The following is a 248,977-nucleotide window of genomic DNA, read 5'->3' as shown; positions in this document are numbered from 1 at the left end:
TTTTATGTCATCAGAACCACAAACCGAATGCTCCTTTCTAGTCCCATTACATGATAGTATATGAAGATACCATTTAATATTACTTGAATGTTCCATTATGTATATATGCATAAATACACTATCAGTTTTTAAAAGGCAAAAAAAATAAATAAATAATGTAATTTGTTGCTGTGATGGCACATGGCAGAGCTGAATTTTTTCAGCAATCACTCCAATCTTCTCCAATGTCACGTGATCCTCCAGAAATCATTTTGATTATGATGGTTTGCTTCTCAAGAAACATTTTTTATTATTATCAATGTTTGAAAACAGTTGAATTTTTTTTTGGAAACCATGATACATTTTTTCAAGATTAAAAAGAACAGCAATATTGTATGTATTCTACATGTATTACATATAGCAAAACTAATTGGGTTTCACAAGTCTTGGACCCCACTGGAATGGGATTCAAAATCTACCTGGAAAGTTTTATTTTTGTAAAAAAAAAATCCAGATTCTGGAGATTTCAAGGTTGCTACAGTTATGGGACTCTCTGTGCAGATGGTCAGATTTTCTTCCATTGATGCTCAAGATGTTTTATGGATCCTGTCAAATCATTCTGGTGAACATGATCTTCAGGTTTTAAACAAACTTATGGAGTTCATGCAGTTTGAGTGCTGCTGTCCAATCAAATAAGAGATACATGTTCTGGTAGTTTTTAAATTAAACTTTCAATTCAAATTGAATTAAATAATGAAGAACAGAAGCATTTTCACTACTGGTCTCAGACTTTGGACCTCACTGAACAACACCCATGGCCTTTTAATGAGTCTAATTAGTGATTTGAAGAATGCTATAGCTGGTGCCAGAAAAAGGTTTAATTAGATCAGAAATATTCCATTCAACTCTTGATCTCCTAAATTTCCATTCATTCATCAAGATTCAAATTATTTGAAACATCCAAGTGTTAATGAAGAAACATACCAGAGCTCCCAGGTCCAGCAGTAGATTTCCTGCTCTGTGCATTTCAATGTTGAGCGATATTGCATGTTGTGTGAACAAACAGGGACTCTGTGACCATACGACTCTGACATGATTTTATGATGCATTACCTGCCCCGCTGAACATGTTGCTAATAACAGCTTGCTGATGAGGGGCTCACTGAGAAACTCAATTACCTTTTAATTATGCAAATGAGATCCTCAGAGGAACTGTGGATCCTGGGGTCTAAGGAGCGGAAAAGCATGCCGATTAACCCCTGACCCAGAGACAATACAAGGCATTATTATTCACAAAGGCATCTTTATGCTGGGAAAGTGCTGTCGTTCTCTTAGGAGATACATCAGGAGATTTGACTTTTAAATACAGTGACCTTTCCAGTAAACGCTATATATTAAATTCTCCACATTGCATCTTCTTAAAGGGATAGTTCACCCAAAAATGAAACTTTCCCTCAGGCAATTCGAGATGTGGATGAGTTTGTTTTCCTCCAAATCTGAACAGATTTGGAAAAATCAATTATTTACTAATGGATCCTCTGCAGTGAATGGGTGCCGTCAGAATGAGAGTCATAAACAGCTGATAAAAAAAACATTCCAATAATTCATAAATAATCCACACAACTCCAGTCCATCATTTAACCTTTTATGAAGTGAAAAGCTGTGTGGTTGTAAGAAACAAACCCATTCAGGAATTTTTAACTTCAAAGCAAACTGAATCAGGAGAGAAATATGCATAGATTAAGCACTATTTAAAAGCAAAAATAGTTCTAAACAAATGTCAGAGGATTTTGATGTGAGAGGACAACAGAGGATGACGTTTTTCACCAGAAGAAGTGCTAAAGGACTGGTATTTTGACCTGAAAGCAGGGTTTATAGTTAAAATAACTTAATAATGGATTTATTTTTTACGAATATTTTTACGATTTTCTCTTCACGGGACATTAATTGATGGACTGGCGTTTTGTGAATTACTTGTGGATTAATGTGATGCTTTTATCAGCCGTTTGAACTCTCATTCAGACGGCACCCATTCACTGTAGAGGATCCGTGCAAATCAACTGATGTAATGCTAAATTTCTCCAAATTTGTTCAGAAAAAGAAACAAATTTGTTAACATTTTATTTGGATAGTCCACTTTTGACATTCTGCTGACTATAAGCAAGTATATCTCAACTTATTCTACTACCTACTCTAATGAGAGTTGTGATGTTTAGTTGCAAAGTTATAGTTAGTACAATGTCTAAAATTGACTATCGAAATAAAATGTAAAAAAAATAAAGTCTTCTACATCTTTGATGGCCTGAGGGTGAGTAATTTTCATCTTTGGGGGAACGGTTCCTTTACTGGTGCAGAATTGGATGCAAAATGGTGCTTTGTCTCCATCAAGTGTTTATTGTGTATACCTACTTGACATAGAGAATCCAATGTAGATGTCTAATTGTCATTAGATGCATGACAGCTACCTATGTGAACATGATTTAATCTGTCTATTTACTCAAATGGACATCCATAACTGACCGTTTGATTCTTGGCATGCACCATAAATCCTCTAGACATTAGAGAGATTTATGTGCTCTTCCTATTTCCCGAGTCTCACTCACATTCCAGTCAAATGAGGATTGTGTTGTTACAGGCATTTTTGGCAGAGAAATGATCATTTCCCGCTCATGGCCTGTTTTCTCGAGAAAAGACAGGGAGTGTTTCCTGTAACTGCCTGCATACAGTAGACAACGGCTTTTGAGAGAAACGTGCATGCTACTTTAGATTATTACAATGAAGGTAAGCACGCTTGATTTTTTTAAAATCTAAACATTCTTGCATGATTTTAATGGACCACTACAAATATACTTTTAAAACCTGATGCTTTAAGTTTACACTGATGAACTCCAGTATAACTGTCAAGATTAATGCAATATTAATAAAATGCATTTTCCCCAACAACTGATAGCACAGGGTTATGAGGAAAACTGTTTCATTTAACTTTGTTCTCAGTGTGTGTTCCTGCATGAAGTCTTTCTTATCTCTCTGCTGTTTTCAGCAGCAGTTACACAGTAAGTAAATAAAAACATCTTTGCCACTATAACATATATGCATTATTTCCCATCACTTTATGAGCAATCATATTATGAGCAACAACTGTAAATGTTTGATGCAATTCAGTTTAGCTGTATCCATTTATCCAACCGTCCGTTTGTCTGTCATCTCTATAGCTTGAATACAAAATGTTGAATGCAATATAAAATGCTGTGGATGAAAGCATCAAATATTTATTTATTTATGAAGTTAAATGTATGGTAGTTTTGGATTAAGTTTTGGATAAGTTTTGGGTAAAAGCATCTAATAAATTATATTTATTCATTTATTTATTTTCTTCTGAAATGAAATGCATGGCAGTTTTAATGTGATAGAACATACAATATTCATAGACAGTGGCTCCAAAAAGTGTTTGACACTTAAGTTGCTCTTTAAAATGTCATTGCATTATATAACAACATAAAATGTGATAAAACCAAACATTTAACTTAGTTATTTACATGATAAATGTATGGATTTTTTTTTACTTTAATTTGAATAATTTGTGAAATATTTATATTGCAGTAAATCAGTTTATAGGACACTTGGGTGAAGTTAGTTCTGAGAAAAGCTCCAGTGTCATTTGTTTGCAGACGCCACTTGGTTTGATATTCTGTTATGTAATGTAAAAATGTCCAAGTACTTTTTGTGGCCACAGTAGCATATTTTATATATCTGATGACATACTTTCATTGAGTTTGCTTGTGAATCAGTGCAGTCGCAGTGAGGTCCATTAGGTCTGTGTCTGAACCCGTGCACTGCCAGTGGGGACCCTGGTCCCCTGACAGCTGGTCCGCCTGTGATGGATGCTCCAAAACACAGGTGGGACTAGTGCTTTGTTTCTGACCTTTTCTTAGACATGCATCATTGTAAAAGTGTACATTTATCTCACACTAAATAATTGCATGCAGTCTAGTACACTGAATACATTTGCACAAATGCGGTATCTGTATACTGACATATAGGGACATTACAGACACAGAGCCGCTCCATTACAGTCTACGCTCAGTTTGGTGGTCAGCCTTGCACTGGGAGCTCAACCCGCACTCAGTCATGTATACCGGCTCAGGTCTGTCCTCTAGAGGAGGGTTGTGGAGATCGTTTTCGCTGCCAGTCCGGTACTTAATTTGATATATTTCAACTTTTTCCTATTTGAAAGTCTTTCAAAGGTTTCAATTTCTCTCTTTCTTTCTCTTAAGGGAAATGTATCAGCCAGTCTCTGTTATGCAATGGAGATCATGACTGTGAAGATGGCTCAGATGAGTGGAGATGTGACAGTAAAGAGCTCTGTAACCTGCAAAAACCTCCACCGAATGTAGAGCTCACTGGTCAAGGGTAATTCAATTATATCTGCTTGTTTCCAGTTCAACAATGCATTCACTCACTAAAGCCACTGTGATGGTGAATGTTTGCACTGTAGGTTTGATGCAGTGAGGGGAGATGCAAGAGGAACAGTTATCAACACCAAAAGCTTTGGAGGTCTGTGTAAAAAGACCTTCAGTGGAGACCACAAGGACCTATATAGACTTCCCCAAAGTGTCCTCAGATACACTTTCCAGGCAATTGAAATTTCACAGTTTACTAGAAAAATAAGTCTTATGAGATAATAAAAAGAAGAACATGTTACCAATGCAAGAGCACAACCTGGGGACTTTCTTTTAAGTTTTGTTGGTCTCTTTTGTTTCTGCATTTGTTTTTGCCAGGTCACAGCAAAAAATGATTTCACAGATGAATCCTATGATAGCTCTTGGCACTACATTAATCACATTGAGCATCATTCAAGAACAACAGGCACAACTTATGGGTACGAAGACTTTGTCTTCCATGATGAGCTGTTTCAGTCACAGGTACTGTACGTTTCGACATATTCACTATATAATATTGACATTAACTCTTGAAATTTGAACATATATTGGGGATTGTTTCATATTTCACTGTGTTTTATGCTGGGTTAGTAATTTATCCTGGCCTTTCAGGTTCTGTACATTTAACATTCTTATTTGCATATGTATGTGGTTAATACCGTTGGTTGAAGGGATGAGCATGTGATTTGTGTACATGCTGACACAAATCTGCTCTTTTTGTTAACTAAAAAGACTAAACAGAACCTAAAACTAAAAACAGCCTTTTTAACAGTTCATGAATAAAACATAAACTGAGCACTGAGGCAGTTTACGATTGGTTGTCTGTTGCCAACAAATCCGTGTGACATTCGAGCACTGTGTGGCTTTACATGTCTTTGCCAGAAGTTATAATCCAAGATTAAAATCGGCATGAAAGGGAAATTCACCTTATTTATTCTTTGAATTTACGTTATAGATCTTAGTATGTATAATTATTTTATTAATTATTAATTCATTATTTTATTTTGACTTCCATTTCTCATTGCGACACGGTGCTAACGCCTTTCAAAAAAATGTGTGAAACCTTTTCTTACCATTAATTGTGGCTTGGTAATGCTTTACAATATGGTTAGATTAATTAACATTCGTAGTCAGGTATCTTAAACTAAACAAGGTTAATGTTGCTTTAAAACATGTCAATGACTTAAACAACACATGCCCAAATATTAAAATATGGAACTTTGGTCTCCTTTCAGTCCAAAAATCTGCTGATCATGAAGAGTGATATGGATGTGGCCCAGTTCCAAAACCAGGCCCCAGAATATCTGCCACTTTCCGAAGAGTTCTGGAAAGCACTGCGGTCCTTGCCTGTCACATATGATTATGCTGCCTATCGCAATGTACTGGAGAGATTTGGGACCCACTATATTTCAGAGGGCACTCTTGGGGGCCAGTTTAGATTATTTATGGCGGCCAACCAAGATGTTGTTAAAAAAATGCGTAAGTGGTCTGTATGTCACATATTTGTTTCACTATTATGAGAAGTCGTGATGTTATGTCATTCAACAGTTGTCTGTTATCTCTTTTTACATAGAAACTGTGCAAAGAGACTATCAACATTGTGTTGAAAAGTCCCATTCTATCCTGTTTATCATCAGGTGGACCACAGTAGATTGTGATGAACAAACTTTTCGGAAAGCTCAATCCTTTTGTAAGTCATTTAGAAAAAGAAAGCAAAATCAAACCATAAATGCTCAAGAGTGCTGAAGATAAATGCTGGAAGACAATGGCACTAAATTATGCATGCATATGCAATACTTTCATAAGAGTTTTTGTATACAGGAAATGTACTGTATAATAATATTCTGTTTTGCGTTCTCAAACAGATGACAGCATATCAAAAAATGATATTACCACAAATATAATTGGTGGAGCTCCTGGATATATAGCAAAATTGTCAATGTTAAACAAAAACACACCAGAGGAGAATGGCAGGACTTTCTCGCAGTGGTCGGGTTCAGTGAAGGACTTTCCAAAAGTCATCAAACCAAAGGTTGGTTTGGAAAACCAATGTTAATATATGGTTATTGTAAGCAAGTAAGTGTGTGCTATGCTAATCATAGAACATAATTGACCTTTGAGCTGTTGTTACCGTAAATTGACCCCCAAGTGTGCAGTGAAACACATGCAATGATTTCATTCTTATATGAGAAACCATGTGTGAATTTCTAATTTGTGCAGCTCAGACCTCTCCATGAGCTGGTGAAAGAGGTCTCGTGTGCGGGGGTGAAAAGGCATTACTTAAAACGTGCAATTGAGACTTACCTCAGCGAGAAACACCCATGTCACTGCAGAGAATGCCAGAACAACGGGCTGCGTGTGCTGGACAATGACGTCTGTAAGTGCGTGTGTAAACCAGGCACCAAAGGCCAGGCATGCGAGCAAGGGACACCACAAGATGAACAACCAGGTACAGATTAATCCCTTAAATTAATATCAAGAGATACAATGAGATAATCAGAATAAAATGGCAAAATCAATTATGGAAACCACTTATTATATTAAATAGTTATATTAAAATTATTTGATTTGAATGAAAATGTAAAATTTTAGAAAACGATTTGCCTCAAAATGTATAAATTGCCATGCCCAAAATAAGGCAGTTGAATATTTTCATGTATAAAGACCAATTTACATTGTTACATACTGTATATTCTGACTATTATTATTATACTGTATGTATAATCATCTAATGAATTCAATATTTTGAAATCATAACGAAACTGTAATAGTGTAATTAAAAATATACATTTATATTTAACTGCATTCATTTATAAATGTTAACATTTCTTCTTATAATAACTAAAACCTTTTTTTTCTAATTTTTTGAGTATGATTTTACTTTATGATATGAGATTGGGAATGTGCTGTAAAAATAAACATGATCAATTTATATTTAATTTATTCATTTTAAGTATGGCTTAAGTATCCAAATATTTTGGGGATCTCTATACTTGTTTCTGAGTGTCCAGTTCATGTCGTTGTGTCTTAGGAGTGATCCATGGAGACTGGGCCTGTTGGTCTTCATGGAGCTCCTGCAAGGAAGGTCAGAAACGCCGGAGCCGCTCCTGTAGTCGTCCCGCTCCTTCAGGCGGCAGGGACTGTATTGGGAACGCTGTGGAGACGACAGCCTGTGAGGATGAATTAGATTACCTACGGTGAGGAAAGGTCACCAGCCTGTTCAACAGCACAAAGCTCTGTTCTGAAAAGCTGTTCTTTACAAGGTGCTATAGACCCAGAGAAAGTTACTGTGCAACAACAATGCCACTATGTGGAAACCTGACTTATTGGTTTTGACTTATTTTCAGTACAATGGAGCCTCACTGCTTTGAAAATTCATTCACACCCAGGAAAGGTTGTAAAACGCCCCCCTTCCTCGCTAATGGGTTTGTTTTGGTAATAATGATTATAATTATATTATAATAATTATATTATTAGAATATGTTTTGGAGATGTTATAATGTTGTCGTCTTCCCCTAATTGCAGTACCCCAAAGATGCATATCCAGTGGGCAGTAAGATTGAGTATGCATGTATTGAGGGCTTTCACCTGATTGGAGATCCCATAGCAGAATGCCAAGAAAATCTGGACTGGTTGAGAAATCAAATAGACTGCAAGAGTAAGTGTAAATGACTTTTTAGAGCTGTCATTTGCTGATGGTATACCTAGTTTCAGTGTATCTTTACACACATACACATTATTAAATATTAAATGATATAAACATATAACTTTTGTAAAATATTTTATGTAACACATATAATAATTATTGCTGTTTTCATTATTCTAATTACACATTTTAGAGAATGAGAAACCATGTTTCATAAATACTAAATGATAAATAGTATTTTTATGTTTTATATTGTTTAAAATAATTGTATTAATGAATTTTATTATTTTTATATTATCATTTATACATTTTAGAGAAATTAAAAACTATGTTTTATTACTATATGATATAAATACGTAATATAATTTTTTGTTATGCATTTAAGATATTTTGAATAATTGTTTTTTCAGTCTTTAAATATGAACTTTATTTTTTATATTTTACATTTCAGAGAAATGAGAAACTAAAAATGTTTTATAATAAATGTTGCTTGCTGTCTGCAGAAACATTATGTGATCTACCTCAGCTTCCTCCAGATGTCACTGGAAGCCCGTGGAAGGTTACCTATAACATCGGTGAAGCTGTCTCACTTTCCTGCCCTGAAGGGAAAGTCAGAGAAGGTCCGGCTGAGATTCAGTGCAATGCTGGTCTTTCCTGGTCACCACAACCAAAAGAAACCAGGTGTCTCACAGGTACAAAACGAGTTTGGAAGCTGTGCTGTTTTGTACACAATGTCAAAATGAAGGAAATTATGCACATTACTCAAACATTGTGAACGGACAACTATTACAAGGTCATTTGGCACATTTTGAAATGTACTGATGCATAAAAAATTATATAAATTTATATAAAATTGTTACAGTGTGAATAAAATTGATTTGTTTTCCATTAGTTTTTAAGCCAACCACTCTGCCAATGCAATGCCAGCCATGGGAGAACCTGGCAAATGACAAATGTGTCTGTAAAGTACCCCACGAGTGCAAGTATGTTCCTAGACAGGAAGGCTTTAGCATGTACATTACACAAATGCAAAAATTCAAATAATCATGTAAATGTCATAAGAGCATTTTTGTACAGCCATCCACCAAAACCCACACATTTTATTTTCAGTTTAATAAAGGTTTTTTTTATCTCTATGCTGCAGGTCTTCCTTGGAGATATGTGCCACTGATGAGAAGCGCGGTCGGACACGGACACTGAGTCTGTGTAAAGTACAGGCTATGCGGTGTCTGGGACATCAGTACACGCTTGCTGAAGACAGTGCCTGCCAGTGGCCACATCGCTTATCCACTGCTTGCCCGCACTGCACGCTCTGGGAGACGTGTGATGGTGAGGGATTGTAAAATACAAAAAATCCCTTTGTGAAAAAGAAGTGCACTTTAGCATACTTTTAAAAAGAGTACTTAAGGAACTAATGTACTTTGGAAATATACCTAAAGGGATATTTTACTCAAAAATGAAAATTCTGTTATTAATTATTCTCATGTCGTTCCAAACTTTTGTTCATCTTCTGAACACAAATTATGATATTTTTGATGAAATCCAAGAGCTTTCTGAGTTCAAGGCCCAGAAATGTAGTTTTCTTAGTAGTAATTTTATGAAGCTACGAGAATAATTTCGACAATCAAAATTTTCTTTTCGCTATCAAAAATCACTTCTTTTTCACAAGGGCCATTTTGTAACATGCAAAACAGTGTCAAGACACTATGACTTATTTTGGCATTTTGAAGGTCTGTGGTTAACACAACTTGACTAATTGTTTTACAACATGAAGTACATGCTTTCATTTATTTCATAAATAAGGCTAACAACAGAAATCAAAAACTGCCTTTTGAAAAACCCATTTAAAATTCCTGAGGGAACCTATGGCATGAAAATGTAAATTCTTGCTAATGTATGTTTAAACCTGGTTAGAAAAGTGCTATTTTAAAGACTTCAAATGTTGCAACTAGATGTAATGTTGCATTCAGGAATGCTTGGTTGTAACAATTGTGTCATTGTAGAGCAAACGAACAGCTGCCGTTGCAAGACAAGTGAGGAATGCTCATCCCTGGACGCTTGGATCCATGTGTGCGTGCAGCAGGAAGGAGCGTCTGCACCAGTGACAATGACAGAATGTGAGGCGGCTGTGAGGAAATGCAGAGGAGAAGCTGTCCGCATTGTTAGCATTCAACCCTGTCAGTCATAATCTCAGAGCTTCACTAACATATTAAATAGTGTAAATGAATGTTGTACCCTAAATAATCAGCAAAAGTACAAAGCTAAATGTAGGCAATAAAAAACTACACCACAGTCACATGACTCCAGCGTCACGAAGCTTCCAACTCTTTATTTAAAAAACACTCTTCATGAAAGCTTGCGTTAGAACAGTTTGCCGTAGTGAGTAGATAAGTTTTCCTGTTAGCTGTGATAATATTTAATGTCCAAGACAACCTCTGTAGTCCCATTTAACTTCATTTCTCAAGAAAAGTAAAAGCTTTTAAAAAAAAATCGCAAGGGAGTATTTTATGTCATAGAATAAAATGAGAATCAGTCGCAGACAAAATTCAAGCAAACCTATGTGTCTTCACTTTCCTTAACTTTTTGGTAAGCCTAATAACGAGCAAAAAAGTAAGAAAGCACAAGTTAAACCAAAATTGCCGTGCATTCCTGTCAACCTGTTCTGGACAGCATCATATTGAGCCAGCTCCATACGTCCTGCCAAACTCGTGACAACCAGCCCGGATTCCGCCAACTGCTTGTCCAGTGTCAGCACTGCAGCCAAATAATTAACCTGAAAACCATGTTTTCTTTTTTTTTTTTTTGCACCCTCCATTATTGCTTCAGCATTGTTGCAAGAAAGTAAAAGGGTAGGCACTGCTGCCAGGTGCGAATTTCACAGCCTCCCTATTAATGTGCTAACAAATCCAATTACCTATAACTGACTGAGATCCAAACGTGATAAATTTAATGGGAGACGCTGAAATTGGAGCCTGTGACCGGTCAGAGGGTTGTTCTGAGAATCATGGATAATAGGGTGGATATCAGATTGTTTATATTGTTTCTTAGTGAAAAATCTGATTAATCCGAGTTGCTCTGAAAAGAGGGTAATATCTGTTGATACTGACTTTTATTATTCCACAGATTAATATCTGTACCTTTTCTTATGATGTTTTGTATGTTAAATAAAACAATTTCTAATACAAGACACAAAGTTCCAGTTTGTTAAATCATTAAAAAAAGGTTTATTACCAATGTAAAACGACACTGCGCCTTTTCATAAACACTACAGTATCTTCACCATGCATGACACATTTAGAACTGTTATTAATAAGCAAGACCCATGCTGAGCCCCTCCAATCTGGACTTATATCACACCAGATGGATAGACATGCCACCCTTTACTGACAATCTCTTTAAAAGAATCACCATTTTGAAAAATAATTCAGAGCGCTAGGTTTACATTATATATGTACATCTCTAAAATTTCCATTTATAGATATATTCTTTATTTACAAAGGCTTCTTCAGGTATTATATACTCCTAAAGGCTGAAGCAAAATGAAAAAAAGTTACAGGATTTCGGTTTATGGAAGACTAAATAATACTGTAGTAAAAACATGGTAACAGCAAAAAATCTGATCAAAAGAACCAACAGATAGCACAGTATATTTTTCTTAAAAAAAAAAAAGTTTAGCATAACCTATGCTCTAATTAGCTCTCTTGAACGCCTCATTTTACAACACCTGTCTTCACAAAAACACAGCATATGAATCGTGTGGACAAACATAGCAGTATTCATATTACAAACCATTTTCTTTACTAAGCATAATGTAGACGAACATTTAGTTAAAAATGAAAATCTGTCGTACTGAACAAATATTATATAGTGTTTGTATGACTACTGATGTTACACAGATATTACTATTTATTCTCATAGCAGTAGGAAATTGGACAGAACTCACCAAAAGAAAGCACTGGTTTGGGAAATGGCAGTAGTACTGTTGATTGGTGAGTGTCACACATTGTGAGGAAACGCAGTCATTTGTGACTGGATTCTGGGAGAGAGAGCTCTTAGCTGGACACCAGACAACAGAGGCCAAAGAAACGCCGCTTTCTCTGCCGGACCAACAGGTATGGCGTCAGATTCAACAAACTGCTGTCATCTGTATTGATACCAAAACAGATAAATGTAAAGATTAATACAGTAAGCATTAATGAATCATCTGTCCTTTCATTGGTCATCATCATATATGTTATACATTTAACGAAACATTATTTCTGTCAGGACCACTATCGTCAAATATGATTGGTAATTAGTGTACAGGTAGGATTGGTGGTATGGTTCTGTTCTGGGCAAGAACTCCCTGTGCATCCATGCAGCCTAGCATGGGTGAGAACAGGGAGAGCAGCGATAATCCCCTAGGGTAAACAGAACAGAACCAACATAAATGTATTGCAGATATCATTAATGTTCAATACTTTTATGCAAACATTTTAGAAATGAGTCTGTTTCAGGAATCAGAAGGCTGAATCCTGACTGGACGAGAGGAGGAGCTGGGGATGGAGGAGGGTAAACGCGAAAGCTGCTGGTAATACTGAAGGACCTTACATATGAACACTGAGTTCGTATTCCTATATGTAGACGTGGATCAGCTGAGAGTCAGCTGATGCGAACTTGACTAACATGACCTGCCAAAACTAACAATACGCTTGTTTTTCAATTCAACAGTTTCTTACCGTCTAGCCAATATTAACTAGTAGCAAATCTAATTTTGAAATAAAATCTAAACGTTGCGATATTCTGAAATTTGCAAAATGGAAATAAAATGCGGCCACTTGGGGAAGCAACTACATTATTATTACTATTAATATTATTTTCTGCCAAATAATCCTATTAAGTATAAGGACATCTTTAATGCTAAGTGAATCTTAACATATTACCGTTCAAAAGTTTGGGGTCAGTACTTTTTTTTTTTTTTTTAAGAAATTTATACTACTAAAGGATGCATTAATAAAAAATAAAAAAAATCACAGTAAAGACATGTACTTACATGTTACAAAATATTCAAAAACGTTCAGATAAATGCTGTAAACTTTTCTATTCATTAAAGTGAAAAAGTATCACGCTCCATAAAAATATTAAACAGCTGTTTTTAACATTGACAATAAGAAACATTTCTTGATCAGCAACTCATCATATTAGAATTATTTCTAAAGGATCATGTGACACTGAAGACTTGAGTTATATCTGCTGAAAATTAACTTTGCTATCAAAGGAATAAATTAAATTTTAAAAATAATATGAAATAAAATAATTTAAAAATATATTAAAACTGTTTTACTGTATTTTTGATCAAATTAATGTAATCTTGGTGAGCATAAGACTATTCTTTCAAAAACAGAAAATCTTACAGCCTCAAACATTTGAACGGTAGTACAGATTAATAATTTGAGACCTTGATACTGTTGAAAGATTGTTGTTTGATGGCCATTTTGTGTAAGTTTTCAAAAAAAAAAATTGCCAAAATATTCAGAAAGCCAAGAGATATTACCTTGGTTCTTCAGTGGTAAAGGCATGGTCTCCCTGAGTTTGCTTAGCAGATTTTTCATTTCTGTCATGTCCCTAGAACATCGAGGAGCCATTTCAGATTCAAACTGTCAGTTTCATAGACAAGAAAAAAAAGAAGATCCTGTTCAGCAGCTCAGACTATTCACCTCTCGATGTTCTCAATGTCTGTGGCCACCAGGAAGTATGTCTGCGGACAGTCCGGCGGAGTGGATGACGTGTCTTCCAGGATTGGGATGTCAGAGCTGTCCTCTTTCTTACTTTCTACCTTTGTAGCTCTTGAAAAATGTTTTTCTAGAACACATACAGTGAGACATCACTAACAGACACTAAACAGAAATGGTCAAAATATGTAATCTCAAGGTTTGACCCCAGGGCAACAAGTCAACCTGCTCCCAGAGTATCCATATTTACTGCTTCTGATGAGCTCAAATCAGATACAATTCACAGAATCTAGCAGTGTTGACTCCTGCAAATATCAAGCCACTGGAAAGCTCTACAGTTGGACAAGCCAGGCTTCATCAACACCAATTTCCTGTCGCTGGTGTGGCTGTTTCCTGCTGAGAGCCCAGGGGCGCCCTCACAGCATTACCTTTCCTGTGGAGCTGCAGGGATCCCAGCAGACACACAGACTTCAGCATCTCCGTCAGGTACATTTCCAGACAGCACTGCAGCTGGATAAAGAGGCGGCAGATCTCCGGATGTATTTCTCCATCTTCTGGGCTGTGAAAAAAAAGCATCAATAATGCATCTTAGATCTGGATTGTGCAGAGTTCTGGCCCCGAGCCCTGCGCTTCAACCTGTCTAATTTCTCACAAGATACGTATCCCTGCGCTCCTATGCCCCACAGTCCACAACGAGTGACCAGTGACGGAAATCATCTCAGACACATTGTATGTCATGGTGGGCAATATAGCTATAGTATTTATTGTATATCTTGGTGTTTTTCAGACTTTTGATGATATTTAATACATTTGTATTTATAATGTGCACTGAAATTGCTTAATGTCTTTTTTCCAATCTGTAAGACCCTCATTTCTATAAAACAGCCACTGTAGATTCAAAAATTCAAACATTAAAAAATGAATTAAAAGCAATAATGGCTAAATTCATTTTATTTATTCATTTAAATGCACATAATATAACAATACAAAATAAACAAAACTATTTTTAAAATGTGAAGCAGACCGAATGCAAATTTAGTTGTTGAAATATGGAAACAGAAATGATTCACAAAAATATATTAAACCTTAAATATATTAAACCATTCATGAAACTAATAAAATGACACTGTCTTTATGAAAGGTAATGATCAAATAAAAAAGCCTATTGAAATCATGCCAGTATTCAACATGGCAGCAAAATCATTGTGAATATATTAAGAATATTCAGTATATCTCCCTAAGTAGATGTTTGACTATTTCTGAGCAGCATGTTTACAAGGTTGTACAGGCAATCTAGAGCTATAAACATATTAGCTCAGTGGCGAGTGAGAATTCTCAGAAAATCATATTTCTCAGAATCCTACGCCTATAATTACTGCTCTGTAATTCCCAGGTGTAATGCTGTGGCATGGTGGATACTTGATTTTCCTGTTCTTTTTTCCCCTGTTCTTGAATTACTGAGAACAGAGAGATGCACCAGATGCATGCATAAAGAATAAATCAAGTAAAGCAAGGCCGTAAGTATGCCTTGACCATTTTTTTTTAAGTATAAAGAAATAAAATGCTAGGTCTATTTCTAGTTGTAAAGTAATCATTTAGAATTATTTGCAAATAATATGTTAAAATATGCACAGATTCACTCTTATTTGTATGTTGAAAATGCAAAATGTTGTTTCATCACATTCACTTTTAATAATAATTCAGTTTTAGGCTGGTTTGAATCACTTTATATCTCTGTCGGTTGTTTCAATACTTTCAACTTCTCTTTCAATGTTAAACCTGAAGCTTGGTGCTGAAATTCACGCTGAGTTTCTATGTACAGTAAACCTCAACTTGTTTAATTCAACTGACCAGCTCAATCATTTTGACATTAACAAACACTGTCAAACTGCTGAGACAGACCAGCTTAAAAATGTAACTTTAAAACCTTTTCATCATCCTAACAGCAAACAGAGCGGTGCGTAATCAAGTACAGCAGAGCAGTGCAAGAATAATTATTATAAGAAAATATTGGGGGGACAATTTGGCCATTTCGAATCAAAAGCTGTGGTATTGATTTTTTGTTTTCTTAGAATATGAAATCATGTAACAGCCCTGTAATTTATGGTAAATGCACTGTAGAAAGCATCATTTACAACTTAATTCGCATTTACCCTGCTTGTCATATAAAGTGCATGATATGCCAGTCAGCACAAGCTGATATTTATAACCTTATGTTGCTGTGAAGGTGAAATTTTGTCACAGTTTCATAATATATGACATTATTTCAATAGGGGGCCCATGACCACTAGGGGGGCCGAAGGGGTACTACAAGCTAATTGATTTTTGTGAAAGAAATTAAAAAAATTAAAAAATAAATAATACATTAATTTTAAACAAAGCTAATGGCACATTAAAATGTACTGTTAACATGTAATGTAATATATGACTCTTTGCATCCACAATCAAATACCTGTATGCATGTATGTATGTGTGTTTTTACCCTGATATTGCAGAAAGGTTTTGATGTGCAGTCCGTGCCATCTCGCAGCCTTTTGTGCGTGTCTTGTGCATTTCCGCACGAAGAGAGGGACAATCAGCGGAAATCTCTCCAATAGAGATAACCAACTCCCTATAGAGGGCCACAAGTGTATTGAACTCCTGGACAACCTGATGGAGGAAAGAAAAACAGATGCAAACTGAGAAAAGGCTCACAAAACCCTTTTAACCTTGAAAATGTATAAAGCATATAAATGAAACATGATGATACATTGATGAAAGGACATGTATCCAACTTGTCAAGAATTCTTTTTCTTTCTGAACACTGAAACAGCCTGACAATTCCACAAAGGTAAAACAGGCTATTTGTTGGAGAGCAGCGCCACAGGCGACAGATGCTCATGCCATTTTATCAATATTTGGAAGAAAGGAAGTGTTCAATGGCAAGCTGTTTTAACATAAATATTTTTAACTAGTCTATTGTTCTTACTCGTTTTCATGTTTTAATTACTCATAAGTAATCTCAGAGTGATTGCTATGTTTTTTATTCTCTAGTAACTATTCATTACAAATTCGTATTTATTTCAGCAGTGACTATAGTATCTATTCTGTTCAGTCACTAACACTTATTCACTCACTACTATAGTGGCAAGTAGCTGTTAAATTACACATACTGCATATTTTTGTCACTGAATTATGCCAACAAGTTTCTTACAAACACTCCAGCACACTGGAATAGTGACCAGCAACAACTGGAATACATTTGTGACCTTGGACCACAAAAGCAGTCATAAGGATCATTTTTTTAAAATTGAGATTTATACATCATCTGAAAACTGAATAAATTTCCATTGATGTATGATTTGTTAGGATAGGACAATATTTTGGCTGAGATCATAACTAGCTATTTAAAAATCTGGAATCCGGTGCCAAATAAATTAAAATATTGAGAAAATCACCTTTAAACTTGTCCAATACATAGTACATACAACGTATTGTTGGCTATTGCTACAAATATACCCGTGCTACTTATGACTGGCTTTGTGGTCCAGGGTCACATATTAGTCATAAATGAACAGCTAGCCTAATATCAGCACCTCAGAATTCGGTGGCAAATAATCAAAGCAACTGGTCAATGTTAACCCGGCTTGCCACAAGCCTTCTGCCTGTTAATGGGGCAAAGACTCCTCAAACACAACACACAAGCCAGTTTGCTTTCCAAATGCGCTCGCAATTTTAACCCAAAATGGAGTACTAAATCATATCGCTCTCTCCATGCCATAATCTGCCAAATGAAACGTTGTTCTTGGAAAATCAGCCCGAGAAAATGAAGCTGGAACTACCGCCGCACCACAGGACAAGTCCCAGACCTCCAAGCCAAATCATTCAATATTTAACGTCCCTAGTGTCGCATTATACATTCAGGATGTTGGCACTTGCAGAACCCTACGTGAATTTCAAACAGTGCTTGAAGAATCAGCAGGATTCCGAGCGGAATAATGCTGTGGGTCATGACGCAGGCTTATACGCACCATTCTGCAGTCCGCTACGGCACGAGCCTCGCTGCTCTCCCGGCGCTCCGACTCTCTGGACGGGGGCTTACTGCCGATCTGGAAAATGGTCCCGGCAGTTCTGGGGCGGTTTTTGCGCCCATTCGGTGCAGAACACATGCATACACATCAAGTGTAGAAACTGCCCTGATGTAAAATGCCGATTGACCAATTTGCTGCCACTCGTTTAGTAAATTTCTTACTCAGTTGATCGATCTGCCCGTGTCTTGCTCCTGGATTCTCTCCGCATTGCCACGATGCAGAAGCCGAGTCACCTTCATTCACTCCAGCAGAGAGCTGAAGTGTCCTTGCAGGGCTTCGTCTTCTTCAGCAGAGAGAAATGCGATAACAAAGAACCAGATGCAAACATGTCTTGATGCCCCGTATAGTCCTTCAACGAAGAAAATAACAGCTTTTAAACGAAACACCTCCCCGCGACAGTAACCGCAACTCGAAATAGACTAATATGCGCCGCAAGTTGAATTGATAAACTCTATATGGCGTTTATTGAGAATAGGTAGCAGAAGCTGATCTAAGAGCGCTATTCTAACCTTGATAGGTGCAGTTGCTTGAGGCATGACGTGGTTGAACACACTGCACTCTCATAGGAGGAGAATACTAATGCAACAGATTCACCAACTCCAGTGTGTTCACGGCTACTTGGCTTCATCAAGAGTGCCGCTGAAAGGAAGTAGTAAAAATACACGAGTGAAACCATAGGCAGCGAAAATCTATCTACCCTGCTGGAAGAAGAAGAAAAAAAGCACTATAAGTCAAGTTAAAGTGTCTTTCTGGTCTTCTAGTCTGGTCAAGCTGGTGTTTGATGTGTGAAAAGTGTCCAAAACACTTTTAAACCAAACAGACAGACATATTGGATCAGGCTGGAAGACAAATCATCTTAGACTGGCTTCACAGTTTTTCAGCAGGTGTTAAATAACGTATATAACAAATAGTTAATGAGTATGTGTTTGTGTGTGTGTTCGATAAAACGTTTCCCATGTAAGCCATTTCAAATGAATCTTATTAAATATTCATAAAAGTAAAGTATCTTAAGGCTGGTTATTAGGAAATGTTGCATTTGTGGTTGACTCATACTGTTTGTTGTCCTAATTGTACAAAAAGGAAACTGCAAAATTAGACTTAATATTGGAAGAGTTGCTAATGGCAGCCTGTTTTGTTGTACTCTGCCAAATAACTAGAAACCACTGCATTTGAGAGACTGTGTGTGTGCGTGCACAAGATGAATAGAATTGATGTGAAGTGTCTTGACAACACATGTTGTAGGTCAAGACAGCTTGTGTTAACAACACGGACTGGACAAGTTTCCAAAGGATAATACGTCATGCTTTCAACATTAAATATTTATTCAAGTGCAGGAAAAGATTTCCACTGCTAAAATATTTGTATTGCTGCTTCATGTTTTTTTTTTTTAAGATAAATTAATACTTGAATATAAAATATATATACTGAATATAAAATAATAATAACATCAATCATTTTCATCAGAAACAATCTGTGACCAAGAGACAGTAGCAGTTAACAGCAAATCGAGGTCCTTATTATCTTCAGTCAAATTTTATGGAACTTTATGGAACAAATAAAAAATTGTTCCCTCATCATGTGAAGAAAGAGAGAGAGAGAGAATAAAAAAGTCTAAGACAACAAACTGAGTATTAAGTATTGAGACCAGACAAAGAACCTTTAAGGCAAATTTACAAATACTGTAAAAGCAAGCAAGAAAGGTTATAAACAAATGAGATGTTCTTATTCTCAGCCTATTTTATGAATAGTTTAGAAGCTGACAAACCTCTAGAGAAGACCTTTTACAAGTTTATTCACATGAAAATACAGCATGTGAATACAACTTGAAGTGAAATGAATAATCCACTTGTGTGATTATCCATGCAAAGCTTCTCCACGCAGTCGGCCAAAATTCTGTTTAAAAGCAAACAGATATTAGCCAAACCACAAACTCAAAAGTCATGATTCATCTTTACAGTAAACGGATCATCACACTCTGGAACTTTAGCTGCATGTATTCATTTCTCTCTGTGATTTGTTGGTGTTTCCTACACATAGTCCAGAAACAGCTGCAGTGCATGATTCCCTTCTTGGCGACTTTTGTATTGTCCTAAAAGATCTGAAACTCTGCAGACAGCTTCCATGTGCCTTCTCTTTAAAAAGAGAGGAAGAAGAAATAGCAGAAGCAGCAGAAGATAATGAAGCCAATGACCCAGTTGACGGAGTATATATAGATGATCACCATGTCCATGTCAAATCGCCAGCCATGCGAATCATCCTCAAAGTTGAAGGCATTAAGCCGGTAGCCCCCGTGAGTAAACTGGCGTCTGCCGATTGGACTTGCCTGCCTTTGAAAGCCTAAGAAAGAGAAAGTGGGAGGGAAAAAAGAGAAAGACAGAGAACAGTGAGCATTACTACCATATGAAGAATGAAAACTGAATCTTAAGGCAAAATAATTGGAATAGATGTAAAAATACTTTACCTCCAAAAATTCGAAACAGTTTACGGCAGCTCGGAAGAGGCCATTTTGCACATGCCGCTTTCTGGAAATTCTGCTTCCGAGACAGGTATTCCTTTGGGAAGAATGTACGGGCTGTATGGTTCAGTTCTGTGAAGAGTGGGATGTGTGAATTTATTTATCTGTGAATCATGGGTGTGCTCATGTGCATTACTTCCAGAAAGCCCAGACTCATTTTAAATGGATTTATAATATCTCATACAGCTTGTTTCTCAGATCAGATTCTGTCTCATATTTCATGTCATTTTTAGAGTGTGAAATCAACATAAGATCCAAATTTCAGCTCAACCACTGTGAAAAACCATAAAGTGCAACTGGAATTAATTCATTTTCATTCATTTTCCCATTAAGAAAAAATATTTTTAACACTTCCCTATGAACGTTTTAAGACTATAGTACAGTGAAAATAATTTGGAGTCGAAACAATTTTCACTGAGAAATTGGTAGCAAATTTCACAAAGAATTAAGAAGACGCATTGTATTAAACATGAAATGTTGAAGCTGAAAGACATAATTTTTCTTGTAAAACTTCATATCTACACAATATAACTACATATATTCACAATAATTTTTTTACAGTGTATATGATTTTCTAGATGCCATCAAATATTCAGAATATTCAATTATATGCTCTACACCAGGGGTGCCCAATCCTGCTCCTGGCGATTGACTGTCCTGCAAAGTTCAGCTCCAACTCTAATCAAGCACACCTGAAGCAACTAATTAAGGTCTTCAGGATCGCTTGAAAATTAAAGGCAGGTGTGTTTGATTAGAGTTGGAGCTAAACTTTGCAGGACAGTCGATCGCCAGGAGCAGGATTGGGCACCCCTGCTCTACACTCTTATTGAAAAGAAAAGAAAAAAGAAAGAAAGAATCTCAACATCTCACATGGAATCGACTGTATCTCAGCGCTGGTAAAAATGTTTTGAAATCCCTATGGTCAACATAAATGGTAAAAGTACTTCCAGAACCAAAGTGTCTGAAAAATGTAGGCGCTCACTCTTGTGCTCAATCCCACTAAAAAGGTCCGTAATGTGAGGGAAGGATGTTACATTTGATCCTTCCCTTACATTTGAAGCCCACATTAGTTCCATTATTAGAACTGCCATTTAAAGGGGTAATATGATGCGATTTCAAGTTTTCCTTTCTCTTTGGAGTGCTACAAGCTGTTTGTGGATAGATAAGATCCCTGAAGTTGCAAAGACTAAAGTCTCAAAGCCAAAGAGATATTCTTTGTGAACGTTAAGACTCGACCACACCCACCTAAAACGTCTCATTCAAACATGCCCCCACGTCTACTTCACTGTATGGGAAGATTTGCAAAACACTTCCCAAATGTATGCGTCATGGTGTGGTAAGATTTGCAAAACACCGCCCAAATGTATGCGTCATGGTGTGACAAGATTTGCAAAACACCGCCCAAATGTATATGCAACGAAAGAAGGTGGAACTATTATTCTCGCTGGAGTATTGTTGTTGCCGCCGGGGCCATGTCGTGGAGATGCTGTGTGGGCTTCCAAAAGAGGACACGACTAGAAATCAGTGGTTAAGTTGTATTTACAACACTGTTCCAGAACAGTTCAACCCAAATACTAGAGTGTGTGCAGCGCATTTTATGGAGGACTATTTCCTGAATTTGGGAGTAGACTGCCAGCTATGCACAAAGGCTGTTTCTATAAAGTGGGGGCAATTCCAACTTTGCAAGGACAGTCTGGCTCTTCTGACTCGCAGCCTGTAAGTATGTTTTCTTATTTAAAGAATTTGCCACTGACTATTCAAATGTGAGATTTGAGCAGTGTAGAGTAGTGCTTGTTGTTTTTCATTTCTCCGATCACAAATGCAGACATGATAAAAAAAAAGACAGTATATTATAAACAGTAATTATGTCCCCACTAGATGCAACAAATGCCTAGTTTTTAATGGGTTTTATTGTTTTTGTGTCGTCGCACCAGGACAGGGCTTCACAATACGGTAAAGGGCATAACATTTCCGTCACACGCTTGAGGTATTCGGCCAATCACAACACACTGGATAGCTGGCCAATCGGAGCACGCCTCGCTTCTCAGAACGATGAGCTTTGTAAAAATCGGCACGTTTCAGAAAGGCAGAGCATAGAGGAGCAACAATAATGTACAGTATGTGGAAAATAATGTTTTTTAACTTTAAACCGCATATACACATTGCATTACACCAAATACACAAAATAATGTTCTTTTTAGCAACGTCATATGACCCCTTTAATATCTTCATAACATATCTCTCTGCCACATCCTTAGCCATAGAGATGCTTTTCCATGCATTATCACTGCATGTCTTGATTATTGCAATGTTCTTTTCTTTGCATTACTCTGCAAAACTATTAGCAGACTACAGTATATTCAAATATTCAGCAGTCAATAAATATAGTTTAAGGTATAAAATTCTTCTTTTGACCTTCTGTGACCCATCTTTCTGAGCTCCTCCATCCTTACATGCCATCACTTTCAGGTTCTTTAATTCAAGTCTACTTCAGTTAGTAGATTATTCACGGTCATGAACTTTTTTTTCCCTCAGATCTGAGTTTAAGATCTATTCTCACAGTACTTCTCCTCTCCTCACTGTTAATCTTTGTTTTACAGAACTGTTTGAAGGCCAACCCAGAAGGCTAATGATACATGTGTTCCTTTGGGAATTTCTAATGGGTTTTCAGTCTATTTAGCCTCTCCTATTTGTTATGTAGCAACCTGTTAACTTATGTTTATAAAGCACATAAAGGTTTAAAAATTAAGGTTGGGGTATGATTGTGTATATTTTATGTTGTTGAAAATAATGTGAAAATCTCTTGAAGTAATGTGAACCACAGACCTTGTTTTACTCACAAATCTAAACTGCTATCTAAACCCATAGGAAATTTCAGAGGAAATCGATTGCTTGTAAATCCTAATTGTCTTCAGGGTTTCAGGACTACAAATTAAAGGGATCTGTTGTGCTCTTGTTTTGTTTTTTTTTGTTTTGTTTCATTTCTCTCTTTTGATGTTATTTCATTTTATGCATTGCTTCTTTCCTTGCAAACCTTTTTTGTTTACACTGTTCAGCATTTTTTGTTTGCATATTTATGGAGTGTCCTTGAGCTTTTGAGAAAAAATATTTATTAATTACAATTTTTAATATTATTATAATATTTAATAGTAACAGTAACATTAATAATAATAGTAATATTATTAATAATAATAATAATGTTATTATTAGCTCTTTTTGACAAATTCCCAAATAAGATTACAAAAAAATCACAACGATAACAAATGATTAAAAAAAAGATGTTGAAAAAAAAGATGCTGTTTTTGCGACCAATTTGACAAATCACAATAGTAATAATAATAACTATAAACTACAAAAATAATATTAGTAGTTTTTCTGTTGGCTATTAGCTAGCTTTTTTTTATCAGCTAAAGTTGTATTTTTTTTAACTCTTGGATAACGTCTTTGACAAATTCCCCATTAAGATTATAAAATAACAAATGATAAAATATCATGACAAAACATAAGCTGTTTTGCAAACTTTTTGACAAATCAAAACAGAAACAACAGCAATAATAATAATAATAATAAAATATACAAAATATTATTAGCTTTTTATTAATTTAATTGTATAACTCTTGGGTAACTTCTTTGACAAACCCCCCCCCCCCCAAAAAAAACAGCATAAACATCTACAACAAAAATAACAACAAATTAAAATAAATTATAAGTTATGCTGTTTTCCTGAAAATTACAACATTATTATTACTACTACTACACTCTAAAAAATGCTGGGTTAAATACAACCCAGCATTTTTAGAGTACTATTACTACAACTAGTACAACTACTCACATTTGCAAAAAGATAACAGAAAATTTAAGATGCCTTTCTTCTGAAACAAACCTTTCTGGAAGAAGACATGTGTTATGGTGGTTCTGCACAATGGACAGGGTGTGTTGGTGGGGCAGTTCTTGGCCACCGTCCGCAGACAAGGCTCACAGAAGATGTGGCTGCAGGGATGGCACATGTAGGGACTGAAGTAGACATCCAGACACACAGCACAGATATAGCCTTCACGATCCCGGCTGGGCAGCTCCTCATCCTCACTGCTGCTAGATGGGTTCCCTGTAGAGCTCTTCAGCAGAGCGAGAGAGCAGAAGAGATGACTCAGTGCTGCTATCAAACTCAACAATCTGCTGAGCTTCACCTTTACTAGGGAGCATCGCTTGCAGTGTTATGCTGATGGCTCGTATAAACAGTGTTTTGACTTGACTTGTTGGACTGTCAGACACACAGTAAGATTCCCTGAACTGTCCTGTTTTGGATTATGTCACAGGCAGCCCACAGGGGTGTTGTGTCCCACACATGGTGCACAGGGCCTGTTTGCATAATCACAGCTCTCCCACCCATGGGGACCTCCAAAGCCCATGCACCTTGTTCTCTAGGTGTGTCATTATCACCAAATACACATCTCATAAAAGCATTCACATCCCACTTGACAACCCCTGTGGACACCAGAATCCTAACATCAACATCTCACATGGAATCTGTTAGTGAAAACCCATCCTCTTTTATATAAATGAATATGAGAGCATTTATAGCATTTTAATTGATCTGGTGTGACATACACTTGAAGTGTGTGCACTCCAAAGGGAAAATATACAGCCTACCACCAGAATTATTACCAGTGAAATGAAAATGTAGATTTCTCTGGGAAATTTCTGTGGATAATGACAAATGAAGGTGCAAAAGATGTTACTGCATTTGAGTACTAGTAATCAGAACAAAACCAGGAATTATAGGACCAGCTCTTTCTAAGACACTTAGGGGTGTTGTGCATTAAAAGATAATCAAAATAACTGTGAAGAGAAATACATTTTAATTTTAACAATCACTTTAAATATTTAATTTGGTTTTACTTTAAACTTTACATCAGTGATAGAGTGAGCACTTATGCTGATGTGTTTATTGCAGTGAATTCAGAATCACTAATGCAGAACCTGCTGATTGTTGAAAGATGCCCTCTGCTGGAAAATGATACATTCTGAATTAATGATCTGTGAGTGATCATTCAGCTTTATAATGTGCTAGCAGCTAGAGAAAAAAGAAGTAATGAATAATATAGGAATATATGTGAGAGATAATGTACAGCCATTTGACCATTATCACAAAATAAACCTCAATATTAAATATTTGAAGAAAAATTACAATTACAAGTCATCAGTCTAGAAACAGAACAAACACTGAAAAAAGTAATATATAATATATAGTAATATATAGGCCTACATTATTATTATTATTATTATATCTGCAAAAAAAATTGAAAGTACGTTTTCCTAGGTTTACTCTCATCCAGCTCTTGGTCTCTTACTAGTTTGATGTTTTTCAGGGTGATGTTTGCATTGTCTTTGTTTAGGTTTTATATTCAGCACAAAAGTAATACTGTAGTCCTCTGATGCCATTTTATCCAAGCCAGTAAACATTTATAACTTAAAAATACCAGCATTTACAGACTATACTAAAAAAACTATTTGGGGAATCTCTGTAATTAATTAATTTGATGAAACTTTATATATACAGTATATATTGATTTAATATGTAAGATCTTGTAAAAAAATGTAACAAATATACACAACAAACATGTAGGTAAACAAATGAAATTAAATATTTCATTTAAAAAAAGTTTTTAATTTTGAGTGTAATTATAAAGGTTTCATTATAAAATAATTTATTTTAATTTTACATTAGTATTTATGTATTATTTTACATTATGTATATTAATGATTCGTTTTTCATCAATACTTGAAAAGCTGATGATAAATTAAATTAATTGTATTTATTAACTAGACAAGTTATTTATTTTATGATAATTTAAGCTTTAGCTCCAAATTTACAGAAAAAATATTACAACTTCATAGAATATTGTCTGTAATTTGTTGCATTGTTTGACTTTTTCATTTGTATCACATTTGACAGAGACTTAACAACTGCAACTGAACACTCATTTGCTGTCAGTGTTCGCTTCTCTAGAAATGCAGCTGAAAAGAGCTAATATTCTGACAGAAAAGCTTCGGTCCTATTATAGCTCAGACAGCATGTGTGAGTGTGTAAATACATGCTTGATTGCGTTTCTGTTTCACCTGCACGTTCTCCTGCTGCTGGCTCTGTCTGCAGCGCTCTCTCCTCCTCTGTCTCCTCCTCAGGCTCTTCAGTCGCTTCCTCTCTCTCTTACCCGGCCTGCGTTCCCCAGTGGGAGTGGGTGTAAGCAGGGATGAAGCCACGCTGAGCCCTGCTGGAGCTCTGCCAGCCTGTTCTCCAGCCTCCTGTTCCTCCTCAGAGCTGCTGAGAGACATCAGAGGAGCTCTGCGGTTGAAGAAGCCGCCCGCTTCCTGATCCTCGCGAGAGATGCGTGAGCCTCTAATAATATCTGACCTAACAGGTTCTAGATCAGACCTCCTCGAAAGCATCACAGCCCTGCTATAGGGAGGAGGGCTTGTCCTATGGCATAGGGAAGTGGAGGCCTGCTGGCTGGCCGTGGACCTCAGCATACGCCCTGCCTGGAGATCACAGTCTGGAAAGTGCAGTTCAGAGTATCCTGGGGAGTTTTGCTCCCTGTAATGAGCCTCCTGGTGGGCGTTTGTATAGTACAGACTTAATGTCTTCCTGTGGGCTAGTCTGGCTCCAAGTTTGGTCTTCTGTAGAGGCCTGACCTCCAAACACAGGGCCTCCACTGTGCGCCCAAGGTCTTCTTCTCCATGTGTGTCCATCTCAGATCGGACAACTCACTGCTGAACCGAAACCCCCCCACCCCCCTGTGCCCAATTCTGCAGCAGGCCAGGAAACATTTGAGTTCATTGTTGAAGAGGTGAGCAGGAACATACTGGCCCCCTGAGGTATTTTGCAACGTTGACAAAGGTAAAGCCCCCTAAATAGTGGCAGTTCAGCGACCCAATTGTCTCTGGGGGCCTATAGAATTCAAACAACTCACAATGCATGCATTGTGTTATAAGGGTGGCAAAATTAGGTGAAATAACTAGACCAATCTTTTTCAACAGACACCGTCAGCTCTTTTTCTATCTGAACAATCGACAGCATATGGGAAAATGACAGTCCCAATGACTGAAACGAAATCTGTGGTCCTTTTACAGTTTGCATGAGTGGCTTCTACTTGACGCTTCATTTTTCTTTTTCTTTTTTTCATACAGTTATTAAGTTAGAAGGGCAAGTTTTAAACAACTATTTTATTTAAACAATTATAATTTGAATAAAATATTATATGATAGTCATAATTATTAATATATTCTTAATAGTTAATTAACATTAAAATATTTTAAAATGCATGATATATTTTAAATGATATCTTTTTCAAATTTAATAACAAAACAGTTGTTCATATGGATTTTTTTGTAGGTAATTTCAAGAAAATCAGTTATAAGTTAAATCATTTTTAACAAAACATTGCAAAATTCAAACATTAATAGATTATTCAATTATGATATTATCATCTTAATTATTCGGTTATTGAATATTGAATTTTTTCAACTTCATTGATGGAAACAGATAAAAGATACATGTAAAAGATATCTAAACTCAAAGTCAAGCAAAGAAATTAATAATATGTTTATAATAATATGCTAATAATAATAATATTTTTTATAATATCGAATAATACTATTTTTTTTAATGTGACAAACATCTGTCTTAGCTTATGTCCTCCAGAGTAAAGGGCATAAAATAGTAAAATTATGTATTTTTAATTGTCCTCTGCACAGTTGTGAATATGCAAACTTTCGTTGTGCTCAGTTTTTGTTTTTCAGACCTTTCACAAATTTGGCATGTTTTCAAAGACACATATAAGTTGAATGCCATTACATAAGGTTACGTAAGCATGTTATTGCACATTTTTCATTATTAATCAAGCATATTGATAGGCTTTGCGATAGCCTTAGTAAAAATAAAATAAAAAAAATGCATTGATATTATTTATATTCCAGCACTTTTCCAGTATTAAATGAGGTGGGAGAAGGAAAGTCTATGCTGCATGAAGTTAAGAGTGATCTGAATCGTTCCACAATACGCCCTCATTATTTTCTTTCATCTTTTTGCCATGTTCTCACCAGATGGCAGCAGATTTCCGTTCTGAGGAACTCGTGGAACTGTCCGCGGTGCTGAAAGTGCATCTCTGCAACGAAAGTCATAGGCCTATAGAGTACATCTAATAATGTAATAATCATCAAAAGGTTTATGATATTCAAAACATTATTACTGTCATTATATATTACTGAAAAAATGGTAACCTAAAATTGGTTCTAAATGAACTGGTAGCCTATAATTCCAATCAAAAATCAACAGAACATCTAAGTACATTAATACAAGCAAAACTCATTTTTTATTCATCAAAACAGGTAAAAAAATAGCTCTTCAATGCAACAATTGCGACTTTTTTGTTTAGAGCGTAATGATCATATAAGAGCATATTAACGGTTACGTTTTAAAATATGACATTATTTGTATACACATTTTTAATTTATTGTAATTTATTCATCAGATCTAGCTATTTGCACTGTATTTTCTCATCATTTCGTCATAATTATCTTTATTTCCAACAATTAAACTTATACACATAACTTTGTCTCAAATTTCAAGCTGATTTTCTTTATCTGCAACGAAAATCAAACTGGTTGAAAGAGTGCAAGGACGTTTTCACTGGAAAACTCTAATAAACCAATAAAAACGTTTCAGGCGGCTGTGTGAAGAAATAAAACCGATTTTCATATAACATGTTTGCAGAAAATGTGCCTTTGTCAGCAAAACAAGTTCCTGAGACACAATTTACCACGTTATTGAATTTGCCTGCACTACTTTCATAACAGCAACTGTTGAATATCTCAAAACATATTGTACTCGAACACTACACATCCGAAAGGACAACTTTGTCCTGATGTAAAGCTTGCACGGCCTCTCTGCAAAGTGCGCGCGCCATCTCTGACGCACATAGCACGACTCTTATAAATGAATTCACTTCGTCACTGGGCGCCAATGATCGCAGATCGAGCGTGCGGCACTTCCTGAGCCCGGAGCCCGCCATGCGTCTTCAGAGCAGCGAGGTGACCGGCGCGAGGGACTGTCTGTGAGTGACCTGCTCTCACAATGGAGAGTTACAACAACACCACAGAAAGCCAAGACTGGAGCGGGAACGCAACGACAGTTAGCAAAGTTGCTTTGAGTTACCAAATAATCGGCTCGCTTTTCCTGGCCGCGTTAATTCTGTTTGCCATATTGGGAAATGCTTGTGTCATCGCTGCCATCGCCTTGGAGAGATCGCTTCAGAATGTGGCCAACTATCTCATCGGCTCCCTGGCCGTCACAGACCTCATGGTGTCGGTTCTAGTGCTACCCATGGCAGCCCTGTATCAGGTTCTGAACAAATGGACTTTGGGACAGGAGATGTGCGATATTTTCATCTCTCTAGACGTGTTGTGCTGCACCTCTTCCATCCTGCACCTGTGCGCAATCGCTTTGGATAGATACTGGGCCATCACTGATCCCATAGACTATGTGAATAAAAGGACCCCGAGACGAGCGGCTATCTTGATCAGCCTCACTTGGCTAATAGGATTTTCCATTTCCATTCCTCCCATGTTGGGCTGGAGGAAACCAGAGGACCGGGCAGATCCCGACGCGTGCACAATTAGCCAAGACCACGGGTACACCATCTACTCAACTTTTGGTGCTTTCTACATCCCCCTCATCCTCATGCTGGTCCTCTACGGGCGGATATTCCGAGCGGCGAGGTTTCGCATAAGGAAAACCGTGAAGAAACCCGAGAAAGCTAAAATCGCGGACAAATGCCTGGCGGTGTCTCCGGCGCTGTTCCCCAGGAAAGCGAACGGCGAGGTGAGCAAAACTTGGAAGCGAAGCGTGGAGCCGCAGCCGGGACCGTGCGTAAACGGAGCGCTCAAACACTCGGACGACGGGGAGTCGTTCGAGATTACAGAAGTTCAGACCGTCTCCAGAAACCACCTGAGCCTGCCCAACAACCCTCAGCCGTGCTTCGAGAGCAGAAACGAGAAAAACACGGAAGCGAAGCGCAAAGTGGCTCTGGCCAGAGAGCGCAAAACGGTCAAGACTCTGGGAATCATTATGGGCACGTTCATTTTCTGCTGGCTGCCCTTCTTCATCGTGGCGCTTGTTTTGCCTTTCTGTCAAGACTGTTTCATGCCTGAGTGGTTGACGGCGGTCATTAACTGGCTCGGATACTCCAACTCACTTTTGAACCCCATCATATACGCGTACTTTAACAAAGACTTCCAGAACGCATTTAAGAAGATCTTGAAATGCAAATGTATTAGACAGTGAACGGTGCTGTTTAACGGATGCTAATATGCAGATATTGATTGTTAAAGAACTGCTCTAAAGGCATTAATACGAACGGACCCAGTGCGGGACAGTACAGCACAAGAAGAGATAGAGCTCTGTCCTTGTGTATTTGTTTATCTGTCAAGTTTATCTGCTTCCACCTCAAAGAAATTTGCATATACAACTGGATGGATTCAGATTAGACCAGGACTCTCAGACCAGCTGTGTGCATTCAATAATAAAGCCCTTAAACAAACAACAACAAAAAAGCTTTTATTTTACTGTATGTGATGAAAGCCACCTTTCTCCGAGCAGGAAGCTGTGGTGGGATTGTAAGCACACAGAGATGTCAAGATCCAGCAGATCATTATGTAGAAAAATGTAATGTGAAATTTCTCATTTCTATTTATTTTCAGCAGTTTTCTTATATGACATGGACGGACTGAAAATATCTTGAAATAAATCATAAATCTAGATCACAAAAATGGACTGCATTTGAATCATTGCATTTAGGGTGGGATGGGGCTCTTTAATGAGGTTGGAAAGAAAAAAAAAATCATGCGGTTAACCACACACTGTTCAGGTGTATAATTGAACAAAGTCATGAACAAAAATATAAATTATATTTAAATACCAGTTAGTGTGACAGTATAATGCAACCTCCCTAAAAGGATTATGTTCTTTTTCCTTTGGCATAAAAAGAAGCTCTAGGTAAGCCAAAAATATTTAATTTGCATTCAAATATGTGCACTTAGATAATAAAGCACTATAAAGCGTGTGTTAAATGTCAGTGACGGTTAGTATCAGAGATGCAGAGGGTACGCAACGATCAGTTTGCCTCAGGCACAGCTAGGCAATTACCCATGGGGCCTTTATTCCTCTAATTTTGCAGTCATGCCACGCTGTATTCAAAAGTAACTTAGAACCCATAAACCAATTCAAGTGATTAAAAATGAGAACCTTTCTGTTTGTTCTCGAAGGTTTTAAAGAGCCTAATAGGAATAGTTCACCCAGAAATTAAAAATTGATGAAAATTTACACCGGTCATCCACAATGTAGATGAGTTTTTTTCTTTGGAGATTTGAAGAAATTTATTACATCACTTGCTCTACAATGGATCAGTGAATGGGTGCCGTCAGAATGAGAGTCCAAACAGCTGATAAAAACATCAACACACATCCATCCATAACATCCATATCATCCTGTGGATCAAATCGAATGTGAAGGTGTGTTTGTAAGAAACAAATCCAATCGTTAAGATGTTTTCAACGTTAAACCATTGCTTTTCAACCAAAATACGAGTCCTCTGTTCATATTTCTTGCTTCAGTGAAAAAGTCATTTTTATCTGAATCATAAGAGTAATATAAGCACATCATTTATCATTTACAAGCCAAAAGAGTCTAAAACAGTTCTAAATTAATACGTTGGTAGATTTTAAAGGTATCGACTTTTACACTGAAGGAAGCAGTATTATGGATTATGAACTGCTATTTTGGTAATTGTTAATTGATGTACTACAGTCGTTGTGATGTTTTATCATCTGTTTGGACTCTCATTCTGACAGAACCCATTCACTGCAGAGGATTCATTGGTGAGTAAGAGATGTAATGCTACTAAATTTCTCCAAATCTGTTCCGATGAAGAAACAAACTCTTCTATATCTTGGATGACTTCAGGGTGAGTACATTTTCAGATTTTCATTTTCGGGTGAACTGTTCCTTTAAAGTCTAAGGCAAATAAAATGACTTCAGCTATCTTTACAGACCTCCTATGGTAAATTGAATTGGCTTACTGTATGTCACCCCGAACATCTTTTACACATGTCTCCAGATGTTTAATTCTTTAAAGCTAGTCCTATAGCTTATAAACCTCCTCTACTTCCAGTGACATTTTCAATGTATCAAGTCAGGCAATGGTGCAGAAATGTTATTCAAATAACATCCTAAGGCTCTGCCCACACAGAACCCTGGCAAAATATAAATGTCAGAAAAGACAAATGGAAAATACGCAACGTAATATTTATGATTTGCCTTTCCCCCTACATTTGTAAACGTGCTATTTTACTGACACTGCCATGTGACGAGGACGTTCGGAGGAGCTGACAGCATTGATAACATGACAATGGATATTGTGAATGAACACAAAGCCCTCGCTGTAATATCCTCTGTAGGGGTGAAATTTTGCTGACTCACTCCTTTAGCACATAGAGGACTAATTTTACCCATTTCCACTTGTGACATTTTTTAAAATGTTCCAGCACTTCTCATGACAGTGGTCATGCCCTCGTGTCAAAGTTATAAATGGCCAGCCACTAACTTTGGCTTGATTGGAAACTATAGGGGAAAGGCACAATATGTATTCCTCCCCCTTGTGCCCTGGAGTAAATTGAAATGGCCGTGAGGGACATTATCAAGGTCATTCCAACCTTGATACAACTATTTGTGAGGCTAAATGACAGTGAAAGAACATTTTGAAGTCACTCTCATCTTCTGAGGAAAGTCTCAGTCTAGAGACAGCTTGTTTTTTTATGTGGCTGTTAGTTACTCAGCTGACTTTTGCTTTGGAGTATTAAGAAGAGATTAAGCTGCAAGTTTGTAATTTCTTTCTTTAAAAAAAAAAGTGAGATATTGTCTATAAGATATGAATCGTACTTGAACTTAAACAAGCTCTGATGGATCTTTCCCCTGCTGAATAGCTGAAAGCATATGAAATTATTATAAAAAGCTGTATCTGTATGATAAGTTGTGATAAAAACAAAGGCAGTGTTGAATCTCTGGATTGTAGCACATGACCTTGTTGAGCACTCCTATTAAAAGGACATCTAAAATCAACACCTTATTCTAGATTAAAAAAAAAATAAAAATCAGCTGCTCGAATGGATGTTTAATTCCTTTACAATTCAGGCTAGTGTAGGGTAAAAGTTTGGTGTTGATAAGAATGTTTAATGTTTTTTGAAAGATCATTCTTACGGTGACCAAGGCTGTTATTTGATGAAAAATATAGTAAAAACTGTAATACTGTTAAATATTATATTTTATAATAACTGTCTTCTATTGTAATATTTATCCCTATGATGGCAAAGTCTTCAGTGTCACATGATACTTTAGAAATAACTCTAATATGCTGATTTGGTAATTAAGAAACAGTTGTACTACTTTTATATTTTTTGGGAACCATGATAATTTTTTAAGGATTTTTGATGAATAAAAAAGTTTAAAAGAACAGCATTTATATACAACAGAATTCATTTGTAACATTATAAATGTCACTTTTGATCAATTTAATGCATCCTTACTGAATTAGCATTAACTTTTTATACTTTATACTGACCTTGGTGTATTGATAAATAATATAAAAATACAAAACAACAAATCACAATATAAATATGTATAATACTATACAGTATAAACTATAAGCTAAGCTATAAACTAGGCTCTTTTGAACATAATGAATAATTATGCAATGCCTTGATTTCTCCAATGGCACTTATCAATGTTTTATCAAATGTTGTATTATGGTATTTCAGTGAGCTAATTTTAGAGGTAAATTTACAAAAGGGATGACAACAAATTCCTTTTAAGGCTGTTAAAGTGAAAGGCCCTAATGTAAAGATGAGTTCACGCTAATGCACGTTTAGTGAGTCATTATCTCACTTCAGCTTCTGTTTCTGTGTTGGTTTTGGAGAGGGTCAAACCAAAGAGCTTTATGGGATCAAAAGTCCTCCGCTGGGATCATGACAACATTTATTTAAAAAGAAACAGAATGCAAGCTAGTTCATTAAATAGACAGATATTGTTTGATTTAAGCCCTATAGATACAGCAGAAAAGGAGAAGATGGGAAAAAAGCACACAAGCAAGTGAGTAATTTCATTTGACGGAATCTAAAAGACGTTTTACATTTGAATGCAAGCTTTTTAGTAAAATGTAGATTTTCCTTATTGCTCTCTCTTTCTCTTATTCATGGCGCTTCAGCTGAAATGAACTGAACATGAACAAAATGAAAAGTGAAAAAATTAGCAACAGCAAAAATAGCAATTTTACGTCGTCTTTGCATCTCTATAGAGACTAGCCAAGGGGCACAATAATGCCATTGTGTGATTGTCATGAGTCACCTCTTCAGCTACAGTCATCACTGAAGTCACGTTTTTTGATTCCCTCTGTCTGGCTCCAGGGCCGCACAGCTCTTGTTTACTTCAGAGCGTGATGTTGTGATCTCCTTATTTTTATCAAAAAATTTGCACCGACACAGTTTTAACCACGTTTGAATACAGAGAGTTCTTAATAAAATGAGACAGATTTTCTTCACTGCTCTCTTTGTCATCATGGTGTAGGGCTTCAGCTGCACTGCTTGACTGCTCTACTTCCGGCTCAATTAAATGAGTGATTCCATTAGCTTTCTTTCACACATTTGACCCAGCCATTTCAGATTCAGCTAAAGGTTTCTCTACTATTGCCCTGTAGCATATTCCAGCCAACTTTCCCTAAGTGCCAGTGGTTTGCTCAGAGAGAGTGCGTCTCAACATTAAAAGACGGAGAATGTGGGACACGGAGAAGGCATAGCTGATGAATAATCACAGCATGGCCTCTGTCTACATCTATTTTATGACACATTTAATCATAATACTTTGTAATTGCATTCAATTTGGCCAAGATCAAAAACAGCAATTAGTGATATACAGTCAGGTACATGTTTTGAATGTGTAATACTTAATGCAATAATTTATAAAACATATTTAATAATTGATCAAATATATTTGAAAAAATTATTTTAAAAAAATCATTATGAAAAGAACTGTAATAATAAACATACAAAATTAATGATAACAATTTATTATAAATGTGTAAAGAAATATAAATATATAGATGTTTATTAAATATTAAAAAATGATCAACATTTTATAAATTATATTATATAATAATTTATAACTATATAATTAGAATGTATAATTATATCAAAATGTATCAGTTACATAAAAAATAATTTACAAACCAATTAGTAAAATACACTTGTGCAGAGCAATTCTCAGAGTCTACTGAAACAGAATATCACAACTTCCTGTATCATGTTGACTTTGTTAGGCAGCAGATTATCTTTAATGACATGCTAATCTATTTAAATTGTCCACATGCAGGGTACAATACTAAAATTTCATTCAGACGAGTAACACAAAGAGCTGTTCTCCAGCCACTGCCATCAGACCAATACTGAACATGCAAGAAGTATCACACTTTATTAGACCGGACCCCTCGTGGTGCTCAGAAATGTCTGTGGCATAAGCGGTGTCCTTTCCCCCATTCATAAGAAATAATACCCAGCTATTTGGATACTTGTAGGCAGTGTTGAGAGCTGTGCTGGTCACCATGGAGATGCTCTAAAGCCGAACCTCTGCAGTTCTAAGAGAGCAATTACCTGATGACATCAAAGCCCTTCAGCAGCACAATAGAAGCATGCAGGACAGACAGGCTTCAAACAAATTAGTCTGAAGATTCTCCTCATTTGCATTAAATTTCCACTCCGTGTCCACGGAGCAGAGAGCAACAGCAGGATGCAAATCAAATGTTAAGAGTAAACAATGTTTAATGTACTGGGAAGTACATTTATGCTTGTGGAGAGTGAAGGAAATTAGCAGCATTATTGAAGCATTCCGGGAAGGCAGGCGATGTAGTTCTCTTGTTAACACTTAAAAGTTCTTTGCAAGGGTACAACGAGTACCAACAGTTCCTTACACTGACACAGTGAGAGCAAGATCTCTCCGGCTCAACTTTATTCAGTTGGAGTGGGAAAAAAACATAAAATTAAACAGTTGCAAACACTAGCATGCTAACCTATTTTTGGCATGCAACTCAAAATTAAGTAACCGACATGTTGCATAGGGTTCTGGCAGGAAGGGAACAGCGCCGCTCATTTCTTCAGTGATCTGAAATTTGTCACTTTACCTAACACAATCTGTTCTCGTGCACAAACCTAAATTTTCTTCTCTGCAATAACCCCTAAAACATCAATATAAGAGAAAAAGAGAGCAAGCAATATGATGCTGTCTGTTACTTACTATATATATGCAAGGAAACAAATCAGCTGAATATTTCACCTGTGAAAAAAGGACAAAAATATAATTTTAAAAACAAAATAATTGCTTGCTGCTGCAAGTATTTTAGAGGTTTTGTTATTTTTATATATTTGGACTTCTTATTCATCAAAATCCTGGAAAAAATATCACAGTTTCCAAAATATTACATGCTATATTAAAGTACTACAGAGAAACTGTTTTCAACAAATGATAAAAATACTAAATGGTTCTTGAGATGATAATAATAGGATCATGTGACACTGAAGACTGATTTTAAATTGTAAAAATATTTTGTAATATTACAGTTTTTTTCATCAAATAAATGCAGCCTTGGTGAGCGTAAGGCTCAGAATCATATGTGTGGTAGTATCGCAGTGGTTAAGTCTGAGTTACTGGAACACAGGATGTGAGTTCAGTTGTGAACAGGGATCGGCCGGTAATTGAGTCAAAGATCACAGTCTTCCACACGATTGTGTCCTTGGGCTACTTAACACCACATTGCTCCAGTGGGACCTGTCCTTGCAATTAGTGTACAAAAAGTCACTCTGAATCCAAATGATCTGTCTAATAAACTATGAGCAAATTTCAAAGTACACCATTGTTTATTACGCAGTACTAATGTGTTGTTTCTCACCTTGTATAAGGTGAAAAATGTGTTCAGAGTAATCTTGTGTATAGCTCACATCTCCTGTGGGCAATGTTCTGTACAGCGGCTCTATACTTTGTGTTGTCCTCATTAAGGGAGACCCGAAACATGTACAGAAGTCATTTATAAAACATGAAAGGGTGAAAGATTCTATTGATCTCTCGGTCAAACGTATTGCTGTTAATATGACACTTAACAAGTCTTACTTTAAAGGGATCGTTCACCTAAAAATGAAAATCATTTACTTACCCTCATTTCATTCCACACCAGTCTGACTTTCTTTCTTCTATTCAAGACAGGGTCTGCAGCCATTTCATCTGCCAAATAGTGATAGACAAAAAAAAAAATCTACAAATTTTCATTCAATTAGCCACTACTTTTGGCCAAATTCAATTACTGACACATCTGCTAATGGGTTTCTCAAACTCAGTAAGAGGTCGGTGGTCTTAGCTTTTTAGTACACCTAAAAATGAAAAATTGTTGAAAATTAACTCGCCCTCATGCCATCCAAGATGTAGAATAGTTTTTCATCAAAACAGGTCAAAACAAGAGAAATTTAGCACTACATCACTTGCTCACCAGTGGATCTGAATGGGTGCCGTCAGGATGAGAGTCCAAACAGCTGATAAAAAACATCACAATAATCCACATGACTTAGACAATCTATTAACATCTTGTGAAATGAAAAGCTACACATTCCATTTTATTCACTGGATGGACTGGAGTCATGTGGATTGCTTGTGCATGTGATGTTTTTTATCAGCTATTTAAACTCTCATTCTGACGGCACCCATTTACTGCAGAGGATCCATTTTAGAGCAAGTGATGTTAAATTTCTCCAAATCTGTTCTGATGAAAAAACAAACTCATCTACATCTTTGGCCTGAGTGTGAGTAAATCTTCAGCATTTTTGGAGGGTGAAATATCCCTTTAAAATTTTTAACACTCTAGCTGTAATAGCCTCGGCACAAACCCACTGTGCACATACTTGTTACTACAAAGAGCAAGATCACACAGCTCTCTGTGATGCCCCACATTCATCCCCTACTGTGACCTGCACGAGTCAGTCAGTAAAGCAGCAACACACCTTAATCCTCCTGTATCCATCCCTGCTTTTATACAAAGAGTGATAATTAACTCTGCTTCACAATGCAAATTCCTCTCCTATAATCCTGTTGTTGTTAGTGGATGTTTTGTTTTGCATGAAATAGATAACATATCTTTTAGTCAAGCATTAAGTCAATGCTGTTAGCTAATGTGCATAAAGTTTCTTGCCGGGAAAAAAAAAGTTTCACGCAAATTTTAGAAGGCAAATATCGGGCAAATATCCTGTGATGTTTTCATAATGTAGCATAAAATGTCACAGATTAATGTGTCACATTTCTTTACTACATGTCTTTGATCTGTAAAACCCTCTGCAATAGTAACCTGGAAGCTGTAATTGCTATATATACTGAGGATTACCATGATTATGGGCAACACCGAGAAATCAAACTAACAGAATGCATAAACAGAAACAAGACTGAAGTTCAGATAAAAACAAATTAATAAGAATCCAGTGTCATAGTTGATTATGTCTGTTGTATTTATGACAAGCTACAGATTGTAATGTTTACTGATCAAGGTCATGACCTCTAGTTTTAACACTTCTGATGAAATACAACTTTTTAAAGTTGTTCTAAGTGACATGTTTGAAAAATTATTAATTCTATTTTACAAATCAATGTCTTTACCCAAATACAATTTAATAAACCTGCAATAATATATATTATTATATAATATTTGATTATACCTAACAAACTGTACAGCAGCTTTAAATGAAATAAAATATATATTTAAAAAAATCTTCAACATTTTATTTCAGCTACAGTTGCCAAGGAAATAGTTCTTATTTTTATTTAGCTAATCTTAATGTACTAAAACTAACACTGAAATACAAATTAAAACAATATAGTTTATGCATATTAAAAAAACTGATGGAATTTACAAAAAACAAGATTAGTAAAACTTTAACTAAAATTAAAATCATAGACAAAATAAAAACTTAAAATATACATTTTTATGAAAATATTCATAAGATTATTTTATTATAATTTCATTACAATTTTTAATTTGGTTTATAATTATGATCTCTGGTATACTAAAATAACCTTGGTCAAGATGGATTATGTAGGAAACTACAAACATACGTAATTTACTCATGCTTGTCACATCAGATCACAATGTCATTCATATAATTATTATCATATTTTATCACATATTTTGATTTGGCCAGGGAGAAATAAATTTGTGCTTTTTTTAATCTACATTTTATTTTATTTTATTTCATTACATGTCATTATTCCATATGGTTGAATTCAATGTTCAAATAAACATGATCTTTGTAAAGCTGCATTGGAACAATATGTATTGTGAAGCACGAAACAAATAAATAGCATTGAACTGAATTGAAAATCTCTGAGGTCCAGCAACTTCCCAGACTGATTCAATTTTAAGGACTTTAAATGGTTTTATCGCACAGCTGGAAGACTAACCTTAAACTGATTTCAAATATATGATGTTTGACTCCTATTACAGTGAAGCTATTTATATTATTTTAGATTGATTTACTATGTGGAAAGCACTAGAGGAGGCCATTAAAGAACAGACCTTATCCCTTCAGCTCTTATCGGGAAACTCCATTTTGAGTGTATCGCAGAAAACACAAGCACTTCTTCACAGGTCTTGACTGATTTTAAGAGACAGCGCACTTACCCCAGGAGAGCTCTCGCACATACCAACCCACAGCATGTGTGTTCAGCCAGGACTTCAATTTTGTACTACTAGAATAGAGAAAAAGAAAGGACTTAATTCTGCGGAGTGAGAATGTTTGGGAAACAATCTTCATTTTTAAAATATAGTTCAAGATCATAAATATTTGAAAAGGATATAGGTCATATTGATGCTATGAAGCTTCATATATTTATAGTTTAAACGGAAACTCTCAATTTGGTGGCTCGTCTTTTTTTTAGCCTCATTACACTTCACTAATAACACTTTCTGTTTGAAGCCGTCAAATTTCACCCACAGTCAATCCCATGATCATTATTATATGGGATTCCATTGGCATTCATTTATTCCCTTCGCTGCTCTGTTCTGAGTCACCGGGCCTTGTTCCCTTGTTCTTTGTAGTCTATCCTTTTAAGAGGTACGATTCCCTCTTGCGAGTTTCTTTGCCTGGAGCTCAAAAAGTAGAAGCCTTGAAGGTAGCAGACAGTAAGGAACTCTGGGTAAAGAAAAACGCCGCTGTATCTCAAGGAGGGCAGGGGACAGAAAGAGACTGAAAGCGAGAGGAAATGAAGAGCCCAACCCATACAAGAACTGAGAAAAGAGCCCCTTTATGTCAATGCAAATCTTCCATTGATTTTTCTCTCTGCATAAAGAATAAACCTGATTTTAAACTGGTAAAAACATCCAAGCACTGAAACTTTACTTAGTAGAAAGTGCAAACGCGTGCAGTTATTTTTCATTCAAGCCATTCTGACACAGCAATACTAATGTAAGAGAGAAAATGTGATTTCTCAGTTCTTTTTTATTCTCATAAAGGAAACGGATGTTCACACTGTGCTTCAGGCTTTATGTTCAGTCTTTTTCTTAATTCTTTGACCATTGCATCATAAAACCAATTCATTTAAGGTGTCACATATTAGTATTATTATAAACATTTTTGATAATACTTTATTTTAGAATAGGGAACACTTATTCACTATTAACTATGACTTTTCCCTCAAACTCCTAATTTGCTGCTTATCAATAGTTAGTAAGGCAGTTGTTAAGTTTAGGTTACCTAAAGATTTACTCCACTAATATAATTAATTAAATACAAAAAGCAACAATCAGGTGTAATTATGGTAAAGCATGGCCACATTTAATTTTAAAGAAGTAAGGAGCAGTGGGAGGACATTGTGGGGGCAAGAAAGAAAAAGAATGAAAGTACTTCACTCAGAGCTGAAAAAGTCCAACGTAGATCACTTTTGAAACCTGTCAAAATTGAAAGAGAAAAGAGTGAACTGGGCTTCAGTAATAGCAAAATCCGAGTACTCAGTGGCTTTGAAAAAAAGCACAATAAAAGGCTTCCCAGTCGGTAGTTTAATAAAATAACATCCTTCAGCGCCAAGAACACTTTGCTACCTTTGAGGTATTTTTGAGCTGTAATTGCTGCTTTAATTGTTCAGACAATCATTTGAATAAGTCTGTCCTTATAGGCACAAAATAAATACTGGCATTTTAATATGTACTATTTAATATGTATAAGACGGTTGGCTGTTTGCTCAAAAATGGTATTTTGCTTTAAAAAGCAAGTGTTTCTGACAGCATATTATGTTTGGTCACATACAAGGAAACAGACTTGTCCAAATCCATTTTAATCTTTGTGAATTAAGTCTTCATTTCCTGTTCGTCTGATCTTGCTTTCTGAAACGAGGTGAATCCGGTGTTGTCCCTGGCAAAACACTGTCTCAGGCTCTGGGGCTTGTGTAAAATACCTTTGCAATCATATCCGCTTGTTTTGGTTTCCCTCTCTGCTTTGTAATGTGTGCGCTTGAGGCGTCCAGAATTTCCTGTTGAGAGTGTAAGGGCAAAACAAAAAATAGTGTAATAAAAATCTGCAACAGTACATTTTTATCTTGCACGAAATGCATACAAATTAATATAGTACACTCTAGAATAATACAGAAAACTAGTAGTATATTAAGTATACACTCATTATGATCTTGGATTTAGCGTCATTTTATCTAATTAGAGAATCAGAAAGCAATGAAGCTCTAGCTCCTCCTGGTTATTTTGAACAACAATTGTGTTGCAGCATTCAGGAAGACAATCTCTCATTCTTTAAAGTATCAGCAGAAACACTCTTACTTACACACACACACACACACGAACACGCACACACGCACACACGCACACACACACACACACACACACACACACACGAACACGCACACACACAAAAATAGAAACAAGGAAACAAAAAGACAGGCAAGGTCAAAACATAACATTTTGTCTGAATTTGAAAATGAGCCAAAAAAAAGAGGGAAGAAAGGCAGCACTATTTATGTTTGCTGGTCAATAGGTGCTGCTGGCCTCAAGATTATAGTTATAAATGTTCACTAAATAAACTAAATACTCACTAAATAAATTAAAAACTAAAGCTGTGAGGATGTGCTAAACATGTAAAAAAAGGAGTGTGCTTGATTGTATTGAATATAATTTTCATTCAAAAAAGAATTAAGGGCATTAAGGCATTATTAAATATATTCATTATTAAATAAATTAAGGGCATTATTAAATATATTACACAGTTTTAATAGAAAAGACAAAAGTATATTTTAGTTTAACATAAATGCTTTTTAGAACATTTAACCATATTTCAAAGACAACAGAAGTAATAATGAAATTATATACAAGGATGTACTTAAGTCCTACATCAGTGGGTCAAAAAAGCACTCTAAAGTTCAACTAATTAAAGTTCAGCTGCACATTTTCTTATAAATTTAAATTATAATACATTTTCAATGAATTGCAATCAACACGCAATTGTGTCAGAAAACATTACATCCTCTTTTTATGCTAATTATACTAAAGTGTACTTATTTTGAAAGATCAAGACAATTAAAAAAAAAAAACTACTTCATTTCAGAAGTAGATCAGTGTATTCAGTGTTTCACTTTTGAACACTTTACATCCCGTTCCTGCAGTGACCTTCAAGATTGCAAAAGTTTGTAAATTTGCCCAAAATATTCCAACGACCCAATGAGATCACGTCCATCTCACATTGCCTGATGCTTGCATCATACCCAGCTACTGTCACTATATAACCATGAATAAAGTGATTCTTTGATCCTGAAAAGCAACTAAGTATGCTCACTTTGCCGGAAGGTCAGAATTGATCAATTCATTCAGACCATATCCTCTCTTGAAAATTGGACCATGGTTCAAGTCTCTTCTTGTTTAAATTAACAAATCCCCTGTAATCCTAGATGCAGCGATTCATTCTCAGTGCTGAGGGATTAAATCAACGATCATCGATTCATTGACTTGTCTGTGATGAGAACTTGCTTGACAGCCAACAAGTGAGTGCATAGCGACAGCACTACTAGAAATCATCTCCTGGCGTAAACCTGACAAACAGACTTTTGTTAAAGCACAGTAGATTATGTCAAGGTCCTCCGAACAACATCTTCCATAATGTAGTAGTACGATCGATCAAGACCATGTGACCTGGATTAAGAGCAGGCGAGGCAGCGAGCGTTTGCAATGACTGACAAAACACCCAGGCTGCCAGATGATCAGACACTCCGAACATGCAGAGGGAGATGAACGAGACTGGATGAAGCAGTAATCAATATGTTATCTACGCTGAAAAAATTAATTCAGAGCTTTTAATATCCCAACCGACTGAGCATTACAGAGTCCTAAATCTTCTAAAAGATGGGCTGCAACTCTCTAACCTTGGCTATTGCTGCTCCATCTTCTGAAATATAAGATGGAAGTCCACACAAAATATATCTGGCAGGCCACTCTTATTAATAGATTTGTGTAACCAAGGGCCAAATATTGCTCATGTGGAGGAATAAAGACTTGCTACATTGCTGTCATGCTGAGACGTCCCAACAGAAAATTAGCTGTGGTAAGAAGGCAATGACAAAATGCACCAGGATGAGAGCAGACCTTGAATGTGAAATAGCTGTCGCCAATCAATTAAGATATAGTGACTGCATGCAGCACAACAACTAGACCGTGAGTCCAAGAAGAGTTTAATATTGCATGCCCGCTTATTTGTGGACTCTGTGTTTGTGTGGGTTTTAAACTATGTGAATATGTCAGTTATGTTCATGCATGCTTCATTCAATTTTAATGTTGCCTTGAGTCATATCAAAAGCATTTCCATAATCACAATTCCACTGAGATTTCTCACCAGTGTAATTTCCAGATTTCCTCATGCAGTATTACCGAAGGTGAATTCTCAATGGACTGAGTGCCTTTGTTCATGACCTTTACACTTCAGGTTCATTCACCCTATTGCTTCGTAGTTTGTCAGAAGGCATCAGCAAGGAGTCATGAAACATAAACATCTTTGAAATATGTCAGCACGGCTCCTCAGGAGCTCGATGGAGGCATTTGTTTTTCACTCAGAGTGCTATTTGTCTCATAGCCGGCCTTGATGTCCTTTTTTGCTTACGTTGTGTCATGTAAGAGCTATGGTAGTCCTGGCAGACAATTTTCCGGCTTGCTACCACATCAAAAGAATGGAAACTGAACTCAGTACTTTAAAACCAACCTTTAAAATACGATTTGTTGCACACAAGCAGATTTAAATGGGGCATTTTGCATATTCAGCCTTGAGTGAATGCGGCAGCTCAGGGCATTTTATATTTGATATCATTTACACATTGCTGGAAATAGCCAATATTCACTGGGGGACCCTAGTTTGGGAAGCCTATTCAAACATAAGTACCTCTATAATATATTAAGACCATCAGGAAAATAAAAAAGCCAATATTGGAGCAATATTTATTGTGAAAGGTGCTATAAATAATTTATCAAATATTTTTTTTTAGCAACATAAAATACCAATTATTTCATTCATAATATCACACTTTTTTTTATTTTTATGTGGGGTACCTGACATCAAATCATTTGAAAACCTACTTCGACTAAATTATATGCTTTCTTGGGACTTCAGACCGACATCTTGAGGAAGCAGACCAATATGGCTCAATTTATTTGTGTATTATGTTTCATATACTTTTGTGTATTTGTGGTCTGTGAGCAAAGAATGGGGTATTTGCACATTCCTTCATTGCAAGAATTGGATAAAGGAAAGAAATCCTTTTGATTTCCCTAATTTCCCACCTGGCAAATTAACAAACCAATAAAAGTACCAAATTAATTTTTTACTGACAGTTTACATTCACAGATGTGGGTAGCTAGACATAAAACACTGCTTGTTATCCGGTTCTACCACTCAGATCTCAAAATGGCTCGTAAAACTAATAATAGGATGACAAATAATAGTAAAATAAGGCTTAATAATGCCAAGATTTAAAGCACTTGTCCTGATTTTGTATTTGCGTGGATTTACGGCCCATGCAAACAATGAGTAGGAAGAGGAACAAACCAGCGGTCCAGAAATAGAATTTATTTGTCCAGACCAAACAACTGCTTCAGTAGCCAACAACACCAGGATACCAAGATAAACCAGTAAAATTAAAACCGCAAGGAAATGAAGCCCCATTCATCTGACATTATATAAATCTGAATATTATTCAAGAATAATAAGCCCAACAAAAATGTGCTGTAGTTTTCCTTTATGGATGGAAAGACGGCATCAAAAAAAGGCATTGTGGAATCAAGGCACACATAGGCACGTCTGGTATTCTACAAAAACCAGACACATGAGTTTTGTGATTATGATCCAGGTATCTGAGCTAATCCACCTAAATTTGTCATCTATCCTACATGGACCTGAAAATATTGCTTCCAAATCTGTACCTAAACTTAGCAAAGCTTGTTAAACCCAAAGCAAATTACTTGGAGTTGAAAGCTTGAGCTCTCAGAATGATTTTCAGTAAACGAAAAATAAAGATAAATTTAATTAAAGTTTTCACTTTCGCTTAGCTGGAAGGGAAAAGTGTCCTGCCCAAACTCTGGCAGTAAAGATGGAAGCACTCATTCCTCTTTAATGCAATTGTATGCCACAACTTTAAAATCAGCAGAATTAAGAGATTGTTAATCAAACCCTTTAATTAGGTAGGGGTGTCCATATAGTTCTGGCCAACTATTAAATGTCGGGATTACTGGCAGTGTAAATAATTGAAGAACTGCTTACATGACTGCTCAAGCCAATTTAAATTAAATAGACCAGGGGTTTTCAGACTGGAAAATAAAATATTTGGGGGCATGAAAAAAAAAAACTATTTTAGATTGTTCACTGTAAATTCAAACCAAGGTCATTGTCATCCATTTAGTTTTTAGCTGCTGAACCGAAAATGCCTGCCATTCCTTCCAATTCAGACACTATATCAATGGCTTTCATTTTTGAGAAGCATCTTAAATGAAATCCAAAGCAATATGAGTGGGCGAGCACACAGAAAGACAAAAACTAAAGGATTATGTAGCTTAATTAAAGATGGAAGGTGAAAAGCAGAATAGGAGAGAGCTTCTGAACTCTGCAGATTTCACAAGCTGTTGATAACCAGTAATGGTATGTCTAATGTCAGCTTGTTAAGGAAACTGAGTTTTTTGGCAGCAGGAATGCCACCTGCAGTATATCCCACAAAGCCTGCATCTAGTCTTGCCCGTTGAGCAGTGTTCTCAGGGGACTTCCTTTCAACAGCGAGCCCCAGGAGCGTTTCTGGAAATCACCCAATCAGCAACACATTGGAGGTTATTTAAGACGTCAAGATATAAGAATTAAAACCTTGTCACTAGTTTGAAGTCTGTGTGCTCTTTGAAGCCGACACGAAGCTGAGGGTCAGAAAGCTGCAGGAGAGACGCAAAGGGCAACTGTCAGGATCAGTCCAAGATCACAGCAAACTAAGACACAAGAAACACCAGCCTTATCATCCACCATAAGAAACTAAGCCCATGCTGTGATGGGAGATCTTAAAGGGTAAGTTTTCCCCAAAAATTGGACTTCTGTCATCATTTACTTACCTCACCTTACATCATGTTGTTCCGAACCTGCATGACTTTCTGTCTGAACACAAAAGGAGAAGCTTTAATGAATTGCACTGGCCACACTTTTCCATGCAATCAGTCCCTATTATTACAGCAGCTTTCAAGCTTCAAAAGGGTGCAGAAGCACCATAAAAATTGGCTCATGTGACTCGTGCGCTAGATACCAATATAGGAACAGACTGAAACTTGAGCCATTATTCACTGATAGGGGTGCCCCCGAATAGTCGATGATTCGATAGGAGGAGCCTGATTCAACTCCCAATCTCACAGTCGAATATTCGCGGGGTGTTATGATCATGCCTTTTTGGATAAATGGGGGTGCTCAAATGTTTGATTTCACATAAAACATTATTTACCCCATTTGTATCTGCGAGGCGTCCGATACACACCTTCCCTGTGCATTAAAATCAGTAATTATGACTGACTGACTTGACTCTTGGTAATGTATTTTGCCCTGCCCCCAAAACATATGATTCGACTCTCAATCGAATACCGGCAAGATTCGAAAATTCCGATTCGACTATGAAAATCCTTAGTCAAGGACACCCCCAGTATTATCACAGACACGACCAAATGTAATATAACTATTTAATAATGTAATATTCATACCATGTGTATTAAAGTGTTTGCTTCCCTTCATAAATTAGATTAACATACAATGCGTAGTATACTAGTCCTACTGTGCATATGGATCACATTTATGATACTTCTATGATCGTTTTGTGCAGTGTTTAATGCCTCAGTACCCATTCATTGTAATGCTTTGAAAAGAGTGGCCAGTGCATTCAGCATTTCTCCCCTTTTGTGTTCATATGGGTTTTGAACAAATGCCACCATTAGCTAAGACAAGAGACCTTGACAAAGTCCAAGGAGGTTCTGTTTGTAGAGTATATTTCTTAAAGGGTAATGTAACAGGGTTGGTTTAAGATTACTTAAGGTGGAATACTGGTCTGAGTGATGGAGAGAGACTTATACATTTAATTAATTCAGATAAAATGTATTTTACCAACTGCTGTTAGATAATTGCACAGACTGCAAACATATTTGTAATGGCAAAATATAATGAAATTGATATTTTAGCAACATAACTCATTCATTTGGTAGATGTTCTTATATAAAATGACTAAGAGTGCATGTAAGGTACTTTACTTTAATCATGTGCCTTACAAGCCCATGACCTTGGTGTTGAGCTATACTAACTTAAAACATATATAAAATACAGATGGCAGATGCATTGATTTCATAGTACTACTGTACGCAGTATTTTATTTATTGCATTTATTTTATTTTAAGACATTACCTTTTTTATTCAGCAAAGATGCATTACCAGATTTAAATCTGACAGTAAAGGCATTTCTAATAATATTGCAAGATATTCTCTTGGATTTTCTATTCAGCATAAACATATGATTTCTGAAGGATCCTGTGACACTGAAGACTGGAGTAATGGCTGCTAAAAATGTAGCTTTTCCATCACAGGAATAAATGACATTTTAAAATATCTTGTAATGATATTTCACAATATTACTGTTTTTATTGTATTATTGATCAAATAAATGAATAGAAAATGATTTGTCCTGATTTATTTTTGTATCATTCAAGACTAAATCCTGCTACACTGTTTTGTGAAATTCCCTTTCGTTGACCTATTCGGCTTCAACAATCCCCCAATTGCATTTCTGAGCCCTGATTTCAGCGATATGATGCCGAGTCTCTGATGACTGCAAGAGAACACACGCTTCTCCAGCAGCGCAGACGCCCCCTCAGGGAGATAACAGATCGCTGACGCTCATGTCAAAGGAGCTGTAATGAATTCTTTTGGAGTCAAAATGTCTCATCAAGACCAGCATCTCCAGGTCCTAATTGAGGAGAGAAGAGTAATATAGGTGACTGTCTGGAGTCATTTCCTCATCTTTTAACCACAGGGGAGATGTGTAATTCCCCAAAGGAATCTTTGGAACGTGATTGAAAAGTGTGCAAATCAAAGGGTGGGAGGACGCCTGGTGCTGATAAACATGACTGCAATCAGAAATCATCAAACCTGAGCTGAACAGTTCAACATCTTAAGAGTTCAAGTCTATATGGAAAGCTCTTGACAGACTAAAAAGTTTCAGAATGACATGAAAGGGCCTTTTCAAAGAGAAGAATCAAGTCACCGTCTGATGTTTGTGCTGGTTTATCACTTTCAAAAGAACCATAATCATTTGAAACAAACTGCGAAATGAACTTTGCAAGATTGTGGTCTTAATTAACTGCCTACGGGCTTCACAACAATACTATAATGACCTCTTATAGCAACTATTTTCCTTTCACATGTGATACCAGCTGTTCCGATAGAGCTATTTATTTATAATTCATATGAAAATAATCAAATCACGATTCAGTGCAAAATACATCAGAGAGATGAAACCATACAAATGATTCATTTGAAATCTCTGATAGCTCTTGAATGCCGTCGGAGTCTCAGGGTGCATGCGGCTAATAAGCTTTGCTGGAGGCGTGAATGGACACATTGAGAGCCTAAAGGCACAAAGACATTGTTAATGAAAAAGTATTGACCTATTCCAGACATGTCACATAACTAAACTCTTCTGGCTGCTCATAACAAAAGAACGAGACCGCACTGATTAAGCACATTGTTGTGATCATGTGCGCTGAGTTCAACAACACCTGGAGCGATCATTTGCTTCACTTCAGTTGCACAATTACACAGACTCTTAATTGCAACTTTTAACTCTAACAGCAGTAGTACACAGCAAGTGGAGTCCCACAGAGCCACAAGGATTGCTAGCATTAATATAACATCCTTCCACTCTCAAAACGCTTAAGGGGTAATCTTGTTCTTGCAGACTCTTAAAAATAAAGTTTCCAAAAGGGGTTTTTCACAGTAATGCCATAGAGTAACTGTTTTTTAGTTCCCCAAAAGAACCTTTCAGTGAGCAGTTCTTATTTTTAAGAGAATAACTGAAAACATTATAATGTGCATTGACACTTTTGTATTTTTTTTTTAAATTTGCCATTTTCACTTTTTGCTGCTCATTAAAAAAAATCTTTAAAAAATCAATACAATACAAAAATAATAACGGGTTGCATGACTATTCATCAGTTTTCTTCAGTCTACAGTCACTGTAGATTGACACTTTGGGATGTTAATTTTTCATATATAACCCATATTTGCTTTTTTCCTACATCAAGTACAATGACATTCAGCTTATACGATTATTTAAATAAAACTGTAGATCTGTATTTTGTTTGTAGCAGTGTCTATATTGTAAATTGCACATGCAGCCTAAAGGAGAAAACATCTGTCTTTTGTCTTACTCCAGCTCCTTTTTCAAGTGCATGTGCACAAACACACTGAATTACATTTCAGGTCGCCCGTCTTTAGTGCACAAAAGATTCTAGCCACCCACGTCTGCAAGCCAAGTACACCAGCTTCCCATTTCTCCGTTTTGACACCTCGACACATCATTTTGTTCCTCCTCCAGTTTAGAAACTTTAAATTGATTTGACACTCGAATGGATAAAAGATAGTGGCTTTCCTGTCACAATGAAAGCTTTGTTTGTGCTTGTGTGTAATCATACTTTGCCAGACAAAACATGTTTTACGGATTTAATGTGCTCATCTTTAACACCTGGCTTTGCATAATGATTGTCTTTTCAAAACCATAAACATTTAATTGTGAATGAGTCCTTTATCAAGTAGTCACTAAACTGATACAAAGTTTTGTTTTACATAAGCGATTTATATAAGTTCTAGAGCCATTCTTAAAGCCTTGTCTGAATGTGTCTAGTAAGTCACCTGTTTTGTTACTAAGAATCCATTCCACCAATGAGCAGCAGCAGTGAAGACTTTTGGACCCAAACGATAAGTGAATTATACTAGTGTTGTTAGTACAGTAAGTAGCCTAAATGTTGGCAGCAAACGAACTGTTTCAAAATTGCAAAGGTTTTTCCAGTAACGCTGTTCCTTTTCCAACAAGCAGGTGAGCTAAATGGCTTTATAACTGGTTTTGTGTCACAAAAACGTTACTTGTGCAGTTATAATTATTACAATTGCACAATACGAATTTGGAATAATTCATGCTGACTACTTGGTGCTTTCGTCATGCGTCGCCTCTTCTGCACGTTTTTCTGGTCATGCGCACAATGGCAAGGAAGCCTGTAGATGAACAGATAAGGTAGAATCCCTGGATTAATATAATATCATTAGTGCTGTATATATATATATATATATATATATATATATATATATATATAAAATAATAAATATGCACAGTACACATACATATATTATGTAAACAAATTGTATTATTTTGGATGTGATTAATGACGATTAATCACTTGACAGCACTAAATATAATATATTATAATATATGTGACCCTGGACCACAAAACCATTAAATTTTTCGAAATTGAGATTTATACATAATCTGAAAGCTGACTAAATGAGATTTCCATTGATGTATGGTTTGTTAGGACAGGACAATATTTGGCCGAGATACAACTATTTGAAATCTGGAATCTGAGGGTGCAAAAAAAATCTAAATATTGAGAAAATCGCCTTTAAAGTTGTCCAAATTTAGTTCTTAGCCATGCATATTACTAATCAAAAATTAAGTTTTGATATTTACGGTAGGAAATTTACAAAATATCTTCATGGAACATGATCTTTACTTAATGATTTTTGGAAAATGAAAAATGAAATGAATTTTTTTTTTTTTTTTTATATAATTTTGACTTATTTCTACAAATATACCCCAGCGACTTAAGACTGGTTTTGTGGTCCAGGGTCACATATATACATTTAAATCCTAAGTGACTTTTTAAATTTAAGCTCAACTTTTCACGCAAATTAATAATAGATAGCAAATTAATAATGGAGATTATTTGCAATGCATAACTTAGAATTATATTTATGATTTGTATTTAGATGTAAAATATTTAACAAAGTACAAAATAGGATTTAAAAACAGCATTGTTTTTCAGAAAATTCTCGAAGTTTGACCATTTTTTTCATGCTAAAAACTATAAGGCACAATAGAAAAGTATATCAAGCACACTGACACTGCAATTAACTAGTCTAGAATGAACAATCAAACAACGATTCGAGTCATCACTCAAAAGTGTTTCCAGAAGTCCTTGTAGTACTAATAGATTGTAGCTTGGCAGATTGCATTTTCAAAGGTCATCTAGTATGACATCAAGCATTTTTGCACACCTGGAGGCAGCAGCTATGTGACCTTCAACTAGGACATTGAGAGATTTGGTGAAGGAGGAAAAGGAACTCGGTCTTGTCAAGATTAGGCTTGAGGTGATGAGAAGGCAGCCAGTTTGATATGTCAGAGCGGCATGCTGAGATCCTCTTTGAGATTGCATTTGTGGAGACAGAATGGAGGATAGAGATACAATTGAGTATCATCTGCATAGCAATGACAGCAGCGACACTAAAGAAAACATTTCACTCTCTCAGACATAGAACATTCAGTTCCACGTAGGTCTGTCTTCTTTACACAGTTGCTGGATCGCAAGAAATCTAGTCCTGGAAGTCAGTAGGAAGGGGTTGAAAATGATATTGATTGATTGATGATCTGCTTTTCCTACAAAATTGTGTTTATGAATTTATACAGAAGCTTTCATAGTAAAGTATAAAAAAGGTTGTAAATTTTAGCGAGTACTCAAATGAAAAATATTCTTTTTTTAGAGACAAATATACATGTAGGTGTCTAAAAAATAAAATGTGAAAGCATCGGCATGGCAAGCAAAAGCTGAACTACTGACCCGACTGTCCCAGAAGAAAACTAAAAATCCTTTTTGTTGATCCCTGCCTGTTCTTAGGGCAAAAAGTTTTGCTTTTTATATAGATAACACATTACTTTCTGCCCTTAAAACACTTTCAAGTAAAGCCCAAGTAAAGCCCATTTGTGCTGAAAGTGATTTTCAGTGTGAACGATGTTGTTCGGTCAATACCACAACAATTGGATTGCTGCGTGTCTAACAAGAGTCTTCCAGGATGTTCTGCTTCACATAAATCTCCCTTGGCACGAAGCTATGTTCCTGCCAATGCCTGGCACAGTCACTCTTGACTTTTAACTCAAATTCTGGACAATTATTACTCCTTACTGTCTGAATCTGGATGGATCTGATAAACCATTTGTTGTTTCCAGGAAAATGCTGCTTTTGTTTTTTTTGTTACTCTATAGTTTACTAAAATGTGAGAGTTTTAATAACTGTTTACATTTAAATACAAGCAAAAGTGCTTACAAGAGAGTAGATAATAACCTTATATAAGTGACACAAACTCCATCTTCACATCTCGCATGATAAATAAGCACTTTCCGCATTAGTCTCAGCCTCCGGCAGTTTAGTATACACTTGAACTGCTCCGTTAAACGATCAGGGCGACAGGCCGAACACTTCACTTAATTGATAACAGTATTTACCATTGAGTAAACTCTTATCATTTAGACGAACTGGAATCCTAAGGTCCACTGTCAAGCATTGATTTCCTAGTCATTATTCTCAAGTGATTGCCTCACACTGAAGTCACTCTTAAAATAGCAACACAGCGCTGCATTGTGGGAACTGAAATGACTGCTCATATAAGATGCTTGTTGTTCAGTGCTTGTGTGCCCAGAGGGGGATTTAATTATATCATAATCATCTCCTATACATTCTGAAGTCAATCTGTCCTCATTTCGTGTCGTTTATCTTTTTCGTAGTATTGACGCAGAATGTCTCCTTATCAGTGTGATTAGGTAGCTTGCCGTGAATTGTTTTTTGTTACATCAATCGCATAAAATGTGTGAAACTGAACGAGTTATGTAAAATAACATGCAAATAGTGTATAACAGTAGTTTTTTTTTCTTTAATATTTTGGATTCAAAGTTCCCTAATTGTCCAAGACAATATTCCATGCACCACTATTTATACTAAAATATTTCTGGTTCTTCTGCTGCAATGAAAAAGCTGCTTGTTTTCAAACATTTTTTTACAGAGTGGTAATGAAACTCTCTCTCTCTCTCTCTCTATATATATATGTAAAAAAATGTTTCAAGAGCTGATTTTTGTTTTGTTTTCAAGTAATCCCCCTCCCCCTCATTTATAGTAATTTGTCTGTAAAGTTGACCTGATATTACATTATAAATTTAGAGCTTGGCATAACTGGAACAATGTATATAATAGAAATTTAAATTATGCATATACTGTATAATTATAACAAAATAAGAGGGATCAAGAAAATTGCATGTTATTTCAGATGCTTACATACAGTGCCCCCCAAAAGTATTGGAACAGTAAAGACAAAATTGCTCTGTTGGCTGTGGAGTCAAGACATTTACAAATATGATTAAAAGATGAATATGAGACAAAACTACAGAATGTCACATTTTATTATTGAGTGATTCAACACACAGATGTTTTACCAGCTAAGAAGTTCAGCACTTTTAGAGTTTCATCCCTCTATCTGATGTGAGCATAAGTATTGGAACAGTTGCCTCACAGGTCTTTCTAAGTGATCAGCTGTGTCCTGTTGCATTAATTCTTCAGATATTAAAAGCAGGGAATGTGTTGTATCAGTTATATCCATTACTTCTGCATTCTGAATCTTGCATTCGATGATGACACACAAACCAGGATGAAGACGAGGGAGCTGAGTTTGAGAGAAAAGCAAGCAATTTGGATGCTAAAAGAAAAGAGGAAGTCTATTAGAGCTCTAGCAAAAACAAAGGGCATGAAGAAATCAAGAGTTTGGAAACCACCAGCAACCAACAACGACCTGATCGGCTGAGAAAACAGTAGTTGATGACAGACAAATCATAAAAGCTGTGAAAATGAATCCTAAAAGACATGTCTGTAAAATCACCAACAACTTAAAGACAGACAATCTACTGTCCTCAGGAGACTTTGACACAGAATTACAGATGCTACACAGCAAGATGCAAACCTCTGACCAGCACCAAAAATAGAAAGGCAAGATTAGAGTTTGCAAAAAAGCACAAAGGTGAGCCAGAAGAGTTTTGGAACTGTGTATATGGACTGATGAGACAAAGATGAACCTTTATCTAAGTGATGGGAAAGCAAAAATGTGGAGAAAAAAAGGGAACTGCAAATGATCCCAAGCATACAGCCTCATCTGTAAAGCATGGTGGAGGTGGTGTCATGGCATGGGCATGTATGGCTGTCTCTGGGACAGGCCCTCTCAACTTTACTGATGACTTAATGTACGATGACAGTAGCAGAATGAATTTAGAAGGGTACAAAACCATCTTGCCTACCAATATTCAAGAAAATGCCACCAGATTCATTGGGAAGTGCTTCATATTGCATCAGGACAATGACCCAATACACCCTGCCAGTTCAGTCAAGGAATTTATAAAGGCAAAGAAATGGAAAGTCTTAGATTGCCCAAGTCTATCTCCAGATTTAAATCTGATTGAACATGAATTTCACCAGCTGAAGAGGAGAGTAAAGGCAGAAACTCCCCAAAACAAGCAACAATTGGAATTGGCTGCATTAAAGGCTGGGAAAAGTATTTCAAAGGATGAGACCAAGAGTCTGGTGATGTCTATGGGTCACAGACTCACTGCTGTGATTGTGCGCAAGGGATCTGCAACTAAATAATAGCTTTTAATCTTTAATATCTGCCTTATGTTCAACTGTCCCAATACTTATGCTCACATCAATGAATGGGATGAACTCTAAAAGTGCTGTTCTTTTTATTTGGTAAAACATGTGTGTGTTGAAATGACTAATAATAAAATGTGACATTCTGTAGTTTTGTCTCATATTCATCTTTTAATCATATTTGTAAATGTCTTGACTCCACAGCCAACAGAGCTATTTTGTCTTTACTGTTCCAATACTTTTGGAGGGCACTGTATATTCTACCAGCCAAATAACATAATTTATATAAATGACATTAAAAAAATTGACATATCAGTTGTTCAGTGTAGTTGTTTGTCTTGAGCATTTCAACTGCACACTTTTCAGAAAAATAAAAACAAGTAAAATCTGCCAGGTCCTGCACATTCTTTGGCTTTCTTTCTGTAATTTCTGCATATTTAACCCTGTCCAACAGTCATTGTATATTCATTATAGAAATTTACATTACTGCTCAATCTTTTCTAGGTCTAAATAACACAAAATCCCTCATCTTTTTCAAGACTGTAGGAATCCAGGTTCCCAAATAAAAATTATATTTGGAGCATTAACAAAATTAACATTTAAAAACAAAAAGAAACAATGTAATTACTCTTGATTTTATAGCATATTTATTTTAAAGCATATTTTGACTAGTTTTAAATCCATCTTTTGATCCCCTTAAAATTGTACTATTGGGTTCCATCCCCCTGGTTGAAAAATCACTGTATTACAATCAATATAATCACATTACAATTATAATCAATATATTAGTAATCCATAATGGAAATGCAAAATCATGTTTGAAATGTCTATATTTTTAGTTTCAGCTGCTGTAAGAGCCAAAACAATCTTACAGGTCTCTATGTGAATGTACGCTATCAGTTTAGGATTCTGCTTTATTATATAAAAAGGTTCAGCAGCCATATTGGTTTTATGAGACAACAATATAGATTTTTGCCAACAATTAAGGATACACATCCAGACAGGCAATCTTATTAATCTGAATCAAGAATTAGGGTTCAAATGTAACCATAAATATTTCATTGCATCAATGAAATTTTAGATGCAATATTTTTCATAAAAATATGTTTGTCTCTATGAGAATGGAAGTGTTTAGCTGTTTTTTCCTTGCATATTTCTGATTCAAGTAATGGTGTATCAGTGCCAGTCCGTTAATGACTGCAGACAACACTAAAATATAGGAAATGAGCTGCTTTCCTTGCAAAAGATTACCACAGTTTCTGCTGTTTCTCAGTACAATCAGGTGGTCAGTCAACAGACAGCGGCGGCCCGTGGGTGTGTGAAGTTGAGACTAATACCTCAAGACTTTGATGTCAGACCTATTATACAATAGAAATGAACCAGCAATGGGTTTGCTTGAATCAATCTCAGAAAGCATTTTGCTGGGAAAGCCAGTTTATAAACAGATCACCTTAAGGTTAGTGAGCCTTTTTAAATTACTAGCACCACTTAAGACTTCCACTTTAAAGTCAAGTAGTAGCCAAGAACTTTATCAATATGGAGGCTGAAAGTGAGAGACGTAAATAATAACAGTAATTGCAGAAATGCCACATTTAATTGGACGTGATTCACACATCTTGCCACCAGGGACTGTTTCGGTTTATTACATCAGCATGAAAGTGTGGGCTTTTATATAGTGGGGAAAGCGAGATCATTGGAAGCTGCTAGGCCAAAACTATTCATACTATTCACCCAAGTGGATTAAATGCTTTGTTTTTTTTATTATTTCAGCTATTTTTACTACTACGCTCAAAAGCTCAGCTCTGAGCGCCTCTGATTTCTGTTCCTCAGGTCATGGTAAACATTCAGAAAATGTCAACCATTATGTTTATACAAGCAAGGCATCAAAGTGAGCAGTGATTTTCAGACTTACTGAACTTTATTGAAGCTGCATCAATGAAAAACATAGGGTTCATACGTGAAAACTACAGAGCGAAATGTGCTGTAATGTAACATATGCATGTTACTACAGATGTGAGATACAATATCAGGCGTGTTAGTGGTGGATAAATAAGGCTTAAAGCATAAGGCTTTTATTCAGACTCAAAATTAATTTCACAGTGACAGTCGTTGTACTGTATGACTGTGCTTTTTAACATCCCATTTTTAACCAAAAACATTTCTATAAATGTATACGCTTATTATTGCATGAACTTAAAAAAAAAGAAAAAGCTTACTACGGCAGTAAGAATATTCACTCATACATATGCACTGTACTTGTGATTAAAATAGACATTTGTTTCTTATGTATTTGGTTCTTATGATCTCCTGTGAACCTCATGTGAGAGGTGCAGTGTTGGAGCATTAGCAGCAATAGTTACGGGAAGGTAAACATTTACATCCATTAATTTTTCATTAGGTGTATCTGATATGAAAATACTTTCAATCAAAACTGACTTTTCAGTAGTTCCTGATATACTGATCTAGGAGCAAATTTAATTGGGAAAAGCCACCTGAGGGGGGAAAAAAACGTAATGTTGTCATGCAGTGTATTTTACATAAATACAAAAATTACAACTTTTTATATGAAGACTCAGTGTAAACACTGCTTGGGCCCTTTAATTGGTGCTTTCAAAACGCTTTTCCCATTACAAAAACTTGGCAGCACAACATATTACCTTCTTACAGTGTCTCTTTTTTCAGTCTAAGTATAGATTTCCTCTCTGCCCCGTCTCAAACTTTGAAAAAGGTGTGTTTGAGGAAGCAAATGAAAGAGTGTGTTTAAAAAATATGGAAGATCTTTTATCTGGGTTATCATTAAAACGTTGACATCTCGGGCCTCAGAGGACTGGTTTTAAAGATCTGCTGTCATCTTTTCCTCACATGCCTTGGATGAACTCTTGCAGCTGTCGCACGATCTCCGTGTCCACCGTCTCCATGAGAGCCTGAAAGCCCTGGTCCCCCATCAACATCTGCTGAGCCTTCAGCTTCTCGTAGACAAACTGCTGAAGAGAGACGCTGTGCACAGGGTCCTCAAGAGCCAGCTATAGAGGGGAAAACATATATTATGGATTTTATAATGTTTTGCTAGAAATTTCAATAAATAAATAAAATGCACTTAAAAATTGGTGTTAATGTATTTAGACAATTTTAGTAACGGTTGTAACAAAAACAACAACAAAAAAATTATTTATATATTCGTTTGTCGTCCTGATGTTGATATACATTTTCCTCCTTTTCACCAACTATTTTGGTGGGGAATAATAATGAAGAAAAAAAATTGTAGTGTCTATTTTAAACTTGGTATGTGCCAAATGTCAGATCTTCGACACTTCACAAAAACAAACAGAATGTGAGTTATGGGATGCCAGTGTAAGACTCTAGAGATTCAGACTTTCAGAATAAGCCCAGAGTGAGTTTATAATGTTTGAATGGATGATTTTAATATCAGGATGCGGAACTGCAATGAAAAAATAAAGCACTTAACACAAAAAAGAGATCATACAAAGATAAAAAATATATGAAATACGAGACCCGGCATTAGAATTACCCAATAAAATATCCACCTGCTTGAAGAAAAAGTACAACAACAACAACAACAAACAAACATCGTGCTAAAACAGCAAATGAAAAACTGAAACAAAAGCCCTTTTTTTGAGTTTTGTTAAAGAACTGCTTTGTTATAAGACAAATGACACTGAAGAGGAAAAGAAACAAATGTGTTTTTGTTAGGTTCAATACTGGAACATGATCTTAATATACTTTTCTGTTCTCCTTTTTAATACATAAAATCTATTCAATATATATTCAACATGCATTATCTGTTTGGTGTATCTGTTGGAGAACAGAGAGTGACACGTCAGAAGACAATTGTGAAGGAATTTTCTTGGTTTTGGAGCAAAGGCATTGATCCGAGCTCATATCACATGTAACATAACACATGAAGACTGAAATGAAAACATGAGACTCATTCCCTCTCAGTATTTATATGCTAATCACTGCTGTGGCCACCTGTGCTAAGGGCTGATGTCTACACCCTCATTAAGATCAATTCATTAATTGAGTTTGCTTTTCATTACGCAGACAAAGCAGTATCACACCTTCTTTCTGTCATACACTGGGAAACATAATACATGATTAGGGTTTATTGATAAAATGACTCAAATTGTGCTGTGGGATAGAAACCGTATTCTGTTACTTCCTTTTCTGCCTGAATAGCTTTTACTACCATACGCATGAGCTGAACAGGCCACAATCATGATTCCAGATACACTCTTAATCATTTATATTTATTTGATTTTTTTATATTTATATTTGGCTTCAATTTTGAGTGTCTAAGGTTGTTTTGGGAGAGAAAAAACCATCAAACTGTAAAGCAAGCCATAAATAATGCTCTGCTAATGAAGGGGGAGGGACATGAATAGAGCGAGAATTAGCATACTGTAGTTGCATACTTCAGTCTCTATTATGCAACAAATGACTAGAAAAATCAACGTAAACGCAACTCTGCGGGAAATCTATTTAGGATGGTGTAATTTCCACCCTCTTTTTAACACTTGCTGATTGATATATTGAGACTCGATGCTTTCAGTCAAACTGAACAGCAATGTTATGGTTGTAAATATTACATAAACAGCTCATTAATACATTATACGTTTATTTAAAAAATATCAAGTGTGTCATGGAGCGTACATCTGTCAGTGTGATGAGCATTAATAATGCCAGCTGTGATTTTTTTGTGATTATACAGTACTTGTTCACACTACATTAACTCTAGCAGCTAACACTGCAGCATATGAAGGAATCAAAGAGGAAAAAGTCATTTCCTGCTTTTGGATTTAATGATTCCAAATGCCACCATCTGCAAACTGTAATATCCTCCAAAAGGTTAAATATGACAAATGTCTAACACGCAGTCTCTCTCCTCACATAATACTGGTGTAAAACACGAGACTCAACATTTACCTTCCCCGAGACGTTTGCACAGAAAACTTCCTCCCAGCAGCTGTGTTCAGATCTTCCCCTGAGGCGTTTGATCACACTGATTCATCTCTCGACTCTGTGATGGCTCTCAGGTAAAAGTGTCTCAATGTGAATACAAGCACCATATCAGAAGCATCATGCTCTCTGAGCCACATGCAAAAATAACCTAACCAGATCAATTGCTTTAAATTGGGGATTCTGCCATGTATGTGTATTTGATAATCAAAAATATTGAGTCGAGTATATGAGTACGAGATGGTATTTACAACAGTGATTTCCTTGTGTTGTGCGAGTTCTTAACATATTCAGTCCAGAGGGATTTAACCTTAATAGCTGCTTATTTTTCATAAGCATAATGGATTGATTACACAGAGCCCTGCATTGACACTGCTGGCTATACACACAGTAATATACACTGAACAAAATAGAAATCAATTACACCAGAGGAAATTTTCACATTCCAGAGTCAGACTCACTCTGCAACGTGCTCAATGAATCCCAGTGTTTCACAGCTAAGGGTCTTCTGAGGAGTTTAAAGGTATAATTTCTTCCATATGCTGGCAATATGTTAGACTTGTCATTAACACCTAGCAGTGTCAATGTAGCATCTTATTATTATATTACTAATATTATACTAGTACTTGTATAAATACTTTCAGTAAGCAATAACTGACTCTGGTCTGTTGACTTACTAGAAAATAATGCACACCCGTGGGATGTGGGTGTGCTTTATTTTCTAATAATTCAACTTACCGGAGTCAACTATTCCACACATACTACAGTTAACACACCTCAAATATTGTTCAGATGTTGTATTTAAAAGGCATTAATTAGGTTTTTGTCCTTAAAATGCTCTTGTGAGTAGGACTAATATCTTGCGCATCTCAGCCAACACCATCGTTGCTAGGTCCAAAACGACATTTTAAATTAAACATAAAAAAAAAAAAATCTTTTGTAACCTTATAAATATATTTACTGTCACTTTTGACTGATTTAATGCACCTTTGCTAAATAAAACTATTAATTTTACTGACCCCAAACTTTTGAACAGCATGCATATTTATTAGAAAACAAATAAACGAAAACATCCACAAAATAAGTAAACCATAAAAACTGTATTACTAGTAGTTATAAAAAACATTTTCACATGCAGCAGCAAGTTTCTCAAAATTATCTTCCAAAAAAATGTAGCTTACTGTGGTGGCACAGTAATAATTAGAAGTCATCAGATAGCACTGAATAACTGCCACATTTATGTACCATGGTATCTTGTAAAATGTAATGTAGTGTCTATTAACACTAGCCTGCAACGTAACAAAACAACATTGCTACTGAAAAGCTACGTGATTTAAAAAAATGCCACTTCACTGCTGAAAAAAGTGGTTTTCACACAGCATTGCATTGACACTGCTGACTACACATACAGCTGACATACACTATAACAACTATAACCCAATTAAACCAGATTACATCAACATTTCAAACAGCCTTTAAGAGCTTCAGCATTTGACCCTTCATGCTAATTACTCGATCTTTGGGATGCTGTAAAATGGCACGGCTAGAAAAAGTTATTTTTAATAAGTGAAGTTATTCATAACAAAATTAAATTGCAGTTGAGTTGCAAACAAAAATAAAATGTTAATACAAAAACCTCCAGCACAGCCCGTCTCACTGTAATGCAGCTGCTGATAAGGTGCTCCCACGCTCGAAACAAAACTGGAAAACTGTGTGCTTTTAAAAGGGCCTCATAGTTACAGTATTAAAGTTGAAAGGAATCAATTGATTCTAGATAAATGGTGGGGGGCTTGTGACCTTGGTAGTCACACAGAATTGTACATACAGACTAAATCAGATCTCTCTAGTGATCCAAAGTAACCTTGATGTTTTCCTGGGAACATGATCAATACATCTATCAACTGCAACTGGACAGCTTTAAAAGAAAAAAAAATGCGGTTTTAAACTCCACTGTTCGCTCAAAGAAGCATCCTTGAGCTTCGAGGGGTTATAGACATGTTCACCGTCATTAGTAGTAGTAAAGACGCACAAGGATTCTTTTATGAGTGGACGAAATGAAGTGATCACCAAAATGCAATTGTGAGTCACACAAAACAGCATCTATTGCTATAAGTGTAAATCGAATGACAATAGAAAGCACCATAGTCGGCACTCGCACAGGAAAGAGCCTGAATTTGAGTGGGTATTATTATCTCCAAGAAAAATCAATTAGTTCTGGAAAGAAGAGTGGAATCTGAAGTCCTCAAAATGGGTTCTTATTGTAAGACATGGATCCTTCTGCATAATCAAAACGTCCAAGACCATAAAGACTATTCATTGTTGAGACCTAGAAATGGCACTAGGACCTTGACAAATTGAATGGTTTTGCTGCAAAACAAAGATGGTTTTAAGAAAGAAGGCACTCCGAAAAGGAACTTTGAAGTATTATTTGGAGCAAAGCCAGCGCTATAAAGCAGAGAGCCCTCTGGAAGAAATCCTGCCCGAGCCACTGTGAACTTTTAATGGATTTCATCAAATGAATAAAGTAAAAAAAACTTTGAAGACCGGATGAGTAAATGCCAATAAAGTCAATCCCAACTGGACTCAAAAGTAAAGGCAGTCATCTATATTTAAGCTCAACTGGACCATTGATCCATTTTTTTTCCCAGCGTATTTTAGTCTCAGCGATCCCACATACAGACTTTTAAGTCAAAAAGCAATATTTACTCAGTATCACTGTATTATAAGTTTCAATAAGAACATCACATTATATTATTTTAAACATACAATTCGTCAGGACATTAGAAAATTGATAACAGCTAGAATCTGACAACCTGTAAGTTGCTCCCAACCCTGAGGTACATGTAGTATTTAGAAAGTTGAATTTATAAAATGGACAAAAGGGAAAGAAAAAAAATGTATATGATATTTTTTCAGTTCCTCTGAGGAAAAAAAGAACAATAATGTGCCACAATAATCAAACATTTTACTAATTTGTGTTTAAATCATAAATCTATTCTTTTGTAAACTGTCCCACTGATTTGAATGCAATCATTTATGCAAAAATGCTTTTACATATCATATCCACATGAATTCATTCTGCTTGCTTCATAAATGTAGACCAAAGCGAGACTTGTGCAGAATCAATTTTCACACATTATGAATACTTAGTTTTTTTAAAAAGTAATGGTTTGCAGAAGTTTTGCAGATGTTACAAAAGTCCTCTTCTCATTAATGTTTGCACCATGCATGTATTGAAATACAAATAGTAGTTGTAAGAATAGTAGTTAGAGTTTTGGTTATTAGGAAGATATTTTTGATTTGGTGTTCATGAAGGGGCACTGATGTGACTGCAGGGCTCCAGAAAAAAGAAAAAAAATACTTATAAAAATACTTCTAACATGAAAGAGGTTTGTCAGTCTCAAGTAAACAACAAAAACAACATCCATTTATGTACATTTGGAAAAGATAAGCCATTAGAGAAAATCGGATTATGGGCTCTCTCTCATATTGCTGTGTCTACTCCACAAAAGAAAATATGTCTGAGACGATCGCTGCAGTTCCATTTAACACAATCTCAAACATCACATCTAATGCTTTACATATAAATCAACGTTCATTCAAATGGACCTAAGACTTCAAGCATAAAAATCTTTGCGGCAGATTTTGCATAGCCGAGATTCCAGAATTATTTCCTGCCCTTGACTGTTTTACAAACACTTGTTCAATTTATGAAAACCAAGTTAGCAGAAGAAGTTGTGCATACATTTAAAAATGTTAATCTTCATTCCGTCTCCTGCCCAAATGAACTAAAATGGAGATTACAATGGAGATTTTATTATGCATAACTTCATCTGCATGCCATTTCCATGTGCATTTTCTGCAATTTAGAAGACAATTCCAAGAGTTTGACCACCAGGAGTCAAAATTATCATTACAATTAAAATGATCAGAATTATTTTCATACATTATATTAAAATTAATTGATTAAATGAATATTAATTTAAGAATGGACTAAATATAAACTAAGTATCTTAAAAATAAAAAATAAATAATTCAATATACATAATATAATGAAAGTAGATTTTATTTTCTTAAATACGGATGTGTATTGAAATGGTAAATACATTTTCTGATGCCCAACTGTGCATTCAAAACCCTGTGAATTGTATGCCCACTGACTACAGCTGCACATCTCCAGCACTGTAAGGTATTAAAAGCCAATCCATAACTCCATTTACCAAAAGGAAAGGTCAACCTGACTGTTTATGTAGATCAAAATTTTCAGGGATGATGGGGCAGCTGTAATTTACTTCCCGAGAAGCCAATAAATCCTACCTTACCTTACAAAGTTGTCTGAAAGGTTAAGCCCACGTTTGCTTACGTTGCACTTCCTCAGGCTCTTAAAATAGACTCCAAATGATATTAATGGTGTGCTTTGCATCCACTTTGCTGGGCTGGTAATGAGGGTGTGAGGGAGGGAGTGGATCAAAGAGATGGAGCCATGCTTCATGAATTTCTAATTAGTTTTAAGCCTCATCAAGTCACTCAAAGAGGCCGTGGACTAAATGAGAATGGTGCTTTCCCATACAAATCGCGCATCAGTCATTCAGAATCAACCATCATCCTCTTCTGTGAGGGACATGGTCTTTTACCGTGTTCTCGGCAAGCAATAGCTTTTCTTTAATCTGTCGGGTCACACAGAAGTGGAAGGAGTCATGGGTGGCCCTACTCGGGCCAGTGACTTTAATATCTGTGGCTGACAGATGTGTCACAGCAGCAGATTATTTAATAATGAGTGGATTCTCAAAGTCAGAGGCTGCTGTAGTAGTAATGTAAAGCATTTGGAGAGGAAACGGCTCATCAAACGGTTGTAATCTTATGACATTAATTGTGATTTGCAGCTATGCTGAACTTTTTTTCAATGGTAAATCTTAAGACTGTTATAAATTTCATCCATTAAGTTAAACTGATAACAATACTGGGGCTGGATTCACAAAATAGAACAGAACAGAACAAATTTCTTCTTAACTTTATTCTCAAGTTGGAAAATAAAAGAAAATAGCAGTTAAGAATATTTTGTATTCCCAAAAATATTAATACAGAATGAATTTTTGCAGTTAAAAATGTTAGACTTGTGGCAGTGGTCAAAAAAAGCAAGGTCTAGAAACTTGAGCGCAACAGTCCAAAAACAATGGAAAGCAGCACAGTGGGATGCAAAATTCATTCTGTGTGAACGGCCCCAAAGAATGTTGTTTTTATCTTTACTCTTAAGACAATCATTGTAATAACTTCCTAAAGTTAGGATATCTTCCAACTTGTCTTAAATACCCAAAGGTGAGATGTTTATTCAATTTGTTGAATGTTTCAAATATTAAGCATGGTAACACTAAATTAGTTACATATAACACATATTAGTCTGTGAAAACATATGAAGTGAGACTAATTATGAGTAATGTAAAGAATGATTGCTCATGATTAAACTCTATATTAAATTTGTCAAGAATTTAACATTCTTACAAACTACTTTGTAACTAACTTCTTAGAAGATCTTTGTGAATCAAGCCCCTGGTTATCAGAGACTGGTAGAATTACTACTAGAACACTACCGTTCTGGTTCACTAAAATAAGATGGCAAACGGTCTTGGTGGTTTAACCCTGACAGATGAATGAGAGAAAGACTTTGCAATTTTACCCTTTGTGCAATAAAACAGTATCCCTGTATTGATTAGCTTTAATCCCTCTAGTAATCAAACTGTCTGTGTAAGCAGAAGTCTGGTAATATTGTACACTGTAAAGCAAGAATATGTCAAACATAATCCCTATTCGCTTTAATTGTCTGAATTGAAGAAAGTAACGTTAACAAGTCTGACATCTTATATGCAACACAAATTTCGAAATTCTTATATTGAATTGTTCAATATAAGAATAGTATTCAATAGTATCAAAGAAAATGCATCTCCCTTCACAGATTAAAAATGGATATCACTTCTGGGAAGAGATCCACTGAAACGGTGTCAAAGTGAATTCAGTACATCATAAAATATAATCTGGATTATATTGTCCTTGCCACACAGTTGTGCTTTATGGAGGTGGATAAAAGTTGAAGTTGTAGATGAAGTTAACATTCAAGACTTAACACCCTTATTTAAAATTTCTCAAGACTAAATATACCCCTGAAGCAGGAGATTACGAAAGGTCAAAATTAGCATTTCTGGCACAGCAGCAGCACAACAAAAAACACTGCTACTACAGAAACGAGAGATTACAAACTGAAAACAATTACTTAACCTGAAAGAAAAACACAAAAACAATAATTGCTTATTTAGGTAGCCTAAGTGATCATGTTCTCCATGATCACTTCCCTAAACGATAAACAATTATCAATGAGTTTTTGCACAACACAATGAAAATCACCACAACACAAACAAGACGCAACAATTTAAAATAAAATTTAATTGTGTTATCACTTGATTCTGTCGTATTGTGACTTGTTTTCGTTGTGTTGTGCTAACTGCATTGTGTTAAGGCTTGTTTCTGTTGTTTTGCTTAAATTTCATTGTGCTGTGACTTGTTTCCATTGTGTTGTGCTAATCTTGTGTTGTGTCTTGTTTCTGTCGTATTGTGACTTGTTTCCGTTATGTTGTGCTAATCTTGTTGTGTTGTGTCTTGTTTCTGTTGTGTTGTGCTAATTGCATTGTGTTAAGACTCGTTTCTGTTGTTTTGCTTAAATTTCATTGTGTTGCGGCTTGTTTCTGTTGTGTTGTGCTAATTTTGTTGTGTTGTGGCTTGTTTCTGTTGTGTTGTGCTAATTTTGTTGTGGCTTGTTTCTGTTGTGTTGTGACTTGTTTACTTTGTGTTGTGCGAACTGCGTTGTGTTTTGGCTTGCTTCTGCAGTGCTGTGCTAATTTTGTTGTTTTGCGACCAGTGTTGGGTACATAGTAACGCGCTACTGTAATTTGACAACAGTGTTTTGTGAATGTTGATGTTTTAATAACAAATATTTTAGGGAGTGTTTATCCTGGGATTTCATAAATTTCATGAATGTAGCAAAAAGTAACGTAACTAGTAATGTAACTAATTAGTTTTGAAATAAAGTAATCAGAACAGTAATGTGATTAATTTTAAAAGGAGTAATCGGTAATTTAATTACATTTAACTTGCCAAACACTGGTTGCGACTTGTTTTGTTGTGGCTTGTTTACGTTGTGTTGTTCTAATTTCGTAGTACTGTGGCTTTTTTATTTTCTGTTGTGTTGTGGCTTGTTTCCATTGTGTTGTACATTACTGGGCCACTGCAGGAAAGCAGTGCCAGTTTTAACTTAAATTGTAAAGTTAAGTCGAATTACATTTCAGCAAAAATACAAATATATAAATTACAGAATTATAAATAAAAAATTTAAAAAACAAAAAAGATTGTCATATGAATAAAAAAAATTATTAATAAAATGAATGAATTTATAATAAAAAAAGGTCACATGACAAAATGTCCACTGTTTGCTAGATGGCTAAGAGGGTGACGCAATTCTACCCATTCTCCCCATAAGCCATTTAGCAGATGCATTTTAAGCTAATGTTTATTTGCTAATTGCAGGAAAACTTCCCTCGGAGCAATCTGAGATTAAGCATCAGTCGTGACTCTGGCGGAAACACTCTGCTGAGAGATGCTCACTGGATACCAGAGATTCGGTCTGTCACCAAATAATAACTCGAAAAATGCGAGAAGACACGAGAAAGAGACCTGTCTTGCATGATACTTCCAACAGATGAAGCAAAAATGTGTCAAATTGACCACTTATCAATTTGACTCAAAGCACCACTGACACGATCCTCTCCAGTCACTTGAGGAAAGAAAGGCGCTGCTCGATCCTAAGAGGCAGCTCTAGAGGACAGAGTGCTGTTATGCTAGCGGCGCTAATGCGTGGCTACGTTAAACAGAAGAGAGGAGAGAACGCTTGAGAGGGTTCTCGGTGTGGTCCCATCAACAGACTAAAGGTTAAGCTGTCCGAGACATGCTGAGAGCTCTTCATTTAGGTGTGGAAAAGGTCAGAGACCTTTTTCAATTCTTGCATGTAACCACAGAATATTCTGAAAGGGAAAACAAACACTGTAAATGGTGACAAACAAAGCCATCTAAATAAAATTAAATCCACAATAAATGAATGATTGGAAACAAACTCATTTCCCTGATGTATTTAAATGACTAGGAATACAATCCAAAGTTTATTTGAATATTCCACAGAAAAAAAAAAAACGGTTTAGAATGATATGAGGATGCGTAAATAAATGACAAAAGTTCTATACAAGAGAACTCTGATACCCTACACAAAAGTCACTAGTTCCATTAAAAGAAAAAATATCCCAAGGACAAAATCCAACTAAATGTTACTCTCCATTGAACCAATGTCTGAGCTTCCAAAGCAGTTAATGTCCGTTTCTCAGACGTGCCATTTTCCTCCCTCTTGCTGCCCAGTCAAACTTGGCATATTACTATGATGATGTGATAACAATTGCATAATAATCTAATTAGGCTAAAATCATGAGGGCCAGCTTGAAAGATTTTATAGGCAGACAGGAGAAAGTGGTTATTATTTCAGAATCAAAGTATTTTATGTGAAATTTTGGTTTCTAATTTGGTTTTGATTCTCTCACTGACAACATGCTAATACATCCAGCTAATTAATGTTTTGGAATAAGGTAAAAGCTAAATGTTCAAACCAGAACATAACACATTTGAATGCAGATATCATAAAGTGATAGCAATTTCACCAATCCAAAAATAAAAGAAAGCCCTGTCACAGGTTAATTCCTCTCAATAATATGTCAATGCCACTGGCTAATAAGTTACACTAGAAAAGCTGCACTATCATTTAGTTTGGAGTCAGTAAGATTATTATTTTTTCATTTTGCTACAAAAGAAAGAAAGAAGAGAATAATTATATTTTTTGCAAAAATGTTTCTTAAGCAGCAAATTAGAATGATTTCAGAAGGATTATGTGACTGCAGTAATGGCTGCTGAAAATTCAGCTTTGCACCACAGGAATAAATTATATTTTAAAATATATAACAGTAGAAAACTGTTAAATTGTAATAATATTTAAAAATGTTAAGGTATTTTTGATCAAATAAATATATACAGTCTTGGTGAGCATATTAAAAAAATGCATATATATATATATATATATATATATATAAATAGAAATATCTTACTGATCCCAAGCTTTTTAGTGTAGGCTAGATCTAAACAAGGCCATAAAATATTTGAATGCACATGACATCAAGTGCCAATAATTTCAAAACAATCACTTTTTTCACGAACCAAACAAAAAACAAAGAACACCCGCCACCACAGGGTAATGAAAAGTGAAAAATTAAAAGCGTGTGAAATGAGGAGCGTTTTGCTCAGAGCAGCATAAAAAGACTTTTAACAAACCAACTGAATCAGGCACACCCTGGGATTCACGGGCAATAAATCAGAGAGAAATGTGCTTATTAAATAGATGGATCCGTTATGCAATATCGCATCCCAGAAAGCAAACGGTTTTAATTCAGTATTGTTGTTTGGATTGACCTTCAAACCCTGAAGCGCACAAACAAATAATGAGAGAAGGCAGGCACTGACAAGAAAAAAAGGAGGCCGGGATGAGCCTCAGTATTGAGTATGACTATGACGGAGACACTAATGCAAGAGGCAGCATCAACAATAACAGATTATGCATGTTTAACCTATCCTGTTCACGTCATCCAAAACTGACTAATCCACTTCAAATAAATAGCCATGGGATGCTATATGCCGTCTTGGAAGATACTTGTCAGTATGAATGAAAGCAAAACCATCTCCTTAATTACACTGTTTACATTTACTTTGAGTCGGGATAAACTACAAAAAAACCTATAGCACCTTATTGTAAATTACAAAATATGTCAGAGAAAAATGAGAGCAGACTGCCTATAAAACACCATTGTGAAATATTTCGGTTCAATTTCTTTTTATAATGGCAATGAGAAACACTGCACATCAGTCGCAACACAATGACAGGTTAACCAGTTTGGGAAACAAGGTTAAACAAGGTTAACGTCCCCCCATTCCAGAACTGTCCTGCTGTCTAAAGCCGCTGGCACCAATTTCGTACAGGAATGACTGCACAAATATCACCCTGTCTGTAACATCATGACAGTTCGGTGGTTAATGGCCGATGATTCGAAATAAACCTTTTAAATCTAAACCTGCATTCATGCTGGGAGAAGTGATAAAAAGGACATTTTTCCTTTTAATCCATTTTGCGCATCATTAACCAGGAGGAACTTACACCTTCCCTGTGTCAGGGCAGATTTGTAGCGTAATGCATCTCTTTGACTTTATCTACTGACTGTTCGGCACCCCACCGCCTGTTATGTGCGGACTGATTGCTCGCTGCGTCCATTTCCTCTGTCGCCTTCCTCTTTCAATGCAATCTGCACTCCGGTGCTTCTTCAAAACTGCTCTGAACGCTGAACTACTGCCTGCAGGAAATATAACGTAATTCAATATACAGCTGCTTTTGAGAACCACCGTGTCAAAGTGTTCCAGGTACATGTTCCATAAGTAAATACGTCATTACCAGACAAAACACAAGCTTATTTGAGTCCAATGGTCTCTATGTGGTTACATCATGTTAACTATGACATAACCTGTCAATCTCATCCCTCCTACTTGAAGCATTTCAGTCTTTCAGGGGACGTAGGTGAGAGTTTAGTTATTAGGGATGAATAATTTGGTCATTTTGTCTACTTGAGCACTTGACAGAAAAATCAACAGACTATTCAGAGGTGATAGTATTCAACTGCAATTGTTTAATTGTTGATCAATAGATGTCTTTGATTTTCTATGTAAACATAAGCCAGACAGACGTGTCTGACCAATTGCAATTGAATCAGTGTGTTTTTGACCTACACTGTACATGACGTGAGAACAGTCCGCTATTTAGGTATGTACGTTAGCATGGACTCACAAACTTCAACGTTAGCTAGTTAAGATGACATTAATGTTCTGCTTGAGCAGATGAAAACTGTAACTTAATGAGAGTATGACAACCAGAAAATGAATGTTTCTTCATTGTCTTCATTGGGATTAGAGTTGAATGCTTACGAACATTTTGCTCTGTTTTGTTTGGGTTTAGGAAATGTGCTAAAATAAATTCTATTGCCTATCCGCTCATGATACCTGGAATCTGTGTTACAAGTACCCCAGGCAGATCGTTTTTCCATTTTTGTAGCATAAACACCATCAAACCGATGTGAGCTTCGGATCTTCCAATGTTTCTCCATGGCACTGAAACCTAAAGATGTCCGAGTTCAGCTCCCCGTGCAACTGATACTCAATTGCCATTGGCTCATCTGTGTTCAAGGGGAGGGGCTTACCGATAGGTCAATTTACCTGTTGCAAAAAGCCACCACCCCTTTAGTTACTGTTGCTATGTCTGACAAGCCATGACGATCTCACAGCATATATCATGTTCTCACAGTGAAAAATACACTGCAGAGCAAAGAGGAAATGGACAATATGTCAACATACAAGACAGAGCTGGTTAATTTTCATATGAAACAGTCGCAGCTTTCAAATTTTGATACTTTTTATGAATTTCAAAGAATAAATACCGTTTAGTGGCTCTTTAATGTGTCATGATAGATTGCGGTAGCGACTTAGTTCAAGCGGCACGTGAACCAATCATCTCTTCCTCTTTACTAGTTATAGCATGAAATAAACATGAATGAACATCAGAAATTCTCTTGTTTCAGAAATCAATACACACCATTTTTTTTTTTTTCAAGTCCACCAACATTAATCTACTCTCCTGTCTGGTTTGTTTGTCTGACAAAAATAGAATATTCGGCATTATGATTGGTCAGTTTGCCTGTCAATGAAATTCCGGCGAAGAGTCAATTGCGTCTTGCACCTTTTGCAGTGTCTAAAGACGCAGCACTTAAGTTACAAATAAAATCTAGAAGTTTAAGAATTTAATTTGAAATAAAGTGTAAAAAAAAAAAAAGCTCAAAATAAAAATGGTAAAAAACAAGTGTAAAAATATATATTTTTAAACAAGGTCAATATACACTGCCCGTTAAAAAAAAAGTCATTACTTGGATTTAACGAAGCAAATAGGTAAGATCCTCCCATTGGATAATTACTGCATGGATGATTATGTTATGTGTTCAGCTGACTACCTGAATATACTGAATGACCAGGTTATTCCCTCAATGAATTTTTTTCTTCCCTGATGACATGGGGATATTCCAAGATGACAATGCCAGGATTGATTGGGCTCAAATTGTGAAAGAGTGGTTCAGGGAGCATGAGACATCATTTTCACACATGGATTGGCCACCACAGAGTCCAGAGTCAGACCTTAACCCCACTGAGAATCTTTGGGATGTGCTGGAGAAGACTTTGCGCAGCGGTCCGACTCTCCCATCATCAATACAAGATCTTGGTGAAAAATTAATGCAACTCTGGACGGGAATATATTTTGTGACATTGCAGAAACTTATCGAAATGATGTCACAGCGAATTGGTGCCGTAATCAAAGCTAATTTAATTAAAGCTAGTTTGTGATTTTTTTTTGGACGGGCAGTGTATATGGGGTGTCCTCGACTAAGGATTTTCATAGTCAAATTGGAATTTTCGAATATTGCCGATAGTCGACTGATAGTCGAATCATATGTTTGGGGGCGGGGCAAAATACATTACCAAGAGACAGTCATAATTACTAACGTTAACACACAGGGAATGGACACCTCGCAGATACAGAAATAAAGTTTTATGTTTTGATTAAAAGATAGTTAACACCAGCGAAAACCTAATAATGCAAAACATTTTTACAACAGTGCTCTCATTATAACGTTATGTAGGCTATATGACAGTAGTTATTAATGTTATGCATTTCTGTTTTGAGCTGCGCGCTGAAGATGGCCAGTAGAATGAAGCATTTGATAGCAGGTTTTAAATCAGTGGGATTTAACTCATTTATATAATATAGAATACACTTTGTTATTTATAAAACATAACATTAATATTACGACTTAAGGCTATCTGCACAGAATTCCCCGATTGCAGAAGTGAACGTGTCCGCGCGGCTCTGAATGAACTCCTTTTGTGGACATGTTCTTTATGCAACAACGTGTAGAAACACGGCAACCAAACTCTAAAAATTCACAGCGTTTTATTATAATAGTGTTCTCATTATAATGTTATGTATATGACAGTCCGAGTCATAGTTATTAATATTATGCATTGTTGTTTGTACTGCTCGCACTGCGCGTTGATAATCACTGTACAATGAAGCACTTTACTTCAGCGCGATGCATCTTATGCTAGATAAATAATACACAATATATAATCCGGCTGCCATGTTTTGAAATCACTTATACTCCACCTGATCGAAAAAAATCCAGTCTTTAACTCTGCCCGTGTCAGTTTGAGTCTTAAGTTTTAAATCCTTGCCGCCAAGATGCTTCTCTGTTGGGTCACAGATTATGGGAAGTGAAACTTAAATCTATAGGGCTGGTTGGATTTATTCACGCACGTTAAAATATTTATTTAAAGCTTCTTTCTTTTCAGATTATTATTTTTACATAATAGGCAGTATATTAACTTATTGGGAGAAAACCAGTAGTTCTATGTGAAATCAGACATTTGAAGACAATCACCCCCATATAGCCAAAATGGCATGATCCTAACACCCAGAGTCGAATCAGGCTCCTCCTATCGAAGCATTGAATCGTCGACTATTCGGGGTCACCCCTAATATATATATATATATATATATATATATATATATATATATATATATATATCAGTGCTGTCAATCGATTAAAAAATTAATTGCGTTACTCACAGTCCTGGACTGTGGACAAACTAAAGGAATGAAGGAATGCATGACAAACTAGTTTAAGGAAACTAAACCTTTCACTCCTCCGCCAGGTATGAGACTTATTCCTTATTATTCTTTTGTGTTAATTCAGCCTTTATACCGACAATAAAACGTTTACCAAGCAACATCGCTTCAATCCCAGTACACATTTACCCAACTATTATCAAAAGTATTTCTAAATAAATACAACAAAACATTTTCTTGCGACCTTACACAAATTATTATGATAAAATGCATTATGAAGAAGAATTGGACCTGTTCTGCAGGTGCATTAGAGCTAACATTAGCATCATGCTACATAAGAAAATTTGAGATTAATAGTACACTTTTACTCAGAACTCACTTTAAACCACCATCGAGTGTTTGTAATAACTTCCTTTTGCGATCACGTGTGTATACTTTGGGCGGCCACAATACATTATAAAAGTAACCCAAAAAAACGCAACCCATGGCTCTGTCATTTTTCCCGCGACTGATTTTCAAAATAGCCTAATTGTGTGGGATAACCGCGAACCTGGCAACACTGGCAAATACCTGGCAAATACCTTTATCACATATGAGTATACATATCTCTCGTGCACTGTCGCTCTCTTTCTCGGACACACTCACTCTCTCTCCGTAATCCCACAATCACTGCATCCCAATGTGCATACTATCCACCCTATCTGCCCTAAATAGTATTGAAAATTACTAATATCACTTAGATTTTAGGATGGATATAGTATGCACATTGGGACGCAGACAATGATTACCTCCCATGCTGCGATGACGGTAAGAAGTTGGGGTCAAACCTTATCAAACGATTAATTTCAAAATGTTTTTAACGCGTTAAAATTTAACTCGTTAACGTTGACAGCCCTAATATATATATATATATTTTAACATATCTCTTCTTTTTTTTATTCCACTTCACTGCATTTTTCCACTGCACTGCATTTTCTCCAAGTCCACTTCAAATAGAATATTCATTCTCATAATGTTGGTAAGATAACAGTAGATGGTAGCCACTGATTTCAATAGAATGAATGTTTTTTCTATACTATGGAAGTCAATGGCTACCATCAATTGTATGGTTACCAACATTCTTCAAAATATCTTCTTTTGTGCTCAACAGAAGATAGAAATGGATACAGGTTTAGAACAACTTGAGGGACAGTAAATTATGACAATATGTTCATTTTTAGGTGAACTATCCCTTCAACGCAAAAACATGTTCTGTGTAAATGACCTTTATTTATGTGTCTAAAAAGCAGCTGCACTGTGATGCTGTGAACGGTCTGCATGTCACCGGCTATAGTACTACCGCAAACTGTAGTTTGCAAAGGCAAGATATAGTCAACAACAGCACTGTATTCAATTAAAAATGAATCCCTCTATACATACTTTTTCAGAATGTTTTGTAGAAAGAAAAAAAAAAAAAAAAGTCAACTGTGTTTTGATTAGTCACCGCGGTCATTTTCGAGTACTCTGGTACTGAGGTCCATCCCACATCATTCTCTAACAAAGAAACACTGTCATAAGACCACTGAGTAAAGGTTGTGACTTACAAACACAAAAATGTGCTTCATTTCAAACCAGCTACATGCTGAAAGTATCAAATACCACCAGGACCGTTTCATCATACAGACAATTAAGAGAAATGACTCACTTTAAACCGCTCGAACATGCTTTTGAACTACTGCACTTCACATAGTACATTTGCTCATTTTCAGTGGCTGTTTGAAAGCTATTGTTGTTGGCAGATTTTCTATCAGAAGCGCCACTCAGCTGAAACATGCTCATGTGGGTGTCACACAAAAATAACATTAGGAAAAGACAGACTGAGATTTCATGACAATCCTCTCCAAAACACTGCAATGGCATTTTATTCTCTCACTATTGTTTTTATCTAAACACTTCTGGTGAGAAGGTTACCATAAAAAAAGAGAGAAATACAAAAACAAACCACACAGTTTGCCGCTCACGAGTCGGTACTTTTCTACCAAGGTTCATAAGTGTCATCAAATCTAATCAAACGAGTGGTAACACTTCACATTTGTTAATATTAGACTTAACTACATTTTTAACAATAACCTAACAATTACAAATACTCCTAAATAATTTAATGATCTTACTTGCAGTTAATTCCAGCATTTACTGAAACATTAAATCAAAATTAGCTGTCTGTTAATATGTAATGGACCTGAGCTGACATGAACAAACAATCATCTAACATCAACAAAGATTATAAATAACAACTGGATTGCTCATTGTTAATTAATGCTAGCAAATATATTAACTTATCAACATTAACTAATGGGACATTAGTATCATCAAATACATATCATTTACAAATGCAGCAATTCTCTGTAAACAAACTGCAACCATACCTAGATCAGTGGTTCTCAAACACATTCCTGGAGGACCCCCAACACTGCACACTTTGCATGTCTCATTAACACACCTGATTCAGGTCACCTGCTCATTAGTAGAGAAATGGGTGTATCAGACAAAGGAGACATGCAAAATGTGCAGTGTTGGGGGTCCTCCAGGAATGTAGTTGAGAACCACTTGTCTAGATTATAGTTAGGGGTGTGCGATATGACTATGTTTGATCGTGGATGATAAAAATGTCTCCACGATCTGTCTTTGAAGAAATATCATAGTATGATATCACCCCTTAGGCCACCCCTATGGCCCATATCGCCCACCCCTAATTATAGTGTTAAAATACAAGTTATTATTGATACTGGCCTCAAATCAATCTAGCAGATTAATCTACACCTATATAAATGCATACAAAGTATTTACTGTGCCAGAACCATAGAGATAAATGAAGAATTTGAACTTTTAACCCCCTGTGTGTTATGTAGGATGTTCGTCAATCTTGAGTATGACAAATTGATTTATTTAAAATTACACACTTTTTGACCTGTTGGTTTGTGAACTGAAGTAGCAATGAAGTGAATTCAGTTTGTTGATTCAGTTTAATGTACTCTATATCAGCATCTGCTATATCTCATCAATAACAGCCATTTGATGGCATGTGTCATCGATAGGAGCGTGTAACACCAGTGACCTCTAAACACAGAGTAAAACACTCACCAGTTTCTTCCTCTTGTCCTGTTCTGTTGGGGGTTCCTCATCATCTGTCAGGGTTGGCTCTTCAAAGTGGCTCATCAGCATGCAGCTAGAGGACGGACAGGCAGCCAGAGAGAGTGTGTAAGGTCGTGAGGCATGTGAGCATGTTTGTGTGTGTGTGTGTGTGTGTGTGTGTGTGTGTGTAAAAAGAGCGAGTGCAAAGTAGAGAAATTACATTCATGTTACACATCATTTCTAAAATGTGCCACTTCCAACAGCTGTGTAATCTCTCACTCCATTTATGAATACTCTTTTGACACCCCACTGAAGCATGCATGAGGCAGGTTGTGAATCCATCCTGCCTGGAAATGATAAAATGTCTTAGGAGGTGAACTTAAGGGTATAGCACCATATCTTGAAGTCATGAAATATTGGTTGCCTCGCAGTATCATGCACATTTCATGACCAGCTTACATACAACCCAAAACTATGCATACAAACAAACATACTGTTTTCTTTTTATTTAAACATTATTAATATTTGTATAATTCTTATTAGTAATTAATGTCATTAGATATAGATAGATAGAAAGAGAGAGAGAGAAACATAACTATAAATAACAAATAATTTGTTTAAAATTGTTTGTAATAAAAATACAATTCATTTTATTCGCCTTATTACAGAATATAATTATATTCAAGCATCCACATATGCAGTATAAAGCTAAATTTTATTTGTAAAATATATATAAATAATAATTTTATTAATATATAACTGCAGAATAATATTATGGATAAAAATTCTATATTATAAATATTTTTTTTGTATTCTTAATTATTTAATTAGTTAATATATAGATATATATATATATATATATATATATATATATATATATAGAGAGAGAAAAATAACTATACATTTAACTTTAATCATTTGTTAAATATAAGTAAAATACAATTAATTTTATTAGTTATATTACAAAATAGAATTATATACAAGCATCCATCAAAATTTGAATCGTAAAATATTTTTTAAATAATTAAATTAATTAATATATATTTGCAGAATAATATTATATTAAAATTTGACATTATAATAAAATGTATAATCATAGTAATGTATATTATTTTAATTATTGTGTGTGAGTGTGTAGACTACATACCTATACACAAGTAATATTGCATATATATATATTGTGTGGGATTTTGTAAATTTTTATATAATATAATTTCATAAAAATACACACAATTAAAATCTTAAAATAAGGAGATTTTTGACCCTCTTTTTGAACTCTAGTACTCTATTGTAATTCTATTTGTTTTCTTTTTTATTTAAAAAAGCTCTCTAACACGTCATTTTCCGTTTCCTTTAAAAAGAGGCTTCTAACACTAGCTTCCTTTATTTCTTTTTTTATTCAATCTACTTTTATTTATTATAAAAAGACCTTCTAACGCTAGCATTCCATATCCTCTTTCTATTCTATCTACTTGTTTTCTTTTTTATCACATAAAAAACACCTTGCTACGTTTACCGTTTTAGGCTAACTGAGACTTCTTATAGCACTTGCTTTTGATTGCTTCTCGTTTGTAAGTCGCTTTAGATAAAAGCGTCTGCTAAATGACAGCATGAAAATGTAAAAATATGAATTAAATTTATATATACACAATTCATATATTTTTATATTTAATATATAATGTGTAACAAGTAGGCAGAAAACCCTGACACAGATCACAATCACTTCTCCTAATGCTGAGCTTTTGTTTCATGAAATACCCTGCCATGACAGTGTCTGCCCTTGTCCACCATTTTCCAGGTCATTAGGCAGACAAAATGCCTCTGTGGAGGAGAAATGTCATCAAAAAGAGAGAATCAAACTTACTCCTTGAAGGTAGCCGTCTCAGGGTCTTCTGTCATAACATCGTGCAGCGCTTCCACGCTGATGTTAACGATCCCACAGAACTTGTCCTGGATCACGCTGAAAATTGATTGCAAAGGAAAAAGTTATTCAGAGAATGAACACAATGTTCCATAATTCACACTCTGAGAGCACTGTGACAGAAAGATGTTTTAAGGTGTCTTCACAAGCCTGTGAAAAGGGATGTCATGGTGGTAATTTTAGTAGTCGAAAGCAAAGAAAGTGAAATTTCACAATACTCAATATCAGTTTGGAAAATAAATATGCTATTCAAAATATTACGTTAAAAAGTAAACAAACTAAAAAATATATTATTTCTCAATTAAACTTTATTACTACATCAAAATGGCTATTTCAACAAAGAATGTCTTTGCATGTGGGTAAATACACATATGAGCATTCTAAAGCAGTCACCTGTCAGTGTGTCAGAGCGTGGGTGCAGAGTTGCTACTCAGCTAGCTAAACTTTAGAAAGACTGCTATTGTTACCTTTTTTATTTTTTTATTTAAGTTTTCGCATTGAGTTGGTTGCAAAGCACTGTTGTACTGTTGACATCCCTACCCATGGGTATTAAGACTTTCTGTCTGAAGAAAAAAAAAAAACCTTTTTAGCCTGGAAATAGCTTGCACTCACAAACCCTTTCTGCAAGGGAACAATCAAAAGCTTAAGAGAAATATTCAGACTGACTGACTGTTAAAATCTGAACTACACTCAAGGGACCTGAACATTAGACCGCACATATTATCTGAAGCAGTTATTGCCAATAAATGTGAAGATATTCATTAGATTAAACCCTTAATGCAGCTGTTCTTTATGCTTTCTGTGACATGGCAACAGTTAGCACTTTATGAAGGACAGTCTCTCCATTTCAGAGCCTTGAAGCCATATGTCTGACATAGCTGATTTAAAAATTAAACTTCTGTCATAATTTACAACATGTCATTCCAAACACATAGTGTATGACTTTCTTCTGTGGAACACAAATGAGAAGTTTAAAGGAATGTCTGAGCTGCTCTAATCTAATCCAAACACACACCACAAAAAAAGAAAAAGAAAAATCAAACCAGTGCTATTTTAGTATTATTTATATATAGTTTGCAACATTGTGAATCTACATTTACATTTAGCAGATGCTTTTATCCAAAGTGACTAACAAATGAGGGCAATGGAAGCAATCAAAATCAACAAAAGAGCAATGATATGCAAGTGCTATAACAAGTCTCAGTTAGCTTAACTCAGTGCACATAGCAAGTTTTTTTTTTTTAATTATAAAATAAATAAAAAGAAAACAGATAGAACAGAAAAATAATAGAGCAACCTAGTGTTAGAGGCATGTTTTGCTTTTGTTAATTGTATAATAAGTAAAAAGAAAACAAACAGAATAAGTGTTAAGTTTTTTTATTTGATTTTTTGTACTTTTTTTGGAATTTATTTTAATTTCACTTTAACTGTGCTTTTTTCTTCTTTTTTAAAATCTTTTTTAATATAACTACTTAGGTTATTTTCAATTTTTAATTCCAGTTTTATTTAGTTTATTTCCAGTTGGTAATTTTAGTCCTTCAATTAAAACTAAATGAAAATTAGAAATGTTGCCAGCTAACTGAAAAGTTTTTCAATATTTAATTGTGTTTAACTTTATGTAAATTTATAATAATAACCCTGATTCATATGACTTGTGTCATCTGAGGCCATACGCCAGATTTGTGTGAGAATCAGTCTGAAATTGTAATTACTATTCACTGAAAATATTGCTTAACAGTTGTGGATACCATTCACTTCCATTGGATCTAAAATATCAGACATTCAGCTATAAATATCTCCTTTTGTATTCCACGGAAGAAATACAGGACACGAATGTGAGTAAACAATGACATAATTGTCATTTCTTGGTGAACTATCCCTTTAAGGATGAAAACATCCTATGGTCTTGACCTTCCCAGCACATTTTTCTTCTATAATGTGTGGCAGGGCCAAATTTCCTGTTTGGCCCTTTCCATCACGGTCTTCAATATAACCCCCCAATGTCTGATACAAATTGGTTCATTCGTCACTCAGAGCTGAAACACACGAGATCCCTCGACTGTCCACTTAGAACCTTGTGACTATTCTTTCTCTGCCTCGGACCTGGTCACATGCAGCATTCAATGAAAAGCCAGATAAGGAGGGTCAGTTCTAAATCTCAAAAACATGGCTTGGTGAAATGAACTTGTCGATACCGTTTCTGGAGCAGCAATCACATCTCTGCTTTGGTGAAATAGAGGAAGATGATGAGGTACTGTAGCTGCTAAGGGAGAGGGGCACAGCCGATACGACTTAACAAAAAAATTGGTCAGGAATGAAAGACAGGTGGTATGAAATTATGATTGCGATATCATGTGTACCTCCCCATCACCCATCTGCAACCTGGTCCTGAGGAATTGAGCATTTCCTTAATTCAAAACGAGGCGCTCATTTCATTTTTAATACATAAAAGTAAAATTCAGTATTACATATGGCTCACCACTCAAAACTGATGACTGAAAAAAGTTTTAAATAACTCAAAATGTGTCATACTAAGCATATATTAGAATATATGAAAAGCCAATTACCGTTTTGCCTGAAGACACCCTGTAAGTCAGTTACAAGCAAACTTGGTAAACACCAAAGCTAGCTAAATATCTACTCAGCTATACATTTAATAACGTTTACAGCTTTAATATTACTTTTTTTTTTGTTGTTGTATAAAACAGGGTAGGGGGCAATCTTATCTCAACCCACCAATATTAGAGCTACAAGAGCTGCGCTAGAGACCTATCAAAGATGCATCATATTAAAGATTTCTTATCCCTCTGCTTGGACCTGAAAAAGAGGCCTGTGTTTAACAACTAATGACACCCAAACAGCACCCTTGGACAATTAAACCAAACTAAAACTTGCAGAAGCACCTTTTTAAAATGATTTTACAGGACAACATATCAAATTCCATTTATGTAAGATTACTGTAAAATCAAACAATCTTTTTCTCTTTTTTTTGTGCTTTTATAATCTTATTTCATATTTAGCCAAGTTTTTATGCTGTAAAAAAAAAAGTCATAATTCAGCATTTCATGATGTTTGACCATAAGAATATTTTAATATTTTACGTTTTAGAATTAGAATAGGATGTTGTTGGGTTTTTTCACGCTTTTTCAGTTTTTTTAGGGTCTTTAAAGACCCTAAGTCACATTACTTACAAATAAAAGTATTGACAAAACACATCAAAATGGTTGGTTATTGCTCTTAATATTGTTATTGCAATTATTAATGCCGATTAATCAAATATACTTTTTTTTAGCAGCATTGAATGGACTTCTTTTGCGTTACATTGTTCAAAGCAAAAACCATTGTAAATATAAACCTTTAATGCTGGAATGTTTGCCATCTGTTAAACTTTATATATATATATATGTGATTCTTTTTTGAATAATTGTTAAGTGTTGGCAATGCTACTTGATATTTACGTTAAATTAACCACCGTCTAACATCATGTATTCCACTTGGCTTTTCTTTTGAATATGTATTCCAATTGTAATCAAGCAAGCAGCTTGCTCTAAACTGTCTAAATGTTCTGGCAAACTCCAACATCATTATTCCAAAGGCAGCTGGTTGAAAACACTTTGAATGGTTCTGTTTGTGCATGTGTAAAAACCAAGACCCAATCTGCATATCCCTCTTCCTTTTTTGGCCTGGCTGTATGTGCGGAGATCATTACATCATTATTATCATCATCTGTTTATTCTGCGCTCTCCAAATGACTGAAGCAGAGACAAATCTGTATCGTTTCATTGCTGTCACCACTGCGGTTATACTTCATTAGGGGGTGAAATTATTTGTGACGTATTGCGCCTCAGAGAAGAAACATTCAGTGCTTTGGGCATTGCTGTGAGCCCACAGGTGTTTATTCAGAGGGAGTCAGAACACAGCAGATAGAATAGTAATGGGAGGATCAGAAAATGCCATTCAAAGCACCCTGAATGCCTGTGAAAATTAATATGCTGGGCCTCATTTCATGCAAGCCTCTCGGCGCCACTAAATATCCTTTCAGAGTCTGCTGTCATAATTTTCTCTGCACCTTTCAAGTCACACGAATCCAAAGAGAGATGAAAAAACATCTGAATAAGGATGATTGTTGACTGGCACAGCACAAAAAAAAAGTTTGTGTATTGCAATATTGTAATACCACAGTAATTAAAATTGCAATTTAAGCCACACCAGACAGAAAAAAATCCCTGTCTGGATCAGGGTCAGAAACTTATGGCGCTTTTCCACTGCATGGTACAGCACGGTACGGTTCAGTACAGCTTACTTTTGGGGGGTTTTCCACTGGGTACAGTACCTGGTACCAAGGTTCCAAACGAGCCATACCGTTATCAAAACATAACGTGTAAACTCTGCTGATCACTGATTGGCCGGAGAAAATCGTCACTGCCTGCGTCATTGAACTTGTTGCACGAGACACAACAGACAGATAGAGTTAAATCAGCACAGCCAGCAAAGGATCAAACGCACAAGCGCACCTTTCTTTTAACAACCAAAAATGGCTGTTTCGTTGTCTGTTGAGGAAGTACAGACGTTCCTCTCGGTGATAGCCGAGGAGCCGATCCAGCGAGAGCATGATGGAGCGGCGCAGAATTAAAACGTTTTTCAGGAGTCACGGCAGTAGAGGCAGCGCAACTAACGACACATGAATAATCCCGTGCACTCTAAAGCCGTACTAAACAGCAGTCGAAACACAAACCGAGCCAAACTGAGCAGTGTTGTGCTGTTCTGAGCCGTGCCGAGCCAAGCCGTACCACGCAGTGGAAAAGCGCCATTAAAGGGGTCATCACCCATTTTACACAAGTTGATATGATTCTTTAGGGTCTTAATGAAAGGTCTGTAACAGTGTGGTTAAAATTTCTCAATGGTAGTGTAAAAAACAGCTTCTTTACCCCGTCAAAATCAGCTCTGTCTTCAGCACACTGTTCTAGTCCATGTTTCTTTATATGCTAGTGAGCTCTGCTGACTCCGCCCCCTCTTCCATGGAGTCACGAGCAGACCATAGATATGTGTAGATTCCCTATTCGACTGCTCCAAATACATTTACGCGTCAGCCATCTCGCGTTCACCATAATAATCAACAAATTTTCAAAGATATACAAGCGTATAACTTGCGGTTGTAGACGCACACAGTCAATGTGCTCAAAGATTCGCAGACCGTTCCAAAAATGGCAGATGGCTTACGTATCGCGGCCCATAGAAAGTCAATAATGAGGCATCTAGGCATATCTATGGAGCATAATACTAAACTTCAGCCACAAAACTGAAGACTCATAAACAATGACTCATATCAGCATATGTTTTAATTAGTAAAAAAATCTATTGAAATAGAACTCCACAATTATGACAAATATCAACACTGTTGATTAATGCTCTTGATATTGTAAACACAATTCTTTGTTGATTCATAGAAAATAAAAAGAAATAAATACTTTTTGGGTGTTTTGTCCAATACTGAATGGATGCCTTTTGCATTACAATGCTGCAAAAACAAACTAAGCGAAAACATTTGACAGTATCTCTAAAATATAATAAATATTTTTGGAATTTATTTATTTTTCCTCGATCAGTTAAATTGTAGCACCCATAAATGTAATAATGGTTAATGTAATAACTGCGCAGCCCTACCCCCAAAAAGTAATGGAAAAGTTTAATTCTGACACTGGATTCGATTAGAGCAGAAGGCAAGATGTGGCAATAACGGAGAAAATAACATTGTGCATCTGTGCTTCAGAGACTGAGGCTCAGAGATATGGCTCACGGATCCAGGCTGTCTCTAGAAGCGTGATAATACATGACTATCCCGCTCTCCCTCAAGACTCAGACTAAAGCTGCATGGGGAGCTTCTCCTGTATATCACGGCAAAGCCCTGAAAACTGGAGAAGGAAAACAAGGCCATGATGGAGCTGTCATTGTTGCCAGTTAATCACTGCTTAGGGTGGGAGGGAGACTGACAACGAAGGGCTTTGCTATTGATGCCATTATTGATCTCAGAGAACAATGACCCATAAGATCAATCTCAATGAAATAAGGTGACAACAGACCTGCTGCGGCACCGCAATCGATTCCACAGTCTCCAATGCAATTCCATGATACAAGATTTCACAATGGGCACATATACAGATACATACATACGTACAAAATGTGGACACATGCAATAGATCAGATAAATCCAGAGCGTAAAATACTTGGTAGATGACTGGCTGCCCTTCAGAAAAGGAAGAGCCTGCATGCAGAGACATGCTCAAGTATTTTCATGTGGCCAGACTGAATATTTACATTGTCATGAGAAATGAGAAGGAGAGCCAATCATGAATTTCTCCACCGTTTCTCTTCCCCTGACAGTCTGCACATGTAAAAGCAATAGGACCGGTGGCAAGGGTCAGCAACCTGTTTGACATGAAATTTAAATATATCTTGTTAACCACTGTGCCACATGGAATAAACATATGTTATGTCTGCAGTGCAGGATGCTTGACACGGTTTCCTAGAAAAGACAATCATGCAAATTACCACCTCATTGTGTACTGTTATTTCCCATTCACTAAATTATGTGTGCTATGGAGGTAAACAGGTGCATCTCTTCCCTTAATGATGCAATTTTGAATGTCAACGTTGAAAAGAAACACAAGCAAACGAGTTATTCTGCAGAGATCCTTATTTTTTACCATTGTTCACAACAGAATCTAATTCATGAGAAAGAGTCCTCTTTGAGAGCAAAAAAGCTACTAAAAAACGAACAGTTGTGTCACAGTTGTGTACAAGGGTTATGTTTTCCCACTTAAAATCATGTCAAAGGCAACAAAATTATCAAACAAATTAGTTTTGTGTGACCATATTTTACTGCTGCTCTTAAACTTGGGATACTTTTACTATTATATGTTTAAAGGGGTCCTATTATGCTCTTTTACAAAGTCTTGATTTTGTTTTGGGGGTGTACTAGAACATGCTCTCATGCTTGGTGGTTCAAAAATCACATTATTTTTCACATAACTTACATTATTACAATACCTTTCTCCCCAGCCTGGCACAAACGGCTCGATTAGTTCCGGGTTTGATGAAGGCCCGCCTTCCGAAAAACTAAATGTGTTGTGATTGGCAAACAGCTTAGACAGCATTTCAGTACTGCCCCGCCCCTTGCCAAAACCAAAACAGCAAGTTCGTCAATATTGCTATATCAATCCAGACCTCGAGATTATTGAACAAGAGGATCGCGCAGAACCTTTTAGATAGGAAGTCAACAACAGCTTAAAAATAACTGCATTTACTATGTACAGATAAGTGCAACAGTAATATGTATTATGTTTATTGTTCTTTAATTATAACATGAATTGCAGTGAAACTGTTACACAGCTGAATTTATTTATGCCATAGTCCCACAGATTTACACTATTTGTGGCGGCATATATATGCAAATTAATTATCTGCCGGCGCTGTTGGAGTGGTAGAGAGCGAGGTTTCCCCGGTAAAGCTGTACACAAAGCAGAGCTCCGCTCACAAACGCTGCTTTATCAGACATTATATGCAAGATGAAATGAAAAATGACATCCAAAATATTCTGAAAACAGTCGGTTTCCATCAGAAATACAGTGATATAAAAACACCCGCACCAGGTTTCGATTTTGAAACGTGCAGTTCTCAACCAAGCGTTCTCCCCACCCGCCAACCATTCGAATTTCCGTAGGTGGGATTTATTTTTGTGATATCACAAATACAGGAAAACAACTTTGTAGTCCAAACGAGCCATTCGTTGTAGTTATTGAAAAGGAATAAAAAAAAAAAAGAAATATCTCCCTTTGGAGTGGACTTTGAGATGTGTAACTTTGTAGATCTTTTTATGCCCGAACATACACACTACACTCTGACTAAAATTCAAAAAGTGAAAAACCATAATAGGACCCCTTTAAAACTAATGGTGTGAAGTTCAATTAGTGAAATTTCACGAGCAAAAATGGTTTATTATCTACTGTCAATTAGGGCTGTGCGATTAATCAAAATCGAATCGCGATTTGCAAATCGCAAAGCCTGCGATGTGGACGCGATATGCATGACTGCCAGCCTTGAGTGGCATACGTAAACGCCTATTATTTAAAAAAGCCAGATCGAAAGTTAGGCAAATTAAACTAAAGAAAAACATATGTAACTACAGCTTCGAAATGACAGACAACGAACAAAAAAGGTAATTTGCAAGAGCTGCGTCACAACGCATATCAAGTGCTCCCTTATCGGTTCTGCTTTCAGTACTGGAGAATAAAAGATTTTTAGATGTTTTTATTAGTAGGCTACATGAACGTTATCTTACACATTTTATCTCCCCAACAGATTAATTTGAAATAAGTTTATAATGCATCTTCGCTCATTCAGAAGACCGCACACACAGCCCGTGTCTCTGAATGCTTCTCATCCTCGCTCCGCTCTGCCCCACGCTGCGCGTCTCCCGCATCCACGGACGAGCCGTTTACACGCAGCCTCTCTCGTAATGCGCTTTTATACTCGCAGTCTCGCGCCTGGTTCTGCTCTGCAAGTCTTTCACGAGCGCATCTGGCAATATGGACGAGGCCTGACGCACGCGCGCAACCAGTGTCAACTCGCTCCTGGCTCCACGTTTAAAATTAATGTAAATTAAGTCTTTAACTGCTTGCCAATTTCACTTGGATGCAATGGAACATTCAGCACATTTCCCACTTGTTCTTAAAATCCCAAATATTTAAAAATGAAGAAAACTATAGAAAATGTAGGATTTAAGGGTTATAATGGGAATTGTATTGGTTTTAATGTAAACTATAATGGTGTCTACTGGTATTTGATGCATTCTATTGGTGGGATGTAATCTAGCAGATGGCAACCAATAGAACAACAGTAATTTCTATTGGAATAATGCCCAAAACAAAAAGGAATTTTGTAATGTTTTTTATGGAAACTATAAGAATTTCTGTGATGTTTCTATAGTTTTTTTTGTTTGTTTTTTTCAGTAGGGTAACAATACTCATACTGTGCTGCACATTATTGACAATATTAAGCTGAAGCTTGACTTTGCAAATTTAAAATCGCAAATCAAATCGACATCGCACCTGGCCAAGTTTATAATTAATATTGCTTGTGTATACTGGCTGCCATTACTAGATGTTGCTACAGGTGTTGCTATTTGTGCTTGGTCTATTATATCAGCAGTTAAAAAAACTGAATTTTGAGGCGTGAAAATGTAAATGACATGTAATATCACTGACATTAAAAACTACTGACGTGGCTAAAACCAACAAGCCATTTCTCCTGGCAAGTCACCACAAAATTATTTTTTATTTGTGTGGTCTCCGAGGTGAATGTCAAATGATTTGTATAAATGTTATCACTTGTACAGCTTGCTGATGACTTCTGCTATACAAGCTTCAGACATTTGCATGCAAATGTGATAGGATGATCCTGCAGGTGTTTATATAATGACAAACCTGTTGTCAGATGGTAAAAGCGACACGAGTGCCAGGGCAGAGAGCTTTCTCCTCTCAGGCTGGGTGATGTTGTCCATACGGTCCACCCACATCTCAATCATACTCCCCAAGAGCTGGTCTGCCTGAGAAAGCAGAGATCACCATGATAAACATGGTGCACAGGTAAGTCAGGCACACTGGGAACAAGATTAATACACCCTTCATAAGATAAGAGGAAAACATTAGGGCCTGACAGGGCGAATATATAAAAACCTCCATCTTTGAAGTTATTTGGCTGATACTGTAAATAATGAAGGGGTCTGAGCAGGAAAGATATTTCTGGGATTGAGGAAATGAAGGAGAACACTGGTATATGCTGAGACTACAATAGTGCAAATGAGTTCAATTATTCAGTGGGGAGATATGGCCCAGGGTTGAAAGGGAATGATGCTGTGTGTGTGGCTAGGCAAAGCCTCTTGGTCCACTGGGACCAAATTACAGTAAGATCAGCTTCCACAAACCCAACTAAAAGATATGCTGCACAGAAGAAAACTAGGCCAAGCTTGAGGATTTTTTGTTTGTTTGTTAATATTTTTTTGCTTCAGTGTACTTGACCTTGACATAAAGGTAAGAAGCATAAAGAAAGTATTTGGGAAAGAGGAGATTTCTTCATCTAATTGTTTAGTCCTCCAGCATCTGAGGCATATGAGCTGGAGTTCTTTATTTAAAACCATAACAGTAATTAGTTATGAACCAATATTACATTTTTGGTCCCCTAACTTATTGATTAAATGTTCTATTAATCTACTATTCTTGTAAGGAATGCACAATACATTGCCATATTGGTTATTAGGCAATACTGAATAATTATGAATATTTAATATTTATATATGTGTAAATAGCTAATTATATTAAAAAAAAAAAAGCAAGTAAACATGGAATTAACAGTGAAATTTTACTGTAGAAAGACTAAAAAAATATTTTCTTGTAAAATATACTCCAATTGTGTCAGTTTGTGGCTGTAGAGAAGCGCACGCAGGAGTAATTCAATGGAAAGTCTATAATTTCAACTCATATTCAGGAGAATCACCTTATCTTATATGTTTGTGGTTATCCATTCTCCTGGAGCCTGTTTCATAAAACAAGTTTACCAAATAATTTGGTTCAAAATAAGTCAGACTAACTGAAATAAGCCTGGCTTATTTGGTAAACTTGTTTTATGAAACAGGCTCCAGGAGAATGGATAACCACAAACATATAAGATCAAACTAATACAGGACACTGGAACAAGGGAAAAAAAAGGGCTTAACCCTTGTGCATCAATTAAAAAAAAAGTTACACTTAGGTCCATAGTGGACAAAAATGTCCATGTCAAAAAACGGTCATAAAAATTGGAAGCTTGGGAGCAGAGACTTAAGTTTGGTCTCATTTTAAAGAAGACCCATGGCAGATTATCATTGAAGTAAAAAAAGTTTAAAAAATGAAACAACAAACAAAAAAGTTAAAGAAGTTTGAGTGTATGAAAATGCTTTATGAACAATATTTTATATAAAATATATATTTTATGTTACATGTTGGACTCTAAACCTGCTAGAAAATCAAAGCCATAAATCTAAACAAGCTGTGTTCCAAATTTGAGGTTGATATAAAAAAATGAGCTTTCAGTAAGATTTTGTTTGGACGCAGTACCAAATTTTCCCCATTAGATGCCAGCAAAACTCTGCTGGTGCACACAGTGCTTGGATTTGCGATTTACAGTAGAGTTTTTCTTTCTCAAATATTACAAGCACACACACTCAATTTTTTTTATGACACATACAAACCACACTCTGACATCTATACCAACACACCTACACAGTTATAGCTGCATTATTTATCCAATTGGCTCTATAATACGCAGAAGCAGAAAACAGGAATAAAGCGAGTATTTGCTTTATAGACCCTTCATAGACCAAACCTGAAAAAAATGGCACCATCTGGTAAAAAATAGTAAAAAATTTAATTTTGAAGCCTTGCCAACAGAATGAAAGCCTATTAACAAAAATTGCATCATTTTACAGTTAAACTGCACTGCGATTAAAAATTGCTGTTTTAATGGGTTTCAATGGGGACATTTTTGTCCTTAAGGTCCTGAGTGTGAGTATTTTTTGTACGGAGGGTAAAATTGATTTTTTGAAGGAAATGAGGGTGAAATATTAAAATTCCAATAAAAATAAACACCTGAGCCAAAATGTATGCAGTTGGCATTAACACAGGCACACTTATAACAAAAAACAAAACTGGAATGGACAAAAATGTCCATAAGGTCGTACAAGTTAAATGAACTGAGACAAACAAAAGAATTAATCAACACAAGTGGAACCGAATGAACTAATCAAGCTACACAGGAACATGACCAAATAAGGAAAAACAGGAACCGAACAGGAACATAAACTTGACACCAATAATCTTTGTTTTATTTAAATGTTATTGTAAATATTTTTACAGTGCAATTAAGTGAACAGGTGTTTTTGCATCAAAACTAGCAGTTTTATAATGCACTGCTCTATAGTGTGGCCTGGCATTCATCCTTACCTCCTGGTTGAATTCCACAGCCATTTGAGTGAGAAGTGATGTGAAAAAGCCTGAATTCTGCAGGAGAATCCGACCTGTCACTCCCAGGTATGTAGACATAACCACAGGATATCTCTGTAGTCAAACACACAAGCACGTGTAAACAATAAAAACTGGAAACAGTACATTTTCACCGAGTACAATAAGAATACTGTAATAGACGGTACTGTGTTCACACTCACTTCGCCTTCAACTATCCCCCGTAACACAACTGGCAGAAGAGGCTGAAACATATGGGAGCCCAATACAGGACTTACTTTTATGGCAATTTCAACAACCTGTAAGAAACGAAAGGAAAGATAATTAAAGTGGGCAAGAGTAGAAATTGGAAGTTTAACAGCCTAAAATTTCCAAGTACTCAAAATGGTTGTGAACGATTTGAACGCTCATCTTTAAATTCCTCTGTTAGATGTTCAACTGTTTATCCACAGTGTGAAATCAAAACCTTCATACTGCATTATGTTTTGTTTTCTGCAAAAACATTAAAAACATGGGTTCCACATAACTTGGGCGGTATGTTAATTATAACACTATGGAGGAAAATGAAGTAAAAACATGTCTAATATATATATACACATATATGCACTGAACAACCAATCAACAACCTGATCAACTCTATGCGAAGGAGATGGCAAATGGTGGTCACACCAGATACTGACTGGTTTTCGGACCCCACCAATACAGTAAAACCGCACATTTTAGAGTGGCCTTTTATTGTGGCCAACCTAAGGCACACCTGTGCAATAATCATGCTGTCTAATCAGCATCTTGATATGCCACACCTGTGAGGTGGATGGATTATCTCGGCAAAGGAGAAGTGCTCACTAACACAGATTTAGACAGATTTGTGAACAATAACTGAGAGAAATAGGCCTTTTGTGTACATAGAAAAAGTCTTAGATCTTTGAGTTCAGGTCATGAAAAACGGGGGCAAAAACAAAAGTGTTGCATTTATAATTTTGTTCAGTATATATATATATATATATCCCAATGAATCTGGTGGCATTTTCTTGAATATTGGTAGGCAAGATGGTTTTGTACCCTTCCAAATTAATTCTGCTACTGCCATCATACATCATAGTCATCAGTAAAGTTGAGAGGGCCTGTTCCAGAGACAGCCATGCATACCCATGCCATGACACCACCTCCACCATGCTTTACAGATGAGGCTGTATGCTTGGGATCATTTGCAGTTCCCTTTTTTCTCTCCACATTTTTGCTTTCCCATCACTTAGATAAAGGTTAATCTTTGTCTCATCGGTCCATAAACACAGTTCCAAAACTATTCTGGCTCACCTTTGTGCTTTTTTGCAAACTCTAATCTTGCCTTTCTGTTTTTGGTGCTGGTCAGAGGTTTGCATCTTGCTGTGTAGCATCTGTAATTCTGTCAAAGTCTCCTGAGGACAGTAGATAGTCAGAGTATCACTCCAGCTTTCTGGAAGTTGTTGGTGAATTTACAGACATGTCTTTTAGGATTCATTTTCACAGCTTTTATGATTTGTCTGTCATCAACTACTGTTGTTTTATTAGCTGATAAGGTCGTTGTTGGTTGCTGGTGGTTTCCAAACTCTTGATTTCTTCATGCCCTTTGTTTCTGCTATAGTTCTAATTAAATCCCTCATTTCTTTTAGCATCCAAATTGCTTGATTTTCTCTCAAAGTCAGCTCCCTCATCTTCATCCTGGTTTGTGTGTGTCATCATCGAATGCAAGATTCAGAATGCAGAAGTAATGGATATAACTGATACAACACATTCCCTGCTTTTAATATCTGAAGAATTAATGCAACAGGACACAGCTGATCACTTAGAAAGACCTGTGAGGCAACTGTTCCAATACTTATGCTCACATCAGATAGAGGGATGAAACTCTAAAAGTGCTGAACTTCTTAGCTGGTAAAACATCTGTGTTGAATCACCCAATAATAAAATGTGACATTCTGTAGTTTTGTGTCATATTCATCTTTTAATCATATTTGTAAATGTCTTGACTCCACAGCCAACAGAGCAATTTTGTCTTTACTGTTCCAATACTTTTGGAGGGCACTGTATATATATATATATATATACAGGGTTCATACACATTTTTACCAATAAATTTCCATGACTTTTCCATGACTTCTCCATGACTTTTGAGACAATATTCATGACCTAATGTTCCATTATTTTACAATAAGAATAAAAATCTGTTCAAATTATCATAGCATTAACTAAAATTAATGACTAATGCTATTGTTTGCTTTCTCTGTTTTAATAATAAGTACACGCAGCAACTGCGCCAGATGTTACTCCACACAGAGAACGTATCATATCACTGAATATTATAATTTAACTCTGTTAAACACAGGACCTGAATTTCGCTTTGGAAACTTTTCTCTTTCGCAACTGTTAAAGAGTTAAAACACGACAGTGCTTACTCGCCAGAATGGCCATTTTAACATAATTTTGTGTGTATTTTTGCCGCTTAAACGCAACAAGCTGTGCTTTAGAGCCTTGCATTTCAGCCCGAGCCCGACAGGCCCCGACTTATTTACGGCTTCAGGACAATTTTCATGTCATAGCTCAGACACGGCTGGGCATTGGGCTTGTTTTAGGCTTCCTCCTTATTTTTATATTTTAGATATCCATCAAATATTACGGTGATGAAAAGGATTTGCCGCGCTGGTGGAAACACCACGAGACCGTGCTACCGCGACTGTCAAGAGCGGCTCGACTGTGTTTAGTGTCCTGCCAGCAGCAGCAGCAGCAAGTGCTGGAAGAGTTCTGTGTTAAAGTGCACGCAATAAAGCTTGCCACAAAACCCCAGCAAGTAATTACCATGATGAATGTGTCAGGGCCAGGAGGAATAGAATATTCGCTGAGTTTCGGTTCATTTTTGTAAAGCGCTTCTGCTCAAGACCGAGATGGCAGAAAGCCCATCTTGTTTGTTTTTAAAAAACGTATGTTGATATTGTGAGTGCACACAAATAAATGTCCTGCAAAGCCTCCACTGTCCGCACAAACGATACGCACCTAATAGTACACATTTGTCTAGGTTAAACGTTTAAACTAACATTGTGATATGCTTTTTTAAGTATTTTATATATAGATTTTATTTTAGTCAGGTGGTTTGAGAAGGCTAAATTGATCAAACATTGGCTAACTCACTGTCTGCTGCTGGCCGTTTGGTCGTTAGGCTACTTTAAAAACAAAAACCTGAATTTAAAATAAAAAATTGTTCCAAACATTTGTTTTTAAATTAACTTATAAAGAAACAAAAATAAATATAACCACTTTGCCATTAAAATGAAACTGAACTATTTTAATGGCTACAACAGCAGCTGTGTAATGGGGAAGAGAGAAAGAGAAAAAAGACACGGGTTCCAGTCGGACTCGGGTAATCATGCCGCACAAGGGATGACTAGGGCATATGTTTGAGGCCTGTGCAGGGTTCTACTGAGCTTGTTTGATACCAAACTCAGTTTGGTTCTCGCAAGTCGGCTTTATACCATAGATTGTAAAAAATAGCTTTATACACGTGCCCTTTGGACGTGACTGAGCGCACGGGAAACCGCCTGTGGAGCGTGCGAGTACCGAATGGCTTAAAAAGACGTGCAAATAAATAATAGGCTAAATTTTTGTATCGATGCAACAATGACCCGATTAGGCAAGTGACAATTCTGTCAACTGTATCGAAACGCGAGCGAAAGTCTTGTATCGCAGCGTGCAGCAGCTCTTTAGTGACGAGATGCGCAGATGAGAAGCCGCTATAAGAGACAGTCAAAGAGAGAAGACGCGGTACAGCTGAATCACTCACGCGGTTTTCAAATTACCGATTTCATCTGATACTCTGTGTGGATTCACTTACTCATCAAACCTATATGCAACAGGCTATTGAATAAATGTGTGAATATCCATCATTTTAAAGTCGAATGCTGCGGGAATGAGTAAAACAATGCGATATAGCCTATGCGCAATCCCGCACCGAACCTGATTAAACATAATTCTATTGTACAGATTATACAGATCTGTATAATATAATTATACAGAGATTTGTGAAATAGATTTCCATGACTTTTCCAAAACTTTCTGGGTTTATTTATTTTTCCAAAACTTTTCCAGGCCTGGAAATTGCTGCTTTAAAATTCCATGACTTTTCCAGGTTTTTCATGACCGTACGAACCCTGTATATATATATATATATATATATATATATATATATATATATATATATATATATATATACACACAAACATAACATGAAGGAGAAGGCCTGGAACAAGCCTACTGGGATGGCCTTTGGCAAATGGAATGGGCAAATAAAAAGCACATTACATTACTGTTAATTTGTGAAACTCTGTTTAATATTTTATCTCAAGAAAAATCAGATCGAATATATCATAAATATTCTATATATATATATATCACCAAGCCCTGCTGCACACTTCTGACCTTGAGGAAAACCAACTAATTTTCAATGATGTGAAATTGCCTAGCTTATGGAAGCAGAATAATGACAATAGTTTTTGAAACAAAGCATGCTGAATTCCACAAATCGAAAAAAGATGCATTGCAGTTAACAGTGCTTGAATTTTAATGCTTTGTATTTTTCCAGGACTTGCATTTTTAGGTCCTGAAATTTAACATAGTTGTTTATTTAAGCTGTGAATATTCACACACATTTTCATAATTAAAAATTCAATAATTCATATTCACCTTCCAGAATTCACTTCCAAAATATTCAGTCTGTTTAAAAATACGATGTATGATATTCGACAGGCAAATTTCGGTCATTTTATTTCACTTTCCAAATTCGCTGTCACAAATTCAGTGGTTAAAATTCGGCAGAAAATTCAGCGTTGCACATCCGGGATCCGCAGGAATATCAGTAGAGCACCGATGCATGATCTCCAGCTGATGTCAGTTGCTCACCAGCAGGTGGCGCAAGCGGCTGTTGATGAAAGCTATATGTGGATCAAGTCATTCATTTACAAAAACTGATTTGCAGAAATGGAGCAAGGTAGGTAGAAGTTTTGATTATCGGGGCCAGTATAAACGTGGCTGATTGTGTCTATGTTTAATTTAACATCTTTGCTGTTTCCCATAGCCTACAGCTTTCTCTACCACAAAGGAGATTATAATGCCCTTTTACTAGGGCTGCACGATTAATCGCATGCTATTATCATGCGCATCTCATCAGTAAAGCCGGTTCTTTGAGTAGCGGTAAATCTCCATCACCATTTTGCGTGGTTTAACAGCGAACTACGGCTCCGTGTATTAAATGCCGGTCCATCTGAAAGCAGGTGATGGAGATTTACCGCTAATCAAAGAACCATGCAGCCCTACCTTTTACCCAACGCTGAAGTACAGAAATAACATTACATCTGAGGAAGACATATATTGCTTTTGGTTGCTTAGTTTCTGTAACTTTGTATCATGGCTTGTGTGGCGCTGTGCTGTAATACTGGGGTTCCCCTCATACGTCACACTCCAGGATTCCCCAACGACGCGTAACGCGCCTCAGTCAACTAATACAGAGATATAAGAGAATACACTTTACTGATGTTTATGCGAACTATATTGACAATACATCAGAACATGTATTTTAGATTTTTATAAAAATATAATATATGACAACAATCACATATCTCACACAGGGATCGCACAGTCATAGTTTGGGAATATGCAAGCATAATTTAAAATAAATACAAAATCACATGAAATCAGATTTAAAAAAAAATAAATAAAACACTTTAGCCGTCGCAAGAGTTTTTTGGCACAGGTCAGCATGACATCAGAACAAGGCGGACGTAACTTGGACACTTTTTATTTATTTATTTAAAAATATGTTATTATTTATTAGTTTTTCTCGCGATGGCGAGGCGGCTGTGTCGGATTGTGCAGTCGAGCTCAGTTGTCACCGGTGGAGAGCAACTGCTCGACTGCACAATCCGACATGTGGTAGGTAGGGTATCACGTTTATCAGCAGCACAGCACATGAGTGAGAATATCGCTATATCCGCCTTTGATCTCGTAAGTATCTGTAGGTATCTACTTCGAGAGGTCAGAACTGTCCATCTTGACGGCGCTTATTTCACTCCTGTCACCTACTCTCGCCTACACTTCAGACGAGGCGAGGCGCATCTCAAACAAGCCTAATAATAGCTGTCATTGTCTCAGTGCACTACTGAGCTGCGTAATGTGTTTCCTTTAACCGATTCTGAGGGAAACAGCGTGAATCCTTGCGCGTTCGTTCATATTCTACATCTGCTTAACTGTCGATATAGTTCACATAATCATAAGTAAAGTGATCTGAGGTCTTATATCACTGTATTAGTTGACTGAGGCGCGTTACATGTCGTTGGGGAATCCTGGACAGGGTTTCCGTCGGGTCTTAAATTTAGTTGTATCAAATTTAAGGCCTTAAAAATCTTAAATTGTACAAGAAAGTCTTTATTATTTCAAGGGGTCTTAAATTTTGAGACGGAAAGACAAGAATTGCGATATGGCTGAATGTGACGATTAACTCTTTACCAGGAAAACTGTTATATTTCAGCCAAACGCGACACCTGCTGGCAGAGAATGAATCCGTTAACATAGGTTAAACTATTGCACGATTCAGTCTATTAACCTTTTCACACGTGAGTTTAAAATATTCTATCTGAGCCCCCAGCGTGAGTTTATTCAGGCGACCGTTATTTTCGAATGTATAGCCTCATTGTTTCCATGGCGACGCGTCGTGCTTGTCATGTGAAACACCGCGCTGTATGACACATGGATCGCTTTTACTTCGTTTTTTCCTTTTTTTATTATTAATATTCACAAACATACTCACAATATTATGAAATATCTGATATTCCGATTCTCAAATATGTGCAAGTAAATTTATTTGGTAGTTTAAATACTTTTATAATGACCGTGTTAGTTGATCTATACCGGGTGATGGGCGCTGCCATGTTTGTTCGCGCTGAATCCGAGCTGTGGGAATAAGACCATGTAAATTCATCCTCTCTTCCCGAAAAACCTTAAAGTAAGTCTCCGGTTAAACTGGGAGAAGAGCAGAGTAAACTTTAAAGTTATCTACACAATCTGTATATGATATCAATAAAACGTTGTCAGATTATATTTGTAACGATCATTATTGCTGCTTCCATAGACATCAGCGTGTATTTTACAAACTATAAATGTATGGTTTTGCTGGTACTTATGTGTTTTTAAATGTCTGAAACCTAAAATAAGCATTATATGGTTGAAAACACTGAATATTTGTGATAATATGACAAGCGCTCGGCAGCCAACGCGCGGAAGCAGATTTGAATTCAGCAGTTGATGACGTGACTCACTGAAGGTTCTAATCACACCGGTGTGATCGTACGCTCCAGGGACCAGCCAAGACTGATCACACCGGTGTGATCGTACGCTCCAGGGACCAGCCAAGACTGATCACACCGGTGTGATCGTACGCTCCAGGGACCAGCCAAGACTGATCACACCGGTGTGATCGTACGCGTTAAAGGGTTAAAATACATTTAGAATGATCACATAATTTAAGATATGGGGGGCAGAAAAATGTATAGCCTATATTTATATCATTTCATATAGTTAATATCACACGAACAGTGCAATTTTTTCCCCCTCAAAAAATAAGCATGGTTACAAATGTGATATTGATTTTATGCAACAGATCAATAAACAAGAAGTTAATATTAAGAGACTTACGGTTTAGACACCATATTTCCTGATTTACTCTATTTCTCCAACAAAATTAATTCAAAACACAGCTACAGCACTGTTTTGTGTCTCTGAGCAACATGACGGTGATTAGTTCATGAATGAATCAACCTTTTAAATGATTCGGTTCTATCGCAATGACGCCCTTATTAACGCTGACTTACTGCCACCTATTGGCCGTTTTAATATCACATTAAAGTATCTTCATTTTTTTTTAAATAATTTCAAACATCAGTTTTCAATGTTTTATGTCTCAAATATCAAAACATTATTTATGCATTTGTAACTGCAGGTTAGCATTCTACGTCCCTCTGAGCTGCATTAAACATTGTGTAAATGCATCTAAATGTTACTTCAGATGCATTGCAAAGATACATTTTGTTGATACTGATTTCATTTGCTTGGTAACAGCCGAAATGCAAGAATTTGACTCAAAAGATGATGCACACTTTTAGAAAAAAATGGCTTAAAAGGTAAAAATGCCCATAAAACATGTTGGAAAAGACTCAGCAAAATATCATCTAATTATCGTTAGATAAAATCCCTAATTCATGTTATTTAATTTATATAATAATTTATTGATAACAATTGGTAAAATCAATATTATTAATACTTTTGACTTATCCATTTTCTTAAAAATGGTTTAAAGGCTGAAATGTAAAGGTTATAATTTTAGAAAACGTTTTATTTTTGTGAAAACTTGTATAATTGTAAATTATACTTTTTACAGTTTAATATGGTACTATAGGCATTGCCCTACCCCGCTCATATGGTATTAATTTGTATTTGTGCAGGTCTTAAAAAGTCTTAAATTTGAGCTTAAAAATCCTGCAGAAACCCTGCCTGGAGTGTGACGTATGAGGGGAACCCCAGTATTACAACACAGCGCCACACAAGCCATGATACAAAGTTACAGAAACTAAGCAACCGAAAGCAATATATGTCTTCCTCAGATGTAATGTTATTTCTGTACTTTAGCGTTGGGTAAAAGGGCATTATAATCTCCTTTGTGGTAGAGAAAGCTGTAGGCTTTAGGTACAGCTACAGCTGTAGGCTGTAGCTGTAGTACATGTAGGCTACGGGAAACAGCAAAGATGTTAAATTAAACAGACACAATCAGTTTTTCCACATTTATACTGGGCCCGATAATCAAAACTTCTACTTAGCGCTTGCTCCATATCTGCAAATCAGTTTTTGTAAATGAATGACTTGATCCACATATGGCCTTCATCAACAGCCGCTTGCGCCACCTGCTGGTGAGCAACTGACATCAGCTGGAGATCATGCATCAGTGCTCTACTGATATTCCTGCGGATCCCGGATGTGCAACGCTGAATTTTCTGCCGAATTTTAACCACTGAATTTGTGACAGCAAATTTGGAAAGTGAAATAAAATGTCCAAAATTTGCCTGTCGAATATCATACATCGTATTTTTAAACAGACTGAATATTTTGGAAGTGAATTCTGGAAGGTAAATATGTAACAATTTTTAATTATGAAAATGTGTGTGAAATATTTTTAATTGAAATATTCACAGCTTAAATAAACAACTATGTTAAATTTCAGGACCTGAAAATGCAAGTCCTGGAAATACAATGCATTAAAATGCAAGCACTGTTAATTGCAATGCATCTTTTTTCGATTTGTGGAATTCAGCATGCTTTGTTTCAAAAACTATTGTCATTATTCTGCTTCCATATTAGCTGTTCTGAAAGAGGGTAAGAGGAGCTTGTAGTTGTGTGAATTCTGTTGTCAGACTATGCATTGGCTTGAGAAGGGATCTTGGCAGCCCAAGGCCATTACCCTCCTATTCCAGCCTCACTTTGACAGGATGCAGGATGAACTGCTCCCTCAAGGTGCGCTACAGATTTCATTTTTCTTCTTCAAGTCACTGGTGCACAAACAGACTGGCACATAGAGCCGAACTTTACTTAAGTGACTACAGAAGGGTAATCTAGAAACAACATGAATAAATGAATGCGTCTAATGTGTCTGGATTACAGCCGTGATGGAGTAGAAAGCTTGAGCTGGCACAGCCTTCCCAACTGCTGTGGGAAATACGCCACTTTCTTTTTCAAAGCATAAAAAGTAGGGCTGTCAATCGATTAAAATATTTAATCACGATTAATCGCATGATTGTCATGAGTTAACTCGCGATTAGTCACAATTAATCGCACATTTTTATTTGTTGTAAATGTACCTTAAACTATTTAAGTTTTTAATACTCTAATAAACATGGGCATGGACAAATATGGCTGCTTTATGCAAATGTATGTTTATTATTATTGAAACCATACTCAACACAGAGCATGAAAACTAGACATGTTTCAAAGGTCATAGATGTTTTTCAAAGAACTTGTTGTCTATAAGAAATCTAGCATTCCCATTGTTCCCATTACTTCTCTTTCTTTGCTCTGAACAATTTACTTGCACAACCCCGTTTACATTTTTGCACACATGGTAGCTCACTTCTTCTGAACATGCAAAATATGCCTATATTATTTATTGCATTTGTTTCCTTTTCTGTGCCCACATACTGTATTTTGATGCAGCTAAATTCTCAATAAAACTGTTTTCATTTATATATTTTACTGTTTCTGTTGTAAGACAACGGAATGAATATGAAATAGTGATTGAAACTTGACCCATTAAGACTACATAACCAGCTCTCCCTTCCGCTAAACAGAGCACACGCACAGAGAGAGAGAGAGAGAGAGAGAGAGAGAGAGAGAGAGAGAGAGAGAGAGAGAGAGAGGTGCGTGCGCGCGCTGGGACAGCAAGACCTCACGCTTGCGAGGCTGTACCGGCGATTCTCAGAAACAAAATAAGGTTTGGGTGCTTTTTTGAAGGGGGAAAAAAAGTTGCTAAAGGGGTCTGCTAAGCTTACCTAAGATGGCAACACTGTGCATCTCCATTTCACCAACTATTGAGCAATGGGTCAAATACAATACGCTCTGATATAACACTAATAAAAAGAAACAGGAAAACAAAATGTAAAAATACTTGGGTACACTTTACTGTTTTGAGGTTCACTTACATTTACTGACTTACATTTTGCATATTACTGTAAACACTTTTTTTTTTAAAGGGGTCATGAACTGCCTTGGTTTTTTTTAACTGTTCTGAGGTCCACTTATGTTATCAAGATTTTTTCATCAAAAAAACAATTTTAAAATAATAGGCTTTTTTCTGTCCAGTTTTTAACCCCCCTCATCAGAACGCTCTGTTTGAATTGGCGTGGTGGATAGTAAACCTGGAAGTAAATGCCCACTGCTATGATTGGCTAAAGGCCTGTTCACACCAAGGACAACAACAATAAAGATACTGATATTAGCGTCCACAACAGCGCATTATATTGTCTGTTTATTCTCAGCACATGCTCGTCTGCCGTTTTAAATTCCCAAGCTCGTTATAACAGGATTTTGATTGGGTGTCAATGTTTTTATCGTTTATCAGCTAAAGAAAAAAAATCATTCTGAAAGTGATTCCAAGGATATCATTTCTTTGTGCCTTTATCATTATAGCTGTCTGGACTCTGCTATTCTTTAATATTGAAGACTATTTTAGAACTATATCTTATTCGCTATCTTTATAGTTATCGTCCTTGATGTGAACGGGTCTTAACAGTTGTGTATGTTTGGCAGCCTACATCCTTCATAGAGTACATATCAGTAGCCTACATGTCAAACAATCGGTAATAACAGACAAAGCAATAGTGACCACATAATGAAAACAGTTGCTCACACTTGTGTGGTGCGATATCGGACGATATATTTTAGTTTCAATCTTTATAAAAATCCTGCACCAATTTGTGCCTTGTTTGTAAGCTAATCCGTGGTAAAATGTAGTGAACAAAGGACCATTTCCTTACTGATGTGGTCTGGAAATTTGTTAAGAATAAACAATTAAATATCGTTTACCAATTGGTTTCTGCATAGACCTGCGTTTTCTGCTCTCGTTAATTACACTACATGGGCAAATCAGTGGGCGGGGCTAAACAGGCAGTGATGTAGAAGCAGGCGATCTTCTTCTGCAGAGGCAGTGTTTAGTCATTTTGGCAGATTGACTTCAATATAAGCTGTCTTTAGACTAACAAGAAAACAGAAAGATTTCTGAAACATATAGAATGAACGTTTATTAGCAAATGTAACTGTAACCAGCATTTTTGCTTAAAAAAATGAGGGATGAGTCAAAACAATTTCTCGAGGTAACTGCATGCTACAACTATTGATTCAGCTTGAATTCTGAACATTCCTTTGCTATCCATCATATAGAAATACACAAACCACATCAGTTCTGTAAGTAGTTGTAAGAATGTTTCTCAGAGGAGGATCTGGGCAATGACAGTCCACAAGCTGGTGGTCAGTGTGTGTGAGCATCCAAGGACGCCCCTACGGGCTCCCACTTGTACTTGGCTCCAGCTGCAAAGTTTGCTCTTCAAATCAATCACTAACTACCACATGTTTCCCTGCGGATGTCCTGGCCAGGGCGGATAGAAGGCCAAAAACATTTTCCTAAACCTTACTGAAATCATTCAAGCTAGCCTGACATACAGACATACAGTTTTTTAAAGAATAGTTCAGATGAAACTTTAAATTCTGCCATTTATTCACCCTCATGTTATTGTAAACTATGTTTTTGCTTCTTCCATGGAACAAAGCTTGAAAGCTTTGGTTCACATTCATTGAAATTGCATAGAATCAAAAAAAATCTGCACATATTTTCTCCTTTTATTCAACTGACAGAGATGTCAAGTTTGAAAAAATGTGGGTGAATAAATGATGACAGACTTTTAATTTTTAGCTGAACTATCACTTTAAGTCTGGCAAATCCTATCAACATGGTGAGCAACATCTCTATCTGATTTTTGAGTACTCTTAACAGAAGTGCCTTAAAATTTGTTCCTCTCGACAAAGGTGATTTCTGTCATAAAAGGACATGAACTGTATAGTCCTTGATCTGTGCACCCCGTTAGACAATTAAATGGCCTGCCATCTCTCATTGTCCTTTAGCCTCTGACTTCAGAGACATCTCTCCAAACTAATTTTACTGAGATGGCCCCTTCTTTCTGTATTAATTAAAAATGTCAATAAAGAGATAGCAGTGCCACCAGATATTGCTGATTTAAATGAACAGTCAATTAGAGAGTTACAAAGCTCTTGTCCATGGACCCAATGATTTACGTACCAAACATGCTACCTGCGGTGTAAGAAGGCAGGGGATCCTCGGTGAGGTTAATCGAATGGCTGCCCACACGTCTGAGACTTTCACTGCCTACACAGATGCTTTAATGCATTCAGAACAGTTCCCATGTAGAGTAGCAAATGGAGGAGTGCAGGTCTGACAGGTTGTTTGATATGTAGGGACTCATGAAATGTTAACTTATTAATCCTTAAGAACAGTTCACCACATCACAAAGTTATTTATTCAGTCTAAAGCTGCAATACTAAATTATTCACGAAATGAGATATTAATCAAAATATTCATGCTGCTTTTTCTAGAGTGAAAGTGAATGATGATTTATATTGGCAAAATACAAAAAGGATGTAGTATCATAAATCTTTTTTATGACTTATGTGCTATTAATATAAGTCTTCTGAAGACATTCGCCATCTTCGTGAGAAACATACTGAATTTACACTACCTTTCAGAAAGTTCAGAAATTGTTTTTATTAAAGAAAATTATTTTAATCAGTTAACTGAATAAAATTGTCAGTAAAGTCCTTTTTAGACTTTTGTAACAATGTTACAAAATGTTGGAGCATGCTACTTAAGATCTTTTGAACTTTCTATTCATCAAAGGATCCTGAAAAAATAAGTTTTCAACATTGATAAGAAATGTTAAGCACCAAATCAGTATATGAAAATTATTTCTGAAGGATCCTTTTTCAGGAGATTTCACAAAAAATTAAAGCATATTCTGTTTGTATGGTTTCAGAAGAATAAATAGCACATGCATCTTATTGACAACTTTACCATCTACTTTCATTATATGGAAAAGAGGCGCTTAGACATTCTACCCAAAATATTGTTTTATGTAACGGAGGAAAAAAACAGAATGACATTGGGGTGGGGGGGTGGGGGGTAAGTAAATGATGCAAAACTATTGATCAGAAGATCAAACATCTCTGATTTTAAAATGTAAAGACTGTACATTTAATTAATTTATTTATTGTTTATCTTGTACAAGACCACAAATAAGAAGACAAAGTAAGGACGAAAGGACATCCAAAATTGGTTCCGAAGGAATAATGTACAGGGATTCAGTAACAATCAATCTAAACAGAGTGAGAATGCTGTCGATTTTTCTCCCAGCATACCCAACATTTTATTTTCAACAGATGTCTTGTACATGCAGATTCCCACCATCAAAAGGCACAAAAGAGGCTTTCTATCAAACTGTCAAAAAATATACATGTACGTCTCAGATAACCTTGGGCTCATTTTTTTCTAATTAAAGTTGCCTTCACTCTCGTGGAAAGATGCTGCCTATTGGCACAATGGAAGATGTGGAGCGGGTAAACACGTGCACACACACCTGCGCTCCACGCTACTCAAGATCGAGGGAGAAAAATTACTAAAGTTAATTAGAAAAGTTTCACAATGCCCTAAAGTGATGACACAACGCTGCCACAATACAACACTAATATTAACACAAATATCCAAAAGCTCTGGTAACGTCGCTCTTTCTAGCACTCCAGCTCTTCCTGCGGAGGCGCCAGCGCGTTTTATGCTCCAAATTGGCTTGGGGTCTCCGATGAGCATCTGCTAACCTATGAAGGAGCAGCTGGAGGCCAAAACGAAAAGCTTTATCTCTAATGGCAGCATCCTGGCAGCCGTTCCACAGCGATCTGTCCCCCCTCCTCCAGAGAGAACTGGAACTGCAGTGCGGACAAGAACCTCGCTTTGAAGCCCACATCAGACAGGCTTCAGCTGTATGACCCCTGTATGATAATTATCTATGCTACAAGGTCCAACTGGTCACACTGATTAATTAAAATGGCTGAAAATAAGTTATTAAAATATTGGGGTCCCGTACGTAGCCCTTTCATCATTTCTTCAAAGTCTGCCCAAACTGTTTGTGTGGAAACAGTGTCAAAAAGCACGCCCCTTCTGTCAGATCTAAGATCTCGAGTGCATTAGCTTAAGCAAGCAAAGTCGAGCAGGGCTTCAAAACAAAAAAAAAAGCTGAGCAGACTTTGTACTACTCAAAACCAAAACGACAGGGTTGAGGAATGAGATTTCTAGTCATTATTCTCCAGCAGTGCCAGGGCACTTCATTTCACAACAGAGCATCAAGACGACGAGCACAAAACAGCCTTGCGGGGAAGGATCGAGTCGTACCTTCAGAACCTGGACTTGGCCTTCTGTGGTGATGTCTCTCAGCAGTTCACAGAAAGATCTGCAAAGGGCTTCAGCATAGTTCTAGAGAGAGTTGACCACATGTAAAAACAAAGCACAATCATTTCTGTCATGCTGTGCATCATATCTGGTTATAAGACAAATAGTTTCAGTCCTTGGTTACGACTGGCTGAAGACATTGTAAAATAACATTCACTTGTAATATATCAGTATTACATTGCATTGCTGATGACATTGCTTGGCAGAAGGATTATTATTTATCATCAATACATAATTTTTTTATTGCTGTGTTCATTTTATACAGTGCTGCTTGAAAGTTTGTGAATCCCTTACAGAATCTGTGAAAACATGAGCAATTTTAACAAAATAAGACAGATCATACAAAAACATGTTATTTCTTATTTAGTACTATCCTGAGCACTGTTCTTCAGAAAAAATCCTCCATGTCCTGTGGAATCTTCAGGTTTTCAGCATCTTTTGCTTATTTGAACCCTTTCCAGCAGTGACCGTTTGATTTTGAGATCCATCTTTTCATACTGAGGACAATTGAGGGACTCAAACAACTATTAAAAAAGGTTCAAACATTCACTGATGCTCCAGAAGGAAAGACGATGCATTAAGAGTCGGGGGGTGAAAACTTTTGAACAGGATGAAGATGTCCAAATTTTTCTTATTTTGTAGAACTATAATATTGTTTTCATTTAGTACTGCCTTTCGGAAGCAACAGAAGATACTTGCATGTTTCCCGGAAGTCAAAGTAAGTACAATTTACCTTGATCTTCCAATTCAAAACGTTTTCAGCCCCCCCCGGCTCTTAATGCATCGTATTTCCTTCTGGAGCATCAGTATTTCCTTCTGGAGGACAGTACTAAATAAAAATAACACGCGTTTTGTATGATCTCTCTTATTTTGTTAAAATTACTCACATTTTCACAGATTCTGCAAGGGGTTCACAAACTTTTAAGCAGCAATGTATGTACTAATTGTCATGCCACTTAGTTCTTCCAACCTCTTAGGGCTTATTGCTTAAATAAAATATTAAAATACTAAAAAGTAATAAAAAGGGGAAATCTTTAGTTAACACTCTTTCATCATAAATTAAGTAAACAAAAATTTCTATTTGTTCACTTAATAGTGTCTGTTCTAATGTAAAGTTCAATTTATTTATTCTTTTTTAATTATGAGAAATATTCTAGATGCTTCATCATTTTTTTTCTATTATGCAATTAGAAGTTTCACAATGAAATGTTTTGGGAATCCTCTTTTAATTCATGATTAATTGATTGTTCCTGAGACCTTAAATTCACTTTTTTGAAAATGACAACATTAGCAATGAATGTGATCAATTCTGAGGATCGGTTTGTTTGACTTTAAATGTTTGTTAAAACATTACTTTTCATAATGTCAAATTTTCAGAGGAGGATGGTTAAAAATATCAACACGTCAACATCCTCAGTTGAGCTTACTTTACCTTTTATTTCAAACCGGTTATACACTCTATTCATTTACTTACAACTGTGTACACAAAATCTATAAAGGTTGCATAGAATTGTATTGTTTTTTTTAAGTTACAGAGCTTAAAATGTCCTGCAAGCAAGAACAACTCTGTAGAAGTCACTCATTATAAAAATATAGTTCAAACTGAAACATCACACACTAGTCTGTTCAGATTTATGCCACATTCATCTTTTGAGAAAGTGCAAATAAGGTTAAGTTCACACAGCCATTCCCATCTTTGAATGCCTGCTTATTTGAAGTTTTTTTTTCCACCAACCTGTAAGAAATCTGTAGCCGAGAGATAAATGTAGGCATTGATGATCTGAAAGCATGTGCGCACGTTCTCCGAGCTCAGTTCTGAAATAGAGAAACAAAATAAGAACCATACCAGGGTGAAGCAACATCACAGAGCAATAATAACATAACAGAAAAATAGACCGGTAGGAGAGAACATGAACACCAGCAGTGAGGGAGACAGAAGCTGTGTGTGGAAAGACAGGAAAATGGTTACATTTCATATAACAAAACATCAGTCTGGAGCAGACAACTCTGCGCCGGAACTCTGACTCATCCAGAACTCACACTCCTGCAGACGGAAGACAAGACAACAGGAAACAACCGCAGTGGTAGACCTTCATGTATTTAAACCTTTACACAACAACATCTTTTTAGTTTAAGTGGGATTAATTATGGATAGAATACTGCTCAATGCTGCTCAAGAAAAAATATTATCAATGTCAAGGCTGACAATATTTGTGCTGCTCAATATTTTTTGTAAAATAAACATTTGAAAAGAACAATTATTTGAAATAGATTTTTTTTTGTTAAAATGTAAAAAAATTTACTGTCACTTTTGATTAATTTAATGCATCCTTGAAGTATAAATATCCTTTTAAAAACCATAAGACTACAACTAAAAGATTAAAAATGAATGCTAGAACAATAATATTATATAAAACATTTTTTGTTGTTGTTCACTGATGTGGAAATAAAATACTGAAATCTAAAGCCACTTTGTGATGTCTGTTCATTGTGTTCATTAAAATATTGTAATGTCTTTGAATGAAGTCCATATGGAGACTTTTCTCAGCTATACAGTATATGCAATTAATTTTAATTAGCCCTTTTCCAAACTTCCCTATTTTCCTTTTGGGGCTCTAGTGAAGCACATAAATCAAGGTTACACTACACTAAGCTGTAACTAAAGAGGTAATAATATAGCAATTACAGTAACAATTACATCAATACACATCGGCACAACAATGAACAATGAGTCTATTTCCACAGGGCAACTGCAAGCAAGGAGCAAGCCACTCATCTGTTGCTTATCTTGCTATTTATTGCTACAGTTGCTATGGAATCCAATAATCACTTTGACGCAGTACTTTCAATTAGATGTTGTGGCTAATCTTATTGAGCTTGAATTGAACTGTGGCCTTTATCCTGTTAAAAAAGACTTTAATATTATCTTTTAAAATGATTTTAATGGACTTCTATGGGTTACTGGAAAAATCAGGACACTGCGGAGGCCGACTGTCCCGGCTTCCCTTGACCTTGCACAAAGCCATGGTGACCTGAGCTGAAAAAAACAACGACAAATGTCTCAAAGGCTGAACAGGATTTGGGGTGAATTTCAAGGGCTTTATGATGGGGTGACCCGTATATTGTTAACAGTAATGAGAGATGGCAGAATCACTGCTTCAATTGTGCCTGGAACCGCAGCGCGTTTTGTACTTTTCAAAGGTCAAGAGGGTCTCCATTCTGCACAACCTCACGGTGACACACACAGCACTTCTGCCATCCTCAGCTGATGATCTAAAGATAAAATTGCTTTTCTGAGCTGGTTATGTTCAAACTCAACATCACAAGCCCCTTGGACAGCAGGATGGACAGAAAAATGCACAAATCACCCCAGAAAATACAGGCTATTTTGAAGGAATGAATCCATGCATCCACATTAATTCCACATTTCAAATAATTAAGATTTTTTAATGATTTTGAAAGAAATCCATTATGCTCACTAGGGCTGAAATGATTAGTCGACATAATCACCAATAAAAAATTGCCAAATGTCGTTTGATCTCATATGACCTATTGCCAGTGTGGCGCTGTAATGCTAGAATTCAGCCCTCCTGGATGCAATTCAATAAGAAGACGACACAACGCTTCAGCGCAAACGCAGCCGAACCTGAAGCTGCTAAGCGGCGTTTAGATGAGAATGTAAATATATACTGTGTGCTTTCCTCTCAATAACAAAATAAACACAACAAACATGGACAGCGATGTGAAAGCAACAGTTAAGAATGCACAAGCTCTCCAGTTTGGTACTCTAGTAAAATCAAGTCACATCAAGATTATTTATATAGTACTTTATGCAATAGATGGCCTTAAATCAAGCAGTTTTACAACATTAAACATGAAAAACTGAAGAGCCAGTGTTGCTTTTAGTTAGAATTACAACTTGATCTTCTGTTAAAAAGCAGCTCTGCAGTGTGGAGCTAGCTAATGATAAAATCTTTTTATTAGCGGGGGAAAAGAATTGCATTTCATTAAAGTTATAGTTTGGTTTGCAGAGATCAAAGCTCGATCTAGCTCAGGAGTGTTCTGATTATCATAACTCTAAAAGGTTTTTGGAGAGAGATTATACTGTGAATAAAATATCCGAAAATAAAATTTATTTTATCCATATACTTTTCAATTTTTGTTAGGCAGGATGATGTATCATTCAGTTACTTTTTCATATAGCTAATTAAATGGTGAATGAGAGAGATTCTCTGTCTGTCATCTCATTTTGTGAGCCAAATATTTTGATATTTATATAAAATAAAATATCATCTTATTTATTTGCATATAGTAATTGTAATTACATAATATGATTTTCAAAAGCTGAAGTAATTACCTTTATTTATTTGTTAGAATATGTATAACTCAATAGTTTAACTAATTGCAAAAACTGAATAATCAATCAAAGTCTACTGGTTAATCAGTGAAATAATCGATGATTAGTCAATTAATCCTTCTTAATAGTAATTAGATTAGTCGATTATCAAAATAACAGTTTATTGCTGCCTTAATGAGCACCATGCATTTTTTAAAATCTAAAAATACAGTAAAAACTGTAATATTGTGAAATATTATGAAATTTAAACTTTCTATTTTAATATACATTTCAAAACTTACTTTTTTCCTGTGAAGGCAAACCTGAATATGACATATTTCTGAATTTTATACACAAACACACATATGCATCCATACATATAATAACCGCCTCACAATGTTCAGATAATGCAGTTGGTTTCTCTGAAATGGGATTTTTTTTCGACAGCGTTGAGTGGTCCATTTCCTATACAAGAGCACTTTACGCTTCCTCCTCTTACAGCACTATCATGAGAACGCTGTCCACAGAATGCTTGGAGTTCAAATTATTTGAATAAAATTTAAATAATTCCCATTTCACAATAAATAAATGAAAATGCTCCTCTGCTTCCCCTTGCCATGATTCGCAGACGGATAATGATGATGAGGTACGAAACTATTTAATTTCTACCATCTCGTGCAGTCCATGAATATTTATGTCATCAGAAGAAGAGCAGCTCTGCTCAGCCTCTAGAGCACAGTAACAAGTGCGTCATGAACACTGTTATTATACAAAGAAAAAAATAAGCTGAAGAACAGAATAAAGATCGAGGGAAAAAAAGAACTTCAATTTGCAACAGGGCTCATACTTACAAACCTGCTATTTCATAATTAGGTGGCAGTTATTTTTCTGGCTTTGTGTAAACAAATCTGATTTAATGTATGTGACGGTACAATGAATATAAGCAAAGTGACTGATGTTAATTCTATCAAAGTTATTTATATGCCTATAATGGACAATATACTGATGTCATGTCATTTAGCAGGTCTGGTAGCACTGAATAAATCAGCCAAACCAACCTGTGCAGCACCATTCAGGGTATATTATACACTCACCTAAAGGATTATTAGGAACACCATACTAATACTGTGTTTGACCCCCTTTCGCCTTCAGAACTGCCTTAATTCTACGTGGCATTGATTCAACAAGGTGCTGAAAGCATTCTTTAGAAATGTTGGCCCATATTGATAGGATAGCATCTTGCAGTTGATGGAGATTTGTGGGATGCACATCCAGGGCACGAAGCTCCCGTTCCACCACATCCCAAAGATGCTCTATTGGGTTGAGATCTGGTGACTGTGGGGGCCATTTCAATACAGTGAACTCATTGTCATGTTCAAGAAACCAATTTGAAATGATTCGAGCTTTGTGACATGGTGCATTATCCTGCTGGAAGTAGCCATCAGAGGATGGGTACATGGTGGTCATAAAGGGATGGACATGGTCAGAAACAATGCTCAGGTAGGCCGTGGCATTTAAACGATGCCCAATTGGCACTAAGGGGCCTAAAGTGTGCCAAGAAAACATCCCCCACACCATTACACCACCACCACCAGCCTGCACAGTGGTAACAAGGCATGATGGATCCATGTTCTCATTCTGTTTACGCCAAATTCTGACTCTACCATCTGAATGTCTCAACAGAAATTGAGACTCATCAGACCAGGCAACATTTTTCCAGTCTTCAACCGTCCAATTTTGGTGAGTTCGTGCAATTGTAGCCTCTTTTTCCTATTTGTAGTGGAGATGAGTGGTACCCAGTGGGGTCTTCTGCTGTTGTAGCCCATCCGCCTCAAGGTTGTGCGTGTTGTGGCTTCACAAATGCTTTGCTGCATACCTCGGTTGTAACGAGTGGTTATTTCAGTCAAAGTTGCTCTTCTATCAGCTTGAATCAGTCGGCCCATTCTCCTCTGACCTCTAGCATCAACAAGGCATTTTCGCCCACAGGACTGCCGCATACTGGATGTTTTTCCCTTTTCACACCATTCTTTGTAAACCCTAGAAATGGTTGTGCGTGAAAATCCCAGTAACTGAGCAGATTGTGAAATACTCAGACCGGCCTGTCCGGCACCAACAACCATGCCACGCTCAAAATTGCTTAAATCACCTTTCTTTCCCATTCTGACATTCAGTTTGGAGTTCAGGAGATTGTCTTGACCAGGACCACACCCCTAAATGCATTGAAGCAACTGCCATGTGATTGGTTGATTAGATAATTCAATTAATGAGAAATTGAACAGGTGTTCCTAATAATCCTTTAGGTGAGTGTACATTACAATTGATACCAAATAAACATTGTTAACAGTGCTGCCATTCTTCATCCCTTTTAAGGCTTTTTTTTCTTCTTTTGATTGAAAAAGTTTAAAAAAAAACTTCTGACTGCAAAGTGTCATTCAATTAAGTAATGACAATGGCGCACACATAAATGAATAAAGCCAATTTCTGGAAAACACAATCATTATGTCTGCAATGCCATTACTGAAGTTTATGTAAAGACCATATAAGATAAATCTGAGTATTTTAAAATATTTTTTTCTGGGAAGGAACAAAGTGCTAGGATTCTCTGAAATCTACTACTGATGGCACAGGGAACTGTAAAATGAATATTTGTGGAGCTTGTATTCAAATCCTTGTTTGAACATAATTAGCTGGGAATTCTTGGACTAATGCAGTCAGACTGAATTGTGAGCTAATCCTGGTCTGACTAAACCCTGCTCCCTCTGAGAATATAATGACCAATCCATTAATGCACGATTAAGCATGTTGCTATGCAGCTACTTCAAATCTCTTTTTTCCCTCTAGTTTCATGATAGTTTGATATAGGCTGTATAAGCAACCTGAACGGCAATTAAATAGCATTAACTATGAATTACTTTTGAAGTACTTTTAAATCTTAAAAGGTTTAGTTCACCATCAGTTCCTGGTCCCCATAGACTTCCATATTATTAATAAAAAAATAAAAATAAAAAAAAACACTATGGAAGTCAACGAGGACCGACTGAAGGTCAACTATTTAAGACAGATGCATTACTGGTGAAAAAAACTTTGGTGTAACTGAAATAGTACAAAAGTACATTTACAGACACAGGTAATTATCATACATGAGCCAATATAAACTATAAGCAACAATGCAATACATTTCTTTTAAACTGACTAGTAAGCATTTCACCTGAACAACTAAAAACTACACAACAATTAGATTAAAAACAATGGGATTAAACAGAAGGCTTCTTAACTATTATTAACATAACACAATGTCTTAAAAAAACAGAAGTACATGGCGACACACATAAAAACAACATGAGACAAGAGAATGGCGCAAGACATCTATCTGTCAGCAACTAAGCTTTTGTTTTGTTTTTAAACAATCCTGAGGAAGGGGAAAGGACTACATGTATAATTACTAAAGCATAAACTAAGAATAATGAAAAACTACTCATACTGACTTTGCTAATCATGATAAATCTGTACATCACTGCCAAAATAAATAAATTCAAAAACGAATAAAAATTTGGAAGTTAGTGTCTTTATTTAATAAAGTGCTCAAATTTGCTGGAAAAATCCTATTTTTTATTTTAAAAAGCTGACAAAAAGTTGAGGAATTTCAAGAGAAAACACTAGAAAAAAACTGAATAGCACTTATTATGATGATATGTGACCATTTAAATATCTAGAGACAGACACAAGGTTTTGCTTGTGCACTGAAGTGGGAAACAAATCTCATAATTTCACCCCTTGTGCCAGATAGCATCCTTTTAATATTCAGCCATTGTTCCTTGCTCCATTAAGACATTAAGAGCTGATCTGAGGCCTTCAGAACTGTTGAGTGCTCGAGAGTGCAGACGGCCAAGGGCCAAGCATAAAGCGCCCAGAGGCATGAAGAAAAAAAACTGTCAGCTGAACAGATGTGTGCAGTGCATTGATAATGCGAAAAAATAGATAAATAAACACCATAAATCTCACACGGTTGCCATTCTTTTTCACTGGTATTAAATCAAGACAAGCGATATATAACCTCTCGAAGAACCAACCTAACCTCAGTGGATTTTTGTCATTAAATTATTTCTAAAAAGGTCACATGCTAGCTATAGCTTGAGGAAACGAACCAAAGTAAGAGTAAACATATTACCTTAACAATACGAAATATCACTGAAATCAATGTAAAGAAAAACTGTAAGATTTGTCTGGTCAACATGAAGCCACATTTCTAAAACAAACTCAAATAAGCTAATGGGCAGACTTTTTGCCATCAATGTTAATCAAAAGCTTCGCATATGCATCTGCTTTCACAGAGGTGATGATAATGCTATAATAATTCAACTGCAGTAGAGAATTAGATGTACCCTGTGAAGAGCCCCACCTGTGTGCTAAAAACTTCTTTTGTAGAGAAAATTATGTAAATAAACTGCATTTCAATATGTATGAACGATGTGACACTCTTGCTGGTTTCCTTCCTTGTCAGAACTATTAAGCACATAGTGTTGAAACCACAAAAGCATTTTTAAGCTTTTCATGACAAGCTACAAGGCATAAAAAGTTCTGCCTTTTTATACTTTTCTATGCATAATATAAGTGGCTATTCCACTGATAAGGAACACCGTAATCTTTTTATTCACAGAAATGAAATCTTTGATACAAAAGAAAAAACCTGCTTCATTCTATACTATTTCTTGAAGTAGGATATTAAAGTGATCCAGATTTTCAAATGGTGCCATTACTGTTATGATGATTATAAACTGTTCTCTCCCTGTATGGTCTATATTCATAACAATAGACATATAAAACATGCAGGACAAAAGACATGTCACAGATTTCCACTAGAACAGACATTCAGCCTTACTGTAAATCAGATCTTTTGACTGGAAACAAAAGAGACTGAAAGAGAAGCTTTGCAAAATGATCTGCTGAGAGCAACAGCTAGAAAAGACCTTGACCTTTAAAATTCAACCATAATCTTTTCATTTAGTATTTTATTGAAATGAGCAATTGTAAAAAGCAGTTTATTGATATAACGGCCCTTTAGATAGATAGATAGACAGTCAGACAGACAGATGGATGGATAGGTGTACAGACAGACACAATGGCACAGGGACAGATAGAACGACAGAAACAGACAGACAGATAGAACGACAAACAATACAAAGATACTACAGACAGATGGACGAAAAGACAGAATGACAGAACGATACATGGACCGAAAATGACAGAATGGCGGACACACAGAACGATAGACAGGCGATAAATGAACAGATAGAACAACAGATTGATAGAAGACAGAAGGATAGGTAGAAAAACAGAAAGACAGAAAGATGGAAGATGGATGGACAGATGGATGTATATGGACAGACAGATGGACGGTTGGGCGGCCAGACAGACAGAAGGACAGACTGACAGATAGAATGGCAGATGGACAGATAAAACAACAGAACGATCAACAGACAGAATGATTGACAGACAATAAATAGAACCACACACAGACAGACACAGAATGATAAATGGATAAATAGACAGATAGAACGACAGAACGATAGACGACAGAATGACAGACAATGACAGACAGAATGACAAATATAAAGATAGACAGGCAGACAGAATGACAAAATGACAAACAGACAGACAGATAGAGACAGATAGAATGATAAATGGACAGATAGAACAACAGAACGATAGACGACAGAATGATAGATAGACAGACAGAACAATAGAAACATAGAATGACAGATGGATACTACAAGACAGAACGATAGATGGACACAGGGCCGGCGCCAAGGGGGGCCATTCGTGGGCCGTGCCCCCCCACTTTCCATCCTCTCCCCTCCTTGCTGAACGTGATCGATTTCGAAAGTGAAACCGATAAAACAGCACATAAGAAAGCGATTACACGCTTTAGCGAGCGTCAGCAACTGCACGCGATCACAGACCCCCCCCCCCCACACACACACACACACAACGTGATTTGTGCCCCCCTAGAAATTCAAGTGCCCTCCTGATGGAGGTGCCCTGGCACCGGCTCTGGATGGACAGGTAGTATGATAGGTTGAAATAATTAGAGATAGATACTACAGACAAACAGAATGTCCACCTGACAATAGAGAGACAGACTGAAAGACAGATATTTATCTTTTAAGATTACAAAACAGAAGTACTACTTTGTTTTCACATAGCCAGTAGATTCTGACTTTGTACATAGCCCCTTGTTGATATGAGTAGCGCTTTTCACTCCTTTAAAAAACAAGAAATTTTTCATGCCTCTGAGGGCTTGTTATGAGATGTAGACACCGCTCCATTTCTAGCATCTCTCATGGACACTGATCTTTGCTAAAGGCTTGTGGCTCTGTCTCTTTGACACAGCCAATAAACACTGCTAACAGTCTGAGCATCTTCCAGGCCAATGTTTTCATAAAAAAAAAAAAAAAAAAAAAAATCACTAAAGAGATTCAAAGAGGCAGATGGAGCGTCCTTTGATGAGATAAAATCCAGACAAACAGCATATCTATAGTGTGATAAGTGTTTCTCAGCATGTCAGAAACAGCGGGCACCTCATTACTTGTCCTTGCAGTAACGAACATCCGCAAGTATGAAAAACACACAAGTAGTGCATGCTCAGCAGTTTCAAGTGAGACAGACTAAAACAAGAAATATTTTTCCACCTCTTTAGAAAATCAGTCAAAGGGTTGTTGAAACGTCCATAGGGCGAAGTCAAATTCGGTTTGAGAAAATCTATGGGCTTTTGCTGCTGGGGTCAACAACAACAAAAAAAACGACAATTCGGTGAACGTTTCTACTGCAGGGCCTGATAAAACTGGGAGTGGAAAGAAGGGACAATTCCAGCGCTGTCAGTATCATCAACTGCTGCCATCAGTAGCAGTGAAATAACGCACCATAGAAACATATTTCTTGAAAAAGCAATGACTTTCGTGCCACTGTGAACTGCTGTAAGTAAAGTAAACACATCAGCCCGATGGCATTTCAGGCATTCACCCGCGCTATTGAAATAGCCACACAAACGTGTACGAATTTTCCTTAGGTTATTAAAACTGCCGCAAACGATTTGGCATTTAAAAGGCAAATCTCACGGCCCTAAGTCTACTTATTATAGGATTTCTGTTGTGTATGTGTGAGAATACGCATGGTGACCTCATCCTCTGGAGTAGGAGTATTTACACTGCTAATGAAGCTCTGCTGTCACAAGAAGTTCATTACATTTCTGAAAATCTTATTAAACCAAGTGTCAACATTTCCATTATGGACTCTAACCCCCATGCGGGCTACGGGAAAAGTCACTGAACTCCTGTAAGTTTGCAAGTCTAATAGCACAGTGTAAACGTGTAAAGCACCAACTTAACCCACTGAATAAATGCCATTCAGATCATCTCTGTATACCACAGTTAATATCAAATGTGTTCTTAGAGGTGCTGCAATTTTTCATCCATTTTTTATTCATAGTTAACTTTGTTTACAAAGTGTTGATAATTTTATTTAGTATCCTGATATAAAATAATTGCTTTAGCAAGTTGAGCAGTACTTCTATATGTATTTATATATGTATATATATATATATATATATATATATATATATATATATATATATATATATATATATATATATATATATATATATATATGAAAAACTATTAGTAGTAGCAAAAAAAAAAAAAAAAGATGAAAAAAAAAAAGTTAAATACCTCCAATACAAAATATATCTGAAAAGTTAAAGGTTCAACATTTGCTTTGGAGTTCAACTAAAAGTTTCAATAGTAGGTCTAAATGCTGTATCGGTTTTATATTGCTTCATTTATTTAGCCTAATTTGTATAAGAGTTAAATGTCTATATAATATCCTTGTACATTCTTCGATTCCCAGGGAAAGCAAAAACTGATCAAATGTAAATGTACATAATCCTTGAGTACAATGTAAGTCACTTTGGATAAAAGTATCTGCCAAATACATAAATGTAAATGTAAATCCTTCTATAAAGGAAAAAAATTGTATGTATTAGATGTAGTCTTTGTATTGTATAATATGCCGAAAAAAGTCCACGAAAGTCCTGGGTTTTCATGAAGTGGTTCCTGTATACATATGATGTAAATAATGTTTGTCAACATGACTTAAGTGCGGAAAGTCAACTATAAACCATAAATGAAAAAACAACTGTAAAGCAGGTTATTTAAACAGCTCAAATAATCCACAGAAGTAGTGATGTTATGCCTCACATACTGTATCTGCCCAGTCCGTATCAAAACTTCCTTTAAAAAAAGCAAACGAGGAACAAATGAGTAGAAATTATTTTTGAGGTAATCAACATCAGCCACAACCGCTGTTGAATGAGCTTAATTTGTAATGAAACCGTAAATATGTATAGTTTTTAAATTAAACTAGACTTAGTTTACTTTAATGTTGACCTCAACTACTTTAAAATACAAGTAGCTTGTTTTCTACACTTTGATAGCAAGTGATCACAGACCAATTTACACATTTAAAAGCTAAATGTACTACTTAAAGCCATTTCACTGTAACTGGAAGCAAATGGGAGTGCCACAGTAAACCAGCTCAGCATCACGCACATGCTCCAGATTCAGAGAAAGACAGTAGTGTAGTCAGCAGGAGGGCCGTGGCAGGAGCCTCTCATCCCAGACCTCAGCAGGTGAGGAGCTGCGAGCAGTGAGAAATGAGGAAAGTGAGCTGTTTGGCACACAGCGAGAGATCTGCTCTCCTGTCGAACAGTGCTAAGAACACAGAGTTACAACAGATGATGAGATTTCATCACTCAGGCAGATAAGCTAGCCCGAACGCTGTGCTGCGATCGCTAGAGTGCTAGCGACAAACTCAAACTTTTTTTTTCGCATTCTGTCTCAAGGAGTTATATTTACTTTTCTTGTCCCACTTCACATTTTTAAAAGCGATACAGCTATGAATACAAGATTTCAGAGAAGAAAATTCAGTTGCTGAGATGATACTAGGGTTGTCATGATACCGAGACGTAGTCAGTATCGATACCAGTGAAATACAGTTTTGATGCAACAACAAAACTATGCTATTCAAAAAACCATATGCCATTCATTTGCATATTATGACTTACTGTATAACAGATAAATGGATGATATTCTGTGCAATTTTCTAAACACTAAAAAATAAAACCAGTCGTTTTAAATGCTACAAGTGAATTTAGGAATCACTGCATTTGGATGTACACATTTTATATGCATTATTACGTATGACAAATGGACACTCGTTTAGAAATTTAATAGAAACTACAGTAACACTTTAGTATAGGGACCAATTCTCAACTAGTTGCTTATTAGCATGCTTATTATTAACATATTGGCTGTTTATTAGTACTTAAAAAGCACATATTCTGAATGACCATATTCTACATCCTTATTCCTACCCAACACAAACTTAACAACTACCTTACTATTAATAAGCAGCAAATTAGCTTGAAGCAAAAGCTTCTAAAAGAAGGAAGATCCAAACCTTAAAACAAACTGTGACCGAAATTACACTTGAATTATTTAACTATTAATGTTCGTAAAGATTAACATTAATTAAGCATTAATGACGGCAATGCTTAACTTATTTTATATACGTATATATATATATTATAAAATTAAAACAATGGAATATAGTCTTCAAGTATTTCTCAATTAAATAAATGTTGCTTTAAGCTTTTAGAAAACAATCATTCAACAAAGTAATAAAATGAAGAAATATTTTTTTTTGTTTATGTTGTTTGATTAATAATGACATAATAGCAGCAGGTATATTAGTTGCAAATACACTTGCGAGGATTTGCAGAGACTTGATTTTGTGGAACAAATTTGCTGTTTTTGTTTACACTGAGAAAACAAAAATATACAATCTACATTATACAGTATCTAGTGGTTACTAGTAGGGATGTGCCCGAATAGCGAATCCGTATCAGGAAAGGCACGGAAAACGAATAATGCGTTCAACGGAGCCACAAAAGGGACATGGTTAGCCGCTTGCTAGCAGTAGCCTGTTACATTCCAGTACATAAAATTTCACTTACCACATAAACAGAGAGAGGTAAGGAGAGATGACCGATAGGACGATGTCGAATGATTTGCAGATCCTGAGCACCACTGACAAACATCTGATCTTGTGAAATGTGTGGTAATAGTGCCGCTTCTTAGTAGATTAGGTTGCGTGTGATCGCGAATCTCAAAAGTGAAAGTAAAAAGTGCATTCATAAGTGATTTCAACGTCCCGCATATTAATATATATATAAAAATATGCAACAGATGCTGGAAAACTGAAGAATCTGGAGGACATGCAGGATTTTTCTGAAGGAGTGCGCTCAGTTTAACTGTTCAGAACAAACAAGGGACTCATGAACAACCATCACAAAAAACAAATCAAAAAAGATCATCCAGGTAACCACACACAGTATTAAGAACAAAGGGTTCCCAGACTTTTTAATAATTTCAGCTATTTTTTGTCTTGTGAACTATATGTAAACATCTTTTATGTAAAATATCTTACTCAGGACAGTCCTAAATAAAAAATAACACGCATTTTGTATGATCTCTTCGCATGATTTTGTTTAAATGATTCACATTTTCTGCAAGCGGGTCCCAAACATAATTATCAAGTTTGAACCAAGGTATTTTTCAACATCTCTAGATGATACAGATTAATTTCCGGTCAGAGGCCATCCTCATTCCAATCCACAGAGAGAAATTAATTTTTTTTCCTAACTAGCTTCCCGAAGAATGGATGAAAGAGATCTTACAGAGTCTTAACAGGCCCTTGTGCTAATATTACCATCAGCACCTGAAAGAGACGAGGATAGGAGAAATGAGCATGCAAATGGAAAAATCGCTTCAATCAGCTGCCTCTCTTTGCATTTCAATGCGCCGGCAGATGCTTTAATGAAACGCTTTCTCTTATTCTCTCTCTTGTGCTGACCTCTAGCAACCCTCGACTTCGACGGCTACGCATCTTTCCGGCTGTCTGAGGTTATGAGAAGTGTTGGCCTTATGCTTGAACGGCTCCTCTCGAGCGAACACTTCTGTGTGACATTTCCCAGAGGCTAGGAGGCGTTGATGCAAGCATATTTAATTACAGTGCCCCAATCAAACCGTTAATTATCTAATTCTAATATAACCCCAGGGAAGCAAAACCAGCAATTTTTGTGTCGCCTCAGTCACTCTGTAAATCATCGTATTCACGTCCGAGAAACAGTTCTATTACAACCAAAATAACATTTCAGTGAATTAAAAATACGTGAGCAAGAGACAACCACTAAAAGAATCTGGCTGAGCAGAATAAAGAGCTCAACAACTACCAACCAGAATATGAAATTGCGGTAACACTTTAGAATAGGGAACACTTATTCACTAATAACTGCGACTTTTCCCTCAATAAATTCCTAATTTGCAGCTTATTAATAGTTAGTAAGGTAGTTGTTAAGTTTAGGTATGGGGTAGGATTAGGGATGTAGAATAAGGCATTAATATGTGCTTAATTACTACTAATAAATGGCTAATATTCTAGTAATATGTATGCTAATAAACTATTAAATTAACTAGTTAAGAGACCCTAAAATAAAGTGTTACTGAAATTGCCTTCTGTTCAATTAATTGAATAACAACATCATGAATAAAAGAGTACATCAAATGTATTAGCTGCTGATTGACAATAAAACTGACTTCAAATTTTAAAAACCCATTTCCTTAAAGTATTGAGGTCAACTTAGTTAATATTCAACCAACAAGAACTGAGAAAACTGAAGAGGATGAATTAAGTCCTGCTTTGTAAATTCAGCAGGACAAATCAGTGATATGCATTTCAAGGCCATACTGCAGTTAACTACTGATGGACTATCACATGGACTATTGTCCTTACTACCTTTCTGGGCCTTGAATGTGTCAGTTACATTGCTGTCTATGCAGGGTCAGAAAGCTCTTGGAATTCATCAAAAATATCTTAATTGGAGTTCCGAAGATGAATGAAGGTCAATGACATGAGGGTGGGTAATTAATGACAGAATTTTCATTTTTGTGTGAGCTATCCCTTTAAGTGTTCTAAAGCCCAAAGGTCACTCCTTGAAATGTAAGTCAGATTAACTGAAATTATATGACTCAAAAGAAAAGAAGTGGATCTCACTACTTCTCTAATGACCAAACAAAGGAAAGCTATGTCAGATTATACAATTTCAGCAAACAACAAATTTCAGTCTGATCTTCTGATAAACCTTCAGAAGACTTGGAATATAGCGTACCACTTGCATGATACTTTAATGGTGCTTTTGCATCCTTTTTGGAGCTTAACCAATTAAGCCCTTATTCACCTCCATTAAATTAAAAGGAGTGTCAAGGATATTTTTCGCATTTTGTGATTCATAGAAAAAAATCCAATGTCATATGAGTTAGTAAAGACACAGGGATAAGAAAATACAGACAAATAATGGCAAAATATTCTGTTTAAAACTGATTTCAAAGGATTGAGCTCAACAATAATTTAAATTGAGATGATGAATTCAGAAAGAAAAGTCTGTGACCTGTATTTCATTGCATGTCCATTTGACAGTTAAATTGGAACTGGCTTTCAGCTTGATATTTAATTAAAAAAATAGAAAGTGGACACTTAAAGAGGCAACTACTAACCAAGTAGGGGGGACATATTCTGGAAGATCCTCAGAAGCTCAGGGGTGATGGCAGGGCTGTTCTCTAAAGTCACCAACCTGCATGAAGAGAAAGATCATGCCATTTAGAAAGCCTTCATTTAATATGCAATACCATTTTTCAATCAAAGATGTTGCTAGGTCATCATGACATGGAAAGACAAAAAAAACCTTCAAATGACAGTAATGTTACAATGAAAGAACTATGCTTTTAGTGTCCATGGAAACACTACAGCGGCGTCAATTCATAAAAAGGCCTGCTGCAAGCCAAACATCTTCCAACTTTAAACAAAACAGACGATTTTTCATAAAAGCATTCCAGAAAATGAATGGATGCCACTAAATTTGTTGAAGTGCTGCTATTTTTGATCCAGAGGCTACAGAGGAGTCTTTGTGCAGGTCGGGTTATTGTACAGAGTGAGTCTCTTTGTCTTGATACAAGAGAGATAGAGTGACGCAGAGAAAATGATAAATGGACAGCAGGGAGGAACAACAAACCTAGAGAGCAAGTCTGAAGCCTTGAACTTAAAGGGGGTAAATAAACCCTCATCAAAGAGATCGAGATAAAGAAAGGAGATGAAGATGGGGTGTGTATGAATTACAGAGCAAGAAAAGAAATCTATGGTAAATACAAAGCAGCGTTGAGCTTATCACAGAAAATATCGATTAGTATGTAGGACACACAGTTTAAACCCGGAGATGGAGATAAATTAATGTATGCATAAGATTTCTCCTGACTCCACGTCTTCTCGTCGCTTGACAGCACGAATAAGTGTAATGTGTGGTATTTATATAAAAAAAGGGTTGGCTCCGTTCCTCTGAGGCACGACTCCAATGATTCATGCTATCATTCTCATCTGGACAGGCAATTTGTCACTCAAATCTTTTAAGCATTACGTGTGTCACTGGCTGACAGGACAAAGGATCCGACAGGACAGAAACAGCCGCTAACTGGAAACCCATTTAGATTGAGGGCAGTTAATACCACTGCAATGCTTTAGCTGTATTCCTGAGGTTAGGAATTATTTGAACAAAGATGACAAAGGCAAGGGTGTAGGTCTGCTTTTGACATTGGTGGGGACATAAACCCAACACCCCCATCATTTCTGCATTTATGAAAGACATTTGACAACAATTTCATGTCACCTAAAGTCTTTATTCATGGCTTATGGCATCCAACATATTCATAATTCATATACAGAGTTTTTTTAATGAATATGTTTAACAGACAATTACACAATTTTGATTTTGTGAACCAACAACATCAGCATCAGAGCTCTGAGTGTCTTGATCACGCATCCCTTTATTTTATTATTATTTGACCCAGGATGATTCTGAAAGAAAACTCTGCTGTTGCTGTAGTAACGGAACTTTCATGCAAATGTGATTGACAGATAAACCGCACGTTCTTATTTCAGTGTTGTTTTTAAAAAAAGTTATATTTCAGCTACCAGTTTGATTTGAACATTCAGTAGAACAACATTAATTTAAAGTTAAAGACTGTCCGCGGCGACTCAGGAAGCATGTTCCAAATCCTAGAAAGAGCACAATTTTCTAACATATTTACTTTAACTTCTTAGGTATATGTCAATGGTATGACCTTTCAGATGTGTCTGAAATTACAAAAACATATACATATATTTAATTGTCTGATCAAAATTATTGCTAGGGACAGTTTGGTAGTCGCTGGATATTGGTAGGGAGATGTCCCTTGCGTCCCCCCCCCAATTCTATGTCCCTTGACAAAGGACTGAATTGAAATGTGCCACCCATATCCTTAAGTCAAGCCTTTCAAAGGTCAATGAATTGGGTAAATCTCAACCTATTTAAAGGCTATGTAATATTATATGTAGGCTATGTAATAGAATCGAATTGAACACCTCTTTTGAAAAACATAAAATAGTATTACACTAGTCTTCAGAGTCACATGATCCTTAAGAAATCATTCTAAAATGATGGTTTGCTGCCTAAGAAACATTTCATATTATTATCATATTGAATTGAATGAATGAATGAATGATGCATTTATATAGCGCTTTTATTGTGTATTGCTGTACACCCAAAGCGCTTTACAATCATGTGGGGGGGTCTCTCCTCAACCACCACCAGTGTGCAGCATCCACTTGGATGATGCGACGGCAGCCACAGGACAACGGCGCCAGTGCGCTCACCACACACCAGCTACAGGTGGAGAGGAGAGAGAGTCATAGAGCCAATCAAGTGGATGGGGATTATTAGGAGGCCATGATAGACAAGGGCCAGTAGAGGGAATTTGGCCAGGACACCGGGGTTACACCCCTACTCTTTACGAGAAGTGCCATGGGATTTTTAATGACCACAGAGAGTCAGGACCTCGGTTTAACGTCTCATCCGAAAGACGGGTTGATAACAATGTTGATAACACTTGTGTAGTGCTGATTAAATTTTTTGTGCAAACAGTGCTAGGCCCCATCATGACAGAAACTGCACTTATTACAAATGGCTTCTTGCATCAGACCAAGGCTGCATCTCCTTGCTAGCTTAGTTGATCACTGTAACCCACAACATATTCATAGTGTGATTACAAAATTATACTCGTATTCAGGGACAGGCATTAAAATGGTTTAAATGCAGCAGGTTTGACCGTTACCTCTTTGTTTATTTAAATGAGGAATTTAAGTTAGCACCAGTAAAGTATGGAGTGCCACAATGACCTGTCCTGGGCCTTCTGCTGTTTTCAGCATACATGCTGCCTCTTGGTAATATTATTAGAAAACATGGGATTAGTTTCTATTGTTGTGCTGATGATACTCAGATATATATTTCATGAAGCCCAGATGAATTACCTAAGATATCAGAGTGTGTAAAAGATCAGATGACCAGGAACGTTCTTCTATTAAATTTAGATAAGACAGAGATATTAATTACTGGACCAAAAACCTGTACACAGAATCTCTTAGAATAAAATTTGCTTCTAGAAAGATGTACTGTTATTTCCTCAACAGTAAAAAAACATGGGTGTTTTGTTAGACAGCAACTCTGAAAATCATTTTTCACATTACAAAAACAGCCTTCTTCCACCTTCGAAACATCGGCAAGCTACGGAAAATGTTACAATCTTCTGATGCAAAAAAGTTAGTTCATGCATTCATGACCTCAAGACTGGATTATTGATATGCACAATTAGGTGGTTGTCCTGCATCTTTAATTCTAATTAACTCTTTAACTGAAAGGAGGCCAATTCAATACTGAATTCATATTATGGACAATCACAAAGTGTTTTTTTGCATCCCAAAATCAGGACTGGGATTCAGACAGTGTAGGCATATCCACATTGGTTGCTATAGTGATGTTGTAGGCATCAATAGTATGCCACCGGGTAACCTTCTTGTACAACTATGAGCAGCAAGCTAGCTGTATGAAGAGAGCTGACAGAAAGCTGAGAGTTGTGAACAAAACAGCATAAGAGCTGGAGGAGGGTACATGCCATATTATTCTGTGCTGCCCTTACCATCGGCATTGCTGAGTGGCGTGGAGAGGAGCGGTGAAAAAGCCACATGAGTCACATGTGGTTTTTTGGAGCATGTTATGAGAGATTTTAACTTTTTACGCACTAAAGGAATTGTCAACAATTCCCCCTGTTAAGAGTACAAAAAAAAAAAAAAGATTGTGGTGACCAAAATGATTAGAACACATGACAGATCTGAAAATATTGACCTATTTTGCCTCCATAATGTTCATGTTCATGAAACATGCAGATGGTTTCTCTGAGCACAACAAATATTAGATGAAGTGAGTCGTACTGTTTTTATCCACTTTTAACTTTAATGTTTAGCATGTCCACCTTTTGCAGCAATTACAGCAGCACATCTCTCTGGCACAGTGTTGATATATTTCCTGAGAACTTCAACACTAATGTTATCCCATGCCTTCTGCAACTCAAGCCAAAGGCTTTCCTTTGAACGTACAATAGATCTGTCCAGTTTATTTTCCAACTCGCCAAAATTTGCTCGATGGTGTTGAGGTCTGGACTTTGAGGGGGTCAGTCCATTATTGTCAATGTTCCAGCAGATTCCTTCCATCACAGGTTCCAGAAATAGTTTATTTAATGAGTATTATGGCCAACAACTGAAACCTCTTAAATATGCCAAGTGTTCTAACAATTTTGGCTACCACTGTATAATATAACTAATATAATATAATATAATATAATGTATTTTAACAGAATTCAATCTTTAACGCAGAGGAAGTAATAGGGACCAATAGGGAACAATGAAAATTTAATGAAATCAGAAGAGATAAAAATACTCCTGAAATGAATTGAAATATCAGATATGAGATATTGATATTTATATTATTCATATAGACATAGAAATAGAATAAAACTGTGACAGTATAGATATGAAGAGCAGACCCTATTAGAAGTACAAATGCAAAAATACTGAGTATACGAAACAGAGAGAGTATAAATGTAAAGCAAGTACTTTAGGGACATAAGTTAGAACAGTGTTTCCCAATCCCAGTCCTTGATAACGTGATAACGCACAACCCCTACTACCAGTCAAGTTTGGACAGTGGACACACCTACTCAATTTTTACCCTGTAGTGTTGTATTGATCTATGGCAGCCCACTGCTTGAGACTAGTGCTCTGACCCACTCAAAGTTTGACTTTATTCACTTATAACTTTTGACCCCTTTGGATTAGAAATAAAATGTGTTCTCTTCTCATCCTGAGTTGATTGAATGTGGTCTTTTCAATCTCCACCAAATCGATCGTCCATTATTGTGAACTATATTGTTAACTATTGTTGTGCTATTTGTTTTATTTTACCATTCCTCCATATGTCAAAGATGTGAGGCTGAATCACCTATTTAAACAACATCTGATTTAAACCGTTTTGAAGTTTAGGAAATTGTTCAAATTGATGAATTCACCAATTCTAATAACACCTAACATGTTTATTCATATGTCCATTTTACACTATCCATTTGTAGTATGTAAAGTATTACACATATGCCGTATGTATTTTGTCCATATGTATTTTTAATTTAAAATATGATAATCAAGCTAAGAAAATAACTATTTTAAATGTTAAATGCCACTTGAGCAACTTTTAAACTAAATAAAAATTGATATACATGACCAGTCTAACGTTTTTGAACAATAAGATATTTAATGCTTTTAAAGAAGTCTCTTCTGTTCACCAAGCCTGCATTTATTTGATCCAAAGTACAGCAATAACAGTACAATTTTGAAATAGTTTTACTATTTAAAATAACTGCTTTCTATTTGAATATATTTTAAATGTAATTTATTCCTGTGATTTCAAAGCTGATTTTTTTTTGCATCATTAGTCAATCACACGATCCTTCGGAAATCATTCTAATATTCTGATCTGCTACTTTCACAGAAACACACAATCACAATGCTAAAAAAGCCTTTCAGTAACAGCATTTGGTTTTAAAAACAATATAATGGAGAACCAACTGTTGTAGAAGCTGTGGATAAGTTGTGCACTGCAAACACATCGTGTAAAAGCAAAATGAATTATACATTTATTTATAAACAGTTATAAATAAAGTAAAATTAGGCAGTAAAGTAGGCCGGATGATCGTCAAAAAAACAAAAAAACAAACAAAAACAAGCCAGTCTTGTTCTGGAAATCTTTGTACTATGAAATAACACATATGGACATTTGGAAGAAGTTACCACATTGAAAACGTCACAGACCTGAAGATTTTCATTTTGTAACTTGGGAAGCTCATTGAAGACTATTATTAAATGTACACTAACACTTGTTGACCTCAATTTTTTTTTCACTATACAGTCCAAAAAAAAAAAAAAAAAGGTTATGAAAAAGATATTCATGAAGCCACAATTAATATTTGTCTACATAACCCATTTCATCCATTAAGGCATAAACCTTTAAGCCTATTAAGTCAGTCAGGTGTGCAAATACTTTTGACTGGAATTGTACAAAAAGGTATAAGAACCTAGGGACTGGATTGAAAGTTTTTTTTCCTAGGTTAAACTCTTGGAGACTTACCACAGCTCCAGACCGTCTTCCAGCAGGTAAACATGAGGGGGCTGAGAAACATCTGTGCTGAGCTGGATAACAGGTAGGAGGAAGGGATACAGATTCTTGCTTTCCGCTCCCAGGCCCTGAACAACACAAAAACATTTCGACCCATCATACTAGGATAAGGAAAACTAATCACTCAAATTTTAAGAATAAAATTTAACAAGCTTGGGCTTCTCCTACAAGTGTTTTAAAATCCCTGAACATCAGCTGTATTATACAGTTCTACCAAAACAACAGGATGTGCGATGAAGATACAGGCAAAAAATGTTTGTATTCAGATAAAAATGTGATAACAGGTTGTCAAGGGAAATTCAAGGGAATGCTGCCAAAATGAGTTTCATTCCATCTTACAGTCAAGCACAAGAAAAAAATTTCTGACTGAATAGCAGCAGGTGTGATATTGTGTCAGCTTTCCATGCTCTCTAGTACTGGAATCTCAGGAACACACCAGTGGTCATGTGCTTTCTGGGTTCATTTAAGGGCCCGGTCTTGAGAGCAGCCGTGCTCTCCCCTGAGTAAAATACGTCCACTCAGCCTCTGACTGATGAGGGCTCATCACAAAGACCACCACAAAGGGCTCTTAAGTTCAGGGCATGACTGCCTTCGACAGTCCGCTGATTCCGAGCTGTCCATCAAAATCACAGATGGAGAGCTCTGGGGCTCTGAGAGGGTAGAAATGCAGTATCCGCAGGATCCAGGTGAAGCTTTGGAACTGTCAATGGGCCAGTGATGAAAAACAGCAAACAAAATAAAAGGACTGTAGACACCAAGAGTCAGAACTTGGCAAGACGACAAGGTATTGAGCAATGGTAGTTTGAAAGCTGACTGCAACAATTTTGTCATGCGTCTAGATGTTTTACTATCTAGTTAGTATTAGCACCAAACTATAAAAGAGTTTTTGGTCCAAAAATATGAATAAGAACCATCCTGTCTGGAAAATCAGCATTTATTATAAAAAGGGTAGTACAACAAACACCAACACGGTGTATTAAGTATGTCACTACTCAAAAGTATTATTCTATTATCATTTTAATATTATTATAAATATTTTTTCCACACCATGGTAATAAGATTTTTGTGATCCAGGGAAATGAGAATACATTTTTTTTTTTATCAGTGAGAATTTGAAGATGATGAGTTACGGCTGGGCGATATGGCCTAAGAAAAAAAATAAAGAGAAAAACGAATTATGAATTATTAAATGAATTATTTGAATATATGAAATTGTTCAGAGATTATGAAAGCAGTTTGCGTATCTTGTCAATAAACTACAGCTCTGTGTAGCTCTGTTCCATCTGAACCCACTTCTGTATACCGCCAAGCCTTTACCCAGCCAATTTGAGTTGTTTATAACGTGCATTTGAAAAAGCAACATGTGTCAAACATCTTTCCAAAAATGTTTGGAAACACTTATAAACCTCTTGTCCCACAAAATACCACATTTAATAACATGTTTTTATTCCAAACTCACTTAGCATTGCATTATAAATATTCTTCATTATAATGAAAATTATAAGAACTCCGATAAACCATATATTGTCGTAGTCCTGTGTTTATTAGTCACGTTGAATCATTGAAAGCAGACCAATCTTCTTTTTCCTGGACCAACCTGCACTACCTTTCTTCTGTGGGGCATATTTGGAGTTTCCGCGCGAGAGTGCCCTCTGATATTCGAATGGAGATTTACTGCTGAACACAGAACCAGCTTCACTGAAATATACGCATGACAATCACAAATTTTGCCTAATCGTGATTGCGATTTAATTTTGATTAATCATGCAGCCCTAACCTGATGTACAGAGTACAACCACAAAGCAGTAGTCATCCACTACTATCCTGTTTACCAAACAATAATTCCAGCTGGCTCACAAAATTTTCTAGTTTACCAAAAAATGTTCCCAAACAACACCTCTATCCATAAAAAATAGCCAATTTTGCAAGCAACGGCATGTGCCAAGGCAATTTGGCTTCTGCAGGTCAACAAATCATATCCGAATGTGCAGTACAGAGAGCAACCATTTTGAAGCGTCTGCCAAAAATATGCTTTTGGGGATGGACCCATGATAGGGCCATTTAGGGATGATTGACTTTGAATGTTCACTGGTAATATTGTCTCTTCAGCATTCTGTGCCAGGCTGGAGAGCAGCAGCTGTGATACCATATGGCTGGCAGAGGAGGCCACAAAAAACACAAATAAATGCAAGGCTAATAACAAACTGTTGATGGCGGGTGGTAAGATATGCAACACAGTAGATGGTTTCCTGAAGGACTAAAAAAAAAGGATATGCAAATCTAAGGACTCGAGCAAAAATAAATAAATAAAACATAATGAGAGCTGGTCAACTAAGCTGGCACAAGCGGCGGATCTTAGGAAGTATGCAAATTTCGGCCAAGCCTTGGGCGATCTTTCAGACTGACTCATGTGCCTGTGATTTTCAAGAACTAAAGACGCTGTAATGAAGGGTTTTTAACGTGAGCGAGAAATGTAAATATGCAAGATGTGGTTACTGAAGCACAGAGCACTTTCAAAGACAAAGAACAGCTCATTCAAGCTGATGATTACTCAATAACTCTCCTCAAAGGAATCTTTATGAAATTAACTTAGAAATGAACATTAACTCTGATCCACACAAGTGTAACTGACCATCTGTACATAGAAAAGTTAATTGAAAGGCCAATTCCAGGTGCTCAATACATTTAAAACATACAAAAAATAACTGAGGCAAGGGAGCTTGATGTGTGACCTGTGTTGGCAAAATGAGTCACAACGAGCAAATTAAACAACATTCAATATTATGTATAATTTGTGGAATTAAACAAAAAATGACTGATCTACACCTGTTTGAAGTCGATAGAGTCAGCAAAGTAAATTTAGAGAAAAACTGATTTAAAGTTTTCTGAAGGTTCCAAAGCAAAATCACCCAGCAACATTGCATCTTTTCCCCCACTTCTTTTCTTAATAATCATTACTAGATTAATAAATCACAATAGCTATATTTTATAAATAAGAACCGATGCAAAAAAATAACATATTTAAGGAAGAAACAAGTGTAGGCCTATAGTGTATTACTTTTTCATTTTACATCTAAACATAAGCATTCAAGTAAGAAAAACAAAAAGTAAAATGTAAAAATCACTTGTGTGTTCATTACAAAAAAATTGATTATTAAAACTGCAAAAGCAGTTCAATCAAAAGCATAGAGCGATTCCCTCTTTTCTTTTATCATTTGATTAACATTAATGCAACAGACGGCCTATATTAAGGGCACTTTCACACTAGCACTTCTGGTGCGCACCCGGGTTCGACTGACGTCAGAGTTTGGTTCGTTTGGATGATGTGAACGCTGTCTTCCGATCTCGGGTGCGCACCCGCGAACCGTACCCGAATCTGCTTAAAAAGGGTGGTCTGGGGTTCGGTTCATGTGAACTCCGGTACGGTTCGCTGCTGATGTGAACGCAATCGTACCAAATCACGGAAGTGAACCGCTATTAATGCCGTATTATTTGATAAAAATTTGTGTTTGTGTGCCTTTCACTCACTTTCCTGACGAGCATGATTGACGCGCTGCAGGCAGAAAGCTGTATGTCTCATTTCTGTTCGCTTTCAGCGTTCTTTAGAGCATTAACAGTACATTCTTAAGACAGACGTAAGTGGTTTATGCACTGAAGCTTTGTAAACAAAACGAACAGTTAAAAAATGTAAATATATAAAGAGAAATCTTATGCATTTTGCCGCCTTCTGTTGCGCCGTCGTTACTAAGCAACAGGGTAAACAGCTGCTGGATTGATGACGCAAACAGACCCAACTAAAATAATATGAACGCAGTCCAGCGGGGGCAGGGGCAGGGGGAAGCAAACGAACTCTGATTCGGACCAGGCAATCAAACCAAGTGGGAAAGCACCCTAAGACATTGTGTAATGCACAGATCTAATATAATGTTACACATCCAATGTTTTTCCCCCAAGTTCCCCAAACGTTCACACATATAACAGATTATGCTCGAATGAATACTTAAATATTTAGCCTACAGTAAATCTGTGCAGGCTATATGTATATCAGAATCAGAATGAGCTTTATTGGCCAAGTATGTTTACACATACAAGGAATTTGTGACAGAAGCTCCACAGTGCAACAGAAAGACAGTAACAGGACAGGACACAGGTAATAAAAACAAAATAACAAGAAATAGCCAATAACCAATGTACAAAGGAGCAAAAAAAAATAATATATATATATACACACACAATATATAATATATAATATAGACAACTATGTATGTACAGGTCAAGTATGTGCAAATTAGAAATGATAAAAATAAAAATAAAATAATATTAGGATAGATTGCCATCGGTGTCGTTTTTATGCGGGTGCTTTGATGTCAATCAGCACGAGCAGTGAGCAGAAAAAAGGTAGGCTACTCCCTCTCAGAAAACGTACCCTCAAAATCGACATTTTCCACTTTTTTTTTGCCTGTACTGCAAAACTAGCCTGTGTGCATTCCGACTCATTTTGCCAGCATGAGTCAAATATGCTTTATTATTCAAATATAATTTAAATTCTTTTCAAATAATTGTCAACTAATTTAAATGTCATTACCGAAATTTACATTTTTACATGTAATGATATTCTAATGATATTCGCAAGAATGCATCCACAGAGTTATAGCTTCATGACTAGCACTCAAGTTTGCTTGTGCAGCCACTCAGCCTTTTGCGTGAAAAAATGTTGTGAATTCTCCTACAAAAAGTACGTCCACAGAAGGAATTACACATTTTGTCTTCGTAACCATGTATAAAATCAGGGCCTGAATTTCGCTGCGAGATTGCGGGCAGTGTGGATAATTCTACATTAATTATTCCGCGGGGGTTTTGTGATTATAAAGCGGGAAATTCAAGCAAAACATTTATGCACTATAGCATGTAGGTTGAATGCAAACAGATCATCAGAGCAGATCAGTCATTTTAAAACTTTGTGAGATGAAATTTCACAAACCGTGTGAGTGATTGGGACTGAATCTCTACCGCGTCTTCTCTCACTCTCTCAAAATGCACAAATGACCTCACATCCATAATGTCTACGTTGAGTTTGCTCTGACTAGCGCACGTTTGGACAGCTGAAATTGCCACTTGCACGTCAATTTAAATTATACCAGTTTAAACATTCAAGCTATTTTAACCCATAAAGTACCCGCACACTCTCTGAGAGATAGTCTTCAATGCACTCTGAGCCAAAAGTGTGCACAGCCACCTCTCAAACTGCTTGCAACTCTCGAGTATCAGATTGAGTTATTACATTTGATTAAAACGATTTCCTTATTGTCCAGCTATTCCATTTTTTTTTTATTGATGCCATACATTTTTTATATAACCTAAGTTTATATTTTTATGTTTATTTATATTTTTATGTAGCCTAAATGTTGTCCAATGGCTTGCTTGCATTATTTTATTTTATTAAATTTTTTGTAACATTTTACAAAGCAACATTTTAAACAGAGCAATTTATTTATGTACGCACATTTCAAATAGAGAGAGAGAGAGAGAGAGAGAGAGAGAGAGAGAGAGAAAGAAAGAGAGAGAGAGAGAGGCTGGGCGATATGGCCACATTATAAAATCACAATCATTATTTTTCATATCAGTCGATATTGATAATTATCACATTAAGTGTCAAATCTTTATTTCTTTCAAGTTTAAAGCCAGATAATGCTGTAGAAACCAAACCATTAATTTTCCTAAACAAAATAAATATCTAAATAGAAAAATTAATTTCTTAAGTTTCTGCAGGTACTAATGAGTGATATTGTTTCAAAATCAAGAAACACGCTTGGGTTGCCTGATAATATTAATAATAATAATATTGCTTTTTGTCTTTTAGCGTGCTGGCCGCACACTAGACGATTTTCAAATCTTAAATGATTTTAAAACCGTGGGAGGCCACAGACATGAAGACAGTTCAACCGATTTTTAGCCTTATAATCCTCTGAACGTGCACACTAGATGATTAGACCAGACCACGAGACTGCACACTCGAAGATTGTAGGAACGATTTCACAGTGACACGTGATCTCACGGAGACTCGCGAGATCAAACGTGACTAGAGAAGAAAAACAAATAGAGGACAATCAACGTTGTCAGCTGGCTCTCCTGGCACGCGTTCGGTTTCACAGTGAAAAACGAAGTATAGAAAAGAATATGGGTGATGTTCTCTGCTTTCATGGCATGTTTGTGGCTGCCAGGTTTCAGCTATAGAAGCATGCAACATCCGGTAGGTGACGCTTGCTCGCTCTCATCGGCTATCGTGGGTATCACGTCAGAGGCAGCCCGATCAAGAGTCGTTACGATTTGAGTTTGGGGACGCTCCGTCTCGATCAGGAGCAGTTAAATAATCGTAATGACACCACACAATAGAGGATTTTTTGGGCAAAAAAATCGCTTGTGACAAATCGCGAATCGGGAAAAGTCTGGACGGGTACAACTGGACGCAATTCATTTTCTGATGAATAAACCTGCAATGTCGTCATTGGAAGGGTAAGTCAACTGCGTTGTTAGCTAACGTAATGGACCCTAGCTGTCATTGTAAATAGCCAGTAACTCGCGCTGTTTCGTTCCGCTTTTGGTGCATAAACATTATATCAAACTCTTCATATCGTTTAATCGAGGAAAATTATATTGCGATAATTAACGTTATCGAATTATCGCCCAGCCATATATATACATATATATAAATGCTGTCAAAAGATTAATTGCGATTAATCCAAAATAAAAGTTTGTTTACATAATATATGTGTGTACTGTATACATTTATTATGTAAATAAAAATACAAACACATACAATATATATATATTTGGAAATATTTACATATATTTACATGTATAATTTACATTCATATAATTTATTAATTATATATAAATTTAATATATAAACAACATTTTTCTTAAATATATACATGCATGTATGTGAATTTATATACATAAATATACACAGCACACACGTTTTGTAAACAAAAACTTTTATTTGATCTATTTTATTAAAATAGATCAAAACTATTTTATTGATCGCGATTAATTGTTTGACAGGACTTTGATATATATATATACATTTTATTTATTTATTTATTTATTTTTTATATACACACACACACACACATACATATATTTTTTTTGTGTGTGAAAATGGTTGTTCCTGCATCAGCAAAGCATTGCTCAGTGGAGTTCTCAGTTAAACGAAGCTCAAGGTATCCAACTACTGCAGCCTTCGGATGGTTTAAATGTGAGTGTCAGTCATCTCCTCAGGGGCCGGAGTGACACAGAAACTGCTCCTGACTCGTGGAGCAAAAAAAAGAAAAGGAACAAAAAGAGGATGAAATGAGCAGCTTGCGGGATCCCATGTGGAGGAAGATGGAGAAGCACTGTGGCAATTTTCAAATACACCCATCAATAACAAGCTCCTGTCCGCATGTGTGTTCATACTCTCACAGCAGGAAAGGATGAAGTGCATCGCACAAAAATAAAGGTCTTCTGCAAGTATCAGAAAACCAGAGAAGTGCTCAGCGGGGCTGGAGGGCATTTGTTCACATTCACATACGACGACGGTGAAAATAAGGCCCCCCATCGGTGAAGGTACGCGCATCACGTTCAAGTGAGCACTTGAAACGCAGACAGAATGCTAAACACCCGACTCGACCGTTTCAAAGGCTCGTTATCTGTTTCATTCTTGGCCCCGTGGGTATGTTGTACCTGTACAAGATGGATGAGGGTAGTGAGGATGGCACAGCGGAGCATGTTGTGTTCTTCAGACTGCTTCCAAAGAAGAGGAAGGTACTGAACCAAGCAGCCCACGTACGGTCGAATCTAGAAGAGAGGGGGAAAAAAGTCAAGCACGTATCTCAATTGCAAAGGAGCACACACAAAATAAATGTTTGTTTGAACTTGAATGTTTCGGATTAATAAAAAGTAAAAAAAAATGTGAAAACAGGACATTAAATTATGAATGAAATTAAACAAATTTATAAAGAAATACATTTAAAAATAAATAAAGAATGAGTCTTAGTAAAGCACTGTGTTGCAGGTTTTTATTTTTATGCTGCTCTTGCATTATTCTGCTCTGCGATTTGGTACCTGATTTAATGAACAATATTCCATGAATTATTCCTATGGATTTGGAATCTCTGTCTGAATCCTCTCTCACATCTCTCTCATGGTCTATTTTGTAGTGGTGCATTAAAACTTTTCCTATTAGCATCCTTTACAGTTGGAATAGTTCTCCAGCAGAGAAAAAATGAAATTCAGAACAATGTCAAAATACATCTTATTTACATACAAATGTAAAACTCATCAGTGCTTCCAGTGTTGACTTATTAATGATACTTCACATGTAAATTTCTAACATACTTAACACTTTCTCATTGCAATTGAATGCAGTAGTTTAGTAAACATTTAGAAAAACATTGTGGTTTTTTTTTTGCTGTCGAGCTCCTAGCATTTTGGTGCTTTATCAGCATTTTATTCTGCTCAAAGGAAACATATACCGCAAGCAGTCTGTCACTGTGCACCAACCACTAATGACAGTATTTCCATATCTTTAAAAAAAGAAACATGCCTAAATTAACTGCAAAATATTTTGTAAATTAATTGAATTACACTGCCAATTTGAACCTTTAAATATAATTGTATGCCCTGCCTGCACTACAAGTGACAAAACTAGGGTGTTCACAAAGGTCTTACCGTAGATGTTTTTTTTTTTTTTTTTAATTGCTGTGCCTTTAAGACAAAACAACATCCCATGTGAAATGAGCAAAACAAATGTGCTGCGCAAACAGTCAAATGTTAATTGCAACTTCATTTCTCACAATTACAACTTCAGACTATTTTTTAACTCTAGGTTGAAACTGCTTCAGCAGATTTTAATTGCTATTGTTTCTTGTAATTGTGATTTTATATCTCATAGTGTGACTCTTTCTATTAGGCAGAAACAGGCAGAAAAATGCTTCCCTCAGTGTAAGACTGAAATGATAAGGGATCTTATTCACAAGAAACTCTTTCTGTTTTTCTTTAAAATGCTGCACATCCCCAATGCTAGGATCCTTCAGAAGAAAATGCAGAGCTGCAGGTGCTACACAATTAGAATTAATGGTCTTTTTAAACTTGGGAGTTCTGAAAGTTACAGTATGTTTTCATAGCACAAGGACTTCTTATTCCAAAAGATCAAGAATAGTATGATTCCTCTTGATACAATATTTTTAACTGAGGGATAACTGTAAATATGTGAGCAAAATACGAGAGATTTGAGTTGAGAGTTGAGATTTCATACCATGTGTAGCATCTGCTTATGATCCTTGATGGTCGTTGGGACTTTATGTCTTAAGAGACCCCTTTTAGCCTTTGGACATTTGCATATAATTCACAGACCTGGCCCCACATTCGACCGTTATATGGGTGCTAAATCGCCAATGGTTGCCCCCACTGTCTAAAATACGTTAGACAGACAGATCTGTTCTCTCCATGGGACTTCAAACACATTCCAGAGAACTAAATGACCCTCGATACCAGACACCAACGGCCTGGCTGACCAGTGGACTACCTCCACGAGTACAACACACACGCATAGAGACATTTCCTTTATTTAGACCATAATTAATCAGTTACAAAGGTATCTGGTATAGGCACGTGTTGTTTGTATGTTTCCTTATTATATTAGCCTAGTGACCACTCGTTATTTGTATTAGTAAGCTCTAAATACTCATATTCAGGTGTATGAATGTATCTCTGGTTTAATATCTGCTAGATGTCTCTTTCTTGATATCAAAATGATCTGCTCTTTATTTCTCAAACAATGATGTACACTGTGACCTCGTGAAATGCATCATAATATTCTTACGGTACTGTGGGAAGAATTACACCGATCGAGCAGAACAGTCATAAGTTTTATCTGACCCTGTTGTTACACCCATTCTTGGTCAGACTTCTTCTCTTTACCTTGGGTGCCTTAGAGACACTCAACACCGTGGAAACCTTGTGACTCCCCTTTCGGGGGAGTCCGAGCTTCTGGCAGTTTTGAGTTCAGTAACTTTGGCGATTTAACTTCGGACCAATCAACCCGTGGCTGGAATGACGAAGCTTTCACTGCTAAAGGAATCCATCAAGAATCTACGCATTCATGCAGCAAGACACTTTACTCAGCACCAACAAACCAGTGCAAGTAACCGCTTGTTAACTATTTAGATGCACTTCTAGGCTTCGACCCCTTTTGATTAAGGTGATGTAATTCTTTGATGGTTCTAACAGGTTGTGTTTAGCTGATGTGCAAATCCTGCCATCATGCTCTCTCTCTTGCGCGCGCAAGCGCTCCCCCCTCTCTCTGTCTCTCTTTCTGTCTCTCTTGCGCACGAGCGCTCTCTCTCTCTCTCTCTCTCTCCATGCCTTCGTTGACTCCGTTGGCATCTATGTTTAATGTATGTTTGTGTTAAGTTCAATGTTACATGTTCCCCTGTAGAGTAGTTTAATAAACATTCATATGTATTCACACTTGATTGTCTGTAGCTCACAGAAACGAGGTCACTTTAACGTTCCGGTTTTGTTACATGCTAATGAGCGATATATTAATAAGGAAATTATTTTTCGTGACCAGAGAAATAATTTTCCTTAGAGTCGATAGACGATTGAAACTGTCCGTACTGCGGACGAACAAATCATTTTATTGTACTATTAATGCTACAGTTAATTCCTGAAGATGACTATATAATTGATAAAACCCGTTATGATAAATTATGTTCATCTCACTTTGAGCTAATTTGCTACACATGAGTGATATAAGCTTTAACAAAAGGTGAAAAGAGCTAAGCTCTGGCAAGAGGAACTTATGACAAAGCGGTTAAAGATCAAGGAGAGTATGACGGAAAAGCCATTATTTCACAAGTAGTGAAAAAGGTAAAAAACCGAAATGTCAAAAAGATGTCAAAAGATAAATTTCTGAGCTCATAATGATGGAAAACTAGAATAAATTTTCTCCTAAGGTGGTACGGCCCATTTGCATGAACGAAAAATGGATGGACTTGCTGCATGAAAATGCTTTCATATTTAATACTGGTGATCTGACTAATCTTTAAGCTGAATATATGCTCCTACGGGGCAATACTGAGGAGCACTAAATCATTCGATAGGGCATTAAATATCTCCTGTGGTGAGCAAAGTTGACATGGAAGGTTACTTCCAACATACATATGGTACGACCGCCAGCAATTTATGCATGTTTGACTGAACAAAGCTTAAATCACGAGCTTTGCATTCTAACATGACTAAAATAAATGTCATTCATCAAATGGCTCAGAGTCAAGGCTCATGCAATAGCTAAAGGTTATTTTCAAAGCAGGTCGTGGCCTTGTCCTCAGTCAGCATGGTCTGGCAATGACATGACATCAATATGTGTCTTTCAGTGTGCAAAAACAACAAATAGTGACCGGAGGAATATCTAGAAAAGCAACTGATTTTAGAGTCAAGATTGAACCCTTTGCGTTTCAAGACTTCATTTGACCTCTCGGAAGGGTTGAAGCTCACCTGGATGCTGACTCTCTCGATGACGCAGGAAATAACGTGGAGAACTTGCATTTTGGTGTCACATTCGTTGACCTGTTGCAACAGCTGGAACAACAGGCCAAATATCGACTCCAAGTACTGAAAAGGAATAAAAGAGTTGCTAATGAAGACCTTTAACTCAATAGATTAAATGCAATGGTGCCACATGTTGAAAACGACCAATCTTACCGGTAAGAACTGCTCAGTTCTGAACTCGAAGTCATCCACGGGTAAGGCTGAGTTAAGTGTAATGACTACAGGTGAGAAGCAATGACCTCTTAAATACACATGATTATCTGGCATGCAGATGAATGAGGATGAGAGTGATTAAAGTAATCATACGACGCCATACAAACAAGTGGGAGTTGTTGAATGGCTACGGGTTAATAGGCAAACTAATTACAAGAGTGCTTAAATGCATCCAATTAAAGCTGACAAATGACCACCCTGGTGTTAAGTCTGTAAATTACGGCGGGCTTAGCATCACTCAGAGGAAAGGATATCCAGCTTTAGAGTTGTGGCTGTTTCGATGCGAACCTGAAAAAGAGAAAAATTGCATTATTATACAAAAATTAATAAAGCATGATCTGGGCTGTGAAGTATGAAATTTTAATGCTGAAGTTTGTAGCTTCCACACCACTAGTGACACCAAATGAAATGGAAATAATGATTCAGAGATTGCACACCTTCTGAACAAAAGCATTTCTGAGACATTTTTTACTGATTCATCATTACTGGATTTATAATATAATTTTATATCAAAGAACATTAACATTTTCATGATTTTGTTTGCACACACTTTTTTTTTTTTTTTAAGAAGTTCATTCAATTCTTTCATTCAGCAATAACTTGACTGAATGAATCAATAGTGGAAGTGAGGTGATTATACTACTACAAAAGATTTCTCTTGAACTTTCAATTCATCAAAGAATCTTGGAAAAAATTTAATTATTTTAAAATGATACTAACTTGCAATAACTTGATTGAATTAACTTGACTGAATCAACATATTAGAATGTTTTCTGAAGGAACATTTGACACTAAAGACTGAAGTAATGGCCGAAAATTATGATTTGTCATCACAAAAAATTTTTATTGATTAAATATATTAAAATAAAGATCTTTTTTAAAAAAAAAAAAAAAAAAAAAAAAAAATGTAATTACATTGCTCCTATTTTTATTGTATTTGCATTTTAATTAAATTAACGCAGCCTTACAAAATACCAAATATTACCAACATTTTTGAACGGTAGTATACACGATTCCCCAAAACCCCACCATTGCTTTCACCCCATCCCCATCTGTCAATGTTCAGTCAAACCCCAAACTCAGCTGGTCTGCCAACCCCTGGCTTGACCAGAGTACACTGCTGCCCACTTCAGGAAGTCTGCATACAGGTGGCTTACTTATAGTTTCCTCTGCACACTAAACTGGGCTAGGCAAAACTATTATACATGCTTCACCTCCAAAGAACTCTTTTAAAGGACAGCCATTAATTTCAACTTAAATCAGTGTGGTACATGTTGACAAGAGACCTCTAAGCCTACTCAAGTTTCCTCAACATATAAATCTTGAGAGTTAGCCTATAACCAAAACAAAATTAACATCATTAAAAGGTTGTGCCGGTATGGGATAACGGAGGAGCCTGAGGGTGTTAGCAAGGATCACATAAAGAGTACGACTCAAGCAGGTGGCTAATGACAGACCCCGCCACCTTCTCACAATGATCTATTACACAGGCTGATGGGACAGCATGCTGCGCTCCACAAACAGGTTTATAACGAGCTATAGCAGGAGATGATGAAATTTCCCCAACACATCAAACTTAATGATCAAGCAATTTTCTGAGTAATAGCCAAGGGCCTAGAGCAATGCATTTATTAAGTAGTTAACTGACAAAGACCCAAGCTGACAACAAAGACATTTTGGTTTGATTCATCTTCGGCTAGTTCTTTCATTTAAAGTCTGTTTACAGCTGGCAGCTGCTTTGTTGTATCAGCAATGGTCGCTGTCATTCATGTTCATGGAAATGCTGGAAACTCTCAATTTTGATTACTTATTGTATATACTAAAGAAATACCACAGCTACAGGAAACTAACCTTAAACCAAACCCTACCCCTATAATAAGTACGTGTATTGAGCTAATATTACTCAGTACATAATTTAATAACTACACTGTAACAGGGAAACAAGGACAATGAAAGCATGTTAGATGACAGTGTGTGATTTCGGATACAGATACTGTCAGTGTGAACATCCCATAAGTCTCTAGGGGGCTACAACTGTACTCGTAGAAGACTGTAAGAGTAGTGCCGCACAGGTGGTACAGTTTGCACTTCATTTACGTTGCCATTTAGTCATCAAATTAGACACACAAAACCTGCTATTTTCTAAGCACTTTCATTCCTAAATGACAGGTTGTAAAGCATGTAACTACCAGAAACAATAAAGCTGGTAAAAAAATTTCAGCTGGAAAAAAGCAAAACAAAACATGTCGACCAAATTCAATCTTCTGTTGGATTGAATTTGAACTGTTACCAAATTCAATCCATCTTCATTGAAATGGGTTTTAAAGGGCTTACATATTCTACGGAGGAATAAAAGCAGAGATAAGCAGGGCCGCCTTCTCTCTCAGAGGCATCTGCAGCATAAAACATCAAACACCGGCTGAAAATAAAGCACTTCGCTCCCTGCCAGAGTACAGACCGCCCACCCAATAGTTATGAGAGAATTATGAGTGAGGAGATGGGATCCTGTGACAGTAACTCTTTAACGAGGTAGACGCCTGCCTGCGGATGTCGGACGGGTCCATGTGCTACCTGGCCAACCAGAGCGGTTGATCAACATGGGTCTGCTCACTCAAAGGTTCTGCCCGCATCACTGTTATCAGTCTGCTCAGCTTGCCTCCGTTATGGATATGAGCATCTAAATATAATAGCATCTGAATAATAGCTATTAGTCTCCACAAGCAATCGCAGAAGACACAGCTGCCGCAGTAATTCCCCACAAATCCACGAGTCGTTCATTTTTCTGTTTTTTGTTTTATAGTTTTTGTGCTTTGAAGAAAATGTCCTATCAATGTAGACAATTTTCGACATGTTATTTTCACACGTTTTAAAAATGGCTTAAAATTTGTTCAAGACAGACCTGCAAAATAGCAAAAACGGCAACAAATCAAATTTTTACCAAATACATATGTAAGAAAAAAAATATAGTCTTTAAAAAAAAAGCACTTCATGAATCTGTAATGCTTTACATGATGCACAAAATTTTCTACTAACAAGTCATAATTACCAACAATTGTTTTTTGTTTCATATTTTAAGAGCTTCACTGATATTGTCGTCCCCTTGGTAAACAAATATACTTTTGAATACAATTTTTGAAAAATCGCTGTCACAAAATACATACTTACAAAATAAATTTTAACAACTGTTATAATAATGTAAGCAATGTGATATAACAACAAATGAAAATAAGCGGAGCAGTCTCAATTAGAGCGTGCTGCAGTTCCACTTTTCACCACAGACTTACATTTTAAGGGGGGGGGGGGGGGGGGGGGGGCGCTGTTGAGTTGGGGAGAACACCGCCATGATTGCCCAACTTAATAATTCCTTACATTTATGCTGCCCTACAAAGTCAGAAGACTTTAACTCCCTAGAATGTGAAACGACTGAAACGTGAGAAAAATGACTTTTTTTTTTTTATGAATAATGTTTTTTATTTGTCCAGCTAAATTAATTATAGGTAGGACACTGGAAATTTGGAAATTAGATGTTTTAGTAATAAAAATTATCTACATTAAAAAAAAAATGTGGCCTCAAACTAGATTTTTACCCCTATTTTGAAGTTGCTGTACTCTGCTTTTGCATTGTCTGCAAAAAGGGAGAAGTCACACCAAGGCAAAAGGCAGTAACTTAAATATAAAAATTTGGTTGCTGATCACCATTTACAAAATCGTTACAGTAACACCTGTATAAAATCTACTGATCATGGGCTCGCTCATATAGGCTATTGCATAATGTGACTGTATTAATATGATTTTTTTCAAGCAGACTAAAAGTAAAATGTGACCAATTTGTAACCAATTTATTTGCTATGCTCGGTAACGTAAAAGAATGCTAGACACTTTTATATTGACTTGAATGCCAGCAAGCAGAATAATGCTCAAAATGCTTGTGGATTAAACATCTCTGACGACATTCATCGCAATGGATTGATTTTATCGGGTTACAAGAAAAGGTAGGATATGGATTTAATTGTGAACTGTTAGGCTACTGATTTTATGATTGATCATGCAACATGCTACGCCATTCGAGTCCACACACGTCCAAGAAGTGACAGCAAGGTGAATAATCTGCATTATAAAAAAGGAAAAAAAAACATCTTTAAAGGTTATTCACAACTACATATTGCGGCCAAGGTATCTAGTCTTTACAGTGCTTTGTTATATGGAGCTGTTTGGTAGCAATCTATCTATCTATGCCGTAATTTAAATGCGGCAGACTTTAATGGACAGTAAAAAAAAAAAAAAAAGGCAGAACACCGTATAACTCCAAGCCATAACCGTAACTTCATATTGATGCGCGGCTAAACATAGGCAGAATGCCGTAACTCAATTTGAGCGTTCCAAACAAAGTGAAAGAGCAATAACTGGTGTTATATGGTGTTCTGCCTCGGTTTCTCTGGGGCTTTTCGAAGTTACGGTTGAGGCCTCCCATTATTTTCTCTGAAAAACAGCGAAATTGACTCAAGAAACTTATGCACATGACAAAGATTCGACCAAAATCGAAGTTACGGCCTTTTGCCTTTGCACGGCAGCATATAGTACTCAAAACGCTTTACATTAGAAGAGGGGAATCTCCTCAACCACCACCAGTGTGCAGCATCCACCTGGATGATGCGACGGCAGCCATATTGCGCCAGAACGCCCACCACACACCAGCTTATTGGTGGAGAGAAGACAGAGTAATGAAGCCAATCAGAATATGGGGATGATTAGGAGGCCATGATGGTCAGAGGCCAATGGGCAAATTCGGCCAGGATGCCGGGGTTATACCCCTACTCTTTTTCGAAGGATATCCTGGGATTTTTAATGACCAAAGAGAGTCAGGACCTCAATTTAATGTCTCATTCGAAGGATGGTGCTTGTTGACAGTATAGTGTCCCCGTCACTATACCGGGGCGCTTGAACCCACATAGACTGCAGGGTGAGCACCCCCTGCTGGTCTCACTAGCACCTCTTCCAGCAGCACTTGGTTTCTCCTGGAGGTCTCCCATCCAGGTACTGACCAGGCTCAACCCTGCTTAGCTTCAGTGGGCAACCAGTCTTAGGCTACAGGGTGAAATGGCTGCTGGAAAACTTTGTTTCATTTTACGTACCGGCTGAAGCTTGCAATCAAATTTAATATGTCCCACACTTTTTAATATATTTTAAAACCCACACTTTTTGCCTGGAAGACCTATGGTTTCATAACGTCATGTGACCATGATAATATCGAGATATTATTTGCCATCGCGATATCACGATATTGATAATATCATTACATCCCAAGTGAGTTAGCAAAGTGGTTTAGTTTCCTGGTATTTCATCTTAAGCAGCTCAATCTCATTATCTTTTAATTTTTTCCCTTCTAAACACATTTTAATAACTCAGTGTTATTTTGTTCTCCTTATATTTAAAATTTTTTTTTAATTTAAATAATTTAAACTTTTGTCATGTCACTTTTCAGCTCATTTTCATTATTGCTGACAAAATCAAAAACCTAATTTTGAGTCAGCAAGCTTGAGATAAACATTACAATATCCATAATAACTGATGATACAAAACAAAAACACTGACATGGATAATTAGACATCAAAACATTAAAGAGAAGGTAGTTTTTCCCCAGTGCAATTGAGGGCAGCTGCAAGTGTACAGTATCTGCAAATACAAGCTGTATATATGTAGGAGGGTGCGTGCATATGAAAGCGATTAGTCTATTCTTTTCAAGCTGACAAACCATGAAATAGAAGTAGCCCGATCTCATTTCCTTTGCATAATAGAGTTCGGGCAACGTTGAAACATGTAAGATAAATTATCTACTGCTGTGTTGAAAGCTCCTGGAGGCATGAGCTCCTCTGTCTCCAACTCTGGTGAGGTCCCTCAATCCTGAACTGGCCAAACGCTGCACAGTTTTTGCACACACCTAACCATTCAGTGCTATAGACCACAGCTGACAAACTGAATAAATTAATATAATGAAGTTTATATAATTATACAAATATCATGAAAAGGTGAGTCAAGCTCTTTTTCCTCTATATGTTTTAAGTCTGTGACAAAAAGCTTCAGGTTTAAGGCTTGATGTAGTTTACACATTTAAAAAAAAAAAAAAATGATCTACTCAAATCAAACACACAAGTGTTTATTTTCAGCATTTTATTGTGACATTTTTCTAAAAAAAAATCTCTCGAAACAACTTTTTTCTCGTCATTTAATGAATTTATTCTCAACAATTTATTTTGAATTTTTTTCTTGAAATCTAACGAGTTTAATACCGCATTATAATTACTTTAATCTCGAGATGGTTTTATTTTTTTTAATTATCGCTAGGCCCTAAACCTCTTCCATACATCTGCATCTGTATTGTATGCATTATGACAAAGCTAAATATTTTAACAACATATAGATTACATACTGGACCATTTCAGATCTGCGATTAACTGGAATACCTTGGATTTACTCTGTATAGGACACAAGTAAAATGTTCCTGGTAAACCCATTCTGACAAACAAATATAACTTTAATTGGTTGTTAAAGGGCTAGTTCACACAAAAATGAAAATTCTGTCATTAATTACTCACCCTCATGTTGTTCCAAACCCGTAAGACTTTCATCTTCGGAACACAAATTAAGATATTTTTGATGAAATCTGAGAGCTCTCAGACCCTCCATAAACAGCAAGGGTCCTTACATGATCAAGGTCCAGAAACGAAGCAAGGAGATTGGTAAAATAATCATCACGGGTTCAACCGTAATTTTACGAAGCTACGAGAATACTTTTTGCACGCAAAAGATTTCCTTACTACATTTCTGGACCTTGATCTTGTATAAGGACCATTGTTGTCTATGAAGGGTTCCATCAAAAATATCTTAATTTGTGTTCCGAAGAGGCCTTATGAGTTTGGAACAACATGAGGTGAGTAATTAATGACAGAATTTTCATTTTTGGGTAAAATACTCACACAAAGTTGGAATCTACAAACTCTCCCACTGAAATCAAAACCACAACATGTCATTATTTGAATTGAATGGCCTATAATGAATTTCTAGACTTGTGGAGCTTTAACTAAACTCGTGATATAGGTTGATTTATAAGCAGAAGGGTAAAATCTCCACAGTTGTTGATATGTTGGAGCCGCGTAAGAGTAGTTCGTCTTTGCCTGGAGCCTCCGGGGCCCGCGGCAACTGTCAAGACTACTCACACCGCACGTCTGCACACTGACATGACAGCACCTCTAGAGCACTGATGGCTCACCTCGCTCATAGACGACGCGTGTTTGTGGAAAACTATGAATGTAGAGCCCCCTAATTTGCAGAAAGTAAAATCTGTTTAGTAGCCATCTCTTTGCTGGGTCAATGAAGTAAATGTTAGCTAGTTAAAACATGTTTTGGTTACAGTTGCAGATAAAAACAAGCCAAAAGTAACATTTAAATGATTAGTTCACCCAAAAATAAGAATTCTATACATGGCCCTGTGTTCTTAGATGCAAGCAGCTCATGATCCGATGTCTTCAAGCATCTCAGAGTGGCTCGGTTCACAATAAATAACAGTAAACTCCATTTCTACATGTGTTCACATAATTTCAAAAATTTGTGTGGATGGATTAATTCACTGGATTTGTAAAGAGATGCATTTGTAAAACTGAAGGTTTAACTCTTGCAAGAGAAGAAATCAATGTAATTTTACTAAAGTAAAATATAAAAATTGTATTATGAAATATTCATTTTTCATTTAAATTTATTTTACAGAGCCATTTTATTACAATAGTAATTTATTACTGTCTTGGGGATAAATATATATTTAAATTGGTTACACTATTTCGATAGTCCACTTTTGACATTCTACTAACTATAAGTAACTTTGTAACTACATGTCAACTAATGCTCATTAATTCGCAGCTATGTCTACTAACTCTAGGTAGGGTAGGTTTAGGGTTAGTAGAATAAGTTGACATATACTTGCAAAGTTTCTCATAGTCAGTATGTTGTGGACTCATAGGAAGATATTAAGCAGACAGTCTACAAATACTCTAATGACTGCTAGTTAGCATGTAGTTGCAAAGTTACTTACTGTTAGTAGAATGTCTAAAGTGGACTATCGAAATAAAGTGTTACCTTTAAATTATATAATTGTTAAAATATATAATTATTATTATTTGGTTGTTTAAATTATTTTTTTTTTTTTTGCTTTTCTAAAACACCAATGTCGAAGTGAAGTGGACTGAGACAATCAACTAAAAAGAAGTTTGAATCCACTTTAAAGTCTAGGTATAAGTCAATGAAAGACTTCATAATTTATTCAAACAGGGGGTTGGGGCTTTTAATTTTTCCAAAAGTACACCAGATTGATGCATTTAAATCTAAAATATACAATATTTTCTTCCAAGGTCCATCAAAGTCTGTGGGAAACACTGCAATGGAGTTCAAAACAACAAAATTGGACCGTAATAACTTTCACAGCATGAAAATATCTTCTTTTGTGAACTGAAGAAGATGCTACACCATAAAAATGCTGCTCCCAAAGCAAGGAGCCAAAATTAAACAATCTCAAGAGACTCCCCTAGAAAATAAGCCCCAGTAGGCTGATGAAATGGTATAAACGCCTCAGGTTTTACATCCATATTGCTCTGTCGCCATTTGAGACTCACCCCTGAGACGTGACAACATTTCAATACCTGACACGTATGCGATGAAATGTGAAATACATTAAATGAATATCTTATCAGCCATCCCAGTTTGTTCCGTTTTTCATCGTTCAATAATATTTGTTCACCGTTCCCTCTCTGGATGGGTCAGGCTGAGTGAAACGGAGCTGGGTTTTTACTCGTTTAATATTAACTTATCAAACCATGTAAACTTTATTTTGACTCCGTCACACGTACCTACCAGCTGCATAGCTGAAGGAGATTTAATAGTGTTCGGTGAGCCCATGGTTTGCCTCGTTCCAGCGGTCTCTGAATCCAATTTCCCGTGGCACGCACGTAAATACATACACAAACACCCAAGCGAGTGTGCTCGGCGGGGAGCTCTCAGACATTTGAACAGCATGCTAATGGTCTGTCATCTCCACAATTTAAATATTTAAACTGGATCTGCTGAGCCTGTGAAGCCTGCAGGGGAGATATGACATGAGAGAGTGGGCCGCACATCGGCATTGGTGCTTAGACTACACCGGCTTCCATAAATACAATGAACAGATCAATGAATAAATAAGAACATAGTAAGGTCGGGCAGTATGATGGAGCAAACACCATGATGCCAGAAAAATCCACATGGATTATGAATGGGCAGGACTGCAACATGCTATCTGAGAGAAACTACAGAGTGGGACGTGTCCAAAATAAGGATAGAAAATGAGATGAGTTATTATGAGATGCTTGCCCAATTCAAAACAAAAGTAATTTACATTCCTCAACTTAATCTACACTGGAGTCCACACTGACTATCTAGTTTTAAAATTTTATTTAAACCTTTAAATAAATAACAATTACACATACACAATGAAATGATATCAAATGAATAAGAAATATTAAAAAATCTGCACTACGTCACAAATATGATCATTTGTGACATTGATCAGCAGAATTAAGATTCAAAAGAATTTGGATTTGTGTCATTTTTGAATTTGTACCGATTCTGCTACTTTACAGTGCAATACTGTTTGAGGCTGCATTGGATCAATCTACATTGTATAAAGTGCTGAACAATCTGTTTTGTATCAAAATAAAAGGAGACTTGCTCATATTGCTGTCATTTTAGTAGAAGAGGGACAGTAAAACATTCTTTTACTTAATAGAATTTTTATAAAAAAATTGTCAAATGTTTCATTAAAAAATTCAAAATTCTATAAAAATGCAAAATAGAAGCATTTTCACTAGTAATTTTAGACTTTTACATTTAATTTTCTTTAAAAAATAACTACATTGTGATTTATGCAGTTACCATGATATAAAACTACTCATACAGCGATATGAGAGAATTTTAGTTTAAGATAAGTTTAAGTTGAAACACAAAGGCCTGGTTTCATAGACAGGGTTTAGCCTAAACCAGGATTAGGCCATAGTTTAATTAGGACATTTAAGTAATTTTTATAAACATGCCTTAGAATAAAGCATTACTGGTGTGCATCTTAAGACAAAACAAAGGCACTGACATCTTTAAAATCAGTCAGTTCAAGTTTCTTTCAGTTGAAACCGTTGAGATTTACATTTTAGTCTAGGACTAGGTTTAAGCCTTGTCTGTGAAACTGGGGCTAAAATTACTAACTGGTTGTATTAGGTATTACTTAATCTAAGGAATATTGTGAGAATCCAGTATTTAAAATTTAATTAAAACATTTAAATAACTACATGTAAAAACAAATAAAACAAAGAAATTATATCAAATAAGAAATATTTAAAGATTCTGCACTAAGTCAAATCAAATATGAATATTTGTGAAACTGATAATATAAATTTTTGATAGTCTTTAAAGGGGGACATTTAATAGAATTTGTGAAAAATTGAGTCTATAATATCATTTCTAATTAAAAAATGTGATTTAAAAAAAAATGAAAGTAGAAACATTTTAGCTACTAGTTTTAGATTTTTAATTTTCTGCAAAAATAAATATATTTTGATTCATGCAGTTACCATGATATAGAACTATGCATACAAAGATACAAGATTGATCATACTGCCCACCCCTAGTACATATTCATCTTCATGCTAAATGCTGCACAGTAATAACTTTCTCCACCAGTACTATGACAACAGAGGTGCATACTGTGCCATAATCAATGCCTTAAATGTAAATGTAATCAAGCCAGGAATGGACAACAGGGAGGAGTTAAACCTCGATAAAATGCTTGGATGATTTCATGCTGCCGTCCCTATTTTAGAACGCAGCATTTCGTAGCCAGCGACCGCAATCAAATTTCCAAGGAAATGGAAATGAAAATGATTTGTGGATCATCCTTCGCCTTGAACGTTCAAAGAAATCCCAAAAACACTTCTGTGATAATTTTCCTCTCTCTCCATCACCGAACGAACATGTCCACTCCTCTGCCAGCTGATAAAGCCTTCATTCCATTTTCAGACTCCGATAATACCAACAAGAAAGGATTCTCACCAACATCTTTCTGCATTAGGTGAATTCCAATAGCTATTGCTGACATCCTAGAGGCATATAAATATATTTTTACCATATTAAGGTAAAAACATTAAGGTTTGAGACATTTTAGATGGCTGAAATTCCATCTGTTGAGTACAAACACCAACAATTAAAAACCCATCACATTAACTGAAGGAGATTCAACAAATGAACAGTTTTGTGCAATAAAAAGTTATTGAAATTTAGCCTATCAGAGTCTCCACAAAAGAAAGATTATGCTAAATAATTGAGACATAGCTCACAGCTGGCTATCTGAGATCACACAGTAACTGTCTTGAAATGTATTGTTGAAGGCAATGCATGTGTTATAACCGCGCTGCTCTGATGAGTACAGAAGCTGTGCTGTAATGGTAGGGAATTTAGAGCGCTCTCAAGACAGGGTTTTACCACGCTGACAGTCTCTGTTATCACACTATAGCACAGCATGCTAATATCATCAGCTGGATAAATTCCCTTGAGAAATTTAGTCTCTAAACGAGCCCCCCTTGAAGAGCCACCTCTAAAACACAAATTCGATAAGCTAATTAAACAAAAAAATTAAATAATATCTGCACAGGCTTGATGCAGGCAGTCGATTCTGTCAATGCATTTAACAGCATGAACCTACATATCTAAGTATCAAATGAGAAAAGGAAGCTCTATTGAACAGCAAACGAATACAAGACTGCACGCTGGGTAAAGTGTTAGAGAGCAATTGCCAAAACAAACCGTAAAAGGTTCTCACAGTGCACATGAAATTGATTTTGAACTGAATGTGGCTAAGCTGCAGACTGGAGGGTGCGTTTGGTCACTGGCAGTCGCATTAGTGATTACCCACTGGTGCTGCTGATTAATGGTGCTGTTCATATGTTGGCATCTAATGATGGTCTCTCATTATTTACCGAGACTCAGTGTGGCTAATCAGAGTCCTCATGCGTTCCTAATTGGGGAAGACAATATTGATTTGAACCAATGGGCGATTTGTCAAGACTTTCAATGCTGGGAAAGGGTTATTTACGTTAACTAAAACTAACTAAATAAAAACTATAAAAATCTTTCAAATATTTTTATTAGCTGAAATAAAGCTAAAATAAAATATAAATATTAGATAAAAACGTATAGAAATGTTGCCTTGGCTATTAACTGAAATAAGTTGAAGCACTAAAATTAATAACTGGAAACAAACAAAATACCACAAAAAAAAAAATTATTTAATCAATCCTAAACAGTAATATTTAAGAACAAAAACGAATAACAATAACAAGAACGCAACAAAAATACTACATTTAAAATTAAAATATAGTTTACTAAAATATTTATTATAATATTCATTAATATAGTAAAAATATAAAAATTTAAGATAATTAATCATTTCGATATAAACTAGAATAGTATATAAATAATATTAAGATAACACAATTAAATCCACGTATGGTTGTGTGCAATCTCCAGCTTGCTTGGGGATTTTCACACTCAACATATTACTTAACCATGGAAATTATGTAGAAAATATCATACAGAAAATAATAAGGTGCTTAATTCCTTTGGGGAAGACAAAAGTAGAGATTATACAATGTACTTGTCGCTCTTTTCCATGCAATTACAATGGGAACTGAAGCTTGAAAGCATCATGAGAGGATGATAGATGTGGTCAGTGAATCATTCAGACCAGTTTTATGAACTGGACCAATTGATTCTTCAACTGAATAAAATGAATAACTCATGGACCAGACTTTGCTACCTCTCTCATGAACTTAGTAAGGACAGTTAGAGCAGGAGTAACAATTTTGTATTGTTTTATGATACTTTCATGGTGCATTCATGTACTTTCTGAAGCTTGAAAGCCTCAGCTTACATTCATAGCAACTGCACGAAAAAGAAAGCCCAGCAGATTTGGAGTGAATTATAACAGAGTACTAGTGTTTTGGCTGAACTATGCCTTTAAGAAACCTGGACATCCTGTATGCTTCACTTACAACAAGGTCGGGGTCCTGCATGAGACTGAGGATGACCTCGTAGAGCAGGGGCCGCAGTTCCGGCTTGAACTTCACCGAGATCCACTGTCCAATCAGCCAGATCACCCGCCTTCTGATCAACTTGTACCTAAAAAATGAAAGATGCCAAATTAGCATTCCTGTGCATTGTCCTGTTAATGGTTTAAAAATTCTTCAAAAACACTTCTTTCATCTGAGAAGGAATTGCAGGTGTAAGAATGTCTGCAAATTGTCTTTTTCTCTTTGAATCTTGTATTCAGCACACATTAAACTTTTCACATTTCCATAAATACTGCACAACTTGAAGCTTTGTTTTCCCAGAAGGAAAAATTACGTAAGGTTAGTATTCAAAAGGAGAAAAACTTTAACTTTATGTTCAGAAAAAAAGAAAAAGAAATAAAACCTGGCATAAATCCAGAATAAAACACTGGGGGGTCTTTGAAAAGATAAGCATATAATAATCCTAAATGTAAAAAAAATTCCAACCATTTCTATGAATGAACAAAAAATCCTCCTTTAATAAATTATCTTAAAATTATGCACACATGAACGATCGAATGCACTCCACCTACAGAATGCCCACAGATACCTCCATTCTGTGAGATTAAACAATTAAAATTGATTTGAGCGTTACTTGTCTTAGAAAAAGCATATACAGCAGTGAATCCAAGGGCACCTTATATATTTCCAAGTTTATGCCCACTCAATAACCTAATCAATGGTTAATTTTCATAATCACGGTTTATTCATTGGCCACATTGAAATGCACATCATTTCCCGATCAAGACATATATTCTTTTTAAAGCTTAAAGAGGTTTAGGGTGTACAGCTTGTGGAATATGCATGTGTACATGGAGGTCTGCAGATAAATATTATAAATATTAAGAATAAATATAGGGGGCATTTAAAATAGGACTCAAGCAGTAATAAAAAATAATAAATATATCACAAGCGAATCAGGGTATTTGCTTTTGTAAAGAGCCTGCACTTCCCACCAAAAACCAGTCTCAGTTTTGAAACGTTTTTGCAGGATCAGTTCTCAAAAGTAAAGCAGGCATGACTCTGAGCCCTGGGGATCTCTCAGGTCACTGGAGACAATAAAAGAGAGTCTGGGAGGGATTATTTCAAAGCTTTTTTATTTTTTGGAAGAAAATATCTCTGAAGAAACAGGCTGCTGTGCCACTGGCGTTGATAAAAAAGTAAGGGAGTGTGCCAGGGGTTTAAGCTGCTTTCGTCTGCTTGCCAGTGAGCGACAGAGTAAGTAGAGCCGATAGGGGGTGATAAAAACTGTAGCGTCGCACCCAAAACCACCACAACTAATATCACCAGCACCTCATTACATTAACTATAAAGGTCACTCCACAGAGAGATCAAACATATTAGCTAAGCTGCGAATCATAATGAGTCCACTCTAAGGTAATGACGCATCAAAACATTGTGTTTGCTCTACAACACATCTGCTAAATGACATGTAGCCAGTGATTACTCTCAGCGGAGCACAGCACAACATATAAACATGCAAATAAACGTAAACAGGCCTGCTGCGGAGGGCACTTTACCTTCCTGCTCACTTATTAGTTTAAGGAGTCTCCAAAGAGACCTCCTTTTCCTATTAAATCATTTTAATTCAGTTTTAATAGGAATTTAATATGTAGTGTAGCGAGAAGGTTATGAGCTAAATGGATACAAGAGAGGACAAGAGGGGAACACAAAAAAGCAAGAAATTGCAATCTGATTACTATAAATATGTAAACAAATATATAATGTAAAATAATTTAAACCATAAATGCAAGACATTTACACACACACACACAAACAAACACACACACATACATATATATATATATACGTACGTGTGTGTGTGTGTATGTGTATATATATATATATATATATATGTGTGTGTGTGTGTGTGTGTGTGTATGTATGTATGTATGTGTGTATATATGTATATGTGTGTGTGTGTGTGTATGTATATATATATATTTTACTGTAAAATATAAAATATATTATATTTATTATAATAAATATAATATATATTATACTGTATATTACTAATTCTAAATGTAATTTAATTTATCACATTATATATTAATATATTAATTATTATTTGAGATAATATAGAATTAAAATACATTATTATCTAGATAAGATAAGATTTTTTTAATAGATAAATTCTAAGTTGTAGGAAGTTGCTTGCGTTGTTTGTTTGGTAATATGCATGATAAACTTTGTACTGTATGCATGCCTGAAGTAGTGTCTAAAAGTGGTTAACGAATCACGTCAGACTTCTGCTCAATCTTTCAAGAAATAAAATGTCAGTCCTAAAAAGGAAAGACTCAAGGGTTTTCACAGCATGGTCCCCCAGAGCAATCTTTATATTATTACTGTGAAAAACACATCATACAAAAATGGTAAAAGGGGACAGAGTTCCTACCGTTGTACGACTGGAGAAAGAACTATTAAATCTATCAGAGCGCCCTGACTGTCTCACTGAAAATTAAATTTTGTGATTTAGTTATGATCTCCACTTGCATACGTTCATATATGCGTGGTTGCCAGGGAATTCAAATTCTGCTATTTAGTATTTGAATCACTTCAAGAGGGGAAAAAAAATAAATATATTCTCAGTAGGCCTGAAAGATGCTGACCATAAAACTCTGCCTCTATTCACAGTGAATGATTGATTTTAAAGAGGGCTGCAGCTCAGACACGTCAAATCATACTATGGCAGGGGACATCACTCAAAGACTGCTGATAACCTCAGGCTTGTCTGTGTCAAAAAGAACGGTACGGAAGTGAAGCTCTATAAAAGGAGACTGAATCTTGTGGATTGTCTCTCTTAAATTTGTCATGAACACAAGCATTGAAAGGCTGAAAGTATCGGTATATGACAGCTTACTGTTCAATGACAATTAGACCTCCAGCAGAGGGACTTGTAATGAAAACAGCTTTTAAGTACCCTCCAGTACCGTTTTCAAACAGCTGAGTCATCATACGAGCACTGCCATGCTGTGCTCTTAAACGCATACAGTACACAAAGCACAATACCGTTTCTTCAATTACACACCTCTAATGAGAAACAAACAATTATAATGAAGCAAGCATGATAAGAAACAAAGGTTTCACTGTGACTCTTTTGCAAATGTACATATTCGCTTTGAAAGCATATGAAGAATGGATATTTATAACTGATAGAGTTGGTAGCAAAGTTTTAGTTTGGAACAATCTGCCACCCCAGACTTTTTTGAACAACATAAAATCTGGTCCAGTCTGCAGTTCATTCTTGCCAAGAATCACTCGCTCAGACAATAAGATGCCGCCTGATCAAAATGTATTCACATATAACTAGACTATCAGCATGATTTGGTCCAAACAAATGTATTCTGGCCAAAAATCACCCATTAACGCGGGAAGAGATCACATGGTTGACCTGTATTGTAACCATCTACAGTTTGTTTTTGTTTTTTTGCATTGCTGTTTATGGGCCAGTGGAGGGAAAAAAAAAATTATATTTAAAAATATGAAGTATCCACAATGGTGTACAGACAATACTGAAAAGCATATCTGAATATCTGTACAAAAGTGACAATTTCAGACAGAAAACAAAGACTTGTATAATAACAAAAAATATTAAATGAATAACAATACATTCTAAATGTTTATTATGTAATAATAAAAAATTATATTTTGCAAATAAATGAAAAAAGGGAGAAAATGGCACAGCAACACAGCAAAAAAAAAAAAGTTTCACAAGTTTGGGGGAGGGGGGCAAAATACATTACATTTGACAGTCATACATACTGACGTTAACACACAGGGAAATGTGTAACGGACACCTCGCATATACAAACAGTAAGTAGTTTTGATTAAAAGACAGTCAACATTAGCCGGCCGCATACACTGAAAAAAAAAAAACAACTGTTTAAGGCAACCAGCTTCAGCAGATTTTTGAGTTGCAAGTTGAGTTGACTTTTTTTTTAAATTGCAAAGACTTCCTACAAATTCTATAGTGGTCATTCAATCTAACTGAAATTGTTGCGTCTTGGTGGCTAAGCAAATTAACCACACTGCATAACAAACATAAGTCATATGACATCCATTAGTGTGAGTTTGGGATGAGGTAACATCTGCGACTTAACACTTGACACAGTTTAGTCCCCCTAAAGCTGAACTGGCACCACAGCTGCCATGCTGAAGCTCTGAGCTGAAAAGGTCATTTCACACTGCTGTGAATCGCACGCTGACCATCACATCACAATCACACATGCTGCTACTCTCCAAGCTTGCCTGCAGTGTGGCTGCTCCTCTGTACTTGAAACGCAATAGAGTATGGCATGTGACGAGAGGCCGAGGGTTGCTGGGCACTGACCTGATTTTCCACATGCACCAAAGGACGCGACCCCGCTAGGACAAAGAAAGGATGCCTGCCTTCAAGAACTCCAAGAGTGGAGGTAGTAAAGTTGGATTTTAGTCCAGTGAGAACTAAAATTTTACTTTAGAGTTTGCAAAATAAATGCCAAGAAATCTATTTCTTTTAGGCTGTCCACAAGTGTTGCATGCAAAAACAATCATACAGCACAAGCAGTGTAGTCTGAGTTATGAACAAATGACTTCGAGTGAACCAGTTTTGCATTAGTGAATAAAAAAAATTACAGCACAGCCAGTGTAGGCCAATTCACAAACAAATGAATTTTATAGTGCAAATATATAAATTAGTACAAACTTTATTTATTAAAATACTGGCACATACTGTACATCTATCTATATGAACGTTATCTGAAGTCCCTTTTTTTCAGGTTTGAAGCCACTCAGTGGCCCAGTGCACTGTCCCCAATGTCCTGGGCCATAATCTATCCAAAGGAAGTAATAGTTTATTGCGTCCTGGTAAAGTCCCAGGGTGGAGAACAAACATGACAGAGTTCCTGTAAATGGGGAAGATGGATGCAACAGGCTTCCCCAGCCTATTGATCTGGTCCATAGCAACACCTGTTCAGCGCAGCTGCCCCTTTTGACCTTAGAGCCATGAGATCAGTGCTCAGATAATCTGTCTGCCAAGGCAAAGCGCAAGAGTCTGGACTTCGTGACACGCTAGGTCAAACGAAGTAATGAATCAATGGGAGGTCTGGAGGGCTGCCAGTCGGGAGAAATGACAGTGTACAAGGTCAAGGAATTTGCAGCCGTTTCTCATAATAAGCAATGAGGGCGAATTACGAAGGTATAATGCATATTGGTAACTTCCTGCTGAATATAAACTTGTCAAATCCCAAAGCACAGATGGCAGATGTCAACACCAGGGTTACTCATATGTCTCTCAGAAAATCCCTCCGAGCCTTTCTCAGGCATACTGTCTCATCATGACATTGACAAATGTGCCTGATTAAAGAGTGGCAGGCGTACATTTGCTTGCTCTGACAAGAGCGAGTGCAGAGACCGCCTCATTGCCCATGAACACACACTCGAGTGCTTGACTGATCCCCACTGGAGCAACAACAAAAAACAAAAAAAACACCAACACACACATTTGCACATACATTGCCTGCAACACAGGCACTCTTGAGTATGTTATGTGCTTGCCAATACAAATGAGACAAGTGGATTGTTACAAACAACTGTAGACCTTCGAAATGCAAGATTTTTCTTCTCTCTTTCCTTAAAGAAATCGTTCACCCCAAAATTTACATTTTCTGAAAATTTACTCACTCTGAGGCCATCCAAGATGTAGATGAGTTTGTTCCTTCAGCTGAACAGATTTGGAGAAACTTTATTACATGTGTAGCAGGAATAGCTGCCTATTTAATGTGGCTACCACCCGCCATTACTGAATGGCAAGTGCCTAATTAGATCCACGTGCGCTATAGGTGCATGTGTTTATAAGGAACTTTTCATGTGTCGTTGGGGAGCGTGTTGACTGCTGGCTGTTGCTACAAACTGGGACGCTGGCTTTTCTTTGATCTTTGAGCCGAACTGTACAGGGTGAGCATGGGCGAATAACTACATTGCTGTATCTGGGTATGTTGTCACAGAGAAATAATTATTTAATTTGTGGTGAGCTGTTGGCTGTATGCATTTTGTTTGTTTATTTAGTATGCATCCCGGGCTGTGCTTATCAACCGTGATTTGATGTCGGACCTGGCTTTCCCTTCCTTCTTAGTTTTTTCTGTCTTTTCTTTTTTTGTGTGTTGCGCATTGTCTCAATGTTTTGTCTTGTCTCATTATTTGCGCTTGTCAGACAAGGCCGCATCAAGTGAACATGACATCGGAGGATTGGGAGATCCGAGTATTAACTCGCGTAGCCGTTGGTCCCCACCTGACCCACTTCAACTGGAGGATTGTGTGCTTGTGTGGTCTATACACTGTAAAAAAATGACAGTGATTTTAACGGTAAAAAAATGTGAAAATGTTACAGTAAAAACCTGTTCAATGGTTAACGGTAAGTTCCTGTAAAATTTACAGGGAAAAACAAACAAACTGACGTTCCCAGAAGTCCCTGCGTTGCATTTCAAATTATGTTTATCTATTTGATGTTTTTTCTTTGAAATAACCAAGTTTCTTCTTAGTTTTTTTATTATCAGTTATGTTTATTAGGATTGTATGTTACATCTAATGTTGTGAAATTTAAGTTTAATGAGTCTCAACATGATGGTGTTTTGTGCTTGTGTGAATGACACTGTTCACCTTCTATATGTGTTATTATTTAAAAGCTGCTTGTGTTGGGTTTGGTTCATCATGTGACTTTCTCATCACCACCTGCATTTGGTGGTTATCAGTGTATTTCAAAGTTACAAAACAGTTTTCAGTACTTCAATAGGTTGGTATCTTAAAATTCTATCAGTTAATGAAATTAGGGTATTTAACTGTAAATTTAAGTTAAAACCGTAAAACCTAAAATGTTGTTTACTGTAAATTTTATGGATTTCCTCTAAATTTTTCTCATTCCTCTTGCTGAATTGTGTGTGTGTGTGTGTGTGTGGAACTGCTTTTATACCATTTATAAATAAAGGATTGTTATTTTTTTATTATTCATGTCTCCGCTGTATCCTTGTGGGAACGAACCAGTGTGTCCTTATTGGACAATTCTCTCCCTGGGTGAAATTCCCAGGGTGGCGTAGTCGGTGTTACGAGGGGTTAGCTGTTTAGTGGTTTTTTAGGAATCCACTACCTATGTAATTGTAGTTTAATTCAACAACAAAAAAAATTAAAATCCTTTGGGTGCCACACATGCATTACATGAGTTGCTCACCAATGGATCCTCTGCAGTGAATGGGTGTCGTCAGAATGGCGATTTGACGTTAAATGCCTTAATGATGGATTTGTTTCTTACAAACATGCAGATTTTCACTTTGTAAAATATTAATTGATGGACTAGAATTGTATGGATTACTTGAGGACTTTTGTGATGTATTTATCTGCTGTTTGGACTTTCTGACAGCACCCATTCACTGCAGAGGATCCATTGGTGAACAAGTGATATAACGCTAAAATTCTCCAAATCTGTTCCAATGTACACTGCCCTCCAAGGGTTTGGAAACACCCCTGGCAAAGTGTGGTTTTGGCTTCACCTTCCAACAAAACAATGGCCCCAAGCACACTTCCAAGCTGTGCAAATCCTATTTGGAGAGGAAACAGTCAGCTCATGTCTGTCATGGAATGGCCTCCCCAATCACCCGACCTCAACCCAACTGAGCTACTATGGGAACTGGACCGTGATGTCCGTAAGAAGTGTCCCACCAGTGTGAATAATCTTTGGGCAATCCTTCAGGAGGCTTGGAGTAATATGCAGTATCAAGTCAATGTTTGAATAAACTGACAGCTCGGACGCCCAGATTATGCAGAGCTGTAATAGCTGCTAATGCTGGATATTTTGATTAAACTAAAATTAAAGTTTTTTCTATGTATAAACTGTTTATGTAATAAACTATGTTTTCGTAGTGTGTGTTGTCCTTTATCAGTGCAAAATTATCACAAATTAAAAAGGATTCATGCCAATATTGTCCAAAACCCCACTTTTCTAGGGCGTTTCCAAACTTTTGGAGGGCAGTGTACTTTGCACATTTTCAGCAAATTTTCATTTTTGGATATTTCTTTTGCCTAGTTCCTTTATTCTTTTAAAGATCTTATAAAATCATAAAGAAGTGTGGTTTCTTGCTGTTTTTGACTTTTTGTATTGAAACTAAGTTTGGACAAGAAGTTTCAAATTAAATTATCTTCAAGAATTTAAAAAATTGATGCAAAAATTGATGCAAAAATTGATGTAGTACAGAATGAGTCATCAGCATTTTGATTAAATTTTATTGGAAAACTTTTTAAATGCGTATCTGCTACAATTCACTATTGTTTTGTTTGCTTGCATATGCTCTTCTGTTTAGGGTCAGTAAGGTCTTTAAATGATTTCAAAATAAATCTCTGATTCTGACCAAGGCTGCATTTATTTTACACTGTAATTCATTCCTGTGATGGTAAAGCTGAATTTGGCTGAAGTAGTCATTACTCCCGCCATCAGTGTCACATGATCCTTATTCAGAAATCATTCGATTTGTTGCTTGAGAAAAATTTCTTATTATCAAGGTTCAAAGGTTTTCCTTATTATCAAGGTTTTCCAGGATTCTTTCATGAATATAAAGTTCAAAAGAACAGCATTTGAAATAAATATCATTACTGTCACTTTTGATCAATGTAAATTTAATCCAAAGTATTAAAAAAATATATCAACTGCAAACCTTTGAACAAGTGTACTGCAGATGACCTCAAAACGTACTAAAAGTCACAAAACTCAAATTTTAATTTCACAGTCTTTTAAATGTCAACATCAACGTTATGAAATATGCAAATTAGGTTTAAATCCCACGCTCCTTACTCAACTGGAGAAAGAAACAGACAAGCAAAAACAAACAGTTGTGAATGGAAGGAGACACTGGCGGTCATGGCTTCAAATGCGATCATAATGAGATCTTCCACAACAGAGGTCTGTTTCTCCTCTCTCTCTCTCTCTCTCTAGTCACAAATGATGGTTTGTTTAGAGTCACAGCCTTCATTACCTCTTTTTTAAATTTGTATCTTTGTCTTGTCCTCCCACAGAACTGTCATCAAAAAAAAGTAACAAGACTACAGTACAAACTACATTTTTTAGTAGCATGAAACTAGTTTTTCTACATCGCTAGTTAGATAGCTATATTTTTAAAATAATATATACAGTGAATTGACAGAATTCAGAATGTTAAAAAACAGCCATTCTGTAATGTCCGTTTAAGAGATCAATATTAACTTAGTTGACTATTTAAAAAAGGCAGTGTCGCTAGCAACTTTTTATCACTATCTTGTAGTATAGCTAAATACATTGAATGGGTAGTTTGACTGTAGTTTAAGTAAGGGATAATCAATGGCTAGCCGTGCATTAAAGGACTTTAAATGCACGACGTGGAGACAAAGAACCGCCCGACGCGAAGCAGAGTATTTGTGCAATATTTGACAGAATATTTTACCGTTATTTCGTCAGTTAAGGCTCGTTAGCTCAGCATTCTGCCTGCTTCAAATCAGACACAGAGATGAAATAGTGCGGTAAGATCACAATCATCACATTTATTTGAATGAATTATAGCATGTATTTCAGTTAATTATCAATCGAGAGAGAGAGAGAGAGATGACAGTTGTGTGTGTATTAACCTGCGTGTCTCTCTCTACAAACAATTACTTCAAAAACAGCCATTTTACCATCGTTGCTGAGGAATATAATGTAGCTATCTAGTATCTAGGCTATTTTATTATTAAAAATAGTGGGGAAGCGTTGACAACAAGTTTATGTGTGTGTGCAGCGCAATCTGTGATCTTCAAACTCTCTCTCTCCGTGTGGGTGTGTGTGTGTGTGCGAGAGTGATGCGTGTTGGTTAGTGTGGATCAATTAAAGCAGCGCATTAATATGGAACAGTGATTAAACTGACTTGGAACTACCTGTGCATTAAACGGTTTTACTGCATACCTGCCAGCCAATCAGAATCCAGTATTCAGACAGACCATGGAATAACTATAAATTATGAGTAGCTTGTCAAGTCATCTTCCCCGACACTTCTGCACCCACTTATGCTTCGCTTTTAAAATCTCTTTTCTTTTTTAAATCCCAAGTTTCTTTTCTTAAACCTCATGGCCTTCAAAGAATATTTCAACACCTTTTTCCACAGGACGTTTATTTTACATATCTGATACCTCACATCTTCCCAACTCTCATGACCTCATCAAACGCACTGCTGGAGTTTCCCAGAAGAAAGTTGTTTACCCAATCCATCAACCACAGCTGATATAACTGCTATTGTAAGAAGGCAGTAGTGTTGTCAAAAATATCGATATTTCGATAAATATCGATACTGAAATATCTGAACGGTACCGATATTAATTTCCCGAAGTATCGATACACCGATACTAGCCGAGCTGTCACTTTCACTTCTCTCCAAAGGCGCGTGGACAAGCACCACACGTGACCGCACTCGTCTCCTTCACTCTGGTTAAATAGCAAAAGTGAAGTGAATAGAAAGATGACTGCTCTGGTTGTTAAAGAACACAGCAGGAGCGCTATCTGTAGGGATCTATGATCTCCGCGATGCAGAGAACGCCACGGAATCCAGTCATAAAAACATAATTTACAGTTTAACGCGGAATGTCACGGAATTTGTCAAAGTTTGGATGAATTAATCAAAAGTAGGTCATTGCACTTAAATCAAATCGCGATATGGACTAGTATCTGTAAATATTAAGCTGCAAAAGTCGATTTAAATATGAATCCTGCATGTTCTGCGCGTCTCTGTGTGAATGTGCTGCACGTGCGGTTGTGTTTGTTTACTAATGTGGCGCTCGCGGTGATTTCAGCATCTGCCGTCTCAATGAGGACATAAATACATCAACAATATCTCCAGAACTGATCTGAAAGGCACTTTACGAGCATTTTACCATTTAATTTGAGTAAAACTAGCGTCATATCATACACACACAGAACTTTAAAAGTATTCACGGCAACCCGTCAAAATAAAAGTTCGGTTTAACTTAGCCTATTAAAGACAGTGTGCCAGAAAGGCTATATTACTATTATTAGTAGAATGTACATAATACTACTACTTACTACTACTGTTCATTTTTTTAAAAGAAATAATCACAAAATATTTAAATTTTAATAGTAAATCCCCTTCATTAGCCAAAAATTTAAATGTTTAATTTTCATTAATTCAAAGATAAATTAATTAAAATTGTTTTATGCCTTCATCTGATATCCAGTAAAATTTAAATACACAACACAGAATTTCTGAAGGGAAAAACATATTTCATAAGGATACTGTAAGAATAAATAAAAATTGTTTGTATGCATTCAAATAATAGACATGCTAAAACACAGAATTTGGTAACAATAAAACATAAGGTGAGAAAAAAATAAAACATTTCATACGGCCCTAAACGTGTCATTTTTGTTACACTTTTAATAAATGAAATGTTAAATTGTATAATTTTCATGATTTTAATTAATTAGACATGCTTTTAGATTATAGACATAGCATTTAATTTGACCATTAAAAAAAAAAAAGAGTCCAGAAAAATTCTAACGGAAAAAATGGAATCCAGAAAAATTAAAAATTGAATGTAGAAAAAAATAAAACGGAATTTGGGGAAAAATAAAAGGGATTTCATAGGGCCCTATATCTGGAAATATTTTGGTTATGAAGCAAATGAGAATATCAACAAATAGAACTTTGGATTTTAATTAGTACATGTATTAGTAAACGTTGTTTCAATTAACATTTAACTAAGATTAATAAAAGATTAATAAATAAATCAACAAATGCAGTATCTCAAGACATTTTTTTGTTCATGTAAAATATACTGCATGTTCTCGACTTGTTACATTTATCTTTAAATGAAAAAAATTACCCCCTTAATATTGTGGCAGTTTTTTTCACCGTGGTATCGAAAATGGTATCGAATATCGATATTTTTCAAGGTATCGTATCGAAGTTAGAAATTCCAGTATCGTGACAACACTAGAAGGCAGTAAATGTCATTGAGGCGAAGTGTAAAGATTATCCAGGCTCCCGTCTGAGAGGTTTATCTAAATCTCGATATCTTCGTGCTGTTCTTAAAAAGACTTGTGAGAAAGTGAAAGATAGCAGTTCTTTCCAGGGGCTGTTCTCATTCGGCATTTTGATGTTATCCTGCACAATTTTTTAACTCCTGAGGCCAAAAAAAAAAGAATTAGAGCTATTAAATTGTGTGTGTATACCTGTACACCTTTATGTAACCAACCTAGATTTCCAGAAACAATCATAGCAAAACAGGAAGAAACTTAAAGGTGCTGGGCTTCATTCCATATTCTTTTTGATAAAGCCCCTATCAGAGCTCACAGAGGAGTAATGCAATAAAAAAAAACTTCTGAGAGCAAGCTTTAGTCTTTTATCTATAGAAGGGTAAGACTCTATCACTGCACAAGCTTCTTTGAACGCACCTGTGGAGTGACATCACTTCCTGGGAAAAACAATAACAGCAGTGAATACGGTTTCATCTATAGAAAACAATGCTTAAGATGTTTTGTTTGACGTTATGAAACGTCATCCCGTGACTTTCTGGCTTCATTCACTAACACAGACTTGCAGGTGTTTTTATGAATGTTAAAATGGCTTTCAGAGTAATTTAATGATATTTATTAAAACATACCTGTTATGGCTGACTTGTAGCTCCCCAAGGAGTTGGTTCTTGAACCACTGATCAAAGTCCACATTGTCAAACAATTCATAAGCAGCTAAACCCACAGCATTGTAAACTGCAAAGAAACAAATTATTTTTTTTTTCAATTTACATTTCTTAATTAGATTGAGCCAGATTTTTAGTCTCAGACATTTGGACCTCACTGTATTACTGAAGAGAAAGGTGTTGAGCAGTGGTCTCAAACTCAATTCCTGGAGGGCCACAGCTCTACAGAGTTTAGCTCCAACCAGCTCCAAATCACACCTGCTTGGAGGTTTCTACCTTGATTCGCTGGATCAGGTGTGTTTGATTAGGGTTGGAGCGCAACTGTGCAGAACTGTGGCCCTCCAGGAAATGAGTTTAAGACCAATGGTGTTGAGTGTGTTTAAGGGTAACCAGTAATGCATGACGGTACCTGCATCCTTCATGAGCATCTGCACTGGGTCCTCCACATTACTGGGGCCTGAGAGAGAGAGAAAGCAGACACTGTGATTTTTAAATTTAAATTTTTTCTCTCCCCTTGCAACCTGCACACAATGGCCTGTAGGGAACATCTAGCACTTTCACACATCTGTAACAATTGTGACTTAACAACTTTGCAAACAAGCACTTTGCAAGCAGTAGTAAAAGCGACAGAGCATGTAATAAAATAGCATAAGCAACTAAAACTTTTGTCCCATTTCCCTTAACCAATCACAATTAGCCATCCCAAAGTGACTATGAGGAGGCGACTCTCCTTATCGTCCAAGTATAATTAGAACACAGGAAACACTCAAAAGAAAGGCAATGACACTACTAGGAAATTAACTGAGGGGTTATTATCAGAATCATCATCTAAATGTGCGCTTTTATAATGATGCTGACTTCACGCTATAATGACACGATTTGCAAAAAATAGCACTTGCAAAGGCTGCTATCACCATTTTAATAAAACATGGACTTTTCAAATTCCATGCCAAAACACTCAAAGATCCTTATGAATGTCCATAAAAATATCTGTTTAGCACATCATCCTAATTTAATCATGATAGTAAATTTTAATCAACTAATTTACACAGAAAGCTCATTTTAGTCAGTCACTAATTAATTAGCGAGCCAGATCAAAAGCAATGAGAGTGTAACGCTTGTCAGATGGTCCTTGTATTTGGCTGAGAGTGCGAGCTTAATTGCTACACGCAGCTGTAAGCGGAGCACTAGCGCTTTAGCTTAGCAGGGTGTGCTTTATAAAGGTGACATTTGCCCTTCGAGGCTACAATAAAAAAGTCCACATCTAAAGTAGAACCCCAGATGACTTTGTCAGTTTTTCCTCACAAAAAAGGTAAAGAAAATCCCTCATTTGGAAATAAAAAGAGCTTTTAAGAACTGATGGCATGGCATGTGTCATTTGGTGTCAACCCAGCCTCTCTAAGCTAATGTCAGGCGGAAGCTAGAAATGACAGTACTTCCATGCTGAAACACTTCAAAAAGGGGTTCTCTAAAACCTGTGTGGCTTCCTGGCACATTTCCAGCACTGCCCTTTTGTTGGCTTTTCAAAATATTTGACATAAGATGCTAAAATGTTAATTAGTATAGATAAAAAGGGACCTGCAGTATGAACTTTCAGTTAAAAAAAAGAACCATTTCTTCACCGTTTTAACTACTCCTGCTCCAGATGTGACATTTCTTTCATTATCACATAATGACATAATGATAGTTCATTTAACCAGTGAGTTTCATTTGATCAGCGAGTCTTTAAAAAGCTTTTAAAAGCACATTAAAATCTTTGACTTGTCTAATTCATTCACTGTGTCCTTGAATGCCAGGAGTCATTGCTCACTTTTTCTTTCCTTAAAGCATTATGAATCCATCCCTGCTAGAAAAAAGCAACAACTTAATGGGGTGGTTGACTGCGATTTCACTTTTTTAAATGTTAGTTAGTGTGTAATGTTGCCGTTTGAGCATAAACAATATCTGCAAAGTTATGATGCTGAAAGTTCAATGCAAATGAAGATATCGTCTTTTTTAAGTTTTGGCAGTTTAATGCCTACAACAAGTTACTTCCCGGGTTTGTGACGTCACAAACCCAGATAAACCCCGCCTTCGGGAACAAGCGACAAAGGGGGCAAGGCCATGTCAAAACTGTCAAAACTAGGGGTGCACGAAAACATCTATTCATTTATGAATTGCAATTCTGTCTTCTAACAATCCTAATGGATTCATAAGTGTCAAAATCAACATTCTAAAAAAGCAGTGACTCTAAAGCCTCCTTCAGATTGTCAGCCCAAATCCGATTTCGTGCATATCCGGATGGAATCTGATTTGAATAACTGTCTGTCCACACAGCATATCGCAACTGTTCAAATCCGATTTGTGCGTCCATAAGCGCGCTTTAATTTTTACTGAATGTGCATTGGTTTCTATGGTAATTCTGTTCCGTTGTTATGCCTACGCTAAAAATGACAGTAACAGCAATACAGTTTGCAATACAGATGTCTTACCGTCGCGGTTGCCCTGTAGTATTATATTTCATCTTGTGAGGCAGCAGCAGAAACGCAGGAAGCTTGAATGTGTGGCTTTATTCCGTGCTGCAGTCTTTTTTTTTTTTTTGTCTCCGCTACATTCAAAGCACAAAGAGGTACGTATAGCAGTATATTGTTTTTTCCTGCTAGCACTTCGCAACGACACAAGCTTGTTTCTGCAAAGATGTTCAGCACGTTTTCTGCAAAAAGGTTATGTTTTACGTGGCGTGAGGGTGTGAAAAAGCTACGCTAAATCCGACCGGTCAGACTGAAATGGATTTCCAGAAATGCATTCCAAACCACATACGAATGTAGCTCGAAATAGATTTGCACAAATTGGATTTCATGTAGTTCGTTGCCGTTCAGACTAATTAAATATGATTGGATTTCAATCGGATTTGGGCTGACAGTCTGAATGAGGCTTTAGGCCTCGTTTACACTAGTGTTTTCTTGTTTTAAAATGCATAACTTTTGCTATGGTGTTCCTCGCGTCCCCCTGCTCTGCATACGCTCCACTCTTCATCGCTCTCTCTCTCTCCAGTTCCAATAAACTGTTCCAATTATACACTTTATGTTTATAGGCGGACAGATATTTTTCACATAGCTATGAGAAGCATTAAACATTTACGCGCATGCGGTTGCCGTGCTGTATTAAAGCTTTAATCAGGATAAAATCGAATATTAAAAGCTAACAAGCAGTAGCATTTACAAATAACAGCATATCTAAATTTATGAGACAACAACAAACAAAAAACACCATTAAGAGCTGTGCTTGCACAGGTTCTGCACAATCCTCTTCACTAGTAATCTCTGGGTCTCAATCGGGCTCAAATTGTTAAGCAATATAGACAACGTCATTGTTTACAATACAACCGGAGCGCATGCCACTGAGCTGAGGGGCATGACGTTTAGATGTGTACTGGCAGTTTAGCCAATCAAAACACACTGGGCCAGCTAACCAATCTGAGCCCATTGCGTATTTCTAAGGGAGGGGCTTCATAAAACCAAAAATGTAATGTTCAAATGAGAAGGAACAGAGCGAACTGAATTTAAAGGTAAATTATGTGAAAAATGTGGGGGGTTTTTTTGTTTGTTTTTTTAAACGAAGCATTAACACGTTAGACTGCACCCCATGAACACAATCAAGCCTAGAAAAAAAAAAAAGTCAACCACCCCCTTAAACTAGGAAAAATCATGTCATAGCTGGTTTAAGCTGGTCTATCTGGTTAAAGCCACTCTACAATCTTTAAAACAGAACAGTCTAACCAGCTTGGCAAGACTGGGAAGCCAACCAATAACACTGTTTATGCTGTTTGTCCAGCAGGGATTTTGTTAGGAGTGAAAATCAATACCATTAATATTGTTATCTATTGAATAAATTAATTACATTTTACAAAAATAAAAAACATGAAAACCATGGTTAAAGATTATCAAACAATAAATAAATAAAGTTTATATTTTATCATACACTTCTCAAATAAAATAAAATTACTAAAATAACTGATTTGTTTAATTTGGTACAATTTCTACCCCTATATAGAGTTTAAATAATATTTATTACAAAAATCTGATCAAACCAACCTTGAAGATTCTGCACCATCTCTAGAAGCACTGGTGTCAACGTTTGACTGTAGTTGTGGAAAATGTCCAAGAAAAGCACTTCTGTGCACGGCTGTAAAGATAGAGTAAAACAAAGAGAACAGGATGTGACAAGAAAGCATTAAATACAGGAACTTTTAAACACGAACATTTACATACAAACACAAACACATGAAAAGAAGCCCATCGGGTTTCGGTGGTATCCATCACTCTAGCCAAAACAATCAATAGTTTGCATTGAAGGAGGGGTCAGGGTGCCAGACCTGACTCTGTGGCCTTCAGCATCTATCATTACATGCTGGGACACCGACCTCCAAAGGGAATAATGGAGGTCAAATATCACACCTTTGCAAAGTGTGGCAAGCTCAACAATCACCACACATGTCAAATCATATGTTCTATGCCTTCAGGAAATCTGACATAATCCATACAGTTCAGAACAGAATCAATAAGGGCACTTAGGGCAGGTGCCTGGACTGACTATGGATGATGACAAGAGAAAGGACTTCATTCTGGCCCGGAGGTTTGAAAGACTTCAAAGATTTAACTTCTACGAAAAAAGGGTTGCACAATTAATCAAATCCAAAACTGCAGTATGGCTTAGTGCGATTATTAAATTGGAAAGGTTGCGATTTAATTAATTCAATATATGCACTGAATGATTCAGAGTGATGCACAGCACAGCAGCTGAAGATCGAGTGTTTTCTGTGTCTGGAGCAGCTCGGATCACGGTAAATGCTGCTCTACAACAACTCATCTCTACATCTGCTCTGAGTTTGGGTTGCTTAGAATTGCACTGGGAATGCATCAAGCACCAAACACCTTTCCAATCTTGTAATGAGAAATACTTATAAACCAATTGTTGTCAACAAAAGAGAACCTTTGGAACCCCCATGCATGACCCCCCCAGTTACATTAAGAAATGTCTCTGAAATGGTTTTCAAAACTGTTCTGGAGCATCCTAGCACTGTCTCCCTCATCTAACACACCCGATTCAACTCGTCAGCTCATTAGAAGAGACTGAGTCCGACCTGAATATGAAAATATGATGCGTGTCAGATCCGCGTCATGTTCAGCAGTGGCAGCTCTTAAAGAAATAGAAGCCAAAACAACCTAATAACCAGCTGCTGTGATGTCTGTTCATCAAGAACAAAAGAAAAAAAAGAGGAAATCAATAACTTTTATAGTTTTAAGGATTCATCTGTATTTGGTTTAGAATTTAGTCTTTGATAACTTTATTCAATTTCTGTATATTTCTGCTGAGGGGCACAGGTAGATAAATATGACATTTATTATAATGGGTTTATGTGAAGATTGTTTTAAGCTCACTAAAATCAGAAGTTATTTTTAAAGTCTAATAAATGTTCAAATTGATAGCTCTTAATTATAATGTAAAGTTGAATGGCTATAGTCAATGATTAAATATTAGGGGGAAACATTTTTATAGGGAAATCAGTATTAATTGGTGTCAGTGATACTGGCCTTCAGTCATAAAAAATAAAGATGCCATTAAACAAATATAAAAAATATACTGTCTTTATGTTGTTTGTACATTAATTTGAAGATTGAATGTGAAATTATTGCAATATAAAAGTATATTTAAAAACTTTAATGCTATGTGGGATTAATCGCAATTAATTTCAGGAAAATGTGTGACTTCATTTTTTTTTTAGTGCTGTCATTCGAATAAAAAATGTAATCGCGTTAATCACAGTCCTGGACTGTGATTAATCACGATTAATCGCAAATTTAAAATATTAGGATTTATCTGTAAATGCGTTGCAAAAGAAATGCATGACAAGCTAGTTTAAGGAAACAGAACCTTTCACTCCTCCGCCAGGTATGAGACATAATCCTTATTATTCTTTTGTGTTAATTCAGCCATTATCAGCCTTTATACTGGCAATAAAACGTTTACCAAGCCACATCGCTTCAATCCCAATATACATTTACCCAACTATTATCAAAAGTATTTCTATATAAATACAACAAAACATTTTCTTGCGACCTTACATGAAGTATTATGATAAAATGCATTATGAAGAAGAATTGGACCCGTTCCGCAGATGCATTAGAGCTAACATTAGCATCATGCTACATAAGACAGTTTATGAGATTAATAGTACACTTTTACTCAGAACTCACTTTAAACCACCATCGAGTGTTTGTAATAACTTCCTTTTGCGATCACGTGTATATACACTTTGGGCAGCCGCGGTACATTATAAAAGTAGCCCAAAAAAACCGCAACCCACAGCTCTGTAATTTTTCCTGCAATTGTATTTTCAAAATAGCCCAATTGTGCGGGAAAACCGAGACCATGGCAACACTGGTTCGCTGTACCCTTATCACATATGGGTATACATGTCTCTCGTGCATTGTCGCTCTCTCTCGGACACACTCACTCTCTCTCTGCGTTCGCTTCACTTTCATCTAGCCCGGCGCCTCATAATCACACAATCCCTGCGTCCCAATGTGCATACTATCCACCCTATCTGCCCTAAATAGTATTGAAAATATTGTGTACATTATTTGATGCGCAAACAAACCATGTATGTGACGATGTATGTGTAACGTCACATTTCTGCTAGAATATAGCTCAGTATATATATGTAGTTGAATACAGCGAGTGTTTTATAACGGATGCTCACATGTTTTGGAGAAGTTTGTGAGGATCAGTGGTGTTCATGTACATATGGGCATCAAACGCTCCAAAAAAAAAAAAAGCTTGTTCTGACAGAGGAACTATTCACTGATGGCGGAGCTGCATTTAGATCGCCGAGTTCAGAATATATATACTTTTAAGTTGTATAGAATATCTGCAGTGACATTTTTGCAAAGTGGATCTATGGATCTATCTTGAATTTGCTTTGTTTAAAAAAAACTACATGAAAATACAAAGGTTTTAGTGAATAGAAAAGTTTAGGCTTGCAGTATTGATTTGGAGAGGAGGGGGTCCTGGAGTAAAAAAAAGGTGGAGAACCACTGCTTTAGGTAAATCCAGGCACGATTCTATGGGGGTACTAAGAATTGAACATTATTTTATTATTATAATTTTTTTTAATTAAAAATGTAATTAATATAAAGATACACCCCAACAATTTTATATGCATTTATATTTATTTTATATGCATTTTATTATTATTTTTTTTTTTTTCACATGGTAGATCTCGGTGAATTTCTCATTTGAAAAGTAGATCCCCACACAAAAAAGTGTGGGCACCCCTGTTGTAGTACAACAATATTAGAGTTGTAATACCAAAATAAATACATTATTATTATCATTATTACATTTTACTTATAGGCACCTTTCAGGGCACTTAAGGACATTATTATTATTATTATTGTTGTTGTTTATTCTGTGAAATATTACAATAGCACTATTTACTATTCAGTGTCTTTTTTTGTATTTTCTATTTTGTTTAACGTTTTTTATTATTTATAAAAAATAACAATTATTATGAGTAGTAGTAGTAGCAGTGCTACATTTTACTTAAAGGCACCTTTCAGGGCACTCAAGGACATTATTATTATTTTAATTGTTACTTATTTATTTCTTATTTATACTGTGAAATATTACAATATCACTATTTTCTATTCAGTTTAGATTTTTTGTTAATATTTTTCTATTTTGTATTCTATTTTTATTAATTAATAATAATTAGCAGTGGTAGCAGCAGTAGTATTACTGATGTTGTTTATACTAATAATTAATTTTATATAGTCATACTGGTATATAAATAACAGGGTTTGGGGGGGGGGGCAAATGTGCAATACTACAAATAAGAACAGCTAATCAATTGGCAACCTTTATCAGAAAAATCATGCTACTACCTACTACTACATTTACTGTCAAATACACTAAATATATGCCAAAATATTGAAATTTGATTGAAAGCAAACTCAGAGCTTTTGACTAGAGATCGACCGATATATCGATTTACCAATATTTTCTCGATATTTAAGCATTTTACCATAATCGGATATCGGTTTGGTAAAATCGGATTCATCGATAAATGCCGCCATCTTGTGGGTGTTTTGAGAATTGCGCGCAGGATCGCCATTGCAGCGCGTCTGAGGGGAGACGAGACAACAACGGCGTGCAGGTACCTGATCTGCTGTAGTTAGTAAACTTTATTTAACATGACAGCCATTAATGCACAAATTAGATGCTTTACATAAATGCCTGTTATGTAGTTTATGCAGCTTGGCTCTAAGAAATAGAGAGCAACTCACGGAGTCATGTAAAATAATCGGTCAAGTCCTATCCCAATAAAGACTTAAATTTGCCTGAATTAAATAATATGCAGCCATGAATGAGCACATGTTGGAAATAAAAGCGCTAAACAGAATTCTCTCTCTGTTGTATATTTGCTCTTCATTAGTCTCGTGAAGCCGCTTCATATTGCTGTTCACTAGCGGGTTGATGCTCAAGAAATGCTCCAGCATGGCCACCGCATGTAACTTTTAAAAAGATTCACTTGTTTAAAACATGCTAAATTATAGTAACATTTACTACATAACCCTTATTTCGCTAATAAACATCTAAATAAATACATCTCTATAGAATAATTATCTCCGCAAGCAATCGCAGTTTGAGTATAGTTCTGTGTAAATGCGTAGATAAACTGTGCTGTCAGCAGGCATTTCATAATCAAGAACAAAAACATTATTAATAATTCTGATATAACATTACAGTTGAGAAATGCAATAAAATACTTTTTGTTGGTTATGTGAATTAACATTATCCAGTGAATTATTCTTGACTCTATAGGCCTATTAATCAGCTTATAAACCTACTAAAACTGTAGTTTAAAATGAGGTTGAAATGCCTCCTGTCCTTTCATTTGAAAACATTAGACATTATACATTTATTTTGCTTATTGTTAATATTAGTGTTGTTGCTGCTGCTGCTTTTGATAAATAAATTGTTTTAATTGTTTTAATATGAAGATTAAATTTAATATGAAAGGCTGCTAATTTTCAACACAAAGAAAGATGACTGAAAAGAGGAAAACCCAAAGTGAAGTATGTTCTTACTTCACTCAGTCATTTATTTACTTTATAACAGTAAATAAATATCGGTTCAGCATATCGGTTATCGGGCACATAAACATGCAAATAATTGGTATTGGTAATAAAAAAATCAATATCGGTCAATCACTACTTTTGACATGAGTGTTTTCTTTCTTTCTTTTTACTTCTTTGAGAAAAAAAAGCCTTTGCTTTCCTAAATTTCTAAGGCCCAATTATAAGGTTAATTGCAAATTATTATTTGCATTTACTACGCTTTTTTCCTTCTATCCACAATACAATCAGAAAAGACATGCATCACATTTTAGGTTTACGACTAACGAGGTGAGAGCCACTGCTTTCGACTGATGTGCAACATTCACACTGCTTACAAATATTTGCACTCAGAAAGACTATTTAAGCCCAAAACACCATTAAGGCATTCCCTTTTGAAATTACCTGAAGGTAAACCGAGTAAATGACAAATGTGATGTAAAACGCTACTCTCACTTGAGGTTATAAGTTTAGTCAGCCAATGTCATTTTAAAGCCAGGACATAAAAGCCACATTAAGTGGGCAGCCAGATGTAATGCAAATCAAGTCGCATGAGGGCAGTAACAAATGACCCTGTAGAGTCACATACTGTATGTAAATTCCACAGAAACGAGACAGACCCCTTATTCCATTTAACTCCGTTGCTTTGCATTTACTGATACTTCCTTTGACCTTGGAACACATCTCTCTGTAAGGTGGTTTACCAAAAGATGAGCAAATGGAAATGTTCCATATGCAAAAAACAGCTTTGAACATTATAATAATTATAAAATCAGTCAAACAGTATTTCGTGGAAGAGAGGTCACTTACCCGCAAACTATACTTCCATGAGTCACCGCCAGTCTCTTCCACAGCTGAAGAAAGAAACAACGTTAAACATAACTTGTCACAAGATATATCATGCACTTTAAAGTGATAGTTCACCCAAAAATAAAAATTTAGCCAGTTATTCATCTTCCATGTCATTACAAACCGTACAAATTTGTTGAAGAATGTTCTGTCCACTCTGTTTAATATAATGGGTAATGGGGCTGAAGCAGGACTGAAGCTGTCAAGCTTCAAAAAGCAAAATCATCATACTCGTGCAGAATATTCCTGTACTTCGTGGCAAACAAGTCATCATTCACTGATAATCTTTCACTCCAGTAAGCTGTTAACTGACTGAATCATTGAGTCAGTGAGCTGAATTTCCAATTTTCATGATTCTTTTACAGTGCTTCGCTGTCATTTTAGAGTTTGAAAGTAACAGTCCTCATCCATTTTGATTATATTGATAAGAGTGAGAAGGATATTTCATGTAAGAAAAAAAAATGAGCAAAGAAATGAGGGTCAGTAAATATCTATTCTTTCAACCTTCACAACTTCTAACATTTAAGCAAGCCTTTCTCAGAAAACATATCCTGGCTGATGCACCCCAAAGATGTGGCAGGATTCTCTCTACCCATGATTCAATCATGAGCTGGTCATTAAAATTAATAATGTCACCTCCTCTATCATCTCTAGCCACCTTATATTCCTAAGGGTTGGTCATCAACAGGCCAGAATAATTCCATCTGCTGCTGAGTCACTGAATTAATCGCAATTACGCTACCTTGACAGCAGGACCCCTGGACGAATAAGCAACTGGCATTCCCAACGCCAGAAACAAATCACTGGACCATGGCAATATAGATTAGAAAATGACACCAGCAAAGTAAACCAAGAGATTTTGAATTACGGCCAAATGTACTTTGCGAAGCCCATTTCCTTAAGAGGAATTACATGTGCTAAATTACTGCAGCAGGTACGGTTCAGCATCTCTGGGCATAACATAATGCAGGGCTCGGTTAACTGACAGGAAAGGGCAGCTTCTTGACTTCAAGTTCACGGGTAGTACATCTGTTAGCATAGCTACTTTCACTTCACTAATTCATGCATTCAGGTTATGCTGTCGTCTTCCTTTTTGACAGGTTGAGCCATATACAGCCATATAGAACATCCTGTGAGATTTTAGTATGGCAATTTTCAATATTTGAGTATATTAAGGATTGTGGTAGATAATATTTTTCAGCAAAAAATTAAACAGTTATAAGAACATACTTATTAAACATACTCTGTTAAAAGATGGACTAATGAAACAGAGCGGGATTTACAAGCCTGTTTCGACCTTACTGATTGGACTGTTTTTGAAGCCGCTGCCGCTGATCTGGACGAGCTCACAGAGACTGTAACATCATATATCAGTTTCTGTGAGGATATGTGCATTCCTAACAGGACTCATCTAATCTACAACAATGACAAACCATGGTTCACTGCAAAACTCAGACAGCTCCGTCAGGCCAAAGAAGATGCTTACAGAAAAGGGGATAAAGTCTTGTACAAACAGGCCAAATACACACTGGAAAAGGAGATCAGAGTGGCAAAGAGGAATTATTCTGACAAGCTCAGGAAAAAATTATCTTCCAGTGATCCTGCTTCAGTGTGGATAGGAATGAAGGATATCACCAGTTACAAGACACCATCCCCCAGTACTGTGGAGAATCAACACCTGGCAGACGACTTGAACAAGTTCTTTTGTTGTTTTGAAAGATCACCCCACACCCGCCCTGAACACCTCTCCACACAACCATTCACACCTCCAGCAACCCCTCTGTACCCCACACCCATGATTCAAATCAGCGAAGAAGATGTGTTCCAGGTCTTCAGGAAAAACAAAAGGAGGAAAGCACCAGGCCCAGACGGTGTGTCACCAGCCTGTCTAAAAACCTGTGCTGATCAGCTGGCCCCCATCTTCACACAGATCTTCAACAGATCACTGGAGCTGTGTGAAGTCCCCTCATGCTTCAAACGCTCCACCATCATCCCCGTCCCAAAGAAACCCAAAATTACTGGACTTAATGACTACAGACCTGTGGCCCTAACGTCTGTAGCCATGAAATAATTTGAAAGACTGGTTTTGACTTATCTGAAGGACATCACTGGACCCTTACTGGACCCCCTGCAGTTTGCCTACAGAGCAAACAGGTCTGTGGATGATGCAGTCAACATGGGACTGCACTTCACCCTGCAGCATCTGGGCAGACCAGGGACTTATGTGAGGATCCTGTTTGTGGACTTCAGCTCTGCTTTTAACACCATCACCACGGAAACCCTTCAGAATAAACTAACACAGCTCTCCGTCCCCACCTCCGTCTGCCAGTGGATCAACAGCTTCCTGACAGACAGACAGCAGTTAGTAAAGCTTGGTAAATTCACATCCAGCACTCGAACCATCAGCACTGGAGCTCCTCAGGGCTGCGTACTCTCCCCACTGCTCTTCTCCCTCTACACCAACGACTGCACATCTAAAGACCCCTCTGTCAAGCTCCTGAAGTTTGCAGACGACACCACACTGATCGGCCTCATCCAGGACGGTGACGAGTCTGCTTAAAGACAGGAGGTTAAGGAGCTGACTGTCTGGTGCAGTCTTAAGAACCTGGAGCTTAACACGCTCAAAACTGTGGAGATGATAGTGGACTTCAGGAGAAACCCCCCTGCTCGCCCCACACTCACCATCATGAACAGCACTGTGACTGCAGTGGAGTCATTCAGATTCCTGGGCACCACCATCTCCCAGGACCTGAAGTGGGAGATTCACATAGACTCCATTGTCAGGAAGGCCCAGCAGAGGTAGTACTTTCTTCGCCAGCTGAGGAAGTTCAACCTGCCACAGGAGCTGCTGAAACAGTTCTACTCTGCCATCATTGAATCCATCCTCTGCACTTCAATAATATATAATAATAATAATAATAATGTCTGGTTCAGCTCAGCTACCAAGTCTGACCTCAGAAGACTACAGAGAGTAGTCCGGACTGCTGAGCGAATCATTGGTACAACCCTCCCCACTCGCCAAGAACTGTACTTATCCAGAGTGAGCAAAAGGGCTGGTAAAATCACTATGGACCCCTCACACCCAGCACACTCCCTCTTTGAAGTGTTACCGTCTGGTCGACGCTACAGAGCTCTGTGCACCAGAACGACCAGACACAGGAACAGTTCCTTCCCTCAGGCAATCCATCTCATGAACCCTCAACAATAAACGTGGAACACACAATTATAATACACTATCCATTCACCACACTCACTAATTTTATCTTTATTTTCTCATTTCTAATTTGCACATACTTGACTATGTACATACATAGTTGTTTATATTATATATTGTGTTTTTGCTGCTTTGTACATTGCCTTTTGGTTAATTGTTGTTATTCTTTTATTATCTGTGTCCTGTCCTGTTGCACTGTGGAGCTTCTGTCACTACAACAAATTCCTTGTATGTGTAAACATACTTGGCCAATAAAGCTCATTCTGATTCTGATTCTTATGTATGCGCAATCATATTTTATATAAATTACTGTCGTAATTTTTTAACTGCATTAATGCTTATTACATTTGACATTATGACTGTTTCCGTCTATTGAATCTAATAATTATACAAAAACTAAATTAATTTATTGTCTTTTTAAATTTTAATTACCAAATATTTTTAATTAAATACTTTAATTGACAGCCATAATAAGTTAAATACACATAAAATATAATATTTAATGTAAATAAGTATATAATATTAATAATAAACTGTTTTGCATTGGTGTGCGAACAATCCTTCGTTGTAATTTTTCATTAATTTTGCTCTTCCGTCCATGTCCAGGGCTGCGTTTCCCAAAAGCATCTTAAGCCTAAGTTGTTCATAGCTCCATTGGTTTCAATGGGTCTACGATGTACTTAAGCTTACAGTGCTTTTGGGAAACGCAACCCAGGGAGGTTAGCTACAGTGCCATGGGCTGTAAACCTCTTGATGATATAGGAACATTAAGATCTCTGGAGATGGACTTGTAGCCTTGAGATTGTCCATGTTTTTCCACAATTTTTTCTCTCAAATCCACAGACAACTCTTTACACTTCTTTCTTTTCTCCACGCTAAGTGTGACACACAACACAAAAGGTTGAGTCAACTTTTCTCCATTTTAACTGGTTGCAAGTGTGTTTACTTTATTGCCCACACCGGTTACTTGCCACAGGAGCATCACATGAAAAGCGCTTATTTCTTACAATTTTGACAAGGTGCCAATAATTTTGTCCAGTCCATTCTTGAGTTCTGTGTGAAATTTTATCAAGTTTGACTTTTCTTCTCTGTTTTTTGTGTTGTTGCAGTGCAAACAAAAACAATAAGCAAGTGAATACCAAAACATTTGCAATTGGAAATATTTTCTGAGAGAAGTGTTGCACTTTCTGACAGAATTGCAAGGGTGCCGATATTTTTGGCCATGACTGTATGCATATGTCTGTGTCTGTATATAAAGTATCTCACAAAAGTGAGTACACCCCTCACATTTCTGCAATCATTTTAGTATACATTTTATATATAAGGGACAATACTATAGAAATTAAACTTGGATATATTTTAGAGTAGTCAATGTGCAACTTGTACAGCAGTAAAGATTTACTGTCCTCTGAAAATAACTCAACATACAGCCATTATTGTCAAAAAAGCTAGTACACCCTAAGAGATAACAAAAGTGAGTACACCCTAAGTGATAAGAGCTATATATTGTTTAACCATGCAAAGCCACAAGTCCTATTCATCATGTTCATGTTTTTGTCTGCTTGTCAGGACCATACAAATTTGTGTATCTTGTTTTAGAGCAGAGTACAATTCTCTCATACTGACCACTGGATGTTCAACATGGCACCTCATGGCAAAGAACTCTCTGAGGATTTGAGAATTAGAATTGTTGCTCTCCACAAAGATGGCCTAGGCAATAAGAAGTTTGGTTACAGCCTGGAACTGAGTTACAGTACAGTGGCCAGGGTAATACAGAAGTTTTCCAAGACAGGTTTCACTCGGAACAGGCCTCGCAAGGTTCGATCAAAGAAGTTGAGTCCTTGTGCTGTGTGTCAGGTGCAGAAGCTGGCTTCGAAAAACAGACGCATGAGTGCTGCCAGCATTGCTTTAGAGGCTGCAGAAGTGAAAGTTCAGCTTGTCAGTGCTCAGACCATACGCCCCACACTGCAACAGGTCGGTTTGCATGGCCATCATCCCAGAAGGAAGCCTCTTCTGAAGCTGGCTCACAAAAAAGCCTACAAACAGTTTGCTGAAGGCAACCTGGCCAAGAGCATGGATTACTGGAACCATGTCCTGTGGTCTGATGAGTCTAAGGTAAACTTGTTTGGCTCAGATGGTGTCCAGCATGTGTGGCAACACCCTGGTGAGGAGTACCGAGAAAATTGTGCCTTGCCTACAGTCCAGCATGGTGGTGGTAGCATCATGGTCTGGGGCTGCAGGAGTGCTGCTGGTACTGGGGAGCTGCGGTTCATTGAGGGAAACATGGATTCCAACATGTACTGAGACATTCTGAAGCAGAAGATGATGCCCTCCCTTCAGAAACTGTGCTGAACAGCAGTTTTCCAGCATAATAACCACCCCAAACACACCACCAAGATGACACTGCCTTGCTGATGAAGCTGAAGGTGATGGAGTGGCGAAGTATGTCCCCAGACCTGAACCCTATTGAGCATATGTGGGGCATCCTCAAGCGGAAGGTGGAGAAGCACCATGTGTCTAACATCCAGTAGCTCCGCAATGTCATTGTGGAGGAGTGGAAGAGGATGCCAGCAACAACCTGTGCAGCTCTGGTGAATTCCATGCCCAGGAGGATTAAGGCAGTGCTAGATAACAATGGTGCCCCTACAAAATATTCACACTTTGGACACAGTTTTGACATGTTCACTTAGGGTGTACCCATTTTTGTACAGTAAATTTGTACTTCTATACAAGCTGCACATTGACTACTCTAAAATATATATTTTAATATTAAAAGTTAACATAAATGTTTCTTTTGTGTGGTATTGTCCCTTGAGAACATATACAAAATTTTTGAATGTGAGGGGTGTACTCACTTTTGTAAGATACTGTATGTGTATATAAGTATGTGTGTGTATGTATATGTGTATGTGTATGTGTATGTGAATGTGAATGTGAATGTATGTATATATATATATATATATATATATATATATATATATATATATATATATACACATACATACAGCTGTGGCTCTCATCTGGGATTCGAGATTCTGTCTCTTGTACCAATTCAACTCCCCATCTCTACCATTTTTCTGATTACAAAGGGCAAACTGGCCAGAAAAATACAAACAAAAAGATTCACAGCTTCAGATATGTTATTGAGTTCATAATTCACATTTACCAAAACTCTCTGGGTCTTCTTCCCACATGGTTAGTTCTTCCTCTGTCAGCAGAAAGTATTTGGACACCAGTCTCCTGCCAATCTCCGTCAGCGTTTGGTGTGTAAAGAATGCGGTCTTAATTTTATGTGCCTCCAGGCTCTCCGGCTTACTATCTGTAATGCATATTGCAACATCAGTTTAATATACAATTATGCATATAGTAATGTTCAAGATATTATATCATTCATTAAAACGTCTCATGTGCTCCCACAGTCCATTAGTAAGGCAATAAAACATTTAAACAGGAGGCATTTTTATATCAGTTTACTTCAATCTCTATCTAGGGAACCTCAGTCATGACCGAACAGTCAGATTTCATTATGAACATCTCATTGATTCACTCTTGCCCTCTACCAACTCAAAAATGCCCTTGATGCGTTTAAAGGCTGTTATCCACTTCCTATTCGAATAAGCTAGAACTTCAAAATAGAGGCACGCCACGCCAAAGTCATTACACTGCCTACCTTCAATGTTCTTGGCAGGTTTGTAGGCATCATTTTTGACGATCACCTTGATGAGGTTCATGCACTGTACAATAAAACGCTCAAAAACAACTCCCTCGCCAGCCTCGGTGAACACGTAGCTGACCGCAAACTCCAGGGAACACTGAATTAGAGGGATGAAAGGCCATGGGTGATATTCCAGGAAGTCCAGCAGCTAGTAAAGAGCATAAGAGGCCACGTTAAACCATAGTTCAGGAGTACAACATCTTAAGTATAAGTGCCCATTTTTTTTGTCCTTTGCCCTCTAAATGACTGAACTTTTAGACTTACAACTTTGGTGAACAAAATGATGGTCTTCTCAAGCTTTTCCCTGCAAAGACTGCCTGGTCCAACTTGCCGGCCTGCAAATAGTATAAAAAAATAAAAATTCTATCATTATTTACTCCAAAATGACAAAAATCACCATAAAGTATCATAAAAGCAGTCCATTTGTAGTATTCTCAGTCTTCTAAAGGCCAAGCAGATCAAAATTCAAGCTGTAACCCACTGGAAATCCAATCTAGCTCTTTTTCATGAAGGTTCAAAATCTGTCTGAATTATTTGTTCACAAGTTTGCCTGATTCGGTTCCGGATTACCATTCACTGACTCAATGATTCGATCACTGGAGGGTTTTCTGTGAATATAGACTTTGGGTTTGTTCTACACAAAGTTTGAGGTTTGCTTTAAAAGCCTTAGCACAGGAGACATCTGAACTAATTTTTATAATATATTTTTGGTGCTTTTTAGTCATTTCAGCCCTCAGTAGGGGCTTTCACACTGGAATAACCTTTTCATAGTTCCTACAGCTATTGGCAGAACTACTCGCTTTTTGGGTGTTCACGCCACAACTAGGAACTGTTTTAGTTCTAGGAACTCCATTTGGGGGAACTAAATTAGCTCCTACTTCAGAATACAGTCTAAAACAGTTCTATAAGAACTACCAGGAAAATGATCTGAGGGGGAAATTGGTTCTCTAGGAACCACCCTGCTAGCTTCCTAGAACTACACTGTTAGAAAGCCCCTATTCACTTTCATTATATGCCAAAGAGGGGCTAAAATTCACTTTTTGTGTTTCACAGAAGTAACATCATGAGGGTGAGTAAATGACGCTAGAACTTTCTTTTTTAGGTGAACTGTGTCTTTAAAGCATTTCTTGTTATTGATTACATTGGCTAAATCAGTCAAACGAAAGCCAAAAATTGCAAAACCGAAAAAAACAGCCCCAAACGGCAAAGACTAATCTGTTTTCTTACAAGTCAGCACTCAGGACAGCGTGATACAGTGTGATAGAGCAGAGTAACCTTTCAAGGGGATTGGGCATCAATTTCTTGGTGCAGAGAGAAATGAAAAAATTAATAGAACCCAAAAAAGCCTGGATTATTTGGGGGACCTTATCTGGCCCAGAGTTGATATTTCAAATTCTGTTTGCTCATAAGCTAAGTCTCTCATCCACACTGAAATACCAACAGGCCGAATGGAACCTGACCTGCGGCCCAGCCAGGAGAACATATTGCCTGTGATATCACCAGTAGATAACAGCTTGCTTCTGTCTCATCTGATGATATATAACTCATGCAACGACGAGTCTGGGAAAACCAGAGCACAGTGTCTCCAGGTGAAACCATGCAGATGTGGCATTATTGTCTTTTGCTTGAGCAGAAATTTAGTTTGAGGCTTTGAAGTGGTGATCTTTCAGAAATAAATTAGTTCGGCCTTTGACTGTGCACTCTATATTCAAGCAATAAAGAATCCCAGCCCGTCAGAATGAACCTTGTGATCTCAATCAGAAATATCTAAAAGTTCTTTTCGTAAAAATCCTTTTTACTTAGAATATTATTTTGGACTTAAACTGACATTCAAAAATGAACAGGAAAATGTTTTTTTCTTCACTCAATGTCACACAGCTGAACTCTGTAACCTGAAAAAAATGGCTGTTATCTCTGGATAGGCTGAAATCCTCAAATCAAATGTTTATTTCTCCTAAATGGTTGTTCCTCCAAATCCAATTCGGCTACAATACAATAGCACGTTATATCCCAAATGGGAATATCTTTGAATAAAATTTAATTGGATAAAATGTCTCACAGTATATTGTGGTGAAAAAAAGTCTTTAACAGAGTTCTTAGTTATTTGCCCTCATTAAAAAAAATAAGTTTTCCACAAAGAAATGAATTGTAGTGAAAATACGGTTGCTTCATGGGAGCAGACAAGTTGACATCACAGATATCCTTTATCTCAGTAACCTCCTGTTACTGGATACTTTTGCTGACAGAATAAATCATGGCTGACTGCAAACAGCACATTTTTACAATGGCATCAACTGAAAACTAAGCACAACATAAAAAACCCTCACCTTAAAATCTAATTAATGTACATTACTGTTCAAAAGTTTGGGGTCAGTAATTATTTTTTTAAGAAAGTAAAGTTATTTATTAAGTATGGATTTATTAATGTGTTTACAGCAGGCGACTGACTACGCCATAAAAAGTTTGTGTGTTAAAAAGTTTGTAGATGGAAAAAACAACTCAAAAGCACCACTGCAATTAGAAAAAAAAAAAGAAAAGCATGTAATACTCACAGCATTCTAGAAACTGCTTTAGCCGCTCAAAGACTGCATTGAGGAAGCCCTAGGGAATCAGACAGAGATAGTAAATGAAACATCGTATCAGGTGTGGTTAGCAACCACGGTGCTATTGGTGCTGACAACATCTAGGCTTTCTTGGGTCATGTTGAAGGCAGATTTGGCAGGAAGCCCCAGGCAATCTTAACTCAGGTTGGGGAAGGACAGGCTCTTTACGTGGTGTGTCGGAGGAGAGATTTAGAGAGTCCCTGCCGTGCCAGGATACAATCCTAGAACGGTCGTTAAATATATGGAAACAGTTTGATCAACACAGGGCACTGTGTAACACTGAGCTGACAGATGGAAATTTCTGCACCACATACAGTAAATTACAGCAGTAAATTTGCTTTTAACACTAAAACTTTGCAGTCAATAAACAATGGGCTAACTGACGGTCATTGTAGCAGTATAAATGAAGTGAATATGCTACTTTGTGTATATTAATGTACATACAGTTTCTTTATGACTTAAGATGAACTGCACACACAAACAAGAAGCAGGAGCTATCTGACAAAACGTACTCATTTTCAGTGCCATGCAATTTCAAACACAGACAACATTCAAGTACGATGATATAGAAATGAATGTTTTGTAAATATATTAAATATATAAATAAAAGAACAATAGGTTACACTAAATAATGGCTTTTAATCTTTTATATCTGCCTATATACTTATGCTCACATCAATGAGTGGGGTGAACTCTAAAAGTGCTGTTCTTTTTATTTGGTAAAACATGCATTTGTTGAAACGGCTAATAATAAAATGTGACATTCTGTAGTTTTGTCTCATATTCATCTTTTAATCATATTTGCAAATGTTTAGAGTTCATCCCACTCATTGATGTGAGCATAGAGTTTCTGCCTTTACTCTCCTCTCCAGCTGGTGAAATTCATGTTCAATCGGATTTAAATCTGGAGATTGACTTGGGCAATCTAAGACTTTCCATTTCTTTGCCCTTATAAATTCCTTGACTGAACTGGCAGGGTGTATTGGGTCATTGTCCTGATGCACACCTGTTTTATACGTATCATTTTTATAAAATTTTAGGTTTTAGTTTATTTTTAGCTTTACTCTTCAGTTTATTTAGTTATTTCAGTAATGTAACAAACTAAACAAAAATGAGAAACGTAGCTTTGGCAACCAGCTGAAATATACAACAAACTTCTTATATTTTATTTCAGTTAATGCTTATTTTATTTCAAATAATACATTTTTTTTTATGGTTTTGTATTTAGTGTTACTTAACCCTGATATACATTTAAAAATCAAACAACATATTCCTGTATATATTTTAAGATACAAGTAATCAATAAGTTTTATATAAATTTATACAACAAACAAAAAAATAATATAACACTCTTGAATGTATATCATATAAAAGACCAGATTTCGCGCAAAGCCAAATTTACTCAATGACTCACTGGTAAGTAAATTTCCCTCTGTACTTCCTGTTATAGTGTTATGCCATTAGCAGTCCTGAAAATATTCACTCCCTGCGATGTGATATCTCACTGGTGACTGAACACCGTGTGAAGTCCACTTCAGGCACTGGACTTTAGTCAAAGGTAGACTAAAGATGTTTTGTGTTTGATAATGATGGAGTAATGATGCACTGAGGATGAAGAGGATTGGGAAAATTTTATGACACTGACTGTCTGGCTTTGGGCGGAAAGACGACATTAAAGTCCAGGAGTCTCCAGAGAGACAAGAGAGCTACAGCCCTACTGGCAGAAGACTGCGTTTCTGTAGCTTGGCAGTTGATTGATAGCCGGAGGCAGCAGCTCATTGAAAATATTCTCTTTTGAGTCGTCTTACCTCCAGAACGGATCAATAATGGTGCCATCATCATTTCCTTTACCACAACTAATAAACTCAAATTCAAAATGTCAGTGGCACAGGCTCCAAAGACGCAGTCTTCCTGACAGTCCAACAAATGGACTGCCGGATCAAGGGTTGATTACATAAACTTAATAAATTCTAATAATAAAACTGAATAAAAATGGGATCTTCTTTGAAGCAGAAAGGGAAGAAATGGGAATGTCAAATTCATATGAATATACTGTGAATATTTAATATATCACCCAGCACTACTATAAAGACATCTCTATGTACTATATATAGAAAGTATGTGTGTATATAAAGCAAATCTAACTGTCCTTTGAGAATAACAAATACATTTAAAAGCTCAGCGTAACAGTTATTACATTAAATCTTTTCTGCATTGTTGCATTGCACTATCAATGCTACAAAACTTTTTCTTTGACTCATTGTTTTCTGCCAATTTCAATTTTTTCAAAGACTCGCATCACTGTAATGTGAAAATTATCTCTGATAAGCCAACTCCCACAGATGCATTAAGAGATGAAGGCACCATATGGGCTTCCTGCAGAGGCTGGCTGAACTTCAGTCAGCGTGTGCTTTATGCCAGCAAATTCTCCTTGCATTCAGAATATGTTGTGAAACAATTCTCATTTAACCCATTTAAACACAACAAAATGAACAAATAAATCAGTATTATTTTGCATGTGTCAACACAAAATGTGGTGTTTCAAGGAGAGATATTCTAATGTTTAATGCATAATTACCACAGGACATATGTAATGCATTAAATATTCCCACTGACCGTTTTTTTTCCCCCAAGACCCATCTTCCACTTGAGAATGAGCATCTCATTTATGTGCAATGATTTATTTTTAATGTCAGAACTCCCAACATCATAACCCTCAGGTTGATTTTCCTTGCAAACAGCTACTCAATTTTCACAATTTAATCTGTCTTTCTTCTAAATGAATTTTTATGGGTGCAGAAGTGTGATTAGCGGTTTAAAAAGTGAACACAAGAAAACATCAGCCCTGGCTTTCAGATCACATCTAAACAAGCAGTCAGTAAATATTAAAACTAAACTTTTTTGCTATTTTATATGAATGATGATAGACCTTCTTTTATTATTTGAAATATTCCAGAACTTACCATGACTTCCATGTTGTTATGTGGCTCAATGAATCCATGCACAGTAAACTTCCGAAGTACTACAAGTAGAACAAACAAATATACAACTGTTACTTAATAAATGCTATATTTTTGTCACACAAAACAATTATTTTGCTAATAATGAGTAAGAAAAGTGTGTGTAATGTTAGAACAAAAAGTATTTTACATGAGGCTGAAGAAAAAGCCTTAAAGGGATAGTTCTATTCTTTCAATAATTGCTCACCCTCCTGCCATTTCAAACACGTAAAACCTTCATTCATCTTCAGAACACAAATTAAGGTATTTTTGATGAAATCCGAGAGCTTTCTCACCCTGCATAGACAGCAACGCAACTACCACATTCCAGGCCCAGAAAGGTAGTAAGGACATCGTTAAAATAGTCCATGTGACATCAGTGTTTCAATCTTAATTTTATGAAGCTGATGAGAATTTTTGTGCACAAAGAAAACTAAAAAAATACTTTTCACCAATTTGCAGGATCAGAAAGCTCTCCGGTTTCAGAAAAAAATATCTTAATTTGTGTTCCGAAGATGAACAAAGGTCTTACGGGTTTGAGGGCGAGTAATTAATTACAGAATTTCATTTTTGGGTGAACTATCCCTTTAATTCCAATCTGTATGCTCACAGCAATTATTTCACTCATTTTACTATCATTTTCACATGAATGGTTAAAAAGAAAGTGTATATCATGGGTCACTATTTCTTTTCAAAAATAATTTTTAATTATATGAATACACTGAAAATGTTCCTGCACAGTGACAAATCTAACTACAAATATTCCATGCATTCTCTAATTTAATAGTTATTAAAGCTGCAATTGTAATATTTATAAAAAAATAATAAATGCAGCAATTCCAATAGGGTCCTCGCACCGTGGTGCTCAGGCCCTAATAAAAAGGACAGGTATGTATACTTAAAGTATTTCTCACCAAAGATTCCATCATGCTTTCCAAGCAATTATAATTATAAGAAATAGTCAGTAATAAAAAAAGAAAAAAGGAAAATAAGTAATAGAAAAAAATACAGAAATTTTATCACCTTTTCAGGGACATATTAGAATCAAGTTTTCAAGGAAATAGACAAGACGACTTTGTGCCATTATTTAGATTTATAGCCCTAATTTTATAAAAAAATAACATTAGCCTACATTTGGGAGCTTCTTCCTTCATTTGGAAGCTTCGTCTATTTTATCACAAAATCCCTTAACGTACATTAATGTTGATTGAATGAGTTTGTCTGACAAACAGGCAAGTATTTAAAATGAGCAGATTAGCATTTTACATTTTTAAGCCTGACTCTCTATTTGCGTTTGATTGCGGACGGCTTTAAGCTACTAAAGTTATCCAGCCCGGAGCAGTGAGTGGCTTGCAACATTAACACAACCAGTGTCTGTGCTTTTATGTATAGCTGCTTAAGTCTGTAATCTGCAGGCGTAGGCTGGGAAATTTTCTAAGAAGCAATGAGTGTTTCAGCAGTGACTGTGTGTGTGTGTGTGTACCTTTCAAAGAGAGCAGAGTACGCTCCAGGGAGCTAAGAGCAGCCTGTTGGTCTCCTGCGTAGATCTGCTGTAGGAATGTGTCCGTGTGATGATTCCACAGAGAGCAAGCGAAACTATAGATGCTTGACGCCAGCTTTAAAAAAAAAAAAAAATACAGAAGCACAAAACAGGGGCTAAATTAGCATTTGGTGAGTTTCAGAGGTACGATGTGATTGAACTATTTGACAGATATGCTTAAAGTCTCCATCTTTGATTTGGTGCACCCACTATGCTAATTTTATTTTGGAGCACCATAGACAGATAATGCTAGTCCCCAATGCTACTACTGTGCATAAACTGCAGGATTACCCAAAATGGTTTTCTTCATATGGGAGAAATTCACATTTTTCATTCTACTTGCACTCCTGGGCCAACTTCAGATCTACATGATGCAGCATTTCAATTTTTTTTATTATTGTTTTTGTTTTATTTTATAACATTTTCAGATATTTTTCTTATGTTCACAAAGCCTGCATTTATTTTATTATTGTCTTTATAAGAATATTGTGAAATAACTATTTAAAATGTGTGTGTGTGTGTGTCATGCCGAATAAGGCATTAATATCAATATGTGATTTATTAATACTAATAAAGAGCCAATATCCTAGTAATAAGCATTCTAATAAGTTCCTAGTCAATTGTGAGAATGGTCCCTAAACTAAAGTATTACCATATATACATATAATCTCATAAGTAAGATTATTCCACGTATGTATTTATTTGCTAAAAAGCCATAATATCTATAAACCTGAAAGGGATTATTTTGCAATAATAGATGGATGGCATCAATATTCACACAGCAGAAGCCAGATATTTCTAAAGGGCAGTGATTCTTTTAAAGCTTAATTTAAAAAAAATGCAAACTGGCCAACCAAACAACCTACAGTATGAAGAAAACTGTGATTCATACAGTTCACATTCCAAAATCATCCAGCACACAGAGAAAAACCTTTTCGTCATAGCTTGAGGACAGGGAGACGTCAGCAGTAATATCTTCCACGGTTCATTTAATGATATTCTCAAATCACCAGAGAGCACGCAAGCACGTCAAAGACTGCAGCACGTAACGCTTTCCTTGAAGAGCACTTCAGAGGAACTGCCTGACAAGAACAAAAACTCATTCTGTTTTGCATAGCAGATGATGATAGATTAGCATTAATTACATATATGAGCTGCATAATAAATGGATTTTCATAATGATAAATGGCATTTTCAGGGGAGGAAAGAACATAATAATGACTACTTGAAAGAAACTACAATTATATTACTATCAAGAATAAAGCAGAACTCACTAAGGCAGCTGTTATTGAGAAATTTAAATTTAGAAACTTAAAATGCACCGCATGGAGAAAAGCAGCATATTCTACCCTCATATTACAGAAGGTGTGTGTCACACTGAGGTTGTAAAGAAAGCAATTTACAGTCCATACCAGGAACAGACAGACATCTACACTGACTGGGGCTTGGCCTTCTTGTCACTATGGCAACGTGCCTGACTGAATGCCCATGAGAGATGCACGAAAAGTGAAAATGTATGACCTGTTTCTGGACATACCGAAAGTTGGAATTACATAATAGACTGAAAATTGTAAAGTGTTACAGGCATTAAAGGGTGAGACAAAAGGATACGGCAGTTTACACAAAGTGGGCGCAAAAAATGGGTGTGAAAATATTTTTCCCTTTTCAACAAATGGTCAGTGAAAAGAGGTCTTTAAACCTCGGGGGGAAATTGGAGGTATGAAAAGCTCTTACCAAATGTCTGAAAGCCTGGTTAGTGTAACTTTGTCTATAGTTAAACATTCAATGTACATAAAAATTAGAAAGACAAGTTTAAGTCAATTTTATCCAACATTAAGCCATCTTTGAATAGCTAGTTTGGACTGACTTGTTTGGGAACAAAGGTTGGATTACATTTAAAGTAGTCAAAAATGAAAGATAAATTTAAAATACACTGTAAGGTTAATATTTTATCCTAGATTTTAATATAAAGGATAAAATATGAAAAAAAATCATCATTAAGGCCTACTCAGCTTCATGTCTTCCAAACCTGTATGACTGAATATTGAAGAAAAAACAAATAAAAATAGATTGAGTATTGTTTTAACATTTATTTTTAATGTTTAGGGTCAGTAAGTTTTTTTTTTTAAAATCAATTAAAACTCTTATTCAACAACAAAGCATTAAACTAATCAAAAGTGGCAGTAAAGGCATTTATTATGTTGCTGAAATAAAAAGCTTTTTATTCATTAAAGAATCCATAAAATGTATTACATTTTCCACAAAACTATTAAGCAGCATCTGTTTTCAACATTGATAATAAGAACAAATGTTTCAACAGCATCAAAACAGCATATTAGGATGATTTCTGAAGGATCATGTGACACTGAAGACTGGAGTAACGATGCTGAAAATTCTGCTTTGCAGATATTTTTAGCCTCTACTTTGTAGGAACAATCCATAAGAATCAAAAAGTAGAGTAATTAAGTGACTGTTAACTTTAGCATTTCTACACATTACATCAGAACTCAAAGGTATTGCATTACTGTTTATACCGCCTGTTCTGTAGGTTTTCACAAGCAAGACCACAAAGAGGCACCAATATCCATATTTATGTTTCACATAAAAACAACATCTATATTCTTATCACACACCTTCTTACAAGCAATCAATAATGACTCCCGATTGAGGTAAGAGAATGGTTTCTTCCGTCAAATCCAGTTCGACAGGATCATATTAATCTGCTGTTGTGATGCTTTAACACATGAGGTTGTGATCGCAATGTACTGCATTTCCCTGGACATTTTTAAGTCTTGCACATGTGGCACATCATTTACACCACTGCAATAACCATAGGGTTGCAGAAGGCACAAACACACACCTAACCTATAATGATTTTTATACGATTATGTGACACTAAAGACTAAAGTAAGGGCTGCTGAAAATCCATCACAGGAATAAAGTACATTTTTAAATATAGCCATTTAAATAGAAAACAGTTATTTCAAATTGCAATAATATTTCACAATAGCACTGTATTTACTGTATTTTCCATTAAATAAATTCAGCCTGGATGAGTATATTCTAAAAAAAAATAATAATAATAATCTGACACTACAGCGTTTAGTGTTCTAAAAATGTCTCTACTTTTTAGGATCTATAAAAGAAACTTAACTTAATTCAGTTTAATTTAATTAGAAGAAAAAGTGTATTGCTATTAATAATTACAATTCCTTTAAATTAACTCAATTCATATTTAAATATTACATATCTAATTATAAGTATAAACCTCGGAACACTAGAATAAAATCTCCAAGAGAGATGCCTTTGCCTCCTCATTTCAGACACCATCACATGCCACTGATTTATTATCCTTGCTTTTAAAAATGCATTTTCAGAAGCAACAAAAGCAAAGAGTTCTACAACCTCAATCGGCAGACTGCCATTTGGTATACTGCAAATGTTCTTGTTCTGAAATACATCCTCATTTTACAGATGAAAGACCATCTGTAGAATATGCAAAAGGTGTCCAATTCGTGCATCTGCAAAGACGACACTTTTATTCAGCACAATTAGTATTAAAATTTTGATCTACACTGCAAATGCTGTTTACATTTGCCAAAAGGCTGAAAATAGTTATTTGCCATTTGTAGCAACTGTTGGAAAGACCAGGTGGCAAATGATAGTTATCATGAGAGCAAATGATGTGTAGACTGAAGCACATTTAAAAAAAAAAAAACCTCTCCAACAACATGAGGATTTCTTTGTTGTTATTTGTGCATTTATATGGTATGACACGGACATACCATATAAATGCCAGAATGAAGGACATAGCATATAAATGCCAAAAGCCAGAAAGAGTGCACCTCTTTAAATTATGTTCATTAACAGAAGCATATCATGCATTTAAGAATGTATAGTAATTGCTAAATTACCATGGAAACTGAAGTTCTTATTCTTATATCCTTAAGATATAACCTAATGTCATAATGAATTCTGCATAATCCAATCATTACTGACCACATTGAGAACACCGCACAAAACATGACATGACCATTAACAGAAGCAGCAGCTTATGTCACTCTACAGGTCAGACGGAGGGGTCAGCACATACTAATTATTTTCTTCCAAACTAATTTGGCACAGTAAAATAAGTAAACTTTAAAACTAAGCATAACCTCTCGATAGAAACTTGAACATTTCACCAACACTGAATTTATAGTCAAGCAATGAACTCATAGCATTTTTCCCAACAAACTGTGTGTGGCTGATATCAACTTCTGAAAACTGACAGAAAAAATAATCAGAATTGAAGATGAGCAGTGATGATGAAGAGCTGTTTCAGTGCCAGTTGCCCTCGCCCAAAATTGAGGTCAGGGAAAGTTTGTTAAATTGTTGATCTAACTAGAATGGATATACTCCAGTGTAAATGCTCACACTTGACCATGTCCTGCTCCTGGTGCCATGATGATTAGACATTAGATCATAAGACTGGATATTAACAAGTAGATGATCCAAAGTGATCAGTGTTAAATACAGGTACAGATAACCCAAAATGTTTGGAAACAGTCAAAAAACAAACAAACTGTGCACTGAACAGCAAAGGATTTCTTTCTCACCTATCAAAAATTTGACTCTCTGTAATTAAAAACTAAATTCTGTAAAAAATACCAGCATCACTGATTAATATAGAAATATATATATTGTGATTTAATGAAAAATATAGCATGCAAGGGATAGTGTACAGTTAGTCTCCTACAATTCAAAAGTGATCACCCTGTCAAGATTTATCTTTACGATCGAAACAAACAAAACAAAAAAAACAAACAAAAAATGAGTCCTGTCAAGACAAAATCAAACCAAGTCAAAACAAAACAACAGTCTTGTCAAGAAAAAAAACAAAAACAAAACGCCAGTCTTGTCAAGACGAAACAAAAGTGTTGTCAAGTCAAGATAAAACCAAACAACAGTCTTGTCAAAACAAAAACATGACAGTCTTGTCAAGTCAAGACAAAACAAAAACGAACACCCAAACACCACCAAAAAACACACAGCCCAAATTAAACAAAAAACTAAACAAAAGCAAGGCATGTAGCATGGTCCTGTTAGCCACCATCTGGCTGAAAAGTGCAGCTTTCTCCAATGACAGCCATTCAAATAAAAACAATTTTGTAAACTTCACAATATTACAATATAATGTAGAAGATGTCCTGGCACTAAGATGAATGCGAATACCATCAGATGTTTTTCTCAAGGACCTCCTTGCCCAAGATAGCTCTTTAATACCAGTTGTAAACAGGGACCAAGTTATGTGAAGTACCTGATAAAGCTGAACAACACTTTGGGCCTCTGCACGTCAATGCTTTGTTTGACATGAAATACTGAAAACGTAGCTGTTATAGCACTGTCATTAAAGCGCTCATCCCAGTTTCCATTTTCCACAGTGCTCAAGGTTAATCTGATTTCTCCCATTGATAACGATTTATTTCATCTATTCTTCACCTAAGTCATAAATTCACTCTAGCGCTCAATAAATGCAGACTAACTTGTAACATAAGACAGAAAACATACTAGAAAAATGTCCAGAAAAAAAGTTGAAGCGAAAAAAAGTGCACATGCCATTTTTCAAAATCATCTTCTTGCTACGTGTTATCTTTACAGAAAAGAGGCAGATTTCACTTCATAAACTTTATTAGCAAATAAATCCTCAAAGTGACTCAAAACTACCTGAAACAAATTGCCACCATTGGTGTGGTGAGCAAAGCCAATCCATCATCTTTATATCCAAGTAGACTTAATGTTTTTTGGACCACAGTCAATTTGAAAAAAAAAAAAAACTTTCCTACAAAGACAGATGGGAAAATTTGTGTTAATTCCTCACATTACACAGTGGCTCATATCACTGTTTAACAGAAGACGCTTGTTCTGTGCCGATTCATTAGCTAGAAGAAAGATTACAAGCAACTTTTCTCCCAATATTGAGGAATACAGTATGCAGCTGCAGTTTACACACATTCCCCACCTCCAGATGAAGATTGTCACATGTGCATACAATTAAATATGCCTATGCCTATATCTCTACATAAGAAATATCTGTTCTGGAGCTTTGAGGTGTATTGGGCCTCTAGACTTGGGAGTTATCAACTGCAAAGCACCTGGCATGTCTCATTACAATACAACCACTGGAGAAATTTACTGAGTTCCAGGAGCCTCCAAATGCAAGTGAACGCTTGTTGAATACTGAATATGATGCTGAGGGGTTCAGGACCCACAACGTGGACGGATAAGCGCTCTGGGCTTGGCTATGACATCTCTCTTACCAGATGGGAAGCATAATGAAAACATGCCACATGATATAACTGTACTTGTATACTACTTTAAAACACTGAAACCAAAAACTGACCAGATAATATAGCTTTTACTCGCTGTAATGCAAAACCATTTCAGAAATTTACATTTCCATAAAGGGGCAATATTTGCCCCGGGACTGATTTTTTAGATGCATTTTATCTTTATATAGGCATTTTTATAATTACCTTATTAAATGTACGTGTTGTCTGTTGACAATAAACTTGACAAAATTTATAACACATTTATTCAACTAATTCAAATCCAAAAGAATACTATAAGCTGTTACAGTGCTGTGAGATCCTGTGCGACGCACTAGAATTCAGCAAAGAACACAAAAGACTTGATCATTTAAACTATTGTAAAGCCAGATTTAACAGCACTGACAAAAACACTGTGCGCAACAATACTATCTTTTATATCGATTATAAGGTTTTCAAACTACAAATCGCCATTATTTACTATGGATTTACTGTAGTAACTGCACCACAGTATTGTCACAGAAATGTGGAATATTCATATAGAATTTTATCATATTATTAATATAGACATGTATGTATTGTAACATCTGCTTATGATCCTTGATGGTCGTTGGGACTTTATGTCTTAGACCCCTTTTAGCCTTTGGACATTTGCATATAATTCACAGACCTTTCTCTTTCTCGAGTTGGCATCTATGTTTAATGTGTGTATGTTTGTGTCTAGTTCAATGTTGCATGTTCCCCTGTAGTGTAGTTTAATAAACATTCATATGTATTCACACTTGGTTGTCTGTGTCTGCTGCTCACAGAACGAGGTCACCTCAATGTTCCGGTTTTGTTACATGCTCTATGAGCAATGTATTAGGGAGGAAATACTTTTTCGTGGCCAGAGAAATAATTTTCCTTAGAGTCAATAGACAATTAAAACTTGTTCATCCGCAGTATGGACAATCATTTTTTTGTACTATTAATGCTATAATTCTCTGAAGAATTGATAACCAGTTATGATTAATTATGTTCATCTCACTTTGAGCTAATTTGCGACAGTATTAAAGGAGTAATGGAATATAAAATTTAAGTGATTACGCTATAACATTTGTGCATTTATGCTATTGAGGTGCTATATATATGGTTTTAACTGTGGTTGATGTGGTTCATGATGTACATGTATACTACTATGGAAGACCAATGGTTAATTTGAATAAAACTCAAAGAGTCAGAATAAAAAATAAAAATGTGTGTTACAATTTTTACAGATGTTACTGTTTTTGATAATGAACAAACTTACATCTGCATCCAAACCGTCAGCTCAAGCTACTGTCAAATGTACATTTCTCAGAGACAATTTTTTATGTTATTAATATTGCAGCCTGCACTGCAAACTGTGCTGAAGATGTGTATCAAAATCAGGCAACACAAACCTATTTCATGATTTGAAACAACATCACTCATTAGAATATGCAGAAACCAAGAAATTATTTTTTTGTATTAAGATATTTATTTTGTTAAGGAAAAATCACTGGAAAAGAGAATTCAAAAACTTAGTGTTTGTCATGTTCTGACTTTACAGAGTAGTTTAAAACCGCAATTAATTATGTGCTTTATACAACTTTCATTTAGGAGAAAAAAAATCTGGCTAAAAAAATAAATAAAAAAAATCGGCCTGTATTAATTATCGATTTCGACTGATATTAAATTTTTTTTGGGCCAAATGCTAGCCCTAACTGATAACTATAGAAATATATAAACTGATCAGCCACAACATTAAAACCAACTGCCTACCGTGTAGGTCAGATATGTTGGTCCAGCACATCCCATAGATGCTCGATCGGATTCCAAATTTGGAGGCTAAGGTAGGACCTTGAACTCTTTGCAATGTCCCTCTAATTATTCCTGAACAATTACAGCAGTGTGGCAGGGTGCATTATCCTGTTGAATCAGACCACTGAGAGCAACGTATACCATTGCCATGAAGGAGTGTACATGGTCTGCAACAATCTCTAGGAAGTTGGTACATGCACATGAATGCCAGGAGCTAAGGTTTCCCAGCAGAACATTGCCCAGGGCATAACAATAACTGCTTCAATCCACCGGCCTGCCTTCTTCCCGTAAACAGCAAACTGTGATGCACTGTGTGTTCTTTTTGTCATGGCCAGCTTTAGGTTTTCAGCAATTCAAGCTACAGCAGCTCTTCGGTGTGATCCGACCAGACGGGCTAGCCTTTGCTCCCCATCACTATTTGGCCCAGTCAAACTCCATTTTTCCTGCTTCCAACAAATGAAATTCAATACCCGACTGTTCAGTTGTTGTTTAATATATTCAACCCCTTGACAGGTGCCATTGTAATTATATAATCAATTATTAATTTCACCTGTCAGTACTTTTAACGTAGCTTTTCAGTGTATTGCAGATTAATGAAAAATATTACATTTAAGTGTACAGTCAGCCTGATCCATGTTAATGTAGCAAATGCAAAAAACTAAATACACAAATTATTTTCATATTATAATCAAATAGCGAAAATATATTACTTTTTGCTGCACTACTTTTTGCTTTTTCTTTGTTACTGCGAAGGCTTTTAAATAATCCTTGCACTCAGAGACCAATTATATCAACTGCTTTCAGCTTCACAATGTACAACTTCAGACATGTTTTCTTTCTGTAAATGCTCACTCAATAAAACAGAGACTAGCATTTTGTTTAAAAAAACAGAAGCTGCACGCTGGTTGTGTAGTCTGAACTTCAATGACTTTAAACCTTTGGATATTAAAACAGCTACTGTTATGTTAAAACACTCTTGTAGAAGAAAAGAGTGCATAAAAGACTATCTAAACATCATGATGTTTAGAGAAAATATTTATCTTTATAGACTTAAAGACTTGGATTGTTCACAAATCTATAGTTTGTATTTAAATCTGAATTTTTCAATTATTTGCGACTATAATATAACTGCGCATGTAATGTACATACTGATCACCAACAGTCACAGAAGATCCCATGTGACAAGCACCTGGATGAGAGGAGCTTGTGTGTTTGTCACACCTTTAGATGCATAATGTCATGAATTCAAAATGAACTTGTGGTGCATTCATAAATACAACATACTGTGCAGGTCCACTGATGTGCTGAAGCACACTTCTGCTTTGGATTAGTGAGTCACGGATTTCCTCTCTGAAAACCTAAAGGCTAATATGACGCCAGCAGTGAGCCTTATGCCAACACAATAAAATCAGATCTGTTTATGACTATGGCTGATGGCTATAGTTCCCATATGGACACTCAATTCAGTATTTTTAGCCTGCCCACACCCACTACTCATTAATCTTGTTTTACTACAGTGAGCCAGGACAGTGCTTTATGAGTCTATATGAAAAGTAACCTGTCCTCAAGAGGTCTTTAAAGTCCAAACAGCATGTCAAATAGCAGACTTAATGCTCTGTCAACAATCACTCACCCTTTATTTCAAAACTGCAAGACCTACTTTCTTCTGTGGAACATAAAATTAGATGTTTTGAAGAATGTTGGTAATCAAGACAAATGACTTTTTTTATTTAAAAACACATGAGACACATCTCAAAATATCCTTTTGTTTAAATTTTTGGGTGAACTAAGTGCAGTTAAATATTTATTTTATGCTTCTGCAGAGCTTTCTGCATTCAGTTTATTCTTTGTAAATTGAGAAATAGGATTGTGAAAAAAATTACTTATCATTTAGTTTAAGCTAGTGTTTTTTTGTTTGTTCGTTTCATGCACCCCCAAAATCACATCAATAAACCCTATTCATCAACACTGAATCACTTACTCTTATTATTTTGGATATTATTCAGCATTATTATGTATTATAATAAAACCATCAATATTACTATAATTGACTTTAATAGACTTCCCAAGTATTTCTTTTTTCCCTAAAATGAGATGCATAAGCTTTTAGGAGTTGAAGAGGAACTCATGCAGAAACATTCTCAAGACTTAACTGGCTCTCATTTAAAAATATCACTAAGTTTTGATTTAAGTTTAACAGGTTTAACAAAGCAAAGTAATACCGTTTTCCAGTTGGGAATCACTGTTCTAAAGAATCTCTTCACATTGTGATGTTGAGAAAAGAGTTTTCAAATGAAAGTTAAATGAAAAATGAAAGTGATTTCTTTGTGGAGAAGAAAGGACCTGCATTAACATGAACAAATGCTGGTGATAAATCACTTGTCAAAATTATGAGTCTTGCAGCAACATGGGAAAGGACAGGTGTCTTATCTTGCGGCCAGTCAGAACGTTAATGAAATGTAGAGAAGGGGGAAATGTGATGCAGCTCCAAGTCAAAACATCTGCTGATATTTTACACAGGAGTGCTCATACATCTTCTGGGATGATCGGTGAACTGGGGCAGGGGGTGTACACGAGCACAGCTGAACAGTGCCTCCTAGAGGCACAAGCTAGTCGAGTAGAAAAAATGATGAATGATGGTACATGTCAATGAAAGCTGCTCTATGAGATGCTCTCTAATCAAAGAAAGTTGAAAAGGGCTCATGCCCAGCAAATAAGTAAAAGACTAAATAAATTACATAAATAACTAAATAACAATAATTATGAATATTAATAAATATATCCATGTATGCATACTATTAGTATTGTATTTAAACCATATATATTGAGCAATTATTATAATGCATGCGTTAAAAAACAATAATAATAACAATTTGCTCCAAAATCATTGTGTGTATGTGTATGTATGTATGTATATATATATATATATATATATATATATATATATATATATATATATATATATATATATATATATATATATATATATATATATATATATATATATATATATATATATATATATATTTATTTGTAATACATGCAATTATATTAGGCAGAAAACTAAAAATAATAGCGATGCACCACAATTTCGGCAACCAAACATTTTCAGCCAAAACAGCCATTTTCAAATTTCAGGCTGAAATAGTTTTGTAGGGCCGAATTAAAATAATGCCTCAGCTTTGAAATTCTGTCTGAAATGTGAAATTTTAACACAAAATACAAACAATAAATGTGGTTTTGATGCTCTTTAATGTGGCGTGACAGATTACTAAATGCCTCATTTCAAGCAGCAGCGCAGAGATGAACAGATAATCTCTTCCTCTTTACTACTAGTTCCTCAAGAAAGTCAATGTCCACAAACTCAATAGTCAACTAGAAAAAAAAATCCTAAGGAAAAGGTTGAGCAGAAAATAAGACAGCTGAAGGTAAGGAGCATGAAGGCTCTACTCACATCCTGAAAGAGTCTCCTATCAGTGGCGAGGCGTTTGGAGGCCAGAGTCTTGGTGACGTGGTAGAAGGTGAGCAGGGCTCTGTGCTGCTGAAGGCTGTCCTGAACTTTCACAGACTCCAGCAGAATAGGGATCAGCTCGGGCCACTGCCGAGGACAGTCTAAGCGTGCCACTTTAGCGATCAGCACTGCTATCTGTGTGGCGATCTGCAGTATAAAAGCAACATTTCAAGGATGCATCCAGCAGCAGATTTCACAGCTGGCTGTGAATACATCAATATTCATTTAAATGTGAAATGAATGACTATTGAAGTAACAGTCATCACTTCCTGTGGGCATTTAGCCCTTTCAAACACATCTTGAATGGTTATGAGATTTTAATTAACCATTTTAATTAAATTAATTAATCCAATATCCACAAATGCAGAAGTGTTACCACCATTAATGCAGCAATTACAGCAATTAAATCTCTTTGACATTGTGGATGTAATGGAGGAGACTTATAATTTAGCATATTTCACTTTACACCATTTTTACATGTAACCAAATATTCAATACTGAGAGAGACAAAAATATATTAATCACCATACATACATACATAACATACATACAGCCCTCCAAAAGTATTGGAACAGTAAAGACAAAATTGCTCTGTTGGCTGTGGAGTCGAGACATTTACAAATATGATTAAAAGATAAATATGACACAAAACTACAGAATGTCACATTTTATTATTGGGTGATTCAACACATAGATGTTTTACCAGCTAAGAAGTTCAGCACTTTTAGAGTTTCATCCGTCTATCTGATGTGAGCATAAGTATTGGAACAGTTGCCTCACAGGTCTTTCTAAGTGATCAGCTGTGTCCTGTTGCATTAATTCTTCAGATATTAAAAGCAGGGAATGTGTCGTATCAGTTATATCCATTACTTCTGCATTCTGAATCTTGCATTCGATGATGACACACACAAACCAGGATGAAGACGAGGGAGCTGGCTTTGAGAGAAAAGCAAGCAATTTGGATGCTAAAAGAAATGAGGAATTTAATTAGAGCTATAGATTTAAATCCGATTGAACATGAATTTCACCAGCTGAAGAGGAGAGTAAAGGCAGAAACTCCTCAAAACAAGCAACAATTGGGATCGACTGCATTAAAGGCTGGGAAAAGTATTTCAAAGGATGAGACCAAGAGTCTGGTGATGTCTATGGGTCACAGACTCACTGCTGTGATTGTGCGCAAGGGATCTGCAACTAAATAATAGCTTTTAATCTTTAATATCTGCCTTATGTTCAACTGTCCCAATACTTATGCTCACATCAATGAGTGGGATGAACTCTAAAAGTGCTGTTCTTTTTATTTGGTAAAACATGTATGTGTTGAAACGGCTAATAATAAAATGTGACATTCTGTAGTTTTGTCTCATATTCATCTTTTAATCATATTTGCAAATGTCTTGACTCTACAGCCAACAGAGCAATTTTGTCTTTACTGTTCCAATATTTATGAAGGGGAACATACATACATACATACCATACATACCATGCATACACACACACACACATATTTACATTTAGTCATTTAGCAGACGCTTTTATCCAAAGCGACTTACAAATAAGGACGATGGAAGCAATCAAAACCAACAAAAGAGCAACAACATGCAAGCTTTATGTCTCAGTTTTTAAGTCTCAGTTAGCCTAAAGCAGTACAAGTAGCAAGTTTTTTTTTTTTTTTTTTAAAGAAAACAAGTAGATAGAATATAGAAAAAAGAAACATAGTGGGTTTTTTTTTTTTTTTATCCCCTGCTGATTTTGTACGTTAACCCACTGACAAATAAATGATCAGTCTATTATTTTAATGGTAGGTTTATTTTAACAGTGAGAGACAGAATAATATAAAAAAAATCCAGAAAAACGCATTTCAAAAAAGTTATAAAGTGATTTACATTTTAATGAGTCAAACAAGTGTTTGACCCCGTCGCAAAACATGACTTAGTACTTGGTGGCAAAACCCTTGTTGGCACAGAGGTCAGACGTTTCTTGTAGTTGGCCACCAGGTTTGCACACATCTCAGGAAGGATTTTGTCCCACTCCTCTTTCCAGATTCTCTCCAAGTCATTAAGGTTTCAAGTCTGATGTTTGGCAACTCAAACCTTCAGCTCCCTCCACAGATTTTCTATGGGATTAAGGTCTGGAGACTGGCTAGACCATTCCAGGACCTTAACCCTCTGGGGTTGACGGTATCGCTGGCGATACCAGCTTGGTTTTTTTAAGATCAGTGCAAAATAAACTAAAAATACTCTGTTAAATTTGGTCACAAAAAATAAGTGTTATACATCAATCGAAACGGTTAAGTGTCTACTTTTTTTGTGTACACTCACGATTACAACAAAAGTTTGTGGTTTTGGAAAAAAAAAGAAAAACTGGGTGTGCGCTCCGTCTTCTCCATCTCTGCGAACTGCTTTTAGAAACACGTCACTAAAATGAAGTGTAACTCAGCAAATACTCAACACAGAAACATGGGAGTTATCTCTATAGAAAGCTTGAAGTGTCTACTTTTAAATGTAAAAGTATTATCGAAAAAGTAAGTATTATCTAAAACAAACATTCTGTGATAAAGTAATCCGTATGAAACCAACACGATGTTCAGTCTGTCCTGTCTAATTAATTATTTCTAATGCGATCCCGCCCCCTCACGGCACGCGCCATTCACATGTAAATAACCACGTGAGCCGCGTGCACGTGGAGATCCAAAGAGCTGGATTTTGGTCTCATCTGACCACAACACTTCCCCCAGTTCTCCTCTGAATCATTGACAAACTTCAGACGGACCTGTACATGTACTTTCTTGAGCAGGTGGACCTTGCGGGCGCTGCAGGATTTCAGTCCTTCACGTCGTAGTGTGTTACCAATTGTTTTCTTGGTGACTATGGTCCCAGCTGCCTTGAGATCATTGACAAGATCCTCCTGTGTAGTTCTGGGCTGATTTCTCACCGTTCTCATGATCATTGAAACTCCACGAAGTGAGATCTTGCATGCAGACCCAGTCCGAGGGTTGACAGTTATTTTGTGTTTCTTCCATTTGCGAATAATCACACCAACTGTTGTCACCTTCTCACCAAGCTGCTTGGCGACGGTCTTGTAGCCCATTCCTGCCTTGTGTAGGTCTACAAACTTGTCCCTGACATCCTTGGACAGCTCTTTGGTCTTGGCTATGGTGGAGAGTTTGGAATCTGATTGATTGATTGCTTCTGTGGACAGGTGTCTTTTATACAGGTAACAAGGGGAGATTAAGAAAGCTCCTAATCTCAGCTCCTTACATATATAAAAGACACCATGGAGCCAGAAATCTTGCTGATTGATAGGGGATCAAATACTTAATTATAACTTTTTTAAATGCATTTTCCTGGAGTTTTTGCTGTTATTCTTTCTCTCACGGTTCAAATAAACCAACCATTAAAATTATAGACTGATCATTTCTTTGTCAGTGGGCATACAAAATCAGCAGGGGATCAAATAATTTGTTCCCCACTGTATACATATAAAGAGATAGAGAGAGAGAGATAGAGATGGAGAGATAGAGAGAGAAGTTTGAAGGCAACTGTTTCAGTGCCAGAAACACAATATGTAAAAACTGCATGTGTATATGTGAAGCACACAATTGTTTTTGTTTTGTTCATTTTTTTTTTTTTGGCAAAGCAGTTATCTGTTCTGATTATCTAACACTCAATGCAAATTACACAGAAATGTTCTAACTAAGATTATAATTGCAAATTAGACAAAAGTTCCAAAATATTCCAGTCAAGTGATCTGTTTTGTAATAATAGGAATAATTAGGGGTGCATTCTATGCATCTCCAAATAAATTCTCATTTACATTGATGCATTTAGCTTAAACTTTGATTTAAAGCAACTTCCAGTGCATTTAATGTATAAATTTCACTATTATGTGCGTTTCCTGAGAACTGAACTTGCCATGACCTTGGTGTTACTACCAGCATGCTCTTCCAGTTAATAAATATTTATAATATATTAACATTATTGCAATTTCTGCAAAACACTTCACTACTTATTTCTGTATTTTATTATTAATTTACTTTTGTATTTTCAATTTGCATCCAATATGGAAATAACAGGGTAGTGTTTGTGTACTACATCTACTTCACCCACTAATGTATGCAAGTCTCAAGCAATTCGAGCAGTGTCAGCCATGGTCTATAATAAGAAAGCACATTTAAGGCTACAATTAATTTTCATGTGCCTGTGACGTTACTTCACAATAAGAATTGAGCACAGTCATTAGCCAATAATCAACCAATAGTGTGTAATACTAACTCATCCAAAACCCCTGCAGAACACAGAAACAAATGAGGAAAAAATATTATGTTAAATGGACTTTCAAAATATGTTTTTTTTTTTACTTGTCAATATAATTGCTTGTGTTATTGTCCATATTCCCTCAAAATCAGCATCTACCTATAAGAAAAATGTTACATTCCTCTTAGCTTATCGTTTATTACCAGAGTTACTAGTTAAAACTACATTTAAAAATGAAACATCTACTGTTATTATAAGAGAAACAGATGTTGATTCAAATCCATGGATGTCACACCTCTTTATTATAATGGATTTTCTTATAATGAATCAGGCTTTATTCAAACTCAAGGGTCGAATTAATGCACAGTATAAAATTGCCCCCAAAAAAATCAATGTCTCCAGGATTGCTCAACAACACAGAGTTTAAGTGCTTTTCGACTCCAGCCCCATTGATCTTTCACTAGAATCACAGCTCAGACTCTTACCCACTAAACAGAGGAGTTTAATTGTACTCAGTCATGTCTGATAGTTCATTTTATTGGATGACTGATCATAAACAGGACAGGTAGAGCATATGGTTAGGTAATGAACTGTATTTCTCTTCATGTGGCAAGTGTATGTGTATGTGTGTGTGTGTGTGTGTGTGTGTGTGTGTGTGTGTGTGTGTGTGTAACGGTATGTGCACACTAACCTGGTTGACTGGCTCATTAAAATTAGTGATGAGACCTGCACGGAGAGATGACTTCTCCTCTTCAGAGAGAGCACTTGAGAAGAAAGAGGGAAATACAGAATGTGCGAGACAAAAAGTACTTGATCACTCAGGTCACTTTTAAAAATGTATGAATGTCATAGCATTAGGTAAAGAAAAAATATCAATACAAGTGACATTTATTTTTAATATAGATAGCCCAAGCACACTTTTCAAGCAAAATGTTTCACAAAAAAAAAAGGTGTCAACAAGATATCCTGATATCCTCAATCACACTACCATGCAAAAGTTTGCTTGTTTGTTCATTTTGTTAATCAAAGATGCATTAATTAACAGCAAAGGCATTTATACAGGTACATCTCAAAAATTAGAATATCATGAAAAAGGTCAATATTTTTTTCACTCATTTCAGAAAGTGAAACCCATATATTATACGGAGTGTCTATTTACACTAAGTGCAAATAGCCCATCTTGTTGGCAAAGGCTATTTACACTAACTCCGCCCATTAACGTGTGATTGAGTTAGTCAACAATAAAAAAAGAAGTCAGCTCAACATCAGTTTCAGTGGCGTAGATGGTAAGGTGCATGCTTTTTGACGCGATCGACCCGAGTTCGAGCCCACCTTTTGCCAAACATTTTTTCAAATCTCATATCGCATCAGAAAGGCATTTATTTTCAATAAAAATGAAGGAAATAATCAAAACGTTGAAAATAAAGTATCGGGTAGGTGTAGGGAGGGCTTTATTGTCCCAATAAGGTGGCATCCATTTAATAAATTTTAATTAAAATTATAATTTACACTCAGTACATTATTATTGCATACTGTTTTATAATGTACTACAATACTGAGGTGCAGATAATTGCCACTATTTGCAATAAGTAGTATAAATAGCAGAAAATCTTGCTATTTTAACATAGTGTAAATAGAATCCATCGCTATTTGCACTTAGTGTAAATAGCATCTGTCACTAAAAAAATATGCTATTTGCACTTGGTGTAAATAGCATCTAATTGCTATTTACACCGAGTGTAAATAGCATCTATCGCTATTTACACTTAGTGCAAATAGCCGCTGCCTATATTTATAGATTCATTACACATTGAGTGAAATATTGCAAGCCCTTATTTCTTGAAATTTTGATGATTATGGCTTACAGATAATGAAAACCCAAACTTCAGTGTCTCGGAAAAATAGAATATTACATAAGATCAATAAAAAAAGGATATTTTAAACAGAAATGTCAGGCTTCTGAAAAGTGTGTTCATTTAATATGCACTCAATACTTGGTTGGGCCTCCTTTTGCATGAATTACTGCATCAATACGGTGTGACATGGATGCAATCAGCCTGTGGCACTGCTCAGGTGTAATGGAAGCCCAGGTTGCTTTGATAGAGGCCTTCAGGTCATCTGCATTGTTGGGTCTGGTGTCTCTCATCTTCCTCTGACAATACTCCATAGATTATGTATGGGGTTCAGGTCAGACAAGTTTTCTGGCCAATCAAGCACATTAACACCATGGTCATTGAACCAGTTTTTGGTACCTTTGGCAATGTGGGCAGGTGCCAAGACCTGCTGGAAAATTAAATCAGCATCTCAATAAAGCTTGTCAGCAGAAGGAAATGAAGTGCTCTAAAATTTCCTAGTAGTTGGCACAGAAAACACAGTGGACCAACACCAGCAGATGACATGGCAGCCCAAATCATCACTGACTGTGGAAACTTCACACTAGACTTCAAGCAACATGGATTCTGTGCCTCTCCACTCTTCCTCCAGACTCTGGGACCTTGATTTCCAAATGAAATGCAAAATTTACTTTCATCTGAAAAGAGGACTTTGGACCACTGAGAACAGTCCAGTTCTTTTTCTCCACAGCCCAGGTAAGACACTTCTGACTATGTTTCTGTTTCAGAAGTGGCTTGGTAGCCCTTTTCCTTGAAGACGTCTGAGCGTGGTGACTCTTGATGCACTGACTCCAGCTTCAGTTCAGTCCTTGTGAAGCTCTCCCAAGTGTTTGAATCGGCTTCGCTTGACAGTATTTTCAAGCTTGCGGTCATCCCTGTTGCTTGTGCACATTGTCCTACCCAATTTCTTCCTTCCAGTCAACTTTGCATTTAATATGCTTTGATACAACACTCCTTTTCAGTAATGACCCTCTGTGACTTACCCTCTTTGTGGAGGGTGTCAATGATCGTCTTCTGGACCATTGCCAAGTCAGCAGTGTTCCCCATTATTGTGGTTTCAAAGAACAAGAGATACCCAGAATTTATACTGTAGGGATGGACATTTATTGAAACTCAAATGTAAATATTCAAATATTTTGAGATACTGATTTTTTACTTTCATCAGCTGTAAGCTCTAATCATCAAAATTAAAACAAAAAACATTTGAAGTGTTTTATTTTACATGTAATGAATCTAAAATATATGAAAGTTTCACTTTTTGAAATAAGTTACAAGAAAAAATGAACATTAAAATGATATTTAATAATAATATTTCACATTAGGGTTTAAAAAAAAATCTAGCCTTTGAGATCATCATCTTTAAATGAGACTTCTTTAAATTATAAAAACCTTACAGACCTCAAGATTTTGAATGGAAGTATTAAAAACTCTTCTATTTCCTTTTTCATATAAAATTACAATACAGTAATATGTACAGCGGCAATGGCATTAAAACATGAGTACAGTTTGTTCTAAGCTGGCTGAGAGAAAAATCATAACCTTTTAACCTAGTACACCATTGAGGACTGAGCACTTTCGTTCAGCAGAGCCAAAGTCTCCAGCGGGTCACTGACTAACCAGAATTTGACTGAAGAGTTTCTGTGAATTACAGCAGCCTAAAATCAATTAGACGTTCACTGGAGGCCACAGGTGACAGAAGCACTAAAGTAAGAGTCTCTCTAAATCGGCTGGTCTGTCACCTCTTAGGGCTGGAGGACAAAACGACAGAACAACAAGACAAAGAGGTTTTTTAAGAGCTGCAGTTAGCTGCGCTGGACCCTTGATACCGGGACTGTTCTGTCTGATACAGTATAATATCGTAATTCCATTTCAACACTTCAGGTCCTTGTATTGATGTTTTTTGTGTGCTCATGCATGTAATTTCCAACAATTCAATTAATGGAGCTAACGGCATGAGAGACTGAAACCAATATCTCACATTTCAGTTGTGATTTAATTATGATTGTGATGCATGAATCGTTATGCATTTCAGTGTATAGTACACATTAAAATATTACTGTATTGTGATGTGTGAGATAGTTGGCAATACTATAGTTGTGTGAGATAGTTGGCAATACAGAGCGCTCTACTTCATACATAGCACATCAATACCGTAAGCATTATTTTTGAAGAACCAGAACATACATAACATTTGACCTGACCGGAAACACTGAAATAGATGTCCTAAGAAACAACGCTTTCTACATCACATTGCCTAAGGCTCTGTTAACACACCAAAAACAAAGAAACAACACACTGTCCACAGATGTTAGCCAGTCATAAAACTTGAACTCAGTCCTCTGACAAGATCTTAAATTATGAGATTGTTCAGAGTTTGGAATGTTTGAGAAAACTTTTTGGAAATTCATTGTTTTTGCAATTCCATCTGGTGCTGCGAGTGAAGCAAAAATGCTTATAACACCTTTAAATACTTTGTAATTTAGAGGATTTCACTAAAATGAATACCTGTTTTAGTTTCATATTCAACAATGAAATGCCTGCTTGACTAAATGTCAATTAAAATTTATGAAACAATTAGAGGTTTGAATAAAGTCAACAATAGTGGTAGACATTATAAATCCCAGTGCATTTATGCAGTGTTTTACATTTACATTTAGGATACAAAGACAAAATAAATAAATATGACTTATGAAGGATTAGTCACTTCTGGGTGTTCAAATACAAAGCAAAAAGCATTTCAGATGAAACATTTTGAATGGAACCTGGATTTTTTTAATCACCACAGTTCCAAATGACATTAATTTAGTAACGTCAATAATGGAGAAATCACTCGACTCAATGTAATTTTACATTAGACCATGATTTTCTTAATGTGCTGTTATTAGTCATTAGTTTGAGATTTGCCTGGTCTGCTTTGACATAAATGTGATAATGGTTCTATGTGGGCGATGAAGACATTTCTGAAACGAGCATCATGTTCATCTCTCAGTTAAAGAAACAACCTTGATAGAAAAGTCTAGAAATGGCAATGAAGAATCAGATGTACTTACTGGGGTGCAACTCTTCTCCAGTAGCGATCAATACCATTCTTGAAATAAAGGACAGCTAGCCATCTCACATTGACGTCCAGAAAGTGATTATTGAAGATGCTCTGAAAAAGACCAAAGAGAAAGAGTGAGATATGAACCTATAAACCCCCCCCAAAAAAAAAAAAAAAAAAAATTTCAAACTTTGGGGTGAAGTGAAAAGTTGAATTGTCAAACTTGATCCTATAAATAGTAGGCCTATAAGCCACCATATGGATTGCAACAAGATTGGGGTCAGTAATATATTTTAAATAAGAAATAGCATTATTGTGAAATATATTTAAATTTTAAAATAACTTTTATATTTTAATGTACTTTAAAATACAATTTATTGTTTATTTATATATTTATCATCAATGCTGAAAATAGTTGTGCTGCTTAATATTTTTGTGGAAATAACTTAAATTCTTTGCTGAATAGAAAGTAAAAAAAACAGCATTTATTTGAAATAGAAACATTTTGCAACAGCAATGTAATGTCCTTACTGAATAACTTGATCCATAAATTATTGCTGAATTATTAATAATTGATGTACATGTATTTAATTTACGCATTAAATTTAGGGGAAAACATTTCCAAGCAAATATTCAATTTCATTGGTAAAAAAAAACTAACTAAAAATATGACAAGTGCCAGTACAAATTATCCAATTATCAACATGGTTTTATGATAAAAAGGAAAAAGGCACAATATAACAATATACTGTATGATTATATATGAACCTTTTTTTTTTTTTTTTTTAAATAACAGTAATTTTCTGCACTTTCATTTTACACCAGTTACAGACGTCACCTTTAAAAATACACAACAATGTACAAAAAAAAAAGAGGATTTACACATTTCCTGAGGTGAAGCGAGGCAAGTTAGGTTAGCGAGGCTAACATCTAACACTGAATAATTAAAGGCTATTCCACAGTGGAGTGAGTTTCGAGGTTTAATCCAGCATGCCATGTCCGGAATAAGAGCATGGGGAGCGAGGAGCAGGCCAAGGAAGCTAATGCTCATTGATAAATATGTAGTAGCAGCTGCGTTCAAGAGGGAGCATCTCTGCCAGGCTCTGACGCAGGGCCACCAAATCCCCACACTCGGCTGCTCAGAGACCAGGGCTCATTCCAATCTGCCAGATAAGAGTCCATACAGAGACCCATTTCCTACACAAGACGATGAGCAAAGGGTAATAAATTACCGAGGATAACCGTGAGGAAGAAATATTGGTCGCATGCAAAAACAAAAGCAGAGAGTGCATATTACCTAGCTCTGACGCAAACAGATACTTATTGCTTTCAAAATGTGACACGTGAATATCATATCAATAGACAGCTGACAAGTAAACATGGAGGACAAGCCTCTGCCTAATTCACCTCAAGGTCAGTGAAAGCACCATTTGGGTAGACAAATAAGCTAAATGCGAGTCCATACAAATCAGGCTGATTTCTTTGGGTGACAGACCGAGTGACAGCAGGTTGGCTCAAATACAAACAGATAAGAGAGGCTGATGGGACGTGACAGACATTCTTATAGCGCTGCAGTCGAAGTCGACGCCTGCAGAAATCATTGAAGGAAAAAAGTCTGCTGATACGTAGGATTGTGCTCCGTTCCTTTGCAATCCTATTTCATGCTAAACCTCAATAACGAAGGAGTCTGTGCCAAGTTTGAAGGCTTAAAGGATTTGAGAGGACAGCTACACCACCATAGCCAGTGCTGTATGACAACACGGGAGCTGCTGAGCCCCCCTCAGGGGACGAGAGGGTTTGTACTGGCCAGGCCTGAGGGTCCACAGACACCTCATTCTCTGAAAGAGCAAGAGACGATTTAGTCATACACAACCACAAGAGCAGAAACTGGCATTTGTGTAAATCCTGAAGATTTTTTTTTTTTTTTTTGTTCTGAATAGGGACATTAAAAGTACAGAACTGCCCTAAGGCTGTGTAGAAGTAGTTTTTTTTAAGTCTGATAAACTGTGCTCGCTACTTCTTAATCTGTACTCTCAGTTTGCACCCACAGATTTGTAACTGCACCCTTAATTGAAAAATCTCTGAGAAGGCCTAGTGCTCAACATTGAATGAATTATTACAATTTTGGGGTCAATCTTTTAAACCCTCTAGCGCCACCAATGGGTCAAAGATGCACTGATGTTTACGCCAATAATTTTTAGCCTACAAACATAATTTATTTTGTTCTGGTTGACCTAAATTTCCATATTGTCTCCTTGCATTCCTTTGAACATCATTTTACAAAAAAAAAAAGAAAAAAAAAATTATATTCCCTTTGGACCTTTTTTATGGGTAATTTATTTAGTGCCAGATTAGAGAATATAGAAAAACACTTTACAGCCCATTTGTTCTTAAATCACCCTATTAATGATGTTTAAATTTTATATCATATAATATTACTGAAAATTATAGTTCAAATTAAGCATTTCCCTTTCTTTGTGTTCCAAAAGCTTAACTCACTATCTTAGCATAGATATCACATGCTAGATTTTTGATCAGGCATTGAGGAAGGCGTACAGGATTCTGCAGGGTGATACTTTAGTAAAGCTACCAGACTTTGAACAGAATTTGTAGTACAGAGCAGTGACTCACTTCGGCAATGAGAGCTGTCTATATGTTTTTATTTAAAGTTGGCACGCAGTGAAACTTCACTGCACTTCATCTATTTTTAAATGCATGTTACAGATCTTATTGTGAACAACAAAAGTCACTACTTTCTTTTTAATCGTGAATAATTTGTTATATTTACCTACTTCTATTTTTGTCATTTAACAGCATCAAGAGTGGTGGAATTTTATTTACTGGTGGTACTGACCCTAGTTCTTAATGAGCCTTCTGCTCCTCCTGCCAATGAAAACTCAAGCTCAAACCAAAAAATATCAGCACAGTCTCCACTTTAAACACAACAAAGTGGTCTAAATGTCCTCCCCATCTGCCTTTGTTCAGCATTTGAAAGGTGGCCAGATTTCACTTAAAAGTTCACTTATAAAGACAAAAACAAGAACTCAGGGTGTTTGTGAGGAGATAAGCCATGACATGTAACAGAATTATACGCCCTGCGTTCAGAAGCATTTAACCTCTGTGCGGCTCAAAGGTCATTACTAATCCATCTGCAACCAGTATGAAGTTTAAAATATTAATTTCACATTTCAAATAAATTAGCTCATGTGCCAGTGCAGAGGACGAAAAAATAAATAGCATATTATTATGAAAATGATTTGGATTAAGTATGCAAAACCAATGCCCTTCTGGACCACTTAGACCAGTGTTGTTAGGTTCGTCATCATTGGCAGCACATGACATCCCTTAAGAACTGCTGCATACTTCATTGGTTTAAAAAGCTTAATTTCTTATTTTATTTTGTAAGAAAAATGCTCATAAATAAAACAGTGGCATGGCATGAATTGCAAAATGAGTCATAACAGCTAATGGCCATCTGGTGAGGATGTCAGCCCACAGCTCAGGTGGATCAGCCTCCAACAAAATCTCCCTCAATGTCACGGCCCAGCGGCCAAGAAACCACAAGGGTCATTTCTACTACGCGGCACATTTTCATGTGCCCATCATTAACATACTTAGGAAGAAAATATTAAAAATAATTTTTTTTTAAATAGAAAACCACACTGATACATTTTTCACAATAAAGTAAAAATAAAAGGTGAATTTTGCCTTCTAAAACTAAAAACTGTTCATTTATTAAAGGGATAGTTCACCCAAAAATTTGAATTCTGTCATTAATTATTCACTATCATGTCGTTCCAAACCAATAAGACCTTTGTTCATCTTCGGAACACAAATTAAGATATTTTTTATGAAATCCGAGAGCTTTCTGACCCTGCATTGACAGCAACGCAACTACCACCTTCAAGTCCCAGAAAAGTTGTAAGGACATTGATAAAATAGTGTGACATCAGTGGCCAACTGTAATTTTATGACGCTACGAGAACATTTTCAGGGCTCGCAAAATCGCTAGCCAGACGTCCTGGGGCTATTGTGTTTTCCAGTCAGGCTCTCAAAGATGATTTAATTTTAGTTTCGTTTTTTTAATTTGGCCAGCGGTTATGAAAACATAAATGATCATTTATTTTAATGCGGTGCGCTGTCGCCCTTTCTACATAAAAATCTGTCAAATCATGTACCGTGAATGTCAAAGTCTCTTGCTTGAGACTAAAAATCCGAGTTGAAAGCATAGCGAGCCGCGGAAGAGATACTGTTTCTCAAACACTTTCCGCAAGCGCGGTTCGAGACTGAGTGAACATGGACAAATGCATTTCATCCATTCGTTCATAACCACTCGTAGCCGCGCATAACCCCATTTTGCGTAGGGCCCCCAGAAGTGTAGGATCGGCTCTGGTCCCACGTGAAAAAAATACTATAGTAATTTATAGTAAATAAATACTATAGTGTTTTTGAACCATATTATAGTAAAGTACTTGAATTAATTTGTTGTGGTAATTACATACAAATGTACATGTAATGCTTTAAAAGTAAGCATCAAAATTTTTAAATCCACTCTAAACCTGACCGGGAGCCAGTACAAGGATTCTAACACTGGAGTAATATGACTGCTAATCCTAGTCCCAGGTAAAATCCTGGCGGCTGAATTTTGTACATATTGTATCTTATTAAGTGTAGATTTAGAAGATCCAGCTAAAAGCGCGTTACAATAATCTAACCGTGAGACGACAAAGGAATTTACCAGCATTTCCGTGACATAGGGCAAATTTAACATAGGGCGCAATCTTGCAATATTTCTGAGGTGGAAAAAAGAGGTTTTAACAGTGCTCTGGACAAAAGAATCAAAAGACAGATTAGCATCAAAAATAACTCCAAGGTTCCTCACTCGACTCTGGACTTCCAAAACAGAGCCAATCCAGAGTCAAGGACAGATGGCCGGCTTTAGACATTTAATGATGGGAACCTATTAGTGTTGTCAAAAATATCGATATTTCGCTAAATATCGATACTGAAATATCTGAACGGTACCAATATTAATTTCCCGAAGTATCGATACACCGATACTAGCCGAGCTGTCACTTTCACTTCTCTCCAAAGGCGCGTGGACAAGCACCACACGTGACCGCACTCGTCTCCTTCGCTCTGGTTAAATAGCAAAAGTGAAGTGAATAGAAAGATGACTGCTCTGGTTGTTAAAGAACACAGCAGGAGCGCTATCTGTAGGGATCTATGATCTCCGCGATGCAGAGAACGCGCACGGAATCCAGTCATAAACACGGAATTTACAGTTTAACGCGGAATGTCACGGAATTTGTCAAAGTTTGGATGAATTAATCAAAAGTAGGTCATTGCACTTAAATCAAATCGCGATATGGACTAGTATCTGTAAATATTAAGCTGCAAAAGTCGATTTAAATATGAATCCTGCATGTTCTGCGCGTCTCTGTGTGAATGTGCTGCACGTGCGGTTTTGTTTACTAATGTGGCGCTCGCGGTGATTTCAGCGTCTGCCGTCTCAATGAGGACATAAATACATCAACAATATCTCCAGAACTGATCTGAAAGGCACTTTACGAGCATTTTACCATTTAATTTGAGTAAAACTAGCGTCATATCATACACACACAGAACTTTAAAAGTATTCACGGCAACCCGTCAAAATAAAAGTTCGGTTTAACTTAGCCTATTAAAGACAGTGTGCCAGAAAGGCTATATTACTATTATTAGTAGAATGTACATAATACTACTACTTACTACTACTGTTCATTTTTTTTAAAGAAATAATCACAAAATATTTAAATTTTAATAGTAAATCCCCTTCATTAGCCAAAAATTTAAATGTTTAATTTTCATTAATTCAAAGATAAATTAATTAAAATTGTTTTATGCCTTCATCTGATATCCAGTAAAATTGAAATACACAACACAGAATTTCTGAAGGGGAAAACATATTTCATAAGGATACTGTAAGAATAAATAAAAATTGTTTGTATGCATTCAAATAATAGACATGCTAAAACACAGAATTTGGTAACAATAAAACATAAGGTGAGAAAAAAATAAAACATTTCATACGGCCCTAAACGTGTCATTTTTGTTACACTTTTAATAAATTAAATGTTAAATTGTGTAATTTTCATGATTTTAATTAATTAGACATGCTTTTAGATTATAGACATAGCATTTAATTTGACCATTAAAAAAAAAAAAAAAAAAAAAGAGTCCAGAAAAATTCTAACGGAAAAAATGGAATCCAGAAAAATTAAAAATTGAATGTAGAAAAAAATAAAACGGAATTTGGGGAAAAATAAAAGGGATTTCATAGGGCCCTATATCTGGAAATATTTTGGTTATGAAGCAAATGAGAATATCAACAAATAGAACTTTGGATTTTAATTAGTACATGTATTAGTAAACGTTAGTTTCAATTAACATTTAACTAAGATTAATAAAATATTAATAAATAAATCAACAAATGCAGTACCTCAAGACATTTTTTTGTTCATGTAAAATATACTGCATGTTCTCGACTTGTTACATTTATCTTTAAATTAAAAAAATTACCCCCTTAATATTGTGGCAGTTTTTTTCACCGTGGTATCGAAAATGGTATCGAATATCGATATTTTTCAAGGTATCGTATCGAAGTTAGAAATTCCAGTATCGTGACAACACTAGAACCTATAAGCATAACTTCAGTTTTATCACCGTTCAAACAAGAAATTATTATTCATCCATGTTTTAATCTCAGTAATGCAGTCAGACAAATAAGCAACATCAAGGCGCTCATGAGGATTTTAATGTATCTGCGTATCGTCAGCATTCAAATGATAATGAAGGCCGAGCGATCTCAAAAGGTGACCTAAAGGTGACAAATAAATGTTAAAAAGTAAAGGGCCTAAGACCGACCCCTGAGGGACACCAGTTGAGACAAAGCTAATCTCGGACCTATAACCACTCATAGAAACAGACTGGGAATGGTCAGTAAAATAAGACCGCAACCACTTCAAGGCAGACACATCAAACACTCTTTCAAGGCAAGTAAGTAATAGACTGCGATCCACAGTATCAGACGCAGCTCTTAGATCAAGAATAAGAAGAACAGATGTTGCACCAGAGTCAGAAGTCATCAACAAATCACTGGTGACCGTGACCAAGGCAGTCTCAGTACTGTGAAATTTACGAAAACCCGACTGAAGAGGCTCAAAAACTGTGAGATGATTACACAAATGAGAGGCAACAATACGCTCAAGTAATTTTGCCAAAAATGGGAGATTTGAAATAGGACGAAAGTTATTGAAATAGTCTAGTGCAACGTTTTCTTTTTTAGGTACAGGGGTTACAGCAGCAATCTTTAATGCTGCTGGAACAACCCCAGTCTGTAAGGAATCATTTATAATACTGAGAGCAGCAGGACACAAAGCATCAAAGCAAGATTTAAATAAGCTAGTGGGAATAGGGTCAAGCAAGGAAGTGGTAGATTTCATGCTAGATACCTCCCGTTTAAGAGTCTCAGTATCGAGTTGAGGAAAGTTAATAAGAGAAACACCAGTGAACTCAGGTGAACAGTGACATGTGGTGGTAGAAACAGGTGAAACAGAAATTTGTTTACGAACATTATCAACTTTTAAATTGAAGAAATGAATTACATAACTGCTGAGAAACAGGCATGGTAGAAACGGCATCAACTTGAAGCAGGCAATTTATAGTTTTAAACAAGTGTCTCGGGTTTCCTTGGTTGTTTTCAATAGTCTGAGAAAAATAAGATGATCTTGCAGACTCAATTAATGCTCTGTAATCACCCAGAAGATCCTTCCAAGCTAGATAGTAAACATTCAAGCCAGTGAGATGCCATTTACGCTCCATTTTCCGACAGGCAGCCTTCTTAGTGCCAAGATTGTCATTATGTCATGGAGCAGAACGAGCAAAAGTAACCTTGCGTGTTCTCAGAGGAGCAAAAGTGTCTAAGTTAGCAATAAGAGTATTATTCAACTGTGAAACTTTCTCATCCAACGATGTTAAATGCAAATCACCTAAAATGGAAATGACAGAATTCGAAAAAGCAGTTTGATCAATAGATTTCCACTTCCGGAATGTTACAGTTCGAGGTGTACGCACACTTGGTCGATGTAATTCCAAATCAAAGAAGACAGCTGAGTGGTCCGACAGACCAATGTCAACAGATGATAACTGAGATCCAAATGAGCCATTTGTAAGCACAAGGGGTTCAGTGTATGACCTTTGCAATGTGTAGGACTTGTTACCAATTGTGAAAAGTTAAAACAGTCCAGTAATGATAGAAATTCCTTTGCCATTACAGAGTCACTTTGGTCCACATGAATATTAAAGTCCCCCACAATAAGGATTCTATGGAACTTCGGGGTCAGCATTGTCAAAAAGTCAGCAAAATCAGACATAAAAGCTGCATGAGACTTAATTTTTAGGTGGTTTGTAGACAGTAGCAATGATTGTAGAAGTAGAGCCAGAGACAATTAAGACCAAGCACTCAAATGTTGAATACTGAGGAATGGTTACAGCACTGACGTTGAACTGCCAATTGTAGACAGCAATAATACCACCACCTCTACCAGATGACCTCGAGAGGTTTAAAGTTCCAAATCCAGGAGGAGTGATCTGATTAAACAGTAGTTTAACCATCAACCTTTATGCCACGTTTCAGATAAAAACAGAAAATCCAAGTTTTTATCAGAGATTAGATCAGCTAAATGCAGCATTAAACAATGCAGCATGAATCGGGCTATGCGATAAAGACAGCAGTGATTTATCCTCCACGCAGGGGACAGATATTAAATTCCTATGATCGACACCAGTGGAAGGCAAACAGTTAATCTAATGCCGACATGTAGTGACAAAATTAAATATATTAAGAGATGAAACAAAAAGGCTGCACCTCGAGCCCCGATGTATGTATCGTTTAGGACGCAGCAAGCCAGCATCTTGACAAAGTTCATGAGAATCTTTAGGTAAATGATAAGAAAAAATTTTAAGCTCAAAAGTTGGCGTGCAGTGCACACAAGGGCCATAGTCTTTAAGTCCACGTAAACGGCCGGTCCAGAATGAATCCCTGAAGCACACCATGAGCTCAGTGTCACAAGATCCACATGCACAGCCGCGAGTTTATCCTAGTGGAGTGCAAAAATAAAAGCAGCAATCCAAAGTATATAAAATGGAACAACCATATCGCAAGAGTACTCCGCAAGAGTGGAGGAGAAAATAGATAAATAAAATAAATAATAAAATAATATAACCAAACAGGAACGGTAAGAGGAGCGGCAGCCAAACGCGCCAGCGTTCCCTCAACAGCACCGGAAACAAGCTTTATTCAATAATAATGATGGCTTTATTCAATTATTTAATCAAAAATATCTTAATGTGTGTTTTCTGAAGATGAACGATGGTCTTAAAGGGTTAGTTCACCCAAAAATGAAAATTAGCCTGTGTTTTGTGCTGTGGTTGTTTGTACTCAAGCCAAGATGATCATTTAATCTCTCGGAGGGGAAAGTAATTGTTATGCAGGCTCTTGTGGTGTCTAGCTCTAGAGGTGAGCAAAATGACCAAAATCAAACAATTTAGTGACTTAAAAATACAATATTTTTTTGTGGACTTGGACACACATCAACATGTAAAGTTATTTAAAACAAATGAATGGCCAACAAAAGTCTGGGATCAGTACAAAAACAGGTTCATATTATGTAACACCTGAATTAAACAACAACAAAAACTCCAAGCAGTAAAAAAAAAAAAAAAAAAGATCTGACTCGATAAGCCATTTTCAACATACAAACACCTGTAAAAGAACTTTGGCTGAATTCTATATTAATGTGCAAAGTTGCTTTGCTTGATATAAAATTACTTGTATCAAGATATTTTTGACATGCCACGAGCCTCAGCTGACATGCATCACAGAAAAAAGTAAAAGCCACATAAAATATTACCCACATTCCCACTTTTACTTTGTTCTATTGCACCACTAAACTGCTCATATTGAAGCTGTATATAGCAGATTCTCACCAGCAGCACTGAGTAGAAGCCTGGCTGGGTCTCCCATTGGCGAAGCTGCTCCTCTGCAGGCTTCAGCACAGCTGTGTCCTGACTGGTGGCCTGGGTCAAAGCCTGCAGCACCACTGAGCTGGCGCTCTGGATGTCCATTAGGTAAAGCTGGAGACACAAACAGAGCACACAATACAGCTCATTTATTATCTAAATAGACTGGAATCCTGACAAATCATAGTTAACATTGCTACCCACCAGAGTCCTTTGCTTTTATGAAACATTTAGAATAATTCTGGAGTTCGTCATCTACCAAACATTAACTACACACCCCGCACTTACTCAATAATATACAAATACATACATTTGAAACTCAAGGTCAGTGAAGGGATCTATTTAACAACAAGTTTCATAAACCAGCATATTACAATATCAACATTATATTTAATCTACCATTCAAATATTTGGGGTCAGTCAGATTTCCTAATGTTTTTGAAAGAAGTCTCTTATGCTCACCAAGGCTGTATTTATTTAATCAGAAATAGTTATATTGTAAAATATTATTACAAATTATAGTAATTGATTTCAATTTTATTATATTTTAAAATGTAACATGTTCCTGCAATTTCCTGGGTTTTTAAATAAATAAATAAATAAATAAATAAATATCACACACATACATTATTAGTACCACATTATCCTCAATAAATCATTCTAAAATGCTTATTTGGTGCTCATTATTTGGTGCATAATATTATTTTTAAATTATTTTAATAAATAAAAAAAGTGTGCACTGCTTAATATTTTTGCAATATTTAACATTTAAAATAAAAAAAAAAGATGAAATGTAACTTCTTTACAGGTTTTAATTCATTTCATACACACTTTTCTTGGAAAAAGATGGCAAACATTGCAAAACATTACAGATTTATCCAATGGTTAAACTATCAAAAGTCTTTCTTTTCTTTTTCTTTTTTTACAAAACCTTGGCAGCTAGATAATATTACCACAAATAAGCAGAAATCACGACCACAATGAATCAAAAATCAAATGTTTATGTTTGAAAGGCATAAAAAGCAGCATGTAAAGACAGCAGTGTGCTGGCCTGATGGGTAAAAGACAGCTCTGTCGACTGTTCCAAAATCCTGGAGAAAATCAAACTAAAATCTGCATCATAAACCCAGACTTGTTTACTTCACCCAGGAAAATAACATCAAGTTGCAAATCTTTGCTGTGCAACTCTGCCCCCTATTTGTGCAAAACATAAACTGACAATATTTTTTCAGCAACCTGTCCTGAATGATGCCAAAAACAAGACAGCAGATGGCTTTAGATGTTTTCCCATCTCATGGACAAACAGAAAGTAGCCGGTTAAATGGCATCCATGCTGTGATAGAAACGAGTCCCATTTTTTTTAATCACTGGTAAATAAGGCACAGATGCTGTGCATTTCCAAGTATGGGCTCAAAAGCTCTTGCCTTGTGTGCTGCAGAAAGAATACAGTTATGAGCAATGCTTGAAGTACAAACTCATAGTTATTAGAGCGACAAGCGCAACTACACTTCAAGCATGTACAAAGGTGTTTCAAGCAGAAAGGGGCAGGCAGCTGCGATTTGTTAGTTCCAAGGAATCTTGTGCGTAAAGACTCAAGCACTCCATCTTTGCTGCATACATCTCATCTGAATTCAAATAAAAGGTATAAAAAAATTTAAAAGTCTGTGTAAATGGATAATTTATTAACCTGGGCACCTCACCAGATGTTAGATAACATGCAAACTATAGAATGTAGGTTCAGATCTGGGAAGAGCACAGAAAACGATTGTTTACTTCAACAAAAAAGGTCAAAGGATCTGGCTTTAGGTTCAGGTGTTAGAGCAGAATGTCATGTGGATTTGAGGTCATTTGTGACATATATTTCACTGGCCTTTAAAACATGACTTTAAGATGTGACAAGTAGCCTATATATGTCAAACATTACAAAGCCGCAAAAGACAAATCTGACAGGAGGTCAAGGCTCAGTTGATCAGCCCCTGCTGGCAGATGTCATAAACACGATTTTGGGGGACAAAAGCATGTTTCTACACTCATAACTAAAATGCATTGCAAGACACATGAATCATAATTATAATTGTATTTATAATTACATGTACAATACATACCGCTTTCCAATTTATGTAATTGTCAGACCTAATGTATATTACACAAATAACACTACATCAACACACATCAGTTGTCTTGTTTGTATGTTTGTTTGTTTAACGCCACTCCAGCTTCTGTGGCTATTTTCATGGTGAGAAATATTATGGCTGAATTATATCATGCTTTTATCATTTATTTTTGCTAAAAATTCCAAAACTGTAGTTGGCTTAACTCTGTTAAAAATCTCTTCAAAAGAGTTAACTGAATAAAAAAACGGTTGAACCCCCGATGTCACATGGATTATTTTACAGATTTCCTTGCTACGTTTCTGGACGTTGATCGTGTAAGGACCCTTGCAGTCTATGGGAGGGTCAGAGAGCTCTTGGAATGCATCAAAAATATCATAATTTGTGTTCCAAAGATGAACGAAGGTCTTACGAGTTTGGAATGACATGAGGGCGAGTAATTAGTAATTATGCAGTAAATCAGCATATTAGAATTACAGTGGATATAAAAAGTCGACACATCCCTGTTAAAATGCCAGGTTTCTGTGATGTAAAATAAATTAGACCAAGATAAATCATTTCAGAACTTTTTCCACCTTTAATGTAAACTATAAACTGTACAACTAAATTAAAAAAACAAACCGAAATCTTTTAGGAAAGGTGAAGTAAAAATAAAAAAAATAAAATAATGTGGTTGCATAAGTGTGGACACCCGTAAACTAATACGTTGTTGAAGCACCTTTTGATTTGATTACACCACTCAGTCTTTTTGGGTATGAGTCTATCAGCATGGCACATCTTGACGTCACGATATTTGCCCACTCTTCTTTGCAAAAATGCTCCAAATCTGTCGGATTGCGAGGTCATCTCCTGTGCACAGCCCTCTTCAGATCACCCTCTGACTGGGCCATTCAAAAACTTTATAATCTTCTGGTGAAGCCATTCTTTTGTTGATTTGGATGTGTGCTTTGGGTTGTTATCGTGCAGAAAGATGTTCCTCTTCATCTTTCTAGCAGAAGCCTGAAGGTTTTGTGCCAGTATTGACTGGTATTTGGAACTGTTCATAATTCCCTCCACCTTGACTAAGTCCCCAGTTCCAGCTGAAGAAAAACAGCCCTAAAGCGTGATGCTGCCACAACCATGCTTCACTGAGGGCATGGTGTTCCTTTGGTGATATGTGCAGTGTTGTTTTTGTGCCAAACATACCTTTTAGAATTATGACCAAAAAGTTCAACCGTTTCATCAGACCATAACACATTTTCCCACATGCTTTTGGGAGACTAATGTGTTTTTGCAAAATCTAGCCGGGCTTTCGATTTTTGATGTTTTACAATTGTTTAGTTTTCTTTAGGAATCCTGCAAGCACTTTATTTTTCATTGATTTTTAAGCAGATGTCATTTTTTGTTCAGATCAAATGTTATTACATTGCATGTCACAATTGTAGACTTAAACTGTGAACCTTTAAAGTGGAATCTATAAATATATATATTTTTATCTTTTTATAAAATACATTTTATACATACATTTAACTGAAGAATCATGCAAGCACTTGAATATTTCCCCCTTTACTCGTACTGCACAAAAAGTGGTTCAATAATGTTGAATGTCATAGGGACTGATTATTGCAAATACAGATCCCAGTGTGTTCTGCAGTGTGTTGGTTAAACTATTTTTATTTATTGCAAAAGGTTTGCATATGGTGGTGTGTTCTTAGTGACAGCTTTCCTAAAAAATATATATCCTATTCCTAAAATAAGAAATATCCCAATATATCACCTTGCTTACAGTATCGTAATGTATCGCAATATATTGTATCGCAACCCCTGTATCGTGATACGTATCGAATCGCCAGATTCTTGCCAATACACAGCCCTACACCCTACCCCAGATAATTTGAAGAATATGGGAGATTGCTGTCATGTACTACACAGCCAGTATTTGCCAGAATTTCCTGCAGCTCCTTTAATGTTGCTGTAGGCATCTTGACAGCCTCCCTGACCAATTTTCTTCTAAACTTTTCATAAATTTTGGAGGGACATCCAGTGCTTGGTAATAACACTGTTTCGCCATATTTTGTCCACTTGATGATGACTGTCTTCACTGTGTTCCATGGTATATCTAATGCCTTGGAAATTCTTTTGTACACTTCTCCTGACTGATACCTTTCAACAATGAGATCCCTCTGATGCTTTGAAGCTCTCTGTGGACCATGGCTTTTGCTGTAAGAAAATGTCAGGAAAAGCCTACTAGAACACCTAAACTTTATTTGGGTTTAATCAGAGGCACTTTAAATGACAGCAGGTGTGTACTGACTCCTATTTAACATGAGTTAGACTGTGATTGCTTAATTCTGAACACAGCCACATCCTTGGTTATAAGAGGGTGTGCACACTTATGCAACCACATTATTTTAGAATTTATTTTTTTTAATCCACCTTTCCTAAAAGATTTCAGTTTGTTTTACAGTTGTACAGGTTATAGTTTACATTAAAGGTGGAAAAAGTTCTGAAATTATTTATCTTGGTCTCATTTTTTTACATCATAGAAACCTGGCATTTTAACAGGGGTGTGAAGACTTTTTATATCCCCTGTATTTCTGAAGGATGATATAACACTAGACTGGAATAATGGCTGCTAAAATTTCAGTTTTGCCATCACAAGAACAAATTACATGTAAGAAAAAGTCACATTATTAGTGTTTTTGATCAAATGAATGCAGTCTATAAGAGGCATTTTTGGAAAACCATTAAAACTAATATACCAGCCTCAAACTTTTGAATGCTAGTGTAAACAGGATTCACAAATTGTTCATATTAAATATACTTCTTTAACACATTATGCTATTATTCATTAAAAAGGCTGAATGCCGCTGCTTATGCTTTGACAAGGCTATTGGTAGATTTTGAAACTCAAAGAGAAACTACTATTTCGTTAAGTGACCAAACAGGCATTGATATCAGCCAATTTTAATCAAATGATTAACCAACCTGCTTAAGTACATCGTAGACCCATTGAAACCAATGGAGCTACGATCAACTTAGGCTTACGATGCTTTTGGGAAACGCAGCCCAGGCTGATTGCAAGTCCTTTCAGGGTAAACGCTGACAATGAACACAAACAATCAATACATTCCCAGTGTGTGCTCTTAAAACACATCCCAACATCTGAAGATGCCATGTCAGATTTAATGACAGATTAGTGAAAATAGACACTTATGTTTTCGTTGATCTATAATCAGCCTCAAAATCGAACCATGCTGTGCATTATAATCAAGTACCATCAAGACCTTCAAGAGTAGGTCAACACAAGAGCACCAGTGGACAGATCTGGAATAATGCATGTCTGTATTATTACACATTCATACTGTAGCAGCATAATTATGTCTCAGAGGGTCTTCTCGGCCTGCTTTTGTATGAAACCCTTGAACTGCACACATTATACATGATCTGTGAAACAGAAGATGGCAAAAGCGTGTAACTCGTTACAGTATCATAATTACGGCATAAGATTATATGGAAACATGTCAATCATTCTTATCATCATACTGGCAAATCTGTCCTGTGCCATCTGCTAAAACTAACGTCTCAATTAAGCGAATTTGATCAGTCTTTCGGAACGTGAATTCTTCCCAGTGATATGAAATATCCAAACTCGAACAAAAGCAGAAAAACATCTAGTATGTAGCTGGGTGGCTAAAGATACTCAACTGTTAACGTTACGCATGTTGGCCTACGGAGCAAAATTAAGTATTTAACATCACAAATCACTTCACCGGAAGGAGCTTTTGAAGCAAAAAAACATTCTCTAAAGCTGCAGTTCTTGTTGACGTACCTTCAGCAGATATGTTAACGCCGCTGAGATCAAAACAGCTCGCAGTCGGCTCTAAACACAGCGCGCACGTTGTGAGGATGGCGCCGTACACGGTGCCTACTGTCGCACTAAAATGACGTAATCACATATCCAACCATTCATTCAAAGATTTGAGTTTTTTCAATTTGTGTCGATGCTCCTGTTATAATGGCGAGTACATTTTTAATTTCAGTGTCATGTTGTTGTAATATTTAGGTTTTGAATAAATTGTTGGTCATCTGGAGAAAAAGTTTGATATTTTGAACATGTTTATATTAATTACATTTGTATATTAAATATGGGAAATATAAAGAATAATAAAAAATACAAATAAAATATTTTTACTGGCTTGGAATTTATCCACAAATATATACCTTTTCAAGTCTCCCTGCAGTTTGTAGACTATTAGTACAAAAGCCCTGTCAAAAATACGAATGAAAAAACTGTGAAGTTGATAACACCAAAAATTTATATAATTTAGTAGAATATTTCGCAAATACACCTGTGATCACTTTGTAGATATAGCTGTTTTTGAGTTTATATGGTTATTATTCTTTTGAGGTTATAAAAAAAAACAGTTACTTTGTTTTTATTTTTATTTTTATTTATTTAGCCTTTTAGCCATCCCCATATATATATATATATATATATATATATATATATATATATATATATATATATATATATATATATATATATACACACACACACACACACACACAAAATCCTATTTAATGAACCTGAATGGAAATGCAATATTATTAGCTATGTTCCCTCCCAATATTATGGATGTTATTACTCTGGTTATGGACAAATACATGTTTTATGTTTTCTTAATAATAATAATAGGTTCTTTCATAGTGAATTTTCATAGACTATTTTAGTTTAATAATAACAATGATTCTTGAAACATGCTACATTGTATCAGATTGAGAATAATTTAATCATCCATGTTTGTAGTTGCATTTGTTGTCCAACAGGTGACGCACAATTACCACAATACGTCTTTCTGCAGCCTATAGTAAAGACGTAACTCCTTAAAATCAACCAAAGACACTGAACCCAAATCACCCATTGGGTGTGTGGTTAGGGTTTGCCCAGTCAAACATAGACTAACAGGCTGTGTGTGGTCTGAGGCTGTGCTTGGCTGAAAAAAAAGTCTGTTCTGTGTCAAAACCAGTTTCCCAATTACTGTAGCCTGCTTTGCAAAGAACATCAGATTGAATACTAGTGAAAAGCAAAGTGGGTCACACAGACAATGAAACCATGTACTTCTGTTATTAAGAGGCAACATTTGCCGCCTGGATTGGACCTTGTGTGGAGCATAGTTTTGCTTCTAACCAAATAAAATCACACTGCGGTCTGTCAGTTTATGCAGTACAATTGAATCAATTAATTGAAATATATGATCAATATGAAGAATTAGCCTTTACCTATGAAATAAAATCAACATCAAATATGTTAAAAAATTACTTAAAGTATTATTTTGTGTTATTATTATAAAGAATATTATTATTAGTTTAATGTGTTATCAATATTATTAAAGTAACTTTTCAGCATGTCAACTAGCAGTCATTAGAGTATTTGTAGGCCTAGATTAAATAAAGTGTATAACCAACATGTTTATGATGATAATTATTATTTTAGGACATTTCGATATTGTTTTGGAACTATAACACCCCTGGTTCGTTTCTAACACTGATTGAAATGGAAAAATGACAACGTGATAAAACCACAACCTGTTTACTGTTTTTAACATAAAATGGGGAAAGTCCAACCCTTTTCCGTGGGAGAATGTGTGGGTACAGAACTAAAATCACAGCTTCACAGCAAAGACTTTCTGTCTGAATCAAGGTTCAGTGCTTTGTTTATTTTTATGTTGCATGACTATTATATACTACGTTATATAAAGTTGAATTTATCAAAGATGCAGGGGGAAATCCAGATGAAGGAAAGAAATCTCATAAAGACTGCGCAAATGTTTCTGCTTTTGTCATGACACCTTGTGCAGTCTTTATTTTAAAAGACTGCATTTTAGAGACTCTGCAGTTCCTCATGTTGCCCAGATGTACTACACATGTGCCAGCATGCTGTTTTATGAGCAGGTTTGTGGGTTTTCCATGCTTTAGTGGTCAGCGTTGAGCTCGCCAATATGTAGGCCTAAGTGACCGGTCTGAGGACGGCCCATGGCAACTGCGCAAGAATGTCCAAGTTCAGCAGAATTTACTATGAGAAAGCAAATGCTGCCCAGCAGACTGAGAACTGATGAGATCAAATTCAGCTCGGCAAAAAAATCTAACTTGTTATAGAGACGCCAGCCTCTGGTGACAGGAGACACGTGTTCCTCCGAAGAAAATCCTTCCATAAACAGGTTGGCTAGTAAAGCAAAGCCACGCACACCACTGTGGTTGAATGTCAGTGAACTCAAGTAACCCAGTTTAAGGTGAGACCATCGCACTCTCAGCCAATCAGAAGCAGGCAGAATCATGCTGCTGCTGTGGACCAATCAACAGCTAGCATTTATTTATTATCTTGTAAATACTATTTTAGTTGTTCACACCCACAAAAACGGTTAACATCGGAGGTGTTTTGTTAATCTATCTATCTATCTATCTATCTATCTATCTATCTCTTCAGAATAGGCCGCATTGTATGCTGTTCTGCATTGAAATCTTCTCCTAAAACAATACAACACTCATACATTCCAACAAATGCTAAACGGTTTCCTTGTAACAGAGCTTGAGAAATGTGTGGTTTCCATGAACGTTTTCAGATGAGAGAGCTTGCTGTAACCCCATACATTCACTTGTCCCCAGGGTGAGAAGGGGCAATTTTACTTTAATGCCTGTGGGAAAAGTCTACCTTCAGTGGGATTTAGTTCCTTGTGATTTACAGTAAAAAGGGAGTCACAAGACAACAATTTGACCCCCAAACAACACTCGTCTCAGAGTACAGTCTACTTTGAATGTGATTCATAGCAATTTTCTCTGTACTGTCTTCTGATGCAATTGCTGACCATAATGGGATTCCACAGCTGTAATCATTTAAGTTCTCAGAAGGCCTAGAAGGCTCTCTAGTATAAATCTACTGAATCATGTTCTTTGGTTCTTGTAGTTTGAGAATTTGTTTTACAGTTTCTTACTTATATTACCGAATACTAAGTACACTTTTCCCAATTTCTTCACACAATTGCTCTTTCCAAATTTGACACACTCTTCCAGCATGCACTAAATTCACAGAAGCATTTCACACATTTCAAAATCAGCTCATTTCAGTTTGCTTCGAAGTGACACAGGGTTCCTATGTAAAGTAACCAAAGGCGTTAATTGCATCAGCTGCCAGATAAAGTACTCCTACACACTCATCAACGGTGACGGAGCGACGAGGCGCAGCCAGAGGAGAGGAGTCCTGAGGCGATGGCGGGTCGACGCCCGACCAAGGCGGAGCCGGAGGGACAAGGGAGCCCGGTGGAGCGAGGGGTGACAGTGGAGGCGAGGGAGCTAGGAGCCAAGGTGGAGCCACTGGGTCTACGGGCCGAGGCGGAGTCCGGGCCTCGGAGGCTGGAGGCGGAGGTGAGGGATACTCCAGCCCTGGCGACGCTGGAGGATGGCAGACCCACGGGGCTCGCACCGTACCGATAGGGGGCTGAGGGCGAGCGGGGGGGCTGCCAGATGACAGCGGTGGAGGAGGCAGGAGAGGGTGGGCATTTTCGAGGAGCGGGCACTGGGGGGGCACAGATCGCGGCGGGAAATGGCTCTTCGTCATCGGTGGGCTCGGGCTGGTGCTCCGCACCGCGGGGAGATGGTGGGCTGGGCTCTGGGTCTGGAGTGGATCTCCACTCCACAAAGTCCACTCCACAAAGGTGGCGAAATCCTCTCAAGGACCATCTTCGGACGACAGCGCTCTGCACGCGGTGTTTAGGCTTGCATTGTAAAATGAGCAGAGCCCGGGTAGCTGGTGGCGTTAGCTAACATCAGGAACAGTCTTGTATGGCCCTCGAGAGATCTGTCCCCCTGCTCCAGCAGGAGGAGGAGGAATTCGGGCCGGACGAAGGGATCCATAAGGGAAACACAACGTAAAGTAAAACACTGGGTAAAACGGAAAACAAAACGGAGGGTAGACGTAGGTAACTGTTTTGGTCGGTTCTTCTGTCACACTCTGCCAGGGAGCATGGAGCAAGGAATGAGGGAGCGAGAAGTACTTCAAAAGAGAGTCTTTAATAGTCCAACATGGAGCAGAGGAGGCACAGGAACACAGGGAATGACGTTTAGAACCAACAAACATACACAGAAGGACTGGGGCTTTTAAACATAGGGTAATTGGGGAAGACGACGGGACACACCTGGAGCAAATTAACACAATCAACATGAGGGAAAAACTGGGTCACCGGGAACACATGGGCAGCAAAACACACACAAAACAGTCCACAAGCCTGACAGATACCTATTGTTTCATAATCCGAAACCTAATTATTTTTTGTTTGAAAAGTGTGCCAGGTTTATTTCTTTCTTTTTTTTTTTGCAATCGCTTTGGCTCAATTCTCAAATGAGATTTTTTTTTCTCAAAACAATAAGTTCAGATGTCTGAACAAGTAGTTTCTTGTTCACATCAGATTTCAGTTTCTTATTGATTTAAGCAAAAGTAGCCTAAATACAACTGACTACAATTTGCATAATAACTAAATGCACATAGCTTGACGATCAAAACTGTTTCTCAAATTATTCACAACTTCATCATATGAGCAATCACACATAAAATGTCCTTTCAGTTTTCAAAATCAGCCATGCATATACTGCATATTCCTTAAATATCTATGGAGTGTTTGTAATGTCTGCTATAAGCTGTCAAATGGCCTGCCATTGTAATAAAATAGGAATCACAATCTTACCAATCATCCAGTCAAGTCTGGAAACATATGAAGTTTGCCCAGCACAATCACTACCATTTTTGAATAAAGAGGAGCATCACAACCCTAAACAGCAGCAGCCACAATAAGTATACATTCATATTTTATACAGCAGGTTTATTTCTTTTTCATGTAAACTGAAAATGTGTTTGTCATGGAATAGCAATAAAATGTGTGGTGGTGGTGGAAAAAATCAAAAGTGCCTAAATGGTTTGGAAAAAATCAACAGGCAACTGTGAATTTTCAGTTTACATGTAACACATTTCTACAAAAATAAATGTACTGTACAAACAAAATTCATATTTTTGTGTATTGACCTTTCCCAGGTATGCCTTTGCTTTTGCTCAGTGTGACACACATACATTCCTAAATAAAGCAAGTTTATGTTTGTAGAAAGAGTTTATGGTTTGTAGAAATGCACTGAAAAAAAGATCCAGTTAAGCCCTGCTAAAGAACTACGTGGTGAGATCATTCCACAGATAGCCGAAATGTTGTGTTCCTTTAAGTATGCTTTTGAACCTGTTTTTTAAGTCAGATCATTTATAGTACACTCAGTACAGAGACATGCCCTTGGTGCATTCATACCTACTGAGCAGGGTTTTCATTATGACTACTCACTACTTCCTTTGGCCCCCCCCATATGGAACTTTCCTATTGTCAATTCAGCTTTAGATATTTGATCCGTGCAGGTACACTAAGCTATATGCATGTTTTATTGCCAGGAGTTCTCAAGCTTACAATTGTTACCAGTTTCTGAAGAAATATAACCACTGCACAACTCTCTTTGCAGTTTTTTAGGACATTTTGACCAAAACAAAGCATATTTAAGAGGTCAAATTGTGAATGATTTTATTTCTTATGATAATTATAGGCCGATTAATCCAGCTCATGCCAAGATGTCTTCTATTCAAAGGACATTCTTCTCACATTCTCAATGTCGTCTGGTTGTTTCCCATGAGAAAGTCTCACAGCACAAATGGGACGAAGTCTAATGTGAGATGTGTCGTTTTATGAAGCCTGGGAGACTCCATTCATTTGAATGAACAAAGAGATGGCTATGAATCTGGTATTGTTCAGACTCACAGATGAATCTCTGTAACACTCAAGAAACTGACTGCAAGATGTCTCGCACATAAAATCTGGACGATTGTTACTTTTTTAAAGGCATGAAGAAATACAGGATTTCTACAGATGCAGAGCTGACTTTACTGACTCTTGTCAAGAGGTGTGGTACATAACCACAAGCGGTTCGTTACAACGATTCTAACACCCAGAATAAACAGCTGAGTACACCCAGCTAACAAAAAGATGTTTAAGAATATTTAGCTAATGTTTCCATTACTTTTTAAAAATGCTCAAATGTTCAAAATGTTCAAAAATACCAGTTTATTTTTTTTCTTGGTTATTTAAATGAACATTGACATTCTATTGTATTCTATAACATTCTATTCTCTGAACATTCTGAAATAAGGGCAACATTTTAGTTTAGGTACCAGTTCTCTCCATTTCCTAGTTGCTTATTAGCATGCATATTACTAGCATTTTGGTTGTTTATTCGTAATTATAAACAGTGTTAGGAAGATTACTTTGGGTTACTGATTACAAGTTACCCTTTTTAAAATGTAATAAGCAGTGTAACTATTTTGATTACTTTATAATGTAACTGATTAAATTTGATATTGATACATTTTGATTACTTTTCTAAATGTCTAACAAATGTTTTCAACTGTTAATCATTTTGAAACATTTAAAGCAGGCATTTTAGTAGTACTCAACACTGATTACTGTCAGACTTACAATAATACAGGTTTACAATCATAGCAAGAAAACCACTTAATAGCTATGATACGGTTTTGGAAATCAAATATTTGCATAGCTAACAGGAAACACTGGCATCTTACAATGCATTGGGGGAAAAAACTGTTAGTCTTCAAAAATAAAGCATATACATTTGAGTCATTTGTGTCCTAAACTCCTGAAACATTGGTGTCTCAAATTTTACAGTTCTCTGTGCTATAGTCTTACCCCTCAAAACATCATCATTAGTTCATCGTATAAGTCATAAATGCAAAATGGTTGATTTAGTTGTCATAAACTGTCAAACATATTTTCTATACATTTCTATTAGACTTTTTGTAAATTTGCCATGAATTATGCAGCAGCATCTTGACTTTCACTAATGAACAAAATATAAATCAACCAATTATATACCAGTTCTCTGAAATAGCTCAATGGTGCATCTCGTGAACCTTCAATTGGAAAGCATATGGGTCATTCTACAGAAAAGTCCACTTTTGGTATGGCAAGATGTCTTAAAATGTATTTCTTTTTTTAACATTTAAACCACATTATTAGATTATCGTTTGACTTTATGAATACATATAAATAACAGCTTAATTTTTTTATTATTATTATTATTTCAAGATCTCATGTATAATTTTTTGTCATTGGTGTTACCTTCTGTAGCAATATTAAAAGTTTTTATGAAATATTACAGTTTTTCTCAGTCGCTTTGGTGCATTTCTCGAATCATAAGTTTTGTGTTGTCCTCTGTCTATATATGCTTTCCAATTGAAGGTTCATGAGATGCACCTTTGAGCTATTTCAGAGAACTGGTATAGAATTGGTTGGTCTATATTCTCTTCATTAGTGAAAGTCAAGATTCACTTGCACAATTCATGGCAAATTTACAAAACGTCTACACAAATGTGTAGAAAATATACTTGACAGTTTATGACAACTAGATCAACCATTTTGGTTTCCTCAACTTATTTTTTTAGGAAATTTCTCAACTTCTTGTTGTATAAACTTAAAACAAGAAGTCGAGAAAACTCAAAAATCTGCTGAAGCTGGTTGCCTTAAACTTTTTTTTTTTTTTTACAGTGTAGCAACTGATAATGTAGGAAACCGCAGACACGTGTACATAATCAGTTGCATGAATGTACCAAAGCAATCGCAATTTGTTCAAAGAATGAGCTTTTATGATGTGCACAAGTGACTAGATGATGTGGAGGTTAAACAAGTAGTATTGAAAATGTCATGATCTGAGAAATGCACCAAAGCCACTGAGAAAAACTGTATTTCTTGATTTTTTTTTTCCAGCACATGTAGTCAGAGTTACAGAAAAACAATGAAAATGCAAGAAATAAGTAGACTGTGTTTTATTTATTTAAAGTGACAGAAAAACAGTACAGTAACACAGCACAGTAACACCAGAGACACAATGAATCTCCAGTGACATACCTGTACATAAGACCTGATATACTGATCTTTACTGGTGTTACCCATAAGGAAGGTAACACCAGTGACAGAAACACCAGTGACAATTTTCATGAAAAATGCATTTTGCAAAATGTCTGCTGCAAAGTATCAAACCACATGTTGTCAATCATGGTATACCCACTAAATTAATGTAATAAATAGGTGATACCAGTGACATCAACTAAAAGCGTCATATGAAATCATGAAATAAATGAGAAAATTTCTGATAACTGAAAAGAAACAGTGGACTAAACATGGGCCTTTTTTCATAGATCTTTAGAAAATAGGAAGGAGGAAGTGGAGTGATGTCAATTGTGTGATTGTGATTGAGTGTGTGAGTGTGATTTTTTTATTCCAAAATAAAAGACTTTTGTTAAGCCGTAACACTAGTGACACACCTCCAGGGGACCACTATTTTCATTATATATTTTAGAAAATTTATTTGGCCTTTTTTTGTATGCCATTTACATCATATATTTGATACTTATGAATAGACTTTTGTATTTTGAATGGTAGAAAATCCTGTTTTTGACCTCAAAATAAAGCACTTTCCCGCTGTACATGGCTGTAGGGACAAGCAGTTTTGTGGTACTTGGAATTCTATATAATTAATAAAAAAGAATAATGCCACATTGATGGCTCAGGAAGGTGTAATTGTTCAAATAACATATTGTTTCATTTATAAAAATGTAACCTTAATGTGTATTTCAATGTGTTTTGTAATATTCCTGTTAAGTTTTGCGACAGAAAAGTGGACATTTCTGTAGAATGATCCATAATATAGACAGAGGACAACACAAGAGTTACAAATTCTGATGATGGATTAACATCCAGAAAACGATCAGGGTCAACAGACGAGAGGAAGAAGAGGAGTAAGGATGCATGGAAGTGTACAGAGGCAAAACAGAGGAAGAGGCAGAAGAGGCCAAGAACAGAGGCACATAACAGATGAAATAAGGGTCACTATTGTGGACCATGTTGTCAATCATGGCCTTACAATGGCTGCAGTGTGCAGCTAAATATTGGGATTTCGACCACATTTTCAATAATTCAAACATTTCAAAACAGTCTCTTTCAGTCAATATCCCACATACTCAGTAATGTGTACATTTTGAAAGGATATATGGCAAAAAGTGCAGCCTTCTGCATTTCAGTACAGTAACTGTCAGCCAGAATGTTGCCATAGTTTACATCAGGTAATACTAACAGAGTTCACTGTTATATTGATAACATGACTAAGCATTTTGACTATCTTGTTTGTGAACAATGACACAAGGACATTTCATTCTGACGGCACTGATGTGTTCATTGACATAAATACTTACTTTTGAGAGATTACAAAACTTAATCTTAACTTAATTTTAGTTACAGGCTTTTGCAGGCTTAGTGGTGCTTAGTGGTGGTATTTGAGTGGTGCTGTTTGTACGAATTGTTTTGAGTAATGCACATACTTCTTTGCAAATATTAAGGATGATTCGAGAAATGCACCAAAGCGACTGAGAAAAACTGTAATGAAACTGGGATCCACCTGATCTTCATAATCACATTCTTAGCACAGCAGAAATCTTCTTTGCAAATGCCTTAAAACTTATTCATTTGTTTCACACATTTTTCACACCTTTTGTCAAAACAGTCAGCACAGATCTCATCGAAAGACCCCAAACTCTATTCGATTCACTATGTTGAACAAGAGGAAAACATCTATTCACAGCTGATAGAAAGTAGGCCTACTTACATAATTATGAATCTCTAATGCAGCTGTGTGAAACTTGTTTGCACAACTCTTCAATCAGAAATCAGTCCTCATCTCTCTACAAAGATTCCACCTCTGTCCTGCTATTTGCAATATGGATCAAAGAAGCCAAAGTCATGGAAAGAGAGTAAAGTTTAGGGAAAGGTTTGGTGTTATGGGGAAAGTTACTTTTAAAATTAATGCATTACAATATTGCGTTACTCCCTAAAAAAGTAACTAATTGCGTTACTTAGCTACTTTTTATGGAAAGTAATGTGTTACGTTACTCTTGCGTTACTTTTGCGTTACTTTTTAAATATGAGAAGGGCTTGATTGTTTTTAATACAAGAAGCTCTAATTATAGCAAATGTAAAAGCCCTTTCACAACAAAAAGTGTAATGAATAAACCTCAGGCTGAAGGAAAAGTAAATTCACGTATGTAAAGTAGAACGCAGGAGAAGAAGGTTCAACACTCTTCAGCAATAAAAAAACAATGAAGCACAATTGTTAGTTTATCTAAAATATTTTTTTCTTATTAATATGGTTGTGTCACGGTTTATGAATCCATTGTGTTCTTCATGTCACGTGTACTTGTGTAGGTCTGTGTGTTACATGTCTCCTTGTGTTTCTGGTATTTGTCATTGTTCTGATTTGGTTTCTTCCATTGTCTCCCCCCATCGATCTGTCTGATTTGGTTTAGCCCTCATTATTTTGTATCCCCGTCACCTGTTCTCATTACCCTCTCCAGCTGCTGCTCATCTTCTCTTGGCTACTTAAACTCACTGCAATCTCTCCTGTTTGTCAGATTGTTGTTTGATGTCAGTGGATTGTTTCATCGTGTGTTCGTCCTTGGAAACTCTGGTTTGTCTTGTCTCAGTTATCGTGTCTTTGGATGTTCTACGTTGGATCACTCTTCACCATTCATCACCACGCTGACCATCAAAGTCCCTGCACCACCTACCCATCCGAGAGACTTCATTCATCCTTTCTGTTCATTTCTGCCATTTCACCGTCTGTCAATAAACTGGTTACTTGCATCTTTGTTTCCATCATCCTTGTGTTTCATAACAGAACGATCTGAACTACATGGAAGCAGCAAGTTCCAACCCTTTCATGTTGGAGGAGTTCATTCGGGCCAGCGTCTCTCGGATGGACGCTCAGGAGAAGAGCATGAGTGAGTCAGGACAGGCCATTCGTGCTCTTGTGGTGCAGGTCTCCGAGCTCACCCAACGAGTTCAACGGCTACAGGTTCCCGCTGCGCCGCCCACACCGCCCGCTCCCCTCGCACCATCCAGCGCCGCCTACCAGTCAGAGCCCCGATTACCAACTCCAGAGCTCTACAGTGGTGAGCCGAACTTTTGCAGAGCTTTCCTCTTGCTCAAGGATCTCTGCGACCTTGTATTGACTACCGAGGGCTGAATAATATCACGGTAAAGAATACTTATCCTTTGCCGTTGATATCTTCAGCTTTCGAGAGGTTGCAGGGAGCGTCGGTCTTCACTAAATTGGACTTAAGAAACGCTTATCATTTGGTCCGCATTAGGAGGGGAGATGAATGGAAGACTGCGTTTGCCAAACTTAAAAGCCGCTTTGTTTCGGCTCCCATCCTTGTTACCCCTGATCCATCACGTCAGTTCGTGGTAGAGGTTGACGCGTCAGAGGTGGGGGTAGGTGTTATCGCAACGCTCTCCGACAGACGACCGAATGCATCCCTGCGCGTTTTTTTTCTCACCGTCTATCGCCTGCCGAAAGTAACTACGATATTGGTAACCGAGAGTTGTTAGCATTGGAGGAATGGCGCCACTGGTTAGAAGGGTCGGGGGTACCTTTTATCATATGGACCGATCATAAGAACTTGGAATATATCAGAACTGCTAAAAGATTGATCTCCAGGCAGGCTCGGTGGGCACTTTTTCGGAAGTTTTGACTTTAATCTTTCGTATCGCCCGGGTTCCAAAAACATCAAACCCGATTCTTTATCGCGCATTTTTGACCGTTCCGATCGCCCGTCCACTCCCGAGTGCATTTTTTCGGAGACACTTATTGTCTCCACACTCACATGGGAGGTCGAATCGAAGGTTAAAACAGCCTTAAAAGGGGTAACGCCTCCGGTCGGTTGCCCACCGAACCGTTTATTTGTGCCAGAGGGATTACGGTCCGACGTCATTCAGTGGGGGCATTGTTCCAATGTGGCTTGTCATCCAGGAGTCAGTCGCACCACACATTTGGTCAAGCAACGATTTTGGTGGCCTCGTATGGCTCGCGACGTTCACAATTTTGTTTTGGCTTGCTCCGTTTGTGCCACTGGTAAGACTTCTAATAGACCCCCGGATGGGCTCCTTCAACCACTGCCGATCCCTTCGAGACCCAGGTCCCATATCACACTAGATTTTGTCACCGCCCTCCCATCCTCCCAGGGTAACACAGTAGTTTTGACCGTGGTGGACCGGTTCTCGAAGGCGGTCCATTTTATTCCCTTGCCCAAATTACCCTCAGCCAAGGAGACAGCGGTTACAGTCGTTGACCATGTCTTTCGGTTACATGGCCTCCCAACGGATGTGGTTTCCGACAGGGGACCCCAATTCATGTCCAAATTTTGGCTAGAATTTTGCAAATTATTGGGGGCGACTGTTAGTCTGTCATCTGGGTTTCACTCTCAGAGCAATGGTCAAACTGAGAGAGCCAACCAGGATTTGGAGAGAACGTTGCGATGTATGGTTGCCAAGAATCCTTCCTCGTGGAGCCAACAACTTTCTATGGTGGAGTACGCCCACAATTCGTTACCAGTATCATCCACGGGCCTATCCCCATTTGAATGTAGTATAGGTTACCAGCCACCAATTTTTCCTAGTCTGGAATCCGAGGTCGCGGTCCCATCCGCTCACGCCTTTGTCCAGAGGTGTCATCGCACCTGGACTAGAGCCCGCGAGACTCTAGTCCAGGTGGGAGCGCGCACCAAGGCCAGGGCCGATCGCCACCGGTCTAGGCCTCCCGTATACGTCGTTGGTTCCAAAGTGTGGCTTTCTACTAAGAACATTCCTCTCCGATCCGTGTCTAATAAGCTTGCTCCGAAATTCAATTTTTCCTAGTCTGGAATCCGAGGTCGCGGTCCCATCCGCTCACGCCTTTTGTCCAGAGGTGTCATCGCACCTGGACTAGAGCCCGCGAGACTCTAGTCCAGGTGGGAGCGCGCACCAAGGCCAGGGCCGATCGCCACCGGTCTAGGCCTCCCGTATACGTCGTTGGTTCCAAAGTGTGGCTTTCTACTAAGAACATTCCTCTCCGATCCATGTCTAATAAGCTTGCTCCGAAATTCATTGGCCCGTTCCCTGTCACCAAAATCATTAGTCCGGTGGCAGTCCGCCTCAGACTTCCTCCAGTGTACAGGAGAATCCATCCCGTGTTCCATGTATCCAAAATCAAACCCGTTTTTTTTTGCACGCATTAATCCGCCAGCCCCGGTTCCTCCACCACCGCGACTCGTAGATGGGGAACCCACTTATTCGGTCAATCGTATTCTGGACTCAAGACGGAGGGGACGCGGATTCCAGTATTTGGTGGACTGGGAAGGTTACGGTCCGGAGGAGAGAAGTTGGGTACCTGCTAGAGACCTACTGGATCACTCCCTTATTGATGATTACAATCGACAGGTAAGGGAGTCTGGGAACGCCAGGAGGCGTTCCTAGGAGAGGGGGTACTGTCACGGTTTATGAATCCATTGTGTTCTTCATGTCACGTGTACTTGTGTAGGTCTGTGTGTTACATGTCTCCTTGTGTTTCTGGTATTTGTCATTGTTCTGATTTGGTTTCTTCCATTGTCTCCCCCCATCGATCTGTCTGATTTGGTTTAGCCCTCATTATTTTGTATCCCCATCACCTGTTCTCATTACCCTCTCCAGCTGCTGCTCATCTTCTCTTGGCTACTTAAACTCACTGCAATCTCTCCTGTTTGTCAGATCGTTGTTTGATGTCAGTGGATTGTTTCATCGTGTGTTCGTCCTTGGAAACTCTGGTTTGTCTTGTCTTGGTTATCGTGTCTTTGGATGTTCTACGTTGGATCACTCTTCACCATTCATCACCACGCTGACCATCAAAGTCCCTGCACCACCTACCCATCCGAGAGACTTCATTCATCCTTTCTGTTCATTTCTGCCATTTCACCGTCTGTCAATAAACTGGTTACTTGCATCTTTGTTTCCATCATCCTTGTGTTTCATAACAGGTTGAACTAGATCATCAAAGGTCAGAAGCAAAGGCATTGGTTAATAAAATGGGATTAGATACATTTGTGTTATTTAACATATTTAATTATTGCAGGTTTGCGTCATATTCTGAGTTTGTATTTCACGGTTTTAATACATTTTGATGAATACTAAATCTGTGTTTTTGCGAGTGGGATGAATTAATGCACATTCACATTTATTCTATAACTACAGTAACAGCATGTTCACACAGTGTACTGTCAGTCAATAAATGGGGAAAAAAGTAACTCCGATATGGTAAGGGATGGGTCAGCAATGCAATTATAGAAATTAATGTAATTACATGCAGGAATTTTTTTGGTAACACTTTATTTTAAGGTGTCCAAAATACAGAGTAATTACCTAATTATGTAGTAGCCGTTGTACTTACATGAAACAAAATGTACTTACCATGTAGCTAAGTTATGGAACAACCTGTACTTACAGTTTGTAGTTATGTAGATTTAATAGGCAGCTACTGTTACACATATGTAACAGACCGAGTCTGTTACACAGCTACTTATGTAACCAAAAGATTGTTATATATGTGTTGCAGACTTTATACAACGTAATTATAAATGTAAGTACACAGACATAAGCTACTTAAAATAAAGTGTATCGAAATTGACACACCTTATCCAGCTGCACCTTAGTTTGATTTTAATATCACCATGTGTGCTGCCATCTCCAATGATGGAGTCCTTTGCCACATACAAACTATCAGTTCAATACAGAATGCCTCATCACATTTCTTGATGCACTAAATTAAAGACTGGTTTCACCTAGAGAGAGGGCTGTTGATTGATTTGGCATGCAAGAAGGTATTTCCATTGGTGCATTGCAACACTGCAAGGGAACACATCCAATGTGAAGTAATTCAACTCTTTATTTATTTATTTATTTTTATATTACCACCCATAAGTTTCCTTTTTAAAACTATATTCAACACTTCTGAGTTTGAAGAGAGTAAATTTATATCAATAGCTGTGTTTTGTATGTTGTTGTCCATTGTGTAATGACTGATTGAAAGAGTAAATTCATTTGACCACAACCTGTGGTGTTTGATGGAAGTATTTGCTTATGTTGCATGTTTTTAATGGTTTTTGTTGTTGTTGTTTTTTGCAAACAAAACGAGTCATTTTGCCCATCGAGTTTCAGTTTCAGCATGTGTTAACTGTTTTGGAAAATGTTATGTCCGAGTGGACAAGTGTTTAAACAACTGAGAAAAACTATAATGTTACTGGAAGAACATTTGTTCAGAACATTGACAGAACCTTGCAGTAATGTCCCTTTTAGCTGTAAATGAGTTTCGTGCTCTGAACACCTTTTATAAACTGCAACAATTAACAGCACTGTAATAAAAAAAAGATAATTGTTCAATAAAAAGATAAGCTAATGAACTAATAATTAAAGGAATAAACAACTCTCTTTCACCAAGTTAAAAAGGTTTATTATCCTATAGTAAAAGGCTGTTTATAATTTGGCTGTTACCCAAGCAAAATACCAACTCTTTTATATTATTAGTATACTTGGTCTCAGTTTATAGCTTCAAAGAGAACTCATCCAATCAAAACATATAACCGTATCATTTACATGTCTTATCTGCTACCTGTCTGCTTACTCTTGTTTTTGTTTAGAATGCGTGTAATTCAGCTCTAAGCAGAGAATAATAGTTGTATTACGAGGAAGTGCTAGCAGAGCCAGATAAATCCAGGTGAAAGAATGACTCAATCGGACATGACACAATCCCTGAAAGGAGTGTTAACAGGAACGGCTTTAGATAAAACATGATAAAATGTACAAAATATCCTTAGAGGCTTCTGTAATTAACACCATGCTGGAAAATATAATCTTTTCAGAAGCTCAATCTTGAGCATCTGAAAGATCTAAGGCTAAGATCATGGGTGAGAAGGTCCAAAAAGAAAGCCTCCTCGGTGATGGGAGAGTTGTGATTCCCAGAAGTTTATGTGAGAGTCAGGTGTTTGCTTGTTTGTACTTGACTAATTGAAAGCAGCATGATGAATGACTTACACACAGCTATACAGTTTCAACAACTTCAACCGCTCATGCAGGTTCAATGAACTCAATGAGAAACTATGAAGAAACTCTTGGCTGTGCTCTGTAAATTTCCATTTTGCAAGAAAAGTCATTGCCATACTTTTACTTTTTCCAAACCTGTCACTGTAAAAAGTGATAAGTTCACTTAACTTAATTACTCCAAAAAGTGATAAGTTGACTAACTTAAAAAAATTGAGGAAACCCCTTGCCTTAAAATTATCAAGTAAAGTGATATTTAAGTGAATTGTCAAATTCACTAAACTTTTTTTTAATTATTATTATTTACTTAATAATTTTAAGGCAACAGGTTTCCTCAATTTTTTTTAAGTCAACTTATCACTTTTTACAGTGTATAGACAGTTGTTCAATTATTATTAAAAACTTGATTAAATAATGAATGTTTAAAGAGTTTATTTAAAGACTCACAAAGGATACAAGAATTTACATTTTACAATTCTCACACCCATACTGACATTCATGTTCTTGTTCACACCCTCATTCCATATTTTTCTGTTCTTGTGAACAATGTATTGTATATAAAAGACGTCATTACCATACTCTTACCTGGTTGGTTTTTTTATTTGCATAATAATAATAATAATAAAAATAAAGTGCCTGCCAATAAAAAACATAACGTTAGAGTAAGAGTGCTGAAAGTTCAGCCCCTTCTAGAAAATAAAAGATTTCTCCAGAAGTCTTATATTTGCTCTTTCAGTCAGTGTTTCAACAGAGAGGTCTAAAGCTCAACAATGGGTTGAATTCTTCATCTGCTATCCAACATTTCATGTATTTCATAACATTATTTTCTAGGCCAGTCTAATGATCTGTTTAGACACTGTAATGAATTTAATGAATACATTTCAATGAACTGATTCTATTTATTTATAAAAATGCAGCTAAAATTAATTATGAAATAAAATTAACTCAAAAGAGCATTGGAAAATTATAGTTTTAAATTAATTATGGCATGTAAATCATGTGGAGATACAATTCATGTGAATGATGTAATGTATCATTCTTATCTGAAAGGTGAAACCACTGTGTCAGATAAAAACCATTTCCTTTGTCTTATCACCTCGTTCACAACCGAATGAGGTGATAAGCGGCATCTCAACTAATTAAATGTTGTGCTACTGTATGTGAAAACATTTGGCACTGTACACTCTTAAAAATAAAGGTGCTTCAAAAGGTTCTTCACAGCGATGCGATAGAAGAACCATTTTTGGTTCCATAAAGAACCATTCAATCAAAGATTCTTTAAAGAACCATCTCTTTCTTACCTTTTTATAATCTGAAGAATCTTCTTTTGCCACAAAGAACCTTTTGTGAAACAGAAAGGTTCTTCAGATGTTAAAGGTTCTTAATGGAGCCCTTTAGACAAAAAGGTTCTTCTATGGCATCGTGAAGCAACTTTATCTTTAAGAGTGTAATATCTGTAAGATATAAAGTAGATGAACCATCCTTCAGTTCTTCATTGGTTGACAATCATTTTTCTGTCTTGATTATTTCTGATTCATTAAATGATTGAAGTTAATTCAATTTCTGATTCATTTAAAAAAAATTTTTTACTTTCCAAAAGCACATTTTGGGGCCAATGTACAAAATAATAATAATAAACGTATAGTTTATTTATCTTATAGCAATAGAGAAAGATATATTTATGTTTATGTGACTAATTTTTAATAGGTTTTTAATTTTCAAAGATTTAGTGTTATATAGATATTCAAAATTATATATTATGTAACTTTGAAAATAATTTGACTGTATATTTGAATATAGGTCATACAGCACAAAGAATAATTATTCATAATTATTCATAATTTACTTCAAACAGTGCACCCAACTAAATTAAGTTGAGTGCATTGTGTCTTAATAGTTGCTTGAGTAGCGTTACAAAATTGCATGCACATTGATGGGTTTGAACAGCATTGAGAACAGGTGTTTCCACTGATATTTTTGGCAGGTCTGTTGTGGAGTACACAGCTGGACAACACCTTCGCTGGCTGGGTTTGCACAACAGCCTGCTGCATGACATAACAAAGGATTTGGAGAAGGTTGAATGGAACATTTTGCACAGTCCATGGTCTGCCATCAAAGGGTACAGTCCAGTAGGACCATTGATATTGGTAAACACATTTATGAGAAAGATCATGTGACATTTTGTTTTTTATGCTAACTGATTAAGAAAAAGATCATATGTAAAAGTCAACTATATGTTTGTTAATAATAAAAAGGGATTATCTGATGATAAGCCATGCAGGGATAAGCCTTTCAGGTTAAATAAACTATTTTAGCATGGTGAGTTATGACTATGAGTTATGGATGAGGATTATGAGTTATGACTGATTGTGAGTAATGGGTTAGTATAGTTTAATATTTGAAGCAGTGATAGAAATACTAAAACATAAGGTCACAAATGTGTTCTATTTTTAAAAGCAATATTTAATATAATTTATATATAAAAAAGCTCTAGATTCTGTTTTATTATTAGACAGAAAGTAAACATTTCAGTTAATTATTAAAGTTTTGACATGATGATGTGTTAAACGTAAATGATGTGTAAAATGTTTGGGGGGAGCCTCTGAACATTAATTAATGATTAAATGAATTAGAATTAATTAGCATAGGAATAGCCATAGTTATACATTGATACAAATCACATTCTTTTTTGGAGATGCATTAGTGAGAATGTTCCTACTGTAATAATCCACTGAAACCACTGTGCCAGATAACAGCTATTTCCTGTCTCTTATTATCTCATTCTATTTGGCACCTCCTTCCCTTTACACTAGTAACTGACAAAACTTCTGGAAAGAGTGTTGCACAATGTTGAGTGACTCTGCCTATTGCTCTTGTTGAATAATTAGCCAGTTTTGAAGTTCATTATATGGAGAAAAAAAAGCTGCATGGACAAACAAGCACTTATTTTCAGTGTACTCTTTTGTAACGTCTTTTATTTTAACATGTATGTATGTTATCAGAACCCTTCAAATAAGCATAAAGATAATGCTGAACTGAGATTTTACAGCGTTTGCAGCATTGTGACATGTTTAACTCTGCCAATTCTACATGATGTATTTAAATCAAGTATGCAAGCACTGACGATCTGATACAGGACCGATCTTAATTTAGGGGTGCTCTGTTATTATTGCACTAATTTGACTTTTTTATGTGTTGTCAAGAATGAACAAGAAACAGTCAGCCAAATTTAATTACACAGCATGCCTGCACAGCATCTCATGTTATCCGTGACTCTTTGCAGTGGGTTCATGAAGTGGGAGTGTTGTTTCGCCAGTCTGTGAAAATGAAATGGATTATATATGGACCAATCATAAAAAACACATAATTAGTCAAATATAGAAAAAAAATAATAATAATAACATTAGTATGATGAACAACTTCTCAGCTATCATTTTTAACTACAGTAGGTAATTATTAGCTTGCATATTGGTTGTTTATTAGTACTTAAGCACATATTAATTCTGTATTCTTCATGACCATATTCTAATACCTAAACTTAACAACTACAACGGCTACCTTACAAGCTATTAATAAGCAGTAAATGAAGAGTTTATTGAGGCAAAAGTCATAGTTAATAGTGAATATGTGTTCCCCATACTAAAGTGTTAAAAAATCATTTAGGATACAAATTACTGGTTATTGTCCAGCAGTGTACTTAATGTGTTATTTTCTTCTGTATGTCACTATTCCCTGTATGTACATGTTTCAAACACTACTTTATTTGTTATAGACAGAGGCAGAAGTGAGAGGGAATGAGGCAGAAAGTTTCAGTGAGGCTTTAGAGGTAAAGATTATTTACAGCATTGTCTATGATAAGCTATTTCTTATACCTTTTAACATAGACTAATCAGACTAATTTGTACTTTTTTATAGACAGAACAGGGAGCATCAGGCATAGGGTTGACTGCTGAAGAAGTAGGCAGGTCTTCTGTAACTGTATTAAAACCCCACCAGCCAGATTCCTAAGACTATTGTGTGTCGGGTGCTTCGGGACAGAACTCTAAAATTTCAGGCTCACTCATACCAAGAATTTGCTTGGCTTCATTTTGAGCCTGGTATTGAGGGGGCATTGTGCTTCTACTGCCACAAAGCCTTTAAAAACAAAACATCAGAACTTGCTAAAAATGCAGAAACCACCTTTATCATCTCTGGCTTTAAGAACTGGAAGAAGGCCAGAGAGAGGTTTACATACATGCTGGATCAGAATGTCACAAGATAGCCATAACAACACACATCTATGAATCAAGACCAATAGATATTCAGTTGTCCAATGTACTGGCATCCCAGCAAGAGG

At 36.4% G+C, this 248,977-nt stretch overlaps 5 protein-coding genes across 6 annotated transcripts; 2 read left to right on the top strand and 3 right to left on the bottom strand.

Moving 5' to 3' along the window:
- Positions 1-2,581: 2,581 nt before the first annotated feature.
- c7a (complement component 7a) lies at positions 2,582-11,300 on the top strand. 2 transcript variants are annotated; one of them, XM_079383423.1, is made up of 18 exons: positions 2,582-2,759; positions 2,973-3,031; positions 3,767-3,875; positions 4,030-4,171; positions 4,253-4,388; positions 4,474-4,612; positions 4,757-4,900; positions 5,653-5,896; positions 5,991-6,107; positions 6,283-6,449; positions 6,638-6,866; positions 7,449-7,614; positions 7,765-7,852; positions 7,943-8,075; positions 8,567-8,755; positions 8,956-9,046; positions 9,208-9,392; positions 10,067-11,300. In XM_079383423.1, exons 1-18 carry the CDS (start codon positions 2,754-2,756, stop codon positions 10,249-10,251), a joined length of 2,529 nt encoding a protein of 842 aa, XP_079239549.1. In that variant the 5' UTR covers positions 2,582-2,753; the 3' UTR covers positions 10,252-11,300. The 2 variants fall into 2 exon arrangements, with proteins under 2 accessions (XP_079239549.1, XP_079239550.1); XM_079383424.1 differs by lacking the exon at positions 2,582-2,759 and having other exon boundaries at positions 4,019-4,171.
- rgs7bpa (regulator of G protein signaling 7 binding protein a) lies at positions 11,269-18,406 on the bottom strand. Its single transcript, XM_079383425.1, has 6 exons — positions 17,785-18,406; positions 16,257-16,423; positions 14,203-14,333; positions 13,760-13,904; positions 13,597-13,667; positions 11,269-12,207 (listed from the first exon to the last, which is right to left on the bottom strand). The coding sequence occupies exons 1-6, from the start codon at positions 17,920-17,922 to the stop codon at positions 12,116-12,118; spliced, it is 744 nt and encodes a 247-aa protein (XP_079239551.1). The 5' UTR covers positions 17,923-18,406; the 3' UTR covers positions 11,269-12,115.
- A 1,572-nt stretch (positions 18,407-19,978) lies between these two features.
- Positions 19,979-27,106, bottom strand: LOC306848069 (E3 ubiquitin-protein ligase RNF180-like; the record flags this gene model as incomplete). The annotated part of the gene is made up of 4 exons (XM_079382394.1): positions 19,979-20,181; positions 20,306-20,431; positions 24,243-24,474; positions 26,480-27,106. The coding sequence occupies 4 exons, from the start codon at positions 27,104-27,106 to the stop codon at positions 19,979-19,981; spliced, it is 1,188 nt and encodes a 395-aa protein (XP_079238520.1).
- Positions 27,107-29,489: 2,383 nt separating this feature from the next.
- On the top strand, positions 29,490-30,698 carry htr1aa (5-hydroxytryptamine (serotonin) receptor 1A a; the record flags this gene model as incomplete). Its single annotated transcript, XM_079382191.1, has 1 exon — positions 29,490-30,698. The coding sequence occupies one exon, from the start codon at positions 29,490-29,492 to the stop codon at positions 30,696-30,698; it is 1,209 nt and encodes a 402-aa protein (XP_079238317.1).
- A 26,949-nt stretch (positions 30,699-57,647) lies between these two features.
- On the bottom strand, positions 57,648-228,555 carry ipo11 (importin 11). The gene is made up of 30 exons (XM_079383422.1): positions 228,447-228,555; positions 222,492-222,638; positions 212,473-212,573; positions 208,222-208,294; positions 203,221-203,424; positions 191,581-191,713; positions 190,062-190,120; positions 187,048-187,096; positions 184,760-184,830; positions 184,451-184,643; positions 183,947-184,099; positions 177,528-177,571; positions 171,633-171,723; positions 167,969-168,016; positions 167,524-167,629; positions 154,822-154,948; positions 141,958-141,991; positions 141,644-141,684; positions 141,437-141,553; positions 137,621-137,734; positions 129,851-129,966; positions 123,807-123,883; positions 108,538-108,617; positions 106,746-106,826; positions 91,876-91,971; positions 91,655-91,768; positions 89,102-89,223; positions 79,563-79,658; positions 77,708-77,792; positions 57,648-58,781 (listed from the first exon to the last, which is right to left on the bottom strand). Exons 2-30 carry the CDS (start codon positions 222,627-222,629, stop codon positions 58,617-58,619), a joined length of 2,928 nt encoding a protein of 975 aa, XP_079239548.1. The 5' UTR covers positions 222,630-222,638; positions 228,447-228,555; the 3' UTR covers positions 57,648-58,616.
- Between the last annotated feature and the right edge of the window lie 20,422 nt (positions 228,556-248,977).

This window comes from Barbus barbus, assembly GCF_936440315.1.
Source record: "Barbus barbus genome assembly, chromosome: 28".
Classification (NCBI taxonomy): domain Eukaryota; kingdom Metazoa; phylum Chordata; class Actinopteri; order Cypriniformes; family Cyprinidae; genus Barbus; species Barbus barbus.
The sequence above is the reverse complement of the archived record's forward strand: the minus strand, read 5'-3'. Positions and strand labels throughout refer to the sequence as shown.

What these genes read in the sequence shown, in the direction of transcription:
- c7a (XM_079383423.1), top strand. An exon ending in CAAAAGTCATCAAACCAAAG is followed by an intron (nt 6,450 to 6,637) that starts GTTGGTTTGGAA and finishes TAATTTGTGCAG; the next exon opens with CTCAGACCTCTCCATGAGCT. An exon ending in AAAGTACCCCACGAGTGCAA is followed by an intron (nt 9,047 to 9,207) that starts GTATGTTCCTAG and finishes TCTATGCTGCAG; the next exon opens with GTCTTCCTTGGAGATATGTG.
- rgs7bpa (XM_079383425.1), bottom strand. Translation starts at nt 17,922, where the DNA reads ATGTGTTCTGCACCGAATGGGCGCAAAAACCGCCCCAGAACTGCCGGG. An exon ending in CCGTAGCGGACTGCAGAATG is followed by an intron (nt 16,424 to 17,784) that starts GTGCGTATAAGC and finishes TTCCTCCATCAG; the next exon opens with GTTGTCCAGGAGTTCAATAC. An exon ending in CCTGCAGCTCCACAGGAAAG is followed by an intron (nt 13,905 to 14,202) that starts GTAATGCTGTGA and finishes TATGTGTTCTAG; the next exon opens with AAAAACATTTTTCAAGAGCT.
- ipo11 (XM_079383422.1), bottom strand. Translation starts at nt 222,629, where the DNA reads ATGGACATCCAGAGCGCCAGCTCAGTGGTGCTGCAGGCTTTGACCCAG. An exon ending in ATAACAACATGGAAGTCATG is followed by an intron (nt 187,097 to 190,061) that starts GTAAGTTCTGGA and finishes CTGATTCCCTAG; the next exon opens with GGCTTCCTCAATGCAGTCTT. An exon ending in CTACAAGTCAGCCATAACAG is followed by an intron (nt 154,949 to 167,523) that starts GTATGTTTTAAT and finishes TTCATTTTTTAG; the next exon opens with GTACAAGTTGATCAGAAGGC.